This window comes from Pelodiscus sinensis, chromosome 26 (genome assembly GCF_049634645.1).
Source record: "Pelodiscus sinensis isolate JC-2024 chromosome 26, ASM4963464v1, whole genome shotgun sequence".
Classification (NCBI taxonomy): domain Eukaryota; kingdom Metazoa; phylum Chordata; order Testudines; family Trionychidae; genus Pelodiscus; species Pelodiscus sinensis.
Window position 1 is genome coordinate 18,734,083 of NC_134736.1, and position 268,258 is coordinate 19,002,340.

At 47.6% G+C, this 268,258-nt stretch overlaps 2 protein-coding genes across 3 annotated transcripts; both read right to left on the minus strand.

The window, feature by feature from the left end:
* Positions 1-18,992: 18,992 nt before the first annotated feature.
* Positions 18,993-178,370, minus strand: LOC102444015 (sortilin-related receptor). 2 transcript variants are annotated; one of them, XM_075909723.1, is made up of 48 exons: positions 177,802-178,370; positions 141,854-141,970; positions 138,959-139,084; positions 135,420-135,581; positions 123,410-123,477; positions 121,105-121,285; positions 117,577-117,678; positions 115,634-115,803; positions 114,343-114,535; positions 107,524-107,641; positions 106,890-106,963; positions 100,769-100,857; positions 96,420-96,598; positions 92,469-92,655; positions 91,061-91,189; positions 89,033-89,118; positions 86,897-87,069; positions 85,176-85,307; positions 83,468-83,559; positions 82,644-82,890; positions 81,219-81,357; positions 78,024-78,197; positions 77,713-77,826; positions 76,825-76,947; positions 75,545-75,664; positions 70,135-70,257; positions 69,624-69,731; positions 69,032-69,163; positions 67,004-67,135; positions 65,486-65,620; positions 63,259-63,414; positions 62,011-62,160; positions 59,752-59,880; positions 57,771-57,897; positions 55,865-56,034; positions 49,429-49,541; positions 46,577-46,681; positions 45,213-45,285; positions 39,704-39,786; positions 37,523-37,619; positions 36,366-36,550; positions 35,125-35,244; positions 34,857-35,021; positions 33,746-33,920; positions 29,156-29,262; positions 27,645-27,837; positions 27,104-27,316; positions 18,993-25,860 (listed from the first exon to the last, which is right to left on the minus strand). In XM_075909723.1, exons 1-48 carry the CDS (start codon positions 178,072-178,074, stop codon positions 25,793-25,795), a joined length of 6,627 nt encoding a protein of 2,208 aa, XP_075765838.1. In that variant the 5' UTR covers positions 178,075-178,370; the 3' UTR covers positions 18,993-25,792. The 2 variants fall into 2 exon arrangements, with proteins under 2 accessions (XP_075765838.1, XP_075765837.1); XM_075909722.1 differs by having other exon boundaries at positions 70,135-70,260.
* LOC142820540 (uncharacterized) lies at positions 112,003-114,336 on the minus strand. The gene is made up of 2 exons (XM_075909725.1): positions 112,824-114,336; positions 112,003-112,628 (listed from the first exon to the last, which is right to left on the minus strand). Exons 1-2 carry the CDS (start codon positions 113,359-113,361, stop codon positions 112,135-112,137), a joined length of 1,032 nt encoding a protein of 343 aa, XP_075765840.1. The 5' UTR covers positions 113,362-114,336; the 3' UTR covers positions 112,003-112,134.
* Positions 178,371-268,258: the final 89,888 nt, after the last annotated feature.

Consider the following 268,258-nt stretch of genomic DNA (forward strand, 5'->3'; position numbering starts at 1 on the left):
ACCTCCTGAGGTCTCTTCCAGCCCTAGGATTCTGTGCGTCTACTCACTGTGCTTGCCAGAGAAAGGTGAAAGGGCATTGAGAGCCCAGCTGAGCACACACAGCTCACCTGCTCTCAGCTTTTGCTTCCTGCATGGCCCGGACAAGGGTAGAGCCCCTTTGCATTTCCCCCTCCCTCACAGTGGCAGGTCCCTTAATGAGGTGATGGGAAGGATCTGAGCTGAGCCCTGCACCACCAACGTGAAACCCACTGAGCAGTTCAGGGAAATCCTTTTTGCCCCCAACCCGCAGCCTCCCGTTGCCCGTGTGTCTGGAAACACTCCATACTTGGTTCCACTTGCAGCCTCTCCCTGTTTGAGCCTCTTCCTCCCCCACTCCCTTTAGGAAAGAGGAAATTCCCCCCTCCCCCCGCCTTTGCACCAGGGTTCCTTCTCAGCAGCATGGCAGCACAGCTTCACAGGTGCTTAATCAGCCCTGCCCAGTCAATCAGCTCAACTTTTTTTTTTTTTTTTGCTCAACCAATTTCCAATTTTTTTCCTGCCACGTTTGGTGTTTTTTGTGAAAGTATCTGGCAACCCCAGCTCCAGGCACTGAGTGGGGGGGCTGACGAATCACCTGTGAAACTGTGCTACTGCCCAGCTTAGAGGGTGCGCTGCTTTGCACCTCCTCCCCTATGCTCGTGAAGCAGGAGCAGCTCCCTGATGCACGGGGGAGGAGGGAGGCTGGGCTCACACCAAAGGAGCACACTTTGAGAACCGCTGATCTAGCTCATCCCTGACAGATTATCTAACCTGTTCTTAAATATCTCCAGTGATGGAGTTTCCACAACCCCCTTAGGTAACTTATTCCAGCGTTTAACCACCCTGCCAGGTAGGACGTTTTTCCTAATGTCCAACCTAAACCTCCCTTGATGCAGTTTAAACCAATGCTTATTGTCCTATCATCAGAGGTGAAGAATAATGTTTCTCCCTCCTCCTTTTAACACCTTTTAAGGTACTTGAAAACTGCTATCATGTCCCCTCTCAGTCTTCTCAAACCCAGTTTTCAGTTTTCCCTCATAGGGCGTGTTTTCTTTACTCATTTTTGTTCCTCTTCTCTGGATCCTCTCCAATTTCTCCACGACTTTCTTGAAATGTGGTGCTCAGAACTGGGCATAATACTGCAACTGAGGCCTAATCAGTGCAGAGTAGAGCAGAAAAACTACTTGTGTCTTGCTCACAACTGTCCTGTTAATGCATCCCAGAATGATGTTTGCTTTTTTTGCAACAGTGTCACACTGCTGATTCATATTTAGCGTGCGGTCCATTCTGACCCCTAGATCCCTTTCTGCAGTACTCCTTCCTAGACAGTCACTTCCCATTCTGTGAGTGAAACTGAATGCCATACTCATGTCACATGGGAAGTGTGTGTCCAGGTTGATGATTGAAATGGTTCTCTTGAGTCCCCATCTAGTTCACTAAGCACAAAACCATCTTGACTCTAGAGTTTCCCTGTGGTATACCTGACAGAAAAAATACCATGTTGGGTCTTGTTTCACACTCCTAGCAACTCAAAGTTGTCTAAACTGCACTCGTTACTGAATTAGTCCCTTGAGAAACTTGAGGGACTAATATTTTTATATGTGAACCATGGAAAGTGGCTCTCAATTGGTGTCAGGGCCTGAAAGAAATTATGCCCTGGAGAACTCTGGCTCCTGAAAGTAAGAACCATGGACATAAAGGAGGTGCTGCTTCTATGATACTTCAAAGCTATAAAACAGCTATAATTCTATAGGGATTTTTGGCATTTTTCCTACAAAACTTTGAACGTGGGTCCTACTCCTTGAAGGGCAAAGAGAAAAGAGACTTGTGGCCAAGAGATAAAACTTGTTTTGTCCAGTAGTAAAGCTTCAGAAAACAAATCATTTTCATCTTTGCATGTTAGCGATGGTCAGCTTCCATTAGCCTTATTCATGCTGACTAGCATCTTACTCCATGAATGGTCCTGTCAGCTTGGATGAGGCTGCTCTCAGGCTATGTCTACACTATAAGGTGTTTGCGGCAGAGAGTATGCTAATGACCAGGGCTCAACAAACCGCTGTTTCTACTCGCCCATCGCAAGTAGATTTCAGCCGGTCGCTCCGTGAGCCCCATTCACCAGTGCTGCGCGCATGCACAGTGCCGGTCTGGCGCATGGGCGGTGCGGGGCTGGCGAGTAGCTCTCGCCGCAGTTTGTTGAGCCCTGCTAATGACGGACTCATTAGCATATTTTCTGCTGATGTTTTTTGCACAAGGGGGTTTTGCGCAAAAAGAAGCAGTGTAGCCACTTCCGTTTAGCACCAAAAAAAACTTTTGCGCAAGATCCTTATGCCTTTCCGGGAGTGACCAGGAGGAGGTGAGTGGAGCACCCCACAACACAGACTATATGAATATCCAAATCTGACTCTCATGCATTTCACCAGAGATGTTTAAAGGACCCTAAAGTGACAAGCTGCTCTGAATCCCTCCTGGCACTGTCCCTCTCTCCTATTCCTGCCCTTGACCGGCATACCCTATAATTTGTGGTGGAAAAATAAACCGTCTGTTCACAGTATATACCGGACAATTCTATTTGGCTTTATGATAGGGTAAAAAATCTTTTAATTCATTAATTTTGAATTCAACAAAATAATACTAAACTGAAATGGCTCAATCCTGCAAAATTGTAAGCACTGTACTTAACAGTGCAGTTGAAGGACCAGGCTAGACTAGAGCTTTAACTGGAATTGAGCGGTACCCTCTATACAGGGATGTATTTCACCCCTGCAATTAGTTCTACATTGTGGCAAAATCCTTTAGAATATAATGTAAAGTTCCGTATAAATTGAATATGCTTCTTCTCAAATTACACTAAATTAAATAAACACCTCGGCTACATCTAGACTGACATGATTTTCTGGAAATGCTTTTAACGGAAAAGTTTTCCATTAAAAGCATTTTCGGAACAGAGCATCTAGATTGGAACGGACGCTTTTCCGCAAAAGCACTTTTTGTGGAAAAGCATCGTGCCAATCTAGACGCGCTTTTCCGCAAAAAAGCCCCAATTGCCATTTTCGCGATTGGGGCTTTTTTGCGGAAAACAAATCTGGGCTGTCTACACTGGCCCTTTTGCGCAAAAGGACTATTGCCCGAACGGGAGCAGCATAGTATTTCCGCAAGATCACTGACAATCTTACATGAGATCGTCATGTGCTTTTACGGAAATTCAAGAGGCCAGTGTAGACAGCTGGCAAATTTTTCCGGAAAAGTGGCTGATTTTCCGGAAAAACTGGCCAGTCTAGACACAGCCCTCTAGTGTTTAATACAGAATAGAGTTTTTTAAAACATCCTGTAGAATTCTGTAGTGGGGGTGGGACTGTCTATGCGATCATACAGGATGGTTCAGAAAACCCTTAGCTATGGGATCATTTGTAATTCAACTCTGTAGAGTTCTTTTTATTGACTTCAGACCTTATTGCTACCTCGCCTTTGCTCACGTGGGATGATTCCTTACTTACATGAGTCACCCTGCTAATTTCAGCAGGACAATTTTCAGAGTAAGGGATCACTTAGCATAACTGAGAGTGGCAGAACTGAGCTCTCTGACTGACTGGGCGCTGCTCACAAGAAGATTTTATTCTCTAACAAATTCTCCATTCTGTACGATCAAATTGTCTCTCATCCTAATCCGCAGGTTAAGATTGACAGCTGTGTAACAGCAGAATTTCCCCCCTTCACCTCTGTCCCTCGGTTGCACCTGCTGATGGGCAACCATGTAACTGCTTTGCATTTCTCTGTCGCTGTTTCACACTTGGGCCCTGGATGCAGACAGGAAGCGGGCGGGGTGTGAAGGAACTGGTGTGTAAAACACTATGGATTCAGCATTTGATCCATCTGGCTAGAGATGAATTGGAGGATTTCACTCCCAGGCATTCAGATGAAAGGAACAAATAACGCCGATGACTTTCTGAATGGTTCAGTACTTCTGAGATACATTGAGACTGCCCTGAGGACATCCATGTCAAGTCAGAGTGGGGATTCCCCCTCCCCCTTCTTGTTTTAGGTTAGAGTAGCAAGAGGGCAAGATGGTTTTCAGCCATGAGTCTAAAAAGGACCATCAGGAATATTTCTCTGTCTAAAGGTTCTGTGATGCCTATTAACTTGGTATCTCAGTTTCAAGGGAAGGTAGAACAATTATTATTTATTTGTGTTAGGATAGCCCCTAGGTGCCACGCTCATGATGCCACAAACACAGAAGGGAGGAAAATGGTCCCATCAGCCTCCCATAGTGTGGACACCACCAAGGCTCAGCTTAAGGTAAGCATTTTGCTAGCTGGAGTTATGTATCTAAGCTGTCCTACCAGGTCTATTGGAGACTTGGCCTAAGCTCCTGTCTGTGGAAGAACCTCAGGGGCTGTCATCTGGGGTGAAATGCACTCCTGTGCAAAGGCCAAGCACTAGGCCTTCGCTCTCAGCAAAGCGGTCAGACCTCACATGAGCTCCTTCCATAGAGATGAATTTCATCTGTAGAGGACAGCAGCCGTTTCCAATATTCTCCTGGCCAAGGTTGTCACTAATTATGGCAAACTAAAACAGAGGTTGTGTCTTCACTCCAGAGACTACTCAGGCATAGCTATGTTGGGGTTAGCCATGTCCATGTAACACCATAGTGTAGGTGCAGCCAACACCAGAAGGATTTGTTCTGTTGGGACAGGCACACCAGCTCCCTATCTGTCAGGGCTTTAGTTTTCCATCTCAACTGATGGATGGTATCTCCAACAGCACAGCGCTGAGGTAATGGCTCTGTAGCGACTCACCAGGAAAAGTAACACTTGTGCATCAGTTCTAAATGGCACTCTTTAATTCGGTTCTTAATTACTCCCCTCCAATGCAACAATCTAGGCAGAAAAGATGAGTTTTGCGTGATTCTGCAATGCCTGGGCTAAATTATTTAATGCCTACTTTTTTGTTGCATACAGTGACTGCACAAGAATTAAGGAAACTAAGCTGGAGTCTCTCAAAGCAATTAATTAGACTATTAAAATATGCAGCCATATATATAGTAGACTACAACATACATACTACCAAAATTAAAGCCATTTTCTGGTTCATTAAATATGAGTAGAATTCACATGTTTTAGCTGATTATCCACAGATGATACAGATGAATATTTCACACCTTTTATGGTTATTGTAAAAAATAAGTAAATCTACAGATTTCATTCATTTTCAGATATATAGTCTGCAGTGGATCGGATGCAGGAGAACTGAGGTTAAGTGAAGTGTAGAGGAAGGATGATTTTGTGATTAGACTTTACCCTGGGAAGCAGGGACTCTGAAAAGTTCTGGTAGAGGTTCAGCTGAAAGTGAGCTCCCAATGTGATTCTGTGGCCAAGTAAGTTAATGCAATCCTGGGGTGCATAAATGGGGGAATCTTGAGTGGGCGTAGAAAGGTTATTTTACCTCTAAATTTAGCATTGGTGCAACCACGGCTGGAGCACTGTGGCTAGTTCTGGTGCCCACAATTCAGAAAGGATGTTGAGAGTTCAGAGAAGAGCCATGAGAATGATTAAAGGCATGGAAAACTGCCTTATGGGGGCAGACTCAAGGAGCTCTAACTACTTAGCTTAAATGTAAGGGTAAGGAATGAACTGATCACAGTGAGTAAGTACCTACTTATGGGGAACCAATATTTAGTGCTCTTTAATCTAGCAGAGAAAGGTAAAACACGATCCAATGGCTAGAATTTTAAACTAGACAAATTCAGACAGGACTAAGATGTAAATTTTAAAAGTGAGACTAATTAACCATTGGAACAACTTACCAAGGGTCTTGGTGGGCTCTCCCCACTGACTATGGGAGGCTTTTCTAAAAGAGCTGCCCAAGGAATTTTTTAGGGAAGATTTCTGGCCTGTTATATAGGAAATTAGACAAAACAATCACAATGATGCTTTCAATTAGAATTTATAAAAAGTGCAGCTGGAAGGGGTTCGCAATGCTGGCTCTTTCCCCACCTCTGTCATGTGAGATCTGGGGTCTGGTCTGTCAAAACTTTCTCTTTCCATTTCACCTCCGTCTAAAATGGGGCTCGGTAGCTTTACCAGGAAGAGGCCTGGGCAACTAACTCACTTAAGTAAACTAAGTCAAGTGAACTAAGGTGCGTGAACAGAAGAGCAGAAATGCCCAGAGCCTGCTGTGATGGGGACGGTTAATACTGTGAGGGGGACTGTTAATAATGTCCACCCCCTCCTGAAACATTTTTCAGCTCTTTTACTGTAAAAATTATTTCTGCTATTTGTTGACCTTCTGCAATGGGTAGATAGCTTATCCTGCCATTCTTGCTCACTGTATCCCCTTTGTGCGTGAGTAGCCTCATAATCAGCCAGACGGTTGCCCAAAAGAGTAAGAATTGCTTTGTGAGGGTGAGAAACTCAAACCCTAAGAAATCCAAATGGGCTTGATGGGCTTTTTTGAGCTAAAGCTTTTTCTGTCAATTTTTAAGCGAATGATCAGAGTATGCACATTGTGCTATGTTACTTATCATGCCCTAATCATAACTTAGAAAGGAAAATCCCTCAGGTCTTCAGGTGACATATAGTAACACCAGAGACAACTTGTGTCTGCTCGTGAGGGGGGCCATAGAGGGGGCTGCTCCAGCCCAGTCAGGCCTCTGGTTCACCAGTGATGCTTACCAGTTAACCAGTTGACCCGTGACATCCCTAGATTCCATTTTACCCAGTGATTGAAGGCAGCCATTTAGCTACCTGAAGGGCTAAGAATAACTTCCCTCTAATAGGAACAGATAACGTTTACATTCCTTTAGGGGGACAGGGAGGAGGTTGTATCAATGTGTAACAGGAAATTTTCTGGGCTTTCATAGAATTATAGAACCATAGAGCTGGAAGAGACCTCAGAAGGTCATCAAGTCCAGCCCCCTGCTCTAGGCAGGACCAATCCCAACTAAATCAACCCGGCCAGGGCTTTGTCAAGCCGAGACTTAAACACCCCTAGGGATGGAGACTCCACTACTTCCCTAGGGAACCCATTCCAGTGCTTCACTACCTTCCTATGGAAATAGTTTTTCCTAAGATCCAACCTGGATCTCTCCCTCAGCAACTTGAGACCATTGCTCCTTGTTCTGCCATCTGTAACTACTGTGAACAGCCTTTCTCCAGCCTCTTTGGAACCTCCCTTCAGGAAGTTGAAGGCTGCTATCAAATCCCCCCTCACTCTTCACTTCTGCAGACTAAACAGACCCAAGTCCCTCAGCCTCGTCTCATAAATCATATGCTCCAGCCTCCTAATCATCTTGGTTGCCCTCCGCTGGACCCTCTCCAAGTATGAAATATGGCTTTCATATTTTTTTTCCTAACTAGCTGAATTTGGAGTGAGACCCAAGAACATAAGAGTGCCAGGCTAAGAGTCAGGTCTTCCGGGTTCTGTTCCCAGCACTTCCTATGTGACCTCGGGCAAGTCACTTAACCTCTCTGCCTGAGTTTCTCTCTAAAAAAGAGAGAATGCTAACCTCACAGGAGGGTTTGTAGCATGCTAGTTTGTAAGGGCCTTTGAGATCGTCACCCAAAGGATGCCATTAGGTTTTGGCAATGGAGGGTTGCAGTGGAAATCAGTGCTCAGCTGCCAGGCTAAATTCTGGGGTGCCAGAAAGTGGGCTGATGCTGCCAGGGAAAAATCCCATGTGCCAGCACAATCTGGGAGAGTTCCACAGGGGCAGGGGAGGGGGGCGCAAAGTGAGGGAATCCCTTGTCCACAGCACCTGGGGACATATCTGCAGCCGCTGGAACCCTGCTGTCTCTTCGGATTCATGAACCCCATTTCCAGCTTCCCCCATGCCTACACAGAGACAATAACATGCAGATGCTGGCGTGGGGGTCCCACGCTGATAGCCCCTGGAAGGGAGGCAGGATTTACCCTCATATGCTTGTGCAGTGGAGAGAGGGGAACCGCATCAACACCTGAAGCAGTTTAACGTGACACATTTCATCAAGCCGGTATATAAATGCCAGCGGGGCAGGTTCCGGTTGGCTGCACTCCTACTGTATATACAGAACCTTCAAGGCCAAGTTGCTTTCTGACAACAAATCGATGCTACTGTAAACACTAGAACAAAGGAGCTTACAAAGAAGAGGGGGAAGGAACAAGGAAAGGGGAGCGATGGAAATACGATAAGCAATGAAGGCTAAAACAATGTTGGGAAAAATCTGTATTAACACCTATTCAGATCTCTGCCAAAGCTAGCTACTTGCATATTCCCAAGGCCATTAAGGAAGCCATGTGGTCTAGTGGATTAGGCGTAAGAGCAGGCACTGGAAATCCTCTGTTCCTAATACGAGCTTTGCTTCTGATGTGTTCTGTAGTCTCAGGCTACTCTCAGTTAAACTCAGTCCTGTGCAAAAGGTCTGCACCCTTTTAATCTCTCCACAGGGGGTTATATAAATCACCAGATACTGAATAATTTGGGTGTTTTCAATGTAATAATGGCCAGACCCCAAAGTGCCATTGTGGATGCATTGGAGAGGGTCCAGCAGAGGGTGAACAAAATGATTAGGGGGCTGGAGCACTTGACCTACGAGGAGAGGCTGAGGGATTTGGGTTTGTTTAGTCTGCAGAAGAGAAGAGTGAGGGGGATTTGAGATCAGCCTTCAACTTCCTGAAGGGAGGTTCCAAAGGGGATGAAGAAAGGCTGTTCTCAGTAGTGACAGATGGCAGAACAAGGAGCAATGGTCTCAAGTTACAGTGGGAGAGGTCTAGGTTGGAAATTATGAAAAACTATTTCACTAGGAGGGTGGCGAAGCACTCGGATGGGTTCCCTAGGGAGGGGGTGGAATCTCCATCCCCAGAGGTTTTTAAGTCTCGGCTTGACAAAGCCCTGGCTGGGTTGATTTAGTTGGAATTGGTCCTGCTTTGTCCAGGGGGCTGGACTTGATGACCTCCTGAAGTCTCTTCCAGCCCTAGGACTCTATGCTCTGTTAGAAGTTGAACGTTGGGTTGTATGCAGCTGGAAAGCCACAGACTGGCAGTATGAGTTCTGATTTTGACCAATGGTTGGGCCATGTAAGTGGTTTCCATACAACTTATGCGAGTGTGAACCTTTGCTAGTGGTTGGGAGTTGGGGATTGAGGAGTGCAGATTCTGGTCTTAGTCCCAGCTCTACTACTGACTTGAGTTTGGTCTTGGGCCAGTCACTTAAACTGCTGCTAAAGCTATATCCAGGTTTAGCTCCAAAGCATGGGGCCATATTGATCCATGTATATAGTGTTAGAGGCCAGTTGTGTGGGAATTTCTACACAAGAGAAGGCCTATTCGGGCAAAGTCCATCTCTGCCTCTCAGGCCATGCCTACACTGAGAGATAAGTTCCAATTTATTAAAGTGAACTTTTTAGCATTCAGTTTTTCATAGTCTAATGTGCATGTCCCACTGTGTGCAAGAATTTGACATAGTTCAAAATACCAAGCCCCCAGTAAGGTGGCTACTATCAAGTTTAAGAGCATGATGCATGTATTATTAGGAACTCCTGCCTCTTTGGCAAGCTGCAAGCTGGAATTTTTTTCCCAGACCAGAAAATCATAATAGGAGAGGTGGAAATGCCAATAGTGATCCTTGGCAACCCAGCCTACCCCTTGTTCCCCAACTCATAACACCGTTTATGGGCAGCCTGGACTGCAATAAGGCGCACTTCAGCTACAGGCTGAGCAAGTGCAGAATGGTGGCAGAATGTGCTTTTGAGCATTTAACGGGAAGGGTCCACAGTCTTACTAGGTTAGACCTCAGCAAATGCAACATTCCCTTTGTGATGGCAGCCCACTGGGTGCTCCATAATATTTGTGAGAGTAAGGGGGAGAATTAGCTGGCAGGGTGGGGGCTGAGGCACAGCGCCTAGCTAGGTATTTTGAGCAGCCAGATACCAGGACAATAAAGAGAGGCAATGCGAATTAGAGAGGCTTTGAGAGGCAGTTTTATGAATGGCCAGTTTTAAGAGTCATGCATGTTGCTGTCAAAGAAGTGCCCCTGCATTCGGTGTGCTTGTCTGTAACTCTCTTCAATACAAGTAATAAAGAGATTGTTGTTCAGAAATTGTGCAATTTTATTTAGGGAATGCAGCAGGGACAGCAAAGGCATCCAGAGAGGGAGATTGTGGGGGTCGGGGTCAGTGTGTCAGTAATCACAATTGAGAGAAATGGAGCCGTGTTAGTCTGGGGTAGCTGAAGCAAAATGCAGGACAATGTAGCACTTTAAAGACTAACAAGATGGTTTATTAGATGATGAGCTTTCGTGGGCCAGAACCACTTCCTTTGATCTGAGGACAGCCTTTTGCTTCACAGTGCATCTCTGGGAGTTGAGCGTGAAGCTGGCCAGACTTGCCCCCTTGGGAGTGGGGAGGGATGTTGGTCCACAAGGGCTGAAGGGGACGTCCGTGCATGTAGACATCTGGGACACCTCCATGAGGTCCATTGCATCCGTCATGGGCAACAAGACTGTCTCCTGGATCTTCACTTCCAGTTCCCTGCACACTTTCCTGTCCTCACGCTCCATGCACGTCTCCTCCACTAGCATATTCCACTCACTTAAGCACTCCCTGTCCAACCGGACGGATTTTATTTGCTCCTCGAATATATCATCCTTAGTCCATTTTTACCTGTGGATTTCTGCCAGACAGACAGCTAGCAGCACCAGGGGAGTGTGCAGCAGGCCCATGGCTATTCCTGCTGTAATGAAAAATGAAGGGCAGAATTTACAGGCGATACACCGTAGAGTGTAAAACCTAATCTGTTAGAATAAAAGGAAGGTCTGTCTAGAGACAATAGGGATGTGTAATGTGCAAGGCCACAGTTATGCTTTTAAGCAGCCACTAAGCAGCTGGTACACCTCAGAGTTGTTAGGGGAGCAGCTGGATTCAGTTTAGCGAGACAGACCAGGGCATGAGCCAGCTGGAGGGAGGAGTCTGGGCATTGTGGCAGAGGAGGGGTTCATGTGATGCCTGTGTGTTCAGCACTCCAGGAGTGGGCAGAAGGAGTAGAGGGTCTGGGCGTGGCAGCAGGTCAGGACAGAGGCTCATGTGACATCTGTGTTCAGCTTCATCCAGGTTGCCATGTGAGATCTGGCCTGACTGAATGTGGCCAGAAAACAACGAGGCCAGAATTCTTCCTGCTGGCTTGACATGGAAAGGGGTTCTACCACAGAGGACAGAATAAGGCAGGCCTCCCCAGAAACCTTGTGGAAAGGCTTAACGAGTACATCTATGAGAGCTGGATAGCGATGGAATCCTCCTTGCATGTCTTCAGACACGTTAACAAGCTTTTCCGGGGCACTCTGCTGTGTAGGCACACTGGCCTCCACCGAGCACACCTAATTACCTTAACCCACTTTTAGCAAGATAAATAAAAACGTAATGTCACCCAAAATGCCTTCCCCAGGGTCAATGCCAGACTGAGTCATCCTGGCAGGCGGGGACTGTCTCCAAGGTTATAAAAAGTTACTGACTCTTGGTGACATTGGCGGCCCCGCTCACGTGCTAACCATTTTCCTCCTTTTCCTCATCCATGTTACCCTCCACACTGCTGCCAAGACTGCCTGAGGAGTGTGTCAGTAGCAATCCATGGACTGGGTAGGGAAGCTCGTCCGGTTCCCCACCCCAAAGATCGCATGCAGCTGCTCATAGAAGCAGCATGTTTGCACTGATGCCTCAGACTGTCTCTTTGTATTTTGGTACGACTGCCTTCGCTCCTTTATTTTCACTCGGCACTGCTGGACATCCCTGGCATCTCCTCCATGCCCTTTGTGATCTTGGCATAGATATCAGTGTTTCTTTTGCTGGTTCATAATCCTGTGAGAACAGATTCCTCTCCTCACACAGCAGTAAGGACCAGGATCTCCTGCAGGCTCCATGCTGGTGATCATCTGTGACCCTGGGAACTTGTGGAACTCAGGCAGGTGTGCTGCCTGCTCTGAGGTCTGCTCGCCACACTGGTCACATGGAATTAAATTCAGATTTTCCCAGGGCTTTTTCTGTTCACCTAGAGAGCAGGAGAGTTGAAAGTCATGGCCAGAGTGGTTATTGAGGGCACTGCAGGACACGACGGCTGTGTCTACACTGGCACCCTTTTCCGTAAAAGGGATGCTAATGAGACACTTCGGAATTGCAAATTCCGTGGGGGATTTAAATATCCCCCGTGGAATTTGCAATTCCGAAGTGTCTCATTAGCATCCCTTTTACGGAAAAGGGTGCCAGTGTAGACACAGCCCTCCTGGAGGCCAAGAACGTCAACTTTCGCAGTGCAGCATCTGTACTACTGTAAAGTCAACCATGCAAGGTCAAATTTAGCATTACTCCTTGTGAATGGCCCTAAAAGTCAATGGAATGGGCTTGGTGGAGTGGCCTAATGCAGCAAAGTTTGACCTAAACTACCAGTGTAGACCTGGCCTTAGTATCATTGATTGAGAGCCAACTGTAAGCTCTTCATAGTCCAAATATAGAGGAAGCCCCAAGGAATTAAATCAGACTCATGCAAAAGAGTTCATCTGAAGGACAAAATGTAGGCTTGGACAAGGTTTTTTAATTATTATTATTCTTTATAGCTTTAGTTATTGAAGAGGCCGTGAGGAAGAACATTAAGGAATGACTTGAAACATGCAAGTTGTTTGGTGCATAAAACGTTGAGTTTACCCATCTGCAAAGAATCAATAAAATACTCAGTCCACTCATCTGAAATGGCAGTTGTGAGGCTTATTTAAAATCTTCACGTGCCTTGATATCCTTAGATTATAGGCTCAGTGTAATGAGTCATACAGGCAAACAAATGTACAATTTTTTGTATATTTCGCTAGGGCTTTCCTTATTTGCAAAGCTCGGGTCAATGAATACAGGTTGGACCTCCCTGGTCCGGTGCCCTGGGGACCTGACAGATCTCAGATGAGAGATTTTGCTGGACACGGGGAGGTCATTTCTGGGCCCCTTGCTGCTGGCCACCCCACCCGGCCCACTGGCCTCTTGACTGGCTTCTCACCTCCCGTTGGCCCTGCTGTCCTCCCTGGGCAGCCATCACTGCCCTGGCTCCAGGTCCCACTGTGCAGCCGCACGTACCGTGCTGGGGCTCTGGATCCTGCCGGGCAGCCAAGCACACCGTGCTGGGGATTCTGGTCCCACAGGCAGCTGTGTGCCACAGACTCCTCCCACCAAGCTGCAACCCCACTTGGTAGCCATGTGCGTGTCGCCCAATCCTGCTGGGCAGACCTCCTGCCACACACTGATGGCGGACTCACTGCGGGCAGCCCACTGCCTTGCCGGCCCCACAGGGATCCCTGCCACTGGCGCTCCACTGGGACTCTCTGGCCCTGCAACAGCCATGCTGGACCATGGATGTTGTCAGAGGAGAGAATCCTGGTTAAGAGCGTCTCAACCTGTCCAGCCCTAAAACATAACAGATTCTGCTGTCCGAGAGCATCCACTAGCGTTAATGATGATTTTGATAGCTCTTATCTGCATAAGGCATACTCATCTCAGTTGTGCCAATATTGTAGCACAGTGATATCCTATAAACCTACATCGTCTGTGTAACTTTTTCAAGCCTCCTTTTTCCCTGATCCCCAGGAAATGATTCTAATGGAATGGAACCCAGGGGAGGTGAATTTAAAATGGTGTACAAATAAAGGTAAGATCTGAAAAAGGCAAGCGTGTATCAGTAGAGTCGCTACAAGCAGACAGTGCATGTGTTGTGTCCAACAATAGCAGCATGTGTGACTTGAAAGGCTCTTTCCTTATAAACCAAAAGGCTCATGGGGATGGTTTATTCACACTAATCTTCAAAGCGACACCCAGTCCAGAGGTTCCTGCTCCAATACATAAATTCAGTTCCACTCTAGCAAGAATCATTTGTACAAAGTGCCATTGTTATTGATGACCATGGGTTGACGCCGTGTGTGTGTATTATATTTCTTCTTCCACTTGCACAAGGGGCATCTAAAACCCCTCAGCAACACGCCTCTGATGTATAGTTACATGTGACAATTCTACATTCAAACTTGCACTGAGTCAGCTCAGAGTGGAGTGGGTTAAATGGAGTATTACAATGCCAAGAGCTCATCTGGAACTAATAATTTTTGAGGCCACCAAAAGTGAAGAGAGAAGGGAAAAGGAGGTGGAGCATACCGAGTTTCAGTTTGGTTAGCGGTAAAATAAGGCTTATGCTGCCATCTACTGGTCTTATGCATTGCTGTTCAGAGCACTAATTCTTTGAATATTTCCACACACAGAATTGAATATTCATTCTTTAGCCCATTTGTTTTGGAAGTAGCCCACTCAGAACTCTATATGGTCTACTCAGTCACCAACTCAGCATAACCAGAATTGAAGTCAGGCCTGCTCTTTTCTAACTCCACTGTTGAGCATCCAGTGGGCCTACTGTAAAGGAAATAGACCTGGGAGACTGCCTTGTTCCATATTTCCATCTTAGCTCACTTTGTTATTGCTGCCCCTTGCATAGGGTTCACCGCCATGGAAGGAGCTTTGCCTTTAATTTGGGAATTGTTAACAAAGCACTAAGATATTGGCTGCAGCACAAGTCACAGGACACAACTAGAGTTGAAGACCCCACATCTGTTTCATCTCAGAATGAGGAACTGGTCCAACGCTTTAGCCCCACCTGCTGGAGTTGGCTCTCACATTCCAGAGCTCAATGAACGTGACCTGGTTGTTTACGGTGACTGGAACCTAACAAGTCATTGGCGTATTCTCCAAGGTTAAGGCATTTGAGTCTCTTTTCCATTTTTTTTTCACTTTCATCACCCTAAATTGTCTTATATTCTTCAAGCATGTTCTCCCAGAAGACATGTGCTTGTAACAGCTCAGGGCAAGATTACCTAAGTGTATGGTAATCTAACAGCAATGCTGTAGATACAGCTAGATGAGTCAAACTCTCCTGTCAGCGTGTCAGCTCAGACCCGAGGTTGAAGAGGCTCCATTGTATCTGAGTATCTCGACAGATTAGCCATGAGCTGTGTACAGGGTTGGCTCGAGCCATTATGGCGCCCTGGGCAGCGGGCGCGCAATGCATGTGCGGCTCTGAACTCGGGCGCACGGGTGTGCGCAGCCCCACCCCCCCGGCACGCAGTGCACCTTACAGCTGCAATCGGGCGCCACGCAGCCCCCGGCCCTGGGCACGTGGCGCCCCTTACAGCTGCCATCAGGAGCCCTCCATACGTTGGCGCCCCGGGCAGCTGCCCAGCTAGCCCCCCCCCTTAATCCGGCCCTGGCTGTGTAAAACACATGGGTTATGTCTACACTGCTCCTTCCTGTGCAAAAAAAATGCAAATGGGGTGGTGTCGCCTCGCACCTCATTTGCATAATTAATTAGGCTCCGTTTTTGCGCAAGAAGCTTTTGCGCAAAAAGGAGCCCTCTACACAGCTCCTTTTTGCCCAAAACCCCTCTCTTGCACAAGAACCATTCTTCCTGAAAAAAAAGAGGAAGAACGACTCAGGCGCAAGAGGGGGGTTTTGTGCAAAAAGGAGCTATGTAGACAGCTCTTTTTTGCACAAAAGGCTCTTGCACAAAAACTGAGCCTAATTATGTAAATTAGGTGCAGCAATATTGCACACTTCTCCTTGTTTGCATATTTTTTTGAGCAAGATGGGGCAGTGTAGACATAGCCTTGGTGAGCTGTGAATTACTCATTTAAACAGGCCTCCAAGGCTGTCTTTGAGACTAAGGAACAAGAGTGGGACTTTGGCCTCCTGGCTTTTTTTCCTAGTTCTGCCGATGGCTTCCTGTGTGACCTTGAGAAAGCCATTTTGCCTTTCGCTGTCTCAGCTTCCCCTCTCTGAAATACACTATCTGCCCCTGAGTGCCATGAGGCTCATCTCAACATGAGTGTTAAGCACTTTGGGTATGTCTACACTAGAAAGTTAGTTCGAACTAACTTTCCTAGGCGCTACACTAGCGCTCCGTTAATTCGAACTTAATTCAAACTAACGGAGCGCTTAGTTCGAACTAGGAAAACCTCATTTTACGAGGACTAACGCCTAGTTCGAACTAGCTAGTTCGAACTAAGGGCTGTGTAGCCCTTTAGTTCGAACTAGTGGGAGGCTAAGGCTTCCCAGGTTTCCCTGGTGGCCACTCTGGCCAACACCAGGGAAACTCTATTGCCCCCCTCCCGGCCCCGGAGCCCTTAAAGGGCCACGGGCTGGCTACTCACTTTGTGCCATTTGCAAGGCTGCAAGCACCCGTGCCTGCACAGCCTGCACCTGCCACACAATGAGCCAGCCATCCGAGGGCTCCCAGCCCTCCACTGCTCCCCAGGACCAGCCTGGCGGCTCCCAGGAGCCTACCCGGGGGCGCAAAAGGCGGGCGCCCGCCTGGTCAAGTGCGGAGATCGTGGACCTCATCGAGGTTTGGGGGGAAGCCTCCAATGTCCACGATCTCCGCACTAGCCACCGGAACGCGGCCGTCTACGGCCGCATGGCTGCCAGCCTGGCCGCCAGGGGCCACCAGCGCAGCCGGGAGCAGGTCCGCTGCAAGATTAAAGACTTGCAGCAGTCCTACTCCCGGGCTTGCCTGCCAGGGGCCAACCCGGAGGCCTGCCCCCACTTCCATGCCCTGGACCGCATCCTGGGGCCTCATGCCGTCCCTGCCCCCCGGGACGTGATTGACCAGCTCTAGTCCTGCTTTGGAGAGTTATTTTTTCTTTGCATTTATCTTGCCCAGAGGGGTTAATACAAATACTGGTGCCCGGGACAGAACAAGCTTGGGTCACAGAGGGAAAGAACACAGGAACCAAGTCTTCAGCTGTTGTTTTGAGGGCTGAGTTCGTTTGTTTCTTGAAATGCCTAATGCTTTTCAAGAAATATCTTGGCAATTCTAGCTTTGCTGTGCTGACCGGGGATGTGAACAAGTCATTTCCATCCCACCCCCCGGCCTGGCTGCCTCTATCAGAAAGAGGCAGCAAGGGGGGGGGGGAAGAGATGCTTCAAAGCAGCAGCGCCATGTGGAGCCGGGGGTCAGCTGGGGTCTCTCCTGCTGACTCTGGGTTCCATGTGGCACTACCTCTTTGCAATGCTGTAGGAAGCACGGGGCCAGTGGGGGACTGCTTGAGTCCTCTGCTTGCCCCGTGCTCCCTGAAGTGTTTCACTTTTGAAGTGTAGCAACAGCCATGGAGGTGCCCTTCTCGACTAATCGAATAGTCAATGCAAATTGCATCAACTGTTGGATTAGCCAATTAATCTAAATGTAACATCCCTAGTGCTGACAGCCACTGGTTCTATAGTCATCGGCTGCGTCTAGACTGGCAAGTTTTTCTGCAAAAGCAGGTGCTTTTGCAGAAAAACTTGCCAGCTGTCTACACTGGCCGCTTTGAATTTGCGCAAGAACACTGACGATCTAATGTAAGATTGTCAGTGTTCTTCCACAAATACAATGACTCTCCCGTTCAGGAAAAAGCCCTCTTGTGCAAATGCTTTTGCACAAGAGGGCCAGTGTAGACAGCTGAGAACCGTTTTGCGCAAAAAAGCCCTAATGGTGAAAATGGCGATCGGGGCTTTCTTGCGCAAAACCGCATCTAGATTGGCATGGATGCTTTTCTGCAATAAGTGCTTTTGCGCAAAAGCGTCCGTGCCAATCTAGACGCTCTTTTCCACAAATGCTTTTAACGGAAAAACTTTTCAGTTAAAAGAATTTGTGGAAAATCATGCCAGTCTAGACGTAGCCATCATGTTTAGTTTGCAGTGTTTGATTCTGGATGGACATAATGGGAATATTATTTAGTTGTATTGTAGTAGGAGGCCCAGCTGTGAGCCAAGACCCTATTGTGCTGACTGCAATATAAACCTAACACAAAAGGCAGTCTCCTGCTTCAAGGAACTTACAATGCAACTATAAGATAAGCATGATAGGAGTGTTCAGGAAAAAATAAGACTGTGCCTTAGTGTCCTCATCTGTGAAATGGGAGTAATGAGACAGATTTGTAGATCTTCTGATGAAAAGAGCTGGGCAATACAAGTATTATCATGGTAAAAATACAGTGTGAAAAATCTGGAAGTTAGACATCTTATACTTTCACCTTGTGTTGCCCCCCGCTATAGATGCTCACCTTCTCTATAGGATGCAGTGGTAGCTAAGATGGTTTCCTTGTGGGAGAGGAGGGGAAAAGATCAAGCCAGTGTGTTAAGCTGCTTGAGACAGGAATATATCTCTGTTTGTACTGTGCTTGGCAGGAGGATGTATTGCCTGATTGTGCCCTCTAGAGCCATCTTAACATAAATGCCAAAGAGCAAGGATAAGATAATGTGTGATGGGGATTCTGCAGTGCTCAGTTGTCAAGCTAAATGTGAAAATATTTACCATGAAAATGATCACTATCCACAGAACTTTTTTATCCTGAAAACATAATAAAAGTTAAACAAGATTCATCATACAAACATGCACATACTTCTGTATCAAAGCTCATTATGGGAGACATTCAGGCATGTGGACTATATTTTAAGCCCCAATGCAGTCTCGTCAATCCCAATGTTCAAAAGCCGTAAGTCAGGTTCTCACAAAATCTTGAGACTGCCTAGAAAACCATGCTGTTCTTGAGAAATTCATGAATGCTGGGTTCTTTAGAGGTCACATTTACAAATTTATCTCTCTGACCACAAGGGCTAGAAACTTATTTTTTAGAGGAAAGCTGAGAGTCTCATAGAATCATGTGACTCCGGGAGTTGAGGCTTTAAGGAAAACATTAAGTATCATGAGGCTTGTGATTAAAACCATGAGAGCTGGCATCAGTGAAATGGGATTTGTTGGCACAACACAGCAGGTCAATTTCAGACTCTGTCATTGATAAATCTATTTACAAAATACATCCTTTAAATAATAAAAAAAACAACCCAGTGCTTAGAAATAGCATCAAACATTTTTATTGTACTCCAAAAAAACAAACAAAAAAACAAATCACCATCTCAGGATACACATAAAGTGGATTTTTTTAAAACATCTGTTTTCTTGACTCATTTAATTGTTTTTTATTCAGTGAAAAAAGTTTGACATTGAAAAATAAAAAAATCCTTCAAAATTGTGCAATAAGACACTTAAAATCAGCAGAAATCAGTAACTGAAAAAAAACATAAAAAAGCAATCAAAATGATAAATATCTAAGCATCACGCTAAAGAGCTTGCAGAGGAGAAGCTAATGCTGATGAGATCGGTTGTTTATATTATGTGCTGCCAGTTTAGAATGATCACTGTTTGTTTGTAAACCCCTTGAAGTTGATACTATAGTGAGGAAGCTTCCTGGTTCCAAGGTTACTAACTCAATTAGGCCAGTCAAATTCTGAAGTCCATTTGAAAAAGATGTGGAATTTATATAGGAAAATATTACTCTCATCTTTCTTGAAATACAGTGTCTAAAGTTGTACTGACAAATCAGCGACATTTGTCATTAAATCATTTGAGGTCCCGGTAAACCAGAGAAAACATGCTGATTCTCTGTACATGCATTTGTGGCACAAGGGCATCCTGGTTTGCTAGGGGAATGTTTAGCATCCTAGAGACTAAAGCTCCTCTGTCCACTGAGCATGGTCAGTGGTAAAGCAAGCTCTACCAGCTTTACCAATATTACTTCACACCAGCCTGGAAGCAACCGTCTCTAGGCCAGGCTCCTGGCCATATGCTTTTGGATTCAGAGTCTGGAAACAGCTTTATTGATTAGTGCTGTGTTGTGGTTAGGCTTTAATGTAATGACCACCTGTCTATTGAGAAATGGGCAGAGATCTTTCAACTCATTTACCAAACACTGAGTTGTGCTGGACTCCGTCTGGTGACCTAAAAGTGAAAATTCCATTAATTGAGAGTACGGGTTGAACTTCTCTAAACTGGACCTCTCTGGTCTGACAACATTTGTGGTCCAGAAGGACCATGGACGTTCCAGACCAGAGAGTCCCAGTGGAGGGCTGGCAGCTGGGAGCCCTGCAGACCAACATGGCTGCCCAGCGAGGCTAGGGAGCCTGACACATGGTGGTGGGGCTGGCAGGGCAGAAGGGCCAGTGGCAGGGAGGAGGTGGCTGGCAGGCCAACGGCCGAGCTAGGACTGGGGGGGCAACGGGGGCAGCGGGGGCCAGAAATGACCTCTTCTGGACTGTCAAAATCCCTCATCTGGAACAAGTCAGGTCCCACGGGTGCCAGACCAGGGAGGTCCAAACTGTACCATTCCACTAGAAAGCCACGAAGAGTAAATGTGGGGTTTGTTAGTCAGGATTTTCATGATCCTAACTATTTTTGATCTGTGACTGAGATCAAAACTAATTTCCTGGTAATCATGTACAAGTACTACATGCAGAATGTATGCTGCAGTTAGTGGCAGTGCTACGTATAAAATCACTGTAGCACTTTCAATAGACAGCTGAATATAGACTATCATTCTATGGACAAGGCTGTTGCTATACAGAGAACTGAAGTAATTTGTTCACAGTGCAGAGAAAAACTGGGCCTGGTTTCATTTTCCTGAAGGGGTCCTCAGATTTCAAGTTTAGGAAATGGAAACTTCATGTATATTTCACTATATAAGATAAAAAACCAATGACCCAATATAATTAAAACGTTCATCTGTTGTCTTTAGTTCAAATGGACTTAAGAGTGCTGGCTTACTTCTAATGTGTGCCATGAACAATAAAACAGACTCAAAAGTTCACTCAGGGTTACATAACTAGAAGAGTCATTTAAAAAAATAACCAATAGTCAAAAACAAAATCTACTTCTTCAGATGACCGGAGTCTGGACATCCAACACTCCGGTCATCTGAAGAAGTGGGCTGTGCCCACGAAAGCTCATTATACCATCTACATGTTTTGTTAGTCTTTAAGATGCTACTAGACTATTGGTTGTTTTTTAAGTTTTTCCTGTTACAGGCTAACTTGGCTACCCCTCTCAAGCTAGAAGAGTCAGGTACAATGGATACCCTTTTGGTGGACATATTAGCTACGTCTACACTGGCATGAATTTCCAAAAATGCTTTTAACGGAAAAGTTTTCCATTAAAAGCATTTTCGAAAAAGCGCGTCTAGATTGGCAGGACGCTTTTCCACAAAAGCACTTTTTGCGGAAAAGCGTCCTTGGCCAATCTAGACGCGCTTTTCCACAAAAAAGCCCCGATCGCCATTTTCGCGATTGGGGCTTTGTTGCAGAAAACAGTACTATGCTGTCTACACTGGCCCTTTTGCGCAAAAGTCTTTCGGAAAAAGACTTTTGCCCGAACGGGAGCAGCATAGTATTTCCGGAAAAGCGCTGATGATTTTACATGAGATCGTCAGTGCTTTTCCGGAAATTCAAGCGGCCAGTGTAGACAGCTGGCAAGTTTTTCCGGAAAAGCTGCTGATTTTCCGGAAAAACTTGCCAGTCTAGACACAGCCATTCTGGCGTCCTTGTTCACGAGGGTTAAGGGATTTGTTGGAATAGTGCCTTCTTTTGAAATCTGATGCTGTGTAGTGTGATAGGGCAGGTTAAAGGACTTGATGGATGGGGAGAGAGGCAGCTCAAAAAAAAAACCCCAAAGAACAAAAAAACCCAGCAACAGTCTTGGCTAATCAGGGGAAGCTGAGACAGGGCTGCTATAAATCAATTAAGGGCCAGGTGAGCTGATTCAGCCTTGCCACTGACACAGGACCTCTTTAAAAACCTTGCCTGTGAGGGAGGGCAGGGGAGAGTGGAAGACGAGTCTGGAGGAGGTGAAGGGAAGTGAGAGCTGATAAGGAAAAGGATAGAGAAGCTGAAAAACAGAACATCCGCACTGCCAGAATAGAGGAGGAAGGTAAGGGGCCTGACAAGGAGCGTTTGGGCTTCCTTCCCCAAGTGGGCTGAGAGCCCAGCCAGTGATGGAGGGGGACTGGTTACTCAGCCCAGGCTGACCAGGGTGTCTGTCCCAGTGCCTGTACAGCCAAGAGGCAGAAGCCCAAACACTGGGAAGGGCTAGTGAGACTGTGGATCGTGGACAGAGCAGGGGTCTAGGACCCAAGAATGGGTCTGACACTGCCATAGTAGACAGAGCCAAATTTCAAACTAAGCTCTTTCAATTTAGACTCAGAATAAAGCTATGCAAATTGTGTAGCACAAATTGTGTAGCTTATTCTGACAGAAGGGTGCTGTCTAGATGCACCCTTAGGGTGACAATTTGCTTCACATTTCATAACACTACTGCACCAAAACAAGAACAAAATCTGGATCTATATTGTGTGCACCGTATTTACAACGACCCCTTGCCCATATCTGGGAACAAGATTCTGTGCTTCAAAAGTTCATAAAAATATACAATTTATCCATCACTGCATTGATCTTGCTCATATTCCCTGGAACATACAGTTTTCCATTTATATAAAATGCACTAGCCCTGTAAGACTGGTTTGACAAGAGCACAGTGGTTATTTCTGCAGTAGGAGGAAAGTTTTGAGAGTTGAGGCTCTCATTCAATGACAGTACTAGTCACACAAAGTAAAATTCACACACACACTCCTCTGCATGGAGGAGAGCTTGCCTGAGGCCTATAACCTGCTTCATGACACTTCAACCCTTAAGTGAGCTAAAGCAATACCCAGGCTAAAGCAATACCCAGGCACTGAGCTTTATTCCACCCACATTGCATCAACCGAGGCACTGTTAACCAGGAGTATTTTTCATTTGTAACTAAGTGGCTCACACTGGAAAGAGTCAGTATTTTGTACAGCTGAGAAGTGAACTCAGTCTAAGTGACCAGCAATGATCAGTCACCCAGGGGAAGTAGGTTGCCAGGTTCAAAAGTTTGAAAACATCCTACTGGAGAATCGCTACAGTTTATTTAAAGTGGCCATGAGTTATTAATAGTTGGAATTGGTCTTAGTGTGTGTGTCCCTACACAGGAACAAAAGGCATGGGTTAAATTCTGCTTTGCCTCAGGTGAGTCTTTCCACTGAAGTCAACATGACTGTTTAGGTAAGTAAAGCATACAGGATTTGACCAGTATCAGTGTCTAGAGACACACACATACCCCTTTTGAGATACTATTACACTATTTCTTTTTAGAGATTGTGCAGTAATATCTATTTAACAAAACAAAACAAAAAATCCACCACATCCCTGGATTCGTTCTTTTTTTTTTACTTCCCCCCAGCTTCCCAGAAATGTATTCAGTAAATCTAGGGATTTGTCACCCTGAGTCAAATTTTTGATCTTGGATATATTGGTGTAAATCGGAGGTGATTTAATTTCCAACAAACTTTATTGGAGTTCCTCCAAATGTATATCTCACAATCAGAGCTGGCCCGAGGTATGGGCTAGTCAGGATACTGTCCAGGGCGCCCCAATGTAGGGGGCACCGCGCAGGGCCAGGCAGGGGAGCCACCGTGCATGCTCCGCGCGTCCATGGTGATGCCACGCATGCGCCGGGCACCCGGGGGCGGGGCCGCGTATGTGCCGGGCACCAGGGAGTGGCGCGTGCCCAGGGGCGGGGCCGTGCATGAGTTGCACTCCCGGGGGCGGTGCTGCGCTCCTGGGGCCCGGGGTGCGCAAATGGCTCGGACTGGCCCTGCTCACAATAGCATCTGGCCCTCACACAAAGTAAAAACAAGCAAGTCATAACTCTAAATAAAGGAGTAGTGTCCTTAAAATCCAATTCCATTTTGGTTCCCCCCCATTTAAAAAAAAAGAAAAAGAGCTCATTTGTCACTGGGGAATGACACTCTGCCAGCAGCTGATTTAGTATTTCTGTAGTGTATTGAACCATATAGAACTTCTACTATTTGTACATTTTCTTGCTTGAAATTAATCACTTGTTTATCTAAACATAATTGACCTTGCTGGCCTCACCCTATCCATAGGAAGACTGCAATTATATTTTCAAGTTACACAACAAAGATACTTTTGGTTAAAATATTTATATAATGACAGGACAACACATTGTATTTTACTGGTATAGAGCCAATATGTGTTGCAAATATAAAATATGTATAGATGTGATCCGTGAACACTCACTTACAGTATTTGCTCTTGGGCTGGCAAGTAGTTTTGACTCTATGGGTTGAATTCAAACTCTACTGTCACAAAAAGCTAGACAATGGTACCAGATGTTTTTAACTGCTAACGTTTAGCTTTGTAGCTGATGGTGTGTTCGCAGTAAGTGCAGAACAGATAATGATCGGAATAGATATATATATTACTTCTGAAGCTGAAGTTGAAACCACAACTATTTTGAGGAAATAGTAATGAAGGAATATAATATGCTTTTGTAACCCCAAATAAATTCAGATTTTCAGATAAGTAGAGCTTCATAAGACTGTGAAAAACCTGCATTCAAAGCACTTTCTCTAGTTTAAGACAGCATGTCTCCACCCCACCCTCCGCCTGCCCATCAATATAACAGCATCCTAAAGAAGTTCAATAGAGGAAACACGTTGGTCAAACTGCATTTGACAGCATGTACTGAAATGTGTTTTTAAAGACAGTGACCTCTTTTTCCTCTTAGTTTCCAATTTTTATCAATAATGTATTTAACTAAAGGATCAGACTAACGTAAATACACGTTAGGTAACCCTACAGCATGTAGGGCAATGCTGGTGATGCACAGGACTCCATGGTCTGGAGTTCTGTCAGGCAGAAAAGGTCAGAACTGAAAATTGTGGAGTTTAGGATTAATTATCTAAATCCATATTAAGGGCTAGACCTCTAAACAGTTCCATACAAGTAACTTGCTAGTACTATGGAAGTCAGTGGTACTAACATGTCTAAAGTTACTAATATGTATTAAATATTTGCACAATCTGGACCTTAATCACCTAAATTAGACCTTGACTCAGCAATATACTTAAGCATGTACATAAATCTTATGTACATGAGTGGTGACTTGAATGGGAATATTTACGTGAATATAAGCAGGCTCATACTTAAGTACCTTGACTGAATCAGGATCAAAAAGTGGTCTGATTGGCTTCAGGGACAGAATCAATGGGAGCTGTGGGTCCCCTTTTTGAAAATGAGGCCACCAACATATTTAGATCTTTATGAATGTAAGTGTTGCACATTTGGCCCTGAGGTCTGGTTCAGAAAAGTCAAAGAACTGAAGCACATGTGTAAATCCCATTGATTTCATTGGGACTTAAGACATGCTTCAAGGTAAGAAAGTGCTGAAGTGCTTTGCTGAATTTGGCCCCAGAGTTTTAAAATTTTGACTCCATTTTTTAACAATGGGAGGGGGGGTTAAAATTAACTATTTTTATTATTATGGCAGTAACAATGATTGTGATAGCAAAAATCTATTGCCGTGCAAGATAAAATGGTGCACATTCTACACAATGTGTACAAAGTTTGACAGTTCTGGAAATCTGATCTAAAGCATGTTTCCCAATAAATTAACACAACAAAAACACTTTCATATAAAACAAAGTCCAAAGGTTGATTTTTTTTAAGTAAATGTAAAACCATCAGGGACTATATTACTTGTCTCCCTCACTATATATAATCTCCTGAATTTTTAAAATAAATTTCTTATTGTCTTAGAAAAATAAAAAAGAGTAGCCAATTTAGTGAAGAGAAAACATCTCACAGACTTAAAAGCATGCCCAGCAAGCACAGCCTTGTAAGACTAAATTAATGTTAAAACAAAGCAATTTGTTTCTAAATCAACCTGGTCTGCAGTTCACAATTGATTACTACAAAGTGTACTTTTTTATTATTTTGGCCCATATAAAAATAATGTATTGCAACTCAAAGTGCATTTTTTAAAATAAACAATCAACTATTTTTATCAAATGAAATATTTACACCATTTGGTTTACAGTCAGAAATGTGCTTCATGCAATGACCATCGGAACATCATCTGAGAATCCAGTTATCATAGGGGCTTCGTCATCCTCATCGCCTGGAAAGTAAACACAATGCTCTGTCATGTTGCTACAGCAGTTTGATGCATTCTAAGGCCAGAAGGGACCATTACATCATCTAGTCTGACCTCCTGCATAATCTAGGCATAATGTAGTGGAGCAGGCTAAGGAAGCACTTGACCATTTGAGCCAATTTCCTCTCCCTAACTGAAGGTGCAGAGGACAATTTGCTTCATGTGTAGATTTTGGTACAGACATGGCAGTTTGGCATTAAAGCGAGACCTTGGAGTTAACAATAGTAAAAAGCATCTTATTTATGCAGGACCTGATCGACCACATGGGATATAATCCTACCAACAGACTTCAACAGGAACAAGAACAAACCCAGAGACTCATTCCAAAGTGTCCCCAAAACAGAAGTTAGGTGCCTGTTCTGCTCCCACATAAGTCAATGGAACTTGTACAAGAGTTGAATACAGCCCAACACACACGCACAAGAACTTATTTGCCATTGAAAATACAGCAGTCTCTGGGGTGGAGCTGAAACTGGGACAATTTTGGCTGAGGACACTAGAATAAATTTGGATTCTGACAGTGAGTGTAGTATTCTGTAGTATTCTGTAGTATTCTGTAGTATTCTCTCAACACAGACATGGAACTAGATTCTCTTCTGGTTTCAACGGAATTCAGTGGATTTATTCTAGCAGAGAGCTTGGCTCAGAGATCCTAACCCTTTGAAGTGCATGGGACTCTTGTTTCCAATGGGCATAGGACAGAAACTCCAACAGGGAGAAGGTGGCTGAGTTGGCCCAAGCAGGAGCTGAATCTGTGTTTCCATGTATTGAAAATGCCAAGGGATGGTAGATAAAAAGGAAGAAAGAGGATGTATCTGTCCATTCATGCAGCCCACTCACTAGACTAGTTGCCCATCACTGCCATACATCCTTATTGGCCAGTGCTGTGTATGTGTCAGGCCATGGTTTGAGAAGGTACGGTCAGCGACGTGTAGACTACACTCTTATAGATGTTGCCTGTGAGGTAGGCTGGGACTAGAGTCAAGGGCAGATGGCACAAGAGCTGCAAATAATGTGCTTCAGAAACATAAAATTGTGCGTCGCTTTGAGGAAGTTTGGGACCTGCTCTCTGCTACTGAAATGTGACCAAGAACTACAAACATTTCAACAGCTTACCAGCTACTCAGATCAGTGCATCAAGAGAGCTTCAGTGGATAGATACACAAACCTCTCATAAAATTGCAGGACATGGAATAGTGCTACTTACCTAAATCATCACCAGAAGAGAATATGGCTGAGCCAAGGCGGGAGCTGTAGTGGCTATTTGCAAAGGCAGTGAAGCTATTCTGCAGTCTTCTGTGTCTCATGTACAATACAACAAACCCTATCCCCATGGTCACGAGCAATAGGAATAATACTGGGACCACGATGGTCGCTACATCTGTGGATTTACCAGTTTTCGATGCAGAGGCATCTTCACCTATGAATGGGAAAAAAAATGCCATTTGCAATTGCTGCTTTACAGTGTTCGGGTAACTGCTGTCGGTTTAGTTTCCTAAAGATCTTCCAGTGGAATAATGACTCTGCATGGTATAAAATCACAATGGCATTTAAATCCTGCTAACAGTGGTGATCCCCTCTAGATGCCCTCTAGCAAAACACGTAACTGGAATTTATAATATTCGAAGCCCTTGGCCTGAAGAGCACACAGTAAAAAAACCCAACAAAACAGCTTTTGTTTTTGTATTTAAAAGACAGGCTTTGATCATGTCTAGTTTAAGGCAGAAACACAATGAATGAAAACATACCAGCTCCTAGTTCGTCATACAGAAGAGTAGCAGGCTCCCCACACATCTGTCCACTATAAAGGCATCTGGCCTGAACTGTGAATGTATAGTTGTGGCCTATCTTCAGGTTGGAAATTTTGAAGAAGTTCTCTGTGGTGTTCCCAAGATAAGCTGTGATATTCATTGTGCTATCAAACATATGTATCTCATAACCCTGAAATGCAAGGAAAAAATCCAGAGAATAAAACCCAGATCACTCGGTTCTTCAGGGTTTGTTATTTCAGACACACACACACACCCCTTTTTTTTTTTGCTAATGTATTTAGCCCTGTTGACAGCAATTATACACATTTTCTTCAGGAATATAAACATTCACCCTAACCTCAAGGGCCTAGTCTAGTGCTGAGAGATTTCAGCCTCCATTGGTAGAGCCCTGCAAATCCACAGATACCCACAGGTATTCATATCTGCCACTCATGTCTGCAGATACGGAGGCAGATGCAGCTACAAATTCTGTGTGTAGAACCCTGCAAATTTGTGGATATCTGTTTTATATCTGTGGGTATTTGCTCTATGGATGTGGATATCCGCACATCACTTTTGCAGATGCGAATACCAATTTTGTATCTGCACAGGGCTCTATCCATGGGCTATTCAGTGCTTAGCATCTCTCTCACACTGCCAAAGACAGAATGATACTTTTGTGGCATGGATCCTCTTGGATTAGGATTGAGCACCACCAATTCCACTTCCTGTAGATCTTCTTTCAGTCTTTAGGTATTTCAAGCACTACTGCTGTGACGACCTCCATACGAAAGGTTTGGTGTCTCCTTGAACTGTTTGATTGTCCTACTCCGTGGAGATTTTCAGAAAGGGCGATCGATATTCTTAAAAGCTACTGAAATGGGTCTCATCTCATTGATGAATAAACAAAGCTATCTGCATGCAAGAGGAATATCAGGAAAACTTTGTGGAACAGGGAGGTGTACTGTCTTTTTAATGAGTTCATGAAGTTACTCCTCCTAGGCCAGTTTGCGACTCCACTGCAGGTTAGAATGGGCATCTGGGTCAGTGAAGGGGAAGAACTGAGCTCAGAGAAGCAATCTGGAATGCCTTAAAAACACCAAAATGCTGACCCTAGCCCTGAGTCCTGAAGGTGAAGTTTTATAAGCAGGCAGGGTTGGCTGGAACTTGCCTCTCCCTTCAGTCTACCCTGGTTCCTTGTGGTTCTTCCACACCAGTGTCTCTCACCTTCAACAACAGAAGAGTAAGACAGGTTGGGTAATGGAGTCCACTGGAACAGCTGTATTGCAGAGATAGTGTAGGGCAAGGCATGCTGGGAAAGAAGGGAGATTCCTATCTATCTAGCCACAGGCAGACACACAGGAATGTGCACACACTGATATGCACGTCAGTGCATTGTGTTCTCAAGCTGGTCTGTAAAACGGCACTTAATTCACCTTGAACCATACCAGCTTCTTAATTAACAAACAAACAAAAACCCCAAAACCAAAGCAAATGTAGTGACTTACCCGGTTTTCATTAAAATTGCTTTCTTTCAAGGCTAAACTCTTCCAAAAAAGCAGAATATGATCATTTTCTGTTAGAATTTTTAAGGCATCTGGTGCAGATAGTGAGACTGCAAATGGGGAAAATAGGCAAACGTGTTACTTAATAGTATTGTCTCTATTTTTAGAAACTGCAATAAACAAGATCACTGAGAGTTCATCTATCTATCTATCTATCTATCTATCTATCTATCTATCTATCTATCTATCTATCTATCCCCACCCCATCTATCTATCTATCTATCTATCTATCTATCTATCTATCTATCTATCTATCTATCTATCTATCTATCTATCTATCCCCACCCACCCCCTCTATCTATCTATCTATCTATCTATCTATCTATCTATCTATCTATCTATCTATCTATCCCCACCCCATCTATCTATCTATCTATCTATCTATCTATCTATCTATCTATCTATCTATCTATCTATCTATCTATCTATCTATCTATCCCCACCCACCCCCTCTATCTATCTATCTATCTATCTATCTATCTATCTATCTATCTATCTATCTATCTATCCCCACCCACCCCCTCTATCTATCTATCTATCTATCTATCTATCCTCACCCACCCCCTCTATCTATCTATCTATCTATCTATCTATCTAACATTCGGCAGTGTTCTATATACACTGAAACGATATGAAGGACCCTCGCCACTGAAATCAATGAGAGTTTTGCAACTGGAATCAATGGGAGGAGCAAATGACTGGTAGGCATGCTGCTTGCTGACTACAACAAAGAAGACATGTTTAATGCCTACACTTAAGAAGGTGACAAATTCCCTGCCTGACACTGTTAGTGGCTGCCCTCTTTTAAGAGTTTTTTTAAGTGCTTTTCCTGGGAGTTACAGATGCTCATTATCTCTCAGGATCAGTCCTCAAGTATGGAAAATAGATTGGATGACATAAGAACACCGGTGTCTCATACTAGATCAAATCAATGGTCCATCTAGCCCAGGGGTCTCAATCTCATGGCCTAGGGGCCATCTTCAGACTTGAGCATATTTGCAATCCAGCCCATGACATCCTGTCTGAAACATCCACTCCATGTGCAGTGGCAGTCAAAAAAGTGAACAGAATGTTTGGGAATCATTATGAAATGGTTAGATAAGAAGACAGAAAATACCAAATTGCCTCTATATAAATCCATGATACGCTCACATCTTGAATACTGCAAGCAAGTGTGGTTGCCCCATCTCAAAAGAGGTATCTTGGAATTGAAAAAGGTTCAGAAAAAAGTAACAAAAATAATTATTGGTATGGAGCAGCTTCCGTATGAGGAGAGATTAATAAAACTGGGACTTTTCAGCTTGGAAAAGAGATGACTAAGAGGAGATGTGATAGCAGTCTATAAAGTCATTACTGGTATGGAGAATGCAAATAAGTAAGTGCTATTACTCCTCATAACACAAGAACTAAGGATCATCAAATCAAATTAATAAGCAGCAAGTTGTTAAAACAAACAAAAGGAAATATTTCTTCACACAACATGAAGTCAACCTGTGTGGAACTCTTTGTGAAGGCCATGATTCTAAAAAGAACTACAGGTTGAACCTCTCTAGTCTGGTGCCCTTGGGGCCTGACCAGTGCTGAACCAAAGAATTTCCCTAGGCAATATATTCCATTGTTTAATCACCCTGAGTTCAGAACTTTTTCCTAATGTCCAACCTAAACTTCTGTTGCTGCAGTTTAAGCCCATTCTTTCTTGTCCTATCGTCAGAGGCCAAGGAGAAATTTTTTTCCCTCCTCCTTGTGACACCCTTTTAGATACCGAACCCCCCCTCCCCTTTTTTTGAAAGAACCCTATAAACCTCATTTTTGAAGGAATAAGGGTTCTTCCAAAAAAAGGGGGGAGGTTGCACAAAACCCCCCATCTAGACTGCTTTTTTTTTTAAACCCTCTTCCAAAAAAGAGATCGGAAGAAGATATGCAAATTTGTGTCGAATTTGCATATGTTCTTTCAGAAGCCGAGGGTAGTCTAGATGTGCCCTCAGTCTTCTCTTTTCCAAACTAAAGAAGTCCAATTCCTTCAGCCTTGCCTTATAGCTCACGTTTTCTAGACCTTAAGTAATTTTTGTTGCTCTTCTCTGGATCTTCTCCAATTTCTCTACATCTTTCTTGAAATGTGGTGCCCAGAACTGGACACAATACTCCAACTGAGGCCTAATCATTGCAGAGTAGAGCTGAATAATGACTTCTCGAATCTTGCTTACAACACTTTTGTTAAGTGTTTGCTCACAACACTTCCCAGAATCATGTTTGCTTTTTTTTGCAACAGAGTCACACTGTTGACTCATATTTAGCTTGAGGTCCACTATGACCCCTAGATCCATTCCTACAGTACTCCTTCCTAGACAGTCACCTCCCATTCTGTATGTGTGAAACTGATTGTTCCTTCCTAAGTGGATATGTAGATTGTACTGGGTTTTTTGCCCTTAGGTATGATGTCCATCTGTTTGCACTTGGAAAGGAAGATGATGTCAGTTTGGATCTGTGCGAGTTTCTTTGTGAAGTTGATGGATTTCCACTCCATACAGCTGAACGCAGTGCCTTGCCTGTCCAGAAGCGTCAGAGGGTAGCCGAGTTAGTCTGTACAGGATAAACTTAAAAAACAAAAATGGTCTGGTAGCACTTGTATACAAAACATGTAGTTGGTATCATGAGCACAGCTCACTTCTTCAGATGACCGGAGTTTTGAGTTTAGGATGTGAAGACCCAAAATAAATAGGGGAGAAGGAAGAGGGAGGAGGGAAAAAAGGAGGGGGCGGGAAACAAGGAGCAGAGGGTATGAAAATATCAAAGAGAGAAACAAGTAGGCAGAACTGGTAACCTATAAGCACCTAAAGATTGGATAGTTAAAAGAAGCAGATAAAGATCATCCGATAGCAATTAGATAGGAAGAGTCCTAATGCAAGAATCTACACAGACAAAGGGCTGTTGGCATATTCATTGAATGTTAGGTTAATAATGTCCCAGCCATCCGTTATAACATAGATCAAATTACTGGATGTGCAGTTGAATGATCCGCTGATTTGGTAGCTTATGTTGTTGGCTCTAATAATGAATTTGCTTTTATAGATGTGTGGGCAGAGTTGGCACTGCAGCTGCTGCAGGGCTGGGTTCCTGGATGCTTATGATGTGGTTGTGAAGCATGGCTACCGGAAAGAATTTCTTTCAGGTTGGGGGGTTGTCTGTAAGTGAGAATAGGCTTTTCCCACAAGGCCTCTGAGAGTGAGGGATCATTTTCCAAGATGGGTTGCACGTTGTATATAATGTGTTGGAGGGGTTTGGGTTGTGGAATGTAGGTAATAACAAGTGGAATTCTGTTATTTTCTCTTTTGGGTCTGTCTTGAAGTAGTTCATGTCTGGGTACTTTTTTGGCTCTGCCGATCTGTTTTTTCACTTCTCCAAGTGGGTATTTCAGTTTTAGGGATGCGCTATAAAGATCCTGTAGGTGTTTGTCTCTGTCTGAGAACAGTTATCGAGCCAGTTATGCACCCACCTTATAGCAGCCCCATCTAAGTTGTATTTATCTCATTTATTGATAAGGAGGTCATGCGAGACCATATCAAATGCCTTACTAAAGTCAAGGTATACCATGTCCACTGCTTCTCCCTTATCCACAAGACTTGTTATCCTATCAAAGAAAGCTATCAGATTGGTTTAACATGATTTGTTCTTTACAAATCCATGCTGGCTGTTCCCTATCACCTTATTTTCTTCTAGATGTTTGCAGATGAATTCCTTAATTACCTGCTCCATTATCTTTCCTGGCACAGAAGTTAAACTGACTGATCTGTAGTTTCCTGGGTTCCTTTTTATAGATGGACACTAGATTTGCCTTTTTCCAGTCTTCTGGAATCTCTCCCGATTTCCATAACTTTTCAAAGATGATAGCTAAAGGCTCAGATATCATCTCGATCGGCTTCTTGAGTGTTCTAGGATGCATTTCATCAGGCCTTGGTGACTTGCAGACATCTAACTTTTCTAAGTAATTTTTAACTTGTTCCTTTTTTATGTTACCTTCTAAATCTATCCCATTTCCACTAGCATTCACTATGTTAGGCATCTCTTCACCATCAAACTTCTTGTTGAAGACTGAAACAAAGAAGTCATTAAGCACCTCTGCCATTTCCAAACTTCCTGTTATTGTTTCTTCCTCCTCACTGAGCAGAGGGCCTACCCTGTCCTTGGTGTTCCTGTCCACGGATGCTGCCAGACCAGAGCATGCTGGACTAGAGAGGTTCAACCTGCGGGTAAGTTCACGGAGGACAAGTCTATCAATGGCTATTAGCAAGGCTGAGCACAGATGGCGTCCCTAACTTCTGCCAGATGCTGGGAATGGGCAACAGGGGATAGGTCACATGATTCTCTCTGGGGCACTTGGCATTCACCAATATCAGAAGACAAGATGCTGGGCTAGATGGACCTTTGGTCTGACCCAGTGTGGCTGTTTGTATGTTTTAGTGAAAAGTGTTAAATTCTCCTACTGGACAACTATGCACTAACCTCCCACAACATCCAAAGGTAATCTTTCCTTACCTGTGGTAATTTTCATACTGGATTCTTTGCTCATATTTCCCAGTTGAACAAGTATATGATATTTTCCTCCTGGCTCCAGCTTTTTAATGGTGTATTCTACTGTGCTGTTCCGAGTTTTCACCTTGTAGATTTTATCTGTTTTTTTAATTAAATCTTTCACTGCGACAACGTATAGCTGCAGGGAAGAAAAGGACACAGAGTGAACAACAGACGCTCCTACTTCCCATTCAGTGGCTGGTGATACAAAATGGTAGTTAGCACACAAGACCACATTTGAACCACATTTAACAACATTTTCTATATGCTGGAAACCTGTGAAGCCAAGTGGGCTTTCCAACTTCTTACAGCACATTATCAGCAGATGGCCCAACATCCGAACGCTATTTACTGACAAACTAAATCTAGCAGCTGGGAATAAGATGGGAAAGAAAAGTTTGCACTGTGTTGTATTTCAATGTAAAATACAATCTTTTGCTATTTTTACATTCAAATTGACATTCCAGTTTTACAGGGAGGATTCATAGCTCCTGTATTATTATAGCTACAATAGTATTATCTGATTTTTATCACACTTTTCAGGAGCAGATCAGTATCATCTCAAAGAACTTTATAAAGGAGGTTGGCATCATTATTCTCATTTTACAGTTGGGTGAAGTCACCCAAAATCACTGAGGCCAGGTCTACACTAAAGGGGAAGGTTGAATAAAGATACACAACTCCAGCTATGTTCATTATGTAGCGGGAGTTGACTTACCATGATTCAAGTTTCCCCACCATCCCCAAAGCGAGAGGCCAACAGGAGCAAACACTCCTATTGGCTCCCTTACTCCTCACAGGAACAGGAGTACTGGCTGCCCACTGGGGGTGCCCTCTGAGTTCAATTTAGCGGGTCTTTACTAGACTTGAAAGTTGAATTCTACATTGACTTCAGTGGTGTTAGGTCTGAGTTATCCCAAAGCAAATAAGAATAGAATCTGAACCACTAAAATGCGGACTGCTCTCCATTCATAGAGCACTTGATCTTATCATTAGAGCGGATCTCTCCCAAATGGATCTGTTACTGAGTTGAGTAACATTTTCCACTGGCATGTCACGTGCGCAAAAATATTACCATATCCTGGTCAGGCGAATCATAGGGCGACTCCCACTTGATGACAGCAAATGTCTTTCTGGTGAGCACTGAATGCAGGTGCCGAGGAGGAAGCCTGTTGTCTGGTATCATCTTCACCACAATGTAGTCGGAAGGTGGTCCTTGGTACGGAGACATTACTCGGACCTTGAAGTGACAACATGCTGGTTAATAGCAAGTCTTAAGGCATCAGTACCACATATTAGCCCAAGCTGTAGGTGTGCAAAGAATAAATAGAAAACCATCCTACCAGAAACAAGTATTGCTCGTCCTTGTTCACGATCACAGTGATGTTGTGTAAAGTCGTACTGGTGTTCTGAGGGCTTCTATATAGTTCTAGGAACGACGTAGCATAGAAAACACCATAGACCTGCAAAGTAGAACAAAAAAGAAGCTATTCCGCTGCTCTGTGGCTGTACGGGATATAAGCTACCAAATGACCCAAACTATCTGTTTAAATCTAGGGTCATGCATTACTGCCTAGGACAAAAGAGGTTCTGGAAATGCAGCAGGAGGTCCAACCTCCCTCCCTTTGAATAAGAACATAAGAACGGCCAACGGTCCATCAGCCCAGGGTCCTGTTTGCCAACAGCAGACCAATGCCAGATGCCCCAGAGAGTGAACACAACAGGGAATCCTCATGTGATCCCTTTCTTGTCACCCATTTCCAGAAAAACAGAGGCTAGGGACACCACTCCTACCCATCTTGGCTAATAACCATTGATGGACCATGAATCTATCTAGCTCTTTTTTGAACCCTGTTAAAGTCCTAGTCTTCATCATCTATAACCACCTGAGGTCACAGCATTATGTTGTAGTTTGAGGTGGACGGGATCCTGTCCTTTGGAGGAGACTTAAAACTTTGGTCCAGACCAACTGGTGTCATGAAAGATCATATGGAACCTTTCATACATCAGAGGAGTCAAATGTATATTACAGGTGTCCAAATTACCATGGGCATCCACAGTCTGCCTCAATTCCCTAGCTGCAAGCTGCCTTCTTCACTCCCTGTCTTTAACTGCTTTGATCTGTTTTGCTTCAGGTATCTACCAAAGATGGCCATATGCCTTCGCAAAGGTCTCATCCACTTTCACTAATCCTACTCAAGACCAGAAAACCTACTCAAAGCCAGGACTTCTCTCATTCAGGGGGCCTAAGCTACAGTAAATGGCACTGGATTATCACAGTTTATTTTTTATTTTGCTTGTATCAAGATAATATCAAGGCCTGGCTCCTATTGTGTTGGGTACAAATATATGAACCAAAGAGAGTGGATACATGATGTGATGTGCATGAATTTTCAGATGTGTTTTGCAGAGTCTGTGGTGCGAATCACTATAAAGGTGCAAAGTTCACCATGTTTTTCGTACGGGGCAGGACTGGATGTCCACACAAACCCATCAAATATTCTGTCTGAATGGCTTATGGCCTGAGATTCTAAGGCTAAAATGAGGACAAGTTGTGACTGGTAAGAAGGGAAGGAAGCCTTACAACATTCCTTGGTCCAGTCCAGGTACACTCCACAGCAGTCTGATTGATGGCTTTGGCTTTGAGGCTTGGCGACGGGGGTCTTGTACCGCTGGTCACAACATGTGCAAAAGACAAAGGGCTGTCACCCAGTGCAGTCTTGGCCCAAGCAGAAATTTCGTATGGCGTGTGTGCCGTCAGATTACCCACTAAACAAGAAGAGAGAGTTGAGCCACTGGACTAAGCAAATTATTTGTAATCACTCAGACAGTAGATAAATATTTAATAAACATTAAGTACTAATACACAGTCATTAGGCTAGTTGGGTTTTTTTACTTGCATTCACTAGGAGTAATTTTTAATACAGTCACACCTGGGAATGTCACTTAATTAAAACAGTGGATCCTGACAGTAAATGGCAAAGATTTCACCTTAACCGATTATCAGGGCCACGTCTGATTAGCCTCAGTGGTGCTATGATCCGAATCTGAGAAGGTATCAATTTCTAAGCTGCAGTCTTAATACCACAGTGAAGTGGTCAACCTGATCTAGCCAATCTGGTCTTGAAGACATCTAAATTGGATAAAATAAATCTGCACGTACTCATGAGATGCAAAATTGCACCTGCTTTGCTCCCTATGTCTAGCCACAACAGGAGCCAGGGTCTGAAAATCTGGATCTTTCTTTGGCATTTTCAGTAGATTTTTCTTCTTGTCTTTCCACTTCATATATAAGCCTTCCTCCTTCCCAAAGTGATTCAGGTGCATATTGTGGGGGAGAACAGGGAGCAGCAGAGGCAGAACTCTGCACATCCATGGGTGCAGGTTCCTGTTCTGGCAGTGCATGGAGGAAGAATGAGGATGCAGGTTCACGACAAACCCTCCTCCACCCCCCAGAATCCTGTGAAAGGAAAGGGGCAGGGATTACATGTGCCACTGTCACCCAGAGTCTGGGGGCTTCATGATCACGAGAATCCCAAGTTACTGGGGGTTTTCACAAGTGTCAAGGATTTGTAGCTCAGCCCTGAAATCATTTGCTCACCAGAATAATTCATACTCACATGAGTAATCTTCCTAAACTATGGACTATTCAGTTGAGCAATAGTTGCAGAAAAAGCCTGAACTACCAGTACCGGCTTATCGGGATGTCCCAGACAAGTGGGCTCCAGCTACAAGTTTTACCTCTTTGTGCTGACTTTTCTCCATCTAGGAACAAAGTCCTTTTTTCCTGCCTATGGGTATCAAACGTCCAGAAGATGTTCACAATATAACCAGTCACCTGTCAAGGACAAACACCGCACAGAATGGATGAGCCGTTTGCTATGCTGTTTTAAGCCTTTGGGTGGTATTTCCTGTAACAACTGAGGGAATTGGTACAGTCAAAGAAGGAGCTTATTTACCCTCCCCAAGGCACTATCTCTAGGGCTATTTGAAATAGCTATTCTGCATCTTCAGAGCAAGCCCGTTATATTGAAATATAATGGGCTCGCTAATCTGACGTCCCTGTAAACCTCATTGCACGATGGATAAGGGACATTTCAGAATAGCACCTTATTTCAAAATTTGGCACTGTGTAGACAGCACCAGATTTTGAAATAAGCCATTTTGAAATAACATTGAAATAAGCTACACAATCTGTGTAGCACAAATTGCATAGCTTATTTCGAGGTAAGGGTGCTGTGTAGATGCACCCTGGGTGTCTCAATCCATTCCCCATCTCTCCTCCCTAAGGGACAGAGGCACTGTAATGGGATGGGGACATGAGAGAAACCAGGTTGAAGAAAAAAGTCTGGGTATTTTTAATAGAGCTGGTCAGGAGTTTTAGTCAGAAAATGTTGATTTGTTGAAATTGAAACTGTTTGCAAGAAGGCGTCTGTGTCATCGAATCTCCCAAATTAAAAAACAACAAAACTTTCTGAAATGAAATTTTTCACCTTTTTATTCCAAACAGTTTTTGTTTAAAAAATTTTAGTTTAGTTCTAAGAAGCTAAAATAAAAACTTAATACTGAAATAAAAACCATGAGGAATTCTGCAGATATAGACTCACCTGGTTACCCCCTTTGAGAATTGAAATAAAACTTTTTTAAATCCAGCGTATGAAATATTTTGATTGTCTCCATCTGAAATGTGTTTTTCATATTATCAGTTCCTACTTTTTTTGAGATTTTTACTTTTTTCCCCCATTTCGAAATGGGACAATTCTCCCTTCCCCGCAAAAAATCTCTCTAGTAGGATAGGAAATCTGTTTCCCTCAGATTTTTAATGGCAAAGGCATGGGGAAGCTATTCTTTGTTATTGCTTTACTGGCTAGTTCTTACATAGAATTGCAACACAGACAAATATCTATCAAACAATTTATAGTACATACAGTAAGTACAGGTAACTTTGTTGTAATCTGAGTGAAAACTGACTATTCGGGACAAAAAAAGGCCCACTTCTCAGTCTTCCTTTTGAAACTCTCTAGGGGTATATCTACACTACCAACCTAGTTCGAACTAGGGTGGTAATGTAGGCAACCGGAGTTGCAAAAGAAGCCCGGGATTTGAATTTCCCGGGCTTCATTTGCATAAAGCTGGGCGCCGCCATTTTTAAATGTCCGCTAGTGCGGACTCTGTGCCGCGCGGCTACATGCGGCACGGACTAGGTAGTTCGGACTAGGCTTCCTAGTCCAAACTACCGTTACTCCTCGTTACTCCTCGAGTAACGGTAGTTTGGACTAGGAAGCCTAGTCCGAACTACCTAGTCCGTGCTGCGTGTAGCCGCGCGGCACGGAGTCCGCACTAGCGGACATTTAAAAATGTCGGCGCCCGGTAATATGCAAATGAAGCCCGGGAAATTCAAATCCCGGGCTTCATTTGCAACTCCGGTTGCCTACATTACCACCCTAGTTCGAACTAGGGTGGTAGTGTAGACATACCCTAGGAAACATCCATCTCACGTAGACTTACCTTTCCACATGAGATGGAATGATGTTAGCCCACAGCATAAGGAAGTGTCATTAATTTTCTAAATTACAAGGCAGATATAGTCCTGCCAGCATCCTCTGCCTTTTATATTGGATCTGGAACCCTCTCATTACATAGTAAATACCAGACTGAGGCAAAGTACTTACAAATTAACAATTAAATAATTCTTTCAACAAAATCCCAAATCTTTGGGGTTGGCCATATATTTGCTTTCAAGCCACATGATTTGCTTATCTTGCGGACAAGTAATTTGTCTGAACAAGATTAAGATTGTTGTTCTCTTTTATGTTCACAGTGTTGTTGTAGCCATGTTATATAACAAATGTTTATCCTGCCAAATATTTATAACTTTCATCTAGCTCTGTTCTGGTTCTAGCCAGGAAGTTCTGACATTACCTTAATATCAGTGTCAACTTTTAGGGTGAAACTTATGGAGTTTTCGTTGCAACTTTCAATATGTATGGTTGGCGGCGGAATGACTAAAGGGAAAGGAAGAAATAGACATGAATTCTACATTGAAAACTTAAAACACAATCCTATTTTTATGCAGCTGGATAAATGCAGCTTTTGATTACTACCCTGAAGGTTTTTCCAACTGTTTCCCCATCTATAAAAGTTGCTAGAATCTTTCCCATCCCTGCTCCTACAGAAACCTGATGGAGTAGTGTGTTGAAGCTTGTAAGGTATATCTTGAAAAAAAGTTACTGTTTTAACCCGGGTTGCATAAATGCATGGGATCCTACACACTCGCCATTCTAAAGTGCAGGCCTATGCTTTCCTGTCTTTCTAGCCACAGGGTGAAGGACAGAATGGATCACATGCAGGTTTTGTGTTGCTTCTCAGTTCAAACAAGCAATTATTTGCTCTTGCAACTCCTGAAGTTTGCACTGACTTCAATGAAGCAGAATCAGAGCTGTATTGAGAAAGATACAAGTACAGGTTGGACCTCCCTGGTCTGACACCCTCAGGACCTGAGCTGTCCTGGACCAGTGAGTTTCCAGACCAGGGGAGGTCAGTGCTCCCCTGCTGGCTGCACTGCTCCTGGGCTTCGGCCTGTGCTCCCCACCCTGCTGCCCCAAAGTGTTTGCCGGGGTTAATGGCCGGGGCCACCCCCAGCTGCTGCTGGCCCTGCTGCACCGGGGGTCCCCCAGCCTCGTCAGTCACCAGGCCCCACTACTGGGTCAATCCCACCACTGCTGGGAATTCCAGCTGCCCGCCTTCGCCAGCCCCACTTCAGCTGGGGGTTCCCCAGCCAGGAGGCCCCACTAATGCCAGGGGTTCTCTGTCCAGAGCAGGGAGGGCTCCCCAGATGCCACCTGGCCCAGCCAGGGCTCCCCAACCCCCGTGTTGCTCCCACCTCTGGGACTCTTTGGTCCAGCAACATCCGTGGCCTTGCTGGACCATGAATGTTGTCAGACCAAGTTCTGGATTTGGGAGGTTCAGCCTGTTCCAGTAACACATTGCTTCCAAGAGGCCCAACTGACTTGGTACTTTCCTTGAAGGAAAATGTAATAAATAGCAGGATGCATGGAAAACACCTCGTTGCAGTCTTGTCTTACTTCCCTTCTGCCCCTATCTTTTCTGTTTAGATTGCTATCGTGTCTGCTTGGTGTCGTAAAATAAGCCTTCCCTCCCAGCAGCAGTGGCGAGGCAAACTGTCCTCTCTGCTACAAAAAGGCTCAGTTGTGGAAGGAAAGATACACATCTGCCTCCGAATGCATTAAGATAAGACCTGTTTTATAGTCAACATTACATGATGGGGCCTGTACTTTAGAATAATGGGTAAGCACAGGAGAATGAGGTTATAGACAGCAGAGCTGGTTGACAAATTCAGATGAAAATAAAACACAGATGAAAACTGTTGTAATTAATTCCTCCTCCATTTTCCCAACTAGTTCTACTGATTAGTTTACTGGTTGCAGTTCGTGTTACCAAGGATACTGCATTTTCAGTGGCACAGACTCCTCTTCCCTGTCTTTGTTACAGTGGGGAGAGAGCACTTAGATCTAACAATTTAATGCTGAACTTTAAAAAAGGACACTGTCAGCAATTTAGGAGTGAAAATATAGGTTTGTTTTAAAATAGTTATTTAAAATCTAATATGTTAAATGATTGCATGATTTTTAAAAATGCAACAGAAATAAGGTTTTGTTATTGTAATTAAACATGACCCTGCAAGGTCTGCATTGAAACATTGTTCTAGTGCATCGGTTCCCAAACTGGGAGGCATGCCGAAATTCCAGGGGGGGCTCGAGGCAACCCAGCCCCCTCCTGCCATCAATTCCTTTTTTTTTTTGCTCAATAAGTTTTGCTGCTATGGGGTGGGGGAGGGGCGGGCATGAGGGTTTCTCAAAAATCAAAAAGGGGGTGTGATGCCGAAAAGTTTGGGAACCACTGTTCTAGAGCATGAAAATGTGAATGAAACTGACTAGTCTACGTTTACAATCCAAGCTACTTGAAACACAGAATACAAAATCAACAGAACTTAATCTCAACAAACTAGATTTTAAAGTCTTTCAGTATGAATAACCAAAGGTTTTATTAAAAGGAAAAACTATGTAGCACTTTAAAGACTAACAAGATGGTTTAATAGCTTTCGTGGGCCTCGAGCTTCCATCCAGGATACACCATACACAATCGTCTATAGTCAAGTCCTTAGGTACAACCGCATCTGCTCTAATCCCACTGACAGAGACCAGAAACTTCAAGATCTCTACCAAGCATTTGTAAATCTCAATTGCCCACCAAGGGAAATAAAAAAACAAATTGAAAGAGCCAGACGAATACCCAGAAACCATCTACTTCAAGATAGGCCCAAGAAAACCAACAGTAGAACACCTCCTGTCATCACCTATAGCCGCCAACTTAAACCCCTCCAATGCATTATCAATAACCTACAACCTATACTGGAACAGGATGCTACACTCTGAGGGTATGTCTACACTACAGAGTTAGTTCGAACTAATTTAGTTCGAATTAGTTAATTCGAACTAAGCTAATTCGAACTAACGCGTCTAGAACTAAAAACTAGTTCGAATTAGCGTTTTGCTAATTCGAACTAGCATGTCCACATTAAGTGGACCCTGAACAGGGCTTAAGGATGGCCGGAAGCAGTGCTGGCAGGGCATCAGAGGAGGACTTAGAGCGTGGAGATGCTCTCTCAGGCTAGCCGAGGGCTGCCCTTAAAGGGACCCGACCCCCACCCCGGATAGACAGTTCTCAGGGGTTCCCCGCTTGAAAACCAGTCCTGGCTTGGAGTGCCCGGAGTGCCCACACTGGGCACATCACAGCACTCGGCCATCAGCCCGACTGCACTTGCCGCAGGCAGCCATCTGGAGAGAGGGAGCAATTGGGGGGCTGCAGGAGAGATTCCACCCCCAGAAGCCCGCAGAGCCAGCCCAGTCCTCCCCATCGGGGGCGCGTACCCCATTCCTCCCTCACCTCCTTCCACTTACCCTTCCCTAGCCCCTTTTCTTGATGTACAAAATAAAGGACAATTGTGTTCAAAAATGGAATCTGTCTTTATTGAACAAAACTGGGGGAGACTGGGAAAAGGAGGTGGGAGAGGGGAAGAGAGAGGCTGGGAGAGGGGAGGGCAACTACAATGATCAGGGGTTGGCAACAGGTCCCATATGAAGAGAGGCTAAAGAGACTGGGACTTCTCAGCTTAGAAAAGAGGAGACGGAGGGGGGACAGGATAGAGGTCTCTAAAAGCAGGAGTTGGGTGGAGAGGGTGCATACAGAAAAGTTCTTCATTAGTTCCCATAAAGAAGGACTAGAGGACACCAAAGGAAAGGAATGGGTAGCAGGCTTCAAACTAGTAACAGAAAGTTGTTCTTCACAAAGCAAAGAGTCAACCTGTGGAACTCCTTGCTGCAGGAGGCTGTGAAGGCTACAACTAGAACAGACTTTAAAGGGAAGTGAGATGAAGTCATGGAGGTTGGGTCCATGGAGTGCTATTAGCCAGGGGGTAGGAGTGGTGTCCCTGCCCAAGGTTTGTGGAAGGCTGGAGAGGGATGGCACGAGACAAATGGCTTGGTCACTGTCTTCGATCCATCCCCTCCAGGGTCCCTAGGGTTGGCCGCTGTCGGCAGACAGGCTACTGGGCTAAATGGACCTTTGGTCGGACCCAGTACGGCCATTGTAAGCTCAGGGCTCAGGGTCGGGGGTCTCAGTGGACCCCCTTGATTTTCATGCATGCCTGCTCCTGAGTGGCCAGGCTGGCAGCTCTCCTGCCCAAGCTGGCCACTTTCCTGTGCCTAGTGCGGAGATCGTGGACAAGGTCCACGATGTCAGCACTAGCCCAGGCGGGTGCCTGCCTCTTGCGGTCCCGGGCAAGCTCCCGGGAGCCGCCAGCCTGGTCCCGGGAAGAGGGGGAGAGCTGGGGGGCATCGGGTGGCTGGCTCGATCCGTGCCAGGTGCAGGGTCTGCTGGCTGGGTGCTGGCAGGCTTGCACCTGGCACGGGCACCGTAGCCAGCCTGTGCCCCTTTAAGCGGTCCGGGGCCGGGAGGGGGGCATAGAGTTTCCCTTGTGTTGGCCAGAGTGGCCACCAGGGAAACCTGGGGAGGGCTAGCCTCCCACTAGTTCGAATTAAGGGTCTACACAGCCCTTAATTCGAACTAGCTAGTTCGAATTAGGCTTAATCCTCGTAAAATGAGGTTTACCTAGTTCGAACTAAGTGCTCCGCTAGTTCGAATTAAATTCGAACTAGCGGAGCGCTAGTGTAGCGCCTATTAAAGTTAGTTCGAACTAACGTCCGTTAGTTCGAACTAACTTTGTAGTGTAGACATACCCTGGGAGACTCTGGGGACAGACATGGGTCTGTCTCCTATAGACAACCACCTAACCTCAGGAAGATTCTTACCAACAACCACACACCACGTTAATACCAACCCTGGAACTTTCCCTTGCAACAAACCCCATTGCCAACTTTGTCCACATATTTACTCTGGTGACACCAACACTGGACCTAACCATGTCAGTTATATGATCAAGAACACATATTCCTGTTCATCCAGAAATATAATTTATGCCATCATGTGCCAACAGTGTCCTTCTGCTATGTATATTGGACAGACTTCTTAGACACTTCGCCAAAGAATTAAAGCCCACAAATCAGACATCTTCACAAGGAAAAACCAGTTGCTTTTCATTTCAATCTACCTAGACATAGTCTTAACGACCTTACTACATGCATCTTACTTCAAAGAGACTTTAACACCAGATTACAGAGGGAAACTTCAGAACTTTCATTCATGCTTACATTTGACACTTTACGAATGGGCCTTAACAAAGATGATAATTACCTTAACCATTACAAAGATAGCTTCCCTACTTATCACCCCTGATTAGCCTTCATTGACTCATAAATAGCTATTCTCTCCCTCCTTCTCCTTCTCCCTCAGCTCACCTTCTGTACTAAATCTGATTTGTCAGTTTAATAATGTGTTCACTTTTTTTCATTGTATTCCTTTGGTATATATGGTCATGCCAATTCTCTTCCAGAATATGATCTGAGGAAGTGGGTCTGGCCCATGAAAGCTCATCACCTATTAAGCCATCTTGTTAGTCTTTAAAGTGCGACACGGTTTTTCCTTTTGTTTTAGCAAGATCAGACTAACAGAGCTACCTCTCTATCACTATTCAAATATTTTATTAGTAACAGGAGTATGGAATTTTGTTGTCTATAGCTATGATTTTTAATTTGAAATACTGTTTTTAAGGTATAAATGCTATAGATCTTGCATTGTCTTGGTTTTTATACACAGTACAGTAAATTCAGTACAAATATTAAATCACCAGGGAAAAGACAGAAAACTACTATTCATCTTAATGCTTATGTTCTAGGGTTTTTTTCTGTCTTGTCTAAGTTTCTTTTAAATTGAAATGTATAAAAATGTTTACCTTTGCCTTTCATGGTGGTTATGGATTTGGAATCACTCCAGTTTCCTACACCCCGACTAGTTACCGCAGCCACCTTTTTCAAATGAGAAGGTTAGTTACAATTTTATAATGAGAACAAAGAATGAGCTTAAAAAGAGTTACTAGTAGAATGGAGCTGATGAGAAATGGACTTTGAAACAAAACAAATTACTTGGTAATATAAACAGAGATAAAGCAGACCTGCTTAGAGTTAATTAAAGTAATCTATTGAGATACATCACAGATAATAGTATATGGCGAGATCTTTACAAAAAGCATGTAAAATAAGGATGGCTGGAAAAATTCTGCTCAGTATAACCTAACACAACTCCTATGAAACCCATGCCTGCAGAGAATTTGGCCCCAATGATTTATTTAGAAAATGTCCTATAGACAGAAGGTATAGAACATATCTGAAAAAGCATCTGCTTCTTGCACACACGGGATTCCACAAGCAACAGTAAGAATAACGTTGATTCATGACAATTGAATCCTGCTATCTGAATGGCCATTGCTATCAATGAGAGTTTAGTTACGTGGAAAATTGGCAGATTAAGCTGTACTCATTGCAGTGTTTGTGTTACAGGTTTTCCTCTCAAACTCAATTTCGATCTGATTTTAATTTAGCTTTAAGCCTTCCCTAGCATCTCTGCTGACCCATCCTCAAGAAATAAAGGGCTAAAAGGGATCTTGCAATGTCATCTAAGTGCAGCTGCCTGCATGAAGGCAGGACCAATTAAACCTAGATCATCCCTGGAAAATGCATGTCCAACCTGTTCTTAAAAATCTCCAGCTGATGGCGATTCCACAACCTCCCTTAGAATCTTGTTCCAGGGATTAACTATTTCTAGTTCAAAATGTTTTCTGTTATCTAACCTAAATCTCCCTTGCTGCAGATTAATCCCATTATTTCTTGTCCTGCTTTCAGTGGACAGAGACAATTGATCACAGTCCACTTTACAACAGCCCTTAACATGTCTGAAGACTGATATCAGGCCCTCTCCCTTTCTTCTTTCTTTCTATAGCCAAAGTTGTCTCTGTTCTATATCACACGCAACTGGAGTGACGTCAGAACTGTGATATCTGTGGATGAATTTTAAAACTGACACCTGGGCTTCTTGGATGTGGTGGAAATCCCAGGACAGAATGTAAGCCTTTAGTTTTGCCTTTTCTTGTCAGCACACAATGAAGGAGTCAGCAAACATGCGGGCCTCCTATGTGCTTTAGCTATCTCAACTTGTTCCTGGGGCACTAGCCTGTCATTTAGCTGTGCAGTGCTCAGGCCTCCCAGTAAAAGAAAAGAACCTGAGAATGCACCTAGACTCACTGGCTTTTCACATACTCACTCTTAGTGTGTATAATTTGTTGATCTGCAAGTTCTCAATTTCGGTATAGTTCTTGCTGGCTCTAAGTGAGGACCATTCCTTGGAGCCATTTCTACTGTATTCCACCTAACAGAATGAAAACAAAAGGGTCACAATCAACAATACCATAGCATAGGATGCTGGATGGATGGTTAGCTTTACAGTACCATGGCATGGACCATTAAAACCCAACAGGTGCCAGAAATCCAATCCCCAATCTGAATGCTCAGATGAGGGAGGAGACAGGGGACACAGTCCACATCTAATCAAAACCAAACAATTCTACACCCTCCCCATCTAATCTCAATCCAGAGATGGAGAGAGAACCCTTTCTATGAGGAACCCTTTACTATGTGGAACCCTTTCTACTGAGAGATAAAGCCCATAGCTGCATTTTTCCCAAATGAGAGCCTGGGACACACAAGAACGTATGCCAAATATCAGAGGGGTAGCTGTGTTAGTCTGAATCGGCAAAAGTGATGACCTTATAGACCTTATAGACTAACAGATTTATTGGAGCATTAGCTTTCGTGGGCAAAGACCCACTTTTAAAGAAATGTATGGAAGATTCCCCTCTGTTCTCCTATATCGTGTGCACCTTGGTCTTTATCAATGGTCAGCAAGACTATTAGCTACATTCATCAAATAAAAACTTAATTTTTATTAAAGAACGAATACAAGCTCCATCTTACCAACACTGACAAGTATAAAAGTTGGATTTATTATGGGTAGAGGGGGAGAGAGCTACATGTTAAAGTTACCAAGTTTTTTTAACTTTTTAATTCTTTTTAACGCAAAGAGGAATCCATCCCCACAGAATTAGGGGCAATCTCTCTCTTTTCATATGTCTCTTCTTACTCCAACTCCTATAACCCTCAGTGCCAAAAGCCTAATTACACTATTTCGACTTCAGCTATGCAATTGACCTAGCTGAAGTTGCGTAGTGGAAGTTGCGTAGCTTAATTTGACTTTTTCCCTGCTGTGTAGACGTGCCCTGAGCCTTTAAGGTGTCACACTGTTTTTGCAGACAGACTAACATGTCTCCCCCTCTCAAATTAGTATGTGTAGAGGCACTTATTCATCTTCCTCATTACTTTTATGGACCTGGAAAAATATTTACATGATTTTTGCAATAACTGACTGTGTCTTCTGCTCTTGTTTGGGCTCAATCTCTCCTCACTGAGAAAATAGCTAATTTTGTCAAAGGACATGCTCAGACTCTGAATTATCTGAGCTGAAATTCACTCTCATTTCCAGTTCATTAAATTGTAAGCTCTGTGGGCAGGGACTATCCTTCTGTTCTGTGTTAGTACAGCGCCTACCACAAGAGGAGCTTCGTCCCTGACTATGGCTCTCAGGGGCTACAGCAGTGGTCTCCAACCTTTTTACACCCAAGATCACTTTTTAAATCTCCAAACAGGCGAAGATCTACCGCCCCGCCCCTTCCTTGAAGCCCCGCCCTCTCTATTCTCCTCCTGTCCATCACTTGCTATCCCCAGCCCTTACTTCACACTCTGATAAACAGTTTATTTTTAAATTATGTGATGTATACAATTAAAATCACATGTTTATAGTTATGAAATAAATGATCTGGTTTTTATTCATGCTATTTAAATCTAAAATGAAGCATTTAGAATTATACATTTTGTGGGGACAGAGTTCTGCGGCGGGGGGCAGGGAAGAGGGTGCTGGGAGGGCACAGAACAGGGTTCTGCAGCTGGGGACAGGATGCCAGAGGGGACAGGAATAGGGACAGAGTTCTGTAGCTAGGAACAGGAGAGTGTGGACAGAGTTCGGGGAGTGGGGACAGAGTTCGGGGAGTGGGGAGGGAAGTGGGGACAGAGTTAGGAGAGTGGGGACAGAGTTCTATGGCTGGGAAGTGGGGGCTAGGGAGTGGGGTGCCAGTGGAGGCAGAGTCCCCTTTATCTGCTTCCTCCCAGGATTCCCCTGCCCCCAAAGGGAAACCAGTGCGTGCCTGCCCCGGGGCTGACCCCACACAGGGAAGCTCCCCGCGCGCGCTTGCCTGGGGGCCGACCCTCCGGCGCAAGAAAACCCCGTGCGTGCGCCTCCCCTGGGGCTGACTCACCCTCCCGTGCGGTGCAGGGAGCCGATGCTGCCTCCCGCAGTACACCCAGCAGAGAAGCTAGCGCTACTTCCGGAATCGCCGGAAGTGGCGCTAAGCTGCAGGACTTCTGTCCATCCCCAGGAAGCCTACACTACCTCCATTTTCACTGGAGGTAGGTAGTGGGGCTTCTCGGGGGTGGGAGGGAAATGGGTGCAGGGCAGACAGGATGCCTCGCGATCGACTGGTCGAGGCCTCGCGATCGACCTGTCGATCAGGATCGACCTGTTGGTGACCACAGGGCTACATTAATACAGATAATAACTAACAGTAATAATTTAGGAAAACATTGTAGCACGTTTAAATCTCATTGATTTCCATGAGATTCAAGCATAGGTTTATAAGTGAACATGTGAGGAAGTGCTTTGCTGAATCAGGTCCTCTGTGCAAAGGGGCTCATGAGCTATGTTAAGGGCTTGAATAGAGCTGAAACTTCCAGCAGATGGGATGCATGCACTGGAGGCGACTCATACCTCTGGCCACTTCAGTCTCATGTGCACAAAACAGGTTTCTGTGCAACATAAAGTGGTGCACAGGCCTGGCAAGCAGGTGGCTTTCACCATGAGCAAACAGCTGCAGGTAGTTTCATTCAGAAGAATCGAATTCTCAAAGCCCTAAGCTTTAGGTCCTTTGCAGTGAGGAAGGAATCGTAGCCTCATGCCCGGCTCCCATTCAGCTTTGACTAAGGAGCACACTGCAGAATAATACGTACGATGTACTCTCGGATCAGGCCATGGGCAGACACGGGTGGAGCCCAGCGGCCGATCACCACGCCTTCCACCTCTTCCTTTAGAGACAGCTGAAGATGGAGAGGGGGATCTGGTACTACAAAAGAAACAAGCGTGTCAGTAACAGACTGGACAGAGAGGTCTGTTCATCAGAATCACAAAGGGAAAAAGTCAAGAGCACAGGCCCAGACATTAGGGTTCATCTACACTACAGAGAAGATCAAAGCTGCTGCTGTTGATCTTCCAGGGTTCAAATTAGCGAGTCAAGTGAAGACACGCTAATTCAAACTGAGATGGGCACTCTGGTTGATGCCGGTAGTCCTGCTTCCACGAGGAGTAAGGGAAGTCAAAAGAAGAGTCTTCTCCCTTTGACTTCCTGCAGTGTGGACAGCACAAAAAGTTCATAGACTCATATACTTTAAGGTCAGAAGGGACCATTATGATCATCTAGTCTGACCCCCTGCACAGTGCAGGCCACAGAATCTCGCCCACCCACTCCTAGAATAATCCTCTCACCTATATCTCAGATATTGAAGCCTTCAAATACTTTGAAGACCCCAAGATGCAGAGAATCCTCCAGCTGTGATCTGTACCCCATGCTACAGAGGAAGGTGAAAAACCTCCAGGGCCTCTGCCAATCTACCCTGGAGGAAAATTCCTTCCCGACCCCAAATATGGCGATCAGCTAAACCCTGAGCATGTGGGCAAGACTCACCAGCCAGACACCCAGAAAGTTCTCTATAGTAACTCCTATCATCCCTCCATTGACCTATTTCCCACTGATAATGAATGGTCAATTAGCTACCAAGATCATGTTATCTCATCTCCTTCATAAACCATCTCCTTCATAAACCCATCTAGTTTAATCTTGAAGCCAGATAGATCTTTTGCCCCCACTACTTCCCTTGGAAGGCCATTCCAGAACCTCACTCCTCTAATGGTTAGAAACCTTCGTCTAATCTCAAGTCTAAACTTCCTACTAGCCAGCTTATATCCATTTGTTCTTGTGTCCACATTGGTATTAAGCTTAAATAATTCCTCTCCCTCCCTGGTATTTATCCCTCTAATATATTTAAAGAGAGCAATCATGTCCCCCCTCAGCCTTCTTTTGGTTAAAGTAAACAAGCCAAGCTTCTTGAGTCTCCTTTCATAAGACAGGTTTTCCATTCCTCGGATCATCCTAGTGGCCCTTCTTTGTACCTGTTCCGGTTTGAATTCATCCTTCTTAAACATGGGAGACCAGAACTGCACACAGTATTCCAAATGGGGTCTCACCAATGCCTTGTATAATGGCACTAACACCTCCTTATCCCTACTGGAAATACCTCGCCTAATACATCCCAAGATCGTATTAGCCTTTTTCACGGCCATGTCACAATGGCGGCTCATAGTCATCCTATAATCAACCAGGACTCCGAGGTCCTTCTCCTCCTCCATTACTTCCAACTGATGTGCCCCCAGCTTATAACTAAAATTCTTGTTATTAATCCCTAAATGCATAACCTTACACTTCTCACTATTAAATTTCATCCTGTTGCTATCACTCCAATTTACAAGGTCATCCAAATCTTCCTGTATGATATCCCGATCCTTTTCTGAATTGGCAATACCTCCCAACTTTGTGTCATCCGCAAATTTTATCAGGACACTTCCACTTTTGGTGCCAAGATCAGCAATAAAAAGATTAAATAAAATTGGCCCCAAAACAGATCCCTGAGGAACTCCGCTAGTAACCTTCCTCCAACCTGACAGATCACCTTTCAATATGACCCACTGTAGTCTCCTCTTTAACCAGCTGCTTATCCACCACTCAACTTTCATATTAATCCCTATCTTTTCCAATTTAACCAATAATTCCCCATGTGGTACTGTATCAAATGCCTTACTAAAGTTGAGGTAGATCAGATCCACTGCATTTCCTTTATCTAAAAATCTGTTACTTTCTCAAAAAAGGAGATCAGGTTGGTTTGGCACAATCTACCTTTTGTAAAACCATGTTGTAATTTGTCCCAATTGCCATTAACCTCAATATCCCTAACTACTTTCCCCTCCTTCAAAATTTTTTCCAAGATCTTGCATACTAAAGATGTCAAATTAACAGGCCTATAGTTACCCGGGTCGCTTTTTTTCCCTTTCTTAAAAATAGGAACTATATTAGCAATTCTCCAGTCAAATGGTACAACCCCGGAGTTTAGAGATTTATTAAAAAATTTTGCTAATGGACTTACAATTTCATGTGCCAGTTCCTTTAATATTCTTGGATGAAGATTATGTGGGCCGCCCGATTTACTCCCATTAAGCTGTTCAAGTTTGGCTTTTACCTCGGATATGGTAATATCTACCTCCATATCCTTAGTCCCATTTGTTATGTTACCATTATCCCTAAGCTCTTAATTAGCCTCATTAAAGACTGAAGCAAAGTATTTGTTTAGATATTGGGCCATTCCTAGATTAGCCTTAACCTCCACTCCAACCTTAGTAATTAGCGGTCCTACTTCTTCTTTTTTTGTTTTTTTCCTATTTATATGGCTATAAAACCTTTTACTATTGGTTTTAATTCCCTTTGCAAGGTCCAACTCTACCTGACTTTTAGCCTTTCTCACTTTGTCCCTACAAGTTAAGTTAATGTACTTTGACTTAAGCTACGCCGTTAACATAGATGAAGTTGTGTATCTTATTCAACCTTTTCCCGTAGTGTAGACATACCCTTAGGCCGTGTCCAGACTCAGGGGCTTTTTTGGGAAAAGTAGCCTTTTCCCGAAAAAACTTCCCCTGCGTCCAGACTCAAGCCGCGTTCTTTCGAAATTATTTTGAAAGAACGCGGCTTTTCTTTCGATGGCGGTAAACCTCGTTTCACGAGGAAGAACGCCTTCCTTCGAAAGTTCCTCTTTCGAAGGAAGGCGTTCTTCAATGTAAAGAGGCCGTCTTCGAAAGAGAGCATCCAGACTCGCTGGGTGCTCTCTTTCGAAAAAGCGGATTTCTCTTTCGAAAGATCCGCCTGCAGTCTAGACGCGATCTTTCGAAAGAAGCCTGCAGTCTAGACATAGCCTTAGTGAGCAGTGGATGCCCTACTGGAGTTTGGTTATTTTTATATCTAACTACCATGGAGCCAGTGGGCACAGGGGAATCAGTGTAAGAGTGCAACCCTCCTGTGGATCCTCAGCCAGCAGACTGCTCTTGGCAACATCAAGAGGAAGGGGCAACTCCCTCTTGCTCATGGGAAATCAGAGATCCACATGTGGGAGGCTGCCTTGTATGTGCAAGTCAGGGGAAGAAGAGAGGTTGGAAGAATGATCCAGGCACTGAATGTGTACTATGCATTCCTTGGAGATGCTGTAACTAGAGACGTCAGGGGGCTCTCCTTGCACCCTCTCCCCTATTCTTATCATGTAGTAGACAGAGAGCAGAGGACAAGTCTGAAGTGCAGACAATGCAGTGTTTACTGGAGTTAGTTTCCAAGCAAGCATATGCCAAAGCCCTTCACATCAGTCGGGCTTATCTCTCTACAGTGACAGAGTCTGCTCCCGTGTTCCATTCCTAGCTGTGACACTGCAGAGCCTAAATCCTCACCCCCCTGACATCCCCGAGTGTTTCCTGTGCCCCACCTCTCCATTTCCCTGTTCCCAATTCTCCCCTCCTCCTTCTTAGCAAGTCCAGTACTCCCGCAATTCCCACCTCATAATCTCACTCCTTATAACTTATGGTCATGCTGTTTGGGGGGGCGGGTCATGGATCTGGGTCTTCATCCAACTCTGTTGTACCCCATGGGAGGGGTAGGGCATGAGATTGCATTCTTGTCAGGTGCAGGCAGGAATTTTGCAGGTCTTTTAGTGTTTTACCTCCTCCCACAATCCCTCCTCCTTGCCCCTCCCAACTGGTTACTTGACCTTGGCTTGAGAGAGAAAGCCAAGCAACCTTCTAGTGTATGCTCCTGTATTACCATCCCACCACACCCTGCTCCATCTCTCATATCTTTTCACTCCATCTGCTTTTGGACAATGGTAACACACTGTCTTTGTTCTTCACACATATAAGAGGTAAATGTATCAATAGTCAAACCACAAATTAGGGATGCAAAATCCTGGTTAAAAAATTAACCGGCTAAACAGGATCTCACAGCAGGAGATGCTCCAGCCAGGTGAATGCTTATTGGGTATCTGGTTAACCCTTTACATCCCTACCCCAAATTCTATTTCAGGTTATGTCTACACTACAGCGCTAATTCGAACTAAGCTAATTCGAACTAACGCATCTAGAACTAAAAACTAGTTCGAATTAGCGTTTTGCTAATTCAAACTAGCATGTCCACATTAAGTGGACCCTGAACCGGGGTTAAGGATGGCCGGAAGCAGTGCCGGCAGGGCATCAGATTAGGACTTAGAGCGTGGAGCTGCTGCCTCAGGCTAGCCGAGGGCTGTGCTTAAAGGGACCCGACCCCCACCCCGGACAGACAGTTCTCAGGGGTGTCCCACTTGCAAAGCAGTCCTGGCTTGGAGTGCCCGGAGTGCCCACACTGGGCACATCACACCACTCGGCCATCAGACCAGCTGCACTTGCCGCAGGCTGCCATCTGGCGAGAGAGGGCAATTGGGGGGCTGCAGGAGAGCTTCCACCCCCAGAAGCCCGCAGAGCCAGCCCAGTCCTCCCCATCGGGGGCTCGTACCCCATTCCTCCCTCACCTCCTTCCACTTACCCTTCCCTAGCCCCCCTTCCTGATGTACAAAATAAAGAAAACGTGTGGTCAAAAATAGAATCTCTCTTTATTGAACAAAACTGGGGGAGACTGGGAAAAGGAGGTGGGAGAGGGGAAGAGAGAGGGTGGGAGAGGGGAGGGCAACTAAAATGATCAGAGGTTTGGAACAGGTCCCATATGAAGAGAGGCTAAAGAGACTGGGACTTTTCAGTTTAGAAAAGAGGAGACTGAGCGGGGATATGATAGAGGTCTATAAAAGCATGAGTGGGGTGGAGAGGGTGCATAAAGAAAAGTTCTTCATTAGTTCCCATAATAGAAGGACTAGAGGACACCAAAGGAAAGGAATGGGTAGCAGGCTTCAAACTAGTAACAGAAAGTTGTTCTTCACAAAGCAAAGAGTCAACCTGTGGAACTCCTTGCTGCAGGAGGCTGTGAAGGCTACAACTAGAACAGAGTTTAAAGAGAAGTGAAATAAAGTCATGGAGGTTGGGTCCATGGAGTGCTATTAGCCAGGGGGTAGGAGTGGTGTCCCTGCCCAAAGTTTGTGGAAGGCTGGAGAGGGATGGCACGAGACAAATGGCTTGGTCACTGTCTTCGGTCCATCCCCTCCAGGGTCCCTAGGGCTGGCTGCTGTCGGCAGACAGGCTACTGGGCTAGATGGATCTTTGGTCTGACCCAGTACGGCCATTGTAAGCTCAGGGCTCAGGGTCGGGAGTCTCAGTGGACCACCTTGATTCTCTTGCACACCTGCTCCTGGGTGGCCAGGCTGGCAGCTCTCCTGCCCTAGACGGCCACTTTCCTGTGCCTAGTGCAGAGGTCGTGGACGAGGTCCAAGATGTCCGCACTAGCCCAGGCGGGTGCCCGCCTCTTGCGGTCCCGGGCAAGCTCCCGGGAGCCGCCAGCCTGGTCCCGGGAAGAGGGGGAGGGCTGGAGGGCATCGGGTGGCTGGCTCGAGCCGTGCCAAGTGCAGGGTCTGCTAGCTGGGTGCTGGCAGGCTTGCACCTGGCACGGGCACCGTAGCCAGCCTGTGCCCCTTTAAGGGGTCCGGGGCCGGGAGGGGGGCAATAGAGTTTCCCTGGTGTTGGCCAGAGTGGCCACCAGGGAAAGCTGGGGAGGGCTAGCCTCCCACTAGTTCGAATTAAGGGGCTACACACCCCTTAATTCGAACTAGTAAGTTCGAACTAAGCTTAGTCCTCGTAGAATGAGGTTTACCTAGTTCGAACTAAGCGCTCCGCTAGTTCGAATTAAGTTCGAACTAGCGGAGCGCTAGTGTAGCACCTATCAAAGTTAATTCGAACTAACATCCATTAGTTTGAATTAACTTTGTAGTGTAGACATACCCTCATACTAATAAACAGGCTTATATGCTACCAAGAGGGTACAATCTGACCCCCTTGAGTCAACAAGAATTGCTTGATTCAAGGATTTTGCCCAATATAGTCAGAATCAAAATTTAATTTTGTACCTTTTACCACCACCCACCCCAAAAAAAATCACAGACGAAATGGAGCGACTTCACTATTCCTTCCACAGACCCTTTCACGGTACTGTAGAGGAGATGAATTTCCCAAGGAGAGGCTTGTGATGGTTAGATACACAAAATTATCTAGAGGAAGAGCCTCAAATCAGTGGAGTTATGGGAATTTACCCCAGCTGAGAATCTGTTCCCCGGCAGTGCTACCTGACAGTTCCAAGAATTAAAAACAGAAGAAGCAAAGGCCACTTACATCCCTCCGGTGTACGAAGAGTGATGAAGTCATTTGTGTTGTACACTTTGCTCAGACACTGGACCTGAACTTTGACCTGATAGGTGCAATCCGGCTTCAGGACTTTTAAGACACTGTTTGTTTTGTTGCTGTGAGTTTCTAAAGTTTTCCAAATGCTTTCACCAACCATCCTGTGAGAGAATATAGCCACTTAATTCAGGAATTATTGTTGAAGCCAGCGGCGTTAGCTTAGCCAAAGAACACCCATCTTCTCTTTACACTTTAAAGGCCTGCTTTTTTTGTTAAAAGGGACACTGTAAACTTAAAGTTAGACAGCTTCAATATAGGAATTAAAGACCACTTTCTGATTTTTTTTTAATAACACTGTCTTAGCTTGTTGACACTCTTTCTCTCACTGAAGCTCTGTGCCACGCAAAAGGGGAAACTGACTATACACAAATGGCAAGAAGTTGAAGCTAGTCAAATTCAAGGGTAATGGTGGATTCTATATTACCAGCAGTTTTTAATTCACAACTGGCTTTTTAAAAAACAGGTATGATCTAGTTTACACATTAATTATTTTGGAGAAGATCTATGGGCATGTGTTATACAGAAGATCTGACTAAGCCAGGGGTCTTAAACTCCTGGCTGGCAGGCCATCGTGGGCCAGAGCAGTTGTGCAATCCAGCCTGCGAATCCCAGTGGACTGAGTGGTAGGGGTAGGGGGGAAACAGGAGTATTTATGGGAGTGCCTACCTTTAAACTGATTTCACTCCACCCTGGTTTAAAGGGAGGTGTTCCCTTAAGCACCTTGTAAAGTCAACTTAAAAGTCTCTTTTCTGCTTGAAAAAATGTGTCCCCATTATTGTTACTAGGACTTGAAATGGCTTTACCCAAAAGAGATTAGAGACAAATTATTTGTCTCTATGCTTTCCAGACTCTTCACTTTATGCATTTTGCCATAGTAAATCAGTTATTTAAATCACCAAGTGGAAAACGCAGTTTAAATCTATTTTAATCAACTTTTCCATTTGTACAGGAGTTATTTACTAAAGTGCGGTGCACCCTCATTAGTTGATATAACTATTAAAGCATGCTGATTTACAACTAAATAGAGCATTTAACGAGGTTTGGTACATTTTTATCTTGAAGGGTTCTCTAGAACTATATACATTTGTTTAAGGAATTGTGTAGCTTCGCATTTTCATATCCTTATTAATTGTACATATTAGTATTTTAGAAAATTGTAAATGATAAAACTTTTAGTTTATTAGTCACATGGTAACTGGAATTAAACTAAACACAAAACAGCATCTACAATTTTTTTATTAGACAAAGCAATCTTATATAATTTGAATGCATACATTTATTGTATCAAAAAGTGTTTCACATTTACCAGTACATCATTTATAAAACTGAGGGGTTAACAGTTGATTAAACATTATTTCAGGTTAGCCTGGGAAATGTTTCAAATATGTGTAAGTGAAAGTGGTGTTTATGTGCTTACTCTCAACATCGTCTCTTGAAAATGAGACAGTCTCTTATGCTACTTAGACTGACTTTAATGCATTATAAATATTAAGCATGACCTCGAAAATTAGGAGTATCTCCCTGATTCTTCTTTACACATAAAAGTAGCCTTTAACTCAATATTTTTGATAGAGCTCATGGACTGAGCATATTTAAAATTGTATTTAAATTTTATTTGAATATTTTAAGAGATTATAACATACTAATACTTAACAGATATCATTTTAAGCAATTTTTTAAACTTATATTTTAAATAACAAAATAAAAAAACTGCTTTAAATTTAAAAAATCATAGAATTGTATCTACCTCACTTTAAAGAAGAGGAGTCACTATGGAGCTAGTGCTACTCTCGCACTTCATCCAATTTAAAAAATAATAACGATTTGTGCAATTTACCTGTAATATATGTTATACACACAGGATGCTGAGGACATTTTTTTAGGTCGGGCCCACGTTACAGTGACATCACCAGAAAAATCAGCCATCCACTGAAGATTCTGGACTTTGTACACAATTGTGTCATCTAAGCAAGCAAGAGAAAACATTATTTTATGGAGGAAAATAAAAGCAGTACTTTACAGAGTGAGGGGTAAAGGGTTACATCGCAGAATCAATACATATAGATGTGGACTAAAGCATACACTTAACCAGCCAATGTTCCTGCACAAAGCACCGTCTGAAATTTTTGAGAAGTGTATTGATGATGGTTCTGGAGTGGCCCTTTTCACTCATTTCACCTTAGAAGTCACTATACTATTTGTGGGATGCCTCAAGGTCATGGATCTCCATGGTCACCAACTGTCCAGGGCATGGACCTTTTCTGCACAACACAAAAGGAGGCTAGGGAAGAAGGCTGGTCTTGGGGGAGCATCGCCATGGGACTTGGGTGATCTGGGTTTCATAGTTGACTTTGCCACAGTCTCCCTTTGTGATCTTGGGCCAGTCTTTTACTTTCTCTGTGCCTCAGTTTCCCCATTTGCAAATGGAGGAAAATTGCACTTTGCTACCACCCAGGCATGTTGGGAGGATTCATTCACTGATGCTTGTGAGAGGCTTGGATAATACAGAGCACCTACACAGAGAGCTGGTGCTAACCAGCCGTGTACAGAATTGGTCATTATTCTTTCAGGTCATCTGCATCTTCCTTCCTTGGGAGGATGTGTGGGAGGCTCAGGATCACAGGGTAAGTCTGCTGCCTATCAGCTCTGGGGAGGGCAGCATTCACTAGGGGACCTGCAATCAGGACACATAGTTTCTAATTTCTTGCTAGTGCCCAGCCTTTCTCTGTGCTTCTTTTTCTCCATCTGTATGATGCTTAACTGCCTGCAGTTCATGAAGCACTCTGAGATCTTCAGCTGGAAAGGCCTAGGGGTATTATCATTACTACCCACACTCTCTGGTAGTTCTATGCTCTCCACTCCCTGCTCCTGCATATGACCCCGCTGCTCTACCGGCTGCCCCCTTACTCCTCTTTACTGTGTCGCATTTCCCCCTCTGTTACACTGCTCTGATGCCAGGCCTCTGAGCGGTGGACTCCAGCTCTGCTCCCAAGACCCTTCTGAGCTCACTGGTTTTATTTCTAGTTTATTAAGGAAACTAAATGGAAAGCTCTGAGCTGTTCCTGCTGAAGTTTCCTAATCAGCTAAAAATTAAACCAATGAGCCTGCCAGTCCCCCAGGGAAGAAAGGAAATCTCCCTACAGCTGTAGCAGCAAGTTTAGCAGGAAAAAACAATGGTTTTTTGCCTCTCTTCAGCAATCTAGCCCAGCTGTGGGGCTCAGGGGCTCCTTAGCCCCCGGCCTGGCGAATCAATATTTAATTAAAGAACTGCCAACCGAATGATGTTCAGTACCCCGAGCTGTTCACTGGGAAAATGGCTGAATCCCACATCTGGGAAAAGACAGGGATCAATATTGTTATTATCTACCTAGAATGGACTGGGGCGCAATTTTTTTCCCAAGCCAAGTGTAACGCATCTGGCTCCAGAGGTAAGGAAAGAGGGCATGTGAGGCGCTGTAGGTGCGGGAGCTTAGCTCTGCGCCTGTGGTCCCAGCGATACATTTTCAGAGCAAGACACAGCAGGCGGATATTGCAAAAAAGCACCCACTTGTTGACTGTGCTAATCAGGGAACCTCCCGTATTCGTGTGACACGTGTTATTTGCCTGTATCTACAATTGCTGTAGCTCCACTGAAGGAAATTATGTGTGTGGAAGCAGGAGGTGTCTGATTGTGATCAGGAAGGAAGATGGACCATATGACTGCGAGCAGAGGAGGGTCAATCAAGGCAGGACAGGCACCAGTGACACAATCTCTGTATTATAATGTGTTCCATGCTATGGAAAGTGTAGGAACCTCTGTGAAGAGTGTATTTACTTACCAGTGCAGTTTCTCTCATCGCTACTATCTGAACAGTCCAGAAATCCATCACACCGTTCTGTCGTCTTGATACAGGCCTCCCCATCTTCACATTTATAACCATTAGGGCAAGACAATGTGCTGTGAGTAGCTGGGAGATGGAAAAGCATTGCATGATTCAAAGCAGGAGTGCTCATACACAAGTTTCCTGTCCTGAACATGTTCCATAGCGTTGTCAAGCACTGCCAAGCCACCGCCATATTGAAACGCAGAGGTGACTGCATCTTGTTCCTGGGCAAAGTGACCCCAGTATAGAATATGTAATTGCTGTTCCTTCCATATTAGAACACCCTGCTGAGATCTTTTGGGATGAATGCATGACAGCATATCACCCACTAACAATGCCGGTAACCAGGGTGCGCTAAGGTTTCATTTTGCACTCTGAAGATCTTCACGAGGAGTAACGGTAGTTCGAACTAGGAAGCCTAGTTCGAACTACCTAGTTCGTGCCCCGTGTAGCCACGCTGCACGGGGTTCGAACCAGCGGGGTTTTAAAAATGGCGGCTCCCCGCTTATGCAAATGAAGCCCGGGAAATTCAAATCCCGGGCTTCATTTGCAAGTGCGGTATGCCTACATTACCCTCCTAGTTCGAACTAGGAGGGTAGTGTAGACATACCCTATGTGATATAACTTGGCTTTAGCAAAGCTTTTGGTATGGTCTTCCACAAAATTCCTGCCAGGAAGTTAAGGAAGTATGGATTGGTTAAATGGACTGTAAGGTGGCTAGATTGCTGGGCTCAATGGGTAGTGATCAACAGCTCGATGTCTGGTTGGAGGTCAGTTTCAAGCAGAGTGCCCCAATGATCAGTTCTAGGGCTGGTTCTGTTCAACATCTTTATTAATGGCCTGGGTGAGGGGATGGATTGCACCCTCAGCAAGTTTGTGGATAACACTGAGCTAGGGGGAGAGGTAGATATGTTAGAGGGCTGGGATAGGGTCCAGAGTGACCTAGACAAATTGGAAGATTGGGTCAACAGAAATCTGATGAGGTTCAACAAGGACAGGTGCAGAATCCTGCACTTGGGATGGAAGAATCCCAAGCATTGTTACAGGCTGGGGACTGACTGGCTAAGCAGCAGTTCTGCAGAAAAGGACCTGGGGGTTACAGTGGATGAGAACTGACATATGAGTCAACAGTGTGCCCTTGCAGCCAAGAAAGCTAATGGCATATTGGGCTGCATTAGGAGGAGCATTGCCAGCAGATCTAGAGAAGTGATTATTCCTCTTTCTTCAGCACTGATGATGCCACATCTGGAGCATTGTGTCCAATTCTGAGCCCCTGTTGTTGAAAGGATGTGGATGCATTGGAGAGAGTCCAGTGGAAGGCAACAAAAATGATTAGGGGTCTGGAGCACGTGACTTATTTTATTTTATTCATTTATTTATTGTTATTTAAAATATTTTACCCCACCTCTCTATTTAAACTATTCGAGGCAGCTTATGAGGAAAGGCTGGGGGATTTGGGCTTATTTGGACTATAGAAGAGATGAGTGAGGGCAGATTTGATTGCAGCCTTCTTCCAAAGAGGATGGAGAGAGGCTGTTCTCAGTGGTGATGGATGGCAGAACGAGGTGCAATGGTCTCAAGTTGCAGTGGAGGAGGTCTAGGTTGGATATTAGGAAAAAACAGAAGCCCTGGGATGGGTTCCCTAGGGAGATGGTAGAATCTCAGTCCCTAGAGGTTTTTAAGTCACACTTGACAAAGCCCTGGCCGGGATGATTTAGTTGAGATTGATCCTGTTTTTAGGAGGGGGTTGGACTCGATGACAACCTGAGGTCTCCTACAACTCTAACTCCATATAGAATTTTATATTAGAGAATCAGAGAATTGGAAGGGACCTCGAGAGACCATCAAGTCTAGTCCCCTGCCCTCAAGGCAGGACCAAAACCATCCAGCTCATCTCTGACAAGTGTTTGCCTGACATGCTCTTATATATCTCCAATGATGGAGATTCCACAACCTCTCTAGGCAATTTATTCCAGTTCTTAATCATCTCTCACTTAGTCTATACAGCATCTAGTACCATGAAGCCCTAACCTAGACACTACCATAATACTGCTAATAAATATACTTCTGTTTTAACATTGCTACTGCACCAATTGCTCGACAGTGTCTCATTTCCTAGCACTAGCATGGCTTCCACTAGCACTGTGTCCTTAAAGAGAGCTATGCTCAGAGAGAGCCAAAGCACCACTCAGCTTGTGGGAAACAAGCACTTACGACAGTTTATTTCATCCGTGCCATCCTGGCAATCTCTCACGCCGTCACATCGCTTCCAGTTCGGGACGCACTTCTTCAGCTGCTGACATTCAAACTCAAACCTGCTGCACCGGCCCAGGGAGGTGGTGGATGTCGCAGTTACATTGACTACTGGAATCAAGAGGATGAAGAAGAAAATAATCAGCAAACTACACAAGCAATAGAAGAATGACAACCTGTCCCACCCAACTCCTCCCTCCCCCCGGCCCCGCAGCAATCATAGTGGTTGATATACTGAGTTCTTTACTGCTTCAGCTAGTTCAGAATAGGTTTACATCTCCCCACTCCGCTAGATGGCAGCCTCTTCCTGTACAAAGGCATTAAATACACTGTAGCCTCCTTTATCTAAACCCCTGGGGACTCACTGCTTCAGGGGCTGCCGTGCAAAAACACCGCCCCTGCTACTGTAAAGGCAACCTACAAATAGGGATGCTGGCATATGCTCAGGTGTACAGACTTTGAAGTCTGCAAAGCAACCTCCTGCTGCATGCTCCGCCCTGACTACTCAAAAGTCTCAGAGAGGAATATGAAAAGTTAACCAGTTAACCAGTAAAAGCATCACCCATAACGGATGAAGCTTACTGGTTCCAGTTAACCATTAACTTGTGGGGGCTAGAGCAGCTCCCTGCCTGCCAAGGGCAGGGGCCTGCTCCAGCCCCATGGTGGGGCCACCCCATAGGCCGGGGCTGCTCTGGATGCCCTGCAGGCAGGGGCCACTCCAGCGGAGCAGCCTCTGTCCGTGGGGTGCCTGTGGCAGGGAAGCGTCTCCAGCCTGGCCTCCGCAGGCTGGACGGGAGCGGCTCCTCACCTGCGCTCCCTTTGATCAGCTAATTGGTTCAACATAATATTGAAACAGCCAATTGAACAGGATTTTCCATCCCTAGTCTCAGGTGTCTCTTCCTGTGTACAATCAGAGGGTGTTATGGTTGGAAGCATGTACCAAGCTAGTTTGAGCTGGGACAGAGATGTATTTTCTAAACAGCCACTGCTGCCTGGCAAATCCTCCCACTAATTCTCAGAACTCAGGGTGCGTGGGCCAAATTCTCCCCTGGTACAAGTGGATGCAACTTCACGTGAGGGAATGGCATGATGTCTTTTAACCCAGTTTGGCCCAATACTTGGAAGTCTTCTAACATTTACATTTGAGGCTTATTTCTCAGGAACACGCGTGCAGGAAGTACCCAGGGACAGGGGAAGAGACACTCTTACATAAAGTAGGACAGGCGTCCTCGTCTGAACCATCTGTGCAGTCTTGGTATCCATCGCAAACCCAGCTGTTCATAATGCAGGTGCCGCTGTTACACCGGAAATGGTTAGGCAGACATGTTGCTGGGGCTGATGTAGTAAAGGGGAGGATCGGTGACCCTAAAAATAAACCCGTAAGAGAGGATCTGACTGGACATGTTCCAATGTCTGATTATGTGCTAAAAGCTTTTTCTGTTCCCAGGAGACTGAAAGACAAAATCCCAGGGTGTCAGCTGGAAAATGGGGGAGGGTGGGGAATGCATTATTTTTATTCTAGCAGCACAAAGCTGGCTCCCAGAGCCAAACCGAAAGATAAAACGAAGCTGAGTGAAAGAATAGGAACCCAACTCTGTCCAAACAGAGCTGATGGCAGCCTTGGGACCTTAATCTGGAAAGCCCAGATGCCCTGTGTGACCAGATAAATCTTTCAGGAAAGGGTGACGGGCTCACCTATCTGTCACATGACCGATATGAGATTTAAGGGACGGGTGTCATCCTTCGACCTGGAGAACTAGGAAAAGGGAAAGGCTCTAGGGATTGCAGCCCACATAGAGAAGGAGAATTGAATTGATGTTACCTGAGTTTTCTTTTTAACCAATCTTGTACCCGAGGGAAGAGGCAGTAATAGACACAGAGAGCACCAGCTTAGGGTATGTCTGCTCACAGGGCTAAAGCTGAAATAAGCTATGCAATTGGAGCTATGTCAATTGCGTAATTGAAGTCGAAATAGCTTATTTTGCCTTTTGGCACTGTCTACACAGCAGGAAGTCCAAGAGAGATCACTCTTCCTCCGACTACCCTTACCCCTCGTAAAATGAAGCTTACTGGAGTTGGAGTAAGAAGTTTTCCAGCTCGACATTATTTTGACATTATGTCGAAATAACTGCTTGCTGTGTAGATGCGGTCTATGTTATTTCGGAATAACGTTAGTTATTCCAAATAACCATGCTGCGCAGACATAGCCTTACAGTGTAGTACGCAATCCAAACAACTTGGTCTACATGTGCATGCCCTTTTTCATTTAATCTGTTAAGAAACCAATTCCATTAACTTTTGCAGCATCCTAATGTGAACACACTTAAATTGGTGTCAGTACATCCACACTGGGGGACTGCATCAGTTGAATTAGACCTGGTTTCTAAGCAGATCATATGACATAGGTGTATGCAGATCAAGTATACATACTGTGCCAAAATTATTTAGGGTGCTTTTGTTTTGAGCTATGATCAATGTAAAAATTGAACTTACTGCTTCTGAATTAACGAAACTATACCAAAGACTCAGCAGAGAGCAAAGATACTGTGATACAGATTCAGGGAGTGGTAAGGAAGGAAGATGATGAGTCACTATTTCAAAGCAATCTAGACTGCTTGGTAAGATGAACACAAGCAAACAGTGTATGTCTCAATACAACTAAATGTACAATCATACACCGAGGAGTAAAGCCCGTAGGCCATACTTACAAACTGGAGCGGGGTGGGGAGCTCTATTCTGATAAGCAGTGACTGAAAAAGGCTTGGGGTCATGGTGAATTATCAGATGAACATGAACTCTGGTTATGAATCTGTGGCCATGAAGGCTAAGGTGATCCTTGGATGTATAAACAAGGGAATCTCAAGTAGGAGTAGAGGCTGTTTTACATCAGCATTTGTCCCTGCTGCAACCACTGCTAGAATACTGTGTCCAGTTCTGGTGCCCACAATTGAAGAAGAAGGTTGATAAATTGGAGAAGGTTCAGAGAAGAGCCATGAGAATGATTAAAGGATTGGAAAACATGCCCTCTATGGAGGCAGATTCAAGGAGCTCAATCTATTTAGTTTAACGAAGCGCGAGTAAAAGAGTGACTTGATCGCAGTCTGTAAGAACCTACACGAGGAACAAAAATTTGATAGTGGACTCTTCAGTCTAACAGATCAAGGTATGACAAGCTCCAATGTCTGGAAGGTGAAACTAGACACATTCACACCAGAAATATGGTGTAAGTATTTCACAGGGAGTGTTGTTAGCCTTTGGAACCATTTATCTGTAACTGATGGATTATCCATCCCCGGCTATTTTTAATCAAGAGGGGAAGCTTTTTGAAAAGTTGTTCTCTAGTTCATAGATCACACTAGATGATCACACAAAAGTCCTTTCTGGCTTGAGAAGCTAAGCAACAGATAACGGAGGCAGCAGCTACACTTGCTCTTACCTTCACAGTCCTTCTCATCAGACCAATCACCGCAATCGTTTTCCTCATCACATTTCCACCGCTTAGGGATGCAGTGGCCATTCTGACACTGGAACTGGTAGTAGCGAGAGCAGTTCGGGGCTTCCGTTGGGTTTTCTAACAACGATAGGATATTCCCATGACTCCTCCAGGAAACAGGCTCGGTCCTGGCTACAGCTGAACCCTGACTAATGATGCCCGATAGCTCATCTAAGTCGTGCAGTCAGGCTGTTTTCCTAAGGAGCAAGCACCATTCCACTATGGTTTTGTCATTGGTATTTACACTGCACCCAAAGCGCACTAGGTGCTTTAAGGACAGAGAATAGAAGCAGCCTCTGCTCCCCAGAGTTCACCAGTGAAAATCAGACATTGCATGATAAGGCAAATGAGGAAGCAGAGGGTAATGGAGTAGAGCAGTGGTTTGCAAACTACGGGCCATGACTCAGTACTGGGCCATGGAATGTCAGGCATGGATCTCATTGCTGCAGGGTGACCAGTGGGGGTGCTAAATCAGGCTGCCTGCTTGTTCTGGCACTTCAGATGGTGCTGTGCCCCAAAAGTGGCTGGCAACAGGCCTGGCTCCTAGGTAGAGTGTGGAGAGTGTACAAGGTTCCATCCTCTGCCCCGGCCCTGAGCACTAGCTCCGCGCTCCCATGTCTGGGAACCTGTTGCTGGCTGCTTCTGGGGTGCAGCATGGTCTGTAGGGCCAGGAGAGGCAGGAAGCTGCCTTAGCACCACCTCTGACTGGGAGCTGCTTGATGTAAGTCCCTTCTGCCCCAGCCTGACCTCCCCCAAAGCCAGCACTCCCTCCTTCACTCCAAAGCTCACCCTCAGCCCCACCTCAGAGCCCACACTCTAGTCAAATTACGTTGGGTCATGGGCATCAACAATTGTCTTCAACTGGGTCATGAGAAAAAAAGTTTGAAAACCGCTGGAGCAGAGAACATGACTAACACAGTCCGAACGAACATGAGGTTGTATTGCTTAGCTGGACATGTTTTCCTATGAGTTCCAGGTAATAATTACTAACCCTGCTCTCCAATATAAGACCTGTGTCTACATTGGACTGGGAATCTGTGCAGCAAACACACTCACATATGGCTTCAAGTCAACCAAAGACTAGAGAAGGACCTACACGATCACACTGTCAAGAACTCAGTGTGGTCATAGGAGGCAGCATGGTCTCTAGTGGACAGACACAGGACTGGCATTCACAAGATCTGAATTCTGTTTGCAGTTCTGCCACTGGCCTGTGAGCAAGCTACATTACTGTTTTGTGACTCAGTTTCCCTAATGGCAAAATAATAATAACGATACTGCTCTCCTTTGTTAAAACACTCTGAAATCTACAAACAGGAAATGCTAGCAACCCCTCTTACTATCACGTGATGGCAGCCCTCCCCGTAGGAACCACTCAGCACCCTAGGGCAAGGCAATGCTGTGAAACTCAAAACCTCAACAGACGTGGGATTGGAAGGGTAAATGAACTTCTCTACTCACCACAGTTTGCTTCATCCGAGTAATCCCCACAGTCATCCATCCCATCACATTTCCACACCAAACTGATGCATACGCCATTCTGGCACTGGAAGTTGAACTGGTCACAGGTCCGGTGAAATTCTAGGTCTTGGGCTAAGAGGGACAAAGCGCAGTTTCTAAAAATAAAAAGCTGAGTCCAGTTGTTCTTTCTGAGAACTTTAGTACAAAGACTCAGAGTATAGCTAAACTGCAGGGACAGGTGGGCAGGGCACCACCACATTGCAGCATGCACAGATGCAGCCAATTTCCTGGCTCCTTCTGCATCTGGCCTGCAAGGACTGGCACTACTTCACACAGACAATGCTGCTAGCAATCTGGAGGAGATGGATCAGCTTTCTGGCCAGGCTGGTGGCATGGAGCTGGTGCACGGGAAGCACTCACCACACTCTTCCAAAAAGCTGAAGCACATTCCTTATATAGTAGCAAGACAGAGAACAAATTCTGAGTGCTAGAGTTTGGAGGAAACATCCTCTGCAGGCAGAAAAGCCCATAACCAACAGCCCTTGCACCTTCCTCTGAAACCTCTGGCACAGGACACTGGAAGAGAAAGGATACAGTACAAGATGATGCACTGATCCAGTCTGGAGCCATGTCTATACTTATATGCCAGAGATCGATCTCCTGGCGTTTGATTTAGTAGGTCTAGTTAAGACCTACTAAATCAAATGCTGAGGGTGCCTCTGTTCAGCACCAGTACTCCTTTGCTCCTGTCGACCTTCCACTGTGAAGATGGCAAAAACCTCAGTTTAAGGTACGTCAACTCCATCTACCTTATTTATATAGCTGACGTAGCGTACCTTAAGTTGACCTTCCGGATCTGGAGGAGTGTACATCTCAGATCACACACAGATGTACACTCCTCCAGCTGCCTTGGGTGGCATTTCACTGAATCAGCTGGAATGGGCTGCGGAAGGGGATGTATGTGCCTACTGGCCCCAAAGCAGCCACTCGCCATAAAAGCCAGTGGAGAGTCCTATGGGCCAAAAGCCCTGCTTTGTCAAACATGCAGGTCCTGTTAAATTTGGTCTATAAGTCTCCCAGGGATAAAATGCAATGGCTTGTGCTTTGGCGACAACCTTCCTGAAACATCAACCAACAGAACCCTGGTTTTTTAATGTCAACAAAGTAGGACTTAGCTCACCAATATCCAAAATGAGGTTTGATTTAAAGAAACATACATGTGGCTTGGCTTGTCACGGACACTGTCCAGAAATGAGACTCTAAACCAGGGCTACTCAACATGCGGCCCATGGCCCACATGTGGCCCGCAGCCCATTTGTTTGCAGCCCACGGTGCAATTTGAGTTTACGTGGAGCTCAACATGCGGCCCAGAGATGGGATCCTTTGAACATGGCCTCCATGGGGAACATGCTCCACAACACAAGTCAATATAATGGTCTTCTGTTGATATGCATTTTAGCAGTTAAATTCCTGGACTGACATTGCTCATTAAAAGTGCTGACATATGGGTGGAAATAGGGTAACTGTTGCATTTTATTCATATCAGCAGATCTGACTTAAATGGGGCCTGTGTGTTGTGTAGTCTTGCCTTAATCTTTGTATTCATGCCCATCAGTGTGAAAGAAGCTATTTGCATATATTTGCATGTATATGCAACCACACTTAAGTTGCAGCCCTCGACATGTGCTGTGAGTATCACTGTGGCCCTTGAGGCTTCCAAAGCTAAGTAGCCCAGATCTAAACCCAGCTGTGCTTTCCCTAAAACTTTTGATTTATTCCCTTCTGGCATCTTTTCAGAGCAGTGCTGCTTAGTGGATGGCGCACTGGACTGGGGCTATGCGGATCAGGGGTCTAGTCCCAGCTCTGCTGCTGGGTGAGGGGAAGCAAGTTATTTCACTGCCCAATGCTGCTGTTCCCACCATGCAGACAGTGGTACTGAACTCCTTTGGAAAGTGTTTTGCCATCTCCTGATGAAAAGTGCCTGGTTTTAGGCAGCTGCTAGGTGCTTTGTATTTCTGTCACACTTACAGCATCCAGCATAGTTAGCATCTTCATCTGAGCCATCCCGACACTGGACAATGCCGTCACACACCATGGAGTGGAACAAACACTGCTGGCGGTTCTTACATACAAAGTCCATGTAACGTGTGCACAGGGGTTCTGTAGGAATCAAAAGGAAATGACCAGAAATTCAGCACACAGCGATAAGAAACATTTCTACAGTGCCCAGTGCAATGCGATCCTGCTCCATGACTAAGCTCCTATGTTCTAGGGAAATACAAATAATAACAAGACTGCTATGTGTGCTTAACCACCCTCTCTGACTCACAGAGAGTCATGTATAGTGGCTAGATCTTACCAAGGACTAGATCATTTTGATGAGCAATAATAAAGCTACGTAGATATCCAGGCTCGTGCCCTGTGTAAGGGAGAAAGTTGTTTGCAGTAGGTATCAAGAAGGAATTGCCCGCCACCCTGCCAATAGAGCAACATATGTACATTGTGCAAGGAGCCTCTGCTTTCTTTTGAAGCATGAGGAGTTCATTTCCGCTCCAGACAAGGTCTTCTATTTGACTGGTCCCTCTGGGGCTGCAAATCCCAAGACCTGGTTCATACTCACCGCAGTGCTGTTCATCAGAGCCATCGGAGCAGTCGTGCAATCCGTCACAGTGCTTGCTATTCGGGATGCAGGTTCCATTTGGACACTGGAACCCATTGCACTTTTTTTCTAAAATGTGTTTTAAAAAGCAGTCTTAAGTACGGAACGCAAGGAGGGTTTTGTCCTGCTTGTTAGTGCAGAATGGCACAATCCCAAAGGATTCGACAACCTCAGAGAACCCCCAGGATCAGCTGCACCCTTTGACCCTATTGTCTGGTTAGCAAGGAGGTTCTTTGGGGCAGGGACTACACACGCCAAGGGGCCCTGGCCTGGAACAGGTGCCACAACATACTAAATAATAATGATGGCCAGAAGGGTATGTGTTTAGGGCTCCGCAAATTTGCTGCTGTTCCGTTGCATCTGTTTAAGAGGGACAGAGTTGGTTTCCATTCCGCAAAACAATGGATCTTAGTTTGGAATCACTGGCCCATTTCCCTCCCACTCACCTCTCAGACACGGCAAGGGCTCTTACCACACTTGACAGGATCCTCATCAGAGCCATCTTGGCAGTCAGCATCGCCATCACATGCCCACCTCTGGGGAATGCAATGCCCATTGTGGCACTGGAAACTGGAGGCTTCACACGTATGGTAAACTGCTGAAAACAAATAGAAAAAGGAAAGCACTGGCAGATTCAGAGAGCTTTCAGGAGGCAATGAACTGATAAATAAACCACCCTTCTTTTCTTTTGTTGTTTTTGTGTGACACATTTAAATATATGTTCACATACATACTACTACTACTACTACTTCTAATATAATAAATAATGTTTTGTGGTAGCACCTACGAGCTAGAATCATGGGCCAGGAACTCCATTGTACTCGGCACGCTCCGTGTTGATTTAGTGTCCTGTAATGGACGTCAGACTCTATTTGGCTGGGCTACTGACTGAGCCAGTCAACTTGTGCCTCAGTTTCTCTTCTGTAGAATGGGGCAGTACTTACCAACCTATTGTAACACCTAAGATTGACTGTGGAGGTTAACGACTGTTTCCAAAGCTCTCTGAAACCTCTGGAGTCAGCCCTTTCTTATCTTGTCAGGCCTTTGGGTCAGCTGACAAACGAAATGACATCTGACTCTTGCTGGGACAGCAATGGACAAAACTTGGTGAGCTGGCAACCCCCCATCTACATAGGGGATGGTACCATCCAAAGGGTTTTGAGCACTGTTACCATCTGCTGGCATGGAGGATCTGCACACAAGTGTCAGACCTGGCACTGAGTGTCAAAAAGGGAACATGCTTGTATTTTAGGTTCTCAGAGATATTCTTAACTACAGGTTGGACCTCTCTGGTCCTGCGCCCTTGGGACCTGACCAGTGCCAGACAAGGGAATTTGCCAGACCAGGGGAGGTCTGGGATGAGGGGCACCAGCCTCCCAGCTGGGCTCCTCTTCTCAGCCACTTGGCCTCTTCTCTGAAGCCTCCTGGGACTGTGAGCTGCAGCAGCCCTGCTGGAGCTTCAAAGACCACCGGCTGTGGGCTCTGCTGCCCTGCGAGCTCTGGCAGCGCTGCTGGCTCCAAACAACCCACCAGCTTCCCTGCCCTACCAGCTGCAGGTTCTGGTGCCCCATGGGCTCTGCTGTCCCCACTGGCCAGCTCTGCTCCGAGCCGCCGACAACCTCTGCCACTGGGGCTTTCCAGTCCAGCAACATCGGTGGTCCAAACGTTGCCAGATAAGAGAGTCCTGGCCCACAAAGGTGGGACTTAGGTGGGATTTTCAAAGCTTCCAAAGAGACTTACACACCCAATTCCCAGTGGATTTCAATGGAATTTGGGCCCCCACTTCTCTTAAGAGTCCACTCTGAAAATCTCAGCCTCAAATTTTACAAAAAAAAATTAAGTAGTTTTGGAGCCTAATTTATGTGCTGTATCACTTCAAATAAAAAACTAGGTTAACATGAGAGAATACTCTTCATTATCTGGAACAGCAACATATGACTTAATTAAATTCCATGCTACTACATTTTAGCCTGGCTAGTGACATGCCCTTCCAGGTATATTAAAATACAACGTCATCTGGTACTAATATTCTATTAGCAAAATACAGGACTATGTAGCACTTTAAAGACTAACAAGATGGTTTATTAGATGATGAGCTTTCGTGGGCCAGACCCACTTCCTCAGATCAAAAAGTGGGTCTGGCCCACGAAAGCTCATCATCTAATAAACCATCTTGTTAGTCTTTAAAGTGCTACATAGTCCTGTATTTTGCTTCAGCTACACCAGACTAACACGGCTACATTTCTATTCATATTCTATTAGGTATTGTGAAATGGATTATTTTAGATAAGAGCAATAAATGCTGCCAGCAGAGTCAGACCACATGTTTCTCAAATAATAGTGGTTATTATAGATAATTTCTATTGTAAGATAAAAAAAATTCTTTGTGAAATAGGTTCACTTCTTCCTCTAATAATTCTTGCTCAGAAAGTCATGAGAGATCAGCAATAGCAATATATCTCCCTTCACACCCACCCAGTTGGAATACCAACTACTGGATTTCCCATGCTGAACAGTTTGAACCATACAGACCTGAAGCAAATGGAATTTTGTATGGATTTAATAATTGCATACATCCCTATTCTGTGTTTATGGCTAATGCATAACTCCCATTGATATAAAAGGGAGTTTGCTGAAATAAATTCTCCAGAACATGGTCCAGAATCAGGATATTTATGGTTTAAAATATATATGTTTGGAAAACCATATTTAAACATTGAGGAATTTACACTGCATAACTTTAAGGCAAGAAGAGACAATTCTGATTATTTAAGATGACCTCCTGCATAACCAGGCTGAGACCACCCAACCAGCCATCCAGGAGAGATTAAAATGCTGCCCAGATGATTAGCAGAGTGCCCAGAGCCAGCATCATGTGTTTATATTAGTGGTGCACATTGCACATGCCTTGGTGCACATAACAACATTTATTCTGCACATGGGTGGAAAGCATTTGAGGGACCACTGCTAGAGGCTCTCATCCAGTAAGTTCTGCATCTAACCCACAGCTTCTATTTGGGTTAGGGTGTATCTATTAGAAAGATAGCAAGTCCTGATTTAAATATTTCAAATGATGGAGAATCCACCACATCTCCAGAGAAGTTACTTAGGGCTCATCTAGACTATGCTGAAGTTTCGAAAGAGGATATGCAAATTCTGTGGGATGCGGGGTTTTTGGCAACTCCTCCCTTTTTGGAAAAGCCGCTCTTCCTCAAAAATGAGGTTTACATGGCTTTATGAAAAAGGGAGGGGTTGCCAGAAAAACTGCATCCCGACAACTTTCACTTTCGAAAGGTCTGCCACATAAACCTCATTTTTTGCATATCCTCTTTTGAAACTTCAGTGTCTTCTAGACATAGCCTTAGCCTCCCTAAAAAATTTCACTTTGTTTCTAGTCTGAATTGGTCTTGCTTCAACTTCCGACCTCCAAATGTGGGTTATACTTTTTCTACTAAATTAAATAACCTTCTACAATCAGAAGTTTCTTCACCGTGTAGATACTGAAGACTGTTTAACTGAAAATATCAGAGCAGATATAATATAGGGAAAGCGAGGACTGAATTTTAGAATGTCCTTAGGACTCTTCTCACTTACATCTGTTTTCCATTAATGTAAACTCTGCTGCCATCACTGAAGAAACGGGTCCAGTAACTCAAGGCCTGATGACTGACACTGTGTACAATGTCAGTCCAGAGTGACTCCATTTTCTCCAGCTGAGTTTCACTGGTGTAAATCAGTTGTCAGTGAAAGGGGAATCAGGCTCTTTGTTCATGACTTTGGATAAATTGAATCCAGTTTATAGCTCACCAAGCCACACTGGAAGGGTAGGTAAAGAGGCAAAGCCACGCTGAAGACAGGAACTATTGGAGCAGAGTGCCCCTTCTCTTAGATAAATAGTTCAGAAATTGCAAAAAACAAACAAAAAAACCCACCTTCTTTTCTGCAGTGTGTTTTATTGTGACACAATGAGCAAAGTCCAAGCTGTAAAATTCGGTCAGTGCACACTCAGACTATTTTCGGTCTATTCTGTTGTAACCACTGAGCACCTTTGGTTACAATGGTTACAAATATGCCTCCTAACTTTACAGCTCCTCAAGGGCAGGGCAAGCCTGTTTTTATAGCAGACCAGGTGGTAATAAATTTTTAAAGCAGGTTTTGAAGCACTGTCAGATGTAAACAGCACTACAGATGAATGAGCTCAATGGTGATTTGATGCCATCGGTGCAAAGTTACAAATAAAACCAAAAATGAATCACTGCGCACATCAAAAACCAGTCAGCACTTTCAGAAATGCAGCAATTAAGCTGCTAAATCAAGACTGTAAATTAGCTTATTCGCTCAGGAATATGATCTTACTATTTTTTTGGCCTGATTTGTACATGCTGGGTCACCCACAGCTGACAGGCTTGTTCAGCACCTGTGAATAACAGGACATCTAGCAACATGTTTGTGGGGCATTTGCTGGTGAGAGGTTTTTAGTTTTAATCATTTCAAAGATCATGTGACCCCCTCACTATTTATAAACCCACAGAAAGTTAAACCAAAAATTTGTTCCCCTGAAATTGTTTTTATTACTGTAGGGTCACTCATAAGCATTGGGCTGCTATCCCAATTTGAATTTTAGACAGTGTTTCATTTACATACAATAAAACATAATTTGCCAATAAATATGAAGGAGATGAAAAAGGGAGACTGATCAACGTTTTCTGTCTGCCAAATAACCTGGGGAATGTTTTAAATACAGGAGAATATTGTAAGGGTAGAGTAGATACTTAAGCTAAGAAGAAAGATGATTCAGAGCAAAGGTTCTCTCTGCATTCTTCATTCATGCTAGAATAAATACGTAAATGCAGCTTATTTTGAAGTCAAATTAACTTACTCATCTTTAGAAACCCTTTCAAGGCGGGTGACTATTATCCCATTTTTACAGATGTGGAAAATGAAGTATAGAAGTTAAACCACTCAGCCCACGTCTCGTGGCAAGTTACTGTCAGCACTGGGATTAGAAATTGGTTCTGGCTCTATGCTCAATCCACTAGCTCATGTTGTTGCTACATTAGGATCTAGTCTAGTTGTTTTCAAACTGTGGGTCATGGCCCCAAAATAGGTCGCGAGTTCGTTTGAATGGGGTCACCAGGCCTGGCCTTAGACTTCCCGGGCTGAGTCAAAGCTGAAGCACCTTAACTTTGTAGGGTCCCCTGTGGCCTCAGGTCCTGGGCAACTGCCCTGCTCATTCCCCCTAGCACTGGCCCTAATTCTAGACTCTAGAATCTAGAGGGCACTGGGGTCCAGTGTTCTCTGTAAGCTGTGAGCTTGTGCAGCTGCTCAGGAGCAATTCCAATGCCATCCAGCTGATGAGCAGAGCACCCACAGCTAGGTTTGTGTTTCTACTGGTGGTGCACATGCACACGCCTCAGTGCACAGAAAAACATTTATTTTGTACACAGATGGAAAAAAATCTGTTCAAGGATGGAAAAGATTAGAGAGAATACTGCTGGGGTTGGGTAATCATTTTGTCAGAAGTGGGTCGCAGTGCAATGAAGTCTGAGAAGCTCTGGTCTAGTCCAAAGCCCACAGGTTTCTTTCCCTTGACATCAGTCAGCACTGGCTCAGTCCTTTAGACACGGCAGTGTTTCCATCTTAACTTCTACACCTCTGCCAAACAGGACTACCCAGCACTAGCCACTCGCACAAAATACAGTAACAAAAGGGCATTGGAAGAGTCAGTCTCATGACACAGAAAAGTTAAACGACACCGTCCTGGCAGCATATGCTCTTCCACATAGAGCTACCCTAATGCAACCCCTTTAAAAACACAGCAGCTGATAAGCTAGCAAGGAGCAAGTCCGGCAGAAGATTCTCAATTACATTCCAGTACTTACCAGTGCAGTTCGCTTCATCTGACCAGTCCCTGCAGTCGTTATCACCATCACACATCCAAGAAAGACGAATGCACATCCCCGACCTGCAGCTGAATTCATCACTTCTACATTGGTGAGCTTCTACAAACAAGGCACCGAAAGTTCAGGTGGAGCAACTGAACACAAGCTGCTGTCTTAGATGGAAGAGCTGACATTTCAGAACTGGCAACCTACGCAGCTCAGAACACGTTTTCTAGTCTTGAAAGCAATTTTAGTGCATTATCTCTAGCCCTGAAAGATCAAGAGCTACCACATCGCCTCTTCCATTCTTCCCATGGATTTAACAGTCTGACGCTTAGAAACTATCAGCCTTAGAGGCTGACAGCCTCACATTCAACAGTGCAGAGCACTTGCACCCTCCATTCAACACGCTGGGAGCTGCAGCTGCTCAGCTGCCTTTCAAAATCAAGCCAGAATAGCACTGAAAGAAGGGATTAGGGAAATTAGGAAACTGCCCTGAACTTGCTAGTGTGTACCTATCCTACTACCCTCTACTGGATAGAGGTGGAACTGCTCAACACTGTGCCATCCTGCACTCTAAACTGCACACAATAAATGGAAACTCTCCTTTTGGTTAGATTGTTAATGCAGGAGACTGAGTCCTAACCCTGCTATTACTGAGCTTGAGACGTGCAGCAGAAGGCCAAGGATTTCTTACAAGTATGAAGCCACTGGATGGAAGGGGATGATGGGGAACCTAATGCCACAGCAATTGCATTTGTAACCCCAATGGCTTTACGAGGTACTAGCTCCTAGAGCTGTCTACCCTGTCTCCGTGTCTCAGGGCACCTATGTTTTCACCCTGGAGACCAAACACACCAAATCCTGGGAAGCTGCGGAAGTATAATTTGTAATCCCTGCCCCGTTATTTTGTTTTATGGCAGATGAGCTTGGCAGGGGAAGGGAACTGGGAACATCTGATACCAGAGCTTCCCTGCCCGCTCAAGGTACGGTGCCCGGTGTGTAGGGGACATGGGCTGTCTTTGCACTTAAGTGCTCCCGTGTCCTGTGCATCTCATTCCCCCCTTGCTCCACGACAGTACTAGCTGCCTAATGGCTGCCCTGGACAGTGCAGAGGACGGGTCCTTGTCAGTGCTCTGCAGAAACACTGTGTTGCCCTGCCTCCATCTAGGCAGGCTCACCTCCTGCCTGGTGGAGACAACACAGTGCTATTCTTCCTAGGAGGGGGAAAGGAAAGGACACTCAACGGAGCCAAATAGCTCGCTCTTGATCACACTCACCGCAGTGGCTTTCATCACTGTTATCCCCACAGTCATCCTCGAGGTCACATTTATAGGACAGCGGGATGCAGGTTCCTGAGCCCTGGCAGCGGAACTGAGTCTCGCTATCACAGACTGTTGTGGCTAAAACAAGGCAGGGGAGAGAGAAAAGAGGTTTCAAGGCCACCAGTTAAATCACTCCTCCCACACCCAAACTCACATGCTAAAACAAAAGTAAGCGGAATTCAAGGACAGGAAAGAGCCACCTCAGAGCGGTTCCTGCCAGAGTCTGTGAAGAGAAGGTCACGGCTACGTGCTAGGTGAATTCCTCCTGGTTCAGGGTAGTAAGGGCTTAATGGTCTGATGGGATTAAACTCAGCTCCATGCTGCAAAACCAGGTCTGGAGACAGCGCCCTCCCGCAGCAGAGAAGAAAAGATGCAGAATCTGGCTTTGCAACTCCCTTGGCCTAACAGGGGACCTTGAGTCTACACAGCCATCAGTTAAGAACCTAAGGAGCTGCATTGCCGGGAAGACAGTTTGGCCTGGACTTTACCCTCTTATTGTTCAGTTGCTTGACATTGGGGCTGTAACTTTGAATGTGGCCTATTTCGGTAATGGGCTGAATCATACAGCTACAACTTGGTGACGGCTTCGCCGGGTGGCTGTTTCTGCCCTTCATAAACTCATTGGGTTCTTTGTTTTCATTCAGAAGGTGGCGTTCTCCTTGGATGTACCTGAACTAGCTTTATGAGGATATCCCACACCACAAAGGCTTGTAGGAAGGGTGGAAAGACCATAGTCGTCATTACTGATCCCTTCACTTGTTGAAGCATTTTACCCCCAGCCAGGCTCAATAAACAATCACTGACCAGGACACATATACCCAGCGACCACAGAAGGACACTTACGGCAGTTTTTCTCATCACTCATGTCTCCACAATCATTATCGTTATCACACTGCCAGATGCTGTTGATGCAGTTCCCGTTGAAGCATCTATACTGGTTAGGCAGACAGGTGTTATCTAGTGCCCAGTGTGTGTTAGAAAACAAACAAACAAACAACAATTAGGCACAGCACCATGGTCTTTGCCAAGTGATTGTAGCTCTTTCCAATCTTTATAAGGTAGGTAAAAAGTAAAGTCATGCTCATCTAGCTCCAAACTAAGGAACTGATTGTTTTTCAGGGTTAAATTGCAGCAGGAGTTAAACAGAATTTTACCTTCTTTGATGCAGGTGGTGTTCTTCATCACGTATCCGTGTGGACAATCACACTTCACTTCCCCTGACGGGAGCACACTGCTGGAGACTCCCTCGGGACACTTGCAGCTTCTGCTGTTGTTTGATTTGGGCAAACACAGCAAACTGCACGGCCTGGTGATGCAGGCATTCCGCCCTGAGGGGAGGGAACAAAGTAACGACTGGGCGCTGCGTACACAGCAGGGAACCGGACACTACATCTCGGGTTAGCCTCTCAATTCAGGCTGCTATGCAGTCTCTCTGGGCATTTGTGTGTCAGCTGCACTTGGTTACGTTTCAAGTCTGGGCTGTGGAGATGCCAAGAGTCTTCCACTCCCATTTGTCTTCTGTGGGGCTTGAATGCACACTCAGTGCCTCACAGGATCAGGCCCTTGGATCTTAACGAGAGGTGTTTTAGAGATTAATATGTAACCAGGATACACTGTGCAGATCCCCCACTTCCTTATAATTCAGTTGAGATGGGGAAATCAAACCATGCTCTTTGGGAGAAGAAATGTATTTTTATTCTGTGTATATACTGTGCTCAGCACAACAGGGTCTTGGTCTAAAACTGAGGCTTCTAGCCACTCCTACAGTACAAATAAATAATAATGAATAATAAGCCAAAACTGAGAATGCAATGTGCTCTCTCTCTACATCAAGCTTGGAAGTTCCAACTAACACTTGGGACCACTCTCCTTTCTGAAGAGCTAGGTAGGAAGAGTCCTAGAGCCCAAGGTCAGAAGGAACCATCAAATCATGAAGTCCAACCTGCCGCATATCACCAGCCACTAGAACTGCATGCTGCAAACACACTAAACTCCGCAACCAAAATGAGAGCGAAGGATTACAATCCACAGGCGCCTAGACAGAGAAAAGGAAGGACTAAGATGCACCAATGGCCAAGACCTAGCATGGCAGGAAATAAATCCAGATGATTCCAGCAAGTGACCCATGCTCCTTTCTAACCCTGTGATTCTATGACTCGTGCTGGAGAGGGAAGACAAAACACCCTAAAGAGTTCCCAACGTTTTTGTGTAGCAACTTGGAAAGTGTTGAGAAGCACTATCCTGGACACTGGTCTGAAGGTAACCCCACAAAGTACTACCTTCCAAAGAGTCACTAATAAATCACACTAATTAATCAGGGAGGAAGGAGGGGCTTCCCATTAGCAGCTTCCATGCTAACGAGCCCCTGAAATCATAACGACCTCAGAGCTAGTTAATTGGCACTTACCAGCCTCCTTCAGATCAGGCTGAGGCTTAAATACATGTTTCAGAGGGATCAGATGGAGCCCAGAGCACCTCCTGGAAACTAGAGTCAATGACTTTCTGCTCAGGTGGGCTCATTTTAAGATGCTACTTTAAATTCATTCTAAGCCATTTGGAGGCATCTAAGTCACAGTTTTATTAACTCTATGCTCTGAATTCTAAATATTCATGCTACTGTTTAATTTCAAGACATTTTGCATCTGACAAAGATTTTTACCCATGAAAGCTTACGCCCAAATAAATCTGTTAGGGTCTGTCTACACAGCAAAGTTATTTTGAAATAACTTTCCTAGCGTCTACACAGCCAAACCGCTATTTTGAAATAAATTCGAACTAGCGGAGCGCTTATTTCAAATTTGGTAAACCTCATTCTGCAAGGACTAACACCAAATTCAAAATAGCTATTTCGAAATAAGTGCTGTGTAGACACTTATTTCAAAATAGGGAACCTCCAGCCTTCCCAGGGTGCCCTGGTGGCCACTCCAGCCTCAACCAAGAACACTCCACTACCTCCCCACCACCCACTGCATTGGGCATAAATTAATATTTTACTTTATTTATAATGATGTTTGATAAACTAACATGAGAAAGTTAAAATGCTTAATCTGTTTAATAATTTAAATTAATATTTCTTTTCTTACTGATTAAATTAAACCGTTCTACCTACCTGCAGCACTAGCAAAATGTAATTATGTAATTAACAGCGAGTTTCCATTAACAATTGGTGGTCCATGGAAAGATCTGCATAGAGCCATGTGGACCGTAGGCCAAAACATTTGAGAACCACTTTCCTAAGGAATTTGGAAGTATTTGGACACAACAATAAAAAATTGAGGAAGGACCACCTAATGACTAAGGCATTAGCATAGGCTTTGTAAACCTGGGTGCAGTTCCCTGCACTGCCAACCCCCCAGGTCTGTGCCCTACTTCTTCATTTGTAAAATGGGTGAATAGCACTTCCCAGGGATCTCAGAGTGTTCTCGGGATAAAAGACATTACAGACGGTGAGGCACTCAGATACTCATATGGGGCCAAATAAGCAGTTAAGAGAGACAGACTCCCAAATCCCACTCAAGGGGAATTAAGCAGCCAAACATCCTCCTTAGCTTTTGAAAGTCTCAGCCCATACCTCTATAGCCGTGGTGTCCAACATGCTAGCCACTAGCCACGTGAGGCTATTTGGCTGGTTGAGTGTGGCTAGTTCTCAAGAACTGCTTGAACGCCATGGTTCTATAGCAGGGGTAGGCAATAATTTTTGACTGGGGACCACTTCAGAAATTTTGAAGTGACTCCGGTCTGCCCTGGAATGGGCGGGGCCTCTGGCAGAAGGGGCAGGCCAGGACACTTCTATGCTACCCCACCCACAGACCTTGGGGTAAGGGAGTGGGCAGTCTTTGTCCCCCCCAGAGAGAACCACCAGCTGTTCCCTCTAGATCCCAGTATCCCTGGCAGTGGGAGGAGACTTCGCGTGCTCCCTCCTGCTGCCCCCAGATCAATCATGCAAAGTCTCCTCCCACCCTGTCCCCACCTTGCAAGGGAGCGCCACGCTTAGAGTCAACCTCCAACTGAGCAGCAGCTGGCAGCTGACTTTAAGCGCTGAGCCCTTGCAGAGCGAGAGGAGACTTCCCACACTCCCTCCGCCCCCAGGCCCAGATTGGCCTGGGGGTGGGGAGAGCGCACAAAGTCTCCTCCCACCATGGCCCATCCTGAAAGCAGTGTGCGGCGCTTAGAAGCACTCTGCACTCCTTGCAGGATGGGAGGATTGGCCTACGGGCAGGGAGAGTGGCAGGGCCTCCACAGGCCAGATCAATTCGCTTGGCGGGCTGGATCTGGCCCACGGAAGCCCCTTTGCTCTCTCCTGCTCTATAGTCTTCTTAGGAAAGGTCTTTTCAAACGCTCCACATTACCTGTTGTCTTTCCTCGGTAGAAGATTTTCATATCCATGATCCCATTTAATCGACCAACTAAAATCTCCATCCTTGACCCACTGTATTTAGATGCTCTAAAAATACTCAGCTGCGACCAGTCATTCCAATAGATTTCATTCTGAAACAGAAACTCAGTTCCTTAGTCCAAGCTTTGGTGGAGACAGGTAAATATAATGAACTCTGAACATTTTTTTCCCCAATTCAGGATTTGAAGGAGGATTTACAGATCAGGGACTCACAGTTAATCCTGATTCTTCATCAAACTAGCCAATGCAGAAGACCAATTTCATAAAGTCAGTTTCAACTTAAAATTGAGGGTAATTTTTTGCATCGATTCTGCCTGTGCCAGCAAGGTTTCATAAACCTCTAATACTACTTTGTACAAGCAGACTGTGAGGGACTCCAAGAAGATCTCACCACACAGAGTGATTGGGCAACAAAATGGCAGACAGGCTACTGGGCTAGATGGACCTTTGGTCTGACCCAGTACGGCCGTTCTTATGTTCTTATATATTTCTCTGGGTTGGCATCATTACCCCCATTTCATAGATGGGGAAAGTAGAATGTATTCAGTGGTTTTTCACAGTAGAAACACAAAGTGAGTCAACAGCAGGATTTGGAAAAGAACCCATGTCTTCTAATTTCCAGCCCCTAAATGCTCATGTCTGCTTATATGGACACAGCAGTACAAATGTTATCAAGAATTAGTAAAGCACAAATATGGAGCTAGGTTCAGATAAGCGGACAGACATTTGAGAGATGTTAATCAAGGACTATCCAGATTACTGCAGCTCTCAACCCTATAAATCTCAGGAGAACTGGTTTTTCAGAATATTTCCTAAGCCCAAGGGAAAGAAGTTAACAATTAGACCTGTGCACAATTAAATTTAGACCTTAAAATTAAAATTTGACCTGTGCACAACCTGAGACAAAAGTCACATGTGTGTTAAGACTGCAAATCTTTGGGTCAACTGGGTCAAAGTTCATGGTGAGCTTGGGGCCACTCAACACTAGGGATGTAATAAGATAACCATTTGCACAGTTAATTGATAAGCCCGGGCATATCTGTTACCGTGAATGGTTACACACAGGCTCCCGCCCTCTGTAGCAGAGGCAGCAGCGCGGGGCGGCAACTGGTTCCCCAGGAGCGGGATGGCAGGTGGGAGCCAATACATGCTGGAATCTGGCTTAAAAGCCTAACAATGCGCACCAGCTTCCAGGGAGCTGGCTGCTGCCTCATGCTACAGGTGACCAATTTTCGGTGGTGACACGATTACCCATTTATCCACTTTTTAACATCCCTGTTCAACACAGCTCAGCATTTATCACAGTTCCAGCCAAAACTGGCATTTTGGGCCGAGCCCCGATATCTACTATACTTATCTACACACACTATATAAATACCTTAAATACAGCAATAGCGTAGGGATGAGGAAGACTATCCAGTATCACAGATCTCTGCATCCCATTGAAATCAATTCTCTCAATTCTATCCATGTAGGCTTCCGTCCAATAGATCCAATGATCATCCACAGAAATGCCATTTGGCCATCTCACTCCCTCAGAGACAATGCAACTGGCTGATGAACCATCCATATCACTTCTGTAAATGCCAGGTCTAGAGTCTCCCCAGTCTGTCCAGAACATCAACCTAATAATGTCCATAGGCAGAGTTAATTTAAAATAGTAATGAAATGCCTCATCTAAACAGAGGTCCACACAAAACAGAAGATAAACACAAGTTCTGAACCCCCTCTTTAAATCCCATCCATTTCACAGAAAGAGTATATGTTTTTAACAGGAGCTCAACTGAATTCAAGGGAATGCACCCAGCAGAGGAAATATCAAGGCTCCTGAACCACATGAACCACCAGGAAAGTACCTGTTCAGCAGGCCCACAGTTTCAAAGAGGTCAACTTCTCACACACTGGCACAATTACATCCACTGAGGAGACTGGAGTTGTGCCTCCAGTGAGCTATGCAGGATATTATCAAGGGAAAATTATTTGTGAGGGAAATGGAAAATTGCTCTCAGTCAAACTAACGCCCAGCTAACTGGCCTTCAGGTGAGAGAAAGCAACAGAGGAAAACAGCTTCCACAGGAGCACATGGAGGAATTCACTACTTTTATCTTATATAAATTTAGTACTGATGAGAAGTGCTGGATTCACTTAGTTGGTTTTAACAATACAAATTAACACAACAATTTACAGATAGCTTCTACTCACCCTTCTTTAGGCACCAAAGTCAGGGCTCGGGGTCGTTCGAGTATAGAAGCATTCAGAACAGTAAGTCGCAAGTCTCCATCTGGGTTCGCAACCTAGTGCACAAGACACGAGCGTGTTTTTTGTTTTTATGAAAAGCAATTGCATTGTTTACAATTAAATGAAATTCTGCAGCATTTAATTACAACATATAGCAAGTGGCAATTCAATGCATTCATACTTGGCAAGCAGTTATCTTAAGGCAAGTGATAAAATGTTATGAGCTTCATTTACTTGTGTGATTTCCACACTGCTGAAAAAAGTGCTTACTGCTGTAATACAATATGTGCAGCTAATTCTATCCCTTCACAATACAGAGAGAAAATTGTTCCATTTAATGCAGCTCAAATAACCTGTTGCAAGTGAATTGCTTGACAAATTTATCCCTTCAGTTCACCAGTCATTCACAACTTGCCCTTAATTTTGATGAATATGCTTGTTACTGGGTAAATAGTTGAAGAACAGCGTAGGTAAGCAAATCTGTGTCTATGAGCTTTGCTCAAAATTCTTCATTTGAATGATTTGTTGTCTAGAATTTGTCACCAGCCATAAACTGTACAATACTGTTTCTGCTTTCTGGCAGGATGACTAAGTCTTTTAACTACAATAATGAAGAAGAGTGAGTAATGTAAATTTGGGAAGGATAGCTTTTGTAATAATGTTCATACATCTTTCACGATTCACTGTTGTTTTCCTGAAGGAATCAATAGTTGTCCAAATACTGGTGAACAACCATGGAGCAAACTTGCTACATTTCATTATGAGCATGCATGTGAATCCTTTTTTTGTACTGTTCAGCCAGCCTTAAAAGTGTCTTACGGATTTGGAAGGTGTCAAACTGATTTACAGTGTAAGCTCCTCTTTGACCATCATCACAGCAAATCCTCAAGGGACGTAGACTGCTTGCAGACCGAATACCAAACAGAGCAGTCTCATACTAGAGCTGTACGATGGCCTTGCAGGATGTACAACTGTGCTCCCTTGCTATGTATCTTTTGGTGCCTATATGATTGCCAAGTGTGTAGTGCAGTGAGGAACAACCTAGGCTAGTGAACAGGCCACATAAGTGGCCCTCTATCTCAGTGGGCTGCAAAATTGTCATAACCAAGAGGGTCTCCCAGGATAGGGTAGTTTTGCTTACTGCACTTGTGTACCTAGAATTTGTGGGGTGTGCCAAATGAACCGTAGCAGCACTTTGATTGGATGCAGAGGGAAACACAGCTCTCTCACAGTCTGTGTTGTGTGCAATCAGCATGCACTTCACTTCCATAATAGGAAAAAAAAGAACGAAAGCTAGCAGAATCTGGCAACCTTGCATGTGGGCAACAGTAAACAAAATGTCTTGCGAACCACACACAGAACCCCAGTGCGCCTCATACAGCCCTCAGGTTGCAGGTGGACCACCACTGGTTTAGTGCATTCCTTGGCATATGCACCTTGTAATTCACTGAGCTTCCATCTTAAATACAAACGGCTGAACCCTACTCTACCTTATGCACAAGTAATCCCAATAAGCCAGAATACTGCCCCGATCATGATAATCAGCATTCAGTTGCCACTTCCAAGAATGAGGACTCATGGCTGTACATGGTGCAGCAGACTGAAGGCCTGCTAAACCTAAACCAACATGGCTACTGTTACCTGCTATCATGAAGATCAGTTGCAGACATACCTCAATTTTTGGGATCCCCGCATTCACCCAGTAAAGCAACTGACTGAGAGGTTCAAAGGCCAACGCTTCCACCGTTTCTAGGCCAGTGCTAATGATTATCTCTTGTCCAGAGCTGTCATTTAGACAAAGACGCTGAAACAAACAAACACAAAATCTTCAGGTTAGGGCATTCAGATGCTTAGGGTGGGGAATTAGCAAAGGAACCACTAAGAAGAAAAGCCTACCTGCCGTATTGGCATGGCAAAGCACTTTGCAAACCTGTCTATTACAGCTTCTCTGAGACTGAGTGGAGCAAAGAGATAAACAGATGTCCAGGAAAGGAGAAGAAATGGGAGAAATGTTTGGCTAATAGAGAAAATACTCTTGTGACATGTGGCATCCTTCCTTTCCATTCACCGCAGGAGATAGGTGAAATCACTGTGGCCGTGTCCAGACTCAGGGGTTTTTTCGGGAAAAGTAGCCTTTTCCCGAAAAAACTTCCCCTGCGTCCAGACTCAAGCCGCGTTCTTTCGAAATTATTTCGAAAGAACGCGGCTTTTCTTTCGATGGCGGTAAACCTCGTTTCACGAGGAAGAACGCCTTCTTTCGAAAGTTCCTCTTTCGAAAGAAGGCGTTCTTCAATGTAAAGAGGCCGTCTTCGAAAGAGAGCATCCAGACTCGCTGGGTGCTCTCTTTCGAAAAAGCGGATTTCCTCTATCGAAAGATCCGCCTGCAGTCTAGACGCGATCTTTCGAAAGAGCCTCTTTCGAAAGAAGCCTGCAGTCTAGACATAGCCTGTGTAATGTCTTTCACGGTCTCACCCAAAAGAATACCACACACTCAATTTAAGGTCTGTGCCTCAGCAGAAAATTCCAAGCCTGGGGTTTAAACAATGAAGTATAGCTTAAAACAAACATTACAATTACAATTTTCAGTAGCTGCTATTTTACAAATAAGATATACAGGGACAGAGCCTCCACCGGTATAAATCAGTGTAAAGTCATTACACCAGCAGTGGATCTGGCCCTAAGAACTGAAAGGACATTGATGACCAGACTAGCCCTTCTAAGAGAGGTAGCCATGTTAGTCTGTATCTGCAAAAACGAGGAGTCCTGCAGCATCTTAAAGACTAAGGGTATGTCTACACTAGCCACCCCAGTTCCAACTAGGGGGGCTAATGTAGTCATTCGAACTTGCAAATGAAGCCCGGGATTAAAATATCCCGGGCTTTATTTGCATGTTCCCGGGTGCCGTCATTTTTAAATGCCCGGTAGTTCGAACCCCCTGCCCGCGGCTACACAGATAGTTCGAACTAAAGCCCCTAATTCAGACTACAGTTACTCTGGAGGATATGGGGCTTTAGTTCGAAATTCATTGGAGCAAAGGATCTCAAAGACAGGAAAATGTACCTCCACGGACATAGCTCCATGCTGACTATGGCTGTGTTTTTTATTAATAATAAGAATCCTTAGCTCTTACATGGGGCTTCTTATCAACAGATCTCAAAACACTCTACAAAGCAGGTCGGGATCGTTATTTCCATTTTACAGATGGTGAAACTGAGGCATGGGAAGCGACTTAAGTAAGGTCACCCAGCAGGCCAGTGGCAGGAGTGGTGCTCAGTCATCTGGATCCCAGTCCACTGCTCTATCCACTGGGCAGTTACACCTAGTTACATCACACAAGGTATACGTTTTGCTAGGAAGATGTGCTCAGTGGAAACTGCCCAGAACCCCACTCACCTGTATAATGTCAAGTGTCACATCTGCCCAGTACAAACAGTTGTGGTCATAATCAAAGTCCAGAGCCACTGCCCCTCGTAATCCAGTCAGAGGCAATTCCTCGCTGATTCCAGAAGAGAGATCGTATCGGTGGATAGAGTAGCGCGTGGCATACAGAATAAACTCATTCTCTTCTAGAGGTACAGAAAAATATTGATATGGAACCCTTTTCCCATGAGTTCCCTTAGGGACAAGATGAGTAAATGGGGCCTTCTTCATTTCTGAACAAAATGGTACAGTTAGGACCTTACCACAAACGAGAATCAGGCCCTTGTTTTTGGAAAGAGAAGATTTTAATTAGTGTAAATCAGTAACCACAAATGACTGTCACTCACCCGCAAAAGTGAAAGGAAAGCATTACTACTATTTATTCAGGTAGGTAAGAAATAGGATGAAAATTGCAAAAGTGGTTTTTGTAATTTCTTTCTTATTTATAATATTATATGTTGTCAATATAAAAAATAAATCAGTTTAAAACACTGGCAAAAAAAAAATGTGTCCAGGTACTTTTTCTGAAGACTAAATGTATTTAATGTCTGTGAGCTATAAAAGTGCCTAAGTTGATAGATCCCCCAACTGGAGACTTTGGGTTCTACTCTAAAATAAATAATTATAATGAAAAAGAATGTTGGGACCATCCTGTACAGCACATAGTACTGTGAGGTCCTGCTCCAGGACTTGAACTTCTCAGGACTCCATACAAAAAACTCAAATAAGTGAGATTTCATAGAATTACAGAATACTAGAAGTGGAAGGAACTTCAAGAGGTCATCAAGTCCAATCCCCTGCCCTCATGGCAGGACCAAACACCATCTAAATCCATGGTGTCCAACATGCTAGCCACTAGCCACATGTGGCTATTTGGCCAATTGAGTGTGACTAGTTGGCTTGAACAATGTGGCTATTTAGTCGGTTGAGTGTGGCTAGTTCAATACACTCAACTGGCCAACTATGGTGATTACTGCTTCAGAACTGGTTGGACTCCATGGATCTAGATCATCCCTAACATATGTCTATCTAATGTGCTCTTAAATATCTCCAGAGATAGAGTTTCCACAACCTCCCTAGGTAATTTATTCCAGTGCTTAACCACCCTGACAGGAAGTTTTTTCTAATGTCAAACCTAAACCTCCCTTGCTGCAATTTAAGCTCATTGCTTCTCATCCTAACCGCAGAGGTTTGCTCTTTGATCACTATTCTGCCCTTTCCTAAGACACCAATCCAGCTGGGGGGCTGGAGGAAGGGGGGAAGAGTAGGTTATCTTGACTGACACCAAGACAACAACTCTTATCGATTTTGGCTTGCTTTGGATCATGCCCTACCTTCTCCCTTGCAGATATCTCTCTCCTCGCTCTCTTGCACACTGCATGCTGCTCATGATGGAAGATTCAATTAAGGCTCTAATGAGCAGAATGCAAATTACGCTGGCAGCACAGGGATAAATGAGATCACTGCAGTGCCCTCAGGTCTGGAAAGAGAAGGGGAGGAGATGATTTCTTTGTGTGTCTTGTCTGGCTCACACCACTGCAGTCTTAAGGCAGAGAAAGCCCCAAATGGCTGTCAGACACAGTGGGTCCTGGCTGTATGGGGTCTCTGTACAATGGGTGAAGGGATGGAGAGGTACAATTCTTGCTCCCTTAGGTTTTAATCTTATTCTAACCTGATTACAGTCTGAGTCAGGAAATCGCAGAGGTGTTTGGTTCCTAATTATCACCTATTCCCATGTATCAGCTCCCTTCCACTTCAGAGAGCAAAGAGTGTTTATCACATTGTGGAACTCAGCCCCTACTCTTTCATCCAATCCAGCGGCCTGAGAGCATCCCAACGCCTCCTCAATTACAAATATAAATTCAAAACTGCTCCCACGTCAGAAAATCTCACTGACTCGAATGAGAGCAAAGTTAAACCCGCCAAACCTGTATAAGGGATGAGAAAAACAAAAAGACTTTTTGCCAGCTACAGTATTTTAGTTGCATGATCTGTCTCAGATTTCTGAGAGCTTCATGGGAATTTGTGGATAGTCCCTCAACAAACAGACAAAGAAACACAGACTTTGCTAGGAAGCCACCAGGGTGGCCGTGCTCCCACTAGGCTCACCTGCTAGAGGGCATGGTACCCGCTCCCCTTCTAGCCGTGATTCAACGTCGCCTCCTGCACAGGTGTCCCCAGAGATCTTGCGGTAGCTGGAATATATAAATATATACAAACATGAATTTCTTAAGGGAAGGGTATGGCTACACTTCCACCCTCTTTTGAGAGAGGGATGCAAATGCTGACATTCAAAATTGCAAATGAAGCCGGGATTTAAATATCCCATGTTTCATTTGCATATTCGTGTTATGGCGCTATTTCAAAATAGTGATATTTCAAAATAACAGACACTTTTAAGACGCGGTTATTTCGAGAGAAAACCCTTCTCTCAAAATAACCCTTATTCCTCATACAATGAGGTTTACCAGTTATTTTGGGGGAAGGATTTTCTCTCGAAATAATTGCATCTTAACAGCATCTGTTATTTTGAAATAGCTCTATTTCGAAATAGCACCATAACACGAATATGCAAATGAAGAGTGGGATATTTAAATCCCAGCTTCATTTGCAATTTCAAATGTCTTCATTTGCATCCCTCTCTCAAAAGAGGGTGCAAGTGTAGACATATCCAAAAAAAACAGCATTCTCTCATGTGTAGGAATTAAGGTTGTGAAATCATGTTCTACTGTGTACTCCATGGATGCATTCCCTATAAAGGAGAATGCAAAGGACATGGGGATTTCAGTGGATGAGAAGCTGGATATGAGTCAACAGGGTGCCCTTATAGCCAAGAAGGCTAATGGCATATTAGGTGCATTAGAAGGAGCATTGCCTGCAGATCTAGAGAAGTGATTTTCCCCTTTATTCGGCACTACTGAAGCCAAATCTGGAGTATTGCGTCCAGTTCTGGGTTCCCCACTACAGAAAGGATGTGAACGCATTGGAGAGGATCCAGTGGAAGGCAACCAAAATGATTAGGGGGCTGGAGCACATGACCTACGAGGAGAGGCTGAGGGATTTGGGTTTATTTAGTCTGCAGAAGAGAAGAGTGAGGGGGGATTTGATAGCAGCCTTCAACTTCCGGAAGGGAGGTTCCAAAGAACACTGGAATAAATTGCCCAGGGAGGTTGTGGAATCCCCATCTCTGGAGATATTTAAGAGTAGGTGAGATAAATGTCTATCAGGGATGTTCTAGACACTACTTGGTCCTGCCATGAGGGCAGGGGACTGGACTCGATGACCTCTCGAGGTCCCTTCCAGTCCTAGTATTCTATGACTCTATGGAGAGAGGCTGTTCTCAGTAGTAACAGATGGCAGAACAAGGAGCAATGATCTCAAATTACAGTGGGGGAGATCTAGGTTGGATATTAGGAAAAACTATTTCACCAGGAGGGTGGTGAAGCACTGGGATGGGTTACCTAGGGAGGTGATGGAATCTCCATCCCTAGAGGTGTTTAAGTCTCGGCTTGACAAAGCCCTGGCCGGGTTGATTTAGTTGGGATTGGTCCTGCCTTGGGCAGGGGGCTGGACTTGATGACCTCCTGAGGTCTCTACCGCCCTAGGATTCTATGATTCTATAATTACTTATTAATCTGATCCTTCTTTTAACACTACTCACAAACTTGGACTGTATACTCCTTAGAGTAGGAACCCTCTTTTTGTTCTGAATTTGTACAGCATCTAGCACAATAAGGGGTCTCACTTGGGGGTCCAAGGAGCTACAGTAATTCAAATACAGGTTGAACCTCACTAACCTGGTACTCTCTGGTCTGGCAACATCTGTGGTCCAGCATGATTTTAGTGAGCTGGATGCCCACTTAGCATGGGTGTGGCCAAGTTTGTTTACAGCCACCAGTCCTGGTTCTCAGTGTTCTGTGCTGTTATTTAGCTCTAATTTACCTCTAAATATCCTCGAAGAGCCCAATAAGCAGTGCAAGTGCTGGTAATGCTGCTGGACAATACTGACCTCCCATAGGTCGGCAAATTCTCTAGTTTACCACCAGCCAGGTCCTTAGTGTGCTGGACTAGAGAGGTTCAACCTGTACATAGTAATAATCTGAAAAGTCAAGTTTCTTGACCATGGACAATACATACCCTCTAGTCTTCCTGTAAGTTGAGCCAACGGGGCAAGGCACAGGTGGAGAATATGGTTTCCCAGCAAATTCAGGATCAGGGACACAAACTTCTAATGATAAATCATCACTCAGTTTAAAACCAAAATCACTGAGGAGAGAAGTAGGGGAGGAAATGTTATATTGCTACTTCCATGCATTCTTCGCACCAGAGAGTTAGAAACACAAATGTTTGAGAAAACCATTCATTTATTAGTGGTAACGTTCAGATTAATAACAATGTTCTTTAGTCAGACAGCAGTTTATAACCAGCACCTCCAAACATTTTACATGCATTAAATTAAGCCTCACAATCACCAAGTACATTAGAGCATGAGTGGTACCATGGGGCTGGGACTCCAGTGACCTATATTCCATGCCCAATTCTGCCACAAGACTATTGGGTGACCATGAGCAAATCCCTGTGCCTTGGTTTCCCATCTATAAAATGGGAATGCAGTAGAATCTCAGATTTACAAAACCAGAGTTAGGAACTGACCAGACAACCACACTCCTCATTTGGAACTGGAAATACGCTTAGGCAGCAGCTGGGACACCACTCCTCCTCCAAAGAAAGCAAATACAGTACACAAGTGTGTTAACATAAACTCCTCAAAGAGAAAGAGAAAGAGAAAGCAGCATTTGTCTTCTGCATAGTGAAATTTCAAAGCTGCAATAAGTACATGTTCAGTTGTAAACTTCTGAAAGAACCATAAAGTTTCATTCAGAGTTAGGAACATTTCAGAATTATGAACTACCTCCATTCCCAAGGGGTTTGTAACTCCAAAATTCTACTGAAATAACATGTACCTTTTTTGCAATGGGTGAGAAAAAAGTAAACCAAGGCACAGACTGGTCAAGTGATCTGCCCAGCTTACACAGTGAGTTAATTGCAAAACTGGAAACCAATTCCACAATCATTGCATCCAGTCTGACCCTTCTAACCAAATTCCTCATTATTCCTTATTTAGATACCCAAAAGGGAGCAGAACTCTCTGTAAAAATGGGGTCCTTGGCCACCAATTTACACATTAACTAATAACCATTGCAGGTAATTGTCAAAGCAAAGCTCTCTTATCTTGACAGCTGTTTAGTTTCACTGAAGTGTAAATTAAAAATAAAATCACATAGCAGTGCCAATCACATCACTAGCTTTTCTACAATAGTTCTCCTGAACCATTATCCTCAGCCATTTTAAGGACTTTAATTAAGCCTCTTACTCCCTATTAGTGAAAGGGTGCTTTCAGTCTTAGTCTCCTCGGTGCTATAAAATCAGTCCAAAGATACAAAGAGTTAAATAAATGGGAACTGTTGGTTTGCTCACTGTTGTTAGTTACTGATATTTATAACTGAATAATACAACAGACTAAAGGGAAATAATTGGTACTTGCCATTCAAAGTCTTCTCTTGTACATGAGCAATTGGAGACCATAACTGGTCTATCAAAATCTTCCCCATTGAAGCAAGTCGCATGAGGCGTTCTCCGTTTGAAAACTGTCTTATGCCCCAGTAAGCACTCATTCCCTCGCTCATCGGAGGGTGACCACAGTTTGTAATCATTTTCTGTGCAAGGGACGCCTATAATAAATGACATGCTTGAGTTAAAAAAAAATTATCATGACCCACATACCCAAGACTCAAGATTTAGAAAGAGTGGGCCTGATTTTCCTCTGTCCTTTGCCCTGAGTTGTCCTTCACCCCAGTGCAATGTGGGTGCCAGATGCTGGGGGGCTGAAGATGCTAACCCAGGAAACCAGGTGACCTACTAGCACCCTGCTTTTTTCACCGCTGGCAACACCCACAGGAGGTTCAACGTTCTGGAGTGTCAGGCTTAGTACTTTTCAGGAGCCTCAGTTATATCAGAAGATTTACCCAGCATTGCTCAGGTCCTTAATTAATGTTTGTATCTTTAGAAAATACAATGACAATGTACATGCTCTGTACTTCCATTGCTCAGGGGTGGGGCTGGGGATGAGGGGCTCAGTGTGCAGGCTGCCCCAGGGAGAGCAGACTATCCCAGCCCTCTCACTGCAGCAGCTTGGGGCCAGGTGAGAAGCACCTCTCCATGGCCACTTCAGCTCCACTGGGCACAGCTGGGGGAGAAGCGCATGTCCCCTACCTGGGGCAGGTCCAGGTTTATCTGCCCCTTGTGCTCCCCAGCCAGCGTGAGGAATGTAGCAAACTCTGCACTTTCCCCTCACTCCCTGATGAAGGGGAACAGCCAGCAATGTTCCCGTACAAATCAGGGGGGAACTTCAGCCTGGAGGGTGGGAGGCTCAAGCCCAGGGCAATTCCAGATGGGGATGGACAGGCACCCCCAGACAGTCCCTTTCAGCTGCCTGGTGATTGTCTCCTTTCTGTGTGGTTTTCTGTGACGCAATCCCATTCTAAGCATATCACAGCTCCCTGGCACAACCAAACCCTAACCTTGCTTTAAGTTATGAGAAGAGGAAGCTGCACACAAAATTTGGTGGTCCTGGCTCATACCATATAGGAGGAATTCTTGAACAGACAGAGACAAAAACAAATTCTCTCAAAGATATAGCAGATGAGCATGCACATTCCCTGCACCTCCTATGCCAAGAACAGCACCTCAGGCTAACGTTTCTGACTCCCACATTTCCTCCCCTCTCTCGGAGGTGCTGGTTTCACAACATAAGGGCCTCCCAGGAGCCCATGCAGGCATTAGCACCCCTTGTGCACTGGTCCATCCGCCTAGCATGGATTTATGGACCAGAAGATCTATTGCTACATGGATTTTTCGGAGCCTTCACTCTACAGAGCGGGCGTGCAGGGATTAGGAGGTGATTTCCAGGTCTGAGTGCTCTGGCGGCACTCTGCAGTGTGCAGGGGGGTTCCTCTCCACCATACTCTGAGTTCCCCAAACACAGTTTGCAGTTCTTGGGGCTGTGAGGGAAAAGTTGCATCGTGATACCTTTGGTGCCTTGGGTTTAACAGGGGAATTGGATGGCTCAAAGTCTTGCTAGTGCAACCTTTCCACTTCCTTCAGATTAACTGCTCAGTTCAGGACAAAGTTGGTAGTGGCTGAAATCCTTTTGTGGAGCCATTTCCCCTGTCGTTCACAGCGGAGGGATCAGGAGCTGCTCCATAGAAATCAATGGAGTTGGGCCCACATGCCCAAAACAAGTAGAAAAAGAGACAATTCCAACTCAAGAGCTGAGGGATGTTCGGTGGCTCCGAAGGGAATGAATGACTCCAAAGCAATGACACTGCATTTGTGACGACCTACCTAACTGAAGTCAGTCCGATTACCAAACAGATCCATTTACAACAAAACATCAAGGGAATCGGTTATAAATTTTAGTCAGGCAAAATTCTTCTGCCACGTTTAACTGTTCTTTGATTAAAAGGCTGTGGTGCAGTCAAAGCTGAAATTGGTTATAAATCATTCATCAGCACGGCTTTCGGAAGTGGGTTGTTGGGGGGGGTTGTTGTTGTTGTTTTCCCTTTTTTACAAATCCTTCAATTACCGAAGAGGAGATTTTAGCTAAAGAGGAAACGTGCAAATATCCTTGCCTGCCATTTCAAACTGGAAACTGAATGGGCATCGAGGGACATAGAACCTGACACTGGAATTGCATGGGGTCTCTGCCCTGCACTGGCCCTGCAAGGGTTAAAACCAGTCTAGGGAGGCTGGGTGTCAGGCAGCCACAGGTGTGGCTGTGGATAATTAGGGCACAGCTGAGCCTGATAAGAGGGCAGCTGCAGACCAGGGAAAGGGAGAGTCTGCTGCAAGAAGTCTCAGGGGGAGGCTGGTTTTCTAGTGACTGTAGCGCTAGCACTAGGAATGGCCTTGCTGTGTCTGACAGGCTCTGGGAGGAAGCCAAAGGTGCTGGGGCTGTGGGAAAGTGGCCCAGGAAAGCAGGGGATGTTAGGAGTGAAGGAGGGGCAGTGAGAGGCTGCTGCTACAGGATCCCTGGGTTGGGGCCCAGGTAGTGTGTGGGGCTGGCTTCCCCCTTCTTCGCCTACACTTGCCAATGATGAAGGTGGCCAGATTAGACTGTAGTTTGCCTCTGGAGTGAGAGACTAGACTGAGGACTGCACTGGGCCCCTAAGGTGAGAGACAAGATAGCGGGTTGCTGCTCCCCTGGCAGGGGGGAGGGGCAGTAGGGCTGTGCCACAAGGCAGACACGTTCTGGATCAGGACTGACATGGGTCCAGCCAGGGAGCAGAAGGGAAGTGATGGTGATGAGACATCGCTAGCAGAGGGTGCTGTGGGTTGATAGAGTTAATTCCTGGCATGACCAGCAGGAGGTGCTGCAGCAGTGAGTTGACCCCATTGCAGGGACACAGTATCACCAAATTTCCCATCATCTGAAGGCTGGGGTTCATCTTAGCATTCATCTATACTGCAATGAAAGACCTGTGGCATGGGTCATAGCAGGGCTGAGCTAGGACTCATGGGACTATAAAACTTCCTTGCAGACTTTTGGGCTCAGGCTGCAGTCTGGAATATGAGACCCCACAAAGTGGGGAGGGGACAAATGTCAGCATATTTTTAGTCCTGCAGGTGGTGCCAGGGGCTTTTTATTGTAGTGTAGATATAGTTAGGCTGCGTCTAGACTGGCATGATTTTGCACAAATACTTTTAAAGGAAAAGTTTTTCCATTAAAAGTATTTGCGCAAAAGAGCGTCTATACTGACATGCGCCTTTGCGCAAAAGATTTGCTTTTGCGCAAAAGCATCTGTGCCAGTGTAGACGCTCTCTTGCGCAAGAAAGCTCCAATGGCCATTTTAGCCATCGGGCTTTCTTGCGCAAGAAATTAACATTGCCAGTCTACGCTGGCCTCTTGCGCAAGAGGGCTCCCTGAGTGGGAGCGTCAGAGTATTTGCGCAAGAACCACTGATTTTGTACATTACAACGTCAGTGTTCTTGCGCAAATACTCGCAGCCAGTTTAGACAGGCCAGTCTAAATGCACCCTTAGGCTCTGGGCCTGTGAAAAGGACCATGTGGGTGGAGTGCCTGGACTCTGCAGAGCCCCGTTGAAGAGCTAACGTGCCTTTCAATGAGACTTGGGCTCCTATGTCACTTCTGAAAATGGGACTTAGGCTCCTAAGTCAGGTGTTTTTGAAAATGTTATCAGCCAATTCAGATGACTAGGCTTCCTCTTTCTCCCTCTCTGAAGATAGGTGATGAGAGTACATCAGTCCATGAACTTTCTAAAGGCCCTGCTTGTTCCCGAAAGAATGTCCAATGGGGGAAGTTGTGAGGATCTACTGCTTTTCAGTGAATAGCCACCCCTGTGTTTGAGAAGGGATTGGGTAAACAGATGCTGTGTGTGCAAAACTCAATGGCTCATGCATACACTGGTGCCCTTACCAAGTGCGTCAGTGGTGTTTATCTGTAGTATCAGCCAGCTGTGGCCGTTCTCCTTATAGGAGCCAAAGATGGTAAATACGGTGCTCTTCTCTCCTGGCTCAGTGAGAAGTCCATACACAAACACCGGCTTTTCTGAGAAAGTGAATGTTTTCCAGGTCTCCCCTTCGTTTGTGCTGTACCTAGAGGGGCAGAGACAAGGACAGTGAGACTGCTGAAATAAACTATTGGTGGCCTCCTGATTGGGATTTATTTGCTCATTTCTATACATATATAGAGTCAGGTACTTTCAAAGTGCTACTGTGACTGTGTTTGTTACTCCTAATACTTGGATTTTCCATCCTTCGATCTCACAGTGCTTGACAAGAAAGGTCAGTGTCATTGGCCCTTTCCACCGCTAAGGAAACTGAGGCACAAAGAGCTTTGACTTTGTTCAAGGTCAGTGGAAGAGCTAGGATTAGAAGATTTCCTGATTCCTGCAGACCATGTTCTCTCTGAAGCAGAGACAGGCAGCTGCAAAATTTATCTGGCCAATACCTTGTTTTCTCTCTTTTTCTCTCACACCACACACACACACCTACATGTGTCATAGGACAGTGACAGCTGCATGTAACTACAGGGTTGGAAAGTCTGTCAAAAAGAAAAAGCCAAAGATCACGATAGTCTGTGCACAAAAGGAACAATGTAGTGAAAGGAGATTTGCAGATAGTAAACTTCTGAGATGCCTACCACAAGATCTGACAAGTCCCCGTAGGGCTCTCTTACGTTTTTCAGGGAGACTGATCCTGAAGTGGGTCAAGGGACATTAGATGAGGCAGCACATGTGCTTCTTTGATACAACAGTGATGCTTGTTTTGGGCCTTAGTTTTCGGACATGAAAGCTCTGTCAGCAGTCATGCTCCCTTTTAATATGCATCTGTTACATATTTAGCTTTTGTTAAGAGTCCATGGTCTTAGTCATGTTGAAACCTCTCCTTTGTAATATTTACAGTAAGCTCTTGGGTTAGTAGACGTGGCCATTGCAGTGCAAAAAAGGAAAACTAAGCCAAAACCCAAAATCACAGAACTGGAAGGGACCTCGAAAGGTCATAGAGTCCAGTCTCCTGCCCTCACGGCAGGACCAAGCACCATCTAGACCATCCCTGACAGGCGTTTGTCTAAACTAGGGATGTAAAAAATGGTTTTAAAAAGTAACCATGTAATCACTAAAAACCCTCGCAGTGACAAGCACTGGGGGCTTGGCTTATACGGCCGAGCCCACAGCACAGTGAGGCACCTGGCTCCTGGGTGTGGGGCCACCTGTCAGGAGCTCACACGTGCCGGCAGGGCAGAAGAGTTTAACTGCAACTGGAACCAATGAGATCACGCTTTTCAGTTCACTGGCTAGACTCTTACATCCCTGGTCCATGGACAATAGGAAAATTCATAGTTCCATAACGTGGGAATATAAATCCCTATGCTTCAGAGACTAAACTAACCACTAAGGCTATGTCTAGACTGAGGGTTTTTCCGGAATACCAGAGTATCCCAGAAAAACTCTGCGGCACCCAGGGAACACATCCACTTTTTCAGAACAGTTTCTGAAAAAGCAGGTGCATTCTTTCAACATCCCTGTATTTCTTCATTGTCTGAGGAATAAGGGATCTTCCAAAAGAGGAGGTTTTTCTGACACTTGGCCCCGTGTAGACAGGCCAAATGTCGGAAAAGCCTCTTCCGAAAAAACAAGCGTAAAAAGATACACAAATTGCAGTTTGTAATTTGCGTATCTTTTTCTGACAAAACCCTGCAGTGTAGATATAGCCTTGGTGACACAGCACTAGGAAAAATCTTCCCCTCTGGGTAAAAGGTCTCTCTAACCCTGTGGTCACCAACAGGTCGATCGCGATCTACTGGTCGCTCGCGAGGCCTCGACCAGTCGCTCGCGAGGCGTCCTGTCTGCCCCACCCCCATTTCCCTCCCACCCCTGAGAAGCCCCACTACTTACCTCAAGTGAAAATGGAGGTAGTGTAGGCTTCCCGGGGATGGACAGAAGTCCCGCAGCTTAGCGCCACTTCCGGTGATTCCGGAAGTGCGCTAGGTGCTCTACTGGGTGTACTGCGGGAGGGAGCATCGGCTCCCTGCACCGCACAGGAGGGGTGAGTCAGCCCCGCGGGAGGCACGCAGGGGATTTTCCAGCGCGCATGGGGGGGGTTGGCCCTGGGGCAGGAGTGCGCGAGGGGCTTCCCTGCGCGGGGGGGGTTGGTGCCGGGACAAGCGCGCGCGGGGCTTCCCTGTGCGGGGGGGGGGGGGGGGTTGGCCCCCTGGGCAGGCACGCACGCAGGGCTTCCCTGCACAGGAGGGGGGAGTTGGCCCCGGGACAAGCACGCGTGGGGCTTCCCTGCAGCGGGGGGTCGGCCCCCTGGGCAGGCGCATGCGTGGGGCTTCCCTGCACGGGAGAGGGGTTGGCCCCGGGGCAGGCGCGCGCTGGTTTCCTGGGGGGGGGGAAATCCTGGAAGGAGGGAGATGCAGGGGACTCTCTGCCTCCACTGGCACCCCACTTCGCAACCCCCACTCCCCAGCCACAGAACAGTCCCCACTCCCCTGTCCCCAGCCACAGAACTCTGTCCCCATTCCTGTCCCCACTCCCCGAACTCTGTCCCCACTCCCCTGTCCCCAGCCACAGAACTCTGTCCCCATTCCCGTCCCCACTCCTCGAACTCTGTCCCCATTCCTGTCCCCACTCCCCGAACTCTGTCCCCATTCCCGTCCCCACTCCTCGAACTCTGTCCCCATTCCTGTCCCCACTCCCCGAACTCTGTCCCCACTGGCACTATGTCCCCTGCTGCAGAACCTTGTCCTCTGCCCTCCCAGCACCCTGTTCCCTCTCCCCTGCTCCCAGCCGCAGAACTCTGTCCCTCCAAAATGTATAATTATAAATGCTTCATTTTAGATTTAAATAGCATGAATAAAAAACAGACCATTTATTTCATAACTATAAATATGTGATTTTAATTTTATGTATCGCATAATTTAAAAATAAACTGTTTATCAGAGTGTCTAAGTAAGGTCTGGGGATAGCAAGTGATGGACAGGAGGAGAATAGAGAGGGCGGGGCTTCAAGGAAGGGGCGGGGCTTCAAGGAAGGGGCGGGGCGGTAGATCTTCACCTGTTCTGAGATTTAAAAAGTGATCTTGGGTGCAAAAAGGTTGGAGACCACTGCTCTAACCACAAGGAAGCCATACTGACTAAGCCATGTGTTTGCTTCTTAGTCATGTGTAGCAATAAGAGATTTGATTTTCATCATATTTTGCCAAGGCTCCAAGTACCTTAGGATGCAGCATTCAAAGAGTAATTGCCAGGACAAGTGGGCTGCTACAGAAAGAAAGTCCAGAACACATTGGCACCACATTGTTAATAGTGGGTGTTAAATATTTGGGTCTCAGGCACCTTGGGTAAAGAGGAGGGGAGACTGAATTATAGAAGGCAAAAAAGTTGGGAATATGTTTAAAAAAACCTTTCCTCAATTCTGGTGAATAGCTCTGTCCCTGAGAAATTTGGGATGTGTATTTAAAAATAATACTACAGCTCTCTTGTAGAAGACTTAGTTGTTCTGTGCCTCAGTTTCCCATCTGTGATATGGGCATAATATCACGTCACCTTATAGAGGCTCTGAGGCTAAAGCCAGCAGTGTTGTTCATGAATGCAGTAGGGATGTTAAAATGTGGGTAATTGGCTAACCCTGTAACTGCTTTTAAGCCGACTCCTGGTGCTCACCCCCTGCTGCCCCGCACTGCTGCCTCTGTATCAGAGGCAGCAGCATGGGGAAGCAGTCAGCTCCTTGGGAGCTAGTGAGTGCGGGGAACTGGCTTTTAAGCCATGTCCTGGAGAGTACGGTCTCCCACCTGCCACCTGCTCCTGGAGAGCTGGCTGCTGCCCCTCACTGCTGCCAGTACAGGGTGGCAGCCAGCTCCCTGGGAGCCACATGTAGCCACTGAGTAACTGACAAGCTCATGCTTATTGATTATCCATTTAAATGGCTACATTCCTACATCCCTAGCACACAGACACTACTGCAACACAGCAGCAAGACAAAGAGAACAGTGAAGAATAAGGCACAGAGCCATGGAAATCTAGCATATGCCACAGGCAGATATCCTGTATACCCTCAGCTTATTCCTGTTCTACTAGTGAGATGTTTCTTCTCTTAGAAAGCGGTAGGGGAAAGGGTCATGGACTAGGATATCAAGGATAGGTAAAAGGCCAAATCAAGGGGTCACTTGCTATTCTATCGTTTTCACTGCTATTCTATCTTGGGAAGTCATCTGCTCCCATTAGGCAGTTTGAAAAAAAAGTCCTCTGTCCCAGTAACTTACTTGAGCTGGTCTGTCTCTGTGTCCTGTGTTATTGCCACAAGAATACCACCGTGGTCTCCCCATGTGTAGTAATGAGGTCCAGACAGCACCTGAGAAAAGAAATATTGACACGGGGACCTTAATGAGTGAATGTTGAGATGGCTCAGATATGACCATAAAGCATCACCTGAACTATAAAATATAACCACACGAGCATTTAGACATCTGAGCTAAAGTCCCATTGAAGCTTTGCTCAATTAGGGCTGAAATCCGTGCTTTGAAACATTTTCTTTAAAAACTGGGGTGTTTGAACTGTGCTGACTTTCTGGTCTCCTGGGCTGTAGCAGTGGAACGCCAGCTGATGTCTGGAGTCAACTGAAATCATAGAACTGGAAGGGGCCGGGAGAGGTCATCTAGTCCAGTCACTTCCCTCATGGCAGCACTAAATATCAACTAGAACACAGAAGAGAGAACTCTGAATTTACACCCCTGTAACCAAGGGAAGAATAAGACTCTGGACTCTTAGGCTGTGTCTAGACTACATGCCTCTGTTGGCAGAGGCATGTAGATTAGACACATAGGCAAAGGCAAATGAAGCCGCGATTTAAATGATCGCGGCTTCATTTACATTTACATGGCTGCCGCGCTGAGCCGACAAACAGCTGATCAGCTGTTTGTCCGCTTAGCGTGCTAGTCTGGATGCTCCCCTGTCGACATCAAAGCCCTTTGTTGGCAGCCCCGTTATTCCTCGTGGGATGAGGTTTACCGGGGCTGCCGACAAAGGGCTTTGATGTTGGCAGGGGAGCGTCCAGACTAGCGCGCTGAGCGGACAAACAGCTGATCAGATGTTTGTCGGCTCAGCGCGGCAGCCATGTAAATGTAAATGAAGCCGCGATCATTTAAATCGCGGCTTCATTTGCCTTTGCCAAAACAACAAATCTACATGGCTCTGACGACAGAGGCATGTAGTTTAGACGTACCCTTAGTCTCCTCTCAAAGTGGCGAAAATCAGGAATAACTTCACCCAAGTGAGAAGAGATGCACTAGTCTAAGGGAGCGCCTACACAGCATCCTAAACTCAAAATAAGATACACAATTTGCGCTATGCAAATTGTGTATCTTATTTCAATTGAATTTCAAAATAGTGTATGGAACGAGGGCTCCTGGGATGCCAAAATAGCACATCTTGAAATAGCAAGCATGTTTAAAAGACACAGGGTAGCTATTTCGGGATACTTCTGGTATCCTGAAATAGCCCTGCTGTGTAGACATACCCTAAATAAAAGAAGCTCCCTAAAGCTAGAGCAGTTTGTGATGTTTGCGAAGCTTCTGGTGACCTGAGTGGAGATTTGTTGGTTTCCCAGGATTTCACTCAATAGTCTGTTTGAATCTGTGAGGTTTCTTCGAACTCAGAAGCCAAGGAGCACTTGGAAACCACACATTAAGTGATCCAACAGCCAGTTCACACATCCACCACGAGGAGAAGAATTGTCGTGTGTCATACCCACCCACGGCTCTGTTCTGAAATAAGACCAGCAATTCGACAGACCATTCAGTTTTCCAGGCTGGAGCAGATGACTTTCACACAGCTGCTTGCCAGAACCACAAAGCAGAAGCTGAATCACTCTTGCATGGATACAAACTCACAAGTGTTCAGTCCTTTCCCTTCTGCTCCTCTCTTTGCACAAAGAGGAAGATTTTAAAATTCACACTGCGTAACTAAGAAGCCAGGGTCTTGTGAACCGACTCTTTCTCTTACTCATCACATTTTTACTTTTACATGCAGCACCACTGTGCCTGGTCAAGGAAGAATTATGTGGCTATCTCGCCTTTTAAGACTAAACACTTCCATGTCACCCCAGAAGTTCCTAGTATGAATCTTTGATATGTATATGCTTTCAAGGACAGGGGTTCTTTGGACAAGGTAACAAAAACTGTGGCCTGTTCCCATTGCTGCCCCAGATACCCAGACATTAACCAAACCGCACAGCATTTACTGGGAGGAAAAGGAGGCAGTTTTATTCACAGGATTAAACAGTTTACAGATGTTGAAATACCATATTACACTAACAGCAAAATGTACAGACAGACCACAAACCATGCCACAGACCAGAACACCCAGTTAGTAAATAACATTCAACACCCGTAAACTGAGAACATCTCATTCCATGCAGGCAGAAAACACTGGGTTTGTCTGAGTTCTGTCTGCATTCTTAGGGGGCAATACTCAAACATAAAGACACATAAATAAGTACATTGAAAGCTTTAATCCAACATGTCTGATGCCTCTGAAAATCCAAAGGAAAACAGCACTAAGAACAAGAGGAATGTAAACATTATTCTTATTCTCCCAGGTCCCCTGAATTCAATACTCTCCCCTGGCAGCAATCCTCAGTGATACCCCAGAATGTTCTATTGTTAACATTACAACAGTACCTAGAGGTGCCAACTGACATCAAAGCCCCACTATGCTATGTACTGCTCCAAAGAATTTGCAATCTAGAGAGACAAGAGAAACAAAGGAAATGTAGATGGGGACTGAAGATTAATCTCTCTTGACTAAGTGACTTGCCAAAATTTGCAAGCATGGAGTCTGTAGCAGAGGTGGGAATGGAAAGCCAATTCTCTCAACTGGAGGTAACACAAGGCCAGCCTTCCTAACCACACACTCTGAAGGTCTGTCTTCAGTACAGAGGTTTTTTCGGAAAAATGGCCATCTACACTGCAATCGTGTTCTTTTGAAAGAAAATCGAAAGAACGGAGGGGTTTTTCCAACATTGGTAATCTTCATTCTACAAGGAAGAAGCCTTTTTCCAAAGAGCTCTTTTGGAAAAAGGCATGTGTGGTCAAGGAAGAGGGAGTTCTTTGGAAAGAAGAGGAAAGAGGTAAAAGCACAGGTGCCCTGGTGGCCACTCCATCCATAGTAATCACAGCTGAAATGCGAGAGAGCATCCAGTCAGTGTGACTGCTTTTTTGATGCGCTTTTGCTGTGTGGACGCTCTCTTTCGGAAGAAGTTTTTCTGGAAGATCTCTTCAGGAAAAGCTTCTTCCGAAAGAAACCTTCAGTCTAGACATAGCCTGATGGTCCAGCTGCATTATGCTGGTCTTGATATTTCAGCCACAGAAGGCTCTAGCTGTATGTTGTGCCAATTAGCTCAATGTTGTTTAGTTTTGCCAATTTTTAACTGGTTTTTAATTATTTTAATTCAGTGGTCTTCAACCTTTTTGACCACAAGATCGGTTTTCAGTTTAAGTGCAATGTAAGATCTACCTCCAACCCAAATACCCTGGCCTGGCCTGCTTCCCGCCCCTTCTCTGAGGTGTCACCCTGCTCACTCCACCTCCCTTCACCCGAATCTCATTCACTTTCACCAGGCTGGGGTAGGGGGTTGGGGTGCAGGCTCTGGTCTCAGGCCAAGGGGTTCGGAGTGTGGGAGGGGACACCCTGCAGGTAGGGAGGTGGGGTGGGTTCTGGAGTGGCTTAGGGGATAGGGCATTTGCCTGGGGAGTGCAAGATTGGGGGCTTGAGTCCCTCCACCCACCCTGGGAGCGGCCGGACAGCCAACACAGGCTGCCCCAGGGATGGAGCTGGCGCCTGCCTTAGGAAGGGAGGATAAGGGACCTGCTGAAGGAAGGGAGGTGGGCTAGGGGATAGGCCATTTGTCTGGGGCGCACAGGGGGGTGGGCTTGAGTCCCCTCCACCCCCCAGGCAGGCAGTACAGGATAAGGGTCCCTTGGGACCTGGGGTGAGCTCTGGAGTGGCCTAGGGGATGGAGCACAGGGTATGGCGGACTAGAGTCCGTGGCCCCCACTCAAGCAGCACCTGGACAGCCAGCACAGGCTGCCCCAGGGATCAAGCTGCCTACCATATCAGGAAGGAAGGCTAGATATGGGGGGGGGGGGGGTTCTTGGGTGGACAAGGGGCTAGGCCATTTGCCTGGGGAGCACAAGGTGGTGGGCTTGAGCCCAACCCACCCTGGGAGCAGTTGGGATGGAGCTGGCTCTTGCATTAGGACGGCAGAAGGTAGGGAGGTGGGTTGGGCTGCGGAGTGGATTAGGCAGAGGGTATTAGGGTATTTGCCTGGGGAGCACAGGGTGGTGGCCTTGAGTCCTAGCCACTGCAGGAGGGGCCAGAAAGCCAACCCAGACTGTCCTAGGAACAGAGCTGGCTCTGGCTCCTGCATTTATGAAACAAGGTAGGGGACCTCCGGAAGGGAGGGTGGGATTCCAGTAAAGTCAGGGATAGAGCATCGGCCTGTGGAGAACAGGGTGGTGGTGGCTTGATCCCTCTACCCACCTAGGCAGTGGCTGGGCAACCAACACAGGCTGCCCCAGAGATGGAGCTGGCTCCTGCATTAGGAAAGCAGGATAAGGACACCTCTGAAGGTAGGGTGGTGGGGTGCGTTCTTGAGAGGCACAGGGCTCTTTCCTGGGGAGAGCAGGGCTGTGGGTTCAAGTCCCACCCTGGAAGTGGCCAGACAGCTGCCCCAGGGATGGAGCAGCAGAGCCAAGGCAGGCCCACTCCTGCCCCAAGCCCTGCACCACCTCTGAAAGCAGCTGACATGTACAGCAGTGACTCCATGTGCTGCCCCTCATCTACAAGCACCCACCCCACAGCCTGTTCTGGCATGGTTCTCCATTATTGATCAATGGGAGCTGCAGGAACAATATCTGCAGGCCACAGACAGCATGTGGAGACTCCCTCTCCCCCAGCTCTGACCATCTCAGGGGCTGCACAGACATGCCAGCCACCTCCAGGAGCACAATTGCCACAGGGATAATTACTGCAGGCGTGCCAGATTCAGCATTTTAGAACTCACTACACAACGAATTACATTTAAGCACAGGAGAGAAATGAAAGTTATGAAAGGCGCAGACCAGCCAAACAATGAAAGGAACTCACTTTGCAAGCAGTCAAAGTAGTAACAATCCATCCCCCCCTCCCCCCCATGTACATGTTGGGTCAAGAGATGAGGGAAGGACAGTGTGTGTTCGTGAAAATAACAGACACACACACAGGCTACGTCTAGACTGGCATGATTTTCCGGAAATGCTTTTAACGGAAAAGGTTTCCATTAAAAGCATTTTCGGAAAAGCGTGTCTAGATTGGCAGGATGCTTTTCCGGAAAAGCACTTTTTCCGGAAAAGCATCCGTGCCAATCTAGACGCGCTTTTCCGCAAAAAAAGCCCCGATCGCCATTTTTGCGATCGGGGCTTTTTTGCGGAAAACAAATCCGAGCTGTCTACACTGGCCCTTTCGGGCAAAAGTCTTTCAGAAAAAGACTTTTGCCCGAACGGGAGCAGCATAGTTTTTCCGGAAAAGCGCTGATGATTTTACATGAGATCGTCAGTGCTTTTCCGGAAATTCAAGCGGCCAGTGTAGACACAGCCACAGTGTGTGAGACTGACAGATTTGCATTGCCAAGCTCCCTCCATTCCCCTCTCTCTGTGTGGAGACGGGGTACAGGAGTGGGGGGAGGAAGGACACCTCCCCTCTACTCCCTCCTACACCCTGCACAGCAAGCAGGAGGCTCCCAAGGGGCAGCTCCAAGGCAGAGAGCAGGAGCAGTAGGACAGTGGGGGCAGGGGCAACTGAAGTGGACAGCTTCCCAGCCAAACCCGTCACGATCACCTGTCAGAGGCTCCAGGACTGAATGGTGGATCCCGATATCCTGGTTGGTGACCACTGTTTTAATTAATGATAATGCTTTGCATTCCTATGGACATCTATGTACACTGGCATCTTTAACACATTTGGAAAATTTCTTGCAGAATGATGCAATATACAAACAGAAAACTGGTACTTTCCTTGCTTCCTACTCGTCCAAGCCCTTCTGTGCTTGAAATGCAAGAATAACACATCCTGTACTCTCTGTCAGAATGTATCCTGATTAATCCATGTGTTAGTAGGGCCAGGAAACATTGGTTGTAGACGCAAAGTCCTTTTGAATTTCATTTCTAGGGTATTCAGCACATTTCAACAAAAGTCGCTTCACTTATACAAGGGGGTCGGAATTAAGGATACCCTGCATACATAACATACTGTGATATAATAGTTATAAACCAATAGAGCAATACTTCCCCACACAGATGCCTTCTTAGCTAAACCGCTATTCGGGTTCAATGCAAATGGCATCCTTACCTCTCTCCATCTTGCTCCTGCACTGCTTGAAACGTACACGTTCGTTTTGCTTGCCATATTCTTGCCAACTGAGCCTAGGAAAATGACAGCGTCATTTCTCTTGGTATTTCTTACGAGGTGTTCTTAAAATATAGTCAGCCACCACTGAAGTATTTTATTTGTAATCAAATGAGAGGTGCTGAGAAGTTAACTTTTCATACTATAAATGAGTTACTTTAAATAAGAAGTTTTAAAAAATTGTTGCAGGTTTTAGGAAAGCAACGTCAAGACAAGTATGGCCAGATGAAATTGGCTGTGTTTTAAATGTTCAATAGAGCAAGCCTTCTGCAATAAAATAGTGGAATCAGATATTAATACGTGTATGCTTTAGAAAGGCCTTCATTTTGAGAGTGGCAAGAATAGACTATAAAACGTGTGATGGGTTTCTACCTCCAGCAATAGGACGGTGAAATGTATATGCATCAATAATTGTATGAGGAGTGCAGAAGACAAAGGATTGCAAAATTCATATTTTAATTGATTTTTGTAACAACGTTTTTAATAGCTGTAATGGCTCCATCCTGCAATGCGCTGAGCACCCACAAGTCAACAGGAACTGAAGACACTCAGTACTCACAGATTGAGAAAAATATACCTGTGGCAATGATCAGTCCTGGAGCAGATTCTTTGGAGAGAATGGGCATCCTACGTGACTGGAAGTTGAGCAGCTGACTCAGTCGCTGGGCCAGATGAAGAGAGCAGCCTTTAGAAAACTGGAATAGAAAAACATACTAAGCCACTTGCTATTGTAAAAGGCATTCCATGTGCCACATTCTTTTGTGCTTTTGTGTGAGCATCTCAAAATGCTCCCCAAAGATTTGTAAATTCAACCTTCCAGCATCCCCATAAAGCACAGAAGAAACCATGGCCACCTCTCAGCTAGACCACCAGTCAGATATATCTGTGCCTAAAGCCTTCAGGCTGTCTCTAGACTGGCCAGTTTTTCCAGAAAATCAGCCGCTTTTCCGGAAAAACTTGCCAGCTGTCTACACCGGCCGCTTGAATTTCCACAAAAGCACTGACTTCCTACTGTAAGAAATCAGTGCTTCTTGCGGAAATACTATGCTGCTCCCGTTCGGGCAAAAGTCCTTTTGCGCAAAAGGGCCAGTGTAGACAGCTTGGATTTGTTTTCCGCAAAAAAGCCCCAATCGCGAAAATGGCGATCGGGGCTTTTTTGCGGAAAAGCGCGTCTAGATTGGCACGGACGCTTTTCCGCAAAAAGTGCTTTTCCGCAAAAAGCATCTGTGCCAATCTAGACGCTCTTTTCTGAAAATGCTTTTAACGGAAAACTTTTCCGTTAAAAACATTTCCAGAAAATCATGTCAGTCTAGACGTAGCCTCAGTGTTTAGGAAACTCCAATGGAAACTCTGTGGTGTCTCATCTCAGCAACACAAGATGCCACGGACACATCATACCTGTCCCCTCGCTCCCTACACTGAGGCTCTGTCTACACTAGGGAGTTACTTCAAAATAACCTTTTTCCTCTTCACAAGCAGGCACTATTATTTCAAAATAACAAGCCCTTTATTTCGAAATAATGGACATGGCAGTGTGAACACTCACCTTGTTATTTCGAAATAAGGGGAGTTATTTCGAATTAACTCCCCAGCGCAGGCATGCCCTGAGCTCCTTCAGAATATCAGATCAGGTTAAGGATCCAATATGAAGACTGTGATGGAAAGTTTTGTTTCTCTGGCACAATGGAAATCTCTTCAATAAGGGTAAAGTCTGTCTGTACAGAAGCCTGTGCAATGAATTCCTGCATCACAAACCTCCGTGCCTCAGTTTCTCCATCTAAAAGAAGAATGCTTCCCTATTTCACAGGAGTGCTGTGAGGATAAATTCGCAGGTCTATGTCAGGTGCTCAGATACTACAAAGACTCTGCCGCACAAAAGCCAAGAAACACATATGATTATATAATGTAAAATCTGCCTATGGTGAACTCTTATCATGAAACCCTGTTTGCAAGGGATGTGGCCTGGATTTTTTCAGTGTCCTGCAAAATGCAACTAAATCTATCATGTGTTTCTTCTGCATCATAAAAAAGTGGACTCCACCGTAATCTACACAATGCCTAGAAAAACTGTGACCTTCAAAACATTCATTCAAAGCTACTGGGAGGTGGTGCCCCCTGCTTGCTACACTCACCAACCACCGTCTCCCAGGGTAGGCAGCTCTGGCTCTCCTTTGGCTGCGGCGGGTTGGGCTGGGCTGAGGCTGCAGCTGGTTCAGCCCTCTTCCTCTGGCAGGGAGGGGAGAGGGCATGGCACCTGGACCTCTCCCTCTGGCCGCATGGGGGGAGGCCACGTGGCTCTGGCCCCCTGCCAGTGAGGGGCAAGGCTCCATAGTTCCTCTGTACCCCCTCCTCCTGGATCACTGGCAACGCCGCACATGTCCTGCACATCCCCTCCTCCAACCCAAGCCTCCCGAGGCTCTGCAGTTCCCGCGCACCCCCACCCCAGCCCCCACACCTGAGCCCCCACAAGGCTGTGTGGCTCCCCGCGCCCCCACCTTCTCCTACCAACCCCCCATCACTCCTGCACACACCCCTCCCCCTTTCCTCCCACCTGCGCCCCTGCAGCTCCTGCACACCCCCTCCCCGCAAGTCCCTAAGAGGTCACATGGCTTCCATGCTCCCCTGTGGGGAGGAGTTAACCCCAGAGCCATGCGGCGCAGAGCCAGTAGGGAATCATGGGGGGGCAGGGAAGCAGCATGCCCCAGAAGCCACGCAGCGGGGGGGGGCGCATACAGCTGAGGGCAGAGGAAGGTGCATGACATCACTCTCTCAGCCCACAAGAAAAGTATTTTAAAGTCTAATAAGACATTTGGAAGAAGGGAAAAAAATCCTGAATTTTCCTTTCACAAACTTCCACAACGAGGAGGTCTTTAAAATATGTGATGCATGATCAATGCATCATTTGCATCATCGGTGCAACATTTTGTGAAGTCAGTTGGGGATGCCAGGTCCCTGTGCCTGGCCCACAACTGAGAGGGTTAGACTTGGCAGTGAAGACGGCAGGGAGCACGGCTTGAACTCTCCAGTAAGACTGTGCACATCTGTATGCAGGATTCACAAAGACAGGGGGTACGTCTACACTACAGCGCTAGTTCGAACTAACTTAGTTCGAATTAGTTAATTCGAACTAAGCTAGTTCGAACTAGCGCATCTAGAACTAAAAACTAGTTCGAACTAGCGTTTTGCTAGTTCGAACTAGCGCGTCCACACTGATTGGACGCAGGGGGGCATTTAAGGGCGGCTGAAACCAGTTCTGGCAGGGCATCAGGTCAGCAGTTGCTTTGTGTGGCTGCTGTCGGAGGCTATCTGAGGCTCGTGCTTAAAGGGACCCCCCCGGACAGCCGGTTCTCAGCTTTTCCTGCTTGCTTGCCAACCTCGCCGAGGGACAGCAAAGCGTCGGTCTCTGTGCCCATCTGTGTTGGTGCTTCCCTTCGGGGGGGACCGCCGCAGGTGGCAACATGGAGCCACGGCTCGCCCTGCACCTTCTGGTGCACGTTCTGGACTTGCTGCTGCAAGCCTGCCAGCAATGGCTCGAGGCTGCCTGGCACCACCTGGGGAACATCAGCCCCCTGCCTCTCCGCCTGGCCGCCCTGGGGGCCGTGGAGGAGCCGCGGCGGCGCCCCGGCACCGGCGTGCCCCGCCGCGTCTGGCGTCTGGACACCAGCAGCGACTGGTGGGACCGCATCGTCCTGGAGCGCTGGGACGACCGACAGTGGACCCAGAACTTTAGGATGAGGAGGGACACCTTCCTGGAGCTCTGCGAGTGGCTCGCCCCTACCCTGCAAAGAAGGGACACTCGCATGAGGCCCGCCATCCCCCTCCAGAAGCGGGTGGCCATCGCCCTCTGGAAGCTCTCCACGCCGGACAGCTACCAATCCGTCGGGAACCAGTTCAGCGTGGGGAGATCCACTGTCGGAGCAGTGCTCATGCAGGTACGGCGCTCGTCAGCCACCGAGCCAGAGGGGAGGGGGGCTGCGAGGAGGGGATGGGCCGCCCCAGGGACAAAGGGGGGGCGGGAGGAGGCGAAGGCGCCCCGCACCGGAGGGGTCGGGCTGTCCCGGCCGTACTACACGCCGCCAGGGGGGTTGCTTCCGGGAGTGGGGCGCGGGGCACTGCCAGGGCACAAATGCTCCCAGCCACCCGGGCGCCCCACTGATTGACGCTTTGCTGTGTCTCTCTCCGCAGGTGGTCAAGGCCATCAACCGGGTGCTGCTCCGCAGGGTGGTCCGCCTCGCCGACCCGGATGCCGTCATCCGGGGATTCGGCGCCCTCGGCTTCCCCAACTGCGGGGGGGCCATCGACGGGACGCACATCCCCATCCGTGCCCCGGAACACCAGGCGTCCCGGTACGTGAACCGCAAGGGGTACTTCTCCGTCATCCTGCAGGCCGTGTGTGACCACCGGGGACAGTTCACGGACATAAATGTGGGCTGGTCCGGCAAAGCACACGACGCCCGGGTGTACCGGAACTCCTCCGTGTGCCAGCGGCTGCAGGACGGGACCTTCTTCCCCGACCGCCACATCAGGGTCGGGGACGTGGACATGCCCGTTTGCCTGGTGGGGGATGCCGCCTACCCACTGCAGCCGTGGCTCATGAAGCCCTACACGGGGCACCTCAATCCCTCCCGCCAGGCCTTCAATAACAGGCTGAGCAGGGCCCGCATCGTGGTGGAGGGGGCCTTCGGGCGACTGAAAGCCCGCTTTCGATGCCTCCTCACCCGTCTGGACCTGGCCGAGCACAACATCCCTCCCGTGGTGGCGGCATGTTGTGTGCTCCACAATTTGTGTGAGCGGAAGGGGGAGGCTTTCCTGCCAGCCTGGATGGCTGAGGCTGACCGCATGGCTGGACACTACGGTCAGCCCCGCACCGCCGCCGTCCGGGAAGCCCAGCGGGGGGCCATCCGGATCCGGGAAGCCCTGTGGGAGAGCTTCCAGGTGGAGGAGGAGGAGGACTGACCTCTCCCTGCATGCCCCACCGGGGCCTTCTTCCACCCTACCCCCCCCCCTTCCCCTTTCCCCTCCCTATCTACTGTACAATAAAGACACCTGTTTTTCAAACAAAAACGTCTGTTTATTTCAGAGAACTGGGGTGGGGGAGGGAGGAATGAAGGTGGGAGAAGGGAGGGGGAAACCTGGGACGAGGGAGCTGGAAGGGGAGGGGAGGGAAGGGAGGAAGGGAAAGGAAAGCTCAGGGGTGGGAGTCTGGGTGCCTCTCCCGTCTCGCCACACTGCGGGTCCGGGGGCGTCGGTGGGGAATGGTTGTGGAGGGGGGGGCAGAGAGGACAGGGGGTGTGGAGGAAGCAGGAGCGGAAGCAGGAGCGGAAGCAGGAGGAGCAGGAGGAGCAGGGGGAGCAGGGGGAGCAAGAGGGGGAGCAAGAGGGGGAGCAGGGGGAGCAAGAGGGGGAGCAAGAGGGGGAGCAGGGGGAGGAGGAAATGGAAAGCGGTCCAGCAGGCTCTGGAGGTGGCCTCGCAGGGCACGGCCCTGCTCCTCCAGGGCCTCCAGACTCCTCTGGCGCAGCCTGAGGTCCTCCTGGACCCAGTGGTCCTGGAGACGGAGCTGTCGGTCCAGGAACCGGAGATGCCGCCTCTGGTAGTCCTCCTGGTTCCTGGCTGTCCTGCTTGCCCGGGCGCGGGCGGCTGCTGCAGGCGGTGTGGTGCGCCCTGCAGGCCCCGGTGCTGCAGCTGTGGTGCAAGAAGACCAGCGGTCAATTACCCCAGGGGCCCAGGTGTGTGAAACCCAGCTCCCCTCTGCAAGGCCAGGGCCCCTGCAGGATCCCCAGCTGCTGCTCCGTGGTGGGCAAGGCCCAGGCGCACGGTCCCGGGGCTCCCTCTCGCCCCAGCCCCCCGTACACATAAGGGGAACACGAGGGTACTCACAGGTGGACGCCTCCCCGGCCTCTGATGATGCAGGCGAGCGGCTCTGTGGGGTGCCTCGGGGGTCCCGGGTCCTGGGAAGGCTGGCGGCAGGCTCCTGGCTCTCAGAGCCCTCTTCCTCCTCCTCGGTGTCCAGGAGCGGTCCCTCTGCCCCGGGGTCAATCACGTCCCGGGGGGCAGGGACGGCATGAGGCCCCAGGATGCGGTCCAGGGCATGGAAGTGGGGGCAGGCCTCCGGGTCAGCCCCTGGCAGGCAGGCCCGGGAGTAGGACTGCCGCAAGTCTTTAATCTTGCAGCGCACCTGCTCCCGGCTGCGCTGGTGGCCCCTGGCAGCCATGCGTCCATAGACGGCCGCGTTCCGGTGGCTAGTGCGGAGATCGTGGACATTTGAGGCTTCCCCCCAAACCTCGATGAGGTCCACGATCTCCGCACTTGACCAGGCGGGCGCCCGCCTTTTGCGCCCCCGGGCAGGCTCCCGGGAGCCGCCAGGCTGGTCGTGGGGAGCAGTGGAGGGCTGGGAGCCCTCGGATGGCTGGCTCATCCTGTGGCAGGTGCAGGCTGTGCAGGCACGGGTGCTTGCAGCCTTGCAACTGGCACAAAGTGAGTAGCCAGCCCGTGGCCCTTTAAGGGCTCCGGGGCCGGGAGGGGGGCAATAGAGTTTCCCTGGTGTTGGCCAGAGTGGCCACCAGGGAAACCTGGGAAGCCTTAGCCTCCCACTAGTTCGAACTAAAGGGCTACACAGCCCTTAGTTCGAACTAGCTAGTTCGAACTAGGCGTTAGTCCTCGTAAAATGAGGTTTACCTAGTTCGAACTAAGCGCTCCGTTAGTTCGAATTAAGTTCGAACTAACGGAGCGCTAGTGTAGCGCATAGGAAAGTTAGTTCGAACTAACGTCCGTTAGTTCGAACTAACTTTCTAGTGTAGACATACCCTGGATGCTTCTTAACCCTTTCTACCCCACACAAAGCGAAATCTAGCCGTATATTTTTAGCCTCTGTGTGATTTGATATTGAGACAACAGGTGGAATCCTGGCCCGACTGACGTCAATGGAAGCTTTGACACTGACTTCACTAGGGCCTGGAGTTCACCCGCAATGTCTCCAAACTGGTACCTCCGCAGATCCTTTCCACTGACTCCACCAGAACCGACATTTCCTCCTCTGGCAACAGAAACAGAGGAGCTTCATCAGTAATCAAGGCTAATGTTGGCCTTCTCTAGCCAGCCGGCTAGAGAAGTGGGAAGAAAGGCTCTCACCTCAGTACTGACCCAATGCTCTGGGCTGATGCTGGGGGCTGTAGGAGGTACCATCTTTCTGACACAATTTCAAACCAAGGTCCTGTCCCTCAAGAGTCTCTGATACTTTTACTGCCATAGGGAGTTTAAACCTGGTCTCCACCCTCCCTGTTTGTAATCTCATTCTCGAACCAATCCTTCCAAGGGTGCAAATGGTTAATGACTGACCCAACAATTCTTCACAGAGGAAATGAGGTTAAAAATGCTCCTTTCCTCAAACATCAGTTACCTCGCAATCTATTTTTTCTCCATAACCTGTGTATGCTGGAGCCTGCAGGAACTCCCAGGTTCCACCCTTGTCAAAGGTGATGACAGACCTCATGTTCTCTTCACTGAAAGAGCCGTTTATCAGGGTGGCAATGTACACTCCTCTCACACCCTCAACACGGTGGAAGTCTGCAAAAGGCTCGTTGGCAAAATACCTGCAATGAAGCGCATGTGAGTGTCATATGGTTGACGGCAGTAAGCACTGCCATTGTGGGCAGAAAGCACAAGTACGATCGCTTCTCAGAGAAATATCCAGATCAAAGCACGGAAAGCCAATTGACCAAACGAGTGTTTCACCGGGGTACTGCTGTCATCTATCCTGAGTCCTTTCATTGGACACTTTTAGAAGGCCACCTCAAAGCGACCAGTAAGAAACCACCTTCCTCACAGTGTGGGTCCTCCAGACCGAGGCAGCGAGAGCTGTGCCCTGGCTCCACACCCTCACGCTGGTCTTACATCGTCACCGGAATGGAATCACAAGTAGGAACACAGCCTCGGGCAGCAGTTTTCAAACTTTTTATCTCATGACGCAGCTGAAGAAAATTGTTGATTCCCATGACCCAGCATAACTGAACTAAAATGTGGATCGGGGGGCTGAGGAAGAGAGCTGCAGCTTTGGGGAAGGGTCAGGGCTGGGGCAGGGGCCTTGCCTTGAGTGGTTCCCAGGCGGCAGTGCAGCAGGGGGGAGGGGCTAAGACAGTTTCCTGCCTCTCCTGGCCCTGCAGACTATGCTGCGCTCCAGAAGCAGCCGCAGCAGGTTCCCAGTCAATGGGAGTGTGGCGCTAGTGCTTGGGGCAGGGGCAGGGGCAAGGGCCCTTCTGCCCCCCACTCTCACCTAGGAGCTGGCCATGTCCGGGGAGCAGCACAGTCTGCAGTGCCTGGACAGGCAGGTAGCTGCCTTAGCACCCCACTGATCCCCTGCAGCAATGAGACTGGGTCACATCTAAGCACAGGAGTGGGAGCTCAGAATTACTGAGACCTGATCCCAGCTCTACTACCTGCCTTTTCTGTGATCTTGGATGAATCACTTAACAGCTCCCTCTCCTCTGTGAAATGGGCACAGTGCCTACCTCTTAGGGGAGTCGCTGGGTTGAGCTGAGGTTTGTCTCTTTATCTGAAGGGTTGCATCAACACTCATTCCCTGATGCCCTCCTGTTCCATCCTCTTCAAGTTTCAGATGAACCTCATCTTGAATCCCTCACGCCACCCAGCCACAGGAGGGAGTTCCATCAAGCCAACCCAGCCCTCCTTACCTGACCAAGGTATCGCTGCCGGCCCCTCCAGGGCTGTAGTACAACACATTTTCCAGAGACAGAGAGAACTGCAGGCCTTCTGCGTCGGAGATGTAGAGGTTGGTGCGGTTGTTACTGTGGCTGACACACGCAAACACCTGCTCCTCAGATGCATCCACAATGTAGTATTCCTACAATGACATCAATTCACTCAGCCTGTCCATCACTCTCCTAGACACACACTGAGGGGTTTTCCACCCTCCATCATTTGTCATTTCCTCTTGGGCACCTAACAATAAATCCTCCCTCCACCCATTTTCAGCATTTCCACTTGGCGAACAAATTTCTCCCCTCTGTTTCTTGCACACGAGTGTGTGTCCCTTTCTCCCCCTCCACCAAACCCCATCTCAAAGAGCGGTCCAGCTGCAAAGAAATCCAATAAAGACTAGCCCTTGCACCCTGCTCACAACTCGCCCAGCTCACACTGGCTTGACTAGCCGTACTTGTGTCTGCCCGTTTCTGTTCAGAGCTGAACAAAACCATCAGCACCTTGAGCACAGAACATGCCCACTTGTGTGCACACACCCTGCCAGCACCATGAAGGCACCTTGACACTCCTCTGTGTGCTCCTGCTTTGGGCAGCAGTGCCAGTCTGGGGGTGCTGCGTTTGCTGGGATGATACCACAGGGCTCTTTGAACCCTGAATGATCCCATGGGGTCCCATCTGTGTGGCAGAGCAAGGAACATTCCAGACCAGACAGTACTGTCAAAAGTACTTGCCCACAATGAGTGTGGGGCGGGCTGCCCAAGGGGCAGTCTGGGAGGTATGGTGCCTGCAGAGGCACAATCCTTCCCCCAGCTCCATCATGCACAGGGAACATGTTTGCAACTCCTCCCCTCTGCCATCAGCGGCAGAGAAGATGGGGGGGGACACATGACATTACTCTCTGGGCTGACTTGTATCCACAGTGATGCTAGCAAGGTGCTCCCACAGTTGCCAGAATTATTGTGCCAGACCCTTACATGAGAGGAGGGAAGGCTCCTTACAACTGCCCGGTGCATTCAGACTCGTACTATATGCAGCCTGGGCTGCACACAGACAATAATTTTCTGGCGCACAGCAGTGCTGAGAGTATTTAGAATCCAGAGGCCATTCCCCTCTAGATTACACTGCTTAAAAATATTGCCAGAACTATTTCACCCAGCTCTATTGGGCCCGATTCTGCAAACATGTATGCATGAGTGACTTCACTCTTGTTTGTAGCCCTATTTGTATCAATAGGCATCACACACATGGGTAAAGTTACTCGGCTACGTCTAGACTGGCATGATTTTCTGCAAATGCTTTTAACAGAAAAGTTTTTCCATTAAAAGCATTTGCGGAAAAGAGCGTCTAGATTGGCACAGATGCTTTTCCGCAAAAAAAGCATTGGTCCATGCCAATCTAGACGCGGTTTTGCACAAGAAAGCCCCGATCGCCATTTTCGCCATCAGGGCTTTTTTGCGCAAAACAGTTTTTAGCGGTCTATGCTGGCCCTCTTGCACAAAAACATTTCCAGAAAAGGGCTTTTGCCCGAACGGGAACGTCAAAGCATTTGCACAAGAAGCACTGATTTTGGACAGTAGAACGTCAGTGCTTTTGCGCAAAATCAAGCAGCCAGTGTAGACAGCTAGCAAGTTTTTGCACAAAAGCAAATGCTTTTGCGGGAAAACTTGCCAGTCTAGACGTAGCCACTCATGTTTAAAAAGGCAGGGTTTTCATTACACGTTACTTCCATTTCATTCTAAACAAAAGACGCCAAACTGTTTTGAACTAAGTACAGAATAAAACTGCTCTTGCTACCAATCTAAGTGTTGCAAATACTAGTTAATAAGTAAAAAATGCTATTCAGATCCTATACAAAACTCAGGTGCCTTTTGCTAAGGGAGAAAAAAATAGATGCCATAAATCAAGTCCATTGTACCTTAACTGGATGTCTGGTTACAAATTGTGCAGCTCGCATTGGCTTGCGGTTAAAGGAAACCCAGAGCTGAACTGAAGTTTGCTGCTGGCTGCCCAATAAATGCTATGGAAAAGAAGGGAAAATATTAGGAATCTTTTTTTATTCCTAAATACAATTGCATATCAAACAGGCTAAAGGCAGAGCAGATACAAATTAACAAAATCCACAGTAGAAAAGCAAGCAAATACCTTACCCATTCTCCAAAAAATAAAAAACCCACAACACAGTAACTTGATGGCTAGTTTGGCTGAGATCCTGTGGCACTAGGATACTAAAAACATAAAACTGCCTTAGCAGTGTTCCCTGTGATTGTCAAACCTGAAAACTGTATGCCCTATGCCAGCATATGTGATCTTATTAGTGGTAACTCAGCAACCCCTCTGCAATTTATTTATCTATTTGCCCCATATCCTGTTAGTGTTAAGGAAACAGGAGCTTGGATATCCAATCGATGGGATTTATAGCTAGAAAACTAGTTTGAACCTGTTGAGGATTTCCTTGTCCTTTTAAGAAATAAGAGTGAGATCCCTTTAAAATGCACAGCACCAAATCTTCAGCTTCTTCATTGTTCTGAGCACACTTTTGGAAGATAAAAACAACCTTTCCTTCTAACTGACTAGCCAGGTTGTCAAAGGCTGATGTTTTCCTCCCACTCTCTGCTCTTCCAACCAGGCTGAATGAAATGAAAACGCCTGGTTTTATTCATGCCTTTTGCACGTTAGCCTCAATGTTTCAATTTAGATTTTTATAGTTTGGAGTATGAGTATCACATGATTCATAAAAATCATAGCCAAAATTTCCAAACAAGGGATGTCCAAGTTAGGCACTTCAATCTGTATCTAGGCTGCAAAATAACTGATCTGATTTTCTGAGGTGCTGAAGCCTCACAACTGCCACTGAAATCAAGAGAAGTCCTGACAATGAAGGTGCCTGTGTCTTGCACTGAACAAATGAGAGCTACCCAATCACTGAGGGCCCAGAAGATCACAGCTCCTCCCTCCTGCTGCATATGCTCCAGGTGGAGGAGACAGATGGGAAGAGAAACATCCTGAAAACCTCTCCCTGAATCTGCAGCACTGGGGGCTGATTCATGGCCCTTCAACAGTGGTTTAGGCTCTAGTTTGGGGCTCAGGTTCATTTCCCTGCTCTGCTACAATCTCACTGTTGTCCTTGGACAAGACATTTAGATTCTCTGGACCTCAGTTTCCCAGCTGGAAAATGGAGATAACAGAAGTATTCTGCCTCAGAGGGTCACTGTGAGGAAAAATGCAGTAAAGATTATGAGGAGTTTAGATACTAAGGTAATAGGGCAAAGATAACAAAGATGTGAGGGACAACGGCCTGTATCTCACAGAAGAACAAGGAGACAACTCTGAGTGCACATTTGCAATGTCTACTTCATGTTGGGGTTAATTTAGCCCAAAAAAGCACGCAGCTCCCAATGACAATAAAGTTACAGAGACTAGCTTAACTCTCTCAGATGAGTCAGGGCCTGATCCCTCTACAGGCTTTGGAGACAGCCCAATGCCAGCTCAATACAAACAAAGAGTAAAGGCTTCAGTTTTTGCAGGACATATCATTTAGCAACTGAAAGTTTCCCTCAAACCGTTTTCTCCAGACGTGCATTTAGCTGCTGAGAGTATTTACATGGCTAAGAGTAAACTGTACTGCAGATCTGGGTTACACTCGCTACTCACTACTGCAGAAAGTACAGGAAACTTTTTGGGGGAACCACAGAAAAATGACTAGGGGCTGGCTTGTTAAAAATGCTTTGCTGGCAGTGGAAGGTTAAAACATAACGGCTACATCTACACTGGCATCCCTTCCGGAAAAGGGATGCTAATGTAGACTTTGGAATAGGCAAATCTGCAGGGGATTTAAATATCCCCCGCGGCATTTGCATTAACATGGCTGCCGCTTTTTTTGAAAGTAGGAATAAGAAATCCTCTGGAAAAGGCTTTATTTTCCGGAGAATAACGTCTAGACTGGCGCTTTTCTCCAGCTTTTCCCCAAGCCGGAAAAAAGCGGCAGCCATGTTAATGCAAATGTCGCGGGGGATATTTAAATCCCCCGTGGATTTGCCTATTCCAAAGTGTTACATTAGCATCCCTTTTCCGGAAGGGATGCCAGTGTAGACACAGCCAATGTGTTTTACCTTCCAGGGGGAAAGAATAAAGCTTTTTAGATCAGATTAAAATAAAGAAAACCCCAGTTGTCAATTTCTGCCTTCCCTTTACTTATAGGCATCTAGTTCTTTCTTGCCACAATTCCAGTCCTTTGCGGCCTGACCTAGTTCTGCCTAACTCACTAAAATCAAATAAATATATAAAAATACTGCTGTTCCAAGCTGATCTCCTTTTAACCCTGCATTGCGAATCACTGAGGAAAAATACTGGCACTTGGTTTATCCGGTCATTTCAGACAGTGTCTTTCCAGCAGAGCCATTTAGCCATTCTTGTTTGTATGTGCAAAGGTAAAGCACCAGATGAACAGCCCTGGAGACTGGACTCCTGTATTTATCCACACTGCATAGAGATGCTTTTACAGTGAACTACACAAAACATCCCAATGTACTTTGATGCAGCAGGACACACCATTTTAGCTTTGCTAAATGTTCTAATCATCTCTCTAGATGACTCATTCATATGTTTCCCAGCTCTCAGCAGAAGTGCTACTGTCATGTCTAGGGTGCTGAATATTAATATTCTGGTGGAGGGAGTCATTTTCACTCCAGGGCTGTGTCTACATTGGCCCCTATTCCGTAATAGGGATGCAAATGTAGCACTTTGGAATAGGCAAATCCGCGGGGGATTTAAATATCCCCCGCGGCATTTGCATTAACATGGCTGCCGCTTTTTTCTGGCTTCTAGATAAGCCGGAGAAAAGCACCAGTCTGGACGCGATCCTCCGGAAAATAAGCTCTTTTCCGGAGGATCTCTTATTCCTACTTTCAAGAGATCTTCAAGTAGGAATAAGAGATCCTCCGGAAAAGAGCTTATTTTCCGGAGGATCGCGTCCAGACTGGCGCTTTTCTCCAGCTTATCTAGAAGCCGGAAAAAAGCAGCAGCCATGTTAATGCAAACTTAATGGGACTTGGCCACACCCAAAAAAAGTGGACATCCTGCTAACTAAAATCATGCCGGAACATGGATGTTGCCAGACTGGAGAGTGCCAGACTAGAGAATTTCTACCTGTACTTTTTTTTTTTCTGTGCTGCTGCCTGTTTGTATTTCCAGTTCCAAATGAGGTGTGTGGTTGACTGATCAGTTTGTAACTCTGGTGTTCATAACTCTGAGGTTCTACTGTACCCAGTTCTTTATACAGCACTATTCATCCATACAGCTCAAAGCACTTTGCAAAGCAGGTCAATATCACTAGCACTGTCTTTCAGATGGGAAATCTGAGGCAGTGAAGTGAGTTGCCCAAAGTCACCCAGCAGATCATTGTAAAATTTCAGCCTACACAGTGATTTTCTTACAAGCTACTTACCACAGTCTTTGTGGCAAACAGATACTTGTCTCGGAGCTGGAAGTCTTCAACCTCTTCCAGAATTATTTCTTTATTTTCCCTGGTTTGAAAGAAATCTGTGCTGCGAATAATAGTTGAGGACCCGGTAGGTTCATGCCGTTCTATGTAAATTGTATTCAGCTTATCATATGGGTCAATGCCCCTTGGACAGAAAAAAGAAAGAAAACAGCTATATTATTTCTGAGCTTACCCGGCTATCAAGGCAGTATCAGCTATTTAAAAACAAAGTCATTTAAGAAGAGATGGGCTCAAACTGCAAAACTTGGATCAGGATTGTGAACACCCAGCAGCTAGATAATGAGAACATGGTCTTTGGTTCACCTCATTCTAAAAAAAGAGGCTATCTGCCAAATCTGGATCGAAATTCCAGTTTGAATTTACAAACCACTCACAGAAGAGCTGGTCAAAATAAAGGGGGAGAATTGCAAAAATAGCTGACACCTTTCTCTCCGCTGTGTTCCACTGACATTCAAGATCCATTGGTAAGACCAATTAAGCATCTTAAAGCTGGTTGAAAACAAGGAAAACTGAAAATGTATGATCCATCTGTCAGAAAGACATTCTCTTCCCAGCCTCCTCATAAGGTATAAGAAGAGAACTTTATTCAGTTTCATAAGTGAAATGCAAAGGTGTTCAGTGAAACTATTGAAGTTCAGTCCCATGTGCATGTTTCAGAGATTATCAGGGCAAGTTACGCGTTATTTATCATTAAAATGAAAAAAACCCTGCTAGGTAGAAACTCAGATTCCAGCACTGGACAACAAAAAAGAATCATAGTGAGAAAGCAACCAAGAACTGGATAGCATGTGCCATTTTGTGTTTACTGCTCTGAAATCTATTTATAGTGACCATTTAAGGAACCAGAAAACAAACACCTCCCAGTCAGAGATGGGGCTATTACTGCAAGTTTCCCTGCAAATAGATGGCATGGATTGGCTGTGAGTAGCTTTGATCTCAAGAAACCTTTTTTAACTTTATTAAGACCAAATCATGTACCATTGATGTTAACAGGAGTTCAATCTCCACCTTCAGTGTGAGCAGGATCAAGTCTTTTGAATGAAAAACGTTTTAAGATTTAGAGTAAAACTGTCCCCTCACACCCACACAGCAGATCTTGGTTCAGATATTCTGCTGCAATTGTTTGACAGTGCACATCAGCACAACTGATTAGGACAGGAAATGAAGGAGAACACAGTCTCTACCTGAAACTGCAAAAGGAGTTCAGGGAATAATTGCATGAGTGAGAATTTTGGAAAACATTCCCTGGGTCTTGCTAAAACCGCTACACAATCTTCAATGAACATTACGTTTTTAAAATAGCCCAGTGCCTCTAATTATTATTTGTTTTCCTGCAGTGCCTAGGCACTCTAGTCTTAGATCAGTGTCCCGCTGTGCTATGTGCTGTACAAACCCAGAACAAAAAGATATCCCTTGTCCCTTAGCATCAAGATTCACAATGAACTACTGAATCACCAAGGGTACGTCTACACTGCACACTTATTTCGAAATAAGCTATTCCAGAATAGTTATGCCAAAACAGCTTATTTCGAAATACCACATCTACATTGCAGGGAAGCCTCAAACTTGGTCTGAGACAGGCTCCCCTAATGTGGACGCACTATCTCGATTTAGAACCCCAGGAGGCACTGGGGTGGAATAACTCAGAATGGCCCTAGGGAGGGGCTATTTCGAAATAGCAGCAGTAGAGCATCTACACACGCCTTCGCTATTTCGAAATAGCTATTTTGGAATAGGTGTTATTCCTAATAGAATGAGGTTTACAGATTTTGGAATAAGCCATCTGTTATTTTGAAATTATTTCAAAATAACAGAATGGCTGTGTAGACGCTCCAATTGTTATTTCGAAATAACGCTAGTTATCTTGAAATAACGGTGCATTGTAAACACACCCCAACACTAGCATTTGCTGGATGCTGGCTTTTCCTTCACAGAGTCGATCCAAATACCAACACAGCTTTATAACGTTTAACTTGTGGAAGCTATGGAGACACAATATGAGTCAAGCTGAAATTCTATGAGCTTTCAGTTGTCCCCCTTCTGCCTCATATTCCCATGGCAAACTGCTGTGATCTATAATATCCACTTATTATGGAATTAACTCTGGGGGAGAATACATTTCTGCATCTCATACTCTCCAGTGTCTTCTGAGCCCAAGTTCTTGGCAAAAAATAGGGGAGACCTAAGGAGGCCTGAAAGGACAAAAAAGGGAAAAACTTCCACAGTGACCCAAAGATTCAATACGTACCAAGAAAAAGATTTCACGTGTTCCTGAATCATTATCCAGGTCTGTCCAAAATCATCCGATTGCCAGAGCTGCAATACAAAATGTCAGTGACACAGGTGAGACTCAGATAGGGTACATCTAGACTGCAGCGCTATTTTGGGATACTGGAGATATCCTGAAATAGGTATTCCACATCTTTTGAACAAGCCCATTGTTTCAAAATAGATTTCAAAATAATGGGCTCGCTATTCTGACGTCCCTATAACTCTCGTGCCACAAGGGTTAAGGAACAATTTATTTCAAAATTTGGCACTGTGTAGACAAAGCTATTTTGAAATTAAGTCGAAATAAGATGCGCAATTTGCGTAGCTCAAATTGCATATCATATTTTGACCTACAGGTGCATTGTAGATGCATCCATACTCTAGCCACTGGAGCCTAAATCATTCCCCAGACTGAGTAAATTAAAGGGCTAAATTCTGGAAAGCACATTGCTTCCCCAAGCCATAACATACATGAGCAGGGCTGACGCGGACCTGTACTTTGACTCTAAGCAGCTCTGTGCGGTACTCCTCTGCAAATGAATGCTGCCAGGAGCAATAGTGATCTACTTGTAGATGTATAGCATGTGCAGGGAACAGATGCCAGGTGGATGCGTACTCCTAAAGCCTGGACAGATGCCAAATTACTGCCTGCAGAGATGCCCTCATGGGGGGCTAATCAGAATTAGGAATAACCTCTCATGTGAAAGCAAAAGAAAGCATGAGACCTCTGCAATAGAAGCCGTCTTGCTCTCTGTTTCTATCACAACACCAACCACACCGTTGGCATTTAAATCATAATTACATTATTTTGCTGGTTTGCGCATAGAACCAGCCAGATTCCAGACCCAATGTTCAGTGCAAACAGTTTGATTTTAAAAAAGGCAGCGATCATCAATACATCCAGCATAACTTACAAATAAATGTACCATTGCCTCCCATTAGCAATGTAGTTCAGCGCGTACCGAGTGGAGAATTAAGCTCTAACTCAGAAACAAGAGTAAAAGGCAATAACGGCTGTCTGCGGTAGAGTGACTAAGGACTAGTTATTGCCCTTTCACTGATCTAGCAGAATGGCGTTGTCTGATTGTGTCTGATAGGAGTGATGTGTGAGCATTAATCTTGGTCCTTTCCACTTCAGAAACACAGCATGTTCATTTAATCCTTTAAAATAATATTACTCTGTGCTTCTGTGGCATCTTTCTTCTGCAGCTATACAAAAGCTTTTGCAAACAGGAATGTAGACCCTTACCAAGATGATAAGTTTTATATTGGTCTTACAGATAGGTAAATTAGAGCTCAGTGAAATGATCTGCTCTGTCACACATTGAGTCAGCTGCAAAAACAGGAATGAGAACCCAAGAGATGACTCAGACAACTGATCTAACCGCAAGATTAACCCTGTCCCTGAGGAGGGAGAAAAATTATTCTCCTTCACTTCTGATGATAGGACAAGAAGCAATGGGCTTAAATTACAGCAAGGGAGGTTTAGGTTAAACTTCCTAACTCTCCGGTTACGTCTACATTGCACTTTCTTGTGCAAGAACGTATGCAAATGAGGCACCGCAATGAATATCGCCACACCTCATTTGCATACTTAATGAGCCATCATTTTTGTGCAAGGGGCTTTTGCGCAAGAGCTGTTCTGCCACTTATTTTCAGGCAGAGTGGCTCTTGAGCAAGAGGGGGGTTTGCACAAGAAGGAGCAGTGTAGACTGCTCCGCCTTGCACAAAAGCCCCTTACACAAAAATGACAGTTCATTAAGTATGCAAATGAGGTGCAGCAATATTCATCACTGCTCCTCATTTGCATATGTTCTCGCGCAAGAAAGCACAATGTAGACGTAGCCTCCGAGTAGTAAAACATAGAATAAATTGCTTAGGGAGGTCGTGGAATCTCCATCACTGGAAATTTTTAAGAGCAAGTTAGACACCTGCCAGGGATAGTCTAGATCACTGATGGGCAACCTAGGCTAGTGAATAGTCCACCTTCATCTCAGTAGGCCACAGGAGTGTCCTAACCAAGACATTCTCCTGGGACAGGGTAGTTCTGCTAAATGTCCTTGTATACCTAGAATTTGCAGAGTTGTGCTGACTGAACCATAGTAATGCTGTGAATGGATGCAAAGGGAGCACCCAGTTTTCACGGTCAATGTTGTATGCAATCAGCATGAACCTCACTGCACACGCCCTGGCTTTACGTGCATGTCACTTGAGTAATACTGGTAGGGAAAAAACAATGTGGACAGAAACCAGAGGAGTCTGGCAATCCTGCACGTGGGCTACAGTAAACAAGTATCTTGTGGGCCATGTATATAATCCCAATGGGCCACAGGTTGCCCACCACTTGTCTAGATAGTTCTTGTTCCTGCCATGAATGCAGAGGATTGGACCTGATGACCTCTTGAGGTTCCTTCCAGTTCTACAGGATGAATCTCTCTTGTCTGGAATCCTCAGGACCTGATCGGTTCTGAACAAGAGAATTTGCCGGACCATGGAAGGTCAGTATTGTCCAGCAGCATCACCAACACTTCCACTGCGCACTGGGCTGTTAGAAAATATTCAGGGGTAAAGTAGCGCAGAACGCTGAGAGCTAGGACTAGTGGCTATAAACAAACTTGATGGGACCACAGGAAACTTGGCCAAACCCATGAAAAGTGGACATCCAGCTAACTCAAATCATTCTGGACAATGGATGTTTCCAGACCAGAGGGTTCTAAATTAGCAAGGTTCAACCTGTACTCTTCTATAATTATCAACTAACCTAGCGACAGAAGCTAACAAAATCATAGGGGTCAGTGCCAGTGGTGTGCAGGGAATGCAGATGAACTGTGAAGTCCTGGGGGAAAATTCCTACAGAACAGAAGCACAGTGGAGCTGACCATTGAGAGCATGCCAGGCAAAGGAGGAGACAGATGGGAGTATGCGCAGGAGTAGTTGTTGAATTCAGTCAGCACTGTGCAGTTGTAACCCGAAGAGGCTGCTTTAAGTCAGAGGGATTTGGGGGCTGCTGTATCCTATAGCAGGAATCACTCACAAATGCCAGCAGCACACCAGAATCAACAGAGCACACACAGAGCTGCTTTATCCACCCCCACGCCTTGGCTCTCCCATCTCCGCTGTCCCTCTCTGATCAGAAAATCCAGCCCCCTAAAATATAACTAAAAGATCAGACTATCTGTACTTTTGAGGGGAGGTCGTTTTTTTTTAACAGATTTTTATTTGTGTTTTCAGGCAGAAAGTCCATGCACAGTCATTTCAAAAGCTGTACACACTACCCGCCAAAAAACCAAAACCTTGTTTTGTGCCAAAGCGGCAACTTGCAGAGCAAGGCCTATTGCAAACATTTGCAATGCAAAGCTGCCAGCCCATGTTAAATGATCCAAAGGTCACTCCTGACCGTATTGGCAGTTCTCTGGCATGAGTTACTAATGAGGCAGGCAGTGGATTAGTCGAAGTGGGGAGAAGGCTGTCACAGCTTGTTTCTGCCAAAAAATATAACCACCACCTTTATCCTTGCTACCAAAGGGAAAAAAGATTTCTGTGTTTAAAAGGAAATGTGCTGGCTAGGTAGAGCCAGGATGGGGTGGATGTTCTGTGCGCTCTGCCCCTAGATGGGAAAATAATCTACTAATCATGGCAAGAAGATACTAAAGCACAAATCCACATGATACTGGTATGTGATTTTTCAAGATAAACACTTTGGCCACTGCCAACCATAAAGCCTACAGAACATGAAATATATAGTCTAGTGTTTCTGAGCCTACCTATTTCTTCCCATAGCAGAGTATAAATAATAAGGCTCACGTCTTCCTTTAAGGTGCACTGGAGCTCACTTCTACTCTATGGCTGTGTGACAAGGTGGACCAGGCCCCAAAACCCCTGCTGGGGGCAAACCATAGAGACGTCCCCCAGGAAAGTTTGGATACATCTACACTGCACAGCTATTATAGCTACCTACAGCTACACAAGCTGCCCGTTATTTCAAAATATTTTTTGAAATAACCGACGTGCTATTTCAGCATCCCGATAACCCTCGTTACACAAAAGTTAAGGGTTGTCTCGAAATAGCACGTTATTTCAAAATTTGGTGCTGTGTAGATGCACCAAATTTCAAAATAAGCTATTTCGAGTTTAGGGTGCTATGTAGATGCACCCATCGAGTGGCACAAAGGATGTAACGAATCAGGACTCAGCAAGCAGGTTAAAAGGAAGCTTTTGGGCCAGAGTGAAGCAGTTCCTCTTTAGGGCTCAAGAAACTCCAACAGGGCAGCCACAGCATGGAGTACAGGCCTAGGCACTCGGCCAAAGGGGATGGCCCCCATTGCAGGCCATTCTCAAACGTTAAATGGTTGAGAAGAATCATGAAGGAATGTTACATAGCGCCTGGGGACCAACAAGCCAGAACTCCTGGGTTCATGCCCTGGCTTTGACCCTGACGCTTTGTGTGATCGTGGCTGAAGCTCTTACTCTTTGTGCCTCAATTTCCCCATGTGGACTATTTTTACAAGCAGTGGCCATTGGCCTGTATATGTGCGGTAGGCATTCCTTGTGCGCCCAACCAACGGTATCAAAGGTGGTGTGGGCCACTTTCCCATTTTTACTGCAGTACAAACAATTTGCAGCAAAGAGGGTGGAAATACAAATAAAGACAACTTCGCTCAGCTACAGGTACAGCTACAGGGAAGCAAACTCCATTTCTTCTTTAAGTGGTGGTCCCTGTGTGAATTTCATAGGTGGGAGATTAACAAGCAGCAGTCACACGCAGGCTGGTTGCAGGGACACAGAAGTGATAGCTGACTGCGTTCCCCACAGCTGTATCTGCAGATGACCCTGTGTGTATGCAAACAACTCCAAGTAATGCACTACAGATCTCCAGTAGAGAGATGTCTCTCACAGATGCAGCCAACTTGCCTTTCTGGCAGAGGAATGTGAGCTAATTGGTAACTCAGTGAGACCCATTTTGGAAAATCTCTGAGCCAGTATACCTTGACCTCTTGATCTCTCTGCTATGGGAGAGGGGGAACAACAGTTCAGGTGTCTTTCTAACATCCTTTGTGGAGGAAAAAAAATGAAAGCCTTTAGAATATCCAAAGAACCCAGTCTTTTCTCCTTTTTCAAGACTTATGGTTTAGAAAAAAATGGTAAGTGAATGGCCTGACTCACATGGCACTTGGAAACTACTTTAGGGATGATTCTGGGGGCAAAGGGCATAATGCAGCCTTTTCGTTATAGCAGGTACTATGGGGTGAGTCCACCCTAAGCACAACCGGCTCTCTGGTTTATCTGGCTTAGGTTAGAGCAGTGGTCACCAACCAGTAGATGGGGATCTACCAGTAGATCTTGGAGCCTCTGACAGGTGATCCTGACTGGTCTGGCGGGGAAGCTAGCAAGCGCGGGTACTTCAGCTGCCTGTCCTGCTGCTCCTGATCTCTGCATCAGAGTTGCCCCTCTGGTTGCCTCCTGCTTGCTGTGCAGGGAGTAGGAGGGCATTGATGTCAGGGTGTCCCTCCTCCTCCCACTCCTGCACCCCATCTCCACACAAAGAGAAAAGGATGGAGGGAGCTTGGCAATGCAAATCTCTGTCACGCTCACACACTGTGTGGCTGTGTCTACACGCACGGCTTCTTGCGCAAGTAGGGCCGTTCTCGTGCAAGAATCCACAGAGCGTCCACACTGCCCGCCCGCTCTTGCGCAAGGAAATTTACAGTACGGCATGGAAAGAGAGGGCTCCTTGCGCAAGAGCTACGCTCTTTCTTAACAGCTGTAAGCCCTCTTGCTCAGGAGCTCTTGCGCAAGCGGGCAGTGTGGACCCTCCGCAGGGGTTTCTTGCGCAAGAAAGCCCTATGGCTAAAATGGCCGTCGGAGCTTTCTTGCGCAAGAGAGCGTCCACACTGCCATGGGCGCTCTTGCACAAAAGCACAGCGCACACATGGCAGTGTGGATGTTTTCTTGCACAAGAAGCCGCGAGTGTAGACATAGCCTGTTTGTGTCTGCCATTCTCACAAACACACACTGTCCTTCCCCCTCATCTACTAACCCAACACATACACGGGGGGTTGTTACTACTTTTACTGCTTGCAAAGTGGATTATTTTGACTGGTCTTTGCATTTCATTACTCTCTTACACGTAAATTTAATTCTTTGACTAGTGAGCACTGGCTGTTGGGCCACTCCCAGGATGGGCAAGGCAGGACTTAAATCCACCGCCGTGTGCTCCCCAGGTGAATGTGCGAGCCCCTAGGCCACCCCAGAACCTTCAGGGCAACCCTTATCCTGGCAACCTAATGTGGGAGCCAGCTCCATCTGTGGGGTACCTGTCTGGCCTCTCTCAGGGTGGGTGAGACTCAAGCCCCCAACACTGTACTCCCCAGGCAGATGCTGTATCCCCTAGGCCACTCCAGAACCCACCCCACCTCCCTACCTTCAGGGCGTCCCCTCCCACACTCCGAACCCCTTGGCCCAAGACCAGAGCCTGCACCCCAACCCCCTACCCCAGCCTGGTGAAAGCGAATGAGATTCGGGGAGGAAGGGAAATGGAGTGAGCAAGGTGAGGCCTTGGTGAAGGGGCAGAGCAGGGCCAGGGCCTCAGAGAAGGAGCAGGAAGCAAGCCGGGCCAGGGGATTTGGGTTGGAGGTAGATCTTACATTGCACTTACATTGAAGAAGTGCTCTTGTGGTTATAAAGGTTGGAGAGCGCTGGGTTAGAGCTACTAGAACAGAGGTGGGCAAAAGGGCCTCCATCCGGGTTGCCAGGTGTCCCGTTTTCTACCGGACAGTCCAGTTTTTGGGGCCTCTGTCTGGTAAAAAAAATCCAGAAAATACCAGACACGTGCAATGTCCGGTATTTCCTGTTTTTCTGGCTGGGCACTGGATGGAAGCCTGGCGGGGGCTGAGGGAGGGGCTGGGAGGCGGGGCGCGATCGGCGCTGGGAGCCCAGGCTGCATCTGATGCCTTGAGGAGGAGGAGAAGCCCTGTCCCTGCTCCTGAGCGCATGGTGGAGCCGCAGCCAGACTCACTCGCGCTTCTCCGGACCGTGCGCGGGGCTGACAGTGCCTGGGATCTGCATGTGCCCAGGTCAGTCCTGCCCCCGCCCCTCCACTTCCCCGACCCTTCCCGACCAGCTCCACTGCCCCCGACCCCCTCCTGGCCAGCCCTGCTTCCTGCCGGCCGGTTCTCCTCCTCCCGATCTCCCCTGGCCAGCCGCGCTGCCTTGACCCCTCCCCCATCTGCCCAGGCCAGCCGCGCTGCCTTGACCCCTCCCCCATCTGCCCAGGCCAGCCGCACTGCCTTGACCCCTCCCCCATCTCCCCTGGCCAGCCGCGCTGCCCACGACCCCTCCCCCATCTGCCCAGGCCAGCCGCGCTGCCCACAACCCCTCCCCCATCTGCCCAGGCCAGCCGCGCTGCCTTGACCCCTCCCCCATCTGCCCAGGCCAGCCGCGCTGCCTTGACCCCTCCCCCATCTGCCCAGGCCAGCCGCGCTGCCCACGACCCCTCCCCCATCTGCCCAGGCCAGCCGCGCTGCCCACGACCCCTCCCCCATCTGCCCAGGCCAGCCGCGCTGCCTTGACCCCTCCCCCATCTGCCCAGGCCAGCCGCGCTGCCTTGACCCCTCCCCCATCTGCCCAGGCCAGCCGCGCTGCCTTGACCCCTCCCCCATCTGCCCAGGCCAGCCGCGCTGCCTTGACCCCTCCCCCATCTGCCCAGGCCAGCCGCGCTGCCTTGACCCCTCCCCCATCTGCCCAGGCCAGCCGCGCTGCCCACGACCCCTCCCCCATCTGCCCAGGCCAGCCGCGCTGCCTTGACCCCTCCCCCATCTGCCCAGGCCAGCCGCGCTGCCTTGACCCCCGGCCGCCAGCCCCGGTCCCCTGGGTCCCCCATCTCCTCCGGCCGGCCGCGGTGCCCCCGCTCCCGCCCTCTCCTGCGACCAGCCGCGCTGCCCCCGCCCCTCCCCCCATCAAGTGTGTCCGGTATTTTTTCTAAACCTACCTGGGAACCCGAGCCTCTATGGGCTGGACTCAGCCCACCCAGCAAGTTGATCCGGCCAGTGGAAGCCCTGTTGTTGCTCCCCCACCCCAGGCCAAACAGGGCCTGGCGGGGGGAAGCATGCGAAGTCTTCTCCCACCCTACCCCCACACTTAGAAGCACGGCATGCTCCTGGCAGGGCGGGAGGAGACTTCACGTGCTCCCCCCCCCACACACACAATCCCAAGCCCTGATTGGCCATGGGGCAGGGATGGGGAGGACGTGAAGTCTCCTGCCCTGCGAGAGGCACAGCGCTTCTAAGCACTACACACCCCTTGCAGGATGGGGGCAGGATGGGAGGAGACTTTGCACACGCCCCCATCCCAAGGCCAATCAGGGCTTGGGGGCAGAGGGAGCGCGTGACGTTTCCTCCCACTGCAAGGGGCCGGCTGGCGGCTGATTCGAAGAGCAGCGCTCCCTGGCAGAGCAGGGCAGGGAGCCAGAGACTTCACGTGCTTCCCCTCCCCAGGCCCTGATTGAGCTGAGGGCAGCCAAGGAGAGCACACAAAGTCTCCTCCCACTGCCAGGGGCACGCTACTAGAGGGAACTGCCAGCTGTTCAGAACAGCGAGCGGGTGGGGGAGGGCAGGGGTCTGTGGGCGGGGAAGCCTGGAAATATCCTGGCCCTGCCCTTCTGCCTCAGGCCCCACCCATTCCAGGGCGGCCCAAAGCCACTTCAAAAAATTCGGAAGTGGCTCCCAGTCACAATGATTGCCCGAGAGCCTTCCCTAGCTTTACCCGCCAGAGGAGAGCTCCAAACCTTGGGCGGAACTGCCCCTTGGCCATTCATGTTGCCCTTCTCTGGACAGTAAACAGAGAGAAGTGGCTTCCATCCCCCATTCTTCTTGGAGATCAGGAACTAAGGGGAACAGAATTCCTTCCCTGAGGCTACATCTAGACTGCAAGCAGCTTTCGAAAGAGGCTTTTTCGAAAAAGAGCGTCTAGTCTGCAAAAAAGGCCACTTTTTTCAAAAAAAACCCTGTAGTCTAGACACACCCTTAATGTTGAAGTGGAATATTTCTGTGGCTTCCAGGAGGAAAAGGAAGTTTACCTCTTGTATGTAGCATTTACCAGAAACTGGATCAGATAGCCACCATGAATAATTTCTAATACCCAAATGTTTGTCATTACAACCCTCCAGCTTTTGGAAAATGGTGTAGGCCAGTGTTTCTCAACCTTTTTTCATAAAGTACCCCTTTTTCAAAAAAAAATACCCCCAGTACCTACAGATTTCAGACACACAATTTTTTTTTCTACCATTGCAACACATTTGTGTAAACAACTTAATCATAGCTGGGCGAGTGATGAAATTTTTGGGTGTAAAAAGTACAAAAATAAACTGTAAAACTTATAACAAAAATTCAGTTTTCTCCAAATTTCAGTTGTGTTGACGTACCCCCCAGACTTCTCTTGAGTACCCCTAAGGGTATTCGTACCACTGGTTGAGAAACACTGGTGTAAGGCACTGAATATCTACGGAGGGAAATGAAGAGGCAACAGGACTTGACAATCCTGTAAAAAGAAACTTCACCTGAGGGATAGAGTTCAAAGTAAGGGCGGATGTTGCAGGGGCTGGGTTCCTGTGCTTGTCTCTTGGGTAGTGGCTTCTGAAGATGGTCTTACCCTACATCCCCATCTATGATGTTTTCTCTTGAGAGTAGGAGAATATAACGGCCCCGTGAGCAAAGCATCATCCTTGAGTCTTTGCAGGAGAGGAGAAACTCCTCTGTCTTCTCATGGAATAGGCTGGTGTACCAAAGGGCAAACCGACAGTCTCTGCTGCATCCACCACAGCCTGGAAGGAATTGTGGACATCAGCTTAGGCCTGGAAGCAGAGTCTGTTCTACTCAGAGGGCTTGGCCTTAAATTCATAAAACTGTGAAATCAGATTTAGCCAAGAGGGCCTGACTTTTCTGCCTCTCTCCAGTTTAGGTTATTAAAATTTCTAGAAAGTCAAGTCACTTATGTCCCTTATTGGAGAGAGTAGTCTTTGGGTGCTGTTGCTTGGACTGCTCTATAGCCACCTGAATCTCCAAAGAGTTCAGCAGTAGGGGAGAGTTTTCGTAAGTAAGGCTTCCCGACCCTCTCAGGAGCAGACGCACAACAAACAGGAGTGTGACAAACTGTCTTGGCTGGTCCATGATGGCCTCACTGATGTCGAAGGTCACTTGACTGGGACCAATAGGCTAAACTTCGATGAGGCTCCCAGACTGCATCAAAAGGAATCTGTAGTTCTGTCAGAAGCCAATGCATGAGCTCTTGATATTGCTAGAATTGAGCCAGTAGAGATGGAGAAGATGGAGTTACCGCCTCAGCTACTGAAAAACTGCTCCCAGGACTGTCAAATCTTGCTGACCATCTTCCTCCAAATACTCTGACATGGTCAGTTGTGGATGACCAGGTAATGGCAAATAGGAATCGTGAACCAATCCTGGGTGACTAGGGTAGGTTTCCCATGGTACCCAATATTGCCAGTAGAATGGATCAGCCACTAGAAAAGGGCCCAGTAGCATGAGGATTTCGTGTCCCTTTGGCAATCATGTCTGATTAGAGGACTCCTGTCCCATTTCAGCTCTGTCCGATGTCACAGAAACTCCTGCAGGCCAGTGATTTGGTCCAAGAGAAAGCATTAACAGTACTGATGGCTGCACCTCGAGAGTAGGAAGGAAGAATGACTTTGCCTCCTTGAAATAGACTCTTCCTGTCTCACACAGAGATGGTCTCTATCAATGTTTCCTTTAACTTTTTCCATCCATGTACAGAATAAATTTTATGTGCACCAAGGCATGTGCGGATGTGCACCACCAACAGAAAAACATGCTGAGGCACTATGGGAGCTCTGCTATCCAGCTGGGCAACACCCGAATCTTTCCTGGGTGGCTGCCTAAGTGCTCAGCATACAGGGAACACTGGTCCCAATAGGGAGGATGAAGGCGGTCAGGAAAGACCAAGGATGTCCTGCAAGGACACACAGATCTCCGACTGTCCCAGAATCAGAGGAGAGTCTGTTGGTGGTACTTTGGACCTGGAGGTTCCTTGGTCACCATGGCAGTCAGTTCCCTCTGGGACCAAGTTGCTACTTGTATATTGACTCTTGAAGTGGACCAGAGCAACCCTCGGGGAGCCTTTTATTCCGAGTCTTCACCATCAGAGTCAATGTGTGTGGAACTGCTGGATGTAAACTCATGTGCACTTCCTTCTCCTGCGTAGACTGATTCAGGCTAAAGTCCTTAGTGCCTGTATCTGCCAGATCTGACTCGGACAGGACTGGAGAAGGATCCTTCCTCTTCTGGGCAGCTGGAGACAAAGATGGCTTGTCTATGACAGTGCCCCTTACTCTCATGGGAAGCTTTCTCCAAAGGCTTAACAGCTTAGCCTCCATCCCCCACTAGTGCTTGGAGGGCTGCTATCAGTTTAGTGAGTCTGACTTAAGGGGGGAGGAGAGTCCCCAACCCAGATCCGAGAGGCTTTGTTACCTTTTCCATCAAATATTTTCTGAGTCTTAGTTCCTGCCCCAGTGAGTTCTGTGAATGTGAAGCTGGAGAGGCATCAGCCCGCATCACTCTGTATGCCCTCCATCGGGAGCATGAGGAAGAGCTACAACACATCTTCAGGCCAATGGATCTGGCTTGTAAAAAATCTAAAAATTCCAGACTCGGGTGCATGGTGCACACGGAGACCGTCACTCCAGGGACTACTGCTTACTCACATTTGACTGCAATGCCAGAGTAAGGATGGAAGATGGATGCCGTCCGAACAGCAGACATATCAAAATCGGGGATGGGTAGATACATGAATGGATAGACAATGCATGTCAAATATTTCTTAACCCCTTTATGCAAAGGACAATGTGTATCAAGAACAGCTCACGCCAAACATCCCAACATGTATGTAACATTTTAGGTACTCAGAAAAGCAACAGAAGCCGTGTTACAGGGCATTCCTGTCTGATTGGAGCTCCTCACCTGTTTGTTAGGATGCGACCTATCGAAGCCCAAAACAAGGTCAGGGATCCTACTGTGCAACAGGAGATCTGCAGCTCTGAATGGAATGGAGAAGCCCTGAACAGTGTTGCAGAAGTCCATGGTGATCCAGAGGTACTGGGTATAGGCATCCACAAAGATGTACTGCAGAACAGGAGGTGGGTTGGGGCAGGGAGGGAGACAAAAAACAAGCAGTCAGCCAATGAGAATGATAAGCAGAAGACGCTTTAACTGTACAGAATAAGGAAGTCATTGGCAGTGGAATATGGTGTACAAAGGTGGTGCAGGAAAGCTTACTATCTAATCTGCAATCTAATCTGCAATACTCATGCTAGCAGAACTGGAGCTGAGCCACCTGTGATGTTCAGTCTGACACAGCCTCTCCTACAGGTGATAGCACCTGTAAAAGGCAAGAGCACCCTCTTGGGACCTAGCCACTGCATAAGAAACATGCTAGGGTCAATTTTACAAAGAGAGGAAAAAAGGAAGCCTGGCTGCTTTTTACTCCTATAAGTGTCTGCTAAGGTGCGCGCCTGCATGGCCATGCACAAAAAATTCTTCCCCACCCACCTCCTCTGGAGAGCTGCGCAGCAGCACTCGCAGGCAGGCAGCTGCTCCAGTGGCCAGGAACGTGTGTGTGATTAAATTGGGTACCACGGTGGCACACATCCAAACCAGCCCACATGACCTCAAATTAGTGCACAAGCCAAAACTCTCTCCACTTATGGTTGGAAAATCTTGGAACACTGCCTGTAAGCACTGCAGAATCAGAGTGTCTGCCATCCCTCACACCAGCATCGGGACTGTTAACTAAGTTTCAGTTGCAGGGCCAAGGAAAACCTGCGCAACTACACCAGGCCTTGGCAAAATACGTCCCAAGGGCTGGGTTCAGCCCGACAAGCCACTGGATCCAGCCTGTGAATGCTGAGGGGAGCCTCAGACAGGCTCACCGCTTGCCTCACCCCACCTGCACGCTGCTCAGAAATGTGGTTGTGGGGCAGTTTCACTTTAAAAACTGAGACCAGAGGGGAGGGGGGAAAGCATCAAAAGATGCTCCCACCCCCAGCACAATAAGAAGATAAGAACGGCCGCACTGGGTCAGACCAAAGGTCCATCTAGCCCAGTAGCCTGTCTACCGACAGTGGCCAGCTCCAGGTGCCCCAGAGGGGGTGGACCGAAGACAATGATCAAGCCATTTGTCTCCTGCCATCCCTCTCCAGCCTCTGACAGACAGAGGCCATTTTATCCCCTGGCTAATAGCCTTTTATGGACCTAACCTCCGTGAAATTATCTAGATACTCCGATTGGTCAGCATCTGGGAGCTGCCTGTTTTGATAAAAGGCAGTGAGGAAGCACAAGGGGCTCCCAGATATTCACAGAGCATATGGCTGCAGCCTGTGCAGGGGCGGGGAAGGCAAGGAGACTGATTCAGGAACTGGCTGCTGGGTCTCCTGGCCAGAGCCTGCCTCTGGCACTCCAGCTCCTGCCTTCCCCAATCCTCTGCCCCCTACTTCTGCCTCCTACTCCACATATCCAAATCCTCAGCCCCCTTCCTGCACCCATACCCCCTCCCAGATCCAGCACTCCAATCCCCTGCCCCAAATCACAGTCCACCCCTGCCCTGGCTCACAACTCAAACCCCTGAACCTTCTCCTGTATCCCAAATATTTGCCCTAGGTCACAATCCCACCCCCTGAACCCCAGCCCCCTGCCCTAAATCAGAACTGCCTCCTTCACCCAAACTCCCTCCCTTACCCAAGCTCCCTTCTGCACCCAACCTCCATCCCAGACCCCACACCTCCTCCGTTAATATCATGGAAGAGTGCAGCCCTCAACCACTTTCCAAATTCTTTGAGTGCCCCCCCATCAAAAGTTATTGCCCACCCCTGAACTACACCAATGCTAAGGGAGTTGTACAGGTGCAACTAGGCGGAACTTGGAGATGGACATTCTCTTTCTCTGTCTCGGATCCTATATTAGGGGCCTGTCTTGTCCCAAGTGTACCAAGCCAGAAAGGTTCCAGCCTGACTGTCTGATCCCAGGATGAGTTTTCAGGGCTGGGATTTAGAAAAAAAAATCCACATTTTTTCCCTTGGAAACTTGGCAAACTTGAGTTGGAGTTACTGGGGCACAATTAAATAGAATGACACAATGAAGTAACATGACATTAACCCCTTCCCCTCCCCGGGTGGGGAGTGCTGCAGAGGAAGGCAGGAGACTAGGGATGGGTGAAGGCATGCTGACTGATTACCCACGCCAACACTGTGTGCTGGAAAGCTGAACATGAACTTTGCTGAGTTTGTGTTCCACTCCCAAGTGTGGAGTGCAAGAGAAGCCTTCGGGAGGGGGCTGCACACTACGGAGGGGTCATGGCCCTCACCCAGCACACAGGAATTACATAGTTTCTGTTGTATCTAGCACACCCTATGTACTGGAATTGTTACTCACACACCTGTTGAACCCTTCACTGTTCTTGCCTCTAAGCCTTCATCCACACCATCCCATCTCCACCTTCAAGGAATCACTAAACCCGCCTCTTCTAGGAAGCGTTTGAGCTCAGCTGTCTTGTTTGCATCATCTGTCACCTTTTGCCTTTTAACTTTAAACTCTGCAGGGGGGGGGGAGGTGGGAATCTGTTATCTGTTTGCCCCCACTCCGTGGCACAATTTGCTTTTACAGAGCATACAAATGGCACATAACAATAACAAAACTGCCTTGACTCCTACTAGAGAAACTATGAACAAGTCCATTTTCTTGATTAAATTCAATGTACAACTCTCAAGAGACAAATATTTTCTCTCGGCTGTAAATCTTGGAGCTATTTCCTTCAACACTAAGATAACAAAGAACATTATGTTAAGACAACAATTTCTATTTGCAGTTGCAGGAGCTGAGTGCTTTCCTGACCTATCAGGAAGGTTGTCCCATTAAAAAACACCTAACCAGACAAGTTGGTCTAGTCAACTGCACAGTGAAGTGAAACTCAGGAGACTTGGATTCTATTCACACTGGTCTGCTAGGTTACCTTGGACAAATCACTTTAATGTTCCGTACCTCAGTTTCCCCATATATAAAATGAGGGTAATGATACTGACCTCTCTTTAAAGCACTTTGAGATCTACTGTTTAGTAGTGCTAAATAACAATTACATATCATTGTTCCAGCTCACAGACTAAGACCAGAGAGAAGTCAGAGAAGAGTACAATAAAAAGAACATTCTATAATTGACAAGATACACTATAGCTAGCATGGCACACCTGAGTTTTTAAGACAGACTTAAAACACTTTATTTATTTAGATTATTTAGGATCTGTACTAGTGTAACTATTCCAGTTAGGGGTATGAATATTTACCAATATCATTATGCTGGTACATAAAGAATGGATGAAGTTCTACTGGTTTACAGATGTGTTTATATACCAATCACGTATTCTCCTTCATGTTCAGTCACACAAGTTCTTTATACTGGGGTAGTTGTGTGGTGGGGAAGCCTTATATACTTCTGCTTGTTCACTTCTTACCCTTTTGTTGTCAGCAGGGCTGTGGTAGAACTGTGAGATGGCCACATCACTGGTGTTTCCTGCCCCAAAGCTGAATTTCTGTGATATCTTTTTAAACGTCTTCCCGTAATCGTTCGACACATAAACCTGCAAAGGAAAACAACCCTGCTGTTATGGAGACACAGGTTTAATTTCCATGATGGCACTCCCTGCCTCTCACATGAGAACAATGGCTTCTTAAAGCATGCAACTATAGGGAAAAAACCAGGATGCAGAAGGGACAGAATCTACTCTCTTCTCCAGGGGCAATAGCAATGTTGGAAACCAAAGGTAATACACACAGGGGATAATGCACAAAGGCGAAGACAGAGAGGCTATTACATCATGAGAGCTGTACGCTCTGCACAGCCTGTGCGCCAAACCCCTAATCCAATATTGTTTATTGTAACCATGTTGGGCCCAGGATATTGGACAAACAAGAGACGTGAGGTAATACTGGATCATATTCTGTTAGGAAAAGAGACAAGTTTTCAAACTACAAAGACCTAAAAAAGAGCTCTGTGTAGCTTGAAAACTGGTCTTTCACCAACATACTTTGGGCCAATAGAAGGCATTACTAACTCCAGGTCTACACAAAAGGGAAAAGCTGAATCAAGATACATAACACTAGCTATGTTAATTACATAGCTGGAATTGACATACCTTGATTCAAGTTTCCCTGCCATCTCCACAACAGGAGGCAGACGGGAGCAAAAACTCCCATCGGCTTCCCTTACTTCTTGCAGGAGCAGGAGGACCGTCCCCTGAGTACCAGCACCTTCTAAGTTCAATTTAACAGGTTTTTACTAGACCTGATAAATCGAACTCAGAAGATTGATCGATTCTGCTTAGTGAAGATATGGACTCACTCACCTTATCCGACAGACAGAGCTGAAGTAATTTTCTAAGCAAACTACTGCAATTGTTTTTATCCAGCTGGCAGAACAGCCAAGAGGCTATCTACTTCCTCCCTCCAGCCAAAATCAACACAGGTGCTGAAGTGTTCATGAATATTCTGCATGATCGCAGTATCTAGTACCTCCAGTGATGGACAAGGACCCCATTGTGCTAGGCTCTATACAAATACAGAGCCAAAAGACATCCCTGCCTGTGACATGGTGGTCCTCCCACACCCATCTCAGAAAAGAGCCATAAAAAAGTCCTCCAAGAGGCTGGCGCAGCTTTGGAGGAACTAGCCAATCAGGGACCAGGGAGGCCTACAAAGAGAGCTGCAAAGCAGAGCAGTAATTAGTGCACGGCAGAGCTCAAGCAGTGCAGACTGTGAGGCTGGCTGGCTGGCTGCGGAAGTGATCTCCAGGAGGGAAAGCCCTGGAGACACCATTCTCTCCAAGTGGGGAAACAGAATGAGAGAGACTAGACAAGAGGGCACGGAGATGGGTCCCTGTTAAAGGTCTACGCTGAAGGGGTTTGTATTTCACACAGGGTGTGACTTGGCCAAAGGACTGAGTAGCTGAAGACTTTCTGCATAAGGGAGTGCAGGCAGATGCACTCGGCCAGATGGGGGCGCTCACAGAGGTGAGTGCCACCCTGTTACACTTCCCCAAGGAGTGTACAGTTACTTACCAATCCTGTAGAGATGTAAGCGATGGTTTTGTCTAGGTGCCTGGGATGGGACACAGACCTTTCCCCCTCAGCCTTTCTTGCCCACAAATGTTGAATTCATCACAGCAAATTAGGCATTTGCCATTCTGTGGATTGGTACCACAGCAGTGTATTTGCTCACCCTGCCCTGCACCTGGAGCAGTCATTTATGCCAGTGCAAAATGAACACCAAGCGCTGCTTCTTGACTGGGGCAGTGCTTTTACACCTGCTTTCCAGGTGTCCGCGGCTGCCCAAGAGCAGGGCAGTGGTGAATCTGGCCTAAAAACTGTAATTAGTAAATGATGGTTTTTATTTTACTGCACCAATATGAATCAAGCATGAGCCAGAATAAGCCAGAAGTAATCACCCTGTTTCATGCCCTCTGCGAAAGGGCCTCAGATTAGTTCATTCCGGGCAGGGGTCCACCTTACAATAACTGCCATAACAAATGGCACTCTGCTGCCTCTTCCTGGCAGGCTGAGCTGCCTGGCCAGTGATTTAATGAGGCTGGGACAATGAATGCCCTTTTCCCTCCAGATCCAGGTTGAAGCACATTGGCAGCTGAGGCCAGATTGGTGAGGCCTGCGTGGCTCTCAGTCAGTGGGAAGAGAACGCTACATTTCTAAAGCTATCCATCTGCCACCTTTCGCCAGTATGAAATTCACTGAAACAGAACTGAACTGTTCTAGCTAGCAGGTTAATGCAGTGAAGGAGGTAGTGCCACCACAAACACACCGAGGTTATCAGATGGCCAGTTAAACACTGTGTGGTGTAAGAGGAAGACTAAATAGTGTTGTTCTACTGCGCTATAGGGAATTTGAATCCATATAGAGATATGGGGTCTTTGCAGAAATTGGAAGGAAGCACAGGCTTTGAAAGCTGAACCTTGTGACACCTTGATGGGACAAATATCCCCTCCTCCCTAAAAAAAAGACATCAAGGAAACTCCAAGTCAAGGCTTTGTTTTCTATTCCCTATGTCATATTAGCAGCACTAAGTCAAGGACATTTACAAGCAATGGAATTCACAGATCACTGGGACTCAATCTGCCTACCTCCACAGGTTTAACCGTTGAGCTGACCCTACCAGAATTTGAATCTATGGAGAAAGAAAGTCTAAATTCCTTAAAGTCTAGACAAATAAGACATCTTCTTTCAAGCATATAACAGAGCAGCACGCTCTTACCAAGTGGCAAAATAGAGAAAAGCATGTCACCTCTCATAAAAGTACATTCAATGCTTTCATCATAATAATAAAAAAATCCACATACTTACATCACTTTTCTTAGGCCGCAATAATCCCAGGCTGTCTCTAGCCAAGGCCACAATCACATTGCTCTTTTCTCCTGCCCAATGAACGACCATCTGATTGTGAGAATCATTCAGGCTAACCTGAAATACAAATTAAATGTATATAAAATGGTTACCCAAGACAATGGACTTAGAAACACACAGACAGCTCCCACATGAGTCAATTGCTTTCTTGCCTTCCTATGAACGTGAAAGGTTGGAGAAACGTGTTTGCAGTAGCTGATTTAATTCATATAAGTAAACGGAACATTCGATGTAACTGAGAAGACACTAACACACAGTTGGTTGGCTTTAGGACTATGTCCTTGAAGGATTGCACAGCTCCAGGACTGATGCCTTAACAGAGTACAAGGGTTCTCTAGGCCACCTGTTCATATTCAGATCCAGTCAGTGGGGACAGGGAGTTGTAATTCTCAGCTATTTGGATGCCTCTGAGAAATGATTTCGAAGGTGCCTTGCTGCATCACAAAAGAATGTCTTCAAAACTGGTTCCACTCAAATGACAGGCCCCCAAAAGTACAAGGCAGGATTTAAGCACATGGGCAGGTCCAGTGATTTCTCTTCCTCATGCTGTGGGGGGAGGCTTCAGTGGCCAGAGGCGTAGCATATTAGCAAGAAGCAATGTTTGGGAAGCTTACATTACAGCTATCTGTCCTATGGATTCAGTCAGCAGTGTTGTGTAGCCAGTGCCTCTCTTCAGTACTAATGTTCATGCTGTTTTTTCCTAAGAACAAGAGTTCCTTAGTCAATGCACACAGTACACAAGTACCCTGACCAAGCATAAAAGAAAAAGCCAAGAGTACTTCATATCTAAAAATCACTACAGGTTACTCCGACCCAGACCCATCAGTCTATGCAATTGTGTATCTCAGATCCATTGTTCTTCTGCTCCCCAAGAGACCAGGTACAAAAGCTGGCCAACCGCAATTATGTCAGATGGGTGCCAGCAATTGTATCCCGGAGCAACCTAATGCCAATGAAAGGTGAGAACATGACAGATACACATGCTGCCATTCAACCAGAAAGACAGCTTAGAACAGTGGTGAGCTATCTGCAGCTCAACGGTCAGACGCAATCCATCAGGGTTCTATGTGTGGCCCAGGAGACATTTTGTTTATTGTTGCTCACTCACAGGATTGCCACATTCCGCTGGTTTCTGACCATGACACTTTTTTTCCTACTGGTATTACTAACGTGACATGCACATAAAGCAAGGTCATGTGAAGTGAGGTGTGTGCTGATTTACAGCCAATGTTGTGTGCAGAGCCATGCCCTCCCTCTGCATCCAATCAAAGCGTTGCTATGATTCAGTCGGCACATCCCACAAATTCGAGGTAGCCGAGCGCAGATAGCAAAACTACTCTGTTGCTACACTTCAAAGGCAAAAGCACTACGGGGAGCATGGGGCCAGCGGGGGACTCAAGCAGTTCCCTGCGGGCCCCGTAATCCCCGCGGCATTCAAAGCGGCAGCGCCGCATGGAGCCCAGGGTCCCCAGGTGACCCCAGGCTCCATGCAGCATTGCTGCTTTGAAATGCTATGAGGAGCCCAGAGACAGACTCCATGTGGCATTTCAAAGCAGCAGGGCCGCATGGAGCCCGGAGTCACTGGGCAAGTCGCCATCTGACCCCAGGTTCCACACGGCGCTGCCGCTTTGAAATGCCACATGCAGCCTAAGCCAGCTGGGGGCTTTCAAAGCAGCAGTGCCGTGTGAAGCCTGGGTTCTGACCCCAGCTCCACATGGTGCTGCAACTTTGAAGCATCCCTGCTCCCCCCCCCCCCGGCCCCCGCTGCCTTTTCCTGATAGAGGCAGCAAGGGGGAAGAAGGGAAGCGACAAGTCACCTAGCATGTCGACTAACCAATAACCATTTGCTTATCAGATAGTCGGCTAGTCGTTCACATCCCTAACTTGAAACAGTCAATTCCTCACCACCCTCAAGTTGCTCTAGCAACTTTAAAATATTTCTAGCCATGGAGGTTAGCACTGAGACCAGGTCTATGCTCGACCTAGCCCCTCGGCTTAAGGTACACAACTCCAACTAAGTAGAACACATAGCTAGAGTCGACTTACCTGAGCTTGGCAGCATTGCCACAGCAGAAGGCTGATGGGAGAAAATACTCCCATTGGCTTCCCTTACTCCTCACAAGAGCAGAAGTACTGGATGCCTGCAGGGGAGCTCTCTGAATTCGATTTAGCAAGTCTTACCCTTACTCGCTAAATTGAACTCCAGAAAATCGATTACTGCAATCTTCCTTTTAGTGTAGACAAGGCCTAAGATCATTACTGGCACTCCAATTCATAGAATCATAGAACACTTAAACTGGAAGGGACCTCAAAAGATCATCAAATCCAGTCCCCTGCCTTCATGGCAGGACCAAGCACAGTCTATATCATCCCTGACTGACAGATGTCAATTTAACCTGCTCTTAAATATCTCCAGTGATAGAGTTTCCACAACCTCCCTAGGAAATGTATTCCATTGTTTAACTACCCTGAGTTAGGAACTTCTTCCTAATGTCCAACCTAAACCTCCCTTGCTGCAGTTTAAGCCCATTGCTTCTTGTCCTATCCTCAGAGGCCAAGGAGAACAATTTTTCCCCCTCCCATCCTTTTAGATACCTGGAAACCGCTATCATGTCCTCTCTCAGGGTATGTCTCAAGAGACACGAGGAGTAACGGTAGTTCGAATTAGAGAGCCTAATTCGAACTACCTACTCCGTGCCAGGTGTAGCCATGGGCACGGAGTCCACACTAAGGGGGATTTAAAAATGGTGGCGCCCGGGAAGATGCAAATGAAGCTCAGGATATTTAAATCCCGGGCTTCATTTGCAACTTCGAATGCCTACATTAGCCACCCTACTTCGAACTAGGGTGGCAGTGTAGACATACCCTCAGTCTTCTCTTTTCCAAAATAAACAAGCCCAATTCCTTCAGCCTTGCCTCATAGCTCATAGTTTCTACCTCTTAATCATTTTTGTTGCTCTTCCCTGGACCTTCTCAATTTCTCCACGTTTCTTGACATGTGATGCCTAGAACTGGACACAATACTCCAATTGAGGCCTAATCAGTGCAAAGTAGAGCAGAAGAATGACTTCTCGTGTCTTGCTCACAAAGCTCCTGTTAATGCATCCGAGAAACATGTTTGCTTTTTTTGCAACAGTGTCAGACTGTTGACTCATAGACTCATAGACTCATAGACTCATAGACTTTAAGGTCAGAAGGGACCATTATGATCATCTAGTCTGACCCCCTGCACCGTGCAGGCCACAGAATCTCGCCCACCCCTCTTAGAATAATCCTCTCACCTATGTCTCAGATATTGAAGCCTTCCAATACTTTGAAGGCCCCAACATGCAGAGAGTCCTTCAGCTGTGATCTGTGCCCAATGCTACAGAGGAAGGCGAAAAACCTCCAGGGCCTCTGCCAATCTACCCTGGAGGAAAATTCCTTCCTGACCCCAAATATGGCGATCAGCTAAACCCTGAGCATGTGGGCAAGACTCACCAGCCAGACACCCAGAAAGTTCCCTATAGCAACTCCTATCATCCCTCCATTGACCTATTTCCAACTGGAAATGAATGGTCAATTAGTTACCAAGATCATGTTATTTCATCCAACCATCCCCTTATCATAGAATCAGAACTGGAAGATACCTCAGAAGGTCGTCAAGTCCAGCCCTCCGCTCTAGGCAGGACCAATCCCATCTAAATCAACCCGGCCAGGGCTTTGTCAAGCCGAGACTTAAACACCTCTAGGGATGGAGACTCCACTACTTCCCTAGGTAACCCATTCCAATGCTTCACTAGCCTCCTAGGGTATGTCTACACTAACTCCCTAGTTCGAACTAGGGTGGTTAATGTAGGCAACCAGAGTTGCAAATGAAGCCCTGGATTTGAATTTCCAGGGCTTCATTTGCATATTGCCGGACGCCGCCATTTTTAAATGTCCGCTAGTGCGGACTCCATGCCCGCGGCTACACGGGGCACGAACTAGGTAGTTCGGATTAGGCTTCCTATTCCGAACTACCATTACTCCTCGTGGAACGAGGGGAGAGAGGGGAGGGGAGGCGCGCACTGGGGCTCCCCTCCTCTGCTGGGGAGGAGGTAGGAGTCCTGAGGGGAAGCGTGCATCGGGGAGAGCGGGAGGAGTCCTGAGGGGAAGCGTGTACATCGGGGCTCCCCTCCTCTGCGGGGGAGCAGGTAGGAGTCCCGAGGGCAAGCGCGCACCGGGGAGGGGGGGGAGGAGTCCCGGGGGGAAACGCGCACCGGGGCTTTCCTCCTTTGCGGGGGAGGGGGGAGGAGTCCCAGGAGGAGGCTCTTGCCAGAGCTTCCCTCCTCGGGGGGGGGGGGGGGGGAAGAGGCGCATGCCAAGCATTCCCTGCCCCAGCCAACACCCTGGCCCCTGTTCCCACTGGCACTCTGCTCCCACTGGCACCCTGTCCCCACCCCAGCACCCTGTCCCTTGCCTCCACTGACACCCTGTCCTCTGCCCCAGGCCCTTGCGCCAGAATCCACTGGCCCTCTGGTCCTTGCTCCAGCCCCCTGTCACTTGCCCCAGCACCCAGTCTCCTGCCCCAGCACCCACTGGCACCCTACCCAGCACCCCGTCCCTTGTTCTGGTACCCCCTGACCCTTCCCCAATACCATGTGCCCTGCTCCCACCAGCACAGTTGGGGCCACATTAGTGAGGCTTGTGGGGGGTTTGGAGTTTTTATTTTGCATCTCACTTGTGTGGCCCCAACTGACTTTTCTGTGGGTCAGTGACACCCGACCCAAAACAGGTTCCCTGCCCTTCTCAGAAATAAAGACAACGTAGAAACTTTTTGTGTTTGACATCGTATTTTATTTGAAAATGAAACCTGGCCAACAAACCCCCAGTTGGGGCCAAGCCCCCACCTGGCCACAGCATCATAACACTCCAGCGCTCTCCTTTCCCCCAGATCCTTGAGCTGAACCTATCATACAATGAAACCCCCTGCCCTCACATACACTAACCCAAATTCTTGCACCCTCATATCCACATGCCTGTGGCTTGCTTAGTACCCTAACCCTACATCTGACCCCAACACTGGCCCGCCTGAAGCCCCCTCCCCAATCCAGCATCCCCTTCTCCACCTCCTCCTGCATCCAGATGTTTTCCCAGAGCTTGCATCTCTCACTCCTTCCCACACCCAAATCCCTCATTCCCACCCCAGTGCCTACACATCCTGCTTCCACCCAGCGAGGGTAAGGCTACACTGCAGGGCTACGTCTACACTGGCCCCATAATACGGAATAGTTATGCAAAGCAGATAAGTCAGAATAGGGAAATCCACGGGGGATTTAAATATCCCCCGTGGATTTAAATAAACATGTCCGCCGCTTTTTTTCCGGCTTGGGGAAAAGCCGGAAAAAAGCATCTAGACTGGCGCGATCCTCCGGAATAAAGCCCTTTTCCGGAGGATCTCTTATTCCTACTTGCAAGTAGAAATAAGATATCCTCCGGAAAAGGGCTTTAAATTCGAACTAACGGAGCGCTAGTGTAGCGCCTATGAAAGTTAGTTCGAACTAACGTCTGTTAGTTCGAACTAAAATTGTAGTGTAGACATACCCGAGGAGAATAGAGAGGAAGGGGTGGGGTGGTAGATCTTGGCTTGTTCTGTCATTTAAAAAGTGATCTTGGTCATAAAAAGGTTGGAGACCACTGCTCTATGCCATCATCTAAATCATTGATGAAGATATTGAACAGAACCAGTCCCAAAACAGACCCCTGCAGAACCCCACTTGTTATGCTCTTCCAGCATGACTGTGAACTGTTAATAACTACTCTTTGAGGGTAGGTCTACACTACAGCCCTAATTCGAACTAACTTAGTTAATTCGAACTAAGCTAATTCGAACTAACGTATCTAGAACTAAAAACTAGTTCCAATTAGCGTTTGCTAATTCGAACTAGCATGTCCACATTGAGTGGACCCTGAACCAGGCTTACGGATGGCCGGAAGCAGTGCCGGCAGGGCATCAGAGGAGGACTTAGAGCGTGGAGATGCTGTCTCAGGCTAGCCGAGGGCTGTGCTTAAAGGGTCCCGACCCCCACCCCGGACAGACAGTTCTCAGGGGTGCCCCGCTTGCAAAGCAGCCCTAGCTTGGATTGCCCGGACTACCCACACTGGGCACATCACACCACTCGGCCATCAGCCCGGCTGCACTTGCCGCAGGCTGCCATCTGGGGAGAGGGGGCAATTGGGGGGCTGCAGGAGAGCTTCCACCCCCAGAAGCCCGCAGAGCCAGCCCAGTCCTCCCCATCGAGGGCTCGTGCCCCATTCCTCCCTCACCTCCTTCCACTTACCATTCCCTAGCCCCTCTTCTTGATGTACAAAATAAAGATAACGTGTCTTCCAAAATGGAATCTGTCTTTATTGAACAAAACTGGGGGAGACTGGGAAAAGGAGGTGGGAGAGAGGAAGAGAGAGGCTGGGAGAGGGGAGGGCAACTAAAATGATCAGAGGTTGGGAGGCTAAAGAGACTGGGACTTTTCAGCTTAGAAAAGAGGAGACGGAGGGGGGACAGGATAGAGGTCTCTAAAAGCAGGAGTGGGGTGGAGAGGGTGCATACAGAAAAGTTCTTCATTAGTTCCCATAATAGAAGGACTAGAGGACACCAAAGGAAAGGAATAGGTAGCAGGCTTCAAACTAGTAACAGAAAGTTGTTCTTCACAAAGCAAAGAGTCAACCTGTGGAACTCCTTGCTGCAGGAGGCTGTGAAGGCTACAACTAGAACAGAGTTTAAAGGGAAGTGAGATCAAGTCATGGAGGTTGAGTCCATGGAGTGGTATTAGCCAGGGGGTAGGAGTGGTGTCCCTGCCCAAGGTTTGTGGAAGGCTGGAGAGGGATGGCACGAGACAAATGGCTTGGTCACTGTCTTCGGTCCATCCCCTCCAGGGTCCCTAGGGTTGGCCGCTGTCGGCAGACAGGCTACTGGGCTAGATGGACCTTTGGTCTGACCCAGGACGGCCATTGTAAGCTCAGGGCTCAGGGTCGGGGGTCTCAGTGGACCACCTTGATTCTCTTGCACACCTGCTCCTGGGTGGCCAGGCTAGCAGCTCTCCTGCCCTAGCTGGCCACTTTCCTGTGCCTAGTGCGGAGATCGTGGACGAGGTCCACGATGTCCGCACTAGCCCAGGTGGGTGCCTGCCTCTTGCAGTCCCGGGCAAGCTCCTGGGAGCCGCCAGCCTGGTCCCGGGAAGAGGGGGAGGGCTGGGGGGCATCGGGTGGGTGGCTCGATCCGTGCCAGGTGCAGGGTCTTCTGGCTGGGTGCTGGCAGGCTTGCACCTGGCACGGGCACCGTAGCCAGCCCGTGCCCCTTTAAGAGGTCCGGGGCCGGGAGGGGGGCAGTAGAGTTTCCCTAGTGTTGGCCAGAGTGGCCACCAGGGAAACCTGGGAAGGGCTAGCCTCCCACTAGTTCGAATTAAGGGGCTACACACCCATTTAATTCGAAGTAGCTAGTTCGAACTAGGCTTAATCCTTGTGGAATGAGGTTTACCTAGTTCAAACTAAGCGCTCCGTTAGTTCGAATTAAATTCGAACTAGCGGAGCGCTAGTGTAGCGCCTATCAAAGTTAGTTCGAACTAACTTTGTAGTGTAGACATACCCTGAGAACCAGTCAGTTATGCACCCACCTTATAGAAGTCCCATCTAAGTTGTATTTGCCTAGTTTATTGATAAGGAGGTCATGTGACACTATCAAATGCCTTACTAAAGTCTAGCTATACCATGTCCATCACTTCTCCCTTATTCACAAGACTTGTTATCCTATCAAACAAAGCTATCAGATTGGCTTGACATGATTTGTTCTTTGCAAATCCATGCTGGCTGTTACTTATCACCTTATTGTCTTCCAGATATTTGCAGATGAATTCCTTAATTACCTGCTCCATTATCTTTCCTGACACTGAAATTAAATTGGGTTTCTGTAGTTTCCTGGGTTTTTTTTATTTCCCTTTTTATAGATGGGCACTAGATTTGCCCTTTGTCTTCTGGAATCTCTCCTGACTTCCCAAAGATGATAGCTAAAGGCTCAGATACCTCCTCCATCAGCTCCTTGGGTATTCTAGGATGCATTACATCAGGCCCTTCATTATCAAACTTCTTGGTGAAGACCGAAACAAATTCACAGATTCTAAAACTAGAAGGGACCATTGTGCCTATCTAGTCTGACATTCTGTATGCCATAAAACACAGACCTTCCTCTCCCAGGTAATTCCTAGCACAGCTGTTTAGCAAAACATCCAATCAGCAATTAAACATTGTAACAGACTTCAACTCTACCCTGGTAAATTGTTTCAACAGTTAATTAAAAGCACTAATACAAATGTACACATTGTTGCCTTACTTTGTATAGTAACAGGACCCAATCCAATAAAATACATAAGCATATGCCTAGTGGACCACAGCCATGCTTAATGTTGAAGTGCCTCATTGGATTGGAACCCTAGAGAGATGGAGAGCTTGAGCCCCACCTTGGATAAACTTTGTTATTATTTTAAGATGTTATGGTAATTTATATTTCTGATGTGCTGGGAAAGGGGGTTAATTTTTTTTTTGCATTTATATTAATTTGCTTTGGATTGGTAGGTTTGGGGAGAGGGCTATGGGTAAAAATTTGAATAAAAACCAGCCAATGAAGAGTGGTAAAATTTAGCACAAAAGGGAGAAGGGACACATAAAAGTGAATACAGCTTTTGAAAAGCCATTACTTCCCAAGCTGAAAAGGACAGAGAGAGTTCGGTCAGGCAGAAGAAATGTTTAACAATATTGCCACTGAACACCAACAAGATGCTGTTCAGCTGAGAGCACTTTAATATGGCAGATCACAGTCGTTAATGCTATTTTCGGAAGGAAGAAACGGTGACACAGAAGTGACTTGCCTGAAGTCACCAATGAAGCCAGGAAGAGACCCAAGTGTCCTGACCTCTATGCTAACCGCTAGAGAGCCCCGCCTAGTTCTCTCATTTTGGTCTTGTCTACATGATTTTAAACTGATACAGTAAGAAAGGTTGTGTAGCCACTCTTACTCCACCTTATTTCAGTCAGTCAAGACTAGCCCCAAGTAGCCCATATTCCAGTGGTCCCCAACCTTTAGAGACTCCCGGGCGCCCGGGAGGCGGGGGCCACTCACGTGTCGGGCGCCCGGGGGCGGGGCCGCACGTCCGGGGGCATGCCAGGGGACTGGGATGCCCTTGCACCCGGCACTGGCGTGTGCCCTAGGGCCGGGGCTGGGGCCGCCCGAGCGCCTTGTGCCATGGGCCCAGGGCCGGCGCTGCTGCCCGAGCCACACGCTTGGGGCCGGCACCGGCGCCGCTCGAGCACCGCGCGCCCGAGCGCCCGCATGTGCCCCGGGGCTGGGGCTGCCCGAGCGCCGCGCACCCAGCGCCGGTGCATGTCGCACGCCCGGGGCCGGTGCCTCCCGTGCGCCAGGGGCGGGGCCGGCCCAGGTTGTCGGTGGGTGCACACAAATGCCCCGGCGCGTTGGGGACCACTGCCATATTCTAACGTAAGTAAGAGTCCTGTTATAGCAGTTTAACTAAACAGGTACACACAAGTGTAAAGGAGGCCACAGACAGACTGAAGATCCAGTTCCTCACCATGGGCAGTGATTTACAGCAGCGTAAAGTGAGTGGGAATGACCACCACTCAGATTTGCAATTTACATCCATGCTGCACCTGTGAATAGTCACAGACGCTGCAGGGCACTTGAGAAGCAGACTGACAGGTTTAGGGAGTTGGGAGAACTATAAAAAATATAGAATCAAACTTGCAAACCTTTCTCACACTTTTTAGCATGGAAAGCTCGCCCTGACCACCACAGGACTGCAGCCTGTGTTAAGAGTTTGGGAGAATCTTCTAGCAACTGGAAAATAAGCCTGTAAAAAACAAAGCCATTATCCTGAGAGCTCTGCTGGGGAAAAGAAGAATGGAATAAAAACTCCACTTATGTAATAGCTACATGAAAGAAAAATGAAAATGTTCCTATGGCCTGTCAGCAGCAGCCCATAAAGTCACGTGACCAACTCCTTGCTGCACCCTCACTGAGTCACTGCCTGTCAGTAAGAGAAAGCCCCTGATACAGGCGAGCTGAGCCAAAGCGACATGCCAGAAAATGCTGAGGAGATGTAGGTCAGCAAACAGCATCAGCTACAGACAGAGCACACACCAGCCTTGCATGATTTCTAATGACTACAAGAGCTGGGGTGGTCTATCATGCTGCATGGAAGGCTCAGAATTTGTAAGGTCTAATCCCAGCCATACCAATGGTTCAATGTGTGTACTTGTACTTTAAATTCACCGCTGCTCTGTGCCTCAGTTTCCCCCACTGAGGAAGGTAGTAATACCTATCTCACAGGGTTATTGAAAGGATTGGCTATCAACAACAATGAACCCAATTCTGTCACACTGGAATTGTCTATTGCCTCATTCCAAGACTAGCAAAGACAAGGCTACTGTACATGTGAGAGACTACAGTACATGCACCCAGAAGGCAAATCAGACACCAGACAAGACTGTCAGCACACCTCTCAACCTGTCCAAATGTGTGCAAGAGAACCAAAATCAGAGGCACACAAGGAAACGTATGACTGCAGGAAACTTGAAATGCAAAAGTCCCTCCTTTAGCATAACTAGCTCTCTATGGGCTCTTAGTTCTATGATCCTTTATTTGCAATGGCAATAATATCCAGCAGCAAAAGTGAGGGCACAGCAAATCTGACATGCGCAGCATTCCACGGGATGAGGAACATTTGGCAGGCACAGTGGGATTCTTGCTACTACAGGTTGAGCCTCTCTAGTCCAGCACTCTCAGGTCTGGCAACATGCATGATCCGGCATGATTTTATTTAGCCAGTGACCACTTATCATGGATGTGGGCAAGTTTCCTGTGGTCCCATAAAGATTGTTTACAGCCACCAGCCCTGGCTCTCAGTGTTCTGTGCTGTTACTTTGCTCTAATTTACCCCTAAATGTCATCTAAGCAGTGTGCTGCTAGACAATATTGACCTTCCATGATTTGGCAAATTCTTTGGTTCGGCACCAGTCAGGTTCTGAGGGTGTTGGACCAGAGAGGTTCAACCTGTTCTAAATGATGCCACGTTTAACAGCTGGGCTCTCATGCACTCCGATATTATGTTGCTTTAGCCTGCTATGAATTCCTAAAAGCCTCCTCCCCAATGAGATATTATGGAAAACTTTTGGAATTAAACAAACTACCTTAGAGTTCTTCACTACCACCTATCATTGCAATACCAGGGTACCTGCCACTTAAAACTCAATAGCAACTATTGAAGTCTCTACCAAATTTCATGGAATTTCTGAATTTCTCCCTTTTTGGGGTCACATCTTTGCCTGGGGAGTAGGATAGCTGTTTGGGGATAGATTTAATTATTTTAATTTATTTTAATCATTAAATAATTTTATTTTTAATGATTTATTTTTATTGGTTGTTGGAAAGGCTTTAAGGGTGTGTCAATGGTAGTTATTCTTAGAGCCAAAAGCCCTTTGGCAATTTTGCAGTATTTCCTAAAGACAGTCGGAATATTCTGGTCCTAGCTTGATTCTCCTTAATCATATTTTCAGTTGCATGTTGTCTTTCCTGTTCTTTATACTGGGGAAAATTTAGATGAAGACAGGACTGTGATTGGCTGTATCACAGACTGCATCCACAACACTTCACTCTGTGTTTTACATACAAGCACAAATAATTCTTGGTTCTTTCAAATAATGCTAGGGCATATCCCCTGCCTAGGACACCTGTGTGAGGTAGGTGCCTAAATCTCTTCAGCTCTAGAGCAAACGCCTGAGGAAAGGGGAAGGAGAGGGACTGTGTTTGGAGGAGAGCAAAGACAGCTGAGTTTCATTATTAATATCAGCTAATTAGCCCCCAAATGACCCTGTTACCTTTAACAAGACTATTTAAGGGTGAATCTTTATATAGCAGATAAACTGCTGCTTGTCAATGGTTTTCCCAAGAAGGTGCATGCACTTGAGTAGGGTGTGAGACTCCGGATTAGGGAGAATGTAGAAATAGCTCAGCTATTAGGTAGACACTCCCACAAATGGGCTTTCCCTTTTTTTCACTCCCAAGCTTCCTGGAGTTTTCTATGCAGCACTGACCCAGGCTTAGGGGTTCTTTCTGCTTCTATTCTCCAAGTCCTCTGAGCCTCCAATCGGAAGCTGTATGGTCTTCTTATGATCCTGAGAAACTAAGAACTGAATTGTTGTGGGGATTAAGAATGGGACTTGGAGGCTTGTTTCTCTGTTTTGCTGGTCTCAGCCATGCCCCAAGTTGGCAATGTCTGATGCTTATCACCTGAGTATATTATGTGTACAGTGAACTGTAGAGATACCTGCAAACAAAGGTTATTAGCTAACAATGTAACTCTCCTGGCCTGGGTGCCTTCCTTAGTTAAAACCTTTTAAATTTTGGCAACTCTTCATATGCCAGAGTGCACAGTACTCTGCTTAACTGAGGAACTCTTCCCCAGGAACTGATTCAGCCTAATGAGAGAATGGCAAAGTCTGCTGTTTAATTGAGACACTATTGGCATCAATTCCACTTAATGGGGATGTTTTGATCTTTTCCAAATGATTAAGTAGGTGCGAAATCTGCATGAAATTATAATTGCTGCCCCTATAATATAGAAGCTACCAAAAAGTTCAGAAGGGAAAAAAAAAGGCAAAATGCAATGAAGATCTTACTGTATTTGTAGTTAGTGCAACATTTTGCTCCTGGGTTTCTTCCAGGTTCTCCCCCACCCCCCATTTAAGTGTCTTCTCTTAACTGGAACAGCTGCTTAGCTGAAACAAGATGACCATCCCAACAGCTCCACCTACAAGCACTGTCCTATGCAGATTTACAGCTAGGCTGTGTCTACATTGGCCAAATCCTGACAGCTGTCTAAACTGGCCGCAAGTTCTTGCGCAAGAACACTGTTTTGCACAAAAAAGCCCCGATGGCGAAAATGGCGATCAGGGCTTTCTTGCGCAAAACCGCATCTAGATTGGCACGGACACCTTTCCGCAAAAAGTGCTTTTGCGCAAAAGCGTCCGTGCCAATCTAGACGCTCTTTTCTGCAAATGCTTTTAACGGAAAAACTTTTCCGTTAAAAGCATTTGCGGAAAATCATGCCAGTCTAGACGTAGCCAAGAACTCTTGAGTTAAAAGTACTTGCACAAGAGAGCGCCAGTCTAGACGCAGCCCTAATGTAGATGCTCCCTGGTTGCGTTCCTTTCTGTGATGGGGTAACCTTCTCAGATGCTCCGTGCTTCCAATGCAGCCTCTGGATTCCAATGCAGAGAGCTGCACACATGAGCCAAACTGTGGAATGGCTCAGAGATTGGGGGAGGGGAAAATGTTTGTTTGCAGTGATTCAACCTCCCTCTGCATTTGTCTTTATTTTAGTGCTTCCAACAACTACAGAAATATTATTGTTTGTGTGCTTGAAAGTCACAACAAGCCCACTCTGCATACAAAGTTGTGCCTAGATCTGAAGTCACTGTTACACAAACATTAGTCAGATGGGGGACAATTGTGTGTGGACATGGGGCAGGTTGAAGCTGTGTGCCCATTACAGCGCGTTGTGCTGATTTAATGAAAGCAGTGAAGTTCTGAAATAAGCTGATGACCTTAACCTAGGCTTTGTTGACACATTACTGTTTAAAGCGCTGCTGTGGCCCTGCTTAACACAACATGCTTTAACACAGCAGCGTAGTCCCAGCAAAAGTGCTGGACGGGGGCTCCCCCAGGGCTCTAGGTATGCCACCTCCACAAGGGGAGTAGCTAACAGCACTGGGAGCCAGACCTGCCTGGCACTCGACGCACAGTTGGAGGGTAGAGGGGGGGTTCACACCCCTGAGCAAGAAAGTTATAATGCAATGACCTGCCAGCGTAGACAAGCCCCTGTATGTTGAGGGCAAGTGTCCCCAACAGGCTGGCATTGACTTGCTAATGATCTAGGCTTAGCAGCAAGCACTAAGCACTCCCCTCCTAATGAGGAAAGAGTTTCTCCAGACCACAACTGAAGCAGGGCTGGTAATATGTCACAAGCACTGAATTTAATTAAAAAAAAATACAAGCCATCAAGCATAAGAATCCTTAAACATAAAACTGTAATGATAGCTGAATGCCTGCTATTAAAGCTATTCTTAACCGGCTCAGTCATCTAAATCTGCAGCAGTGCATTCATTCGGCTAAGAATCAGCAAGCTGACTACGACTCTAACAACAGAATGGACCCAAGCCCCGCCCCTCCTTCCCCAAGGAACTTCATTAATGAACATCCTGAGAGGCGTGCACTCGGAGGCTGCTGCTATGCACATCATAAAACCAGCACTGCACAAACGTGTGTCGTAGTATTTCATCACAGTCTCCCTTCCTTGTATGTAGCTCCTTTTAAACGTGTAATTCAACACATTTTGTTACTCCTAGACTTCAAAACAATGCAACAAAACGAGTAATTCAAAAGGCTGACAGATAACAAACTGTCTCAAGTACAAAGTTGTTATTTGCTTGAATCATTTGGCAACACTCAGTAGAGCAGTGGTCTCCAACCTTTTCAACCACACGATCACTTTTTCAATTTCAGTGCAATGTAAGATCTACCGCAAACCCAAACACCCTCACCCCACTTCCTTCCTGCCCTTTCTCTGAGGTCCTGCCTCTGCTCCCCTTCCCCCACTTTCTCTGAGGCCTCACGCTGCTCACCACCTCGCTTTCACCAGGCTGGGGCAGGGAGTTGAGGTGCAGACTCTGGTCTTGGGCCAAGGGGTTCAGAGTGTGGGAGAGGCTCCAGGATTAGCCCAGGGCAGAGGATTGGGGTCCAGGAGGGGTTTCAGGGTACAAGCTCTAGGAAGGAGTTTGGGCGCAGAGGGCTCACGTTTGCAGCAGGAGATTGGGTACAGGAGCAGGTTCAGGGCTGGGTCAGGGGTTTAGGATACAGGCTTTGGCTGGGCACCATTTAACTGAGATGGCTTTTGGATGGTGGAGCAGTGGGGTTAAGGCAGGCTTACTCCTGCTCTGGCCCTGCACCACTCTTGAAAGCAGCTGACATGTACAGTGATGGCTCCATGGCGCCACGTGCTGCTCCTCATCCACAGGCATCAAGCCCACAGCTTCTACTGGCCACGGTTCCCCGTTATCGATCAATGGGAGCTGCAGGAGGGGTGTCAGCAGGTAAGGACAGCATGGAGAGTCCCCCTGCTCTGCCTTTCTCAGGGGCTATAGGGACATGCCTGCCCCTTGCAAGACCAGCAATTACCACAGGGATAATGACTCCAGCCACGACAGACCTCATTACTCAAAGAATTAAATGTAAGCGTAAGAGAAATGAAAATTATGAAATGCACAGTCCAGTCAAAAACCAAAACTAACCCACTCTGGCTACGTCTAGACTGCACCAGGTATCCCGGAAAAGCAACGGTGCGTGCACTTTTTTGGAAAAATTTTCAAAAAAGCAGACACACACTTTCACGATCTTTGAAAACCTCATTTTATGAGGAATAAGGGATGTGTTGAAAGAGCACTTTTTTCCAAAATTCAGCACCACGTAGAAGCGCCAAATTTCAGAAAAGCCTCTTTCAACAGTAAAGCGGAAAAAGATACTTACCCTTTTCTGACTTACCCTTGCAGTGTAGACCTAGCCTTTGCAAGCAGTAAAAGAAGCAAAAACAACCACCCACCTATGTGTGGGGTCAGGAGATGAGGGAAGGGCAGCGTTTGTCAGAATGACAGACACTCACAGTGAGTGAGTGAGAGAGATTTGCTTCACCGATCTCCCTCCATCCCCTTCTCTCTGTATGGAGATGGGGAACAGAAGTGTGGGCTTGGGAAACACCCTGACATAAGCATCCCTCCCACAACCTGCGCAGCAAGCAGGAGGCTCCCAGGGGGCAGCTCGAAGGCCGAGGGCAGGAGAATAGGACAGTGGCGCTGGATAGCTTACTGGTCAAACAGCCAGAATCACCTGTCAGAGGCTCCAAGATCTATTGGTAGATCCCCATCTACTGGCTGGCAACCACTACAGTAGAGTCATCTCATTGTTTCTGTGGACTTTTCATAGGGCAGCAGCAGGAGACAGCAGGAGACAGCAGACTGTTGTTTTAGGCTGGGGCAAATACAGGATCTGAAAGTGCCTAGACTTCCAGGTGTCGACTGAAAAGATTTCTATGTTTCCTTAAAAATACTCATAAAGAACTCGCTCTGCGATGCTCCCCCACAAGTACCTGAGCAGTTGTCCGTGATACCTCAAACTTAACTTGTGAAGAAGGAATCGTGCAACTGGAAGGGGTAAGAGGTCATTGAGACCAAACCGCTGCACTCATGGCAGGACCAAGCACTATCTAGACTAGTGGTGGGTGGCCTGCAACCCAAGGGCCGCATACAGCTCATCAGAGTACTATGTGTGGTCCAGGAGACATTCTGGTTATCATTGGCCAAGGGCAGGGTTGCCAGATCCCACTAGTTTCTGTCTACGTAGGGTTTTTTCCTGGTTTTACTGAAGTGGGACAAATGTAAAGTGTGATGCTGATTGTGTAACCCACACACCTTGGCTATGTCTACACTGCAGAGTTTTTGCGCAAAAATTCACAGAGGGTCCACACTACAAGCGCATTTTTGCACAAGAAAAAGTACAGTAGATCGTCAGAAGACAAGGCTTTTTGCATAAGAGTTATTCCTCTTTCTCTATCAGAAAAAGCACTGGCGCTCTGATGGCCATTCTGTGAATGGCTATCAAACCTTTCTTGCGCAAGAGCGTCCATGGCAGTTCAGGTCTGGCTCCCAGTGCTGTTAGCTACTCCCCTTGTAGAGGTGGCACTGGGAGAGCCCTCTCTTGTGCAAAACCACATGGCAGTGTGGACATGCTCTTGTACAAGAACTTTCTGTGGAAGATCTCTTCTGCGAAAAGTTCTTGTGCAGGAAACCTGCAGTAGACATAGTGCTAGTGTGGTTCACTGTCCCATGCAATGGCACCGAGACCACAGCAACTGATGACAAAAGACCACTACAGCATGGGCTGAGAGCCTGCTGGCTTTTAGCTCAAATGGTAGAGGCTCCTATATGGAGCTCCAGAGCTCCCAAGTTCAAATCCGCCATGCACACAATATTGACACGAAGAGCTATGCACCCCCTCTGCATCCAGTGAAATATGGTTCAATCAGCACATCCTGCATACCCTAGGTACAAAAGCACGGTGAGCAAAACTACCCCGTCTTGGTTCCAACAATCCTGTGGCCCACGGAGGTGAAGAAGTGCCACTCGTGTGGCCCCCTCGCCAGTCTAGGTTGCCCATTACTGATCTAGACCAGGGGCTGGCAACCTATGGCTCGCACGCCAAATATGGCACTTTTAAAGCTCAAGCCCAGCCCCTCCTTAGCTCCCCCCACAGAAGGGAGCCTGCACTAGCACAACAGCAGGCCCGGGCAGAACAGTCCAAACCACGGACGCAGCAGGGAGGCCCCAGGCAGACTCCCCTGCGTGCCCCACCCCCGCACGCTGCTCAGAAAAGTGTCTGCGGGGCCATTTGTTTTTCACAAACTGTGATCCCAGAAGGGAGGGTGGAGGGGAGCTTCACAGCTGCTCCAGCCCCCCAGCACAATCCTTCTGGCTGGCCTCTGGCCAAGGGAAGCTGCCTGGTTCCAGAACCAATTCCCCCTCCCCTCCAGCTCTTATTCACAGAGCACGTGGACCTGCAGCCTCCGTGGGGCAGAGCAGGCTCCCGTGAAATGTGCTGAGGTATTGGCCTGGACACTCACTGGTAAGTCTTCTGGCCAAAGTCTGTCCCTGCACCCCACCCCCTCCCTACCCCCAGCCCTGCCCCAAACCCTCTGCCCCCTACTCCTCACAACCCAAACCCTCTGCCCCCCCTACTCCACACGACCCAAACCCTCTGCCCCCCCTACTCCACACGACCCAAACCCTCTGCCCCCTACTCCTCACAACCCAAACCCTCTGCCCCCTACTCCACACGACCCAAACCCTCTGCCCCCCCTACTCCACACAACCCAAACCCTCTGCCCCCTACTCCACACGACCCAAACCCTCTGCCCCCCCTACTCCACACAACCCAAACCCTCTGCCCCCTACTCCTCACAACCCAAACCCTCTGCCCCCCCCAACTCCACACAACCCAAACCCTCTGCCCCCTACTCCACACAACCCAAACCCTCTGCCCCCTACTCCACATAACCCAAACCCTCTGCCCCCTACTCCACACGACCCAAACCCTCTGTCCCCTACTCCACACAACCCAAACCCTCTGCCCCCTACTCCACACGACCCAAACCCTCTGTCCCCTACTCCACACAACCCAAACCCTCTGCCCCCTACTCCACACGACCCAAACCCTCTGTCCCCTACTCCACACGACCCAAACCCTCTGCCCCCCCTACCCCCAGCCCTGCCCCAAACCCTCTGCCCCCCCTACTCCACACAACCCAAACCCTCTGCCCCCCCTACCCCCAGCCCTGCCCCAAACCCTCTGCCCCCCCTACTCCACACAACCCAAACCCTCTGCCCCCCCTACTCCACACGACCCAAACCCTCTGCCCCCTACTCCTCACAACCCAAACCCTCTGCCCCCCCTACTCCTCACGACCCAAACCCTCTGCCCCCTACTCCTCACAACCCAAACCCTCTGCCCCCTACTCCACACGACCCAAACCCTCTGCCCCCCCTACTCCACACAACCCAAACCCTCTGCCCCCCCTACTCCACACAACCCAAACCCTCTGCCCCCCCCAACTCCACACAACCCAAACCCTCTGTCCCCTACTCCACACAACCCAAACCCTCTGCCCCCCCTACCCCCAGCCCTGCCCCAAACCCTCTGCCCCCCCTACTCCACACGACCCAAACCCTCTGCCCCCCCTACTCCACACAACCCAAACCCTCTGCCCCCCCTACTCCACACGACCCAAACCCTCCGCCCCCCCTACTCCACACGACCCAAACCCTCTGCCCCCCCTACTCCTCACAACCCAAACCCTCTGCCCCCTACTCCACACGACCCAAACCCTCTGCCCCCTACTCCTCACAACCCAAACCCTCTGCCCCCCCTACTCCACACGACCCAAACCCTCTGCCCCCTACTCCACACAACCCAAACCCTCTGCCCCCCCTACTCCACACAACCCAAACCCTCTGCCCCCCCTACTCCACACAACCCAAACCCTCTGCCCCCTACTCCACACGACCCAAACCCTCTGCCCCCCCTACTCCACACGACCCAAACCCTCTGCCCCCCCTACTCCACACAACCCAAACCCTCTGCCCCCCTACTCCACACGACCCAAACCCTCTGCCCCCTACTCCACACGACCCAAACCCTCTGCCCCCCCTACTCCACACAACCCAAACCCTCTGCCCCCTACTCCACACGACCCAAACCCTCTGCCCCCCCTACTCCACACAACCCAAACCCTCTGTCCCCCCTACTCCACACAACCCAAACCCTCTGCCCCCCTACTCCACACGACCCAAACCCTCTGCCCCCTACTCCACACGACCCAAACCCTCTGCCCCCCCTACTCCACACAACCCAAACCCTCTGCCCCCTACTCCACACAACCCAAACCCTCTGCCCCCCTACTCCACACGACCCAAACCCTCTTCCCCCCCTACTCCACACAACCCAAACCCTCTGCCCCCTACTCCACACAACCCAAACCCTCTGCCCCCCTACTCCACACGACCCAAACCCTCTGCCCCCCCTACTCCACACAACCCAAACCCTCTGCCCCCTACTCCACACGACCCAAACCCTCTGCCCCCTACTCCTCACAACCCAAACCCTCTGCCCCCTACTCCACACGACCCAAACCCTCTGCCCCCCCTACTCCACACAACCCAAACCCTCTGCCCCCCCTACTCCTCACAACCCAAACCCTCTGCCCCCTACTCCTCACAACCCAAACCCTCTGCCCCCTACTCCACACGACCCAAACCCTCTGTCCCCTACTCCACACGACCCAAACCCTCTGCCCCCCCTACTCCTCACAAACCAAACCCTCTGTCCCCTACTCCTCACAACCCAAACCCTCTGCCCCCCCTACTCCACACGACCCAAACCCTCTGCCCCCCCTACTCCACACGACCCAAACCCTCTGCCCCCCTACTCCACACGACCCAAACCCTCTGCCCCCCCTACTCCACACAACCCAAACCCTCTGCCCCCCCTACTCCTCACAACCCAAACCCTCTGCCCCCCCTACTCCTCACAACCCAAACCCTCTGCCCCCCCTACTCCACACGACCCAAACCCTCTGCCCCCTACTCCACACGACCCAAACCCTCTGTCCCCCCTACTCCACACAACCCAAACCCCCTGCCCCCCCTACTCCTCACAACCCAAACCCTCTGCCCCCTACTCCTCACGACCCAAACCCTCTGCCCCCTACTCCACACGACCCAAACCCTCTGTCCCCCCTACTCCACACAACCCAAACCCTCTGCCCCCCCTACTCCACACAACCCAAACCCTCTGCCCCCTACTCCTCACGACCCAAACCCTCTGCCCCCTACTCCACACGACCCAAACCCTCTGCCCCCCCTACTCCACACAACTCAAACCCTCTGCCCCCCCTACTCCTCACAACCCTAACCCTCTGCCCCCTACTCCTCACGACCCAAACCCTCTGCCCCCTACTCCTCACAACCCAAACCCTCTGCCCCCCCTACTCCACACAACCCAAACCCTCTGCCCCCCCTGCTCCTCACAACCCAAACCCTCTGCCCCCTACTCCACACGACCCAAACCCTCTGCCCCCCCTACTCCACACGACCCAAACCCTCTGCCCCCTACTCCACACGACCCAAACCCTCTGCCCCCCCTACTCCACACGACCCAAACCCTCTGCCCCCTACTCCACACGACCCAAACCCTCTGCCCCCTACTCCACACAACCCAAACCCTCCGCCCCCCCTACTCCACACGACCCAAACCCTCTGCCCCCCCTACTCCACACGACCCAAACCCTCTGTCCCCTACTCCACACGACCCAAACCCTCTGCCCCCTACTCCTCACAACCCAAACCCTCTGCCCCCCCTACTCCACACGACCCAAACCCTCTGCCCCCTACTCCTCACAACCCAAACCCTCTGCCCCCACTACTCCTCACAACCCAAACCCTCTGCCCCCCCTACTCCACACAACCCAAACCCTCTGCCCCCCCTACTCCACACAACCCAAACCCTCTGCCCCCCCTACTCCTCACAACCCAAACCCTCTGTCCCCCCTACTCCACACAACCCAAACCCTCTGCCCCCCCTACTCCACACAACCCAAACCCTCTGCCCCCCTACTCCACACGACCCAAACCCTCTGCCCCCCCTACTCCTCACGACCCAAACCCTCTGCCCCCCCTACTCCACACGACCCAAACCCTCTGCCCCCCCCTACTCCACACAACCCAAACCCTCTGTCCCCCCTACTCCTCACAACCCAAACCCTCTGCCCCCCCTACTCCACACAACCCAAACCCTCTGCCCCCCCTACTCCACACAACCCAAACCCTCTGCCCCCCCTACTCCACACAACCCAAACCCTCTGTCCCCCCTACTCCTCACAACCCAAACCCTCTGCCCCCCCTACTCCACACGACCCAAACCCTCTGCCCCCCCTACTCCACACGACCCAAACCCTCTGTCCCCCCTACTCCACACAACCCAAACCCTCTGCCCCCCCTACTCCACACGACCCAAACCCTCTGTCCCCCCTACTCCACACGACCCAAACCCTCTGCCCCCCCTACTCCTCACAACCCATCCCTCTGCCCCCCCTACTCCACACAACCCAAACCCTCTGCCCCCCCATTCCACACGACCCAAACCTCTGCCCCCCCCATTCCACACGACCCAAACCTCTGCCCCCCCTACTCCACACGACCCAAACCCTCTGTCCCCTACTCCACACGACCCAAACCCTCTGCCCCCTACTCCACACAACCCAAACCCTCTGCCCCCCCTACTCCACACGACCCAAACCCTCTGCCCCCTACTCCACACAACCCAAACCCTCTGCCCCCTACTCCACACGACCCAAACCCTCTGCCCCCTACTCCACACAACCCTAACCCTCTGTCCCCTACTCCACACAACCCAAACCCTGTCTCCCTACTCCTCACAACCCAAACCCTCTGCCCCCTACTCCACACGACCCAAACCCTCTGTCCCCTACTCCACACAACCCAAACCCTCTGTCCCCCCTACTCCTCACAACCCAAACCCTCTGCCCCCTACTCCACACAACCCAAACCCTCTGTCCCCCCTACTCCTCACAACCCAAACCCTCTGTCCCCTACTCCACACGACCCAAACCCTCTGTCCCCCCTACTCCTCACAACCCAAACCCTCTGTCCCCCCTACTCCTCACAACCCAAACCCTCTGCCCCCTACTCCACACAACCCAAACCCTCTGTCCCCCCTACTCCACACAACCCAAACCTCTGCCCCCTACTCCACACGACCCAAACCTCTGCCCCCTACTCCACACGACCCAAACCCTCTGTCCCCTACTCCTCACAACCCAAACCCTCTGCCCCCTACTCCACACAACCCAAACCCTCTGTCCCCTACTCCACACAACCCAAACCCTCTGCCCCCCCTACTCCACACAACCCAAACCCTCTGCCCCCTACTCCACACAACCCAAACCCTCTGCCCCCCCTACTCCACACGACCCAAACCCTCTGCCCCCCCTACTCCACACGACCCAAACCCTCTGCCCCCTACTCCACACGACCCAAACCCTCTGCCCCCCTACTCCTCACAACCCAAACCCTCTGCCCCCTACTCCACATAACCCAAACCCTCTGCCCCCTACTCCACACAACCCAAACCCTCTGCCCCCCTACTCCACACAACCCAAACCCTCTGCCCCCCTACTCCACACGACCCAAACCCTCTGCCCCCCTACTCCACATAACCCAAACCCTCTGCCCCCCTACTCCACACAACCCAAACCCTCTGTCCCCTACTCCACACAACCCAAACCCTCTGCCCCCCCACTCCACATAACCCAAACCCTCTGCCCCCCCACTCCACATAACCCAAACCCTCTGCCCCCCCCCCGCTAAGCCCATATCCCCCCCCCCCCGACCCTAAGTCCCCTGCCTTAGGTCACAATCCAAACTCCTGCACTCCAATCCTGTGCCTCGGGTCACTATTGCCTCCTTCACCCAAACTCAGTGCCCCCCCCAAAAGAAGATTCCCCGTCCCTCCAATAAATAGACAATGGTGAAAGCTTTTGTGTTGGACATAATATTTTGCTTTATTTAAAAATGAAGCCTGGCCATTTTTAACACTCCTGCACCCCCAACACACCAACCCTGAGCCCCTCATGCACCCACCTCCCCAATCTCCTGCCATAAAATCCTACACCCCACACATACCCTAACCTTGTTCCCTGAGACAATCATACACCCAAACCCTCTGCCTTGATCCGCTCATGCCCCCCACATCCTCAGACTCCTGCACCCCCACATCCCCAACCTTGTGCTCTGAGCCCATCACATACCTGAACCCTCTGCCCTGAGCTCCTCATCCCCCCACATCTCCAGTCCCCTGCCATAAGACCCCACACATACCCCAACCCTGTGCCCTGAGCCCATTATATACCCAAACCCTCTGCTCTGAGCCCCTCAGACAGCTCAGCCCAGACTCCTGCAGCCCCACGTCCCCAGCCCCCTGCCATAACACTCTTGCACCCCCACACTCCCAATCTTGTGCTCTGAGCCAATCATACACCCGAATCCCTGAGCCCCTCATGCGCTCCAACCCAAATTCTTGCACTCCCACAACCCCAGCCCCATGCCATAAGATTGACAGAAGACAGCCTGAATGTGTGCATGGAGCTGGATTTGACCAATTATGTAAACGTCGAAGAAATGCGTGAAAAGATTCAGCAGCAGAAGTCCCGTTAAATAAATCTGTGAGAACGTTTCATCTATGCTATTATTAATTATTATGTCAATTATCAATAATATTTTCAGTCATGCAAATGGGCATTCTTATACAGCTCTTTGTTGACCACTTGTTCTGAACTGTAATGTAGTTTGGCTCTTTGGTTTGAAAAGGTTGCCAACCCCTGATCTAGACCATCCCTGACAGGTATTTGTCTAACCAGGCTTAAAAGAAAACCTTGTAGGAAACAAGTCGATGCTTTAAGCAGTTTAGTTATGAGATCTTCAAACAAGCTGTTGAGAAAGTTGTGCAATTTTCTGTGTGCTAGTGGGTCAGAAGTGAAATTATTCTATGGCTCTTATTAACAAAAGCAAGGGGCTTTTAGGCAAGGCTATTCTAACCCTCTTCTGTGCACTAGTATAAAATATGGATGGGTATGTCTACACTAGCCCCCTAGTTCAATCAAGGGAGGCTAATGAGGGTGACCGAAATTGCAAATGAAGCGCGGGATTTAAATATCCCGCGCTTCAATAGCATGTTCCCGGCCAGTCGCCCTTTTAGAAATTGACTAGCCCAAAGTAACTGCCCACATCTACACGCAACAGTGAAATGAGATTCCGAATTAAAGACCTAAATCTAATTAGCTGGTAAACCTCATTGCAGGAGGAATAACAGCTTTGATTCAGAATCCTGTTTCACTGCCACATGTAGACACAGGCAGTTACTTCAGGCTAGTCAATTTCTAAAATGGCGACTGGCCGAGAACATGCCAATGAAGTGTGGGGTATTTAAATCCCGCGCTTCATTTGCAATTTTGGTTGCTCTCATTAGCCTCCCTAGATCGAACTAGGGGGCTAGTGTAGACATACCCGATGATTCATTTCAAAGCACTAAGTATGGGTATGTCTACACTACCACCCTCGTTCGAACTAGGGTGGTAATGTAGGCAACCGGAGTTGCAAATGAAGCCCGGGATTTGAATTTCCCGGGCTTCATTTGCATAAAGCCGGCCACCACCATTTTTAAATGTCTGCTGGTGCGGACTCCGTGCCGCGCGGCTACACGCGGCATGGACTAGGTAGTTCGGACTAGGCTTCCTAGTCCGAACTACCGTTACTCCTCGCGGATACATGCAGCACAGACTAGGTAGTTCGGACTAGGCATCCTAGTCCAAACTACCGTTACTCGAGGAGTAACGGTAGTTCGGAATAGGAAGCCTAGTCCGAACTCTACCTAGTCCGTGCCGCGTGTAGCCGCGCGGCACAGAGTCCGCACTAGTGGACATTTAAAAATGGCGGCGCCCGGCTTTATGCAAATGAAGCCCGGGAAATTCAAATCCCAGGCTTCATTTGCAACTCTGGTTGCCTACATTACCACCCTAGTTCGAACTAGGGTGGTACTGTAGACATACCCTATCAGACTAGCATAATCCTTTTACAGTGAAGTCACTTGTTTTCTCCTTGCTCCTTACATCCTATCAAGAAATCTTCCTTTCAAACCCCTTTTTAAGGGGATGGATGTGTGCAATGGTTGGCATTCACAAACACTGGGGCTACATCTACACTGGCATCTTCTTGCACAAGAACTCTTTTGCGGAAGAGTTCTTGTGCAAAAACTCTTCCAGAAGAGAGCGTCTACACTGGCATGTGCTTTTGCGCAAGAGCATCCGTGCCAGTGTAGACGTTCTCTTGCACAAGAAAGCTCTGATGGCCATTTTAACCATAGGGCTTTCTTGCGCAAGAAATTCATGTTGCCTGTCTACACTGGCCTCTTGCACAAGAACAGTTGCGCAAAAGGGCTTACTCCTGAGTGGGAGCATCAGAGTTCTGGCGCAAGAAGCCCTGATTTCACACATTAGAACGTCAGCTTACTTGCGCAAGATCGCGTGGTGTAGACACAGCCTAGGATAATTTGGTTTCCCTGCTCAGCAGATGGGACTGGCACCCAGTTAGATTTCAGCTCCACCAAACTGAATCAGTGCTCCTGGGGCTCACAGCTATTCAGCATGACTGGAGTCTCCAAACATGGAGAAAGAATTTGTGAAATCCCAGGGAATTTAGCTGGACTTCAAATATGGGAACAGGAAAGTTAAGGCTCTGCTAATATCAGTATATGGAAAACATTAGAGGTAACAGCAACGGCACTAGGGCTGTGACCACTCTGTTGTTTGGACTGTAGCTAAATATGTTATTAAGCACTCCTGCTGAAGGACACGGGGTCAAACTGTGCAACTAGCATAATGCTACTGACTGCACCAGCCCAACTGCTGACTTACCCCAGTGTCACTAAGAGCAGCATTTGCCCAAATGGCCAGCCAAATGCCAAACACTGAAACTTGCTGTTGCATGACAAAAATACAATGAAACCATGAATACTTCTCTCCACCTGCTTTAACAGGAACAGTGGGCTGTTTCTGAACCGGGCGTCTGGGACCAGGAACAAGCTGGGCTCAGGATACCATCTACATGTTTTTTTAGTCTTTAAAGTGCTACCGGACTATTTGTTGTTTTTAAGCCTAAACACTGTGACCCAGCACTGTTCCCAAGTAAATACTTTACCTGCCACGTTTCAGCCTGAAGCAAGCAGGGGCAGAGCCCACTGCTGAAGACAGAATGTAAATGCAGACAGCTATCGTTTATACTAGAGGATTGCCCCACCATTGCTTCGGTCCTTAACTCAAGTCATTTTTGTTTTTCTTCATTTCAATCATTGCTCTGGAATGAGGCTGGGGATGAGGGGCTCAGTGTGCAGGCTGCCCAGGGAAGAGAGGACTGTCCCAGCTCTCTCACCACACCGGCTTAGGGCCAGGTGAGAAACGCCTCTCCATGACCGCAGCAGTTCCAGAGGGCACAGCTGGGGGAGGGGTGCATGTCTGCCCCCTCTGCGATCCCCAACCAGAGCGAGCGAGGAATGGCACAAACTGTGCACTTTCCCCTCACTCCCTGACAAAGGGGACCAGCCAGCAATGTTCCCATATGAATGGGGGAGGGGGGGATAGGGACATTAAATTGAGTTTAATCAGCTAATCGAGTAGTCAATAAAAGTTCCCTCAACTACTTGATTAGTTGATAAAGAGGGAAACTGCAGAGCCACAGTGGAGTTAGCTCCCGGCCCTGTGAGCTAACCCCTCTGTGGCTCTGCCTTTTAAATGTGTTAAGAACAGGCAGCTCTTAATATATTTAAAAGGCAGAGGAGCAGTGTCTGAGACCACCTGGCAGCTCTTAATACATTTAAAAGGCAGAGGTGCGGCGTCTGGGACCGGACAGGAGCTGGGAATCAGCTGATTCCTGGTTCCGGCCTGGTCCCCACACTATGCCTCTGGCTCCCCCACCCTCCTGCGGAGACAGTGCTGGGGAAAACCGGCTTTTAAGTCAGCTCCCCCTAGTACTGGCTCCTGCTCCCCCTCCCCTGCTGCCTCTCTCTGATAGAGGCAGTGGGGGGGAGCAACTAGTTGAGTCACTCACTACTCCTATCCCTAGAGAGAGAGCTACAGCCCCCTGCTCTCCTTCCTAAAGAGCACCTGGTGGGTGGGAGGCTTGGGGCTAGGACAGTCCAAGGCAGGGGCAGAAGAGAAACCCCCAGCCAGCCCCTTTCACCTACCTGATGATTCTGTTTATTGTCTGTACAGTGTTATGTATGTCTGTATGTATCAGGGCTGGGGAGGGGGGGAGCTTTCAGCCCTGCCTCCCCCATACAACAAAACCCAGACCTTGCTTTAAGTTATGATGTGAAAAAGCTGCACACCAACTTTGGTGGTTCTAGCTCTTATTCTTGAACAGATGGACAGACAGACAGTCTTGCTGCTTCACAAACTCTCTCATATAGATAGAGAGAGAGAGAGAGAGTAGATATTTGCAGACACTGGTTGGCCCACTACTGTGAAACTTACAAGAGGCAATGTTGCCTAGTGGACAGATCAGTGGACTGGGACTTTATAGACTTGGGCTACAGTCCTGTTTTTGCTCCTGGGTGCTATTTGTTATTTTCCGTTTCACACAACACCAAAATCTGGGATCACCTGATGAAATGAATAGGCAGCAAACAAGAACAAACAAGAAGTGCTTCTTCACAAAAGGCACAATTAACCTGTGAAAATTGTTTCAACGGGATGTTAAGAGCCAAAAGTGAAACTGGATTTTAAAAAAGACCTACGTAAGTTCATGGGAGATAGGTCCATCAATGGCTATTAGTCAAGATGGTCAGGGATGTAACCCTGTGCGTAGGGGGACCCTAAAACAACACCTGACAGCAGCTAGGAAGGGGAGATGTGGATAGCCCTCTTCAAAATTGCCCTGTTGTCTACATGCCCCCTGCAGCTCTAGTACTGGCTCCTTGACTAGATGTCCCATGGGTCTGACCCACAATGCTTGTTCTTATGTGTCCTTGTATAAATCACTTCACTTCTTTGTGCCTTTATTGCACCATGTGTATAGTGTGTGTCTGGGGATGAGGGAGAGTGATATTGGACATTTTCGTTAACTAACTGATTTATACAGGCTGGGTAATGCTATGATTTTCAACATGATCTGTTGGGAATAAATAGGAGAAAATGGAGCTTTTGGCTGAGTTTCTGCATTGCTATGAGTAAGCTTGTCTGAAATATACAAAAGGTACATTGACAGTGCAGGCAGGCTGGCTACCTAACAATGCTCAAGAGCTGTTAAATTATTGTTTGTACTAGACTCCGACCAACATGCAGCACAGAAGCCGGATGCTAGAAAGTTAAACTCTGTTCTTCAAAGGCCCATAATTGATGGGCTGGCAAATTAGGTCAAAATTAAGTATGGTTCATTTCAAATGTAGTGAAATTGATTTTGGCTTTCACATAGTTAGATGGAATTTGCCATGCCAAGCAGATTTCTATACTCTTTCTCCAACCACATCACCATATCTCTTCTCTCCTCCTCTTCCCCCTCACAATTGGCTCCCTCCCCCCAAAAAGTTTTGTACCCATAGCTGTGGGGTAAACAAATCAACAGAACTGATCTGGCAATCCTCAAATATAATCAGGTTGAAAACAAAACAGTTACTGGACTGAGCACAGGGTACCAGAATGGAATCAGTGTTCCCTGTAAGCTGAGCACTTATGCGGCCACTCAGGAGAGATTCAGATGCTGTCCCGCTGATTAGCAGAGCACCCACAGCTAGGTTTTGTGTTTCTAGTGGTGGTGCACATTCGCACATACCTTGCCACACATAACAAAAGTTATTCTGGATATGGATGGAAAAGATATGGGGGAAGATTGCTTGGGACTCTTAAAACTTAAACTCTGCACTGCAACATGGCCTCAGAAAATTATTTCGCCTATTTCCACCCACCCTTGTAAAAACTAGGGATGTAAAATGTGCTGACACTGCATTTAACCATTTAACAGTTAAAAGGGGCGTGAGCAGGGGGGCACTCCAGTGGAGCTAGAGTGGCACCTCTGCCCATTGGGGTCAGGCGAGAGAGGCCCCCACTGCAGGCCCCCACCGCTGTTCCAGCCCCTCTGCTCCCAGCCCCACCTTGGGTGCTACTGCTGCAGCTCCTAGCCCCCACATTTGGGCTGCCAGCTGGGCCGCGGGGAAGTAGCTGCTTCCAGGTATCAGTTAACTGTTGCCTGGTAAACATCACTTGTTAAGGATGATGCTTACCAAGTAACCGTTTAATCAATGTGTTGCAGTAGGGCTCAGTGTATGGCGTGTTCTATAAACTCCAGAAGAAATCATTTCTGCCCCCAAAACACATGTCTTAAAAGGATGGGTCACTGAGAGGATGACAGGCCTAGTTTTAGTGATGTTTCTTTTGTTTAAATTAAATGCTAAAGGGCTTTGCAGATGCCTTTGAGGAAGATGCTCCACGCAGAACCCGGGAGTGGGAACAGTGATCAAATTGGACGGGAGGCTGGCATTGTTGGCAGGGTGAAGTTGTAGGGGCATTACAAAAAGGAATGTAGCAAAGTAGTTTTTAAGGGGCAGAATTAAACAGGGCGTTGACAGCCACAACAAACTTGATACAGCAGAGAAAGTCAGTGGCAGGTTTCAAAGGGGATTTAACATGGAATCAGTGAGCAAGACACTTTTTGCTGCTCTATTCTGTCTGAACCGGAGCAGGGAGGACAGCATGGGTGTCAGAAGTTATAAAAATTAGTCCAGGAGACAAAGGCCTGGGTGAGAGGTCTCTGTGGCCAACGAGGGGTCAAATCATGACATATAGCTCCCTTGACTTTAAGAAGGAACAAGGCTGTCGAAATTGCACTCCTGAACATGTCTGTTTCCTTTGTTTCCATCAGAAATTGGGAAACAGCCACTGAGATCTCACTTATACTGGTTCTTCTTCCCAGAGGGATTAAGAGACTGAATTTCACAGTGGTGGAGGAAGCTAGTCCAGAGAACAGGCAAGCAACTGAAGAATCTCTCTTCGCCCCTTCCCACTAGGGTTGTTAAATTGCAAGTAACTGGCTAGTCAACCGGGCCTCTCAGCCTTTTAAGGCGAAAGTGCCAGGTGGAGCCCAGGGTCAACTGGGGACTCCCACTGACCATGGGCTCCATCCAGCGCTACCGCTTGGAAACGTTGTGGAGTCTGGCGTCAAGCTTCTCCCGGCATTTCAAAGCAGCAATGCCGCTGCTGCTTTTAAGTGCCCACTTCTGCTTCCTCCTTCCCCCACCCCCTCGCTGCCTCTTTCTGATAGAGGGAGGCAACTAGTCCACAACCTTGTCCACTATCCAATAAGCATTTGCTTATCGGACAGTCAACTAGCTGACTAGTCCTTCACATCCCCACTCACCACCGCACACAGCAATGCACGCTCCGAATGGAATTCCCCTTACAGAACTGCATGCCTCTCCCACCTGGGCTGTCCCAGGAAGTTTATACAGGTGGCTGCAATGTGCTCCAAACCCCAGCAGAGATCTGTGACAGCGGGCTGGTCTGACACTCCTGGGACTCTCTAGGCGTGTGAATGCTAGAGATGGAAGGAAGCAAGAAGTTCAAAGCGCGTGAACTGTTAGACTGGAGAGGAGCAGCTGCAGGCAAGTTAGCAACAACTGTCGTGAGTCCAATGGCTTGATGAGGCTTTCAACAGGAAGGTGCTGTCCACAGGCAACCTAAGTGCTCTGGCTGCAGGCTCCAGAACCACTGGCAGGCCTGCCCAGGCTGCACAGAGCTCTGAGTTGCACCCAAAGCTGCACTGTGTTGGCAGATGAATGATTCATCTCTACCGCCCCCAGGAACAAAACACTTATCTTGAAACTGAGTTTTCTAAATCTAGTTTGCAGCTTATGGGGCTGAAACACAGCGGCTGATGCCTTAGCACAAGCAAGAGAGAGATGGAGACTAGAGGGGGCAAAGGAAAGAAGTCTGACTTGGGGCACAGCACAAAGTCAAATACCGGTATGTTGTATGTCTCAAGTTCAGGGCCTGATTTTCAAAGGTGCTGAGCTCCTGCAGCTCCTATTGAGTAAAGCTCAAGTTAAGGTGCTCAAGGCTTTTGAAAATTGGCTATCGGAAACCATCCAGGGTACTATCGCTTAAGGCAGCGGGGGAGAAAAAGAATGGCGTGTCTCCTTAAGCCAAGGGACAACTGAGAACAAAAAGTTTCCCATTTTTACTGCCCTAATTTGGCAGCTCCCCCTCCTCTCCAAGTTTAGGTCTTTTCCTTCCTGTTTCTGACTCCCTGATGATCTGCAGATACACAACTAGGAGCCAGGCAGTCTACAACCAATTAATTGCAGGATTCCCTTTGAGGTAGAAAGTACTAACCCCTAGTTACTGATGAGGAAAATCAAAGGATTAGCAATTTGTCCAAGATTTTACAGAGCCAGGATCAGGTTTGCAAAGATCTCTCAAAAGCTGAACAGTGCTTAGTGTTGCATTTTTGTTTGGGTTCTCTACTTCCTGTTTGGAGAGGGATGGAGGAGAAGGGGGCTCAGAGCTGGATTTCTTATTGGAGAAACAATGGGCATATGAGAGCTGACATGACCACTAGCAAAGGCCCCAAGTCATGTGTCTGTCACATTGTGCCAGGAAAATCCATGTAACCCCCAAGAATCACACTGCCCATTTTGTTCAAGTCAAAGGGAAAGCAGGGGACTAGTAAACTCTGGATGGAGCCTGCATGAGAGTTTGCTAGATGTGCATTTCTCAGAGGGTATCATGAACAGAGGACAGAAACTGAACAGACTGCAGCAGTCTTGGACTGATCAGTCCAAAGTCACTCAACAGGAGTCTAAAGTTGACACTAACTCTTTTTAAAATTCCCCTTCTATCTGACTCTTTTCCCTGCCATTGTTACAAAAAAAATGTGACTGAGGGAGAAGTAGTAGACCGCTTAAGGTGCAACCAGTTCTACAGTTTCCCTGTTTAGGTACCTAACAGAGGACAGAACAACTTCATGTCATAGTTAACATTGCAAGATTGTAGCAGGAACTTCTTTCTGAAATGAAGTTTCAAGCTGACATTCTCCCTCTGATACCTGGAACCTGGGCCTTAGATTTCTCATAGCTTGTTTTGCAGCAGTGGAAGGGTGAGAGGTTAAAACTCAAGCCTCAAATGGTGCATGAGGCTGTTAGTGAGAGTGACTCAGTTCTCCTGGGAAAGCACTCTTTGAAAACGAAAGCCAACAAGAAAAGGCCAAATAGAGTGGAACTTTGATGTTTAACTCCTACTGCTTTCTATTTGTCCAGGTCTGGTTGGTACTGGAATTACTGTGATCAGTTTCACTCAATGACTGATGTTGCAGACTGATGCAAAAACTTTCCACCTAAGCTGTTCAGGAGGGTTGAAAGAAAGCCACCAGAGACTGAGTGGGCACTGATAAACCGGTGGTACCAAAAGTGAGAGACAGTGTCAGGTTCTTCTAAAATGACCTCATTATGTATCTTAAATTCAGTGTCAGGGAAGCCAACAAGCAACACTTCAAAAGTGTAGGAATTGGCTCTCTTCAGAGCAACAAAACCTGACGACTCCTCCGTCATTTCTCCCTTACCCCAACCTGCTCTTCTCTTGCTTCTACATTAAAGCAGCTCTTACTGCACCAAAGCATCTACATCCCCTACTTCAAAACATCTGTAGGATGTGATGAGCGGAAATGGCATTACATGCTAGATTGTGGGGGGAAACTAGATATTTCTATTTGGCTAAACCCAAACAGAAGCATGAAGCAATGGCCAGTTACACTTCCCTTTAGCAGCAATTAGCTCACAGTGTTGAGAAGGGAGCCCAAGGAAAAGTCATCACTCAAATAATTTAACGTAGCGAGGCCTACACTTCTGTAAATTGGACCAATTGCTATGTTAGCTTCAGGACTGCCTCTCGCAGCCTGCATTGCAACACTCCTTTCCTGTCCCTGCTTAAAGTGACCTCTGCATTTCTCAACAAAGGGTTTCATCAGTCTGTGGCCAGTGCAGTGAAACTTGTTCAATATTAAAACTGGAGCAAGGAGACTACAGTAAAAACTTCTGTGCTCCTGTTCGGTCTCCACACCATTCGCTGTTCAGAAACAAGACACCTTTCTTTGACCCCCAGTAGCTGATGGAGGGCAGATCCCAGATCTGTCCCAAGAAGGCTTCTGAAAGACTGGTATAAAATGCAGCCTAGGGTGGGATTTCTTTTATGGCAGAAGGGTGGGATGATAAGTACTATGTGCAAATCACTCCTCCACATAATACAAAGTGCAGCTCAGATGTATGTTCAGTCTGAATAAAATGCCTCCAACCCATCAGGATGTGTATTGTAGTTCTATAGACAGATGCGCGATTTGCTATTGTAATCATCTCTTTTCCCTTAGTCCGGAGGTGAGAAACCTTTTTTGGGTTGAGGGCCACACACAAAAAACCCTCACTGATGTGGCGCCTGAATGAGAAGCAGAAAGACACTCCCCACATTCCCCTCACACATCAGCGCCTAGGGGGGCACAGCCTAGTAGATTTTGTGTGCTCCAGCCCCATAGTGAGGCTGCGAGGGGGCTGGAGCACCAGCACAGGCACCCCAATGTGGGGGGGGGGGGCTGTGAACTTTGGGCGCTGCATCCAGGCAAGCTGGGGGTGCATCCAACTATCAGACCTGAGGTTCCCCACCCCTCCCTTAGTCGTTCCTAAAGAAACGACCTACCTTCTTCTAGGAAAATAATTCTGTAGAGGATTATATCCCGTTTTAGAGGGACACAGTATTGTGTATTCAGAATCGCGTGAGGTGAGGGGGGAGGGCAGGCCCCATGCTGCAGTATGGGCGGGGCCTTGGGCAAAAGTGTCAGCGCTGGGACATCTAGCCCTCGGCACTGCCCAGACCATGCTGCAACCACCCCCACCCCCTGCCAGCTCTTAGCACTGTCCGGAGCGTGCTGCACTGGGCTCTGGTGACCCCAAGGCTATGGCCAGCACCGTGGTGACCAGGAGTCCCAGGCCCTTCTGACTCACTGGACCCTGGGGCAACTGCTCCCTCCCCCCCCCACTCCCGTGGGCCTGTGTGTATTTATTTGATGCTAACATTTAGATAACTCAAGTCCAAAGGTTCCCTGCTGCTGCTCTATGTGACTAAAACAGTCTCTAGGCCAATGCCCGGGGAAGGAGTTGGAAGGTTGAAGTGTTGCGGGCTACAAACTGAAAGGGAAACATTATTTTGTGTCAAAAATCTGTGGTTAGTTCCTCAAAACTGTAATTTCGGGACACTTTCTAGGCTGAGTAACTTTCAGCACCCAAACTTTCAACCTATAACTCCCTGCACATGTCCTGACTACAGGAAAAAGGCCACCCAGCCTTTTTTGCTCAAAGCAAAAGGCAAATATTTCACATACAAAATGGGACTGGGCACAACTTTAGTGGGAGTGGAAGTTATTTGTACAGCAAGAAGTGTCAGAACAGAGCCCTGCACAGTTGATATTAAACTACTTATAATTGTCAGTCAAATTTGTTCTTTTCATTGTATTGCCCACTATGTCAACAAATGAATGTCAGATTGTCAGTACCACAAATCTACCCTGAATTTATGCACTAAAGCAGCAGGTTTAACAACACGGGTGTTTTTTTAAAGCTCAAGAGGAAGTCTGATTACTTGACAAGACATTCTGAGAAAGCCACCTACACTGCATAAGATTGTTTATAAGATAGCCTAAACTCTGTATTGCAGAGGACAATTTACCCCTTCCTGTTGCAGCACCTTGCTATCCAGAGAGACCCCCAAGTAAAATAGTTCCGACTTTCACTTTCAATTATTTGATAAGGGGGTGCCTGCACGGTGCTTTTAATATTAGTCAATTCTAAGCAGAACAGTGTTTACTCCCTTGTGCTGGAATGATGCAATGCTCTCTTCTGCTTTGTTTGCTTTTAGCTGCCAAATATTAAAATAAACACTTCTGAGCTCCCCAGCCAGGAAGCAATGCACCATGTCAGTTGGATCTAACAGGACCTGTGTCTTACCAGAGCTACTTTCCTGAAAAATGGGAGGAGAGCAGTGGTGCCTGTAAACTGGGTGCTTGGGTGACCACTCAGGGGAAATGCAAATGCTAACCAGCTGATTAGCAGAGCACCCACAGCCACCACCATGAGTTTCTATGGTGGTGCACATCCACACGTGCCTCGTGCACATAACAAAATTTCTTACATACAGGAATGGGAAAATTAGAAGTAACACTGAAGGAGAGCTCTGGGAACGGACATGGTGGGTCTCTCCCTCTTTGAGCTAGGAGAGTTGACAGCGGGTGCAAATTGAAGATGCTGCGGTCGCATTAAGAACGGGTGCGTGCCAAAGGAGCGGGAGGGAATGACTGCGCGCATTGCTTTCGCCAACCCCCTCTATAAGGGGAGCGCTGCACAGAGCCACCCAACGGCTCCGTGTCCCTTTGCAACTGGAGGGGGATGTGATGCAAGGGGCGAGTGCCCGGGAGCTGCAAGGCGTGCACACCACTGCCCGCGCTGCTCCCTTTTGGCGGAGGGGGGAGGTTGTATGGCAAGGAAAGCCTCGGCCTGGGCAGGTTTGCAGCTGGGGAGTCGGAGGGGTTGCCAAGCTACTCACCTGTCCATACACCTTAATGGGCTCTTGCTGCTGCGCAGCGCTCCTCTTCCTCCGCGGCTGGAGCCTCTCGCCTGCCCTGCCCGTGCCTCTGTCACCCGGGCTCAGCGCTTCTCCCTGGAGCAGCACGAAGCCTCGGTCCTGAGGCCGGGGCGCAGCCCCCGCGTGCAGCAGCAGGGTCCTGGCGGCGGCCGGCGGAGAGGGGCTCCATGCAAGTAGCAGCAGGGCTGCCAGGCAGGGCAGGCTCAGCTCCCCACAGCTGCTCCCTGTCGCCATGTTCCTCTGCCGGGGGCTGGTGGGGCTGCTGCAAAGTGGGGCGCCGCCGCCAGGAGAGAATGTGCAATGGGAAGGGGAGGCGAGAAGGGGGGAGAGCAGCAACCGCGGCGGCTGCCTGAGCCCTGCTGCGCCCCAGCTGGCGCGCGCCGCTCCCGGGGTCCGCACGCGCTGCTCCGAGTGCGCTGCGCTCGTGTCCCTTTGCGCTGCGCGCCTGGCTGGGGGCGGGTGGAAGCGCCGCGGAGCCCAGAGCGCTGCAGCGTGGCTGCCGCTCGCTCGCTCGCTCGCACTGGCAGTGCGGGTGCAGGCAGCAGCAACTTGCAAGTCACGTGTATTAGCCACACTCTCTCTTTAAGCTTCTTTGCTTCCTCTCTTGACCCAGAAGAAGTAGGGCAGCCCCAGAAGCAAATGCTTTTCCCTCCCCCCGCCTCCGCCGCCACAGAAATGCTAGCTGCGATTCTTCGGGAAAGGGACTGGATAGTGTATTTGCTTAACAGGGCCGTGGGATTGCCGGGCTGCGTTTGTGGCGAGGATGCAACAGAGCATCCCATGTCTGTGCACTCTAAACTCTGGTGCGAAAGGGGTCTGGCTGCAGATGGTACATAACATCTGGGCCTTTCGTTTCGGACTTTATACTGCCACCTATCATTGCAGTAATGGAGTGCTGCTTCTCTGTTTGCACCAGTGCCAGCTTTTTGCATTGGTGATGAGGAGGTCATTATCTAAATATAGTTATTTTATATAGCCTCCAAAAGCCTGCAAGATGCTTTACCGAGCTAAAATAAGTAGTTTTTCTCCCCCTTATATTATAGTCTCACGCCATCCTGGTTTAATTGAATGGTTTGAGAAGAACATAAGAATGGCCACGCTGGGTCATACAAAGGTCCATCTAGCAGTATCCTGTCTTCCAACAGTGGCCAATGCCAGATGCCCCTCCGGGAGTGAACGGGAAAAGTAATCATCACATGATCCCTCCCCTCTAACCCATTCCCAGGTTCTGACAAACTTGGATTTATGGATGCAGAGCATCTCTGATGATCATGTCCAATATATTATTTTTGCATGCTTTTGCTATCTCTAGTCAGAGACCACTCCAAAGTTGCTGTAGAGCTTTTCATGCATTCATTTTTCCCTGTCTATAAAATGGGGATAACATGCCTATCAAGCAGGGATTTTGTGAGGCTTTATTACAGAATGTTTGAAAAGCCCTTTGAGAACTAAATGTCTTATAAGTTGCAAGTGTTATTTGCACCAGCAAATGACTGATTATCCACGCGGAACACCAAGTGTTTTTAGACACCACCAAATTATCCATATCTAATATATTACCACATACTACAGTCATTTCGGACGGGAGGAAGGCAAATAATTTAATTTGAGTCAATGTTATATGAGCAAAGGTAGTGGCCATGTGACAGCTGAAGTTTGTTCATTACATCTATAAACCAAGACACGTAGCAACACGTCAGCTCCCTACCCCCATGATGGGGATGTTCCAAAGTACCATAAGGAATGCCTAGCTAGTCACACTGCTCCAGTGCAACAAAAATGATTAGGGGGTTGGCAGTCATGATTTACAAGGAGAGGCTGGGGGATTTAGGTGTATTTGGTCTACAGAAGAGAAGAGGGAGGGGGGATTTGATAGCAGCCTTCAACTTCCTGAAGAGGGGTTCCAAAGAGGATGGAGAGAGGCTGGTCTCAGTGGTGATGGATGGCAGAACAAGGAGCAATGGTCTCAAGTTACAGTGGGGGAGGTCTAGGTTGGACATTAGGAAAAACGATTTCACTGGAGAGTGGTGAAGCACTGGGATGGGTTCCCTAGGGAGGTGGTGGAATCTCCATTGTTGCATAAATTTCTTTTACACATCACCATCCCTAGAGGTTTTTAAGTCCTGGCTTGACAAAGCCCTGGCTGGGATGATTTATTTGGATTTGATTCTGCTTTTAGTAGGGGGTTGGATTTGATGACCTCCTGAGGTTTATTCCAGCCCTATGAGTCTAAGGTATGTACAGCATAAAGGTGCTATGATAAATGTAAGTCATGAAGCTGACACTGGAAAGTTTATAGTGTTGGAACTTCGACTGGAGAGTCTTATAAGAAGGAGAATAGAAGGAGCTTGAGTTTGGATATATCTCGGGCTAAGGACCAGAATCACCGCTTTGGAAATATCTTTCTGTGGCAATATATTCCTAGAGCAATGCATGACTGAAGAAAGTGTGAGAAAAGAAGAAAGCAAGAATCCTTGACATTTGCCCCCAGAACAAATGCAGACTATAAGAAAATTGCTGCTTGTGTTATATTGTGTCCTACCTTTAATTTTTGTAAGGCACATGGGATCCAAAGACTCTCAAAGGCTATTCTGGCCAAATATACTGAGCTCCATCTCTGCCCACTTTGGAAAACATGGCCCTTACATCTTTAATGGCAAAATGATTTTTTTTAACCTTCAGGATGGTTCATTATGGCAGCAGATCTTAAAAAAAAAAGTTTGAGTGTGAGGATTTGAATGCTATTTTTTTTTAAATTAATTTGCAGTTCAAACGTCTGGCTATATTTGGGATGGGGTTTGTATCAGTCTACTTCCAATTACAAACAAGTTTATGTTATCACCTTTCAACCTTGTCACACATATCACCCCAAACTTGGACTATGGATGTCTACAAGTGATGTGTGCAAAATCTCTGATGATTTTAAATAATCAAATACTTAATAAGAGCAGATCCCTCTCATCCCAATCACATTTGTCCTCTGTGTGTGTTCATTTGCATCTCCTGAGCAAAATAAATAGCTGAATAAATAAAGTGGTTTAATTTCATTTTACCAAAGTAGCTTCTTAAGTATAAGTAGTTAATGAAAAGACTCAGATTATATAAAATGCATAGCATATTCAATTATGGGCATATTTAAGGTCAAAACTGACTTCTGTTTAGGACCAGTCAATGTACAAACTTTAGCCCTGGTCTTATAAATATATCCTAAATTTTGCTCACACAACTAATGATAAGAATATGCACGAGCAATTGAAAGCCTAGGTTCATTCTCCATGTTGCCATTTATTTTGTATGTTGATGCTAGTCCAGACAAGATGTGTTTATTGTGCAGATTACCTTTTTTTCAATATAGGCTACATATATGCTACTCTACTCATATAGTCTTCTTCGAACAAATTCATCATACTGCAATTTTTTTGTTTAACTTGTTTTACCAAAGTTCAGTTAAGCTAGCCACAAATTTAACTCAATATTCCTTCTGGAATTTGAGTAGAAATTGTTAATGGGAGAACCCACTCATGGGAAAAATTCTCTTTACTCTAAACCAAATGCATAATAAATTATTGAAATAGCAAGATGTTTGAATCTCACCATCACTAAAGAGATCCTAGATAATGCATTTTCTCAGAAAAGCAAGGGAAAGCAGTGAGTTACAGGCTCTTTAGGGAACAGCACATCTGCTGTATATATGATGAAACTCAGTGGGCTAAATTAAAGTTGCAGTAATAATTTGAAATTTTCTGTCAGTTTTCAAGTCAGTCATATCATGTTATTTTTAGCATAGTTTACTTTATACAGGAATTTTCTTTGTCATTTTCGTGGGTGCGTGGTGGGCCAGAAAACATCCATGGGAGTGGATGAGTTAAAATAATTGTTAGAATGCACCTTGTTTCATAGAAAGGCTCTATGGCAAAGTAAAAGAGCTATCCGTGTTGATAATAGAAACAGGGCATACAAGTTTGCAAGCCTCATTCTGTTCTTAGATCTGGTCCATGCTTAAAAATTAGCTAGACCTGGCAGTGCTGCTCTAGGTTGTGAAAAAAATAATGCTCTGATCATTATATTTCGATCGACCTGTAGACATGGCTAAGTCAATGGAGAATTCTTCTCTTGACCTAGCTACCACCTTGTGGAAAGAAAGATTAGCTACATTGATGGAAACCCTCTGTGCTGCTCTAGATATGCCTCAGCCAAGTTGTTCTCAGCCAGGGCTTTGTAGAAGTCTTCTGGGGGAAGATCAATTCCTCTAGATATTTACCTAATTTTCCAACAGGCTACAGAAAAAGTTAGTACAAATTAATATGTCTTATTTATACTCCTCTCTATACTAGACACCAAAATGCAAGTATAATATTTATATTCAAATTAACGTATTTTTATAATTATATGGTAAAAATGAGAAAATAAGCAATTTGTCAGTAATACAGTGCTGTGACACTTGTCTTTTTATGCCTGATTTTTATAAGCAAGTAGTTTTAAGCAAGGTGAAACTTGAGGGTATGCAAGGCAAATCGGACTCCTGAAAGGGGTACAGATGGGGTATGTCTAGACTACAGGGTTTTGTCGACAGAAGTTTTGTCGACAGATACTGTTGACAAAGCTTCTGTCGACAAAGAGCGTCTAGACTACATCCAGTTCTGTCGACAAAGCAAGCCACTCTGTCAATAAAAGGCGTTATTCCTCGTAGAATGAGGTTTACATACAACAACAAAACTGCTGAGTTTTGTCAACATTATGTTGACATAACTCAAAGGCAGTGTGGACGCAGGTATAGTTTTGTCGACAAGTCCACTTTTGTCGACAAAACCCTGTAGTCTAGACACACCCATACAGTAGTCTGGAAAGGTTAAGAACCACTGCCTGAATCTTTCTAATGAATCTTCTGGGGAGAGTGCTGAGTATAGCTAAAGGAGACCAGAATAGCTAAAGGCGACCTACTCTAGGCACTAACCTATTATCACCAGATAATGCCATAGGAATCACTGAATGGCTGTCAGAGGATGAAAGCTTTTACAGCCAAAGCCTCTCTCTGCCCATGCATGGGGGGAAGGAACCCATTCTGCATCTCCAAACCGCAGAGCAGAAGATCCATCACGGATGGATCTGTCTCTGTGTGTGCTGCTCACCCACGTAGGCAAAAGGACTGCATGAGTTAAGGCTTTTTTTTGGTGTCCATTACTGATATATAATTTTGAAGGCTAGACCATTTGTAGCAAAATAGAATTAGTCCAAGGCTGCCCAGCATAAATCAATGGGATTTCTGCTTTTGAGTCTTGCTAGCCTGCTGGACTGGCACAGATAGAGCCTTTCATCATAATTATTACTGGAGTGCCTCAGCTGAACAGTGGGAGGAAAAGGACGCTGCTGCTCTGGAAGAAATGGAAATGTAGAGGGTGTTGCTGTGCTGCTTGCAAGTGGAATGCTATGATAGGAAAGTGTTGCTGTGAAGGCGGTAGGGCCTCATCCTTGAAGTTATTGAGGTATCTAACTCCCATTGATTTCGAGGGAGTTAGGACCCTAAATACATCTGAGGATCTGGGCTTACATCTGTCACTGCCCTCTGTTTGCTTTGTGGTGATTTTATTAAGGCAAAATTCCCCATTGAATTCCACGGGGGAGTTCTAGATACAGCCTTTTAGCATACCACTGCATTTAGCAGGTGTAAGGAGTAAAGGAACATATCCCATTCCCAAGGGAAAAGAAACAATCAATGTCTTTCCATGGGCTTCAGTGGGAGCTAGATCAGAACCTAAATGCAAATAAGACACATGATTGATGATAATGTAGGAGCAATTCCATCCTGGCGAAGAGATGTCTTTGGTGACCTAAGTGGTTTTTTCCATCCCTCGCTTGTTTGATTAATGGCTGGAGTGAGGTGTTCAAATTCTCCTCCTTTGTTAAGAGGAGGAGAATGTGATTAACTTGGTTGCATGTGCTATATTGATTAACTTTCCCCTTGCATACTATGAGGTTCTATTACTGAATATGAATGTCCATCACAATTTCTTTCCTCATCTGACCATAATATCAGGTAGGAACAGTTGCTACATGGCTGCTGCTTAACGACCCATGAGAGAGAGTCCTTTAGCAGAGAGGTAAGATCATGAAGAAAAGCTACCTAGGAGTCCATGTCCCAGCAAGCACAGGCTGGACCTCCCTAGTCCAGCACCTTCTGGACCTGACTGGTCCTGAATGAGGGAATTGCTGGACCAGGGGAAGTCCCCTACCACTGGTGCCCCAGCCCGCTGCCCCTCAGTGCTCCTGGCCCTGCTACCACCCCCACCTCCAGCCTCACCTCCTGCTGGCCCCGGCTGGGCTGCCACCAACCACCAGTCCCAGTGGGGCTACTGGCTCTGCTGCTGCTGACTCACAACCCAGCCAGGCTGCTGGCCCCGCTACTGGTGGCCCCCGGCCCTGGGTCACGGGCTCTGACCCTGGCCCCACATTGTCCAGGATGCTGGGGGCTCAGGAACACCCATGGTACTGCTGGATCAGAGATGTTACCAGACCAGAGAGTGCTGGTTTGGGGAGGTGCAAGCTGTACAGGATATAATTTCTGGCTACAGAAGGGCTCAGATATTATGATACAGTTGATCTTAGCCAAGAGGCAGAGAGGAAATGAAAAAGGCTATTGCCCTTCACAATTAATCATCCTACTGCTACTTTTGTGTTGGCACAATATGCTCATGCATCAGAAAGCTAGCCTTTGCCTTCCAGCCTGGCTCATTTGTAAGGTCTATCTTTCATCTGAATTGTACCACTATCATCCCAGTGCGCTCTCCCTCCAATGCAGAGCCGTCCAGGAGGCAGTGTGCTGCCAGGCACTTACGCCACCACAAAAAACTGCATGTACTGTAGTAACATGATCCACACGGCCACTGAATTCATCCACCTGCCTTTCATTGGTTTAATATAGAAGCATATTAGACAACGTTTCTTCCACGTGTCTTGGCTCAGCAGCAGCATCTTGCACAATCTTGGGGCATGAGGAGACCACAGCAACTCAATATAGCTCACATCCCAGCAGTGTCGTGTCCATGAGGGCTGGCTCTGAAATGTGCACTGCTCGTTTTCATTTATATTGGGAGTCTTGGGGGCAGGAGCTGGAATCTTCATTGCAGAATACAAGGAAGTGTTCTCCACACACGAGATTGTCACCCGCATGTTTAAAGGGAGACACAAGACTTAAATCGAGAGCTCTTTGTGACAGGGAGACGCTGTCTTTTTCTTTTGTCTTTGTACAATGCCTAGCATGATGGAGTCCTGGTCTATGCCTGGGACTCTCATGTGCTAGTGCAATGCAAATAATCAATGTTATAATAATAAGATGATTACATTATATTCAAATCACCACACTCAAACTGCTGCTTATCATCTTTTTAAGGATGTCTTAACCTAGGGAAACCAAGATAGAAAATTTGTATCCCATTTATTTTACCATTCCCCTCCCCACCCCCCCAGCAAGTGTTTTAATTTTCACCAACAGAGTTAAGCCCTGTTTCTGTAAGGGTATGTCTAGACTACATGGCTCATTCCACGAGGCATAATGGGGGGATTATTTAAATCACCGCTTCATTTTCCTATGTCTAGAAACCTAATCTACATGGCTCCGTCGACGGAGCCCTGTTGTCTAGACACACCCTAATTCCGTGGTCACCAACCGGTAGATCGCGATCTACCGGTCGATCTCAGGGGCTCTAAGAGTAGCTCTTGAGCCCTCTCTGAACTGCGCGCCTGCTCAGTACATTAACATTTGATTTCTTCATTTGAACAGCAGCTACTCACCGAGCAACAACACAGGTGAGTAGCTCCGGAATGGTGGGAGCTGGGAGGTCGGGAGGGCTGAAACACCCTGGCCAGCTGGCTGTGGCTTTCAGCAGAAAGAGGCTGCCCCGACTTCAGCTGATTGGGTGGCTTCTCCTCTGCGCAAGCCCACGTGGAGCATGGGGCACTTTGGCTGAGCGCCATGGCTGCCAGGCTACCTGGCCATGACGCTCAGCCAGGGTGTACCACGCTCCACATGGGCAGGCGCAGAGGAGAAGCCGCCCGATCAGCTGGAGCACGGTTCAGCCTCCTCTGGGCTGAAAGCCACAGCCAGCTGGCCAGGCAGCTGCTTCTCTTCGCTCCAGCCCGGCTGCCCTGCGCTCAGCTCAGGGAGGCTGCACCTACCTCCAGCTGTGCTGGAGCAAGCTTCCCGGGCTGAGTGCAGGGCAGCTGGGCTGCAGCGAAGAGAGGCCGCTTCTCCTCACTCCAGCCCAGCTGCCCTGTGCTCAGCCCCCACCCCTCTCGGGCTGCAGCGAAGAGAGGCAGCTTCTCCTCGCTCCAGCACGGCTGCCCTGTGCTCAGCCCCCGCCCCTCTCGGGCTGCAGCAAAGAGAGGCCACTTCTCCTCGCTCCAGCCCAGCTGCCCTGTGCTCAGCCCCCACCCCTCTCGGGCTGGAGCGAAGAGAGGCCGCTTCTCCTCGCTCCAGCCCAGCTGCCCTGTGCTCAGCCCCCACCCCTCTCGGGCTGGAGCGAAGAGAGGCCGCTTCTCCTCGCTCCAGCCCAGCTGCCCTGTGCTCAGCCCCCACCCCTGTCGGGCTGCAGCGAAGAGAGGCCGCTTCTCCTCGCTCCAGCATGGCTGCCCTGTGCCCAGCCCAGAGATGCTGCGCCTAGCTCCAACTGTGCTGGAGCAAGCTTCCCGGGCTCAGCGCAGGGCAGCCGGGCAGGAGCAAAGAGAAGCTGCTTCTCCTCGCTCCAGTCTGGCTGCCCTGCAGTCAGCCCGGAAGGAGCGCAGGACGGAAGCTTCTCTCCGTGGCTGGTGTAGGGGACTCCCTGCTCCCGAACATTGTTCCCTCTCTCCTGCCCCAAACCTGTCCCCCGCCCTCCTGGCCCCGTGTTCCCTCTCCCTTGGCCTCCCGCCCCGCTGCAGAAACCTTCCCCCCGGCATCCTGCCCCCCCTGGAGAAACCAGTTCCCTCTGGCACTCTGTCCCCTATGGCAGAAACCTGTTCCCCTGCCTTCCCCACTATAGAAACCCGTCCCCCTGCTTCCCTCTGCAGAACCCTGTCCCACCCAGCACACTATCCCCTGTCCTTCTGCCCTCTCTCTCCTGCCCCCACTGGCACCTTGTTCCCTGTCCCAGAACCCACTAGCACTCCTCCCCAGTACTGTGTCCCCTGCTCCCGAATGACTTTTCTATGGGTCAGAGACCCCTGACTCAAGGCAGGTTCCCTGCCATGCTCATAAATAAAGACAATGCAGAAACTTTTGTGTTTGACACAGTATTTTATTTAAAAATGGAGCTTGGCCAACAAACCCCCAATTGGGGCCAAGCCCCCACCTGGCCACAACCACTCCTGAATTCCCCCTTCCCAGACCCTAGATCTGAGCCTATCAAACACTGGAACCCCCTGCCCTGAGCCCCTCACATACACCAACCCAAATTCTTGCACCCTCACATCCACAAGCCTGTGGCTTGCTTAGTACCCCAACACTGCCCAGCCTGGAGCCCCCTCCCCGAACCAGCGGCCCCTTCTCCACCTCCTCCTGCATCCAGATTTCCTCCCAGAGCTTGCATCTCTCACCCCTTCCCACACCCAAATCCCTCATTCCCACCCCGGAGCCCACACATCCTGTCTCAACACAGCGAGGGTAAGGCTAGACGGCAGGAGTTTTTCAGGATTCCGGAGATATCCCAGAAAAACTCTTCTGCATCCAGGGTTGCGTTTGTTCTTCTGCTTTTTTAGTGGAAGAGCAAACATGCTCTTTCGGTCACCCCGATATTCCTCTTTCCACGAGGAATAAGGGGGCTTCCAAAAGAAGGTTTTTTTCTAACATTTAGTCCAGTCTAGACAGGCCAAATGTTGGAAAAACCTCTTTCTACAGAAGATTTAAAAAAAAAAAAAAGCAGCAGTATAAGGATTGGGGATAGCAAGTGACAGAGAGGAGGAGAATAGAGGGGCGGAGCTTCAAGGAAGGGGCGGAGCTTCAAGGAAGGGGAGGGGTGGTAGATCATGGCTTGGTCTGTCATTTAAAAAGTGATCTTGGGTGTAAAAAGGTTGGAGACCACTGCCCTAACTGGTGATAAAGGGAGAGATTTAAGGAACAAATGGGTATTAGGGCACCAACAGCCATTAACTTTCGATGTCATTTGAGCACCTAGCTAGTGCGAATGACACAATATAACATTTGTTACGCATAGAGTACCAAACTGCAGCTGTTAGCTTCTTAGCACAATGCAAAAATAATGTAAAAAAAAGCCTTACTGTATGGGGGGTTTTCTTTTACAACTCTCATCTGTTTGGAATTAATTCTTAGCCTTGGCTTGGAACTTTAATGGTCACCTTTTACATTTTCCTTTTAGTACCTAATTGGAAACATCATTGTCATCTTCTCTCCAAGACACTTCTTTGGTCCCTGTAATCATAGGGCAGGTCTATCCTATACCAGAAGGTCAGTGTAAGACACACAACTCCAGCTATGTCAATAACGTAGCTGGAGTCAACATACCATGAACCAAATTTCTCTAGTGGACCGACATTGGGAGGTTGGCTTCCCTTACTCCTCGCAACTCCAAGGAGTTCCAAAGTGTTCTGGTGGTGCCCTCAACATTTAATTTAGCAGGTGCTTACTAGATCCGCTAAATTGAATGCCAGAAGATCGACCTCCATAGCGTCGATGCTCCATTTAGTATAGACCTGGCTATAATGTCTGAGCACCTCATCTTGTCCTAACCATAGTAGTTGAGCATAGCAATACAGTAAATTCAGGATTCACTGGTGTGGCATCCTGACAGGTCTCCTGCTCCGTCAGTGATGATAAACATTTGGTTGCATGTGTTTTTTTATGCTCCCTCAATATATTCTGCCAGCTCTGCGCAGGTAGCTAGCACAATAGACTTTACAAGAGGCCCCAAAGAGCACAGACTTAGATAAGATACAAAGGCACCCAAGTCAGGTTTATTGAAGGACTTTAAGAGTCATCAGTAGTCAGATGGCCTCTGAGCCCCTATGCGTTTGTCCCCATGACAATGGACACGGCTCAATTAATAGTATGGATTTTACTATTGCTCCCAGGCCAGCCAAAGACTTAAGTGAGGTACTCCAACTTTTATAGACTGAAATGAACAATCTATGATACACACTCTACATATCATCTTACACATTAATGATGCGTTTGGTACCTCCCCTTGTACTTTCCTCCAAATCATTCACTGCCCGTTGTTATGCTTTCACTCTTGTTGTTTCAAACTATTTTATCATGAACTCAGCTGTTGTCCTTGCACTGTCCTGATGGAATGTATTTACATATTTCATGTGCTTTTATCAGTGCTAGCAGGTCCAGTGCCGAGAGACACTGACTTGCAGGCAAACATTTGCTTTTGACAAGGCTTGTCTATTACTCATAGTATAACACTTGCTTACTTCACTGCAAGCACCAGGCCCACGCTTTAGGCTCTTTCTTTCTCCTACATTCATAACATCTTTGTGGGGGAGGGCAATCCCCATTTTATGTATGAGGAAGTGAGGCACAAAGGGTCTGTCTACACTACAAAGTTAATTCGAACTAGCGGAGCGCTTAATTCGAACTAGGTAAACCTCATTCCACGAGGACTAACGCCTAGTTCGAATTAGCTACTTCGAATTAAGGGCTGTGTAGCAACTTAATTCGAACTAGTGGGAGGCTAGCACTCCCCAGCTTTCCCTGGTGGCCACTCTGGGCACCACCAGGGAAACTCGTCTGCCCCCCTCCCGGCCCCGGAGCCCTTAAAGGGGCACAGTCTGGCTACGGTGCCCGTGCCAGGTGCAAGCCTGCCAGCACCCAGCCAGCAGACCCTGCGCCTGGCACGGCTCCAGCCAGCCACCCGCTGCCACCCAGCCCTCCGCCTCTTCCTGGGACCAGGCTGACAGCTCCCGGGAGCCTGCCCGGGTCCGCAAGAGGCGGGCGCCCACCTGGTCTAGTGCGGAGATCGTGGACCTCATCCACGACCTCCACACTAGGCACAGGAAAGTGGCCGTCTAGGGCAGGAGAGCTGCCAGCCTGGCCACCCAGGAGCAGGTTTGCATGAAAATCAAGGTGGTCCACTGAGACCCCCGACCCTGAGCCCTGAGCTTACAATGGCCGTACTGGGTCAGACCAAAGGTCCATCTAGCCCAGTAGCCTATCTGTCAACAGCGGCCAACACTAGGGACCCTGGAGGGGATGGACCGAAGACAGTGACCAAGCCATTTGTCTCGTGCCATCCCTCTCCAGCCTTCCACAAACAGAGGCCAGGGACACCATTTCTACCCCCTGGCTAATAGCACTCCATGGACCCAACCTCCATGACTTTATCTCACTTCTCTTTAAACTCTGTGAGTATGTCTACACTACCCCGCTAGTTCGAACTAGCGGGGTAATGTAGGCATACCGCACTTGCAAATGAAGCCCAGGATTTGAATTTCCCGGGCTTCATTTGCATAAGCGGGGAGCCGCCATTTTTAAAACCCCGCTGGTTCGAACCCCGTGCAGCGCGGCTTGTGAAATGAGGAGTAACGGTAGTTCGAACTAGGAAGCCTAGTTCAAACTACCTAGTTCATGCCCCGTGTAGCCGCGCTGCACGGAGTTCGAACCAGCGGGGTTTTAAAAATGGCGGCTCCCCGCTTATGCAAATGAAGCCCGGGAAATTCAAATCCCGGGCTTCATTTGCAAGTGCGGTATGCCTACATTACCCTCCTAGTTCGAACTAGGAGGGTATTGTAGACATACCCTGTTATAGTTCTAGCCTTCACAGCCTCCTGCAGCAAGGAGTTCCACAGGTTGACTATTTGCTTTGTGAAGAAGAACTTTCTGTTATTAGTTTGAAGCCTGCTACCCATTCCTTTCCTTTGGTGTCCTCTAGTCCTTCTATTATGGGAACTAATGAATAACTTTTCTTTATGCACCCTCTCCACACCACTCATGCTTTTATAGACCTCTATCATCTCCCCCCTCATTCTCCTCTTTTCTAAGCTGAAAAGTCCCAGTCTCTTTAGCCTCTTTTCATATGGGACCTGTTCCAAACCTCTGATCATTTTAGTTGCCCTCCCCTCTCCCACCCTCTCTCTTCCCCTCTCCCACCTCCTTTTCCCAGTCTCCCCCAGTTTTGTTCAATCAAGAGAGTTTCTATTTTTGAACACACGTGTCCTTTATTTTGTACATCAGGAGGGGGGGCTAGGGAAGGGTAAGTGGAAGGAGGTGAGGGAGGAATGGGATACGCACCCCCGATGGGGAGGACTGGGCTGGCTCTGCGGGCTTCTGGGGGTGGAAGCTCTCCTGCAGCCCCCCAATTGCCCCCTCTCCCCAGATGGCAGCCTGCGGCAAGTGCAGCCGGGCTGATGGCCAAGTGCTGTGATGTGCCCAGTGTGGGCACTCAGGGCACTCCAAGACAGGACTGCTTTGCAAGCGGGGAACCCCTGAGAACTGTCTGTCCGGGGTGGGGGTCGGGACCCTTTAAGCACAGCCCTCGGCTAGCCTGAGATAGCAGCTCCACGCTCTAAATCCTAATCTATGCCCTGCCGGCACTGCTTCCGGCCAGCCTTAACCTCAGTTCAGGGTCCACTCTGTGTGGACATGCTAGTTTGAATTAGCAAAACGCTAATTCGTACTAATTTTTTAGTCTAGATGCACTAGTTCGAATTAGCTTAGTTCGAATTAACTAATTCGAATTAAGTTAGTTCGAATTAGCGCTGTAGTGTAGACAGACCCACAGAGATTAAGTGACTTCCTCAAGATCACTTAACAGGATGTTGGTGATGGAGTAGGGAACTTAGTCACAGGCTCTGGATCCCATCCTCTTTCTCCCATCTTCCTACTCACCATTTTTGGCTAAATGCTCCCATCAGCTTCCCTTACTCCTCGCAGAAGCAAGAGTATTTGCCGCTGATGGGAGTGCCCTCTGAGATCTATTTAGCGAGTCTTTATTAGACCCACTAAATTGAACTCTGGAAGATCGATCACGGCAGTGTTGATCTTCCCTAGGATTAAGACATGGCCTCAGTGCCCTCTTCTGGCTTTCAGTTTATCCATGCTCTGGAATAGGCAGTGCCTCAGGGCTCCTTCCTTTAAGGCAATGTCTTCACCCTCTCAGGGTCTTTCTGGCCCCTGCTTTTCAGCTGGGTCACTATAATTCAGCACCCCACACCAGGGTGCCTCACTGTTCAGGCCACTTCTGTCAATAGCTAATGAGGATTTGGTGGGGAACCAGGCCCACCCTCTATTCTGGGTCCCATGGAACCTATGGATAGCAGCTGTCTGCAGTGTCTGTTTAATAGCTGCATTGATGCTATAATTCCCTGGACACTTCCTCATGGCTCCAGAACACTCTTCACCCATATCTCAGTGCCTTGTCCCAGTGGAGTCACAGCAGCTAGCCTGGAGCTCCATCTGCTGTCCTTCCGTTCTAGCAAGGAATTGCTCTTGCTCTGGCCTTGCAGCTCTTCTTAGAGAGCATCTAGATTTTCAGAAAAATGGCCATTTTTCAAAAAAACGTCACCTATGTCCACGCTGCAACCGTGTTCTGTCAAAAGAAAATTGAAAGAACTCAGGGGGTTTTCCAACATTGGTAAACCTCATTCTACGAGGAAAGAGCTCTTCCGGAAAAGGGCTTGTGTGGGTGTGGAAGAGGCAGTACCATCGAAAAAAGAGGCCTCCAGGAAAAAGCACAGGTACCCTGGTGACACTCCATCCACACTAATCACAGCTCTATAGTTCCTGTCTCCAGCCAGGTCTTAAAGCTGAAGGCACCTGGGGCATGAAGCCGGCCTCAGAGCAGCACCCTGACTGCATGGCTCTCTCTGCCACACCAAGAACAAGCCATGGCACAGCCCCAAGTCCCCCAAGACTCCCCTGGCCCTTCCAGGGAGCAGCCCCAGGGATCAAAGATCCCACCCAGGGGCACCAAACGCCAGGCACCATCCCGGTTGGGGACTGAGATCTGGAGCTCTGGAGCGAGGAGGAGTCCCTCCAGGAACTCCAGTCATGCCGCAGACACACAGACATTTATGGCAGGATGGCCAAGGCTCTCAGCTAGAGGACACCAGCCCCGCGCCCTTGAGCAAGTGAGGAGCAAGGTGAAGGAGATGCAGCAAGGCTACGCATGGGCCAGGGAGCGCAGCTCCCACTCCAGGGCAGGGCCCCACTCCTGCCCCTGTTACAAAGAGCTCCACCGGGGTCTGGGTGGTGGGCAAGCCCTGTCTCCAGCCACTCTGGTGGACTCAGGCCTCAAGACACCACTGGTCACCCAGCCAGAGTTCCTGGAGCAGGAAGACGAGGAAGAACATCAGCTTTGGGACAAGGAGGTCACCAGCAGCGTCGTTACCCTCAGCCTGGAACCGGTACCCCAGGCCCTGGACATCTGTCAGCCGACGGTCAGGGCAGTGTGTGCGTGTGTGTTACACCCAAGTCTTCAACTGCTGAGACACAAAGTCTCATTGCAGTGTGCAGCCTAGGAGGCTGGAGGGCGCCCCGAAAAATAGTTTAACGTCTGTGACTTTACTGCTAGGACCGGGGTCCCGTCACAGAGGGCAGCCAACAGGCTCTCAGACGCCCCGAGTTTATAGGAAGAGCTTATTACACTTTAGATTTCAGCTGCTAGAATTCGTAATTCCTTCGCAGCGGGTAGCCTTGGGGAAAGACTGAAAGGTGCCCCAGTGGATTTTGCCACCTGGGTGTGACACAAATCCAAACGCCCAAGCTCTCTCTATATCTGTCCCTAATGACCGGCTGAAGTTCTTTAAATTGTGCTTGGTTCTGTTACAGCAACTGAAGGAGTCAGGTTAAAGCTTAAACAGTTACTATTTTATTGTTACAGGGTAAACTTAGTTGTTAAATGCTACTGCTGTGTTACGGATAACACAGACACTACAAAGGACAGGACAGAAATTACACTAATAAGTCACTTACAGGTACCATGAAACCATTTTGGTTCTCTGAGCTCTTATTAAATACATGCAAAATAGACACCTAGCAGGTATATATTCTCACCCCTGAGTTCCAGACTTGGCGTGGCCAGCGTCTTTCTCTCAATCCCTCGGGAAGAAGTAGGGCGAGGTTGGGCGTCCCACAGACCTCGGGAGACAATCAATACCTGCCAGCAGGTATAGATGATTGGAGCTCAAATGGGGTGGGCTGCTGAACCTCTTTTATACCCCTTGGGTCATGTAGGCTTCTTCCTGGGCTCAAGTGGCCAATTAGGAAAAATGGCTTTGAACACCAAGTTTCCCATGAAGGGTGCAAAGCATAATTTACACCTGGGAAAATGCAGACAATGGGCACCTCTGGTATGTGATGGGCGAAGATTCCTCTCCTGGGACAGTGCAGGCGTGTCAATTACTGGTACTAGCCATCAGGGCGACGGGAGGCCCCGGGTCGTCAGCTAGCCCATTTACTGTCTGGTTTCTGTTTATGGTAGAGTCAGGGACAGGCAGCACACCTGCGTTCCCAGGACATCAAAGGCTGACTGCCTTTCTCTTGCTCTCTGGGGGCGGGGAACAAGATGGGGTTCGTGGAAAAACAAGATGGGGTTTGTGTCTGGCTACAACATCTCCCAGGCATCATCTGATGCCGGGCAGGGAACATCAGGTGAGTGCTGTCACATTGGCACGCACGCAGGCTGGCTGTGTCTAGACTGGCACATTTTTCCGCAAAATCATCTGCTTTTCCGGAAAAACTTGCCAGCTGTCTACACTGGCCGCTTGAATTTCTGGAAAAGCACTGATGATCTCATGTAAGATCGTCAGTGATTTTCCGGAAATACTATTCTGCTCCCATTTGGGCAAAAGTCTTTTTCCGAAAGACTTTTGCGCCAAAGGGCCAGTGTAGACAGCTGAGATTTGTTTTCCGCAAAAAAAGCCCCGATCGCGAAAATGGTGATCGGAGCTTTTTTGCGGAAAAGCGCGTCTAGATTGGCTATGGACGCTTTTCCGCAAAAAAAGCTTTGCGGAAAAGCACCCTGCCAATCTAGACGTGCTATTCCAAAAGTGCTTTTAATGGAAAAGTTTTCCGTTAAAAGCATTTTCGGAAAATCATGCCAGTGTAGACGTAGCCGCTGTGTCTAGACTGGCCAGTTTTTCCGGAAAATCAGCTACTTTTCTGGAAAAACTTGCCAGAACTGACCGCTTGAATTTCCACAAAAGCACTGAGGGTATGTCTACACTACCCGCCTAGTTCGAACTAGGAGGGTAATGTAGGCATACCGCACTTGCAAATGAAGCCCGGGATTTGAATTTCCCGGGCTTCATTTGCATAAGCGGGGAGCCGCCATTTTTAAATCCCCGCTTATGCAAATGAAGCCCGGGAAAGTCAAATCCCGGGCTTCATTTGCAAGTGCAGTATGCCTACATTACCCTCCTAGTTCGAACTAGCGGGGTAGTGTAGACATACCCAGACTTCCTACTGTAAGAAATCAGTGCTTTTTGCGGAAATACTATGCTGCTCCCGTTCAGGCAAAAGTTCCTTTTCTGCAAAACTTTTGCACCAAAGGGCCAGTGTAGACAGCTGAGATTTGTTTTCTGCAAAAAAGCCCCGATCACGAAAATGGCGATCGGGGCTTTTTTGCGCAAAAGCGCATCTAGATTGGCCACGGACGCTTTTCTGCAAAAAGTGCTTTTGCGGAAAAGCATCGTGCCAATCTAGATGTGCTTTTCCGAAAGTGCTTTTAATGGAAAACTTGTGTAGACGTAGCCACAGGGTAGGGGAGGCAGGAGCACAGGGGATAGGGCACGATCATCGCTGGACATGCTCGGAGCCAGTCCTGTTCACAGCCAGTACCCCAGGCCTTGGACATCTCCCACGCATCAGCTGATGGTGGGGAGGAATCATCAGGTGCGTGCTGTCAGGTTGTCACACACTTAGGGCCGGGGAGGAAGGAGCATAGGGGGTGGGGCGTTATCATTGCTCAACATGCAGTGGCAGTGTGCACCAGGTGGTCTCAGGAGCCAGCCCCGAAGCACACACAGGCTGCTGCTCACAGCCTGGGGGGCAGTCCCACACATGTATGGCCCCTGGGAGGGATGTCCTTCCCCCACCAGGCTGGGCACAAGGGCGCACACAACCCCACACAGACCGACAAGTGTCACACATAGCACATGGCCATGCCTACATTCACGAGGCACAGACAGTGCTACCAGGTGCGGGGGGCAAGAGGGCGGAAGGCCACTCCAGGCCCCTATCCCACTCATGGGAGCCCACTCTGGCCAGACACTTCTCTGGCCTGCTTGTACATGAGGAGGGGGAAACAAGCAGGATGGTCCCCTGGGCACCTCAGGGCCCTTGTGAGACTGGGCCTGCTGTGCCCCCTTGCTCTCGAGACATCACCATCCCCTGATCCAAGGACAATTGATTGCCCCTCCACAGTTCAGGAATCCAAGGGCACCAAATCCAGCCACAACAGAGTCCAGGTCTCCGAGGTGGATGATCCTGCACAGCAGGACAGAGATAATGGCCCTCACCACCTGCAGAAGGAGACATAGAAACACACAAAACAGAGAATGAGAGGGGTGTCTAAGCCCTTGCGAGGTGCCCACCCGCCTCCCTTCCCCCACAAAGACACCAGGAGCCACCGCCTATGAGGGTTCCCCCCCAGCAGCATGGCTGTGTGAGGGCAGGACAGCATAACCTCCTGCCCCGGGAACAGGCCTTGCCCCTCCCCCACGCTCCCTCCCCTTTCCCAAGAGTCCCCCTTTTCCAGCCTTGCCCTGCCCCCTGCAGGGAGTGTATCCTGAGAGTGCCTTACCTCCATAAAGATGACCCTGATGACCTTCCCCATGCTGAACTGGTGTCCCACCGAGCAGTAGCTGTTGGGTGTGGTGAGCTTCCACATGGCAATTGCAACCCTCTTCTCCAGGGGGATGGCAGGTCACAGGTGCGTGTTGCATCTCCAGAGGGTAGGAGCGAGCCAGGCACACAGCTCCAAGAAGGTGGCCTTCCACATACAGAAGTTTTGGAGTCACTGCTGGTGGTCCCATCGCTCCATCACCAGGCTGTCCCATCGCTCCATCACCAGGCTGTCCCACCAGTCAGAACTGATGTCCAGCCTCCAAAATCGCCTCTCGACCGCAATGTACTGGGGCAAGGGCATTGCTCCCGCATCCAGGCAGAGGGACTCACAGATGAGCTGGGAATCAGGCTGGGGCAGGACCGTCAAGACAATCTGCTGAAATTGCTGCATAATTGCTCCATCGCCAAAAACAAAATCTTGCTGTGGCGTCCAGCCAAGCAGGGCAACCAGAGCGCACGCTGCGAAAGCTTTGCTGTACCTCAGAGAGGAAGGCAAGCAAGAAGCAGAACCTGAGAAACAGCTGTCCAAAGGGGGTCTCTTTAAGCACATGACTCAGATAGCCATAGACAACAGCACCCGGAAGTAACTGCTGACCTAGTGCCCTGGCTGAAGTGGTTCCAGGTGGCCTTTTATGTGAGAGAGCATCCAATGAGTGTGGACACTCTTTCAAAAAAGCAGATCGCTTTTTCGATCCACTTTTGAAGTGTGGACACTCTCTTTTGAAAGGAGATTTTTCAGAAGATCTCTTCAAAAAAAGCTTCTTTTGAAAGAAGCTTTCAGTCTAGATGTACCCTTATAGGCTATGTCTACAGTGTACACTTATTTTGGAATAATTCTGAAATAGCTTATTTTAAAATAACACTACAGGGGAGCCTCAAAATTAGTCCGAGGGCTATTTTGAAATAGCGGAAGTGGGGTGTCTACACATGCCTTGTTTTGAACTAGCTATTTCAGAACAGGCGTTATTCTTCATGTAATGAAGTTTACAGAAGTTGGAATAAGCAGTCCGTTATTTTGAAATTATTTCAAAATAACAGAATTGCTGTGTAGGTGCTCGCATAGTTATTTTGGAATAGTGCCCAATGTCTGTGACACTGTAACGCTGAAATGCTGGCTGTTCCCTCTGGGCAGTGCTGTTGCCTGAGTCACATCCTTCGCCTCCCGCCGTGGTACTCGGCTGACTTCTGCACCGCTCAGCCGGGCCGCCACGGGGGAGCAAGTAGTGCAAGCGACCATTTGGGCTCCGTGGTCCCCATGGAGCACAGAGGTGCCACGGTGGGAGGCAAAAGAGGGTGGGGCAGTGATGTGCGGCATGACAGAGGCTCCAGGCCCTGCCCCCCGGCCGTGAACGTCACCGCCCCCCCCTTCGCCTCCTGCCATGGTGCTCGGCTGATGTCTGCGCTGCTCAGCCGGGCCGCTGCGTGGAAGCAAGTGGCACAAGCAACCGTTTGGGCTCCGCGGTCCCCCGAGTGAGAGGCAGAAGGGGGAGGAAAAGAGAAAGAGAGAATGAGAGGCAGGAGGGAGAGGAGAAGAGAAAGAGAGAGACAGAGAGAGAGGCAGGAGGGGGAGGAGAGCTGAGAGATGGGAGGAATAGGAGGAGAGAGAGAGAGAGAGAGAGAGAGAGAGAGAGAGAGAGAGAGAGAGAGAGCGAGAGATGAAGCGAGAGACCGGAGGCTCAGGGGAGAAGACCGACGTGGAGGAGAGACCTGAAAATCCCGTCGTGACGGGCTAATTGGCTAGTTTTGGAACAGCCATTATCCTGAAATAACTTTGCCATGTAGACACACCCATACTGACCTGCTGACCTCTGATGGGCTGCTTTGCACACAGCCACTCTCGGTGGCTTGGAGGACCTTTCTGCTGCCCTTTTCTGGGAAAGGGTGTGTCAGAATCTCATAGCCTCCACTAGGGGTCCTCACAGCCTAGTTCATCCCATCATTATAAACCATGGATGTCTTGGAGGAATGACAGCTGCCCCGCTTGGAGAAGGTCCCAAATATTTCCTAGTCATTGTTTTTCAGCTAAGAGATTGAAACCAGGATCCTAGATTTCTCTTCTTGCTTCTCATGCACTAGCTGCTGTTTTGGGATTTTCAACTGCTGAGAAATATATAAAAAGATTCAAACAGGCAGTCAATGTCTGAAAGTCTATAAATCCCATGAACAACCCCTGAGTCATTCAGTCCCTCCTATTTTCATTGATATTAACATCTGAAGGTTTGTCCAGATCTTTCCCTGGAGTACTTTTCTCCTAGAAGCATAGTGTATTTCACTTAGTGAGTTAATTCTATTGTAAGCCTTACTAATAAAGCTTTTAGCTATCCTGATTCAGTGTAAATGTCCCTCTGGAGATTAGAGGTCAGGATAGATAACGGTAGAGTCGACTGTCAAGCTTATAAGACTTTTATTGTGTAAGAATCCATAAAACTGATCCTTATCAAAAACAAATGTTCAGGACAGATAAGAGAAAGTGGGAGAAAACATGTCATTATTCGGAAACCACTGCTAGATTCTGATTCATTTCCATGAATTAACAAAAGCCCCCTTTTTAGAAGCAAATTTGGCAAAGTCATTATAGCAGTCCTCCCAACTTGGGCTGTAGTCAAGGTTTGAATCCAGACCCCACCAATCTAAAATCATGAAATTTTATAAGTTCAAATAGAAATTCCTTTAGATAAAGGTAACTCAGCTTCTTACATGGATCAGACATTATATGGGGACCAAGATCCATATTCTCTATATGCAGGCTGGATCAATTAAGCCTGTAGTAATGGCTTATTATGTATTTCAGCTGAAATGGTTAAAGTCTGGCAAAGGAATGTTTTAATGCATTCTAGCCACGGAGTGGTATGGTAAAACGCATCAGCCATTATTACGGAGTCTAGAAGAAGCTAAAGGATAAAGCTAATAAAGCAATTGAAACAGCAATCCATTGTGTGGCCGGCAGCCAAGAAATAGAGTAAAAAGTTATGCTGTCAATGGGGCAGTGAGGTGGAACGTGATTCCTTTCCCTGACACAAGCAGTCAGAGGCCAAAAATTCCTGGCATGCTAGAGGGAGATGGAATGTTTAGGGACCAACCACACTGAAATAAAACACCTGTGGCCTGGCCCCTGCCAGACTGGGTCCAGCATGATTTTTGTTAGCTGGATGCCCACTTATAATGAGGAGAAGAGAAAGAGGGTATGTCTACACTACCCTCCTAGTTCGAACTAGGAGGGTAATGTATGCATACCGCACTTGCTAATGAAGCCCGGGATTTGAATTTCCCGGGCTTCATTAGCATAAGCGGGGAGCCGCCATTTTTAAATCCCCGCTGCTTCGAACCCCGTGTAGCGCGGCTACACGGGGCTCGAACTAAGTAGTTCGGACTAGGGTCCTATTCCGAACTACCGGTACTCCTCGTGAAACGAGGTGTACCGGTAGTTCGGAATAGGACCCTAGTCCGAACTACCTAGTTCGAGCCCCGTGTAGCCGCGCTGCACGGGGTTCGAACCAGCGGGGATTTAAAAATGGCGGCTCCCCGCTTATGCTAATGAAGCCCGGGAAATTCAAATCCCGGGCTTCATTAGCAAGTGCGGTATGCCTACATTACCCCGCTAGTTCGAACTAGGAGGGTAGTGTAGACATACCCAGAGAGAGACAGAGAGAGGCAGGAGGTGGAGGAGAACTGAGACGGGGGAGGCAGCAGGAGGAGAGAGAGAGAGAGAGAGAGAGAGATATGAAGCGAGAGACCAGAGGCTCAGGAAAGAAGACCGACGTGGGGGCTGAAGTGGGGGCGGGGTAGAGGGGGAAGAAGTGAAATACCACCAGCGTCGGCAGAAGAGGCACTAACGTCCGCTTCTGGGTGGAGAGGCCTGCTGCCCTTGCCCTGACCCCAGACACCGGAGTTTGAGCCGGCCTCCAGCCCGTCGCCCCAGGAGGCAGGGAGACTGGCTATTCACACGGCCCAGCCCCACTCGAGCCGGAACCTTCAAGCCTCCCCGCTGTGGTGGGAGGTTTGCCCAACCCCGGACGCCTTCAGGACTTGGAATCAGGGATTGCGCTGGTCCGAGCCCCCAACCCTCGCTGAGTTGTTCCCCCCGGACCAAATGTTGGGCCCAGAGGGGGCACAGGACCCATCCCTGAAGCCAGAGCCAGAGACCACAATGGTGAACACAGACCCTTCAGGGTGGGATACTGATGACCCCCTGGGTTGGATCTGGCAGCCGCGGGACAAACCTCAGCCTCAGTGTGTACTATGCCCACGGCACCCGAGCCTGCGAAGGAGGAACTAGCCACAGGACCACGAAGGGTAGGCTCCCAGCATCAGTAGGAAGTGGCCCAGGGCACGAGACCTGCCCAAGAGGTCGGTGAGTTTCGGGGTCTTCCCCCGCCAACCCGGTAGTGGAGTAGTTCCCTACCTGTAGGGCCCTGGGCTGGGACCCGGTGGAGCTGGAGGGCCTGGGTCCCCCTACCTTCCCCAGGGGTGGAAGGGCCCTCATTCCCCTCCTCAGGGGACTCATAGGAGTGGCCAGATTGTAGACCCTTGTCATAAACCCGTATCCCCCTTTGTACTGGAGGGTCGGACTGTGGACCCTGGTCGTAAGACCCCATACCCGCTCTGGTATTTGAGGGCCGGGTTGTGGACCCTGGTCGTAAGACCCCATACCCGCTCTGGTATTTGAGGGCCGGGTTGTGGACCCTGATCGTAAGACCCCATACCCGCTCTGGTATTTGAGGGCCGGGTTGTGGACCCTGGTCGTAAGACCCCATACCCGCTCTGGTATTTGAGGGCCGGACTGTGGACCCTGGTCGTAAGACCCCATACCCGCTCTGGTATTTGAGGGCCGGGTTGTGGACCCTGGTCGTAAGACCCCATACCCGCTCTGGTATTTGAGGGCCGGGTTGTGGACCCTGGTCGTAAGACCCCATACCCGCTCTGGTATTTGAGGGTTGGACTGTGGACCCTGGTTGTAAGACCCCATACCCGCTCTGGTATTTGAAGGTCGGACTGTGGACCCTGGTTGTAAGACCCCATACCCGCTCTGGTATTTGAGGGTCGGACTGTGGACCCTGGTTGTAAGACCCCATACCCGCTCTGGTATTTGAGGGTCGGACTGTGGACCCTGGTCGTAAGACCCCATACCCGCTCTGGTATTTGAGGGCCGGGTTGTGGACCCTGGTTGTAAGACCCCATACCCGCTCTGGTATTTGAGGGTCGGACTGTGGACCCTGGTCGTAAGACCCCATACCCGCTCTGGTATTTGAGGGCCGGGTTGTGGACCCTGGTCGTAAGACCCCATACCCGCTCTGGTATTTGAGGGTCGGACTGTGGACCCTGGTTGTAAGACCCCATATCCGCTCTGGTATTTGAGGGTCGGACTGTGGACCCTGGTTGTAAGACCCCATACCCGCTCTGGTATTTGAGGGTCGGACTGTGGACCCTGGTCGTAAGACCCCATACCCGCTCTGGTATTTGAGGGCCGGGTTGTGGACCCTGGTCGTAAGACCCCATACCCGCTCTGGTATTTGAGGGTCGGACTGTGGACCCTGGTCGTAAGACCCCATACCCGCTCTGGTATTTGAGGGCCGGGTTGTGGACCCTGGTCGTAAGACCCCATACCCGCTCTGGTATTTGAGGGCCGGGTTGTGGACCCTGGTCGTAAGACCCCATACCCGCTCTGGTATTTGAGGGCCGGGTTGTGGACCCTAGACTGTAGATCATATATCCCCTGTGCGTAGCCCCTAAGCGGTGAGTGGGACAGAAAGGGGCCGAGAAACTATTAAAACCTGAGGGAGGGGGACCGCCTGAAGGGCGTTGGTCATGAATTCACAGGCATACGCCTAGTTCGAATTAAGTCGTTCCAATTAAGGGCTGTGTAGCAACTTAATTCGAACTAGCTGGAGGCCAGCCCTCCCCATGTTGCCCCTGGTGGACACTCTGGGCCAAACCAGGAAAACTCCTCTCCTCTCCCCAGCCCCGGGGCCCTTACAGGGGTAGACTCTGGCCAGACGGCACTTGCCAGCCCTGCCAGCAGTCTCTGCCCCGACCCAGTGGCCCCAGGATGAGCCAGGCAGCCAGTGGCAGCCAGCCGTCCCCCGCCCAGTCCCCCAGCACCCAGGGGCCAGCCAGGGGCCGTAGATGGCGCGCGCCCTCCTGGACTAGTGCGGAGGTCATGGACCTTACTGAGGTTTGGGGGCAGGCCCCCAACGTCCATGATCTCCGCACTAGGAGGAGGAATGCGGCCGTCTATGGGCGCATAGCAGCCACCATGGCCCGACACAGGCGCTCCCAGGAGCAGGTGCACCCGAAAGTTAAACAGCTGCGGCAGGGGTACACCAGGGCCACCAGGTGCAGCGCCACAGCAGGGGCTGCCACCTGCCTCTACTTCCCCGCCCTCGACCGACTCCTGGGGGGCGGGGCGGTCCGTGCCAGCCCGGGAGGCAGCGAGCTGGGACCGGAGGGCCCTGACCCGGCCACACCGGAGGGGCCACTGCCAGCTGTCCAGGCACCGGAGTCGGCAGGGTCGTCCAGGGAGGCCATATCGGGTAAGTGCCAGTAAGTGCCTCCCTGGCGTGGAGGGAGACCAGGGACTGCGCACATGGGCCATGCCTCCCACAGATCACGCAGCCACCTGTGCACGTGTGAGCACGTGCGATGCCACCCTTGGGCAGGTGGCTCAGGCTGCGTGACACCCAGGGGCCGTGGCCCAATAGCCACACGCGTGTGTGAAGAGACCTGACACGCTCCTGACCCTGGGGCGGGATCCAGCAGGACGCTCTCCCTTCACACGGCCCCTCTACACAGAGGCAAGGGACATCTCTCCCCCGCCCCAGCCACTCTATACACGGCACAGGGGCATGGATGCGGTCTTGGGGCAGCTCCCAGTCCTGGGGAGAGCCAGACATCCTGACCATGGCCTCTGTGCAAGCACGTCAGCTCTGACAGTGCAGGGCATGGTCGCCCTCAGATCGCGGGGGGGAGGGGTCTGGGCAACATCCACTGTGCCCCCAGGGAGAACTGGCCACTTCTCTTCTTTCTCTACAGCTGCGCCAGCTGCTCGTGTAGGGTGCACCACCCCGCCCAGGACATGCTCCCGCACCCACAGCCTGCTCCAGACCACCACCATGCGGCAGGAGTACCGAGACCAGCACCTGGGGGCCCTGCGAGCCCTGCACTGCACCATCCAGGCCTGGATGCAGGAAGACCTGCCGGGAGCAGCTTGTGGAGGACTGAGCGAGGAACTGTCACCTGCAGGCCCTGCTGCAGAGCATGGTGCCCTGTGCCGGTCCTGTGCCTGCTGCCCCCCAACAACTGTCCCTCCTCCCACTCCTGCCCCCCCACCTCTTCCTTGTCAACCTCCACACCCTTCTCCTCAATCTCCACACCCTCCATCTCAGCCTCCGCACCCTCCACCCCATCCCCCCGGGGATGCCGAGGCCCCCACCCTCGCCATACTGGGAGGTGGTTGGCCCGGCGAGACCTCCACACTGATCCCTGAGCTTCCCCTCCCCCTTCTTCCCCTTGCTTCCCCCTTCCACCTCCCTCCTCCCAATTTTCCCCCTCCCCTCTCCCACCCTCTCTCCTGCCCTCTCCCGCCTCCTTTCCCCCGTCTCCCCACACTTTCACTCCCCCTCCCCAGTTGTGTTGAATAAAGAGTGTTGTTATTTTTGAAAATACATGTCTTTTATTTGACATCAGGAAGGGGGAGCTAGGGAAGGGTAAGTGGAAGGACGAGAGGGGGGAATGGGGCACAAGTTCCCGGTGGGGCAGACTGGGGAGACTGTTAGCGCTCCTCAGAGTGGAAGCTCTCCCGCAGGGCCCCCTGGATCCTGACATCCCCTCGATAGACCTCCCGGATGGCAGCCTGCAGACAGTGCAGCCGGGCCGATGGCAACAACCCCACAAGACGCACCGGTGTGCCCAGGGACAGGTTTGGTTCCATGCTGCAGAGTGCCGGGGTGTCCCAAGTGAGGGCAAGCAGAGCACTCCGAGACACGAATGCTTTCCTGTCCCTTAGCAAGGTGGACCAGCAAGCAGAGAAACCTGAGAACTGTCTGTCTGGGATGGGGGGTCAGGTCCCTTTGAGCACAGCCCTCCGCTAGCCTGACGCAGCAGCCCCACACACTAAGTCCAACCCTGATGCCCTTTCAGCACTGGTTCCGGCCAGCCCTCCCTTCGATTCAGGGTCCACTCAATGTGAACGTGCTATTTTGAATTAGCAAAACACTAATTCAAATTAGTTTTTGGGACTAGATGTGTTATTCGAATTAGCTTATTGCTAAATAAATTAGTTCGAATTAGCACTGTAGGGTAGACATATCCTGAGAGCCCTCCTAACATAATCCATACTACCTTAACTGGCTGGCAAGAATATTGCAGGATACCTATCAAAAGCTTTGCTAAAGTCAAGTTATATCATATCCACTGACTTTCCCATATCCACAGAAGATTTTCCCATATCCAGTTACCTCATCATAGCAGCTAATCAGGCTACATCTAGACGGCTTTCTTCTGACAAAAGAAGATATGCAAATTCAGAGCACATTTGCATATCTTCTTCCGATTGCATTATCAGAAGAGGTTTTGTCAAAAAAGAAAGCAATTTAGACACAGATCTTTTGGGGAAAAAAGCCTTTTTCGAAAGAACCCTGCACACCTCATTTTTTTAGGAAGAAGGATTCTTTCAAAAAAGGGTTGGTTTTTTTTCAAAAGAACCACATCTAAACTTCTTTCTCTTCGACAAAATCTCTTCCAATAATGCAATCAGAAGATGATATGCAAATTAGCTCTGAATTTGCATATCTTCTGTCAGTAGAAAAAAGCAGTCTATGTAGCCTCAGACTGGTCAGGCACGACTTGCCCTTCATGAATCCATGTTGACTATTACTGATCACTTTCCCCTCTTCCAAGTGCTTCAAAATGGATTCCTTGAGGATCCCCTTCATGATTTTTCCGGGGACTGAGATAAGGCTGACTGGTCTGTAGTTCCCTGGATCGTCCTTCTTCCCTTTTTTAAAGATGGGCACTACATTTGCCTTTCTCCAATCGTCCGGGACCTCTCCCAATCTCCACAAGTTTTCAAAGATAATGGCCAAAGGCTCTGCAATGACATTGGCCAACTCCCTCAGTACCCTCAGATACACTAAATCCGGACCCATGTATTTGTGTACGTCTAGCTATTCTAAATAGTTCCTAACCTGTTCTTTACCCACCAAGGCTGTCCACCTCCTTCCCATACTGCATCGTCTAAAGCAGTAGCCTGGGAGCTGACCTCAACTGTGAAGACAGAGGCAAAGAAAGCACTGAGTACTTCAGCTTTTCCCACATCATCTGTCATTAGGTTACCTCCCTCATCCAGTAAGGGCCCCACACCCTCTCTGATCACCCTCTTATTGCTAAAATGTCAGTAGAAACCTTTCTTGTTACTCTTCACATTCCTCTGCTGTCTAAACACACTGGGGGTACGTCTACACTACAGCGCTAGTTCGAACTAACTTAGTTCGAATTAGTTAATTCGAACTAAGCTAATTCGAACTAACGCGTCTAGAACTAAAAACTAGTTCGAATTAGCGTTTTGCTAATTCGAACTAGCAAGTCCACATTGAGTGGACTCTGAACCGGGCTTAAGGATGGCCGGAAGCAGTGCCGGCAGGGCATCAGAGGAGGACTTAGAGCGTGGAGATGCTGTCTCAGGCTAGCCGAGGGCTGCGCTTAAAGGGTCCCGACCCCCACCCCGGACAGACAGTTCTCAGGGGTGCCCCGCTTGCAAAGAAGTTCTGGCTTGGAGTGCCCGGAGTACCCACACTGGGCACATCACACCACTCGGCCATCAGCCCGGCTGCACTTGCCGCAGGCTGCCATCTGGGGAGAGGGGGCAATCGGGGGGCTGCAGGAGAGCTTCCACCCCCAGAAGCCCACAGAGCCAGCCCAGTCCTCCCCATCGGGGGCTCGTACCCCATTCCTCCCTCACCTCCTTCCACTTACCCTTCCCTAGCCCCCCTTCTTATTGATGTACAAAATAAAGATAACGTTTCTTCCAACATTGACTCTGTCTTTATTGAAAAAAACTGGGGGGGACTGGGAAAAGGAGGTGGGAGAGGGGAAGAGAAAGGCTGGGAGAAGGGAGGGCAACTAACATGATCAGGGGTTGGGAACAGGTCCCATATGAAGAGAGGCTACAGAGACTGGGACTGTTCAGCTTAGAAAAGAGGAGACGGAGGGGGGACAGGATAGAGGTCTCTAAAAGCAGGGGTTGGGTGGAGAGGGTGCATTCAGAAAAGTTCTTCCTGAGTTCCCATAAAGAAGGACTAGAGGACACCAAAGGAAAGAAATGGGTAGCAGGCTTCAAACTAGTAAGAGAAAGTTGTTCTTCACAAAGCAAATAGTTAACCTGCGGAACTCCTTGCTGCAGGAGGCTGTGAAGGCTACAACTAGAACAGAGTTTAAAGGGAAGTGAGATCAAGTCATGGAGGTTGGGTCCATGGAGTGCTATTAGCCAGGGGGTAGGAGTGGTGTCCCTGCCCAAGGTTTGTGGAAGGCTGGAGAGGGATGGCACGAGACAAATGGCTTGGTCACTGTCTTCGGTCCATCCCCTCCAGGGTCCCTAGGGTTGGCCGCTGTTGGCAGACAGGCTACTGGGCTAGATGGACCTTTGGTCTGACCCAGGACGGCCATTGTAAGCTCAGGGCTCAGGGTCGGGGGTCTCAGTGGACCCCCTTGATTTTCATGCACTCCTACTCCTGGGTGGCCAGGCTGGCAGCTCTCCTGCCCTAGCCGGCCACTTTCCTGTGCCTAGTGCGGAGATCGTGGACAAGGTCCACGATGTCCGTGCTAGCCCAGGAAGGTGCCCGCCTCTTGCGGTCCAGGGCAAGCTCCCGGGAGCCGCCAGCCTGGTCCCGGGAAGAGGGGGTGGGCTGGGGGGCATCGGGTGGGTGGCTCTGTGCCGTGCCAGGTGCAGGGTCTGCTAGCTGGGTGCTGGCAGGCTTGCACCTGGCACGGGCACCGTAGCCAGCCCGTGCCCCTTTAAGGGCTCCGGGGCCGGGAGGGGGGCATAGAGTTTCCCTGGTGTTGGTCAGAGTGGCCACCAGGGCAAGCTGGGGAGGGCTAGCCTCCCACTAGTTCGAATTAAGGGGCTACACACCCCTTAATTCGAACTAGCTAGTTCGAACTAGGCTTAATCCTCGTAAAATGAGGTTTACCTAGTTCGAACTAAGCGCTCCGCTAGTTCGATTCAAATTCGAACTAGTGGAGCGCTAGTGTAGCACCTATTAAAGTTAGTTCGAACTAACGTCTGTTAGTTCGAACTAACTTTGTAGTGTAGACATACCCAGGGTGTGTTTCCATAGCAAGCCCTCAGCAGCAAGTGTCAGCCCAGTTCAACAGGTTTAGGCCAGTGGGCATTTGCACTAGCACACTAAAAATATCTGTGTACACATTGGCTGCGTCTAGATTGGCATGATTTTCCAGAAATGCTTTTAACAGAATAGTTTTCCGTTAAAAGCAGTTTCGGAACAGAGTGTTTAGATTGGCAGGATGCTTTTCCACAAAAGCACTTTTTGCGGAAAAGCGTCCATGCCAATCTAGACGCGCTTTTCCGCAAAAAAGCCCCAATTGCCATTTTCGCGATCAGGGTTTTTTTGCGCAAAACAAATCTAAGCTGACTACACTGGCCCTTTTGCACAAAAACTTTGCGCAAAAGGGACTTTTGCCTGAACGGGAGCAGCACAGTATTTCTGCAAGAAACACTGATTTCTTATAGTAGGAAGTCAGTGCTTTTGCGGAAATTCAAGCAGCCAGTGTAGACAGCTGGCAAGTTTTTCTGGAAAAGCGGCTGATTTTTCGGAAAAACTGGCCAGTCTAGACACAGCCGTTGAGGACGATACTGGCCCTCAGGCTCTGAAGCCCACCCCTATCACTAGACTTCAGACCCAAGGTCCAGGTGGAGCCAGGATATCTAGGCAGCTATTTTTAGGGTAGTACCATGAGCCTGAGTCCGTTGACTTGCGCTCGAAGGCTGGCCACCATAATCTGTATAGAAACACGCATAGAGATCTCACTGTAATGAGCTAAGAAAACTTTGTAGGTATTGAGCAAATGGCTCAGGCTTTTAGACACCCTCCATCTGTCTTTGATGCCAGAGAAGAAATCTCGATTGATATCTCAGGTTCCCTTTAGAGCTATTACCAATCTAGTAAGATATAGGAAAGGAAGGGAAAAGATGGTGAATGCTACTCAGTGTTCAAAAGAATGAGTACATGAGAACATCTACCTACAGCTCCCTGAGGCATGAAAGCTGGATATCTAAATTGAAATATATCAGATTTGGGGAGTTTGGTTTGTTCAATGAAGAGGAACAGCTTTTAGCAGAGAGTATTAGTTGAAGACTGTTTTCCACTAAAAAAAAATTTCAGTGGGAATAAAATTGACCAGTCCTAGTCATCTTGGCTGAGAACGCGGGGGATAATTTGTATGATGAGATGAGACATCTCTTCAGCACTGAGGCAATATTCCAAAGGCATTTCAGAAATGTCAGCAAACAGCTTCCAAGTGGCAACAGGTTTTGTGCACCACCGCCTGGCGCCTGGATTTGAACCAGCATCCTAGAATCTGCAGGGCTCATAGACCTGAACCTGCCAGATTCTTGCAGTTGCCCTGTGTTGAATTTTGAGAAAACATCTTATATTGGGATGCAGGCACCCAAAGAGCAGAGCTGATTCTTTAAGGCACAGTGAGTATGTGCAAATTCTGGTGTAGATGGAACATGCTTCAGCAGTGGTGAGCAACCCGTACCTCAGGATCTACCGGCTGATCCTGGAGCCTCCGACAGGCGATCCTGACTGGTTTGGCCAGGAAGTTCTCAAGTGCTGGCACTTCAGCTGCCTCCCCCCCCATTGTCATGCTGCTCCTGCCCCCTGCCTTGGAGCTGCCCCCCTGGGAGTCTCCTGCTTGCTGTGCAGGGCGTGGGAGGGAGAAAGGGGGGCGCTGATGTCAGGGTGTCCCTCCTCCCCCCACTCCTGTACCCCATCTCCGCATAGAGAGAAGGGGATGGAGGGAGCTTGGCAATGCAAATCTCTGGCAATGCAAAGGCTTCCTTGTTGACCGCAGCGCGTCCAGACTGCCCCAATCTGCCGACAAACAGCTGATCATCAGCTGGTCGGCAGAGTGTGGCAGCCATTTAAATTTAAATGAAGCTGTGATTATTTAAATCGGGCTTCATTTCCCTCTGCCAATCAGACTAATCTACATGGCTCCATCAATGGAGCCATGTAGTTTAGACACACCCAGAGGCTACGTCTAGACTGGAATGATTTTCCACAATTGCTTTTAACGGAAAAGTTTTCCGTTAAAAGCATTTGCGGAAAAGAGCGTCTAGAATGGCACGGACACTTTTCCGCAAAAGCCATTTTCGTGATCGGGGATTTTTTGCGCAAAACAAAGCTGAGCTGTCTACACTGGCCCTTTTGCGCAAAAGCTTTTGTGCAAAAGGGACTTTTTGCCCGAACGGGAGCAGCACAGTATTTCCGCAAGAAGCACTGATTTCTTACATGAGATCGTCAGTGTTCTTGCGGAAATTCAAGCGGCCAGTGTAGACAGCTGGCAAGTTTTTCCACAAAAGCACCTGCTTTTGTGGAAAAACTTGCCAGTCTAGACACTGCTGAGATGTGCTTTTGCGCAAGAGCATCCATGGCAGTGTAGATGTTCTCTTGCGCAAGAAAGCTCTGATGGCCATTTTAACCATAGGGCTTCCTTGCACAAGAAATTCATGTTGCCTGTCTATACAGGCCTCTTGCACAAGAACAGTTGCGCAAAAGGGCTTATTCCTGAGTGGGAGCATCATAGTTCTTGCGCAAGAAGCCCTGATTTTATACAGTAGAACATCAGTTTACTTGCACAAGAACACACAGTGGGCCTACTTCTAGTCTGGCATGATTTTCCGGAAATGCTTTTAACGGAAAAGTTTTCTGTTAAAAGCATTTTCGGAAAAGAGTGCCTAGATTGGCGCGGAGTTCGCGTTATAACGATGCGCTTTTGCGGAAAAGCGTCCATGCCAATCTAGACACGCTTTTCCACAAAAAAAGCCCCAATCACCATTTTTGCAATCAGGGCTTTTTTGCGGAAAACAAATCTCAGCTGTCTACACTGGCCCTTTTGCACCAAAGTTTGGCGCAAAAGGGACTTTTGCCCAAACAGGAGCAGCATAGTATTTCCGCAAAAAGCACTGATTTCTTACAGTAGGAAGTCAGTGCTTTTGCGGAAATTCAAGCAGCCAGGCTGTGTCTATACTTGGCCACTTATTCCGGAAAATCAGCCGCTTTTCCGGAATAAACTGCGAGCTGTCTACACTGGCCCTTGAATTTCTGGAAAAGCAATGACGCTCTACAGTACAAAATCAGCCACTATTCCGGAAAAGCTACACTGCTCCCGCTCAGGCATAAGTCCTTATTCCGGAACACTGTTCCAGAAAAGGGCCAGTGTAGACAGCCCTGTAGTCTTTTCTGGAAAAAAGCCCCGATCGCGAAAATGACGATCGGGGCTCTTTTCCGGAAAAGCGCATCTACATTGGCCACAGATGCTTTTCCGGAAAAAGGGCTTTTCCGGAAAAGCAGCCTGCCAATGTAGACGCTCCTTTTCCAGAAAAACTTAAAACGGAATAGTATTCCATTTTAAGCAGTTCCAGAAATTCATGCCAGTGTAGACACAGCCTGGCTACGTCTACACTGGCCCCTTTTCCGAAAGGGGCATGTTAACCTCAAAGTAGGAATAAGAGATCCTCCGGAAAAGGGCTTTTTTCTGGAGAATCGGGGCCAGTGTAGATGCTCTTTTCCGGCTTTTCTAAAAGCCGGAAAAAAGCGGCAGACATTTTTATTTAAATGCTGCAGGGGATATTTAAATCCCCCGCGGATTTCCCTATTACAACCTGTGAAATTAACATGCCCCTTTCAGAAAAGGGGCCAGTGTAGACGTAGCTCCCCAGTGTAGACAGCTGGCAAGTTTTTCCAGAAAAGCAGCTGATTTTCCAGAAAAGCTGGCCAGTCTAGACACAGCCCCAGTGTAAACAGGTAGCAAGTTTTTGCGCAAGACCGTGCTAGTATAGACACAGCCAAGGGAAAAGGGGCAGGTTGGGCCAGTCTTACAGCTCACACCTGGCAGATATGAAACAGGCTGACTCAAGCCCTTTAACTCTTCCCCCCAGCTCCATTCACTCAACTCTGGAAGGGGGAAGGCTTGTTCCTCGGAGACCTCTTACAATGATGGTGGTATCTCTCCTGCAAGCACTGGTGGCATGTTTTACAGTTCCCACATTTAGGGGTAGCATGATTTGTGACCCCCACAACAGCCCCAAATTATTTACAATATACCACTTTCCATTCCAACACTGATCCTCCATCAGCCCTGGCTGAATTGGATTTACATAGCCACACCTCGGATTCCCTCCCCCTCCTGGCATGAGCTCTATTTACATATCAACAGTTAACAGTTAATTATCTTGCAGAGCTAAACAATTGGGCTGTGTCTAGACTGGCCAGTTTTTCCGGAAAATCAGCTGCTTTTCCGGAAAAACTTGCCAGCTGTCTACACTGGCCGCTTAAATTTCTGCAAAAGCACTGACTTCCTACTGTAAGAAATCAGTGCTTCTTGCAGAAATACTATACTGCTCCCATTCAGGCAAAAGTCCTTTTGCGCAAAAGGGCCAGTGTAGACAGCTCAGATTTGTTTTGCGCAAAAAAGCCCCGATTACAAAAATGACGATTGGGGCTTTTTTGCGGAAAAGCGCGTCTAGATTGGCACGGACACTTTTCCGCAAAAAGTGCTTTTGTGGAAAAGCGTCCATGCCAATTTAGATGCCCTTTTCCGAAAATGCTTTTAACGGAAAACTTTTCCATTAAAAGGATTTCCGGAAAATCATGCCAGTATAGACACAGCCTTGTAGTGGGCACACCCACGCCCAGGGCAGCTCTCTCCTTTTTGCTGGCTGATAGCAAGCAGCAGTTCAGCCCCTGCTTACACCAACATTGGAAAAACCCCTCTGTTCTTTCGATTTACTTTAGAAAGAATGTGATTGCAGTGTGGACGTTCCACAGGTTTTGTCAGAAAAACGGCTGTTTTTCCAACAACACTCTGTAGTGTAGACATACGCACAGTGCATGGATTTTTGATCACTGTGTAGATGTACCGAGAGCATTTGGTTTATAAGGAAGTGAGATGCTTTGGTCTGGAGCACAAATTCTGTGAATCTGCGGCTTTCCCCCTTAAGAATGTGTTTGAAAGGCTAGCAAATGTAATTTTGGTGGGAATGTGATCTCACATAGGATTATGTGTCACTATCTAGACACATAAACTAACACCTGAAACCTGCCTACGTCGTGTTTAGTTTGTCCTTTTATATTGTGTTTTACAAGGGTTTCCCATCTCCTGAGAAACTCATTGGCAGGTTCCTCTTCTGTTAGCACATTTCTGTGCAAGGATTTCTAGAGAATCCTACCAACAGCTGCAGTATAACAGTAATATTTCTGTAAGAAGCCTCCTGCCATGTTATATTCAATCTCATGTTTCCCACTGTTTTGACCTGCAGTGCAATCAGAGTTTGCCAGCTTTGCTGTGTAAAACCACTGCAGAGGAATAGATACTCTTGTGGCTGCCCATTTGACATTGTATCTAGTTTTATTGCTGTTTGGGGACCAATAAGGCATCTGCATGTGGTTTTTGTAATCTGCAGCATAGCTCTAGATGGAGAATCATTAATTTACAAAATAAATGTTCTGAAGGAGATAACTAAGAGTTCAAAAACCCTAACATATTAAAATGCAGCATAATGTCTTGGTGTTTGTGGCATTTTTACAAGCCACAAAATATCCCACCCCCTCATCTCCATCTTTAATAAAATGGCATGGCAGGGAGTAGACTGTCAGCTGCTGCTGTTTTGTTTTGAAACACTGAGGGTGTGTTTCTGCACTTTACAAGACAAAGATATTTCCTGCTCTGCGGAGCTTGCAGTCTAAAATCATGATCCGTGCTCATGGGGCTCGTCTACACTGGCCCCTTTTCCGTAAGGGGCATGTAAATTTCACCTATCGTCGTAGGGAAATCCGCGGGGGATTTAAATATCCCCCGCGGCATTTAAATAAAAATGGCCGCCGCTTTTTTCCGGCTTTTAAAAAAAGCCGGAAAAGAGCGTCTAGACTGGCCCCGATCCTCCGGAAAAAGCGCCCTTTTCCGGAGGGTCTTATTCTTACTTTGAAGTAAGAATAAGACCCTCCGGAAAAGGGCGCTTTTTCCGGAGGATCGGGGCCAGTCTAGACGCTCTTTTCCGGCTTTTTTTAAAAGCCGGAAAAAAGCGGCGGCCATTTTTATTTAAATGCCGCGGGGGATATTTAAATCCCCCGCGGATTTCCCTACGACGATAGGTGAAATTTACATGCCCCTTACGGAAAAGGGGCCAGTGTAGACGTAGCCTTGTTGTATAGTAACTTACTCCCAGGGCCAGGTGTACCGTGGTGGTTCCAGGCACCTGGAAGGGGAGGAGTCTCAAGTGGAAGGGGTGGGGCTGGGGGTAGCCATCTGGAGCACACCACTATTCACCACCCAGAGCTCTAGCAATGATTTAAAGGGCCTGGGGCTCCAGCTGCTGCTGAAGTAGCAGTGGGAGCCCTGGGTCTTTTTAAATCACCAGGCCCCTGTGTCCTCCCCGGTCAGTGGCCCTGGTTACTCCTCAAGCAGTCTGAGATGCAGTGTGAGGCTTAACTATTGGTCCCAGAGTGCTTTGCGATCTTTAGATGGAAGTCACCATGGAAGCGAAAGGATTATCATTCTTATCAGTGGTTCATCTCTTTGAAGCCATGCACAGGGAGTTATTCATTCATTATTATGGCTGAAATTACCCAGATCCCTCAGCCATCTAGGTACATCTGGCAGAATCACGAGAGACAACTATATCATCTGATAGGAGAGGCCTGAGCTTTGAAAGCACAGATCCCAGTTATCAACCTGCTCCCACCTCTCACTACGGCGTATGCTTGGATTTGTTAGGTGAATGTGACACTGAGGCTTCAGAAAAAAAGAACGGCCAGACTGGGTCAGAACAAAAGTCCATCTAGCCCAGGGTCTTGTCTTCCAACAGTGGCCAATACCAGGTGCCCAAGAGGAAATGAACAGAACAGGGAATCATCCAGTGGTCCACCCCTTGCCATCCATTCCCAGCCCTGACAAACAGAGGTACGGTCACTGTCCCTGCCCATGCTGGCTAATAGTGATTGATGGACCTAACCTCCATGAATCTATCTAGCTCTTTTTTGAACCCTGATAAAGTCCTATCCTTCACCGCATCCTCTGGCAAGGAGTTCCGTAGGTTGACTGTGTGCTGAGTGAAGAAAAACTTCCTTCTGTTTGTTTTAAACTTGCTGCCTATTAATTTCATTTGGTGACCCCTAGTTCTTATATTGTGGGAATATGTAAATAACTTTTCCTTACTTACTTTCTCCACACCAGTCATGGCTTTATAGACCTCTATCATATCCCTTTCCCCCTTAGAGTATGTCTACACTAGCCCCCTACTTCGAACTAGGGAGGCTAATGAGGGCGACCGAAATTGCAAATGAAGTGTGGGATTTAAATATCCCGCGCTTCATTAGCATGTTCCCGGGCAGTCGCCATTTTGGAAACTGACTAGCCCGGAATAACTGCCCGTGTCTACACGCAGCAGTGAAACGGGAGTTCGAAGTAAACCTCTTAGCTCGAATTAGCTGTTACTCCTCGCTTCATTTGCAATTTTGGTCGCCCTCATTAGCCTCCCTAGTTCGAAGTAGGGGGCTAGTGTAGACATACCCTTAGTCCTTTCAGGTATGTCTACACTGCCACCCTAGTTCGAACTAGGGTGGCTAATGTAGGCATTCGAAGTTGCAAATGAAGCCCGGGATTTAAATATCCCGGGCTTCATTTGCATCTTGTCAAGCGCCGCCATTTTTAAATCCCCCTTAGTGCGGACTCCGTGCCCGCGGCTACACGAACGAGGTATACCGGTAGTTCAAATTAGACAGCCTAATTCGAACTACTTACTCCGTGTGACTTATGTCGGATCCGCAGTTACGAACGGGGATTTTCTCTCCCCGGAGGACTGGAGCGGCGGGACGCCTGGTCCCGCCGCCCGCCTCCTCTGGGGTGAGAAAAGCTGCTCCCCGTCTCCCTGGTCTGCTGGGGGAGCCAGCAGACCAGGGAGACGCGGAGCAAAGCGGTGGAGGACCCGGGGCCGGACTCGCGGCGCTTCCAGATCAGCTGGAAGCACCGCGGTCCGGCCCGGGTCCTCCGCCGCTTTGCTCTGCGTTTCCCTGGTCTGCTGGAGGGGGACGCAGCTAGTGCCCCCCCCCCAGCAGACCAGGGAGACGTGGAGCAAAGCCCGGGGCCTGTGGTAGAGCAGGTGGGGCGCTGCCGGTTGGTCCCGCAGCACCACTCCTTGGCGCTACTGGACCAACCCGGCAGCACCCCAGCTGCTCTGCCCCAGGAGTCCTGATTCAGCCACTGCTGATCAGTTTCAGCAGTGGCTGAATCAGGACGCCTGGGACAGAGCAGCTGGGGTGCTGCTGGGTTGGTCCAGTAGCGCCAAGGAGCGGCCGCGCTACTGGACCAACCCAGCAGCACCCCAGCTGCTCTGCCCCAGGCGTCCCCAAGTCAGCCGCTGCTGAAACTGACCAGCGGCTGACTACAGGAAGCCCGAGGCAGAGTTGCTCTGCCCCGGGCTTCCAGGAATCAGCTGCTGATCAGTTTCAGCAGGAGCTGACTTGGGGATGCCTGGGGTTCTTAAGTTGAATCTGTATGTAAGTCAGAACTGGTGTCCAGATTCAGCTGCTGTTGAAACTGATCAGTTTCAGCAGTGGCTGAATCTAGATGCCAGTTCCGACTTACATACAGATTCAACTTAAGAACAAACCTACAGTCCCTATCTTGTACGTAACCCGGGGACTGCCTGTCTTTGAATAATAATTTCCATCTTTTTTTTTTTTTTTTTTTTTTTTTTTACTGGCTCCAAGGACAAGCCAAGTGATATCTTTGCGGGGAACTTGAATGCAAGGTTTAAAAGGCGTTTTTGAGTCACAACACTGTCTCAAGAACATGGACTGGGGTTTTTCCCTGCATTGTTAGTGTGTCAACATTCTGGAAGTTCTGTGAATGTACAGACATGATTTGTTTTTTAATTCCCACTCTGATTTGAGGTTGATTGAAGTTGTCTTGTTACTGAACCAATCCACTGGGCATTATAACAACTTCCCCAAGTCCTGAGATTTCCCTGATGAGTCCGACCTGTCTAACTTAGAATCATAGAACGCTAGGACTGGAAGGGACCTTGAGAGGTCATCGAGTCCAGTCCCCTGCCCTCATGGCAGGACAACTTGGGTTTCTTTAATTGTCAGGACCTTACAGGCCTAATCCAAACCTCATCCAAGACCAAATCTATGGGAGTTTTTCCAGGGACTTTGGATCAGGTGGGAATGAGATAAAATCACTGTAAAAATTACAAGCCCTGCAAAGAATGGGCTCAATAGCAGTGGCAGTTACCAGGAACACAAAGATATTATTGCAGCTTAAATATTTATCCCTATTGCATTTGGAAAACAACTTTACTTGGCCATGACTCAGGGCTTTCTGGGTTTCAGCCAAGGTCTTATAGTCTTCAGGGGCCCCTGGAAGTAAAGGAGTGGGAGGGAGATATCAGGCCAGGAGATTCCTTCACATTTGGCCACGCTGCTGCAGGGGATTGCGGGTGTGTGCTTCTCATCTTGCTCCACTGCAAATTTGGATCTCTCTTTGGGTTTGCCTCCCTCTGCTTCTTTTAAAACAGCCAGGTCCCCAGATGTCTGTCTGACTTCCTTATGCTTAAGGCTCCCTCAGGTGACAGTACTGGTCGTGGGGAGAGTGGGGCCAAATGCTTCCTGACCTCTGAGAAATGTTATACCCTGAGAACGTGCCTACATGTAGCAATCTGACCTCCATTCAGAGCAAAGCTTGCTTAGTCCATGCCTCAGTGCTCTTGGGCCCAGACCCATTCTATCAGCAACATGCCTGGTGGGGGCAAGTGGACTGGATTTTACTTGTACAAAACAGTGTTGCTCAAATTGTTAAGAGCGAATTGTTACAAAGGGAAACATCAGAGAAAGTGTTTCAGGATTTAGTGCTGCATTAACCCAGTACATATAGGTATTACAATCTATCTCTGAGGGAGCTTCTGCATTATCACATGTCCTCCTGACCTGCTCTGCTTTCTTGTTCACTGCTACATAAGCAGATCGGGGCTTGGCTTTGGACCCTGGCAGAAATTCAACAGCCAAGGGCACCTACGTTGTGCCCAGACATTTTTCTTATTTTTATTTAATTGAAATAAAAGCACTTAGGAATCTCCACAAAAGGCTTGTGAGAAATCCTGCAGAATAGAGGGCAAAATATCTTTTGCATAATCACATAGATAAAGCCATGGCAATTCATTGAGCTTAGTAAGCAGGATAAGTCACCGCCTCTTCTTTGGCTATTAACTAGCTGGAATGCAGAGGCACCAAGGCTAAGTCTACACTGTAGCGTTTTTGCGCAAAAACAGGCATTTTTGCACAAAAATATGCAGAGCGTCCACACTACAAGTGCATTCTTGTGCAAAAAAAAAAAGCACAGTAAATTATGAGAACACAGGGCTTTTGAGCAAGAGTTATTCCTCCACACGACCTCTTGTGCAAAAAGGCGTGTGGATGGGCAACGGGGGTTTCTTGCGCAATAAATCCCTCTGGCTAAAACGGCCATCAGAGCTTTCTTGTGCAAGACAGCGTCCACACCACCATGGATGCTCTTGCACAAAAGCACATGGCAGTGTGGACGTGCTCTTGCACAAGAACTTTTTGCGCAAGAATCCTGCAGTATAGACGTGGCGCAAGCGCTTGCATTGCTTTAATGTGAAGCTCTCAAAATTACACTAGAATGAACAGGGCTGGCCCAAATGTAAGGCGAATGAGGCAGTCTCTTGGGATGCCAAATTAGATGGAAGTGAATTTATTTTCTCTGTTTTAAAAATATTAATATGTTATCTCTTATAAATGAAAGTGTCAAATGCAGTACTCATCAAACAGTGCATCACTGCCATGTCAGAAGCTGAGCTATGTTATTTGTTTCACATTGCAGAGAATGGCTGTTGTCATTCTTCAGAGAGGGCCAGTCAGGATTTACTGCCGAGGTGTCCTCACAGGTCTCTGGCTCCGTTGGTGATGAGAACCAGAAGGCTGCTTGCGTGTGTGCTCAGTGATGTGTGCCGCGTTGACTTGTGGACTTAGTTTTCACAGCAGAACCCAAGAGAGCCCCCAAAGACCACAAACTAGATAAGGTTCAAAGGTGCCAGGCCAGGTTTATTGTAGAGCCAAGTACAGTAATAGTTGTCAGTAGACTTTACTGAACCACTACACATATGTACTTGCCACAATGGAATGACTCCCACTGCCCCCTAGGTCATTCAAAGACTATTCCCCCAAGACACCACCTTATACACAGGTACAACAAATCACACCTCACTGCTGACATATCAGGTTCACACCCTCTGACACTACTTAGATACCACCCATCACCCTGCACCTCGTGGTTTGATTAGATCGGGGTGGCTAACCCGAGGCTCGCGAGCCACATGCAGCTCTTCTCCCCCAAAAGTGTGGCTCGCGAAGCCGCTCCTGCGCCCCCCCCAATGGCTCCTGCCCCCAGTTCCACCATGCTCACTAGGGATATCAGCTGTCGACGGGAGCCTGATATGGCCAAAAAGCCTAAGCTAGTTTCTTAAAGGGGCAGCCTCTCTCTTCCCCCCCCCCCCCCCTTAACAATTCTAGTGCAGCTCTTCACATTTTTTCCACCGCTGTTTCATCTCTCTTTGTAAAATAGGTTGGCCACCCCTGGATTAGATCATCTCTATCCATCATGCTGTAGACCCTTTCCTGAACCTGAGTCTATCTGTGAGGAGCGGGTACCAAGGTCTTTTTTAATGAGATATTGATGTTATGTGCTTTCCACTTATGACCAGTACCAATTAGTGTTCTGCACCTGGGCCTATTACCAATTAGTGTTTTGCACTTTCAGCCCTGTTTGTGCCAAGTTCTGTGAGCTGAGGCCTGCCTCTTGCTCACAGCTTAGTTTTGCTTTATGTTAGCCATGTTTTGTCCATTGTTAGCTAGGACTCAGGCCTGAAACCAGGCCTGTGCTGCATTGGCTTATGTTTTAGGCTTTCATCTTACTACTGCTGTGTATGTAAATACAGTTAAAATGTGTCTCAGCATAGCTTTAAAAGAGCACTGCCTGGGGGTGAAGCCTGGCAGTTCAGTCATTCTCAGTAGCCCAGTGTTGGTCAGTCGTATAGTCAGTGTTGCTTGCCACTTAGAGAAGGCCTGTCATCAACCTACAACAGCTGTTCTGTCATGTTGTGGCTGTGATCCTGAAGATGTTGTGCCCACAAATAATTTGTGTTGTGTTGGACTTGAAAAATGTGGTAAGAGGTTTTAACAAGATTGTAAAAAGAGAGAATCACAAGTCCTTGTAAGATTGAGATTGTGTATTTAGTGTGGACTATTAATGTTAAAGTAACAGTAAAGTACTGGTTTTTGAGAACCTGAGTGCTAGTGTTAACATATACCACTTATCAAATACATTCCTTTCTGTTCTAATTGCAATAATGTTCGTAATGATATAAATTCTGGCCTTCTGTTTAATTTTTAAAATAGCTTTAAGTGAACATCAAAATGATCAAATTTACCAGATTTGTGTTACTATGATGTCCTCGCATGTGCAGTAACTTCATTTTTCTGTATTTTGAATGTGTGGGAGGGGCGCCAAAATTATAGCTCACCTAGGAAGCCAAAAACCCTTGGGCCCTGATTATGAGTCCAGGGTTTTGCGAGCAATTCCTACTCACCAGCCTACTCACATCTGTCTATAGTTAAAAGTCTGATAGAATTCACTGAGGTAAGGTTTGCAATAAAACTCTGAACCTGAAATCACCCAAACTTTGGGAAAGATCAAATCTGCCGCCAAATATTTACAGCCTGAGAGCTGCTGTTTCATTTCAGACATGTAGTCCACGATCAAAATAATGCACATAAAAGTGGCAGCATTTGTGTGCTTGGAAATGTATTTTTCCCTTTATGAGGGGGCCTTTTTCCAGGCAGACTTGTGCTTTTCAGAGTCTCTTAGATAAGTGAATACATACTGAAAACTATAGTAATCGTTCTATATAAAGCCATGGTACACCCACATCTTGAGTACTGCAGGCAGATGTGGCCACCTCCTCTCAAAAAAGATATATTAGCATTGGAAAAAGTGCAGAAAAGGGCAACAAAAATTATTAGGGGTTTGGGACAGGGGCTGCCATATGAGTAGAGATTAGTAAAACTGGGACTTTTCAGCTTAGAAAAGAGGAAACTAAGGAGGGTTATGATAGAAGTCTATAAAATCATGACTGGTGTGGAGAAAGTAAATAAGGAAAAGGTATTTACTTGTTCCCATAAGAACTAGGGATCACCACATGAAATTAACAGGTAGCAGGTTTAAAACAAACAAAAGGAAGTATTTCTTCACATAACACACAATCAACCTGTGGAACTCCTTGCCAGAGGATGTTGTGAAGACCAGGACTTTAATAGGGTTCAAAAAAGATCTAGATAAATTCATGGAGGATAGGTCCATGAAAGGCTGTTAGCCAGGATGGGTATGAATGGTATTCCTAGCCTCTGTCTGTCAGAAGCTGGGAATGGGCATCAGGGGATGGATCACTTGATGATTCCCTGTTCTGTTCATTCCCACTGGGGCATCTGACATTGCTCACTGTCAGAGGACAGAACACTGGTCTAGGTGGACCTTTGGTCTGACCCAGTAGGGCCACTTTTATCATCCCCAAACTTCTGCTACTGCAAGAGAAAGTGATTGCTGCAGGAGGAACTTAAGCTAGCCCAACTATTAGCGTGTTTCTAAAAAACACCAGATAAGCCAATAAAACAGGAACCAGTTCTTGAAGGAATATAGTGTATTTAATCATGTAAACACCAGGGACAATTCATTTTCATCTGGTTTTAGAGAAGTCTCTTATATTCAGCACAGCAGGGATATTGTACCTGGAGGAGAAAGGATACTATATAAAATCAGCCATGTGTTCTTGAAAGGATGAATTAAATATTCCCAGTGCAGATTGTCTGGAGTTATGTAAAATTTGAGGTGGATAAACTCCAATTTGCATCCCTCCAGTATCAGACGTTGGTGAATTGATAGAGAAGGAAGCAAGGTAGATAAGTGATTCTAATAAATCCTGGGAGCATCAGTGCTACATTCAATTTGTGTTCCTTTTCTTCCCATGAGCAAACAAATACCCTTCCCTCAAATATTCCAGTGTATCTCCTCTCCCTCCCAGCACACAGGCAGCTTGCTTGGTGCACAGGAGATCTGCACTCTGTGCATTGGCTGACCAGATTTATTGCTTAATGCTATGCAACAAAAGTGCCCTGACCAGACCATACTGTGTCTGGAGCTTGCTATTTTCAAGGAAGAAAAAGGCAAGGCAGCATTTGTACCTTATGGCACTTAGATTGAGGTGAGAATTTTTACATTTGGCTCTTAGAGAATCCCCATTTGTTTGATAAAACTGAGAAACCTGATCCAATAAAATCAGTGGAAAGACTTATTAGATCCAGCCCTGCATGTCTTGAGATCTCCCAAAGTATTACAGTGTGGGGAAATTTCCTCCCTTTCCCTGAGTTATTTTTAGTGCTCAGGCTTTGATTTATTTTTACCACTACTGTTTGGCAGGGCATATTTTTGCATCCCTTATTATCGTTACCACTTTGCGTCAGGAAGATAAATTTATCTCCATCCCATGCTTTCTATTGTTATGAAATGACAGAGTTAAACGCAACTTATTCACAGATTGCTTATTCAATGATTAGCACGTCACTTAGAATGGAGCATTAACATTGTGGGATTAGTTTGCTTTTGCTATTTATATAACGAGCCTTCAATTTTCTTCTGTTTAAAGGTGGGGAAATGTGCGTAATTTTTCTTTCCCATGAAATAAAACCATCTCCTAAAAATTGTCCTTGTTTTTTAAAATATTTCTGAAGATCCCTTTATTCTGAAAGTTGTGTGGAGGCTTTTTAGCTTGAGTTACTTAAAAACGAAACCAAGGAAAGCCCAGAAGAATATAGTGTAGAGAGGAATGTTACACTAGATCCTGATGGGATTAAACAAGTGTGATCTATCGACACTAAAGGAAGAACCTATCATTCCTATTGGATAGTTGTTCAAATGATTCCATTGCTTTTGTTAATCCTGTACATCTCTCTCAGTATAAATGACTTGTTATGGTTGTAGACAGTTTTTAGCCTCATTGTTTGATTTCCTTAAGTGCAGGGTTAAGACTCATTGACACACAATCATGTTGTCCTTCTAAACATCTATTGCCTTCAAAGTACATCTTTGCTGAGTGAGGACTTTAGGGTCAGACCTATTAGTCTAATGCAGAGGTGGGCAATAATTTTGGAAAAGGGGCCACTTCACAAATTTCGGAAGTGGCCACGGGCTGACCTGGAAGGGGCGGGGCCTCGAGTGGAAGGGGCAAGCCTTCAGAAGGGCTGGGGTTGAGAACTACCCTGCTGGGGAAGTGACCTTATTTTCTGAACCAGCTGCAGCCAGTAAGATTTAAATTATGAAACAGGTTAAGTGTTTTAACTTTCTCATGTTAGTTTATCAAACTTCATTTTAAATAAAGTAAAATATTATGTCCAACACAAAAGGTTTCAATGTTTTCTTTATTTATGGAAGGGATGGGGAACCCTTTTTGTGTTGGGGGTCACTGACCCACAAGAAATCAGTTGGGGACCACACAAGTGAGAAGCAAAAAAACGCCTCCAAATCCCACCCCCCACGCTCACTGATGCAGCCCCAGCTAAGACACCTCACTACTCTAGTGCCACAACCTCACAGGGTGAGGGGAGGAGAAGGGAAGGGGAAAACTGATGTTCAGGACTTCCCATAGACCAGATTTACTTTTCTGGAGTTAGTGGATCTTTCAGATCTCCTTAGGCTCTGGGGTATGGACAAAACTGAGGAGTACAGTGCACGAGACAGAGCTCCCAGCAGTAGGATAGGGATGGGGTGCAGGATCTGGGAGGGAGCTAGGGTGCAGAAGAAGGCTGGGAGTAGGGTTTCGGGCCAGCTGGAAGGAGCAGGAACAAGGAAGGGTGCAGTGTGTGGCCAGGAGAGAGGGTATAAGCACCAGGGAGGGTGTCAGAGCAAGCTGGGGGTGCTGGGTCTTGGGGGGGGGAAGGACAGCATTCGGGTGAGGGGTCTGGGCATGAGAGGGAACCTTACCTGGCTCTGTGCTCCCTTGAAGCAACAGCTGAAGCCACGCTGTCCTAGCTGCCCCAGAGGGAAGCCCTGCTGCCACAGCCATGCAGTCCCGGAGACCGGAGACCCCGCTGCTGCGGCCACGTGATCCTCGACTGGCACTGAGGCCACAGGCCGCTCCGGAGGCACCACAGCCTGGGTCCGGCCCCAAAGGCACTACAACTGAGCCCATGCAGCGTGGGGCCACCCCAGCGGAGCCGTAGTTTGGGGCCGCCCCGGGGGCACCACAGCCACACAGCTTCAGGTCTCTCTGGAGGCACCGCCAGACCCGGAGCCAGACCCGGAGGCACCGCTACCACGGGCTCACAGCTTGGGACGGCCCTGTAGCTCCTCCCATCTCACTCCCTTCCCCTCACCCCTGGTCCTGTAATTAGGGGGCAGGGCCTATAATTGCCTCGGATTCGGCTGGCTCAGTGGCTTTTGCCCACCCCTGGTCTATAGCTTCAAAAGAGCCTAATGATTTTAGAGTCCTTCATTGTTGAAATGAGACACTCTAGGCCTGTGTTTCCAAAGCCAGTGCTTAGCCCTTTGTGACCAATAAGCCCATTTCAGTTCTCTTGGGTTGGGTACTCAAAAATTGCGATATTCATAATCACTAGCCCATAGTTTCTCTCTCTAGAAACTCAGATAGTCTCTATTGCCATAACATCTGAGCATTCATGTAGTAAGTTGAGGGTCGGTAACATAAAATCAGCAGGCCTAAAATCTAGTGAGCAAGACTTTGGCTCAGTAGAACTGCAGCAGGAAAGAGGCTTGGCTAAAGAGAAATGGTATAAGCCAGGTCCAGCATAAAGAATATGAAAAGGTACCAGGCACAGGGGACCTCAGAAGGGTCATAACAGAACGCCTTGCTGAGAAACATCTTGGCACCCCACAAATAAAATACATACCAACCTAGGTTCAGGACCAGGTCAAATTTGACAGCATGATGGATAGTAAATAAACCCCACTTCTGAGGAAAGGGGCATAACCAGGTGCAACCTGATACGTCAGGAATGACGTGTAACTTGTTGGTACCTGTGTATAAAAGTGCACCCCAAAGGGTGATTGCTGGCTGACCATAAGGGGGAACTGGAAATCCAAAGTGCTTAGTGGGTGCCATGGCTTACAGAAGGGGTAGTGGTGCAGCGGCAAGTCTGTTCACTGCCAGCTATTATTGTATGTCATTTGGCAATAAACTGCTTGGGTGATTTCGATCCGTATCTAATTTGTGGTCTCTGGGGGCTCTCTCGGAAGTCTGTTGTGCATGGTTAATTCACTAGACAGGGGCACAAATGCATGCATGCACGCAGCCGAAAGTTTATCATCACTGATGGAGTAGAGGACCTGTTGGGAACCCATTGGGATGAATCTTGACTGATGACAATTCAGATGTAGAGTGCCCTAAATTGAAACTAACAATTCACTTGCTTGTAGGTTAAACGCCAAAATAATTTTCTACTTTTGTCATGCTGAACCACTAGAATAATTCCAGTAAGCACTACAGTAAGATTGGACTAGGCTGCACAAGTGTTCGATGGCACAGTACCATCCAACTAAGCTTCCAGGCACTATCCCTGTTCTTTTAAGTAAACAACAGATACTTTCAGGAGCTGCATCCAAGCCAGCCAAATACTGTGCAGTCTCAACTCTGATTTGATTTCAGAGGAGAATGACTGTACGTCTCATTTCACGTGATGGAGAACTTACTCTAGACAGACAAAAGAGTAGGTGGAGCCATATTTGCTGGGCTCTCATAACGCCCCACAGCTTTATAATTAGATGTTAGCCAGATGGTCCCTTCTAGTTCCAAAAAGACATAAAGCAAATTAGGCCAAATAACAAAGATGGGACAGCAGCAAAAAACTAGCAACCAGCAAGAGATGGATCCCTACAAGCTGCTAAGGACTAACTCACTGCATCAGCTGCTCTATGAAAAATGTCTGTGTGGCAAGTGGGCTCAGACAGTTCTAAACAGAGGTGAACACTAATCATATGTGTCCTGGGTAATGTCACACACATCAGCTGCACCCCTCTCAATGGCTGTGGAGGGGGGGGCAGGAGGGACAGAGGGTGTGGAGGAAGCAGGATTGGAAGCAGGAGCGGAAGCAGGAGCAGGAGCAGGAGGAGCAGGGGGAGCAGGAGGAGAAGGGGGAGCAGGGGGAGGAGGAAATGGGAAGCAGTCGAGTAGGCTCTGGAGGTGGCCTCGCAGGGCACGGCCCTGCTCCTCCAGGGCCTCCAGACTCCTCCGGCGCAGCCTCAGGTCCTCCCGGACCCAGTGGTCCTGGGTGCGGAGCTGTCGGTCCAGGAACCGGAGATGCCGCCTTTGGTACTCCTCCTCGTTCCTGGCTCTCCTGCTTGCCCGGGCACGGGCAGCTGCTGCAGGTGGTGTGGTGCGTCCTGCAGGCCCAGGTGCTGCAGCTGTGGTGCAACAAGACCAGCGGTCAATTACCCCAGGGGCCCAGGTGTGTGAAACCCAGCTCCCCTCTGCAAGGCCAGGGCCCCTGCAGGATCCCCAGCTGCTGCTCCTTGGTGGGCAAGGCTCAGGCGCACAGTCCCGGGGCTCCCTCTCACCCCAGCCCCCCGTACACATAAGGGGAACACGATGGTACTCACAGGTGGACGCCTCCCCGGCCTCAGACGACGCAGGCGAGCGGGTCTGTGGGGTGCCTCAGGGGTCCCGGGTCCTGGGCAGGCTGGCGGCAGGCTCCTGGCTCTCAGAGCCCTCCTCCTCCTCCTCCGTCACCAGGAGCGGGCCCTCTGCCCCGGGGTCAATCACGTCCCGGGGGGCAGGGACGGCATGAGCCCCCAGGAGGCGGTCCAGGGCGTGGAAGTGGGGGCAGGCCTCCGGGTCGGCCCCTGGCTGGCAGGCCCGGGAGTAGGACTGCCGCAAGTCCTTAATTTTGCAGCGCACCTGCTCCCGGCTGCGCTGGTGGCCCCTGGTGGCCAGGCTGGCAGCCATGCGGCTGTAGACGGCCGCGTTCCTGTGGCTAGTGCGGAGATCGTGGACATTGGAGGCTTCCCGATCCGTGCCAGGTGCAGGGTCTGCCGGCTGGGTGCTGGCAGGCTTGCACCTGGCACGGGCACCGTAGCCAGCCCGTGCCCCTTTAAGGTGTCCGGGGCCGGGAGGGGTGCAGACGACTTTCCCTGGTGCTGGCCAGAGTGGCCACCAGGGCAAGCTGGGGAGGGCTAGCCTCCCACTAGTTCGAATTAAGGGTCTACACAGCCCTTAATTCGAACTAGTAAATTCGAACTAGGCTTAATCCTCGTGGAATGAGGTTTACCTAGTTCGAACTAAGTGCTCCATTAGTTCGAATTAAATTCGAACTAACGGAGCGCTAGTGTAGCACCTATGAAAGTTAGTTTGAACTAACGGACATTAGTTCGAACTAACTTTGTAGTGTAGACATACCCATGGTGTGGCAGGTGCAGGTTGTGCTGGCACGGGTGCTTGCAGCCTTGCAACTGGCACAAACTGTGTAGCCAGCCCGTGGCCCTTTAAGGGCTCCGGGGCCGGGAGGGGGGCAATAGAGTTTCCCTGGTGTTGGCCAGAGTGGCCACCAGGGAAACCTGGGAAGCCTTAGCCTCCCACTAGTTCGAATTAAGGATCTACACAGCCCTTAATTCGAACTAGCTAGTTCGAACTAGGCTTAATCCTCGTAAAATGAGGTTTACCTAGTTCGAACTAAGCGCTCCGCTAGTTCGAATTAAGTTCAAACTAACGGAGCGCTAGTGTAGCGCCTATCAAAGTTAGTTTGAAGTAACGTCCGTTAGTTCGAACTAACTTTGTAGTGTAGACATACCCACGGAAACTTGGTGGAATGAGGACAATCAATGGGACACAGTCATACCAGGATACAAAATATATCAGAAGGACAGAACAGGACATGCTGATGGGGGAGTGGCATAATACGTGAAAGAAAAGGTAGAATCAAATGAAGTAAAAATCTTAAATGAGCCAAAATGGTCCATAGAATTTCTATAGCTAGTAATTCCATGTTCCAATAATGAGAATATAGCAGTAGGGATCTATTACCGACCACCTGCTCAGGACAGTGATAGTTACTATGAAATACTAAGGGAGATTAGAGAGGCTATCAAATTCAAAAAACTTGATGATAGTAGTGGATTTCAACTCTTCCCATATTGACTGGGTACACGTCATCTCAGGATGGGATGCAGAGATAAAATGTATTGATACCCTAAAGGACTGCTTCTTGGAGCAGCTGGTTCTGGAACCCAGAATGGAAGAGGCAATTCTTGATTTAGTCCTAAGTGGAGCACAGGATAGGGTTCAAGAGGTAAATATAACTGGACTGCTTGGAAATAGTGACCATAATATAATAAAATTTAACATCCTGTGGTGGGAAAAACACCTCAGCAGCCCAGCACTGTGGCATTTAATTTCAGAAAGGGGAACTGCACAAACATGAGGAAGTTAGTTAAACAGAATTAAAAGGTACAGTGACAAAAGTAACATCTCTGCAAGCTGCATAGAAACTTTTCAGACACCATAATAAAGGTCCAGCTTAAATGTATACCCCAATTTAAAAAACACAGTAAGTGAACCAAAAAAGTGCCACCGTGGCTTAACAACAATGTAAAAGAAGCAGAGACAGAAAAAAGATATCTTTTAAAAAGTGGAAGTCAAATCCTAGTAAGGAAAATAGAAAGGACCATAAACTTTGTCAAATTAAATGTAAAAATATAACAAGAAAAGCCAAAAAGGAGTTTGAAGAACAGCTAGCCAAAAACTCAAAGGCTGTGTCTAGACTGGCCAGTTTTTCCAGAAAATCAGCCACTTGAATTTCCGCAAAAGCACTGACTTCCTACTGTAAGAAATCAGTGCTTCTTGTGGAAATACTATGCTGCTCCCGTTCAGGCAAAAGTCCCTTTTGCGCAAAAGGGCCAGTGTAGACAGCTGAGATTTGTTTTGCGCAAAAAAAGCCCCGATCGCGAAAATGGCCATCGGGGCTTTTTTGCGGAAAAGCGCGTCTAGATTGGCACGGATGCTTTGCGGAAAAGCATCCGTGCTAATCTAGACGCTCTGTTCCTAAAATGCTTTTAACAGAAAACTTTTCCGTTTAAAGCATTTCCGGAAAATCATGCCAGCGTAGACACAGCCTTGTAGAGGGCACACCCACCCTTCCTTTTAGCTGGCTGATAGCAAGCAGCATCTCAGCCCCTGCTTACATCTGTTTAAAAGAGGTCAAAGATTCTCAGCATCTAGCCCTCCCCTTCATAAAATACGAAACTCCCTGTTAATAATTAAAGAGCTTTCCACATGCTTGGCGATACAGACGTGCGGAGAGCCAGCCACAAATAACAACAGCAATGCTACACTGCAGCATTACCGAATCAGTACAGCCTATCAGCTCACGAGCGTGTTTCTTGGCCCCCATCCAGAGGCACTGCTGTTTAAATCTTGTGTTTGTAGACCTTGAATTGCTGGCTTCATTGTGCTGACCTTGCAGGAAATGAAAAGGACAACATGTGGGACCCTGAGGGAGTTGGACAATGCAATGGGGTCAGCAAGTGCTTACTCACGGGGTTATGGAATGAGGATTTCAACAGTTTTTTGGAAGGGTGGCTATCAGAGAATTCTCCTGCTTGGGATGGGGGTCAGAGGTGTAACAGAAAGCGGTACTGATGGCTGGGACCCCGGGGATCCATCCATCTGGGAGTGGCCAGCCCTGGCAGTGGTGCACAATTTGTGAGCATAAAGGCTCAGAAACAAAACAGCCCCAATTGGTTGAAAAATCATAGCTTTTGAAAAAATATGCTCTCAGGGTATGTCTACACTACCCCGCTAGTGCAAACTAGCGGGGTAATGTATGCATACCGAACGTGCAAATGAAGCCCGGGATTTGAATTTCCCAGGCTTTATTTGCATAAGCCGGCCAGCGCCATTTTTAAATGCCGGCTTGTTCGAACCCCATGCCGCGCGGCTACACGCGGCACGGGCTAGATAGTTTGGACTAGCAAGCCATTCCGAACTATCTGTACGCCTCGTGGAACATGGAATGAGGCGTACAGATAGTTCGGAATGGCTTGCTAGTCCGAACTATCTAGCCCGTGCCGCGTGTAGCCGCGCGGCACGGGGTTCGAACAAGCCGGCATTTAAAAATGGCGCCGGCCGGCTTATGCAAATAAAGCCCAGGAAATTCAAATCCCGGGCTTCATTTGCACGTTCGGTATGCATACATTACCCCGCTAGTTCGCACTAGCGGGGTAGTGTAGACATACTTTCATTGTTTACGGGGAGCTTCAGGTTGGCACTACAGGTTAAACCTCTCTAGTCCGGTACTCTCCGGTTCAGCAACATCCGTCGTCTGGCATGATTTGAGTTAGCTGGATGTCCACTTACCGTGGGTGTGGCCAGGGTTTCCCCTGGACTCATAAAGTTTGTTTACTGCCACCAGTCCTGGCTGTCAGTGTTCTGTGCTGTTATTTAACTCGTTGGCTGTGTCTAGAGTGGCAAGTTTTTCCGCAAAAGCAGCTATTGCGGAAAAACTTGCCAGCTGTCTACACTGGCCGCTTGAATTTCTGCAAGAACACTGACGATCTCATGTAAGAAATCAGTGCTTCTTGCAGAAATACTATGCTGCTCCCGTTCGGGCAAAAGTCCTTTAGGCAGGTTGTCCTGACTTTCTAAGGAATCGTGTTGTTGTTGTTCTAAGGAATTTGTTGTTGTTGATTGTTATTTGTTAGGCACTGTCAAGGAATTGGTCAAGTCATGCTGTGTACTTGACCGTTTGGCAGCATAAGAATGCTTTAACATAATGGAGTTGTTCTAGCATTCAGTCTCTTGTGAGAACACCCACACCATGCAGGTTTGATCGCATGGCAGCTACAATTGTGAAAGGCAGCCATCTGGCAGCGTAGGAGGAAAGGGTTTTAAAATATTCCTGTCCACCCTCTCACAGATTTGGATTTGGGCTTACCTGACCCTTACTGGGGCAAAGGGAGACAAAAAAAAATGTGCCTGATGGTGAAACTAATTAACCTGACAAGCTACTTAAGAGCCCCATCTTTCAACCTTTGCTCATGTGAGTCATCCTCATTCATGCGAGTATCCAGAGCCATCATTCCCAGATGTAGAATACCCAGTTGCATAGGGCACCCACACACCTCTTCCTCTCCTTGGTCTGTGGCTCTGTTTCCTCCGGAGATGATCTAGTTAACTTAAAAGTGAAAAAGCCTGCCAGACCTATTACATAAGAACATAAGAACATAAGAACGGCCGTACTGGGTCAGACCAAAGGTTCATCTAGCCCAGTATCCTGTCTGCCGACAGTGGCCAGTACCAGGTGCCCCAGAGAGGGTGGACCGAAGACAATGATCAAGCGATTTGTCTCCTGCCATCTCTCTCCAGCCTCTGACAAACAGAGGCCAAGGACACCATTTTATCCCCTGGCTAATAGCCTTTATGGACCTAACCTCCATGAAATTATCTAGCTTCTCTTTAAACTCTATTATAGTCCTAGCCTTCACAGCCTCCTCTGGCAAGGAGTTCCACAGGTTGACTACACACTGTGTGAAGAAGAACTTTCTTTTATTCATTTTAAACCTGCTACCCATAATGGCTACGTCTACACTGGCCCCTTTTCCGAAAGGGGCATGTTAATTTCACAGGTCATAAAGGGAAATCCGCGGGGGATTTAAATATCCCCCGCGGCATTTAAATAAAGATGTCCGCCGCTTTTTTCCGGCTTTTAGAAAAGCCGGAAAAGAGCATCTACACTGGCCCCAATCCTCTGGAAAAAAAGCCCTTTTCCGGAGGATCTTATTCCTACTTCAAAGTCCACTTCAAAGTAGGAATAAGATCCTCCGGAAAAGGGCTTTTTTTCCGGAGGATCAGGGCCAGTGTAGACGCTCTTTTCTGGCTTTTCTAAAAGCCGGAAAAAAGCGGCGGACATTTTTATTTAAATGCTGCGGGGGATATTTAAATTCCCCACGGATTTCCCTATTACGACCTGTCAAATTAACATGCCCCTTTCGGAAAAGGGGCCAGTGTAGACGAGCCCTAAGAGTCTTTCAAGGTACAGGTTGAACCTCTCTAGCCTGGCACTCTCTGGTCCAGCAACATCCATGGTCCAGCTAAGGATGTAAAAGGCTAGTCGACTAATCGACTATCCAATAAGCATAACCTTATCCCATAGTCAACTAGACCCTAGTCGCTTCCCCCCCCCCCCGACCACGACACTCCCCCCCGCAACCACAGCAAGGTGGGGGGAGCAGGAGCAGGTGCCAGGGGAAGCTGGCTTAAAAGCTGATTCCCCCCAGCACTGTCTCCACAGGGGGCAGGGGAGGAAGAGCGGTAACAGGAACCAGGCGCGAATCACGAATCAGCTGATTCCCGGATCATGCCTAGTCTCAGATGCTGTGCCTCAGCTTTTTAAGTGTATTAAGATCCTGTTGGCTCTTAATATATTTAAAAAGCAGAAGTGCAGCGGGGATGGGGGGACCTGGCATGAGTCGGGAATAAGCTGTCCCAGCTTGTGCCGGGTCCCCAGCACTACTCGGCAGCTTTGTAAATGTATTAAGAGCTGGTAGGTTCTTAATACATTTAAAAAGTTGGTGCGCAGTGGGGGAGACCCTGCGCGAGTGGGGACAACTGGTTCCCAGCTTGCATCAGTCCCTTCCCCCCTCTCCACTTCTGCTTTTCAAATATACTAAGAGCCGGTGAGTTCTTAATACATTTAAAAGGCAGGTGGGCAGTGGGGGGACCAGCACAAGCCAGGAATCAGCTGCTCCGGGAGTTTGTAATACATTTAAAAGGCTGAAGCACAGCATGGGGGGCCCAGTGTGAGACAGGACAGCTGATTCCCGGCTTGCATTGGGTCCCCTGCCCCCCACTGCACCTCTGCTTCTTAAATACATGAAGAACCTGCCAGCTTTTAATACATGTACAAAGTTGAAGCACAGCATGGGGGACCCGCAGGGAGCCGAGAATTCGCTGTCCTGGCTGGCACCAGCTCCCCAGCACTGAGCACCAGCCTTTTAAATGTATTTAAAAAAATACAACAGTTTGTATTAACTCAAAATGTTTGTATTTTTGGTATAATCAAAGAAACTGTGGAGGAGGGGGGCTGAGAACCTGGATGGAGGAGAGGGGCTCAGAGCTGGGGCCGGGAGTGCCACGTGGTGCAGCTCGAAATTCCTTCTTGGGTCCAGGGACCACAGCGACATCAGGGTTGGGGTGGCCAGGGACAACAGAGGGATAGGAAGCAGGGGGGCTGGAGTGGGGTCATGCATGGCAGGGGGAGGGGGCAGGGACAGGCATTTCAGGGGGGACAGGGACAGGAGCAGGGACAGGAGCCAGCTATGCCATCATCTCTCATATGGTGGCACACATGCTGTGGCCCTGCTGCACAGCTCGGTCCACATTTGGGTCCGCCATTAGGCGTCATCCCAGACCTTCTGAGCCAGGATCTGCTGCATGTCCCAGAGGATGACCGCATGCTCTCTCATGAGGTCCTCGTGGACCCTCCAGCGCTTGCGGCTCCCCCAGGGTCGGGCAGCTGACTTGCCGGCTGGTGATTGCCCGTCAGTCCTGGCTGCTCCGGCTGTGAAGAATAAAGAGAGAGAGGCGGTCAGACATCCACGCACACCCTGTTCCTGAGGCCGTGCTCTCCTCTGTGAGCTCCGAGCAACAGTCCTCGAGACATAGGACAGCGATGTCCTGGGAGCAAGGCCATGTGTGGTCTGGGATGCGCAGTGGGGGGACCGGTGCAAGCCAGGAATCAGCTGTCCCAGGAGCCTCAAAGGGGCCTAGAGGTGCCCAGGGGATCATACTCCCCACCCCTACCCCCATCCCATGGACAAGCAGGCAGGGGAAGTGTCTGTCCACAGTGGGATCCCATGGGCATGAGAGGGGCCTGGAGCAGCCTGGCCTTCCCTAGGGGCCACACACACCTGTGCCCGTCCGCGCTGTCCCAGGGAGTGGGCGGTGCCTCGAGCGGGCAGGCATGCACTCCTCAGTCTGTGTGTGGGTGTGCATGTGCCCTTGTCCCCAGCACCCTTCCAGTGGTGGCTGGTGGTGGGAGGGCGTCTCCCACAACGGTCAGACGTGTGTGTGGTCTCTCCAGAGCCTGTGAGCAGGAGCCTGGGGGTTCTCCGGGCTGCCTCATGGGGCTGCATGGAACAGACTTGCGCTGCACATGCATGGACTGCAGCATGAGGGTCAGGCTGAGCGACGATCGCATCCCAGTCCCTCAGCACCCGCCTCCCCTGCCCTGTGTGTGTGAAAAACTGCGAGCACTCACCTGATGATTCCTCCCCAGCCTCAGAGGATGCCTGGGAGACATCCGGCCCTGGGGTACTGGCTCCAGGGTCTGGTGACAGTGCTGGCTGTCTCTTCCTCCTCCTCCTCCTCATCATCATCAGCTGGGACCCCCAGGTGGGTGATGACTGGTGTCTCCAACCCCGAGACCACAACCAGGAGTGGGGAAGGGGCTGTCCCAGCCCCCAGGGTGTGGTGCATCTCATTGAAGCAGGGGCAGGAGTGTCTTTCTGCCCCAGAGCGAGAGCTGTCCTCCTTGGCCCTGGGGTAGTCCTGCCGCAGCTCCTTTCCCTTGCTGCGCACCTGAGGAAGACTCCTGGGGTGGGGGTCCCTCATGGCCAGGGTGTCGGCTAGCCAGCCATAGATGTTGGTGTTGCACCGTCTGGAGCAGAGATCCTGAAGGGTCTTCTCCTCGCCCCAGACCTCCGCCCCAGACCGTGACAGCGCAGGCCTTTTTGTTTCCCTGGCATGCTCCCTGGGAGAGCCAGTGGGCTCTCGGGGGCTTGAGGCTGGGACATGGGTCCGGAAAAGTGTGGTAGTGGCAGCCGCAGTGAGGTGCAGCTCCCTGGGCTGGCTTCCTGCCACAAGCCTTGTCCTGGGTGTCTGTGGCTTTAAGAGCTGCCGGGGGAACAGGAACTATAGAGTTGTGATGAGTGTGGACAGAGCGGACAGCAGGGCACATCTGGAGGCCTCTTTTTGACAGAACTCCCTCTTCCACATCCACACACATGCCTTTTTCTGAAAAAGCTTTTTTGGAAAAGGCATTCCTCCTTGTAGAAAGAGGGTTACCACTGTTGGAAAAACCCCTCCATTCTTTCACATTTTTGTCCAAAGAATGCATAGCAGTGTCGATGCAAGTATTGTTTTTCCAGAATAAAGCCCGTTATTCTGGAAAAACACTGCAGTGTAGACATGCCCTCCTTTGGCCTGCCCACCTACAACATGGCCAGGAGCAAATGCAGAAATTCCAGTAAAGGAACATCTGCTACAACCTGACTGCATAGCACCTTTAGAAACCTTGCAAGTGACCCTGTTCTTGTCAGATCCTTGTCAGGACCTATTTGCTGACATTACCATCCTGGGCTCTTTCCTTCCTTGCATTTTTGTAGATGATTCCTCTAGTGGGTCTGGCCCACGAAAGCTCATCATCTAATAAACCATCTTGTTAGTCTTTAAAGTGCTACATTGTCCTGCATTTTGCTTCCTCTAGACAGGCTCTTTCATAATAAATCACTGATCTGTAGTCAATGGAGTAGCAGTAACTCCTGCCCCACAGGTATATGGATCTCTAGATATTGACCTCTGAACTATTATGCTCAATGTATCACATGCCCTGTTTGCACCTGCATTAGGCAACACAAGGGTTCAACTGCTAACAGTTCTCCTCACCCAACCTGATGCAAAACAGACCTAGTCCTGAAATCGCCATTGGTAGATCTTACAGCAGAATTAAGAGCCATTGATGCTGGATTAAAGCTAGATGAAAATTTGTGCATGAAATTTTTTCCTGTGTTTGAAAAAACAAAATGAAAAAAAAGAAACCCAGAAGACGGTCTGGAAAATCTGAGTGTTTCTCATCTACAATTTCAAAATGAAGCTCCTCCCTCTTCCATTTTTGGGTTAGGAATAGTGTTACACAATTTCCTTTAGTTTTATATTTTAAAATAAAAAATGTTTTAAAAGAACCTGAGAGAGAAAAAACTGCCCCTCCCCCCCCCCCCCCAAGTAAAAAGTTTGGCCAGGCCGCTTTTGCTATAGTGGGCTGCAGTACTCCTCGGGAGAAACCGGCCACACCCTTCCTGCATACCATTGCCTTTAGAAAAAGCCTCAGACTCTCCCACCCGTCACCTTGGCGTGAGCACTGCGGGGCTTACCTGGTTGCATGAAACCTGCTCAGTTTCAGCCCAACCCCTGGGACACAGACCTCCCACTTGGTGACCATTGGGCCATATGTGGTAATATGCAAGCGCAGGAAAGTGATGTGCAGATTTGGGGATAAATACCCATGGCACAGTTTGCTCGAGGAGGCCTTCGCAACACACATACCACCGTGCGTGTGCCATATACTCCAAAGCGCTGCCGGCCTGATCAACCGACCAGCCACCACCCCCGACTCTCGGGCATAACCAAGACCTTCGCAACCGAACCGATATCTTTGAAATGTTCCGTGTGCTGTGTAAGTTGGTATGTAGGATTTGATTTTCTTTGTTGTATAAGCTTAGTGTTGTAGTTGTTTTGGGTAGTACATAGAGTTTGTAGTTATCACTGTTATTTAATTAGTGTAGCTGGATATTGTTAGAATAGAGACTATTCCCCTTGCCATTCCCATCCTTATCTCTGACACGTTTCACTAGAAATCGTAGAATAAATATAATAAATTCATTATTAACACGGTCTATTAAAAATCTTAGAATAAATACTATAAATTCATCACTGTCGTAAATAAATATCCTTTATTTGCTAAAACGGTCCGCCTGGTTCTGTCCTTCCCCCCTTGGGGGAACCTTCCCCATCATCGGACCTGTGATTCTCGCAACAGAACCAAACACAAAATGTTAGGTTTACTAGATCCTTTTTTTTTTATTTCCTGAAAATTTCTAAAAGAAAAAATTGGGTTTTGGTACTATTGGATCTGATTTTTTTTCTTTCAGTTTTTTGGAGCTCTGTGAACCAAAAAATTCCTTCTTCATCTTTCACTTCTGCTTTTATTGCCATATGTAGGGCAAAAATTTCTGAGGCAGGCTATGATATTCTGTTAAGAACCCCTATTCTAAATTTCAAGTCTGGAACTGGCACACAGACACAGTACCACCACCACTCCCCTCCTCTCTCCCCCACCTAGCCCATTATAGGTCATTATAGAACTAACATTCCAGACAACGGTTGAGAGACAGGATATAACACATTCAATGGTGCTAGGAACAAATGCTTACTGACTCTGCTTTAATCCCCAGATGCATCACCAACGGATCACATCCATGCAGAGATACCTTCCTCAAACTGACAGACACATCACCACATCACATAATTGATAATTGATGTCTGCTTTATTTAAAATACAGGACTATGTAGCACTTTAAAGACTAACAAGATGGTTTATCAGATGATGAGCTTTCGTGGGCCAGACCCACTTCCTCAGATCAATCCCCCTCCCTCCCCAGAGAGTGAACAAAGACCCCAACTACCTTACCCATTACAAAGATAGCTTCCCCAATTATCACCTCTAATATCATTAACTCACAGACACTTACCTTCCTTCCCCCCTCCCCCCCCCCCCCCCCCCCCCGCATCTCCCTTCTGTTCTGAAATGTGATTTGTCCTTTTCATATGTGTTCATTTTTTTTATTGTATCCTTTGGTATATATGGTTGTGACTATTTTCTTCCACTATTTGATCTGAGGAAGTGGGTCTGGCCCACGAAAGCTCATCATCTAATAAACCATCTTGTTAGTCTTTAAAGTGCTACATTGTCCTGCATTTTGCTTCAGCTACACCAGACTAACATGGCTACATTTCTATTGCTTTGTTTAAATTCTTGTTTAACTAGATATAAGGTATTCTGTAAGCTATGGGCAGAAAACACTATGGGTATGTCTACACTACAAAGTTAGTTCGAACTAATGGACGTTAGTTCGAACTAACTTTCATAGGCGCTACACTAGCGCTCCGCTAGTTCGAATTTAATTCGAACTAGCGGAGCGCTTAGTTCAAACTAGGAAAACCTCATTTTACGAGGATTAAGCCTAGTTTGAACTAGCTAGTTCGAATTAAGGGGTGTGTAGCCCCTTAATTCGAACTAGTGGGAGGCTAGCCCTCCCCAGGTTTCCCTGGTGGCCACTCTGGCCAACACCAGGGAAACTCTATGCCCCCCTCCCGACCCCGGACCCCTTAAAGGGGCACGGGCTGGCTACGGTGCCCGTGCCAGGTGCAAGCCTGCCAGCACCCAACCAGCAGACCCTGCACCTGGCACGGATCGAGCCACCCACCTGATGCCCCCCAGCCCTTCCCCTCTTCCCGGGACCAGGCTGGCGGCTCCCGGGAGCTTGCCCTGGACCGCAAGAGGCGGGCACCCACCTGGGCTAGTGCGGACATCATGGACCTCATCCACGACCTCTGCACTAGGCACAGGAAAGTGGCCGTCTAGGGCAGGATAGCTGCCAGCTTGGCCACCCAGGAGCAGGTGTGCAAGAGAATCAAGGGGGTCCACTGAGACCCCCGACCCTGAGCCCTGAGCTTACAATGGCCGTCCTGGGTCAGACCAAAGGTCCATCTAGCCCAGTAGCCTGTCTGCCGACAGCGGCCAACCCTAGGGACCCTGGAGGGGATGGACTGAAGACAGTGACCAAGCCATTTGTCTCGTGCCATCCCTCTCCAGCCTTCCACAAACCTTGGGCAGGGACACCACTCCTACCCCCTGGCTAATACCACTCCATGGATCCAACCTCCATGACTTGATCTCACTTCCCTTTAAACTCTGTTCTAGTTGTAGCCTTCACAGCCTCCTGCAGCAAGGAGTTCCACAGGTTGACTCTTTGCTTTGGGAAGAACAACTTTCTGTTACTAGTTTGAAGCCTGCTACCCATTCCTTTCCTTTGGTGTCCTCTAGTCCTTCTTTATGGGAACTAATGAAGAACTTTTCTGTATGCGCCCTCTCCACCCAACTCCTGCTTTTAGAGACCTCTATCCTGTCCCCCCTCCGTCTCCTCTTTTCTAAGCTGAAAAGTCCCAGTCTCTTTAGCCTCTCTTCATATGGGACCTGTTCCCAACCCCTGATCATTTTAGTTGCCCTTCCCTCTCCCATCCTCTCTCTTCCCCTCTCCCACCTCCTTTTCCCAGTCTCCCCCAGTTTTGATCAATAAAGACAGATTCCATTTTTGAACACAATTGTCCTTTATTTTGTACATCAAGAAGAGGGGCTAGGGAAGGGTAAGTGGAAGGAGGTGAGGGAGGAATGGGGTACGCGCCCCCGATGGGGAGGACTGGGCTGGCTCTGCGGGCTTCTGGGGGTGGAAGCTCTCCTGCAGCCCCCCAATTGCCCTCTCTCCCCAGATGGCAGCCTGCGGCAAGTGCAGCCAGTCTGATGGCTGAGTGCTGTGATGTGCCCAGTGTGGGTAGTCCGGGCAATCCAAGCCAGGACTGCTTTGCAAGCGGGGCACCCCTGAGAACTGTCTGTCCGGGGTGGGGGTCGGGAACCTTTAAGCACAGCCCTCGGCTAGCCTGAGACAGCAGCTCCACGCTCTAAGTCCTCCTCTGATGCCCTGCCGGCACTGCTTCCGGCCATCCTTAAGCCTGGTTCAGGGTCCACTTAATGTGGACATGCTAGTTCGAATTAGCAAAACACTAATTCAAACTAGTTTTTTATTCTGGATCCGTTAGTTCAAATTAACTAATTTGAACTAAGTTAGTTCGAATTAACGTTGTAGTGTAGACGTACCCCATGTAACCTTTAGATTATTGCTCTCTTTTTTCCTTATGACTAGCACCTATACAGGGGTCTGGGATTTCCCTCTCTGCCCCACCCTGCCCCATCACTTCATCTGCCCATTAAGCATCCTATATAATTAGTTGTAAGCTATCGTCTGGCAGTGTTCACCAAGCCTAACAAGCAAAGTGACACTCCACCAGTGCTGTGTGTTAATAAACTCTTCTGCTTGCTTCATACACGGCTTCCAGAATCTGTTCCAACACCGTGTTTGATGGCTTTTTGCATATGTAATTTATTTGCATTCAAAAGCGAGGAGTTAGGTGTATGGTGCTGCATGGTAATGAACTGAAATAAATCATTATAGCATCACTATAATCAGGGCTCGACAAATACACTTGCCCACTCGCCAATGGCGAATAGATTTTACCAGCTGGCGAGTGCTCTCCCTCTTCCCTACAACCCTCTGGCTCTGCGCCACCCTTGCACCCGCACCCTGCTTCCCCCAATCCTTGCCCCCCCAGCTCTGTGCTGCATGTTCCCTGCATTGCCCCTAGACCCTGATCTCTCTGCCCCTCCCATTCCCTGCGTCCTATTCACCATGCCTCCACCGCACCCTGCTCCCCCCGATCCCTGCCCCCCCAGCTCTGTGCCTCCAGTTCCCCACGCCACCGCCGTACCTCCCCACTGCTCCCTGCACCCCTCTGGCTCTGTGCTGTTCCTGTTCCCCTGTGGGTTGGGAGTGAGGGGTGCTTGTCCACAGGGAGGGGCTGGACGGGGCAGGGAAAAGGCTGCTGTGACCCAGCAGCAGTGAAAGGGGGAGTTCACTTGAAGCGTCTTCGCCTTTATGGAAATAAATGAATGAAAATGCTATTTGCTATTTATAGGGCTAAAATGCCGGCACAAAAATGAAAACAATAAAAAAAACCAGTGCAAAATGCAAACGTGTAAAAGACAACAACAAAAAAGGGGGGGCAGCCAAAAATGTTTTGCTTGGGGCAGCAAAAAACCTAGAGCTGGACCTGGGGGAGGGGAAGGGGCTGGGCTGGGCTGGGCTGTGGGGAGGAGAGGGGAGGGGAGGGGAGGGGAGAAGGTCAGGAGAAGAAGAAAGGGGAAGGCACCAAGGGACAGGGGTGCAGAAGAGACAAATGCCAGGGGGCCAAGTGCAGACAATGAGGGGAAGGGCAGGAGGGGAGGTGTCAGTGGGAGGGGGGACAGGGTGATGCTGGGAGAGGAGAGGGTAAGGGCACTGAAGATTAGAGGGGGGAAAGGGAGGTGCTGGGAGAAGGGGTGGGCATGAGGAAGGTGGGGATGGAGAAAGGCATCTGTGAGGGCACAGGGGCATGAAGGGAATGGGGACAGAGGGTGGTGAGGGGGTGGGTATCAGGGAAAAAAGGGCAAAGGGGGCAGGGGCAGTGAGGGAAGGGGGAAGCACCAGGAAGGTGCAGGTGCCAGGGGATTCTGGGGGTGAAGCAGAAGGGCAGACACCTGCAGGGGAGGGACCAGCACCAGAGGAGAGAGGCAGGGCAGGTGTGTAGAGGGAGGTGTTAGGAGAGGGGATGAGGAGGGGTAGCTCACATGATCAGAGTGGGGCTACTGGAGGAGTGGGCACAGGGGGGAGAGAAGGGCTGGTGGAGGGGGGCAGGTCTCAGGAAGGCTGAGGGCAGTGAGAAGGGCAGGAGTCAGGACAGCAGAGGAGGGGGAGGCATTGGGGAAGGCAGCAGGCACCAGGGGAGCTGATGGAGCAAGGGGAGGAGACATGGAAGCAGAAGGAAAAGGTAGAGGTTTATAAGATATTTATTAATAACTTGGGTGATATTTATTAATAACTTATTAGTAATTACTGTTCTTATTCTTATTAGGAATTTATGCCATTAAAAAAAACACTTTTTGTGGGGGAGGGTGGTGAGTCCCTTTTTTGTCTGCCGAGTAGGGTTTTCCATAGTTTGTCGACCCCTGACTAATTTAGTTCAGTCTCCCTCATAGTAGCCATGCCTGCTGCAAGGCCTAGAGTTACACACAAACAAGACCTGGGAACAGGAATATTTGCTACATGGTAGGGTTCTGTGCTCTTGAGACGACCCATTCTGCTATGAGACTTCCTAGGAAAAAAGCATGGCCCATGTAGGCTCCCTGCAGGGTGGGGAAGTCTAGGAAAACAGTTGCTTTATTCACAGCACATCTCCTCTCTATGGTAGGTCAAAGAGCATCTTAAGCTCTGTCTCCATACCTTGTCCTTAAGCATTTCCCCTGACGGGGGAACGTCCCCAATGGTGCTGGCCATGCTGCATAGGCTAGGACAGGTTCTGGGAGGAGAGTTCACTTGAGATTCCTCCCAGATCTCCACTGTCTTTTTGCTATGGAGTGCCCTGGTCCCCAGCCGTTCGGAAAGACCCTCCCCCTATCCAGAAAAGGGATGATGTGGCAGGAGACCAGATTAGAGGATCAGTGCGCTTTTGGCCCTAAAACCTTGGACTCGATTAATCTTGTAGCTCCCTGCATGTAAAGGGTGTGTTTCCTTTCTCCATATGGCAGCGTAAGGGGAAATATGTAGATGAAAGGGAGGAAAGGTGGTTTGATGGCAATGGTGCTAACTGGGGGCTCTGAGGCCTGGGGGGAGCAAGCACCGGTACTTCCAAGGGTTTTGCACTAGTTCCGAGTTCCATAGGTGCAGTACCATGGAGCTGTGGCCTAGCTGCTTTTAAGAGATGGCCTCTCACTAAATCAGTTCAGCTAATACCACAGCATCACTCTGGCGGTGGCAGTCACAATGCCACTGCATTAACCACCCAGGCCAGATTTCAGGCAGTGGTGTTGCAACCTAGGGCACACACTGAAATGTGGCCCACCCGCCTCACTGTCTGGAGGGAAGGACTGAGATAAATGCTGTGACCTGGCCCATAGGGAGTCAGTCCTGTATGGCGGAGGCTGCCAAGAACCAGACTCCTGGCAACCCTGGCTCCTGTGCTATGTGGAAGCAGGGGCGGATATAGGGCAGGGTGAATGGGGCGGCCGCCCCAGGCCCCGCGCTTCAGAAAGCCCCGCGCATGCGCCGTGGCAAAGGGGGGGCCCCGTGGAATTATGCTGCCCGGGGCCCCGCAGAACGGTCATCTGCCCCTGTGTGGAAGAGAGGTTGGGAGGGCGTCAGTAGCAGGAATTGGACAAGGGGGAACCCGAATTTGCCCACCCCTGCCAAGAAATACTTGAATTAGCACAATTTTCTGATGAGTTGGACCCTGGACTGGGTTTTGAAAAGCTGAGTGGTAATTCCCAGCTCTGCCGCAGACTCCCTGCAGGGCCTTGGGCAAGTCCTATCATCTCTTTACAGCTCCCCAACTACAGCAGGGATAATGCCTCCAGGTCTGTTGTGAAGCGTTCAGATAGAGAGAAGGGAAGGATATAAAAATGGATAGAAAAGGTCACACACACACATAAAGGCTCATCGGCTGCTAGTATTTTGTGCTCTTGGAACATGCTATTCCATCTTCCTACACCCTCCTCAGAGTGCTCTGAGAATATGTCTACACAATTATTTTGAAATAACAAGGCAAGAGTCCACACTACCAAGCCTGGTATTTTGAAATAATAACTCCTGCTTATTTTGAAATACTTATTTTGGGAGTTATTTAGAAATAACTTGTTTTGAAATACCCTGGGGGTGCATCTACACTGGCATGATTTTGCGCAAAATCTTGCCACCTGTCTATACTGGCGGTGAGTATTTGCACAAGAATACTGACTTTATAATGTACAAAATCAGTGGTTCTTGTGCAAATACTCCGACGCTCCCGCTCAGGGATAAACCCTCTTGCACAAGTATTCTTGCGCAAAAGGGCCAGTGTAGACAGCCATGTTAATTTCTTGCACAAGAAAGCCCGATGGCTAAAATGGCCATCGGAACTTTCTTGTGCAAGAGAGCGTCTGCACTGGCACGGATGCTTTTGCGCAAAAGTAAATCTTTTGTGCAAAGGCACATGCCAGTATAGACGCTCTCTTGCACAAATACTTTTAACAGAAAAACTTTTCCATTAAAAGTATTTGTGCAAAATCATGCCCGTCTAGATGCAATCTAGTGTAGACAGAGCCTGTGTGACTTGCTGGGGTCTAGATTTCAAGGGACAGGGGCAGGGGCAGCCTGTCTGCTCTCGGTCCTTGGAGAAAGTGGCTTTTTAGTTATTCTGGTCTTCTAGGGATATGGTGCTGGGGAATTATTAACTGTACCACCAAGCAGGGTTGCTACCTCAAAGTCCTGCCCTCTGAACACTGTCTGCATATTGTGTCTCGTGTTATTTCCGAGAGCTGGATGGAAAGGTCTGCCAGGCAATTACCATTCAGAGGGACTATAGGAAGCAAAGGTGATATTAGCCCTGTGCCCTGAAGGTTTCTCTCGGGCCAGAAAAACATGTCTTCATTTGACTATTAGCGTAGCTTGTTCTGTTCTCAGAGCCAGCCAGGACTATGTTTCTTCAGGCATGAATTATTGTTTAAAGTACTCATAAGATACTTAATAGGAAACAGTAATTGAAATACATACTACATATACTGTCTGTCTAGCTATCTAGCTATGGCTATTTGTAGTATAGGTTGAACCTTTCTAGGCCAGCACCCTCAGAACCTGACCAGTGCCAAACCAGAGAATTTGTAAGACCACGGGAGGACAATATCGTCTAGCAGCATTCCCAACATTTTCACTGCTCATTGGGTTTGTAGAAGACATTTTGGGGTAAATTAGAGCTAAATAACAGCACAGAACACTGAGAACCAGCGCTGGTGGCTGTAAACAAACTTTATGGGACTGTGGGAAACTTGGCCACACTCATGCTAAATGGACATCGGGCTAACTGGAATCATACCGGACCAGGGATGTTGCCAGACCAGAGCGTGCTGGATTAGAGAGGTTCAGCCTGTATCTTTGAAGCACAGACCATCCTTTTGTTATATGTATGTACAGCTCCCAGCTTCTGCACCTCTAGAAGTTTCTATAATAACAATATTTGAACCATCTATATATTTGCACAATATTATAACAGAGTTTACAAAATAGCTAGATACATTCATGGAGGGTAGGTCCATCAATGGCTATTAGCCAGGATGGGTAGGAATAGTGTCTCTAGCCTCTATTAGCCAGAAGCTAGGAATGGGTGACAGGGGAGGGATCATTTGATGATTCTCTGTTCTGTTCATTCTGTCTGGGGCATCTGGCATTGGCCACTGTTGGAAGCCAGAATACTGGGCTAGATGGACCTTTGGTCTGACCCAGTATGACTATCTTCACTGGAATGTGTGAGATGAGAATGGATTTGGTTAGTGTAGATAAACAGACACACACTTCTTAGGACTGTTCAGTCCAAACAGCTCAAAGCTCTATATAATTATTAACAAATTTAGTCTCACAAACCCCTACATGTATCTTTACTTCATTTTTAGAGATGAGACACAGAGAAATGAAGTGATTTGCCAAAGGACACACAGTAAGGCAGTGACGAGGGGAGATTAGAACAGCACATCTTATCTCTGTTGAGACTTCCAATAAGGGGATTGATTAGTGTTGTTTTAAAACAAGTCTTCAGAAAATATCCCCAGAAGATCACCATGTATATAGCCATAGTATCTTAGATAATGTATTTTGGATATATTATATAATATTTTGCATTATACAAGTACACTGTATAAGTATTTTGCTCCTAAGCTAACTTGTAGCAGCACAGACAACTCAGATGGAAAAGGGGAATTTTAATACAGCATGTATGAACAGCTTGAATCATCTGCGCTTGATGGATAGTAGTTGAATCATTTTGTCTTTAAAAAAAAAGAAAGCTGAATTAGCTATGATGTCTGTCCTGACAGGTGATTACAAAAATACTGATTAGCCCCGTCCGATTAAACAGTAAGTGGGGCATGTGCTAAATAGATACAATGATTTGCTTCAGTTAATGTTTCTGATCTTGCTTGGAAGCCAGTGAACACCTGGCTTTAATGCAGGGAGGATAATTTGTTTAACAATATGCCAGGGGATAGTGAGTTATTTTCCTTTTAGTTTCGCTATCCTTCATCTGTAGCTGTCACTATAAAGACAAGAAGGCCAAATTCAGACCTTGTCATTTATTTCACTGAAGCTAACCCATTCACCTTCTCATTTTATTGTAATCTACCACCAAATCTGATAACCAGTTAAAGGAATGGCAGGCTATATGTTTCAGAGTTGACTGTGGAGTAATATAAAATAAAGTAGGTCGCCCGTTAACCTTTAAGGCCCTAGACATACAGGCTACATCTAGACTGGCATGATTTTTTGCAAATGCTTTAAACGGAAAAGTTTTCCGTTAAAAGCATTTTCGGAAAAGCGCGTCTAGATTGGCAGGACGCTTTTCTGCAAAAGCACTTTTTGCAGAAAAGCATCCTTGGCCAATCTAGACGCGCTTCTCTGCAAAAAAGCCCCGATCGCCATTTTCACGATCGGGGCTTTTTTGCGGAAAACAGTACTGTGCTGTTTACACCGGCCCTCTTGCACAAATGATTTGCCCAACAGGGCTTTTGCCCGAACGGGAGCAGCACAGTATTTCCGCAAGAACACTGACGATCTTACATGAGATTGTCAGTGTTCTTGCGGAAATTCAAGTGGCCAGTATAGACAGCTGGCAAGTTTTTCTGCAAAAGCAGATGATTAAACACAGAGGCTTACTTTGAAGTAAGAATAAGAGCCTCCGGAAAAGGGCACTTTTTCCGGAGGATCAGGGCCAGTCTAGACGCTCTTTTCCGGCTTTTTTAAAAGCCGGAAAAAAGCGGCGGACATTTTTATTTAAATGCCGCGGGGGATATTTAAATCCCCCGCGGATTTCCCTACGACGACTCGTGAAATTTACATGCCCCTTCCAGAAAAGGGGCCAGTGTAGACGTAGCCCCAGTGTCTCTCTGCTCCCACCTTCTCCCTATGGACTGCTTGTTCTTCTCTCCCCATGCTACTTCCCTAGTCTCGTTTGTAAATTACAATTTATCATGATGACCTTCATCTCTGGAACTGCATCTCTCTTCCTATGTCCTTCCATACGTCTGTTCTAGGCACTAGCATGTTCTCCCCAACCACGTCCCATCTTCAATGTATGTGTCACAAGACCCTAGTGAAACATGACAGGGCTTTAATCCCCATTGTACAGACAGGCAAAAAGAGGTTCCAAGGTTTACTCAAAGTAATAGGGAGCCCTGGTCCCCCAAGTTTGTGGCTCTGCCCTAACCACTAGTTATCCCCCTCTCCTGTGAATCTCCCATTTAAAAGCTTTCTTTGAAAATTATGCAATGATCCATCATAGCTCCCAGGCTTCCAAGTGTCAGATATCCAGTGGAACAGCCCTGAAAATCCCACTGTTTGGCTGAGCTGCAGGCAGGACTTTCTTTAGGAGAGGGTTTCCCTGTATTCAAAATAAATACAGTGATTCTGCCCACAAAGATCATCTGTTTCACAGGGGTTCTGAGTGGTTCTAGATGTCTTTGGCTGGGGCTAAATTCTGGAATGCAGGGTCAAAATTTGTAAATATGTATTTGAATGTTTCAAATATTTCTTAGAATTTTATTAGCTCAAAAATTCATGGCAATTTTTTTTACATGCAAATTACTCACAGAAAGTAAAATTATTATCTGTTATTTAGATTGGGTAGCACTAGATGTTTCAGTGATAGACTAGGGTCCTATTGAGTTTTTTTTTCTTTTTAAATAAAACCTGTTTGCGTGCTTTTTATTTGCCTTTTGGTTTTGGAGCTTTTAATGTTTTCCAGATTGTCTGCAGCCATAAAATTCAGTAATTATTTGTTGTTTGATGGATCTGAGGGAATAATTAAATAAATCATGAAACATATTTCATCTCTTTTTCCTTTGGAGAGATGTCTGCAGTAGGCAGTGATTTGTGCACATTTTTAAGTGTTTGTAATTGTTCAGTGAAATGTCACAAACTATATTAAACCAATAGCTTGCAGAACCATTGCACCAGTAGTTCAAAATCCATAATTCAAGCTGTGCTGCTGAGCTGTGATCAGTCACATGGTATTGTTTCTGCTCCCTGGATGAAGTCATGAAACTCTGGAACAAATGCCCCCGAGAGGAAAATATAACATTTCACTTAGGTTTTGAGCAGTTCTCTCTCTTTGTTCTGATGGGATTTATACAGCCTCAGGCTGACTTGAGAAGTGTTGCATTTTTCATTCACATGATCTTATATAATGAATACACACACAACACTTAAGCCACAGGAGTGCTAATAAATCAGTGGTGGGCAACTCACAGCCCAAGAGCCACATGGAGCCTATCAGGGTTCTATGTGTGGCCCATGAGACATTTTGTTTGCAGCTGCCCACATGCAGGGTTGCCAGATTCTGCTGGGTTTGTCTGTTTTGTTTTTTCCCTGACAATATTACTAAAGTGACACACATGTAAGACCAGGACACATGAAGTGAGATGCATGCTGATTGCACATGGCATTTCCTGAGAGCTGCGCGCTCCCTCTGCATCTAATCAAAGCACTGCAATGGTTCAATTGGCACATCCCACAAATTCTAGGTACACAAGCACAATTAGCAGAACTACCCTATCCTTCTTAGACCATCTTGCTGTGCGTCTAGACTGCATCCCTCTTTCAACAGAGGGACGTAAATTAGGCACTTTGAAATTGCAAATGAAGCTGGGATTTGAATTTCCCGTGCTTCATTTGCATAATCACGTAATGGCACTCTTTTGAAAAATCGCTATTTCGAAAGTAAAACCACGGTCTAGATGCGATTCTTTCGAAAAGGAAAGGCTTTTTTGAAAGATCCTGTAAACCTCATTTTTTTGAAAGAACCGCATCTAGACTGCTGTTTCAATTTCAAAATAGCACTTTTTCGAAAGAGCGCCGTTACGTGATTATGCAAATGAAGCACTGGAAATTCAAATCCTGGCTTCAGTTGCAATTTCGAAATACCTAACTTACATCCCTCTGTCGAAAGAGGGATGTAGCTAGACGTACCCTTGGTTACAATAGTCTTGAAGCCCACTGAGATGAAGGCGGACACTCATGCAGCCCAGTAACTAGCCTAGGTTGCCATTGCTGTTATCGATAGTTGGAAGAGTTAAAATGGGATAGGTGATAACTATGGCAGAATGCAGAAAGCAACAGCTCCATCTAGTGGTGAAACCATCTCAACATTCAGCTACACCAGTCATGTCAAACATGCGGCCTGATTGATTTTTTTGCGGCCCATAACTACATCTTCATAAATTATCTAAGTGAGGCCTGCCCGGTTACATTGTTTATAACAGGGTGGCCCAGCTCTTTGATTAAGGAAATGCAGCTCCTGCTGGTTCTGAGCCTCGTGCCAAGACTGCTCACGGCCGGCCGCTCTGTGCATACACCCCAGCACCTGGAGGGAGAAGCGTGTGACGGGGGCGGTTCTGGGACCCTGCCATTAGGTTAGAGCAGGGCTGGGGGTGGCTCCTGGGGAGGGACGGGAGGGGAGGATGGTTGGGTTAGAGCGGGGCTGGGAGTGCCTGGCTCTGAGGGAGAGGAGGGCATTGGCTTAGAGCAGGGAGGCGGGAGGTGCCTGGCTCTGCGGGAGGGAAAGGGCATTGGGTTTTAGAGCAGGGTGGGCTGAAGCACCTTAAACTTTTGAGTTTGGTCTTCATGGATGTAACTAATAATTTTACACATCAAATTATTGTATTCTACTCATTCGGGGGGAGGGAGAGCTCAGTGGTTTGAGCAGTGACCTGCTTAAACCAAGGGTTGTGAGTTCAATTCTTGAGGGGGCCATTCACTGATCTGGTGTAAATCTCTCAGGGATGGTACTTGGTTCTGCCATGAGGGCAGGGGACTGGACTCAATGACCTCTCAAGGTCCCTTCCAGTTCTAGGAGATAGGTATAGCTCCATATAATAAACAAGACCTGGAAAAATATTATAAAATATACCTAAAACAATCTATAATAATAAAAAATGACAAGGAGTCCTGTGGCACCGTATAGACTAACTGAAGTGTAGGAGCATAAGCTTTCGTGGGCAAAGACCCATTTTATCAGATGCATCTGACGAAGTGAGTCTTTGCCCACGAAAGCTTATGCTCCTACACTTCAGTTAGTCCATAAGGTGCCACAGGACTCCTCGTCGCTTTTGCAGATTCAAACTAACACGGCTCCCCCTCTGATATATAATAATAAATAATCACAACTTTCCAAAAGAAGGACATTTTCTTTGGTGGCCCTGAAAGCTATCAGTTTTCGTTTGTGCGGCCCTCAGTAGGCTTCAAGTTTGACATGCCTGAGCTACACCATTAACTTCCCTTACTGAAATGCTACCATGAGGCTGGGAACCCAACTGGAATGTGTCAAACACTTTCTGTGTCTGTTATCTGAGCACTGTATACCTTCCCTGCGATAGATGCACCAATAATTTTACTCTTTGGGTCCATTAACTCATCTAATAAACGAATTTCTATCACTGTGATGGCTACATAGGGTCTACAGCTACAATCAGGACTGACCATGCACAGGTATGCAAGAGACCTTCTTAGCACCGGGGAAATACCAGGATGCAAAGTCTCAGGGGTTCTTTCTGGGCTCTGACACTTGCTCTACTCAAGTAAATTTCACTGCTTCTTGATTCAAGTTCCTTATTGGTGCACTAGAGATGACACTTTATGTATCTTCCCTTCAAGGGGCGTTATAAGATGTCTATGAATTTGATTGCCCACTATCCAATACAGTACAGCGCACTGTGGCTTTTTTTATTGCTGGATTTGTTGCTGTAGCCCTTGCATTGTTTCAAACCTGAGCTTCCACACATGGTTTACAAGTATCTATAAATATGTACATAAGACCATAAGACCAGCCTTACAATTCTTCTCCCCTTTTAGTGCTCGCATGTTTTGCAGACGTGGATCATTTTCACAGTGTTTGGCCTTTGATAGCACTTGCTGCTGAACATTGGCTCCCAGACTTATCAGTCTTACTGAAGACCAATTAAATAGACCTGCAGCTTTCATCTTTGTGCCCATCCATTGAGGCGTGGATATAGACAGTATGATGCAAACTTAGTCATAGAATCCTAGGGTTGGAAGAGACCTCAGGAGGTCATCGATTCCAATCCCCTGCTAAAAGCAGGATCAACCCAACTAAATCATCCCAGCCAGGACTTTGTCAAGCTGGGATTTAAAGCTCTTAGGGATGGAGGTTCCTCCCTATGTAATCCATCCCAGTGCTTCACCACCTTCCTAGTAAAATAGTTTTCCCTACTATCCAATCTAGACTCCCTCCACTGCAACTTGAGACCATTGCTCCTCATTCTGTCATATGCCACCACTGAAAACAGCCTCTCTCTCTCTCTCTTTGGAACCCCGCTTCAGGTAGTTGAAGGCTGCTATCAAATGCCCCTTCACTCTTCTCTTCTGTAGACTAAATAAGTTTCAATCTTCTCTTCTGTAGACTTGACAGCCCTGGATAAATGAAATCTGAGGTTAGGAATTATTTGCTCTGTGAATGTGATTTACATCAGATTCACTTTCAAGCCATATTTCCTGAGTTACCTTGACAGTGCTTGATGACTGTGACTTTGTCCATTGTTGCAACTCATGACATACCATAATCAAATACATGTAATAAATAATACCTCAAATAATTATTTTTCCAACAGAGCTTCAAGTTGACACCAGCTCACCCTTAGTGATTGCATAGCAGAACTTCATCAGCCATTACCTTCAACATTCCAGGTGCATTAACTTGATCTATGTTTCTTTAACCACTTGCCCATTCAAGATAGCTATACATTATATGCAGGTGATAACAGACAGACAGCCTTTCCAGAGGCATTGGCAAAACATCTCTGCAGTGCTATCTTCTGCATCACTTCTCAATTCCAGAGAAGCTTTTGAGATCTGCAGCATTTACAGGTGACAATATCTGTTTGTTTTTCTCACCTAGTGATTCAATTATACTGTTGCTTATTTAAAATGTCATCCCAGTTTTTGCTATTATGTGTCCCTCTCTGCAGCTGACTTTCTACCAGCATCATTTTTTACTTCTAAATGCATCTCCCTGCATTTGGGACCCTCACTGATGCTATTTCTATCTTGAGAGCATTTTTCCTGCAAATCAACTCAACAGCTTGAATTCATGGCCAATGAATCAGGAAACACCCCCTTCTTGATAGGAGGCAAAGCAAAATCAATCGCATTTCCATCCTTATTCAAATAAAAAGTGATGCACACATCTCAGTCCAATTGCAATAGAGTTGGTAGGAGCTAGGCCCTTCCTTTCAATCCCTGTAAAATGCTCTTGAATAGTGTAAATCAGACCAGGATTTAGTCTATTAAGCCTCAGACCCAGAAATGTTTTACTGGCCTCCAGCCCATTTCAGAAATTCATACATAGTCTTCTCCTCGAGGCTCCCTCAAAACACTCCAAACTTCCTTCAGTCTAGAGACCCTCCTTTCTGATCTTCAACTGCTTGAGTCTCTTTTGTCCTTGCTCTGTACAGGAAGTCCTGGGTAGTCCCATTCTATCTCAAGGGACTGAAACACAACTCCAGCCTCCACACATAACTTGTTCTCTTTGCCTTCCATGTCTAGGTTCTGCTGTGTTACCAGATTTGCCCATTACTTTGAAGTATGATGATTTATTAGCATCATTTTTCCTTGGGAGGTGTTGTTAATTCTAACAATGCACTACTCGTGTTCTCATACGGGCCTCTTCTTCTCCCTTCTGCAAGTTTCCTTCCAATGAAGCTATTCTGCAAGACCTAGTTTCCCCAAGGCTGGGTTCTTCCCACCCTAGAATGAGATGAACATGCCCACATACTTTTACAGAGCACATTGGAGAGGGTTGGGTTAATCAGCACTCCCAGTATGCTCTGGGAACCGCACCAGAATAGAGGAGTACACCTGAGCAGGCTGGATTGAACAGCATTTCCAAGTTGCCACCCTCATATGGCCCAGGTTCAGCACTTCCCTATCTCCCCTTTCACATTACAATTTTTCCGGCAGTAACCCTCTCAATGAGCAAACACCCCAGAATATTTGAGCACTGCAGGGATCTTTCACTTGGGTGCAAGAAGTGTTGCTGTAGAGTGAATAGGGAAGCCAAGTATTCCCATGAGAAAAAGGGGGCGGGGGAGCAACCAGCTTAACCATGAAAGTTATTTGTTCCAAGGTAGTAATCCTACAAGGGGAGCCAAACCAACCAATGATAATATTAAATCTCACTTAAATTGGATTACAAATGTCAGGTTTAGCAAACTACAACTGATCACACCAGTCAGGCTCAGAAGGCTATTCCTAGAAAGAGTGCGGGAGATGGTGCTCATCATTCTGTGAAGCTTGAATCGATCTGGGTTCTGAGGCTGCCGTGCTGGGGGTCTGAGGTGCTGGAGACAGGCTCAGCCCCTAGCATGATCAGTCAGGAGAAGATGAAGTCCTAATGGAACTGATGCAGATCTTGAATCCGGGCATCAGAGTACTTACTTGAGTGCAGATAGGAGCTTATAGTAGGGAAAGAGCACTGGTTCAAGAGAGAACACTAGATTTGTTTATGATTAAATAGATGATTCAAGAACTATGCTAAAGTTGTTTTGTTTAGGTTAGACAATAGAAACTGATCATAGCTGGCTGTGGCCAGTGTTTCTTTGAGATGCAATTAGCAGCTCTGGGTATGTCTACACTTGCAGCCTAATTCGAAATAGGGCTGCAAAAGTAGGCATTCAAAATTGCAAATCAAGCCCGGGATCTAAATATCCCACGCTTGATTTGCATGTTCCTGGATAGGAGCCATTTTTTTTTTTTAAATTGACAAGCCCGGAATAATTGCCCGCATCTACACGCGGCAGTGAAACGGGCGTTCGAAATAAAGCCCTACTTCGAAATACCTGTAATTCCTCCTGCAATGAGGTTTAACAGGTATTTCAAACTAGGGCTTTATTTCGAACGCCCATTTCACTGCCGCGTGTAGACGCAGGCAGTTATTCCGGGCTTGTCAATTGGTGCCCAGCCAGGAACATGCAAATCAAGTGCGGGATATTTAGATCCCGGGCTTGATTTGCAATTTCAAATGCCTACACTTGCAGCCCTATTTCAAATTAGGCTGCAAGTGTAGATATACCCTCTGGTATTTTGGATACCAGTATTTATTCCTTGAATTGATAACTACTGAACTGGGTGTGTGCAGTTAAGTTTAACCGGTTAATGGAGAAAATGGGATCCCACCGGCAGGAGGCTAGCTCCGCCGGGGCTGTCAGACCCTGGCTTCACCAGCCAGGTGGGGCTGCCAGCTCTTCCCGCCCCACCCCACAGCAAGGTGGGCCTGTGGCAGGAGCAGCCCTCTGTCTGTGGTGGACTGTGGGTGAGGGGCTGCTCCCTGGCACTAGTTAACTGGTTACAAGTAGGCATCACCCAGTAAGGGTGATACTTACTGTGTAACCAGTTAACCAATTACCCATTCACAACCCTTGTGCAGGCATGGGTTCATTAGCATCTGGAGCAGATATTACCCATCATGCAATGCTTCCCCTGCTTTTCTCGACTCACAGTACAGAGCGGTTCTTGCCTTGGAATCTCTGTTTTCTAGTCTGTATGCTCCCTGTCCTATCTTGGATGCAAATGCGGCAATCAGGTTTCCTTAACCCTGTCTCCCTGGCCCAGAAGGAATTAGGTGTGCTGTCCCCGGCCTTTTCATGGCTTTTGGTAGGTCTTCCTTCTGATCAGCTTTGGCTCAAGCAGAGGCTGGGAGGGGCAGGTCTTTCATGAGTCAGATGGGCTAGATCCTGTGCCCTGGTTCCCCAAGAGCACAGAGCTGATAGGAAACACCTGTGATGGCTGATGCTTTCTCTAAGGCCTTGTCTATATGAGTGATTTGCCATAATTCCAGCAATGGGTCCCCTTGTACTAAAGCAATCCCTTTCCATAGACAGGCAAAGCCAGGGGGAGAGACACGGGAGCAAATCATGGGCAATAGCTGTTTATTGTGTCTGCACTAGGGGACACAGATGCACTGAATGTCGACTGAAATGGAGGCAAATCCGTTTAACATAATATTTTATTTAAAAATGAAGCCTGGCCAACAAGCCCCCAATTGGGGCCAACTCTTCATCTGGCCACAGCATCATAACACTCCTATACCCCCAACCCTGACTCCAAATCTGAGCCTATCATATACTGGAACCCCTGTCCTGAGCCTCTTACATCCCCAAACTCCTGCACCCCCACATCCTCAGTCTTCTGCCACAACACTCTTGCACCATTCACACATCACAGATCTGTGTCCTGAGCCCATCATACTCCTAGCCTCTCTGCCCCTCACCCCTCACATATCCAACCCAAACTCCTGCACCCTCACATCCACAAGCCTGTGGCTTGCTCAGCACCCCAACCCTCCACCTGAGCCCGACACTCCCCAGCCTGGAGCCCCCTCCCTGAACCAGCAGCCCCTTCTCCACCTCCTCCTGCATCCAAATTCCCTCCCAGAGTTTGCACCTCTCACTCTTTCCCACCCTAAATCCCTCATTCCCACCCTAGAGCCCGCACCTCCTGTCTCCACCCAGTGAGGGTACGGCTAGACTGCAGGAGTTTTTCGGCAAACATGCTCTTTTGGCAGCCCCTGTATTCCTCATTCCATAAGGAATGTGGGGGCTTCCAAAAGAAGGGGGTTTCCAACATTTGGCCCAGTCTAGATGGGCCAAATGTCGGAAAAATTTATTTGCTTTTCTTCTCTGCCGAAAAAAAGCAGCAGTGTAGCTGTATCCTGAGCGCATAAAGGCCGGGGATAGCAAGTGATGGAGAGAAGGGGAACAGAGAGACGGGGCCTCAAGGAAGGGGTGGGGTTTTGGGGGAGGGATGGGATAGACCTTGGCTTGTCCTGACATTTAAAAAGTGATCCTGGGTGTAAAAAGGTTGGAGATCACTGTGCTGGACAATATTGACCCCCTGTGGTTCGGCAAATTCTCTGGTTTAGCACTGGTCTGGTACCAAGGGTGCTGGATTAGAGAGGTTCAAACTGTAGTGTTGTCGGGGGGGACCTTAGATCCTGATCCTTAGATCCTAGGCATATGCTGTGGGGTGCCATGTGGCTAGACGGGTGAGTTTGTCTAGGATCAGGGTCCAAAGCAATGAGTACCTAGAAACTTGCTCATCCAGTACTGCTTTTTTATATTTTTTAAATTTTATAATTTGCAAGAGGTCCCTGGCCTGTGAAGGGCATTCCAGCCTGGCTCCTGCATCCTCAGCAAGTTTGTGGGGAAAGAAAATAAATACTGAGCCTAAAGCTGCAATTTTCAATAATACAGTAATTACTGACATTAAGTCTGACTGAACGTTCCCCCGCGTTCTTTTTTACACACGCATTAATGGCCTTGGATTTTTGAGTGAGTATGGAAGTGATTAATGTGTGCATTTCATTTGATTGGATTCTAAGTCTACCTCCTCAGCTTCTTACTGAAGAGTGATTGTTGAAGAGAGGGATTCTGAAGTGCAGTAATAAAATTGTATCAACCCGTTTGTAACTACTGCTAACGATTTAACCACTCAGTGAAAAGAAGTCTGTTTTTCTTTCTGCCATCTAAGTCGCAAGTGGGTAGGAGTGACCTCATTTTAACATTGTGTCTTGAGAAAATCTCTCTCGTTTTTCAAATTCACCTTTGAAATGTAAAGTGGTGTACAAATAATGAGGAGTCCTGTGGCACCTTAAAGCTAACAGATGTATTTGGGTATAAGGTTTTGTGGGCAAAGACCTGCATCTGATGAAGTGCGTCTTTGCCCATAAAAGCTTTGGCCAAATAAATCTGTTAGGGTATGTCTACACTACAAAGTTAGTTCGAACTAATGTCCGTTAGTTCGAACTAACTTTCCTAGGCGCTACACTAGCGCTCCGCTAGTTCGAACTTAATTCGAACTAACGGAGCGCTTAGTTCGAACTAGGTAATCCTCATTCCACGAGGATTAAGCCTAGTTCAAACTTACTAGTTCGAATTAAGGGCTGTGTAGACCCTTAATTCGAACTAGTGGGAGGCTAGCCCTCCCCAGGTTTCCCTGGTGGCCACTCTGGCCAACACCAGGGAAACTCGTCTGCCCCCCTCCCAGCCCCCCTCCGAACTATCTGTGGAACGAGGCGTACAGATAGTTCGGAATGGCTTGCTAGTCCGAACTATCTAGCTACACGCGGCATGGGGTTCGAACAAGCCGGCATTTAAAAATGGCGCCAGCCGGCTTATGCAAATGAAGCCCAGGAAATTCAAATCCCGGGCTTCATTTGCACGTTCGGTATGCATACATTACCCCGCTAGTTCGAACTAGCGGGGTAGTGTAGACATACCCATGGTTACTCTTCTCAAAGCCATCCAATCTACAGGATGAATTTGGGTGGCCGCCCTAGGCCCTACATTTTTCGGGCCCCCATAGTGGCTACCTCAACCACCCTATGGATATGCAGGCCTGGTGTGGGAGCAAGGATCACACACACCCCATCATACAGCAGTTTCTTCATAGCAGTAGGAAGCAGAGCACTCCACTCCAAGGCACTCCAGTTCCCACCTGGGGTGCAGGCTCTGGTCTTGGATTAAGGGATTTGGAGTGAGAGAGGGGCTCTGAGCTGATCCTGGGGCAGGCTGGTGGGGTACTTTACGCCTCGGTCTAAACAGAGTCATTAATTATCTTACCCATTACAAAGATAGCTTCCCCAATTATCACCTCTAATATCATTCGCTCACAGATATTTACCTCTCCCCCCCTCATTCCCCTTCTGTTCTGAAATGTGATTTGTCCTTTTCATATGTGTTCATTTGTTTTGATTGTATCCTTTGGTATAAATGGTTGTGCCAATTTTCTTCCACTATTTGATCTGAGGAAGTGGGTCTGGCCCACGAAAGCTCATCACCTAATAAACCATCTTGTTAACCTTTAAAGTGCTGCATAGTCCTGTTTTTTATCCCAGTCATGAATCCCTTCCAGTACCCGAAGCCCCCGCCCTAGCCCCAAGCACCCATCCAAACACCATCCCAGAGCCTGCACCTAGAACCCCCTCTGGTGCCCCACCAGCCTGCCCCAGGCCCAGCTCAGAGCCCCTCTCTCACTCCAAATCTCTTAATCCAAGACCAGAGCCTGCACCCCATCCCTCTGCCCCAGCCTGGAGAAAGTGAGTGAGAATGGGCAAGAGAGGGAGGATGGAGTGAGCAGGGGCGGGGCCTTGGAGAAGGGGTGGGAAGGAGGTGGGGCAAGGGTATTTATATATGAGGTAGATCTTGGATTGCCCTTAAACTCAAAAAGTGATCTCGTGCTCAAAAAGGTTGTAGACCACTGCTCTAACCACTGCAGTCAATGCTATTCTGTTCTCCCTCCTATCTGTTTAGGCCTTTATTCCTTTTGTGAGTCTCCCATTTCCCCTGAATTTCTTTGGCTCTGCTTTTAAGATCCAGCACTAGCACCTGATTTTTGTTCTGTTATGGGGACATGCCACTCCTTCCAACCCTAGCCCCCTGCAAAGAAGCTGGAGAAAAGTGGTACTCTTAGCTTTAGCCAGCCCGTTGTCCTAAGGTGCTCCCATTTGAATGGACTGTCACCCAGGTTTAAGAACCTGACATTGTCGCTGGTTTGGAGAATATGTGACACAGCCCTGGTAGCAGCAGATGGTGCATTCCATGAGCACAGAGACATCCAATTATACAATTTCATAAAATGCAGTAGCCTTCATAAGCTGCACATACAGAGATTCTGGAAATTGTCAGGCTGTCCTGCTGCTGTTCTTATTTGTTGTTAATTTATTTTCCCATAGCACCTAGCAGCCTCAGTCATGGACCAAGATCCTATCCTGCTATGCTCTGTACAAACAAGAACACAGCCCTTTTAATAGAGAATTATATTTCCATGCCAGTCTTCTTGAAGATGATGCACACATTTTATAGAACAGACCTCGCTGTCTGTTTACAGTCTATAGGTTTTTTTAGAATAATGTCGACAGAACCCAATTAAAGGTTCATTGAACCTTGTTTGTTTCATCGGGTATGTCTACACTACCACCCTAGTTCGGGTGGTTAATGTAGTCAATCGAAGTTGCAAATGAAGCTCGGGATTTAAATATCCCGGGTTTCATTTGCATCTTGCCGGGCGCTGCCATTTTTAAATCCCCGGTAGTTCGGACTCCATGCCTGCGGCTACACGCGGCACAGAGTAGGTAGTTCGAATTAGGCTTTCTAATTCGAACTACCGTTACTCCTCGTGGAATGAGGTCCGAACTACCGGGGATTTAAAAATGGCGGTGCCCGGCAAGATGCAAATGAAGCCCGGGATATTTAAGTCCCGGGCTTCATTTGCAACTTCGATTGACTACATTAACCACCCTAGTTCGAACTAGGGTGGTAGTGTAGACATACCCATCTTTATAGAATTCTGTAGGGTTTTTCCATCACAGTTATTTTATGTTATTTTGATTTGTTTAAAATCTGATCCAAAGTTTTGATGCATTAGGCCAACCCAGAGGAAATGTCACTAAGTGTAAATTTAATAGAAATTGCTCTGGATTTTTCAAGACACAGGGAGAATTACATTTCATAGAAGCTGCAGCTTCTAAATTAAGATATATGGCAGGCTGCGTATTAACCCATTTGACAGAACATAAAATGCAAAGCAGTTTGGTAAGATGATAATAGAAAAAGAACTTTTAAAAATTATCAGAGTACTCAAAATGTATTTGTTTATTGTGCATAAAAATAATATTAAGCAGCCATGATAGATGGAAATTTTCCACTGAGATAACATTGTGAATATTTTTCAATTCTGCAAAAGACCTTTTTTTAAACATACAAGAAAGGAAATAGGAGGAGTTCACTGCTTATGTAAACAAAGAAAAGTTGTACCTAATACAAAATAGATTCGGATTTTAAGGCCAAAAGAGGGACAGTTTGGTAATCTAGCAAGTCAGTGGCAAAGGTGAAAATTCAGCCCATGTCTGGCAGCCCAAAAGTGGGCTAGGCAGGGGCGGGACACCTCAGGCCCGGGGGCCAGATGCAGCCCTGGCTTGCCTGGATCCAGTCCCCATGGCTCAGGGCCTCCCCCCAGCAATGGGGAGCCTGTGCTTGTGCTCCAGCCCCCCCGCTATCTGCCATGGGGCTGGTGCACACAAAATCTACTAGGCTGGGCCCCCCTAGGCTCCGATGTGTGAGGGGAATAGACTCATAGACTTTAAGGTCAGAAGGGACCATTATGATCATCTAGGCTGACCCCCTGCATAGTGCAGGCCACAAAATCTCACCCACCTCTCCTAGAATAATCCTCTCACCTATATCTCAGATATTGAAGCCTTCAAATACTTTGAAGACCCCAAGATGCAGAGAATCCTCCAGCTGTGATCTGTACCCCATGCTACAGATGAAGGTGAAAACCCTCCAGGGCCTCTGCCAATCTACCCTGGAGGAAAATTCCTTCCCGACTCCAAATATGGCGATCAGCTAAACCCTGAGCATGTGGGCAAGACTCATCAGCCAGACACCCAGAAAGTTCTCTATAGTAACTCCTATCATCCCTCCATTGACCTATTTCCCACTGATAATGAATGGTCAATTAGCTACCAAGATCATGTTATCTCATCAAACCATCTCCTTCATAAACCCATCTAGTTTAATCTTGAAACCAGATAGATCTTTTGCCCCTACTACTTCCCTTAGAAGGCCATTCCAGAACCTCACTCCTCTAATGGTTAGAAACCTTCGTCTAATCTCAAGTCTAAACTTCCTACTAGCCAGCTTATATCCATTTGTTCTTGTGTCCGCATTGGTATTAAACTTAAATAATTCCTCTCCCTTCCTAGTATTTATCCCTCTAATATATTAAAAAAGTGCAATCATGTCCCCCCCTCAGCCTTCTTTTGGTTAAAGTAAACAAGCCAAGCTCCTTGAGTCTCCTTTCATAAGACAGGTTTTCCATTCCTCGGATCATCCTAGTGGCCCTTCTTTGTACCTGTTCCAGTTTGAATTCATCCTTCTTAAACATGGGAGACTAGAACTGCACACAGTATTCCAAATGGGGTCTCACCAATGCCTTGTATAATGGCACTAACACCTCCTTATCCCTACTGGAAATACCTCGCCTAATGCATCCCAAAACTGTATTAGCCTTTTTCACGGCCATGTCACAATGGCGGCTCATAGTCATCCTATAATCAACCAGGACTCCGAGGTCCTTCTCCTCCTCCATTACTTCTAACTGATGTGTCCCCAGCTTATAACTAAAATTCTTGTTATTAATCCCTAAATGCATAACCTTACACTTCTCACTATTAAATTTCATCCTATTGCTATCACTCCAATTTACAAGATCATCCAGATCTTCCTGTATGATATCCCGATCCTTTTCTGAATTGGCAATGCCTCCCAACTTTGTGTCATCCACAAATTTTATTAGGACACTTCCACTTTTGGTGCCAAGATCAGCAATAAAAAGATTAACTAAAATTGGCCCCAAAACTGATCCCTGAGGAACTCCGCTAGTAACCTTCCTCCAACCCGACAGTTCACCTTTCAGTATGACCCGCTGTAGTCTCCCCTTTAACCAGTTGCTTATCCACCTCTCAACTTTCATATTAATCCCTATCTTTTCCAATTTAACCAATAATTCCCCATGTGGTACTGTATCAAATGCCTTACTAAAGTCGAGGTAGATTAGATCCACTGCATTTCCTTTATCTAAAAAATCTGTTACTTTCTCAAAAAAGGATATAAGGTTGGTTTGGCACAATCTACCTTTTGTAAAACCATGTTGTAATTTGTCCCAATTGCCATTAGCCTCAATGTCTCTAACTGCTTTCTCCTTCAAAATTTTTTCCAGGATCTTACATACTACAGATGTCAAACTAACAGGCCTATAGTTACCCGGGTCGCTTTTTTTCCCTTTCTTAAAAATTGGAACTATATTAGCAATTCTCCAGTCAAATGGTACAACCCCTGGCTACGTCTACATTGGCCCCTTTTCCGGAAGGGGCATGCTAATTTTTCAGATCGTAATAGGGAAATCCGCGGGGGATTTAAATATCCCCCGCGGCATTTAAATAAAAATGTCCGCCGCTTTTTTCCGGCTTTTAGAAAAGCCGGAAAAAAGCGTCTACACTGGCCCCGATCCGGCCCGATCCTCCAGAAAAAAGCCCTTTTCCGGAGGATCTCTTATTCCTACTTTGAAGTAGGAATAAGAGATCCTCTGGAAAAGGGCTTTTTTCCGGAGGATCGGGGCCAGTGTAGACGCTTTTTTCCGGCTTTTCTAAAAGCCGGAAAAAAGCAGCGGACATTTTTATTTAAATGCCGTGGGGGATATTTAAATCCCCCGCGGATTTCCCTATTACAATCTGAAAAATTAGCATGCCCCTTCCGGAAAAGGGGCCAATGTAGACGTAGCCCCTGAGTTTAGAGATTTATTAAAAAATTTTGCTAATGGATTTGCAAGTTCATGTGCCAGTTCCTTTAATATTCTTGGATGAAGATTATCTGGGCCCCCCGATTTATTCCCATTAAGCTGTTCAAGTTTGGCTTTTACCTCGGATATGGTAATATCTACCTCCATATCTTTAGTCCCATTTGTTAACTTACCATTATCCCTAAGCTCTTCATTAGCCTCATTAAAGACTGAAGCAAAGTATTTGTTCAAATATTGGGCCATTCCTAGATTATCCTTAACCTCCATTCCATCCTTAGTAATTAGCGGTCCTACTTCTTTTTTTGTTTTTTTCCTATTTATATGGCTATAAAACCTTTTACTATTGGTTTTAATTCCCTTTGCAAGGTCCAACTCTACCTGACTTTTAGCCTTTCTCACTTTATCCCTACATGCTCTAACCTCAATAAGATAGCTTTCTTTACTGATCCCTCCCATTTTCCACTCCTTACATGCTTTCTGCTTTTTCTTAATCGCCTCTCTGAGATGCTTGCTCATCCAGCTTGGTCTAAAATACCTGCCTATACATTTTTCCCTTTTCTAGGGATACAGGCTTCTGACAGCTTCTGCAACTTTAACTTAAAATAATTCCAGGCCTCCTCCACTTTAAGATCTATAATTTCTTTAGTCCAATCAACTTCCCTAACTAATTTCCTTAATTTACTAAAGTTAACCCTTTTGAAATCAAAAACCCTAGTCTCAGATTTATTTTTGTTTATTCTTCCATTTAATTTAAACTGAATTAGCTCATGATCACTCGAGCCAAGGTTGTCTCCTACAACCATTTCATCTATGAGGTCCTCGCTACTCACCAAAACCAAATCTAAAATAGCATCCCCCCTTGTTGGTTCAGCAACTACTTGATGAAGGAATTCATCAGCTATCACATCTAGGAAAATCTGAGCCCTATTATTATTACTAGCACTTGTTCTCCAGTCTATATCTGGAAAGTTGAAATCTCCCATGATTACACAGTTTCCATGAGTATTTATTTAATTAAAAACATTAAAGAGGTCTCTATCCATATCCAAATTGGATCCTGGTGGTCTATAACACACCCCAAGCACTATCCCAGGGGAGGATCTGTTAGTTTTCTTCCCCAATGTGATTTTTGTCCAAACGGACTCTGTCTTCTCCATTCCATCACTTTTTATTTCTTTACAATCTACCTCATCTTTGATATACAATGTGACTCCACCACCTTTACCCTTATTTCTGTCTTTCCTAAACAGCACATACCCTTCAATACCTGTACTCCAGTCATGCCTAGTATTCCACCATGTTTCTGTTATTCCTATAATAACTGGTTTCACTTCCTGGACCAATAGCTCTAGTTCCTCCTTTTTGTTACCTAGGCTCCTCGCATTGGTGTACAAACATCTGAATTTTTGCTGTTTGGCCTCATTCACATTCTTTACCGAATTTGGCACGGACGTTATACCTCCAAAATGACCTATTAGACTAGTATCCACCCCACCCTTCCTCATGTTCATTCTCCCACCCCCAGCTATATCCTTTCTTACTTCGTTTTCCTCCCTCTCAGTGTTAAAATCTGGCGTAGAGATTACCTGGGCATCTCCCAACCGTCTCTCCCAAATTCCTAGTTTAAAGCTCTCTTAATAAGTTGAGCCAGCCTCCATCCTAGAAGTCTATTTCCCTCCCTACTTAGGTGAAGTCCATCTCTAGAGAACAGTCCTCTGTCCATAAATGCCTCCCAGTGACCATACATCCCAAAGCCCTCCTTATAGCACCACTGCCTAAGCCATCTATTGATCATCATAATCCTGTCACATCTTAGTTGTCCTTCTCTAGGAACAGGCAGAATCCCACTAAAGATCACCTGAGCCTCAATTTCCTTAAGCATCCTCCCCAGCCTAGCATAGTCTCCCTTAATTCGTTCCAGCGAGAATCTAGCCGTATCATTTGTTCCTACATGAAGGATGATCAGTGGATTCCTTCCTGCTCCCTTAATAATTCTCTTCAACCTCAGTTCCACATCTCGTATCTTAGCACCTGGCAGACAGCACACCCTTCTATTCTCTGGATCAGCTCTGGTTACAGGCCTATCTATTCTTCTCAATAAGGAGTCCCCAATCACATAGACCTGCCTTTTCCTAGTGATAGTGCGATTCACTGGTCTATCTCTAGCTTCCTCTGGCTGCAAGTCCTTGCCATTCCTATTTTCCCTTGTAATCCTAATTGGTGTAGTCTCCATTAAGTCTTCCCCTTTATCTATGGGACTAGCCACTCTTCTCTTCTTCCTCACCCTTCCATCTTCATTATCTACCTGGTGTACCCCTTCTTCATTTTCCAGCTCCACATACCTGTTCTTGAGCTCTATTTTTCCTTCACTGACCCATCTTTTCCTCTGCCTGGTTCTCTGAGTCACATGCTTCCACTGTCCATTTTCTTCGCCCAGCAGTCCCCCCTCTGAGGCCCTTGGTCCTGCTTCCATCTGCATATCTAAGCTTTCCCCTTCAGCCACGTCATGCCTTTGCCCCATCATCTGCTCAAATCCCCTTCTAAACTCGACCAGCGTTTCCACCTGCATCTCCAGTCCTCGGATCTTTTCTTCCATCAGCTCTATCAGGCGGCACTTCATGCAAACAAAACTCCTTTCAGGTACCCCCTCCAGAATCATGTACATACCGCAGCTACCACATCCAATCATCCTCCTGTTGTTCTCTACTACTTGGGCCATGGCCACTAATGCCTCTGTGTTTTATCTACTTTCTCACCAAAATCCTATTAGTCCGGTGAACACAAAAACAAACCAAAACACCCTCTCCACAGCAAAAACAAACTCCAAACAAGTCCCACAATCCAAACTCCCTTTACAAACTCCCACTCAAACTCCCCTGTTTACAGCTCTGTTTGCTTGGCTCCTGTGCCACTGCAGCTATCTGAAATGTGGAGATCAAAACAGACAATGGGTTGGGTTGTTTGTTTACAGCATTTGTAGAGTACTCCCTCCCCATAGTGCCCAAGACTCTCCCCGATATTCATGAATGGAGCTTCCCTGCACCTCAGCAATTCAGGAAAATTCTGTTCTCCCCATGGAGAATTGGAACACAGAAAGGTTAAATGGCTTTCCCTAGGTCAGAAAGTCCCCAGAAAGTCTGTAGCACAATCAGGAATCATACCTACATCTTTCAAAGTCTAGCTGGCCATCTTAACAACAAGATGGTTCCTCTTCTGGTCCAGGCAGCAGCCGAGCTACAGATGGGTCTGAGCTGCCATGTTTTGGTTCTGAACTTTCTCTGGGGGCTTTGGTTCAGCCCATTAGCAAAACAGGAGCCAGTTATAATTTGAAGAACCAGATCCAAGCTTTCCTAAAATCTACAGAAGTTCCAATCTGCTATTTCAACTGGGACCATCTTTTAGTGACGTCGGTGCAGCTGCTGCTAGGGAGGAAGGACGGCCAGCAGTCTGAAACCTAGCAAAGCAGGGGTTTTGTTGGCTGATTTGCCACAGACTTCCTGTGAGAATTTGGGAAAGTCACTTTGAGCTTGTCTACATAAACATTTAGCACAAAGCAGGACGGAGCAAGTTACAGTTACAGCCCAGCTTGCTGTGAGCTAACTGTGGACTCCGCTGTTGGGTGCTAAGGATTCTCTAATGTGCTTTGATCTGCTCTGCCTTGAAATAGAACATCAGTGCAGGGCAGTAGAGCCCACATGGCCAGTCAGGGCTTGTCTTCACTTATCCAGAGATCGATGTTATGACAATTGATCGGCAAGGGTTTGAGTTAGTGGGTCTATTAAGGACCCGCTAAATCAACTGCGGATGGTGCCCCCATTGACCCCAGAACTCCACCAAGTCACAAGAAGTAAGGAAAGTTGATGGGAAAGTTTTTCCTGTCAACCTCCCATGGTGGTCAAGCTAAGGTATGTTGACTCCAGCTACGCTATTCACATAGCTGGAATTGCATATTATAGGTTGATTTTTCCCATAGGATAGCCCAACTTGCTGTGATCTCTGAGCTGCTTTGTGCCTCAGTTCCCCATTTGTGACATAGGGATAACTACCACAAAGGAGGGTGTTATGAGGATAAATACATTTAAAATTGTGACTTGTTGAAGTCCTGTGGTGATGAGGGATCCAGATAAGGACCAGTGGTAGGTGAGATAGCCAAAGAGATAATCAATCCAAAGACAAACTAATTTTTCTTGTCATTGAGAGGCTAGCGCTGTGAATAACCAACCTGTTTGTTTGGCTTTTTTCAAAGGCTTTAATTTCTGTAATCCTGAATGATCTTTTATTTTGTCCGACCTTTGCCGTTGCTATTGATTCAAGTTAATCTTTCAACGAATGTCCAATGCCAGGCACACGCTTGCAGAGAACAATTAACAGCACTGGAGCAAAACAAAGACAGGCAGCCATAAAGAGATGAGGTCAACGCAGGGGCATGGTAAATAAGAGGTTGCTGGCTATTCGATGGTTTCCTAGGCAGCAAATGACTATGCTGCTGCCATGCAGCCCATCTGGATGTTGTTTTTTTGAAATAGAGAAAATAGTAGGCCAGGACATAGTAAATATCAATTGTTGTTTTGTAATAGCTACTCCAGTCGCTGGAAAGATTTTTCTAAAGGTGATTGGACTCGTTTGATGCAAGAAATCTTTAGCCCCATGCAGCGGTTCTATACAATAAAATGTACTCTCAACTCTTCAAGGCTTCAGGTTAAAACACTCAGGGGTCCTAGGATGTCACTAGTGAAAAAGAGGGTTTCTATAACAAAATCTCAGCTTGACGGAGATTTCTGTTGTTGTGTATGACATCTGGATTCTACTCCTGGTTCTGCCATTGACTCATTATGTGTCCTTAGCCAGTTAGGCACAGCTTTTCAGATGTGGCTTCTACGACTGGAATTACAGTCTTTGGCTATTCAGAGTAAAGGTGTTAAGGGCTTATTGGATAGTTGACATCCAATAAGCCCTTAACACTCCCCCACCTTGCTGCCTCTATCAGATAGAGGCAGCAAAGGGGGGGGTAAGAGGGAGTACTTTAAAGTGGCAGTGCCGCATGGAGCCCGGGGTCACAAGCTCTGTATGGCGCTGCCACTTTGAAATGCTGCCACAGCGTTTCAAAGTGGCAGTGCCACAAGGAGCCCAGGGTCAGCTGGGGAGTCCCCAGCTGATCCCGGGCTCCATGTGGTGCTGCCCCTTTGAAATGCCATGGGAATGTTTCAAATGGTCAGCACCTCCCTATTGACTAATCAAATAGTCGATGCAAAAATGCATCGACTATTCCATTAGTGAATTATACTATACTTAACATCCTTAGCTCGGAGTTAGACACATGGGGTTTATTGAAATAAATTAATTAATCACCCTGACATCTGTTGGGAAACCAATATGGCAGTACACAGGCAATCCAGAAAGTTTTTGGAGAATGTTGGGGATAACTTCTTGATACAAGTGCTGAACGATCCGACCAGGGGCCGTGCGCAGCTTGACCTTCTGCTCACAAACAGGGAGGAACTAATAGGGGAAGTGGAGGTGGGTGACAAGCTGGGAAGCAGTGATCATGAGATGGTAGATTTCAGGATCCTGACCAAAGGAAGAAAAGAGAGTAGTAAAATACACACTTTGGACTTCAGAAAAGCAGATTTTGACTCCCTCAGAGATCTGATGGGCAGAATCCCCTGGGATGCTAACATGAAGGGGAAAGGAGTACAGGACAGCCGGCAGTATTTTAAAGAAACCTTATTGAAGGCACAGAAAGAAACCATCCCGACGTGTAGCAAGAGAGGCAAATGTGTTAGGAGACCGGATTGGCTTACAGGGGAAATCCTTGGTGAACTTAAGCACAAAAAGGAAGCTTACAAAATGTGGAAACTTGGACAAATGACCAGGGAGGGGTTTAAATGTCTAGCTCAAGAATGCCGGGGGGTTATCAGGAAGGTGAAAGCGCAAATGGAATTGCGACTGGCTAAGGATGTGAAGGATAACAAGAAAGGTTTCTACAGGCATGTTAACAAGAAGAAGGTGATCAGAGAGGGTGTGCGGCAACTAATGGATGAAGGAGGTAACCTAGTGACAGATGATGTGGGGAAAGCTGAAGTACTCAATGCTTTCTTTGCCTCTGTCTTCACGGACAAGGTCGTCTCCTGGACTTCTGCGCTAAGTGACGTAAGATGGGATGAAGATGGACAGCCCGTG

What these genes read in the sequence shown, in the direction of transcription:
- LOC142820540 (XM_075909725.1), bottom strand. Translation starts at nt 113,361, where the DNA reads ATGAGCCAGCCATCCGAGGGCTCCCAGCCCTCCACTGCTCCCCACGAC. An exon ending in GGCCGGGGAGGCGTCCACCT is followed by an intron (nt 112,629 to 112,823) that starts GTGAGTACCCTC and finishes CTTGCACCACAG; the next exon opens with CTGCAGCACCGGGGCCTGCA.
- LOC102444015 (XM_075909722.1), bottom strand. Translation starts at nt 178,074, where the DNA reads ATGGCGACAGGGAGCAGCTGTGGGGAGCTGAGCCTGCCCTGCCTGGCA. An exon ending in CCATTAAGGTGTATGGACAG is followed by an intron (nt 141,971 to 177,801) that starts GTGAGTAGCTTG and finishes TTTGTATTTCAG; the next exon opens with GTTAGCCTGAATGATTCTCA. An exon ending in ATTCGCCTGACCAGGATATG is followed by an intron (nt 33,921 to 34,856) that starts GTAATATTTTTG and finishes TCTTCCCTGCAG; the next exon opens with CTATACGTTGTCGCAGTGAA.